This window comes from Zophobas morio, unplaced genomic scaffold (assembly GCF_036711695.1).
Source record: "Zophobas morio isolate AGI-343-1 ecotype UQ-CSIRO unplaced genomic scaffold, CSIRO_AGI_Zmor_V1 ptg000011l, whole genome shotgun sequence".
Taxonomy (NCBI): domain Eukaryota; kingdom Metazoa; phylum Arthropoda; class Insecta; order Coleoptera; family Tenebrionidae; genus Zophobas; species Zophobas morio.
Genome location: NW_026972116.1, coordinates 21,059,535 through 21,316,449, shown reverse-complemented (window position 1 = coordinate 21,316,449; position 256,915 = coordinate 21,059,535). Strand labels below are relative to the sequence as shown.

At 31.7% G+C, this 256,915-nt stretch overlaps 10 protein-coding genes and 8 long non-coding RNA genes across 22 annotated transcripts; 5 read left to right on the top strand and 13 right to left on the bottom strand.

Moving 5' to 3' along the window:
* Window positions 1-1,120: 1,120 nt before the first annotated feature.
* Window positions 1,121-8,190, bottom strand: LOC135127216 (uncharacterized). The gene is made up of 3 exons (XR_010280178.1): window positions 8,099-8,190; window positions 3,656-4,205; window positions 1,121-3,361 (listed from the first exon to the last, which is right to left on the bottom strand). It is a non-coding gene; the product is annotated as an uncharacterized LOC135127216 (long non-coding RNA).
* Window positions 8,191-8,341: 151 nt separating this feature from the next.
* On the top strand, window positions 8,342-31,821 carry LOC135126573 (farnesol dehydrogenase-like). Its single transcript, XM_064052600.1, has 5 exons — window positions 8,342-8,419; window positions 30,688-30,939; window positions 31,000-31,461; window positions 31,513-31,662; window positions 31,712-31,821. Exons 2-5 carry the CDS (start codon window positions 30,832-30,834, stop codon window positions 31,751-31,753), a joined length of 762 nt encoding a protein of 253 aa, XP_063908670.1. The 5' UTR covers window positions 8,342-8,419; window positions 30,688-30,831; the 3' UTR covers window positions 31,754-31,821.
* A 21,490-nt stretch (window positions 31,822-53,311) lies between these two features.
* Window positions 53,312-55,455, bottom strand: LOC135127210 (transient receptor potential cation channel protein painless-like). The gene is made up of 2 exons (XM_064053604.1): window positions 55,320-55,455; window positions 53,312-55,209 (listed from the first exon to the last, which is right to left on the bottom strand). Exon 2 carries the CDS (start codon window positions 55,161-55,163, stop codon window positions 53,604-53,606), a length of 1,560 nt encoding a protein of 519 aa, XP_063909674.1. The 5' UTR covers window positions 55,164-55,209; window positions 55,320-55,455; the 3' UTR covers window positions 53,312-53,603.
* A 294-nt stretch (window positions 55,456-55,749) lies between these two features.
* LOC135127214 (uncharacterized) lies at window positions 55,750-57,053 on the bottom strand. Its single transcript, XR_010280175.1, has 2 exons — window positions 56,955-57,053; window positions 55,750-56,040 (listed from the first exon to the last, which is right to left on the bottom strand). It is a non-coding gene; the product is annotated as an uncharacterized LOC135127214 (long non-coding RNA).
* A 25,940-nt stretch (window positions 57,054-82,993) lies between these two features.
* On the bottom strand, window positions 82,994-167,224 carry LOC135127212 (venom acid phosphatase Acph-1-like). The gene is made up of 6 exons (XM_064053606.1): window positions 167,188-167,224; window positions 84,208-84,304; window positions 83,732-84,154; window positions 83,560-83,682; window positions 83,296-83,507; window positions 82,994-83,238 (listed from the first exon to the last, which is right to left on the bottom strand). Exons 3-4 carry the CDS (start codon window positions 84,029-84,031, stop codon window positions 83,575-83,577), a joined length of 408 nt encoding a protein of 135 aa, XP_063909676.1. The 5' UTR covers window positions 84,032-84,154; window positions 84,208-84,304; window positions 167,188-167,224; the 3' UTR covers window positions 82,994-83,238; window positions 83,296-83,507; window positions 83,560-83,574.
* Window positions 88,554-90,941, bottom strand: LOC135127215 (uncharacterized). Of its 2 annotated transcripts, XR_010280177.1 has the most exons (3): window positions 90,112-90,941; window positions 89,774-90,061; window positions 88,554-89,636 (listed from the first exon to the last, which is right to left on the bottom strand). It is a non-coding gene; the product is annotated as an uncharacterized LOC135127215 (long non-coding RNA). The 2 variants fall into 2 exon arrangements; XR_010280176.1 differs by having other exon boundaries at window positions 89,774-90,941.
* On the bottom strand, window positions 96,105-98,263 carry LOC135126572 (uncharacterized). The gene is made up of 2 exons (XR_010280069.1): window positions 98,172-98,263; window positions 96,105-98,047 (listed from the first exon to the last, which is right to left on the bottom strand). It is a non-coding gene; the product is annotated as an uncharacterized LOC135126572 (long non-coding RNA).
* On the top strand, window positions 102,136-103,326 carry LOC135126570 (corticotropin-releasing factor-binding protein-like). 2 transcript variants are annotated; one of them, XM_064052598.1, is made up of 3 exons: window positions 102,136-102,408; window positions 102,667-102,775; window positions 103,072-103,326. In XM_064052598.1, the coding sequence occupies exons 1-3, from the start codon at window positions 102,169-102,171 to the stop codon at window positions 103,230-103,232; spliced, it is 510 nt and encodes a 169-aa protein (XP_063908668.1). In that variant the 5' UTR covers window positions 102,136-102,168; the 3' UTR covers window positions 103,233-103,326. The 2 variants fall into 2 exon arrangements, with proteins under 2 accessions (XP_063908668.1, XP_063908667.1); XM_064052597.1 differs by having other exon boundaries at window positions 102,136-102,420.
* LOC135126571 (uncharacterized) lies at window positions 104,599-110,657 on the bottom strand. Its single transcript, XR_010280068.1, has 2 exons — window positions 110,583-110,657; window positions 104,599-107,008 (listed from the first exon to the last, which is right to left on the bottom strand). It is a non-coding gene; the product is annotated as an uncharacterized LOC135126571 (long non-coding RNA).
* Window positions 110,835-119,470, bottom strand: LOC135126568 (uncharacterized). The gene is made up of 2 exons (XR_010280067.1): window positions 119,385-119,470; window positions 110,835-111,219 (listed from the first exon to the last, which is right to left on the bottom strand). It is a non-coding gene; the product is annotated as an uncharacterized LOC135126568 (long non-coding RNA).
* LOC135126567 (farnesol dehydrogenase-like) lies at window positions 119,621-142,895 on the top strand. The gene is made up of 5 exons (XM_064052596.1): window positions 119,621-119,703; window positions 141,767-142,014; window positions 142,075-142,536; window positions 142,588-142,737; window positions 142,786-142,895. Exons 2-5 carry the CDS (start codon window positions 141,907-141,909, stop codon window positions 142,825-142,827), a joined length of 762 nt encoding a protein of 253 aa, XP_063908666.1. The 5' UTR covers window positions 119,621-119,703; window positions 141,767-141,906; the 3' UTR covers window positions 142,828-142,895.
* LOC135126565 (uncharacterized) lies at window positions 151,799-161,870 on the bottom strand. 2 transcript variants are annotated; one of them, XR_010280065.1, is made up of 5 exons: window positions 161,805-161,870; window positions 161,677-161,747; window positions 152,314-152,382; window positions 152,176-152,265; window positions 151,799-152,112 (listed from the first exon to the last, which is right to left on the bottom strand). It is a non-coding gene; the product is annotated as an uncharacterized LOC135126565 (long non-coding RNA). The 2 variants fall into 2 exon arrangements; XR_010280064.1 differs by having other exon boundaries at window positions 151,799-152,265.
* LOC135127211 (venom acid phosphatase Acph-1-like) lies at window positions 164,816-166,493 on the bottom strand. Its single transcript, XM_064053605.1, has 6 exons — window positions 166,218-166,493; window positions 166,062-166,166; window positions 165,586-166,008; window positions 165,416-165,539; window positions 165,154-165,362; window positions 164,816-165,097 (listed from the first exon to the last, which is right to left on the bottom strand). The coding sequence occupies exons 1-6, from the start codon at window positions 166,317-166,319 to the stop codon at window positions 164,945-164,947; spliced, it is 1,116 nt and encodes a 371-aa protein (XP_063909675.1). The 5' UTR covers window positions 166,320-166,493; the 3' UTR covers window positions 164,816-164,944.
* An 8,496-nt stretch (window positions 167,225-175,720) lies between the features above and the next one.
* Window positions 175,721-177,767, top strand: LOC135126564 (uncharacterized). The gene is made up of 3 exons (XR_010280063.1): window positions 175,721-176,457; window positions 176,514-176,717; window positions 177,286-177,767. It is a non-coding gene; the product is annotated as an uncharacterized LOC135126564 (long non-coding RNA).
* A 715-nt stretch (window positions 177,768-178,482) lies between these two features.
* Window positions 178,483-180,574, bottom strand: LOC135126563 (UDP-glucosyltransferase 2-like). Its single transcript, XM_064052595.1, has 4 exons — window positions 180,176-180,574; window positions 179,321-180,118; window positions 179,047-179,266; window positions 178,483-178,982 (listed from the first exon to the last, which is right to left on the bottom strand). Exons 1-4 carry the CDS (start codon window positions 180,450-180,452, stop codon window positions 178,667-178,669), a joined length of 1,611 nt encoding a protein of 536 aa, XP_063908665.1. The 5' UTR covers window positions 180,453-180,574; the 3' UTR covers window positions 178,483-178,666.
* Window positions 180,575-185,005: 4,431 nt separating this feature from the next.
* LOC135126562 (venom acid phosphatase Acph-1-like) lies at window positions 185,006-186,505 on the top strand. Its single transcript, XM_064052594.1, has 6 exons — window positions 185,006-185,144; window positions 185,193-185,297; window positions 185,352-185,774; window positions 185,826-185,949; window positions 185,997-186,205; window positions 186,257-186,505. Exons 1-6 carry the CDS (start codon window positions 185,037-185,039, stop codon window positions 186,407-186,409), a joined length of 1,122 nt encoding a protein of 373 aa, XP_063908664.1. The 5' UTR covers window positions 185,006-185,036; the 3' UTR covers window positions 186,410-186,505.
* Window positions 186,506-191,344: 4,839 nt separating this feature from the next.
* On the bottom strand, window positions 191,345-192,770 carry LOC135126561 (venom acid phosphatase Acph-1-like). The gene is made up of 6 exons (XM_064052593.1): window positions 192,645-192,770; window positions 192,494-192,598; window positions 192,022-192,444; window positions 191,847-191,970; window positions 191,586-191,794; window positions 191,345-191,534 (listed from the first exon to the last, which is right to left on the bottom strand). The coding sequence occupies exons 1-6, from the start codon at window positions 192,750-192,752 to the stop codon at window positions 191,382-191,384; spliced, it is 1,122 nt and encodes a 373-aa protein (XP_063908663.1). The 5' UTR covers window positions 192,753-192,770; the 3' UTR covers window positions 191,345-191,381.
* Window positions 192,771-194,435: 1,665 nt separating this feature from the next.
* LOC135127209 (sodium leak channel NALCN) lies at window positions 194,436-201,331 on the bottom strand. 2 transcript variants are annotated; one of them, XM_064053602.1, is made up of 23 exons: window positions 201,053-201,331; window positions 200,639-200,824; window positions 200,366-200,598; window positions 200,191-200,319; window positions 199,991-200,139; window positions 199,696-199,943; window positions 198,928-199,644; window positions 198,463-198,878; window positions 198,292-198,417; window positions 197,990-198,172; window positions 197,758-197,937; window positions 197,459-197,711; window positions 197,035-197,411; window positions 196,865-196,985; window positions 196,516-196,815; window positions 196,268-196,462; window positions 196,004-196,221; window positions 195,727-195,950; window positions 195,534-195,670; window positions 195,349-195,485; window positions 195,142-195,298; window positions 194,810-195,089; window positions 194,436-194,762 (listed from the first exon to the last, which is right to left on the bottom strand). In XM_064053602.1, exons 1-23 carry the CDS (start codon window positions 201,155-201,157, stop codon window positions 194,587-194,589), a joined length of 5,247 nt encoding a protein of 1,748 aa, XP_063909672.1. In that variant the 5' UTR covers window positions 201,158-201,331; the 3' UTR covers window positions 194,436-194,586. The 2 variants fall into 2 exon arrangements, with proteins under 2 accessions (XP_063909672.1, XP_063909673.1); XM_064053603.1 differs by having other exon boundaries at window positions 198,466-198,878; window positions 200,366-200,589.
* Between the last annotated feature and the right edge of the window lie 55,584 nt (window positions 201,332-256,915).

Here is a 256,915-nt window from a genome sequence, read left to right as displayed (position 1 = left end):
GTATAAAATAGAAACACACCAGGAAGGGATTGTCAAACAGTGTTTCATATTCGTAACCGTTATTATCTTTTATTTTTATTTTGGTTTGTTTTCACCCGTATCCTTTTTTTTGTGCTGCCGAAAAATAAATTTAAATGTTTGACTGTTTTTAAGTTTCACATCCATAACTAAAAGTGTTAAAATCTCTCTAGACGAATCATCTAAAGACCACAACTCAAAAAGCACGATTTTTTTAAATGTTTCGTACAATAAATTATGAGCATACAAATATGTGTTGACAGAGAATTCTTGTAGATAAACAACAATTTTCAAAATGAACGAATCTGAGCTGCCCTGTGTCTTCAAAAAACACATACACAACGTAACAAAAATGCATAAATAAAGATTAATAAAATAATAGAATGTAAGAATAAATTTCCAAAGTTTTCTCGACTACTTATTTCAAGTACAACTTTGGATCAGCGCCGGGTTTGCCTTTGTGATTTTCTCGACGAAAGAGTCAAGCGTTATATTAATTCCTGGTTTATTCAAAGTGATAACTTCATAAAAAAATGTTTTCAATTACGCACATGTCTGGTCTCTGGGTCTATATAGGACTAGGGCCACTGCTCGCATTTCTGAAACCAATTGTATTTAATAAGTCTAGAATTTCTGTATTAAATTTTTTAAGGAGAGACAGAGCGACGAACACAGGATTTAATTTTTCTCTGAGTTATAGTCTGAATTGTCTGGTTTTCCTAGAAACGGACTTATTCTTTTTGAGCAACCTAAGTGGCAAAATCTTTCTAGAGGTATCTGCTGTCGAGTGCACTCCATGTCGCCACTTTGCTACATTATTTTACTCCTCTTCGTAAGATATTTGTAGATTTAAAAATGTTTAAAAACTTTGATAGTAAAGTTTTCATTTGGCGAAGTTTCTTAAGCTCTTTCTCCATGTGGTTGTGATAATGTTAAAAACTATTGTATCCTGTAAAAAAAATTATGTGTTTTTTAAATTCCAATAACTTTCTCATGTAAGTTAAAAATTTAAGAGGATAAGAATATTTTAATTATCATAACATAACAATGTTTATACCATCATCTATGAAAAGGCGAAAAAAGCAATAACATAGAACGAAAATTCACAATCAAGATGTTTATTATCAATAAGACTTGATTACAAAAACCTCACAACAATTACTAATAGCTAAGAGGTAGTTACTTGAAGATGTCGTTTATTTTGCACAATTTTGTTTAAAATTATAATATTATTTTTAAATGAACTATGAAATAAAATTGTCTCAATAATAGGGATATACATATAATAATATTATTAATAATAAGAATAATGCATTTATTCCCAACGAGTAAGCACCCAATTACAGAAAATGAAAATACAAAAGAAAATATACCAGGTGGAGGCATAACGCTACACACTTAAAGTGAAATTAAAGTGATAACTTTTACAAAGTAGCCAATAACAATAAGCGAACGATGTTAATTAAAAATAATAAAAAACTAAGAATTATGATAATAATTGTTAAATTAACGAAGTATAATATGAGGAATTATTAAATTAATGATTTGTCGTTGTTATCTTTTACAACATCAATTTTCCAAATATCCGGAATAAACAACAATTGAGTTGTCCTTTTTATCAAAATAAAGGTTAAGGCATTCGATAATTTGCTCGTCAAACGATATAATCTTGTTTCCGTTATTGCCCCTATAATTTGTGTGGCCTGAGATTATACTAGAATTGATGAGTCCTGACGCCAAACTTGGTGTACCGTTGGTATTTTTTTTTCTTGTTATAAAATTTACAACCTTGTCAGTACGATATATAAATTGAATTTTTGCTTTTTGACGAAGAACATCTGATTGTTGTTCCAAATTCTGTATGTCATTTACAGCTTTTCCATTAATTACATTAGAAAGTGATATTGATAGTATAATGATTAAAAGTAGGTAGATGAGTGCATCTGTTGGTGAATCAGACAAAGAGTCAGAGTCTGTGTTGCCAATAAGAAGTGAAAAAACATTTACGATCGATTTCGGCCATTTTTTTGTTACGAAACAATCAAAAATTATATTGTAAATAAGTATAAGGGGTAGCAATAATATCAAAAAATACCAAAATAGTAGTTTCACCATGTTAATAAATACCACTTTAACCATTTCTCCATATATAGAGCGCACACTAAAAAGCAGAAGTATTTCAAAGCACGACAAGACTATAGTTAAACATGCTAACAGTTTGAACCATGTGTTTGCAAGAAATAGTGAAATGGATATTAAAATCAACATTAAAATCAAAATAATATTACGTACACATGTGCTTAGAGAAAAGTCTTTCGTTATTATCGTTTCAACAACTGCATATATAAGATAAATAATGTGCGTAGTCAAACATAAATAATATGGTAAGTCATATGTATTATGCTTGAAGTAAACCATAAACAATATTGAATTAATAACCCAAAAAACTAAACGACACCAATAAAAAATCTCGTACGTGATCGTACCTTTCCACTTCATTAACAAAAATGCTACGATAAGAGGATGCAAAAGTAGATTATCAAATTTTTTTAAACTACTAATTTTGGACAGAACTTCTGTTTCGTTGTGAGGTTTGTGGGTCTTATATTTGTGTCTTTCTCGACATAGTAATGTTTCAAAGTTAAATTTGATATTTATTCCCGGATTTTTGTACGTACCTACATTTATTTCTGTAGTTATGTACCTATCTAGGTGTTTTCCTAATGCCTTTGGATCTATTTTGTCGATAGGACTAACACTGGTATGGCAATTCATCAAACAAACTGTTTCAAGAAGGTCCACTACAATATCCGGGTGATTATAGTAGATGGCGTAAGACAAAGGTGTAAATTTATAACCATCTTCATATTGTTCAGTGTCCAAATCTTTCGTATTTTTTACAGCTTCTAATACGTATTTATAACATAGTATATCTTCGTTAGATACTTTACCGTCAGCTAAACGTTTTATTGTGATGCCTAGCGATGAACATAGAATTTTTTTTTTATCTTCTATCTTGCCTGAAGTTTCTTGGTCCAATTTTGTTATTAACGGCTTGATCGTTTTCACGAACTGTAGGTCGCAGGAGTTTTCTAAAGGTGTCAAATCATCGTCAATTGCTTCGGTAATGCGTATTTTATTTTGAATTAACCACTCTGCATCAGTTGTGTAATTTTCTTCGTAACATATGTACAGATACCAATTAATTAAATCAGAATTACTAGCTTGGTTTTGGAGGGTTTCGAGATCATCTTTGTATTCGTGTTTAGTTGTTAAGTAAGTATGTAGCTGTTTTAATTCGTCTGTCATGATATTTTGAGAAAATTATTAGAACCGCTGAGATCTGTAAAAGACGCAGATGTCAAGAAATTTACGGAAACTGTTCTGTATTGCGAAAAACACAAACAGCATTCTTTTGTGCTAAAGAACTATTGGAAAATGCTTTATGTCGAAATTGTCGTATAAGAAAACAGATTTTTTAATAGTGATTGAGACAGTGACTTTTAAAAACATTGAACTTTTTTTTTTAATTTAAGTTCCTAGTGTAACAATATATCATTATTTAATTGATATTTGCCCTTTAAGTGCAGGTACAAGATTTTTTAAATTAATTAATTAATAATTTAAAGGTACTTACTTATCTAAAGTTCAGTTAAGCTTTCGTAAAAACAGTAACATTTAATAAACTTTTGATTCATATGAAACAATTTTGTTTCTGTTGCAACATTGATTGCAATAGTTACAAGTTAATCTTAAATACTGAAAAAATACTTATCTAATCAGCAGTAATTTTATCTTTGCTTCTAATATGGACGATAGATTATTTATGCGTGATACGGATATGGATAAGAGAAGTAAGGTGGAATAAGTTGAAATGTGCTGAGATATTAAGCCTTTTTATTTTTACTTTCCAGAAAAATATTCTTGATGTAGTTTTCTCAAGTCAATAACTATCTTTAGGAATGGCTGTTTCTCCGTCACACTCAGTGCATTAAAATCGTCCATGTTAGTAAACCTCTCAAACATTTTAATTTTAGTAGTAAAGTTCTCGGAGTTAGCCGGATATTTCGTTTGTACCCACAACAAAAAATTGGGCCGACAATTTTCGTCTACTAGACACTGTCGACAATCGGGTGGACCTCTTGACATTTTTTCTATTTTTCGCCAAGACACCAATCTGCAAATACCTATAACAAAATAAAAAAATTATAATATTATGTACTATCATGTACAGTTGCGACCCCCCAAAAGTGCACGATAATTTTCTCTATTGTAAATGTATCTTCAAATCATGGGCGCTCGAATAACAAAATTAGTCAAATTTGACATTTTGTTTATTCAAAAATACTGTGCCACTGGTAATAGCCAGACTTACATTAATTTAAAAATTCAAAAAATTCCATGACAACGAGAAATCGTGCACATTTGGGGGGCCGCAACTGTACTTACTTAAAAAGTAACATACAAACGTATTACATTAACTTTCATTATTGAACTTACATATATTTAATACGATGTACAGATCTTAAATTTTGTCAAAATCGAGAACGTATTGTGTTTTTATTTTATTTATTTTATTTTAATAATTAGTTTCCATCCATAATAAGTAGTTAGTGTATCCCAGATTTAAAGGAAAAGTGCATTCAAAAATTAAAGATTTTAGAACATAATAAAGTAGCAAAATATTCTAAAAAAGTGGGAAACTCAAATTACCAAACAATTTCTTTAAACTATTTATTTGCGACAGTTCAAAGAACAGAAAGTATTTGCAAAGTAAGTATAACTATGTTGGATTAGACGATGTTGTAGGCAAAAGTCTCCTCAAAGTGATTTTTTTCACACCTTGCCTAAAAAATTAACTATATCAGCAACAAATACACCCCGTGAATAGGTCCTTTTTATTGCTACAAATGTAAGTGAAAATGTTAACTTGTTAATTTAGTATCTGGATTCTGTATTATAAAATTTGTAAAAACCAAGGATTCCGATATTATAAAGCTGGAAAAGCGGATTCGATCCGGATTAAATCCACTTGAAAAAAAAAAGAGTTCTTGAGTACCACTACGTTAACTTTGGATTTCACAAACAAATAAATATTAATACATGCAACCTTAAAATATTGGAAAGCCGAGGGAAGCGATTGTATTCAGTTTTTTTTCTTTAGACCACGGATATTCTTCGGACAAATTGGACTCTCAACACTTTGGGTTTAGTTTTGTATTTAGAAAAACAATGAGTTCCACATATTTTATCATTGTGACTGCTAAGTGATGTTAACAGCAACAGCTCTAAATTTGTGTTATCCTAATCTGTCACCATTGAGGCAGAAATTTTCCACTTTCCAGTTAAAAATAATAGCACAAAACAAATAACTTAACCTAACTTTATTTTCGTTTTCCACTAAAATTCGTGGCCTTGTTGTTCCTAATGTTATTGGAAGAAATTGCGACGATAGTGGACTTTTAATAAAAAAACGTACTTGACAGTAAAAAGCAATACTGTAATATACAGGTGGCTAAAAAATATGGAAGCAGTTGAAGAGAACGGTTTGTTGAATCTTTTTGAAATTTGGGTTGTCTCTAGAAATACTCAAGTTTTATTTTCTGCAATTTTTACTTCCAAAGCGTAAGCGAAGGAAGTATTGTAATCGAGTCCGTCGGCCTACTCTCTACTTTTATGTTTTCTCGACCCCTAGACTACGAACAAATAGGTCCCCGTTTCCAACTGCCTGTCTGGGCCGATTCTTGTCAAATTTTGTATTTATATTAGGAATATCATAGATATGGTAAAACAGTAACTAAAATTTGTCTAATCATCCTCACCAATAGTGTGATGACTCACTTCAAAATTGTACATAGTAAATAGGTTTTAAATTGTATAAAATAACATAGTCCTAGCAGTTTATGACTCCGTGTCAAGTTTTTACCCCAAACGTCCAGATTTTTCGAAAAAAATCAAAATTGTAAAACAATATTTTGCAATTTAATTTTGAATCTGCAAAACCGAATGCTTTGAAATCTTGTAGATGTTTTAAAGTTATGATAAACATAATACATTTTTAATCAAAATATATTTGCTTATTCCCTCCAAAAAACTCATGACGTCAGTTCAAAATTTTACCGAATAATGTTTATCTAAAATGTCCAAAATATAATGACTCTATACTTGTGATTTATCATTCCATTCATATTTTTTTGTTTTGCTTATACTTGGCAATTCAAAAAAATTAATGAAAGCGTAAATTTATTTTATTGAATAAATGAAGAATTGGAAAACTGAATACTTTGAAATCCTGCAGACGTCTTACAGTTATTATAAGCATGGTAAATTGTTAATTAAAATATATCTGTTTATTCCCCCCAAAAAATTGATGACGTCATCTCAAAATTTTGGTGAATAAATTCTACCCAAAATGTGCAAAGTGTCATGAGTTTTTACTTGTGATTTATCACCGGATTCAGATTTTTTAGATTTGCTTAGACAGGTGGCTCAAAAAAATTAATGAATGAATCAATTTGTTTTATTTATTAAATCAGGATCGGCTCACTCCATTTTCCCCGAAAATTTTAGGAATACAATACTGTTATTTTTAGAAAAAACTCAACTCAAAAATGCTGGATATGTTTCATTGTACTTTAGGTGCAAGGGAAGTTCTGTCGAACCGACTTTCGACCAATTTTTTCAAATATTTTTAAATATCTAGTATTTAAATAGTGTCTTTTTTCGGAATTCAGAAATGTAACACATTATTCAAAAATTATACTAGTTTCCAATCATTGTAAAAATGATAGAACTGAAGGTACATAAACTGAAATAAAGGTGCCGGCGTATCAGACAGTAATAATTGGTTTATGAATTTACCATCCTGATTTAGTCCGTCTCCCATTATTTCGCAAAATTCGATTCTGCGGTGCAACTCATCCTTACTCAATTCTTGTGGTAAATGAATTTTACTTGGATGATATTTTTCCCGTTTGAGTATTTTTTGAACTGAGCTTCTACACATATTGTGGTTTAATGACAATTGCTGCACTGAAGTTTTTGGATTTTCAGTTACACCTAACATGATGTTATAAAAGTTCTCATCATTGGTAACATTTTTTGGTCTTTCGGTTCTTTGACGATCTCTAATATTATCAGTTTCGTTAAATCTGCGCAATATTTTTGAAACCGTTAGAAATTTGCTTTTCAGAACACAAAGCTGACTACAATTTTCCATTTTAGAATGTATTTATAATAAATAATTTATCATTTTATTTGCCGTTTCAGTTAAAAAATTGTATGCCTGTATTCCGGTTCTGAATTCAGAAAAAAAGTTTCTATTCAAAAATTGACCACTTGACTACTAGTGCTATTTAAAAAAAATTAGCTAGCCTTGTATCTTGAAAACAAATGAAGCGTAAAGTTTAAAAAAATTTCAAAAAGTAGAGCTTGAGTATTTTTAAGTGGAGCCCAAATTTGAGAAGACCCAACTAACCGTTCCCAAGATATTCAACTACTTTCATACTTTTTAGTAACATTACATTTTAGTACATTATTGTAATATCGATCAAACTTTTAGCTTTGCCGATTTTCCCAAACTTTAAAATTAAAATTTTCTATTTCAGTTTTGCTCGCATTAGCCAAAGTCATAGCAGTATTTGGTCTTTTATTCCTCGTAAGAACTAACTTACATGAAGAATTTTTGAAATTTGAAGAAATATGATATGCTCCGTCGGTGTGCAATGCTAAACCATTTGACAAATTTTTTAAACCGAAAAATCAATTTTTCCACTACACTTTCTTGCTAACATTTGCAAATAAGACACATTGGTAACAAATGGTAATTTATTAATTCTACACTTCCGGCAAACCGTCGTATTTTTCGTACCAAATATTATTAAATTTCCTATTCGATTTTGTTCCTAAGCAAACGATTTACTCAAATTTGAAACTAGCTGTTTCAGTTTTTTTCACTACATACAATATTTATAAAAGTGTAAAGAACAAACAAATTTTACTAATATTAAAATAATAGTAATTGCTTAAGAAACGTTGAAAGACATCCGCTAACTAATTATAGTAAATTGAAAACACTTACGAAAAGTAAAACTGTGACTGGCACTGGTTTTTGTGAAATGTAATTTCACCTATGAATTTTTTAAGTCTCCCAGTGGGCTTTAAATATGAACACGGACGAATGTGATTGGTTGTTAAATGTTTATTCCCTAAAAGGGTTCTCTACATGAAAGAAAAAGAGTGGGGTTCGTGCAGCAAATGTGTCGTCAAGAATTAGAACTCCAAGAACGTGCGAGGTGTGAACATGGAAAGTCATATCGTAAAGATGTCGTTGAATTTTTATTTGAAATTTTTTTTAAATCGACAATTTTCTACTGATGGTAGTGTGTTTTAAGCTCCAAAAGTGAGTACTTGTGGATCTTATTTTTCTTTCAATTTGAACAGTTTAAACTGTTTTTTCTTCGCATATTCAAACATATTTTCTAAATAAGAGTCCAAAAAATTTTTGAATTTTGTAAAAGCATGTATAAAATTTCTCAAGACGTTTTCTACACATTTGATGAGCATTTTTTGCTAATTTATAGTATTATACGCAGTTTCCATAAATTTGTTCATGTTATAATATTTTAAACTAAGTATACATACATTATTTTAAAGCTTTCAAAAATACTTTCTCAATCATTTTAAACCCATATATTAATATATTAATTTTTTTTAATATTTTCTGTAACTGGTCTTAAAATTTTTTGAATAAATGGCACGCTGAACGTTCCAAATAACACAAATGCAGCTGTTAAACCTTTGGGACTCATAATATTGCATTTTACTTCAAAAAAAGAGTGAAACTTGAGTCTCAAATCTGCGGAAAGTAAAAATAAATGTAATACTATTGGGAAGAGTGTTGAGAACACACAAAATATTACTTTAATAATAATAATATTTAATATTTATAAAATTTATTTTTGTGTATGAGTATCTCTACATTATAGCAACTAGCAATTTCAATGAATTTCCAACTTTTCGAAATGCAAATTTGCAACTATTTCGAAAATAATACTAAAATTAATTTTTTGTTGTGTAGTAGTTGGACATCTGTAATTATGAGCCATCATCTGTCTCAATTCTTGAAAAAAATCCGCTCGAATTAAAACATAGAAGTAAAATAAAATTTCTGAACTTGTTTTTGTTTTTACAATATATTAATAAAAAATTATTAGACTGTATGTTGTCACAGAAAGAAAAATCTGAAAATAAAATAGTGATCAAGTAACTAAGTTTAAATTTCTAGAAAGGTAAGTGTACCCTTAGTGCCAAATTATAGTTTAAGTCAAAAATTCCACCGGCGGAAATTCTAACTTCATAATGTAGCGACTTTACCAGAAACATAGGTACTAATCTAAAATATTATACTCAGTGTGGAAAAAAAAATTCTGCTATTTACCTCATTTCGGAACATTTCTTCTTTCTTCTCAATTGTTAATCTATTCAAGGTATCCCTCGTTTTAATAACCTGAAAAAAGAATATCATTCTTGAAGTTAAACTCAGTGAAACAAACCTACCGAAGACTTTATTTTCTCCGCGACGAAAATCAGAATTCCTAATTTATAGCAAAACAAAACTATGCCAGCAAATACAGGAAAATTTGTCTGTTTTCGATTCATAAAAGCATTAATAATAATGAGTCCATATAAGTTTAGAGTCGTGGTCACGAACCGTGTAGAAATTGCTATTAGAATTTACTCGAATTAAAACATTGAAGCAAAATAAAATTTCTGAACTTGTTTTTGTTTTTACAATATATTAATAAAAAATTATTAGACTGAATATGAAATCATTAGGATCGGTTTGAATTAAGATGACTAAGTATGTTGTCACAGAAAGAAAAATCTGAAAATAAAAATAGTGATCAAGTACTTAATTAAGTTTAAATTTCTAGAAAGGTAAGTCTACCCTTAGTGCCAAATTATAGTTTAAGTCACAAATTCCACCGGCGGAAATTCTAACTTCATAATGTAGCGACTTTACCAGAAACATACTAATCTAAAATGTGTTACTCAGTGTGGAAAAAAAAACTCTGCGAGTTACCTCATTCCGGAACATTTCTTCTTTCTTCTCAATTCTTAATCTATTCAAGGTATCCTGCGTTTTAAAAACGAAAAGAAGAATATCATTCTTGAAGTTAAACTCAGTGAAGCAAACCTACCGAAGACTTTGTTTTCTCCGCAACAAAAATCATAATTCCCAATTTATAGCAAAACAAAACTATGCCGGCAAATACAGGAAAATTTGTCTGTTTTCCATTCATAAAAGCATTAATAATGAGTCCATATAAGTTTAGAGTCGTGGTCACCCACTGTGTAGAAATTGCTATTAGAATTAAAATAGTGTTTAAATGATTACATTGTTCTAAGATGTTACAAATTTTCGAATAAACAACCTTTCAGTTTTGAATTAAGAATAGCCGAAAACATTAAAGCAACGCTATTTTATTTGACAGTCAGAAATTGGCATGACAATGTTAGTTCTATGGTCATCATAACGAAATACATTGTGAAAGTTACCGATACTTGGAAAAGGGTAAATTTTGTTGAGGTAGTATAAATCAGATGCAACATACCACAAAACAATAACAATAGAATTTCACCTACACTGAATTTCCATAATCTAAAGTTATTTGTAAATCTTGGACATTTTTTTCTAAAGCTCCTACAGTTTTAAACACGTTGTAAATTTTTTTGCGATACATTTTACTCCAAATGATGTTGCTACACCCTGTCAAAATTAAAAAAAATCCTCTGAAGAAACTAAGAAATTTTGTGATCAAAAAAGCTGCAAAAAATTGCGGAAAACATTTAAACAAGTAAATCGATGGCAAAATTATGAGCAAAATGTGAAGTATTTGTATTGCTCTGTTGAGACGAAGCGAAGAACGAGGTTCGACAATGTCTTCCAGGTGAAAGTGGAGGAAGCCGAAACAACGTAGAACATGGTAGTTGAGTTTTAGAAGCGGAGAAATGCTTGCGAAGTCGGTCATGATGTATTTTATTTCGTTTAAAGATCAATACAGGTGTTGTGGACTGTACTGTAAATATTTCAGTGTTGTGTTACAACTAGACAGTTAATTGTTTATTAAAGCTTTTTTAGTTTCCTCGATCATCGTGGTAATTGGTTCGGTGTCATTTAATTTATTAGACTTTTTTGTGTTCTTATTTTGTGAAGAACTTTTTCTTGTCTTTATGTTTTGATTGGTGTTTATTTTTTAACTTCTTTAATATTAAATTTCACAATTTACAGGAGGTTTACAAAGTTTTAATATGTAACAACGTTTCAGAGTAAATGCATTTTTAGGTTCTAAGACACATGGTTGTCTTGGAACAGTTTTTTTTTTTTTCAAAAAAAAAAGAATAAACAAAAACCACCATGCGCAGATTTAAAAATGAGAATAGATTAATAACCGTAGAGAAATTCTGTGTAAATAATCTTAGACCAATTTTTTCAAGAATGTCTTTTTTCAGATTTGAAAAATTCCTTAAAAAATTGGTCTAAAGAGTTTAGACAGTACTTCTCTCGCTGTCGGAAACTTGACGACTGCATGCCTATTGTTTTTTTTTCTCATTACATTTTTGTAGTGGGAATTTAAAAAAAAATTGCGATGACGTCATCAACATTTTTGCAAGGACACGTATATCAGTAGGGATAGATGTAGTGTAATACTAAGAATAAGATTATTGTATTCCCAAATTTTCGGAAAAATGAATTGGGTCGTTTTGAATATTGATTTGTAATAATCAATAAAATAACGAAACAATTTACTCACGTATACGGCGCCGGCGTGTACTAGGAGAGGCAACTGAAAATCGTTTATGTATAAGCACTCTTAATTTAAGACGACAAGCGTAACATAGCATACGTGAAAGTCAAACAGAGAAACTGTAAACAAAACCGATGGTCGTCTAGAGATTTTTATTGCTTCGACTTCCGCTTATTATATAAAACATTGAGTTTTATTTTAACTTTTGACGGTGCAATTCAGAATTGGTTGATTATAAACATGTCTATACTACATTCGCGGAACCCAGTCAGCGCACAAAACAAATGCACGTCTGTAATGTTAAAGTAAATATGAATAAGCGTGCTACCCTTATGTTTCAACCGAGTTTTTACTTTACAAAATTTTGTGTCTACCAAATTGGGTTGGTCCAATGTAATACTAATAATAAGTGTTGCCTTTAATTTAATCAATAAAATAAATTGACTTCATTAATTTTTTTGAGCCACCTCTTAAGCAAATCTAAAAAATATGAATGGAATGATAAATCACAACTACAGACTCATCATATTTTCTACATTTTAGATAGGATTTATTCAGCAAAATTTTGGGGTGTCGTCATAATTTTTTTAGGGGGGACGACCAAATACATTTTGGTAAAAAATTTACCATACTTATGATAATTTTAAAACATCTTCAAGATTTCAAAGCATTCGATTTTGTAGTTCCTGAGTAAATCAATAAAATAAATTTTGCGCATTCATTAATTTTTTTGGGGGATGAACAAATACATTTTGATAAAAAATTTACCATGCTTATAATAACTTTAAAACATCTCCAAGATTTCAAAGCATTCGGTTCTGTAATTCCTGATTAAACCAATAAAATAAAGTCATGGATTCATTAATTTTTTTGAGTCACCTTTATATGCAAATCCAAAAAATATGAATGGAATGATAAATCACAAGTACAGACTCATCATATTTTTAACATTTTAAATAGGATTTATTCACCAAATTTTAGGGTGACGTCATCAATTTTTTTAGGGGGGATGAGCAAATAAATTTTGATAAAAAATTTACCATGCTTATGATAATTTTAAAACATCTCCAAGATTTCACAGCATTCGGTTCTGTAATTCCTGATTAAATCAATAAAATAAATTGACGCATTCATTAATTTTTTTCAGTCACCCTGTATATGCAAATCGAAAAAATTTGAATGGAATGATAAATCACAAGAAGAGACTCATCATATTTTGTACATTTTAGATAGGATTTTTTCAGCAAAATTTTGTGGTGTCGTCATAATTTTTTTAGGGGGGACGACCAAATACATTTTGGTAAAAAATTTACCATACTTATGATAATTTTAAAACATCTTCAAGATTTCAAAGCATTCGATTTTGTAGTTCCTGAGTAAATCAATAAAATAAATTTTGCGCATTCATTAATTTTTTTGAGTTACCCTGTATATGCAAATACAAAAAATATGAATGGAGTGATAGATCACAAGTACAGACTCATCATATTTTGTACATTTTAGATAGGATTTTTTCGGCAAACTTTTGAGCTGACGTCATCAAGTTTTTGGAGGGGATAACCAAATACATTTTGACTAAAGATTTATGATGCTCTTTAGAGCCTTAAAACATCTGCAACATTTCAAAACATTCGGATTAGCAGATTCAAAATTAAATTGGAAAATGTTGTTTTATACTTTTGATTTTTTTTCCAAAAATATGGACGTTTCGGGTAAAAACTCAATTCGGAGTCGTAAACTATATGTGTAGGACTATGTTATTTTATACAATTTAAGACCCATTTACTATGTACAATTTTGAAGTGACGTCATCGCATTAGTGGTGGGGATGATTAGACAAATTTTGGTTAGCGTTTTACCATCTAGATGATATTCCTAATATAAGTACAAAATTTCGTAACAATCGGTCCAGTACTTTCGGAGATTATCTGTCTAATAAAAATCCGGGACGGCAGACAGACGGACAGACGGACAGACGGACAGACGGACAGACGGACAGACGGACGGACGGACAGACAGACGGAAATGGGAGATCTATTTCTTCGTCTTCTAGGGGTCATGAAAGATCGAGAAAACGTAAAAGTAGAGAGTCGGCCGACGGACTCGATTACAATACTTCCTTTGCTTACGCTCAGGAAGTAAAAAGGCGTAAGCTGTCAGAGCATAGTTAATTCTGATGGTCTTATCATCCGTTTGTCGAAGATTTTGCTGATAATAATTTATAATTTTTTTATGAGGACTGCACAAGTCTGAATTTGTTTACAAAATGGTAATTTGAAAACGGTTACAAGTATCTGAAAAATTTTGTAATTCAATTAGATGTCACAGTTATTGCTATTTTCGATTTTTGCTTATACAGAAAATCTGGGTGCCGAGGGTAAAACGGATTCATAAACCACAAATACAGGAGTATGTTATTTTATAAAATTTCAAAAACGTTTACCAAGCGAAGTGTGGGGTGATGTCATCAAATTGTTGATTGAGATGAATAGACAAATTCTGGCTAGTGTTACCATCTACATAATATTCCTAACATACATTTGACAACAATCAGTCCAGTAGTTTCGAAGATTACTTGTCTAATTTAAATCGACACAGACGACAAACGACAGACAGAGAGACAAACGGGCGACCTATTGTTTCTTATTCTTAGGTTCATGAAACGTCGAAAAAATATGAAACTAAAAAGAAGAAAATGTTTATTGAATTTATTTTTGTAAACAAGTAATATTTGTGCCTACATTATTTGAAAATAACAACCTAAATTTTATTTTCCATTTTTTGCAAAACGAGTTTGAATAGAATACTGATGTGAAGCCCGAAAAGCTATAAGTTTTGTTTGTTATACGAATAGAAAAAGTAGTGCTATGAATTAGAAATCATTTTTTGAAAAGTTTGTCAGAGACTATTCTTGAAGCATTAGGATCCGTTTGAATTAAAATGACTAAATATGTTGTCACGGAAACAAAAATCTGAAAACAAAAGTAGTGATAATGTAATTACGTTGAAATTAGCTGAAAGATACCCTTAGTGCCAAATTATAGTTCAAGTCAAAAATTCCACCTGCTGAAACTCGAACTTTATAATGCAGTGATTTTACAAGAAACGTGTTAATCTAAAATGTGTTCTCAGTATAAAGAAAAAGAAATCTAGCATTACCTCATTTTGAAATATTTCTTCTTTTTCTCAATTGTTAATCTATTTAATGTCTTTCGCGTTTTAATAACCTGAAAACAAAAATCGAAAAATATTATTCTTGAGATTAAATTCAATCCAAAAACTCACTGCAGATCTTATTTTCTCTGCAACGAAAATCAGTATTCCCATTTTATAAGCAAAATAACCTATTGCAGCAAGTACAGGAAAATTCATTCGTTTTCCATTCATAAAAGCATTAATTATGAGTCCATATAAGTCTAGAGTCATGGTTACAAATCGTGTAGAAAATGCTATTAGAATTAAAATTGTGTTTAAGTGGCTACATTGTTCTAAGAGATTGCAGATTTTTGAGTAAACACCCATACACGTCCGAAAGACTTTAGGTGATAAACACTTTTCTTTCAGCTTCGAATTGATACCCGAAAACATTAAAGCAATGCTGTTGTAGACAGTAAGGAATTGACACGATAGAGTAATCTCTATGGTCATCATGACCACATATATTGTGAATGTTATCAGAACATGCAGAAGAGTAAATTTTGTTGAGGTAGAATAGATCAAATGCAATACACCACAAAACAATAGTAATCCAATTTCACCTGTTGTATATTCTTTTGCTATACACTTTGCTCCAAATGATGTAGCTGCCTCCTGCTACAATTAGAAAAAATGCTCGGAAAAAACTAAGCAATTTTGTGATCAAAGAAGCTGAAAAAAATTGCGGGAAATATTTAAACATGTAAATAGACGGCAAAACTATCAATAAGGCATGAAGAATGTGTACTGTGATACTGAGACTAAGAGAATGACGAGGTTTGACAATGTCTTTGAGACGAAAATGTAGAAACCCAAAACACCGTAAAACATGATAGTTGATTTTTAGAAGTGGAGAAACTCGTGGAATATTCATATATCTGGAATAATTTATTCTAACGACTAAGGGATCCATAAACGTGTTGTGTTCGAAACTGTCAATATCTCAATATTTGTTTGTAAGTCAGTAATTACTTACTGTTTATTAAAGTTTCTTTAGTGGCATCCATTATAAAGGTAATTATTTAGATATCATTTAATTTATTAAACTATGTTGTTTTTCTGAAAACAAGAACTCTAATATGAGTGGAGTGCGTACCATAATATAAATTTCAAGATTTTACTAAATTTACTAAGCAAAATTTTGATATGACGTAAAATTTCATTGTAATACGTCCAGTAGTTTTGAAGAACCAGATAGGCGACAGGTGCCCTACTTTTTCGTGACCTACTTATCTATTATGGAAGCAAAAATTTTCTTATCTAATCAGCAGTAGTTTTATCTTTGCTTCCAGATGTGATGGGTTATTTATCAGTGACATCCATAGATAAGACAGCCATTTGAACTAAAGCAGTACGTTCTAGGTTATGTTCTTCAAAATGGAGGAAGAGGATTCTTAAAAAATTATGCTTTAGTATTCACAAAACATTCTGAGAAAAACAACGAAAATCCCGAACTTGTTAGCGGCCAAAAATTATGAAAAAAATCGTGTTGAGGTAATTTATCCAAATTTAGATTGGTTTTCGAAATATCTGAATTGAAAGTTAGAATTTTAAAATATCTCAAAATTCGCCGTAACATATTTTGACGATTCTAGGAAAAAAGTGGGAATTTAAGAAGCAATGAAGCCGAAAATAACTTCTGGAGGTCGAACTCTATGAAATAATCTCTTTGGGTAATTTTCGAAAGTGGTCGAGAAAAGTCAAAATTTCAAAAGGGGGAAATGAAAACAATGAGATTTTGGAAAAGATGTGTAAAAATTCACAAAAAAATTTTCTTTCGGACAACTCCGGAAAAACTGGGTGGAAAAAATTATGAAAAAAAATCGTGTTTGCGCAGTAGTGAGGAGTAGTTTTCGAAATATCCGAGTTCATTGTCAAATTTTCAAAATATGTTGAAATTTGCCTTAAATCACTTTGAGGATTCTGGAAAAATTGTAGTAATTTTTGAAGAAATACATCCGAACAAATAACTTTTGGAAATTGAAATCTATAAGAAGTTTTTTTGGGTAATTTTCGATGTGGTCCAAAAAAGGTGGAAATTTCATTGAAAAAATTGGTCTAAAGAGTTTAGACAGTACTTCCCTCGCTGTCGGAAAAGTGACGACTGCATGCCTATTATGTTTTTTTTTTCGCAGTAGATTTCAAAGAATTCGGTTTTGTAGTTCCTGAGTAAATCAATAAAATAAATTTACGCATTCATTAATTTTTTTGAGTCACCCTGTACACGCAAATCCAAAAAATATGAATGGAGTGATAGATCACAAGTACATCATATTTTGTACATTTTAGATACGATTTATTCGGCAAACGTATGAGCTGACGTCATCAAGTTTTTGGAGGGGATAAGCAAATATATTTTGACTAAACATTTATTATGCTCTTTATAACCTTAAAACATCTGCACCTTGTATATGCAAATCCAAAAAAAATCAATGGAGTGATAAATCACAAGTACAGACTCATCATATTTTGTATAGTTTAGATAGGATTTATTCGGCAAACTTTCGAGCTGACGTCATCAATTTTTTGGAGGGGATAAGCAAATGTTATTTTGACTAAACATTTATTATGCTCTTTATAACCTTAAAACATCTACAAGATTTCAAAGCATTCGGTTTTGTAGTTCCTGAATAACTCAATAAAATAAATTCACGCATTCATTAATTTTTTGAGTCACTCTGTATATGCAAATCCAAAAAATATGAATGGAGTGATAGATCACAAGTAGAGACTCATCATATTTTGTACATTTTAGATATAATTTATTCCGCAAACTTTTGATCTGACGTCATCAAGTTTTTGGAGGGGATAAGCAAATAATTTTTGACTAAAGATTTATGATGCCCTTGATAGCCTTAAAACATCTGCAACATTTCAAAGCATTCGGGTTAGCAGATTCAAAATTAAATTTCAAAATGTTGTTTTATAATTTTGATTTTTTTTCCAAAAATATGGACGTTTCGGGTGAAAAGTCAATTCGGAGTTGTAAACTACATGTTTACTACGTACAATTTTCAAGTGACGTCATCGCATTAGTGGTGGGGATGATTAGACAAATTTTGGTTAGCGTTTTACCATCTACATGATATTATTAATATAAGTACAAAATTTCACAACAATCGGTCCAGTACTTTCGGAGATTATCTGTCTAATAAAAATCCGGGACGGCAGACAGACGGACAGACGGACAGACGGACAGACGGACAGACGGACAGACAGACGGAAATGGCAGACCTATTTCTTCGTCTTCTAGGGGTTATGAAAGATCGAGAAAACGTAAAAGTAGAGAGTCGGCCGATGGACTCGATTACAATACTTCCTTTGCTTACGCTCGGGAAGTAATAATGAAATCTTGGAAAAGTTATCTAAAAATCCATAAAAATTCTGTATTAATAGAATTTGAGGTGCTGATTTTAGAAACATTGAAAATTATAGCTCATTCGTAAAATTTTTGTTAAGGAAGTTTTAGGGCAATTTTAGAAAAACTCAAAGATAAAAAATTATGAAAAAAATGTGTTCACTCAGGAATGATATGTGTATGAGGAAAAATAATCTCAACACGAGGACTAGTTTTCGGAATATTTCATTTTGACGATACTGGAAAAATGGTAGGAATTTTCGAAAAATGAAACCGTAAAAAACTTCTGGAAATCGAAATTAATAAAATACATTGTTTTATTAATTTTTTATGGTGCTCCGGAAAAGGTCTAAAATTTCAAACTATCGAAAAATTAATCGAAAAGTAAAAAAACTCTTTTTGCAATTGCATTTGTTACATGTTTTGAAAATATTCAGAAATGCAAATATTTTTTTCAAATTTTTTTAGTCAGCTAAAAATTGTTAATTTTTTCCATAATTCACTTTCAATTGTATCAAACTATGTAAGAATATGTAAATTTTGTTCCGGCACCCTCTGTTTTTCGAATCAACTACCGAATTTTTATGAACCATAATTCAATTTTTGAAATCACTCTTTTGAAAATTTTGTCTAATCGGGCCCCTTGGAAAATGAGATTTTTCTGTACATTTTGACCTCTGGAACTTATTTTCGCCTTTATTTCTTCTAAATTTCATTAACCGTCAAAATAAAACTTGTAAATTAAAGAAAAAATTAAAACAGAATATTTCGAAAATCTTGGTTCCCGATCATAAATAGGTACGCTATATTTTTCCAGTTAACACGACATTCATATCTTGGAATTTATAGTTGATTTTTAGTAAATATTTCCAAAAAGCTCAATTTTTCAGTACGCCCCCTTTGGAAATTTTTTACTTTCTTTGGAGAATTTTCGGAAATTACTCAAACAATTTTTTTATAGATTTCGATTTCAGAATTTCTTTCGACTTCATTTCTATGAAAATTTCAACCATTTTTCCATGATCGCCAAAATGATATGCAATTTTTGGAATTTTTTAAAAATTTTACCTTAAAAACTAATATTTGGAAAATATCTATTGTCCCAGTGTTTTCTGTTAACTTTTAGGCCATTTTTCCGAAAGATAAATTTTTTTCTTATTAAATTTCGACTTTTTCTCGAGCATCCTGGAAAACTAGAAATTTTCTGTAGTTTTTGACTATCAGAAATTATTTTTAGCTTCATTTCTACGATACTTTTACATAACTGAAATGAATATGCAATTTTTAGAATTAAAAAAAAATCTTAAAATCGAATTGTTGGAAAATTTTGGTTCAGGACCATAAATTCGCTACATTTTTCAAATTATTGTAAATATTTATAAATTTTATATATTCATGTTTACCAATCTAACATTATTTTGTTGTCAGTAACCCTAAGCCATAAACAATTGAATTTTCATAGTCTGCTCCAAATATGTTTTTTATTGTACACCCATGATATTTCACATTTTATATTTTAAAGTTGTTTCACGGTAAAATTAAATTTAAATCCGGTTTTATAATATGTAATGATATTATTTCATCAACGTTAAACTATAACAACAGCGTTAATTATTTGTGACTGTTGTATTACAAATTCTAATACAATTTGATCAAAACATTAGACAAATTACATAATCGATTTTGTCGCATTAGTTGGTAAAGCTGTTATTACTAGAGTTAATGTGTTCTAAAATTGGCTCTTTGGAACGACTATAAACTTTTCTTTTAATTATTGCCTTAACTTTACTTCATGAACATTTTATTTGGCTAGTAATTTAATAAAATTCTTAAAATTTATAGTAAATCATGCAGTAATTTCGGAGATTAAGCGTCTAATAAAAGCAGCAACAAGCGACAGACGGGCGAAAATGGGGAACCTACTTTTACATAAAATAAAGACTTTAATACATCTAAACCCACGATTTATTGACTAATAAAAAACTGATACTTATAATTCCATTTATGGATTTCAAATTTAAATAATTAAGGACGAGATAAATTCCCTGCTATAATTTTCGAAGCTTTCGGGTCGGTCTGAATCAATATTACTAAATACATAATGATAGATGTAAAAATCTGAAACCCAATTTTTAGTATTATAATTCTGTTTTAGCTCATTTGTGACAGTCTTACATTAACACCCAAACTATAGTTTAAATTGAAATACCCTCCCACAGATATCTTGACTTGGTCGTGCAAAATATAAAGCAGGAAAGCCTTAATCTGAAAAGTCCACATTCAATCTACCCCTTTGTAAATATTTGCACATGTGTACCTCTTTCTTATGTATTTGTTGATTTTCAATAACAGCCAGTTTTACCAGGGAGCGCCTTACTTTATTTGCCTACAGATCAGTTGTCATTAAAATTTACTTCTGTTGAATTTACTTACAGAACTTGTTAAATTCTCTGCATTAAAAATCAACCCCCACATTTTGTAAATCATCAATGCGCTTCCATACAAAGACGAAATCAACGTAGTTAAGGCCATTTCATACTCATGCACTATAGCACCATAAACTTCCAACATCATCAACACAAAGCTCGAAGTAAACAACAAAATAATCTGAATATTGTAAAGCTTGTTCATAAGTCTAATAACGTCGCACAGTTTTGTGTGAAGATCGCAACAAAGGCGATATTTCTTTACAGAAATGATCTTCGAGTTTAGCTCGTGGTCGATCTGAAGAAACATTAATCTTGCAGTGTTTGTAAATAGAACGTATTGACAGTAAAAAGTAGCTTGAGACCAGAAAATAAACGTAAATAGAAAAACAACAACGACTTGAGTGTCTAGCGTTATTTTTATGGTGTCTTTGTCAAACATCGTATGCACGAACATTAAAGACAACGACAACAAAACGTCTATCGTCATCAATACACCGCCCGCTGTTTTCACCGTACCATAGTTCAAATCGAACGCAGCTCTTTGGAAATCTTCATCCAGTTGATAGAAATACTTGAATAGTTTGAAAATTTTTCTTTGGTAGATTTTGCTCCAAAAAATGTTGTCTAAGCCGGTGAGGACTGTTAGTAATCCGGTGAAAAAGCCAACAAGTTGTGAGATGACTGTGTGGGTTTGAAACATGCTGAAGTATTTCGGGAAAATAATTATTGCCACTGTTCCATATGCAATGTGGAAGATGTGAGCTAGAATAGAAAATTTAGAGAGTGAGGGGCGATTTTTGCTTAAGTCGTTCAGGGAGAAGTGGACGAAACCCAGACATTTCAAGTTGAAATGGATAACTTTCAGGATTGTGAAAATTTTACTTCTCTTTGTGTGCATTTCTGGAAATGAATGAGCATTTCAGAGAATGTGGGTCAATAGGTTTCATGGACGCATTGTCACGCACATAATTAAGAATATGAAGGGAAGGAGAAAGATTAATTGAGTTTATTGATAGGGTTACTTTGAACGGTGGAAAAATCAAAATGTGTGTGATAATAATTGATAAAGTTAAATTAATTAATTTTATGCTCAGTTGTTGAATATTCAAGCCGTTTCAATTAAAAACGTGCTTCATTCCGTATCTCAAAAAATAGTTTTCAGGTATTAATATTCCCGAATCGATTGTATAAATTAATTCGGCAATGGTGCACGGATGAATTCTGCAAAGAAACATTATTCCAGAAATTCGATTTCAGGCAAATCGGAAAAGCTTCACTTTTTCCAGGAATATTTGGCCGTTTAAAATCTCTTTGTGCTAACTTCCTTATTCATGAATTCCTGAATAGGAATACGAGTTCAGATCTGTTTCGACTTGCAGTTTTCCGTGTTTTCAACTTTTGGTTTTACGATTTTGTCGTTTTTAGTTTTCGATTTTTATATTTAATTTTTTTTTGACTTTCTGATTTTTAATTGTAGATATGAATTAATTTCAACAATGACCACAAATCACATTCGTGTCCATCGAATGTTGTTGCTTTCGCCACGTTTATTTACATCGTGTTGACTGAGGATTTTTTAATGCACCCATTTACGAATTTTTAAAAATTATAGAATAATTTTAGGTTTTACGATTTCTCAATTTTTCGATTTTTATTTTCCAAATTTTTAATTGTACAATGTTTCGATTTGAAAGTTTTTGAGTTTTCAATTTTAAGTTCTCCAAAATTTTGATTTATCAAAATTTGATTTTTTCAATTTTTGAATTTACAATTTTTTGATTTGTCAATTTCCAGATCGTTTATTCAGTTTGTGGATTTTCCAGTTTCTCGATTTTTAATATTTCGATTTTTAAATTTTCCATTTGTGAATTTTTCCTCAATTTTTCGGCTTTGCAGTTTTCCGATCTTAGGTTTTCTAGCTTTCAATCTTTGATTTTTCATTTTTACAATTTTTGGAATTTTTTTATTTTTTGATTTTGTAATTTTTCGGCGTCCCAGTTTTTTGATTTGCAATTATTCGATATTTCGGTTTTGCGCTTCTGAATTTTTCGATTATTCTCCTTATTTAGTTTTTCAGGTTCTTAATTGTTTAATGTTTCAATTTCTCAAATTCTAATTTTTAATTTAATTCAAAAAGAACAAATTTATTAAAACTGAAATTTTCACGATTTTACAATTTTTGGGTTTTTCAATTTTCATGCTTAAATTTTTCTTAACTAATTAATTTTGAATTGTTTTCATCGTGTTTATTTATGTTGTGTTTCCTGAGCATTTTTTTAATAGCACCCATTTTTGAGATTTTAAAAATACTTTAATTTCCGATTTTGCAATTTTTCAGTTTTCCGATTTTTGTTAGATTTTACAATTTTTTGAATTGAAATTTTTTGAATTTGTTTAAAGTTTTTGAAAGTTTCTATTTATCGACTTTTGGATTTTCCAATGTTTCTATTTCATAGTTACTTGGATTTTTAACTTTTTCGATTTAGAATTATTCAATTTTAGTTTTTCCACCGGTTATTTTTCCGGTTTTTCAATTCTTCGTCCCTTCGATTTTTCGATTTTTCAATTTGTAGATATTTTAATTTTCCTTAATTTGAATTAAACGGTAATTCAAATTTTCATGTCTTCAACTTTTCGACTTGCAGTTTTTTTTAGTTTTCAATTTTAAGTCCTTTCAAATTTTAGCTTTTAAAAAATCAAGTTCTCGTTTTTGCATTTTCAAATTTTGAATAAAAAAAAAAAAGTTTATCCAGACTCAAATTTTAAAAATTTGTTTTTCGTGTTGCTCTTGTATTTTCTACAAAAAGTGGAAACATACAAAATAGAAAATCAAAAAATTGGAAATCTAGCAACTGAAAAAACGAAAAAATTAAATATCTAAAAATTGAGAAATTTAAAAATTGAAAAAGCAAATTTTTAAATTTCAAAAAAATTGCAACACGAGAAATTGAGGAACCGAAAAATTCAAAAATAAAAAAATTGCGGAATTGTAATAGAAATTGCAAATCTCAAATGTGAAGCAACAAAAAACTAAACAATCGAAAAATTAAACTGGAAACTCAGAAAATTGCAAATGAAAACATTGGAGAAGGGAAAAATTAAAAATCGAGGAACGGAAAATTCGAAACACTGAAAAAACGAAAAAAGTAAAAATTCGAAAGTTGAAAACTCAAAAAGTTCCTAACCGAAACATGTATTTATAGAAAAATTCGAAAAGTTGCATTACGGACAGCCTTCATATTAAACGACATCAGTTTTGCGTACACTACAGAGGCAAGATTCGAATCCGTCTCTGTGTGGTGTGTTGAAGGGCACTGTTTAATTATGGCGACAGGGAATATCCACCATCTAAGATAAGAGTAACAATAATTTTTCAAATTTATTTTTAAATTATTGGAAAGAAAATATTTCCCAGAAATATATCGGTCCGAAATAATAAAAATAATAATACAGCTCAAATGACTTTCATAGTGAATATTTGAAAAATTTTGATCCGAGATCATCAGAATTTATATTCGGCTAAAAGTGATTATTATCAAACGAGATTTTTGAAAATCTTGCTCTGGAACCGAGCACCATAATTTTCGAAGTCTACATTTTGGCATTTTTGTGGATTTTTAGGCAACTTTTCCAAAAGCTCCACTTTTCAAGAGTTATAAGAAATAAAAAATAATAAAACAAGGGGATTTACGTTTCCAATCTTCGGCAAGAAAGAATAACACGGAAGATTTTATTGTGTACAAATAGATAAAGTAAGTTCTCACGAGTCAACTCAAAGAAGAAATTGTATATTACATCTTTTATCAATATTTGTTAAATTTGAAGTGTGTGGGTAGATTTTTTTCACACTGTTTACTTTTAATAGATTTTTAAATATGAACAATTGGATTAAGAAAAATGCCTCAGGTGTAAGTTGAATACTTTGTTCATTAAATGAAAATAAACATACTAATTTCCCAATTTAATCACATGATTTTTAATTTTTTTTTTAAGCTAGAATAAGTTGTAATTCCGATCTTTGTAGATATAACAATATTTCAAATCAAATTGTTTACATGTTATATAACACAAATAGACACAGGCAAGCCTAAGTCTATCGAAAAAACCATAAGATTTGCATGATTCATTCAAGAAGACGTATGTTCATAAGGATTTATATCTTGGCACTTTTATCTTATCACTGTTTACATTAATTCTCCAGTAAATGTGTAAATATCGACCATTCCAGGAGGGTCGTCAGCAACTAGTTCACAAATTTATCAATTTGCCAAAAACTTGTGTACCATGGTGGCGCCGAAAGTTTGGGTGCGGTTTCACTATAATCCTGAAAAAACAACAAAAAATAAATAAAACTAAATCAACACACAATAGTAATTTCAAAATAATGGTCAATGTTCAAGCCATAAAGTCCTTCTATGTTATATCTTTCCAATATAACTCTAGCACCAAATGGCGGCATACGTTTGTCATAAAGACCCAGATAATAACAATATAGCAACTTGAAAATCGTATGCTGAATACAGAGAAATTCTTCTTTCTTCCGGTAAAAGTTCCTGTGCTTTTGCCACCGAATCGTCTAGAATATTCTTCAACAATCTCCCTACATGATACAAAAAAATTAATAATGATAAGCCCGTAAATTCGAAAAATATTTTTTGAGATTCCGAACGAGAAGCATTTTCGCATGAAATTTAATTAATAGTCAACGATTGATAGCAGAAATCAAGTCTATATTATAAAATTAAAGCAGAAATCCAATTTTAGGCAAATCGGGAAAGCTTCATTTTGTTCAGTTGTACCAACTTCCTTATTCGTTACGACATATTCATGAAATTTGCGACACATATTAATTTGGACCCCATGAATAGGAATTCCAGTTCAGAATTGAACTATGAATCGTCCTGAATTTTTTTGAGTTTTTAAATAATGCTACCTATAGAAAAATGAGATTGCCCGATTTATTAGTCTCTCAGGCTCAGACCGCTAAATTATCCGGTATAAGGAATTTCTTGTTGCAACCAGAAAACTCCAGGGATTTCAATACTACAAACCGAACGTCGGTATCTTGAAGAGTTTTGAAATGATAAACCCGTAAATTCGAAAAATATTTTTTGAGATACGGGTTGAGAATCAATATCGCTTGAAATCTAATTAATAGTCAACAATTGGTAGGAGAAATGAAGTATACATTTCAATGTTAGTCATGAATTCAATTTCAGGCAAATCAGAAAAGCTTCATTTTGTCGAAAAATATTTCGCCGCGTAAAATCTCGTGATACTAACTTTCTTATTCGTTAAGACAAATTCATAAAATTTGCTACACATACTAATTTTTACCCCCTGAATAGGAAAATCGGTTCAGAATTGACCTATAAATTTTCCTGAATATTTTTGAGCTTTCAAATAATGCCACCTATAAATTATCCGATACAAGAAACTATTTGTTCCAACCAGGAAGCTCCAGGGAATTCAATGCTATAAACCGAAAGTCCGTATCTTGAATAGTTTTGAAATGATAAGCTCCTAAATTTGAAAAATATTTTTTGACAAACGGAATGAAAAGTAATTTCGCTCGAAATCAAATTAACCGTCAACGATTGATAGCAGAAATGAAGTGTACTTTCCAAAATTGGTCCAGAAATTCAATTTCAGGCAAATAGGAAAAGCTTTATTTTTTCAAAAAATATTTCGCCGTGTAAAATCTCGTTGTTGTGGCACTTTGAACTAACTTCCTTATTCGTAGAGATCTACATATTTCGCAACATATTTTGAAAATTTTTATGTAAATTTTCTAAAAACTTTATTTTTCGGTGTACTGCCAACTTAAGAAATTTTTGGGATTCTTTCGACTACCTTTGAAAATTATTTGCAGATAGTTTTCAGTACAAACCGACTTCCAGAAGTTATTTTCAGCTTCATTTCTTCAAAAATTCTTACAATTTTTGAATATACAAATAAAAAAAAACGAATTTCATAGTGAATATTTGGAAAATTTTGGTCCGAGATCATCATCTCGCTGTATTTTTCGATACAGTTCGTCGTGTAGAGAGCAACTTCTGCAAAAAGTTCAGTTTTTCAGGAATTACACCCTATGAAATTGTTGGCATTTTTTTGACTATCTTCGAAAATTTTTTAAGAGCTTTTTCTGTCAAATCCAACTTCCAGAAGTTAATTTCGACTTCTTTTCTTCAAAAATTCCTACAATTTTCCCAGAATCTCCTGTATGAAGTGTGGCAATACTATAGGTTAGAAAAAGAAATTATAAAAAACATGCTATATTTTTTAATCACCGCGTGGAGATCTATATCTTAGAAAATTTTGTGGATTTTTACGCAACTTTTTCAGAAGGTTATTTACGAAATTTTTTACATTTTTCGATCACCTTCGAAAATGACCTGAAGAAAGGTTTTGGTAGATTCCTACATCCAGAAGCTATTTTTAGCTTCATTTCTTCAAAAATTCTCACCATTTTTAAATATACCAACTTTTAGAATAAACAAAAAATTACTTTCACACTGAATATTTGGAAAATTTTCGTTTGGGATTATGATTACTCTGTATTTTTCTATTTTAACTCGTCAAAATTCATGGCATACCGCAGAATTTTTTGTGAATTATTAGGCAATTTTTTCAAAAATCTAATTTTTTTTTTAGAAAATTGCCTAAATTTTTTGTACAATCCGACTTCTAGAAGGTATTTTCCGTTTTATTTCTTGAAAAATTGCCACCATTTTTCTAGATTGCTTATATGGACATTTTTTAGGATTAGGTAAAAAGTAGGTAATTATTAAAGCGAATGCTTAGAAAATCTTTCTCTGGGACCTTAAACACGCCATATTTTTTTTAGTCCACCAGTCAAGATCTACATGTAGATTAGAATTTTTTAGATTTTTAGGCAACTTTTTTTAAACTTCATTTGTCAATAAGGAGTACTCACGAAATTTTTCACATTTTCGACCACTTTCGAAAATTACCTAAAGGAATTTTTTTGTAGATTCGCTCATCGAGAGGCCATTTTCTACATCATTCTTCAAAAATTCTTTCAGTTACCCAATAACAAAATTAGTAATTCTTAAAGTAAAATAAAAAATTGTTTTTCACACTCAATTGTGTGAAATTTTTGAAATTTTTTTCTACTACCCCGAAAATTACCCAAAAAGGTTTTTTTTATAGAATCCAGCTCCCACATATTATTTTCGCCAATTGGTATCATTTCTCCAGAGTTGCCTATATGAAATAAGCAGTTTTAAAATAAAATAAGAAAGATTTTCAAACGGAATATTTGAAAAATCATGGTCCCGGACAATTAGTACGCTCAGATTTTCTTTTTTTAATTTTCAGATAAGTTTCCCAAAAAGCTCAATTTTTCAATGAAACTTGTGACTTTTTTCAAGCTATTTCGAAAATTACCTTAAGAGATTGCTTTGTAAAATTCGACTTTCAGAAGTTATTTTCAGCTTCATTTTAAGGAAAGTGCGTTTCGAACGGAATATTTGAAAATCTTGCTCTGGGACCGTGGACAACATTTAACGAATCACCACGTCGAAATCTGTATCCTAGAATTTTTTGTGAATTTTTAGGCCACTTTTCCAAAATTTCCATTTTTCAATGCTCATAAGATTTTTGGCTTTTTTCGACTAAATTCGAAAATTGCACAAAGAGATGTTTTTGCAGAATTCGACATCCAGAATTTATTTTCGGTTACATTTCTTCGAAAATCTGTCTTTCCAGAATCTCTTAAATGAAGGCTGGCAATTTTTAGGATTAACCAAAGAGTGGTTATTATTTTTGTGGATTTTTAGGCAACTTTTTCAAAAGCTGCATTTTTCAAGACTATAATATAATAAGAAATAAAAAAAATAAGAGGATTTAAGTTTGCAATCTTCGGCAAGAAAGAATAATACATAAGACTTTATTGTGTCCCAATAGATAAAGTAAGTTCTCACGAGTCAACTCAAAGAAGAAATTGTATATTACATATTTTATTAATATTTGTTAAATTTGAAGTGTATGGGTGGATTTTTTTCACACTGTTTACTTTTAATAGATTTTTAAATATGAACAATTGGATTAAGAAAAATGCCTAAGGTGTAAGTTGAATACGTTGTTCATTAAATGAAATTAAACATACTCTCAATTTAATCACATGATTTTAAACATTTTTTTTAAGTTAGAATAAGTTGTAATTCCGATCTTTGTAGATATAACAATATTTCAAATCAAATTGTTTACATGTTATATAACACAAATAGACACAGGCAAGCCTAAGTCTATAGTAAAAACCATAAGATTTGCATGATTCATTCAAGAAGACGTATGTTCATAAGGATTATATTTTGGCACTTTTATCTTATCGCTGTTTACATTAATAGTGCAAATATCGACCATTCCAGGAGAAATTTTTCTTTCTTCCGGTAAAAGTTCCTGTGCTTTTGCCACCGAATTGTCTAGATTTTCTTCAATAATTTCCCTACATGATACAAAAATTAATAATGATAAGCCCCTAAGTTCGAAAAATATTTTTTGAAATACGGAATGAAACACAATTTCGCTTGAAATCGGATTGATATTCAACGATTAATGACAAAAACGAATTCTACAACGAAAAATTAGCTTAGAAACTCAATTTACTGCAAGTCGGATAATATTAATTTTTTTCGTGGAATATTGAACAGTTTTGAAATGATGAGCCCGTAAACCCAAAAAATATTTTTTTAATTCAGGATTGAACACGATTTCGGTTGAAATCGATTTAGTTTTCTACAATTGATGGCCGAAAGGAATGCAAAGTTAATCTAGAATCTCAATTTCAGGCATTTTGCCGCGTAAAATAGAAAATTTCTGAAATTTGGTACATTTATTAATTCGGATTTTCGGAATTGAGCTATGGAGCTGCCTGAATTTTGTTTTACTTCTTATAACATCCGAAATGGTTGACTAAACAAAAATAAAAAAAAAAGTGGTTCAAATTAGGGGTAAATTAAGGTGCAAAAATGAAAATTACCAATGTGCCCCAGTGGATAAAAAACGTTCTTAAAATACTAACAGACAAAAAATTAGACTATAACTGAAAGCAACTGACAAATAACAAGTGAAAGAATATATAAATTATTTTCAACTATACAATAGTCTCGTTTAATTATGAATTTATTTCCACAAAACTTATTTTTGCAATACCCCTGGAAGTTTAATCGAGTTTGGCCTTGTAAACTTCCTTAAGTTTTTTAGAATTAAAATAAAAAAAATCCACCCACTTACCATAATTCACTAACACAAGCTATTGCAGTGTCATAGCGATTAAAAACGTTATATAATATTCAAGGTAACATCTGCGAATATTTGTATTTATTAATGTACTCGATGTTTGCAGGCTGAGAATCCTCATATACTGTTTCTTAAATGTTATCAAGCCTGCAAGGTTTGTAGAATGTATTTAAACCCATAAGTAGTGACAGTACATAATTCGAAATTTTCAAAACAAAGATTTAATTGGTTTAATGAATTTAGGAACAGGATGTCTATTCGTTTAAAAATAAGTTCACATGATTGATGATATTCAAGGTTTTGACCTGAAATAAAAAACTATAATTTAATCATAAAACGATATACGTTAAAGCAATCGTAAAAACCGTATGTCTTCTTTGGATATATCATATAAACCTGTATTATGAAAAAAGATTCGCAACTCAAACAAATATATGACCTTGCAAAAATCTGCACTATACCGGGAGTACCAGATTTGGTTCCTTTGGTTCTTCGATAATAACTATGCATAATAAACTGAGCCCCAAACCAAATAATCAAAAGTGTCATCAATTTCCTCTCCACGTAACATAGTTTTTAAAACGACAGTAAAAACTGATTGATTTTATCGCAGAAAGAAAAAATTTGGGCCATCCAGTATACCCACGTCCACGCAACAATTGCAATCCAGTTTAGCCCATTCTATTTTTATTCGGTGATACAACACCGCCGAAGTTATATAATAAAACCCATCACCACAAACCCATAGATAAAAGCCATGGCGTCTTGTATGCAGAGATGGGTGGGAAAATTAGCCATCGTAACGGGCGCAAGTTCTGGAATAGGCGCTGCCCTTACCGAGAAACTGGTAGACGCTGGTGTTAACGTAAGTACCTTCAATGACTTAATTTTGACTTAATCAAATTAACAAAATTACTTAACTCAGGTTGCTGGTATAGCTCGTCGTGTGGACCGAATCCAAGAACTTTCCAAAAAGCTCTCCGGCAAAAAGGGCCACCTTTACGCCGTTAAAGCCGATTTATCTAGAGAAGAGGACATCGTGGCGGCTTTCAAGCAAGTTTGTGACAAGTACGGTCCTGTTCACATTTTGGTAAACAATGCAGGAATTATGCCTAACACCGGACTCAGTGATGGTGATGCTAAAATTTGGAAGCAAGTTCTTGATATTAACGTTTTCGGATTGTGTGTGGCCACAAGGGAAGCGGTAAAAGTGATGAGATGTAACAAAATTGAGGGGCATATTGTGCACATTAATAGTCTTATTGGACATTTGGTGCCGGATTTGGCAGGGCTGAATGTGTATCCGGCGTCGAAGTTCGCGGTTACGGCGCTGGCGGAGACGCTGCGGCAGGAGTTCAATAGAGAGGAGGAGAGGATTAAAATTACGGTTTGTACAGAGTGTTTCGTTTAAAATTACAGGTTAATTAAAAAACCGTAGAGCGTGAGTCCTGGGGGTGTTGCTACAGGTCTTTTAGGAAAGGATAAATTTAATATTGATCCTAGCGTTTTAAATCAAATGCCGCTTTTGGAACCGGAAGATATAGCTTGTGCTGTCATGTACGCACTTTCCACTCCCCCTCGTGTTCAGGTAAATATATATTTTTTTTTATTGTGGTGTGTTATTTGGCGGGTTTTAGATAAGTGAAATTATTATTCGACCTAATGGACAGAAAGCATAAAGTTGTTTTGGTTCGAACAATATGTTTATTACCATATGTAAACATACCAAATAAAATCTTCAGCCATGTTTGAGTAATTTTTTTTTAATGTTTTCTATGAATTTTATATGATTCATGTGTTTATTTATTTAACACTTGAAATGTCGCAGTAAAGTAGGTACTCGTACCACTTTTCGATATCTAACTGTGATGAAATTCTGAGATTTTTCCTGTTTGTTATGTACTTTTCATTAATTTTCGGCTTGTCTATTTGAAATCCCTGCTATTTTTCCAAAATGTGGCAATTTTTAGGAATTAAAAAGTAGTTGATCATCAAATTTGATGATCAGATTTCGAAAATCTTGCTCGGATGGAGTAAATACCCTATATTTTTTTGAAAAGCTTAATTTTTCAGTATTCCCCTCTAATATGCTTATTCAAGCTAATATACCTACCTACGTGTCTTGGCAAAAAGTAAAAACTCAATTCGAAAATGCTGGATATGTTTTATTGTACTTTAGGTGCGAGGGAAGTTTTGTAGAAACAACTTTCGACCAATGTTTTCCTTAATATACGTATAGTCATCTTTTCGCAACAAGAAACTTCTTGAAAATGGTAAATTTTTGTAAAGAAAGGTAGATTTTGTAATTATGGTCCGTCTTTCGAAGTGACAATAAATGAAAAATTCATCACAATTGAGATTGGGGCGGGTGGACAGGGGGGGCTTAATAATTGACTTGTTTTTCTTAATGTATAGAATTTACTTTCAACCACATAATACTGAAAACATAATTCTAACCTCCAATTCACCATCTGATATTTTAGGTACTTTGTTATTGAAATGGATAAACCCCACCCATCCGCCCCATCCCAATTGTGATGAATTTTTACTTCCCGAGCGTAAGCAAAGGAAGTATTGTAATCGAGTCCGTCGGCCGACTCTCTACTTTTACGTTTTCTCGATCTTTCATGACCCCTAGAAGACGAAGAAATAGGTCCCCCATTTCCGTCTGTCTGTCCCTCTGTCCGTCTGTCCGTCTGTCCGTCTGTCCGTCTGTCCGTCTGTCCGTCTGTCCGTCTGTCCGTCTGTCCGTCTGTCCGTCCGTCCGTCTGTCCGTCTGTCCGTCTGCCGTCCCGGATTTTTATTAGACAGATAATCTCCGAAAGTACTCGACCGATTGTTGTGAAATTTTGTACTTATAGTTATTAAGAATATCATGTAGATGGTAAAACGCTAACCAAAATTTGTCTAATCATCCCCACCACTAATGCGATGACGTCACTTCAAAATTGTACATAGTAAATGAGTTTTCAATTGTATAAAATAACATAGTCCTACACATGTAGTTTACAACTCTGAATCGATTTTTCACCCGAAACGTCCAGATTTTTGGAAAAAAAATCAAAATTATAAAACAACATTTTGAAATTTAATTTTTAATCTGCTAACCAGAATGCTTTGAAATGTTGCAGATGTTTTAAGGCTATAAAGAGCATCATAAATCTTTAGTCAAAAAATATTTGCTTATCCCCTCCAAAAACTTGATGACGTCAGCTCAAAAGTTTGTGGAATAAATCATACCTAAAATGTACAAAATATGATGAGTCTGTACTTGTGATCTACAACTCCATTCATATTTTTTGGATTTGCATATACAGGGTGACTCAAAAAAATTAATGAATGCGTAAATTTATTTTACTGATTTACTCAGAAACTACAAAACCGAATGCTTTGAAATCTTGCAGATGTTTTAAGGTTATAAAGAGCATAATAAATATTTAGTCAAAATATATTTGCTTATCCCCTCCAAAAAATTGATGACGTCAGCTCGAAAGTTTGCCGAATAAATCCTATCCAAACTGTAAAAATATGATGAGTCTGTACTTGTAATTTATCACTCCATTCATATTTTTTGGATTTGCATATACAGGGTGACTCAAAAAAAATAATGAATGCGTAAATATATTTTATTGATTTAATCAGGAAGTACAAAACCGAATGCTCTGAAATCTTGCAGATGTTTTAAGGTCATAAAGAGCATAATAAATGTTTAGTCAAAATATATTTGCTTATCCCCTCCAAAAACTTGATGACGTCAGCTAGAAAGTTTGCCGAATAAATCATATCTAAAATGTACAAAATATGATGAGTCTGTACTTGTCATTTATCACTCCATTCATATTTTTTGGATTTGCATATACAGAGTGACTCAAAAAAATTAATGAATGCGTAAATATATTTAATTGATTTAATCAGGAACTACAAAACGGAATGCTCTGACATCTTGCAGATGTTTTAAGGTTATAAAGAGCATAATAAATGTTTAGTCAAAGTATATTTGCTTATCCCCTCCAAAAACTTGATGACGTCAGCTCGAAAATTTGCCGAATAAATCATATCTAAAATGTACAAAATATGATCAGTCTGTACTTGTGATCTATCACTCCATTCATATTTTTTGGATTTGCATATACAGGGTGATTCAAGAAAATAAATGAAAGCGTAAATTTATTTTACTGATTTACTCAGGAACTACAAAACCGAATGCTTCGAAATCTTGAAGATATTTTAAAATTATCATAAGCATGGTAAATTTTTGATCAAAACGTATTTGGTCGTCCCCCCTAAAAAATTTATGACGTCACCACAAAATTTTGCTGAATAAATCCTATCTAAAATGTACAAAATATGGTGAGTCTCTTCTTGTGATTTATCATTCCATTCAAATTTTTTCGATTTGCATATACAGGGTGACTCAAAAAAATTAATGAATGCGTAAATTTATTTTATTGATTTAATCAGTAACTACAAAACCGAATGCTTTGAAATCTTGCAGATGTTTTAAGGTTATAAAGAGCATAATAAATTTTTAGTCAAAATATATTTGGTTATCTTCTACAAAAAACTGATGACGTCGGCTCAAAAGTTTGCCGAATAAATCGTATCTAAAATGTACAAAATATGATGAGTCTGTACTTGTGATTTATCATTCCATTCATATTTTTGGATTTGCATATGCAGGGTGACTCAAAAAAATTAATGAAGGCGTGAATTTATTTTATCGATTTAATCAGGAATTACAAAACCGAATGCTTTGAAATCTTGGGAATATTTTAAAGTTATTATAAGCATGGTAAACTTTTGTTCAAAATGTATTTGTTCATCCCTCCTAAAAAAATTGATGACGTCACCCTTAAATTTTGCTGAATAAATCCTATCTAAAATGCAAAAAATATGATGAGTTTGTACTTGTGATTTATCATTCCATTCATATTTTTTAGATTTTCTTAAGAGGTGGTTCAAAAAAATTGGTCTAAAGAGTTTAGACAGTACTTCCCTCGCTGTCGGAAACTTGACGACTGCATGCCTATTGTGTTTTTTTTCTCATTACATTTTTGTAGTGGGAATTTAAAAAAAAATTGCGATGACGTCATCAACATTTTTGCAAGGACACGTATATCAGTTGGGATAGATGTAGTGTAATACTAAGAATAAAATTATTATATTCTCAAATTTTCGGGAAAATGAATTGGGTCGTTTGAATATTGATTTGTAATAATCAATAAAATAACGAAACAATTTACTCACGTATACCTACGTATCAGAGGCAACTGAAAATCGTGTATGTATAAACATTGTTAATTTAAGATGACAGGCGTAACAGCATACGTGAGAGCCAAACACAGAAACTGTAAACAAAACGACCGTCGGTTTTATTGCTTCGACTTCCGCTTATTATATAAAACATTGGGTTTTATTTTAATTCTTGACGGTGAAATTCACAATTGGTTGATTATAAACATGTCTATTTCACATTCGCGGAATCAAGTGAACGCATAAAACAAATGCAGGTCTGTAATGTTAAAGTCGATGTAAATAAGCGTGCTACCCTTATGTTTCAACCGAGTTTTTCCTTTAACAAATTTTGTGTCTACCAAATTGGGTTGGTTGGGGTGTAATACTAATAATAAGTGTTGCCTTTAATTTAATCAATAAAATAAATTGACTTCATTAATTTTTTTGGACCACCTCTTAAGAAAATCTAAAAAATATGAATGGAATGATAAATCACAAGTACAAACTCATCATATTTTTTGCATTTTAGATAGGATTTATTCAGCAAAATTTAAGGGTGACGTCATCAATTTTTTTAGGAGGGATGAACAAATACATTTTGAACAAAAGTTTACCATGCTTATAATAACTTTAAAATATTCCCAAGATTTCAAAGCATTCGGTTTTGTAATTCCTGATTAAATCGATAAAATAAATTCACGCCTTCATTAATTTTTTTGAGTCACCCTGCATATGCAAATCCAAAAATATGAATGGAATGATAAATCACAAGTACAGACTCATCATATTTTGTACATTTTAGATACGATTTATTCGGAAAACTTTTGAGCTGACGTCATCAGTTTTTTGTAGAAGATAACCAAATATATTTTGACTAAAAATTTATTATGCTCTTTATAACCTTAAAACATCTGCAAGATTTCAAAGCATTCGGTTTTGTAGTTCCTGATTAAATCAATAAAATAAATTTACGCATTCATTAATTTTTTTGAGTCACTCTGTATATGCAAATCCAAAAAATATGAATGGAGTGATAAATGACAAGTACAGGCTCATCATATTTTGTACATTTTAGATATGATTTATTCGGCAAACTTTCGAGCTGACGTCATCAAGTTTTTGGAGGGGATAAGCAAATATATTTTGACTAAACATTTATTATGCTCTTTATGACCTTAAAACATCTGCAAGATTTCAGAGCATTCGGTTTTGTAGTTCCTGATTAAATCAATAAAATATATTTACGCATTCATTAATTTTTTTGAGTCACTCTGTATATGCAAATCCAAAAAATATTAATGGAGTGATAGTTCACAAGTACAGACTCATCATATTTTGTACATTTTAGATATGATTTATTCCACAAACTTTTGAGCTGACGTCATCAAGTTTTTGGAGGGGATAAGCAAATATTTTTTGACTAAAGATTTATGATGCTCTTTATAGCCTTAAAACATCTGCAACATTTCAAAGCATTCTGGTTAGCAGATTAAAAATTAAATTTCAAAATGTTGTTTTATAATTTTGATTTTTTTTCCAAAAATCTGGACGTTTCGGGTGAAAAGTCGATTCAGAGTTGTAAACTACATGTGTAGGACTATGTTATTTTATACAATTGAAAACCCATTTACTATGTACAATTTTGAAGTGACGTCATCGCTTTAGTGGTGGGGATGATTCGACAAATTTTGGTTAGCGTTTTACCATCTACATGATATTCTTAATATAAGTACAAAATTTCACAACAATCAGTCGAGTACTTTCGGAGATTATCTGTCTAATAAAAATCCGTGACAACAGACGGACAGACGGACAGACGGACGGACAGACGGACAGACGGACAGACGGACAGACGGACAGACGGACAGACGGACAGACGGACAGACGGACAGACGGACAGACAGACGGAAATGGGAGACCTATTTCTTCGTCTTCTAGGGGTCATGAAAGATCGAGAAAACGTAAAAGTAGAGAGTCGGCCGACGGACTCGATTACAATACTTCCTTTGCTTACGCTCGGGAAGTAAAAATTAATGAAGTCAATTTATTTTATTGATTAAATTAAAGGCAACACTCATTATTAGTATTACACCCCAACCAACCCAATTTGGTAGACACAAAATTTGTTAAAGGAAAAACTCGGTTGAAACATAAGGGTAGCACGCTTATTTACATCGACTTTAACATTACAGACGTGCATTTGTTTTATGCGTTCACTTGGTTCCGCGAATGTGAAATAGACATGTTTATAATCAACCAATTGTGAATTTCACCGTCAAGAATTAAAATAAAACCCAATGTTTTATATAATAAGCGGAAGTCGAAGCAATAAAACCGATGGTCGTTTTGTTTACAGTTTCTCTGTTTGACTCTCACGTATGCTGTTACGCTTGTCATCTTAAATTAAGAATGTTTATACATAAACGATTTTCAGTTGCCGTATACATGAGTAAATTGTTTCGTTATTTTCTTGATTATAAAAAATCAATATTCAAAACGACCCAATTCATTTTCCCGAAAATTTGGGAGTACAATAATTTTATTCTTAGTATTACACTACATCTATCCCAACTGATATACGTGTCCTTGCAAAAATGTTGATGACGTCATCGCAATTTTTTTTAAATTCCCACTACAAAAATGTAATGAGAAAAAAACACAATAGCCATGCAGTCGTCAAGTTTCCGACAGCGAGGGAAGTACTGTCTAAACTCTTTAGACCAATTTTTTTATTCGTCGTGAGACCGAGGGGTGGAGCTTAATCTCAAAATCCATATTTCTGTACAAGAAATTACGGAGTGAAATATGTTTGAAGCATTATCGTATCATTTAGAGAAAAAAATAAGGTACTAAGAAAAGAAAAAAACTTTACAAAAATAACACTTTACAAAATTTTACTAATATAGCAACGCCAATAAACAGATTAATCAAAATTCAAAATTCTTTTATAACATTGCAAAATGCTTTAGTGAAAGTACCAATTTCACAGTTTCCAAATTTTGCAGAAAATAATAACCTTTTTTTAAAAAAAACTGACGCTTCTTCCATTGAATTAGGAGCTGTACTTATTTCCTTAAGTCAGGTTTAATATCATTTCAGTATTATATCATTTATATTTATTTTTCGTGAGGCTAATATGCAAAAAAAAATCGCTTAGAATGCGAGCGCAGCGAGTTTCCGAAAATCTACAAAATTATTACTATAAATTATCCCAAACAATTTCGCTAAAACACTTTCTTGTGCAACTTTTTTTTTTCTTTTGTTATTGAAATTGTCTCTTATTTCTATTTGGATGCATAGGTTTTACCTCGATCCTTATTTTGTATTATTAATAATAAAAATAATAATAATAATATTTCTGAAACTAAACTTTAAAGAAAGGGCTTTTAGAAGGCGATCGCAGTGAGCACATTCAGGTTTTATTAAAAAAATTGGTCCAAATTTATGAAATTTTCAGCACAATGTTTGAGCCGTTCTTGAGAGACGTTATCCATTTTTTGGGAGGCGGTAAAAGGGTAAATTTTGATTAACGATTTACCCTGCTTATGATAACCTTAAAACGATTGCAAAATTCTAGAGTATTCGGTTTTGCAGTTTCAAAGTTAAATTGCAAAATTTTGTCATACATTTTTTATTTTTTTTGTTCAAAAATTTCGATGTACCGGGCAAAGAATCAACACGGATTCATAAACTACACGTAAGGGTATACTATTTTATGAAATTTAAAGCACATTTATTGTGTAGGATTTTGAAGTGATGTCATCACATTGTTAGTAGGATGATTAGGCACAGACCGGGCGAACAGACCGACAGACAGTTAGACAGACGGACAGACGGAAACGGGAGACCTATTTTTTCGTACTCTAAGGGTTATAATAAGTTGAGAAATGAGGTAGTCATTCGTCCGATGGAATTTCTCAGTTTCATTTCTTAGAAAATTCTTACTGTTTGTGAATATACAAATTTTTAAAATAAAAAAAATGATTTTCACAGTGAATATTTGGAAACTTTTTCAGGATTTTCACCTTATGAAATTTTTGGCATTTTTTCGACTAATTTCGAAAATTATTTCAAGAGATTTTTCTTTAGAGTCCAGAAGTTATTTTCGATTTCTTCCTTTGAAAATTCGTACCATATTTCCAGAATCTCCATGAATTATGGCAATATTTTAGGTTAGAAAAGTGATTGTAGAAGACACGCCATATTTTTTGAATCACCACGTCGATATCTATATCTTGGAAATTTTTGTAGATTTTTACGCTAATTTTCCAGAAGCTCAATTTATCAAATTTTTCAGATTTTTCGAGTGCCTTCTAAAATTACCTGAGGGCAGTTTTTGGTAGATTCCTACATCCAGAAATTATTTTTGGCTTTATTCCTTAAAAATTCTTACCATTTTTTGAATGTAGCAATTTCTAAATTAAGAAAAATATACATACTTTCATACTGAATATTTGGCAAATTTTCGTTTAGGATCATCAACACGCTGTATTTTTTTATTGTAACTCGTCGAAAGTCATGGAATGGCCTAAAGTTTTTTGTGAATTTCCTCAAAAATTGCTACCATTTATTCAGAATTGCTAATATGAAATATGGACAATTTTTAGAAGCAGGTAAATAGTATAATAATTATTAAACCGAATATACTTAGAAATCTTTCTCTGAAATATAAACACGCTATATTTTTTTAATCCCCAGTCGAGATCTACATAGATACTAGAATTTTTTTAGATTTTTATTCAACCTTTCTTCAGCATAGGAAATACCCACAAATTTTTTCACATTTTTGGAGCACTTTCGAAAATTGCCTAAAGGATTTTTTTGTAGATTCGTTCATTCAGAGGCCATTTTCTACTTCATTTCTTCAAAAACTTTTACAGTTATCCAATAAGAAAAGTCGTAATTTTGAAAATTAAAAAAAAATATTTTTCGAACTGAATATTTGGGAAATCTTGATCCGGGGCCATTATTATGCTGTATTTTTTGATTCAGATAGTCGAAATCTATATCGCCGATTTTTTTTAGACAACTTTTCCAAAAACTCGATTTTTCAACACGTATTCATATGAAATTTTTGAGATTTTTTCACCTATCTCCGAAAATATGTTTATTACTATATGTAAACATGATAAATAAAATCTTCAGCCATGTTTGAGTTATTTTTTTTTTACTGTTTTCTATGAATTTTATATGATTCATGGGTTTATTTATTTAACACTTGAAATGTCGCAGTAAAGTAGGTACTCGTACCACTTTTCGATATCTAACTGTGATGAAATTCTGAGATTTTTCCTGTTTGTTATGTACTTTTCATTAATTTTCGGCTTGTCTATTTGAAATCCCTGCTATTTTTCCAAAATGTGGCAATTTTTAGGAATTAAAAATTAGTTGATCATCAAATTTGATGATCAGATTTCGAAAATCTTGCTCGGATGGAGTAAATACCCTATATTTTTTTGAAAAGCTTAATTTTTCAGTATTCCCCTCTAATATGCTTATTCAAGCTAATATACCTACCTACGTGTCTTGGCAAAAAGTAAAAACTCAATTCGAAAATGCTGGATATGTTTTATTGTACTTTAGGTGCGAGGGAAGTTTTGTAGAAACAACTTTCGACCAATGTTTTCCTTAATATACGTATAGTCATCTTTTCGCAACAAGAAACTTCTTGAAAATGGTAAATTTTTGTAAAGAAAGGTAGATTTTGTAATTATGGTCCGTCTTTCGAAGTGACAATAAATGAAAAATTGATCACAATTGAGATTGGGGCGGGTGGACAGGGGGGGCTTAATAATTGACTTGTTTTTCTTAATGTATAGAATTTACTTTCAACCACATAATACTGAAAACATAATTCTAACCTCGAATTCACCATCTGATATTTTAGGTATTTTGTTATTGAAATGGATAAACCCCACCCATTCGCTCCATCCCAATTGTGATGAATTTTTTTATTCGTCGTGAGACCGAGGGGTGGAGCTTAATCTCAAAATCCATATTTCTGTACAAGAAATTACGGAGTGAAATATGTTTGAAGCATTATCGTATTATTTAGAGAAAAAATAAGGTACTAAGAAAAGAAAAAACTTTACAAAAATAAAAGTTTACAAAATATTACTAATATAGCAGCGCCAATAAATAGATTAAATGGAGTGTCAAAACTCTTTTGAAACATTGCAAAATTGTTTAGTAAAAGTACCAATATCACAGTATCCAAATTTTGCAGAAAATAATAACCTTTTTTTTAAAAAAACTGACGCTTCTTGCATTGCATTAGGAGCTGTACTTATTTCCTTAAGTCGGGTTTAATATCATTTCAGTATTATGTCATTTATATTTATTTTTCGTGAGGCTAAAATGCAAAAAAAAAATTGCTTAGAATGCGAGCGCAGCGAGTTTCCGAAAATCTACAAAATTATTATTATAAATTATCCCAAACAATTTCGCTAAAACACTTTCTTGTGCAACTTTTTTTTTCTTTTGTTATTGAAATTGTCTCTTATTTCTATTTGGATGCATAGGTTTTACCTCTATCCTTATTTTTGTATTAATAATAATAATAATAATATTTCTGAAACTAAACTTTAAAGAAAGACCTTTTAGAAGGCGAGTGCAGCGAGCACATTCATGTTTCATTAAAAAAATTGGTCCAAATTTATAAAATTTTCAGCAAAATGTTTGAGACGTTCTTGAGAGACGTTATCCATTTTTTGGGAGGCGGTAAACGGGTAAATTTTGATTAACGATTTACCATGCTGATGATAACCTTAAAACGTTTGCAAAATTTCAGAGCATTCGGTTTTGCAGTTTCAAAGTTAAATTGCAAAATTATGTCATACATTTTTGATTTTTTTGTTCAAAAATCTGAATGTTCCGGATTCATAAACTACACGTGAAAGAATGCTACTTTATAAAATGTAAAGCACATTTACTGCGTACAATTTTGAAGTCATGTCATCACATTGTTAGTAGGATGATTAGGCAGAGACGGCGAACAGACCAACAGACAGTTAGACAGACGGACCGACCGAAACCGGAGACCTATGTTTTCGTACTCTAAGGGTTATAACAATCGACGTCTAGATCGCTGATTTTTTTGAAGCAACTTTTCCAAAAACTCGATTTTTCAACAAGTATTCATATTAAATTTTTGACATTTTTTCTCCTATCTCCGAAAATTACCCAAAGAGGTTGTTTTTATAGAATCCACATATCATTTTAGGCTCCATTTCTTCGAAAATTGTTACCATTTTTCCAGAGTCGCCAATATGAAATAAGCAGTTTTAAAATAAAATAAACTTTTGAAACCTTTGAAATGAAAATTACCTAAAGAGGTTGTTTTGTAGAAATCCATCCAAAACTTATTTTCAGCTTCATTTCTTCGAAAATTTCTAACATTTTTCCAGAATCTCCTACATGGAATGTGGCAGTGTCTTAGGTTTAAAAATAGTGTATTATTAGCCAAGGTTGCAAAGCCAAGAATTCTAGACCGAGCACAAATTAAAACCCGAGAGGCGCAGCGTCGAGGGCTCTGAAGCGCGAGGTCTAGAAGTGGTTTTACAACCGTGGTTAATATACAATTTTTTTCACTAGTAGAAACCATAAGGCAATAAATTGAAAAAATAAACGTTCAATTCTTTGACGCAACATGATTTTGTTTTCATTTCTATTCAAACTTAATCTAAATCTTCAACACAAAGAAAACCGTTTATACTTGTCGCTGAATTAATCATTTTATCTTCTACCGTCTACCAAATACCATGCGTATACTTAAGTAATGTTAGTAGCACACATTTATTCATTTTTTAAGAAAAAATCACATCAAATATTGCGTACATAACCTCAATCTTCTTTTTGAACCCGTGGTCGCAAAAGTTGAATTTGTTCCCTCTAAATGAGTCGACACTTGCATGCTTCAGGTCTGCTAGTGAAAAAAAGTGCTTTTCGAACCGAATATTTCAAAATCTTGCTCAGGGACCGTAAACAATAGTTTACGAATCAACACGTCGAGATCTGAATTTTTTATGAAGTTTTAGGCCACTTTTCCAAGAAGCTTAATTTTTCAATACTCATTAATTTTTTATTTTTTTTTTTCGGTTAAATTCGAAAATTACCCAAAGATTTTTTGCAGAATGCGAACTCTACAATCTCTTAAATGAAATATGGCAGTTTTTAGGATTGACAAAAAAGTGATTATTATCAAACGGGATTTTCGGAAATTTGCCTCTGGAACCATAAATACTCTATAATCTTAGCATTTTTGTAAATTTTTAAGTAACTTTTCCAAAAGCTCCATTTTTCAAAATTCATAAAAAATAAAAATATAAAGTAAGCGTATCTAAGTTTTCAGTATTTTTCAAGAAAGGATAATAAAAATAAGACTTTATTGCGTACAAATAGATAAAGTAAGTTTTCACGAGTTAACTTAATGGAGAAATTGTGTCTTACGTATTTTATCAATATTTGTCAAATTTGAAGTGTGTAGAAAGACTTTTTTACAGACTTTTTATTTTTAAATGATTTTTAAAAATGAACATTTGGATTAAGATAAATACTTCAGGTTTAAGTTTAATACGTCGTTCATAAAGTAAAAATAAACACACTAATTTCTCAAGTCAATCACATGATTGTTGAAATTAGAATAAGTTATCATTCCGATCTTTGTAAATATAAGCAAAGCAGTTGTACAGTATTTTTAATTAATTTATTTATATGTTATGAACTATAAAATTTTCATTATTCATTCACGTAGATGTATGTTCATAAGGATTTATATTTTGGCACTTTTATCTTATCGCTGTTTACATTAATTCTCCAGTAAATGTGCAAATATCGGCCATTCCAGGAAAATCGTCAGCTATTTGTTCAGCAAATTTATCAATTTCGCAAAAACTTGTGCAATCAGGTATCGTCAACAGTTTGATGAAACAACTAAAAACAAATAAAACTAAATCAACACCCAGTAGTTATTTTAAAATAACTGACAACGTTTAAGCCATAAACTCCTTCTATGCCATGTATTTCAAATATAACTGTAGCATCATTTGGAGGCATATGTTTGTCATAAAGAGCCAGACTGTTTAACAATGTTATAGCAACTTGAAAGTCGTGTGCTGAATACAAAGAAATGTTTCTTTCTTCCGGTAAAAATCCTCAACTTGTTATAACCGAAACGTCTAGAATCTTAATCAAAAATTTCCCTACATGATACAGGAAAATGTATTTGTTTGCATGACCTGAGTGCCTACCAACCGTTAGTCAATCTTCTCAATCCTGGTGTGACAGTGGCGAATTCAAAATAACGAGACGCAGCTTCTTCCAGAACGTCCAGAAAGATTTCAGCCGTCCATTCCGGTAGTTCAAGTCCGTAATCTTGCTACGTCAAAATGTTATCGCTCGATTTTAGTGACTCAGACACTTACCTCGCTTTCAAGGGTTTCGAACACATCGAGTACTTCGTCAGGTGATGTCACCGCCAGACCGCTATAATTCGATAATTGTTGATAAAGGTTTTGGTAGCTGTCGAGAATTGCTTTTCCTTCTAGAGATAACATAAATTTGTAGTATTGTCGGACAAAATTGGAGCAATAAATTAAGGGGATTCCTATTAATTCTTCTTGTTGTTCGACGTTGAACGGGATGGGTTGCCAATTCAGACCTTCGGTAAAAATGTCGGATTCGAGAGGCGGGAAAAGACCAGCGAGGACCAACTCTAGAGATATTTTCGTTGGTTTGAAATTTGTGGATATGGCATAGACTACATCCGGGGTGTACTGAGCTGGGATGAAGTCGCCGTAAGTTTCACGAAGATAATCCACAATTTCGTACTGAGTTTTCTTCCCTTTCTGTTAATTATTGTCTAAGTTGTGGAAAATTTTACTTATAGTTGTCAGTTGGCTGTAACCAAAGGGTTCGTACGGTTTATTTATGTGGGGATCATTTGGAAAAAGTTCTGTCAGGTGTTCTTTGCCATGTCTAAAGAGCTATAAAATCTAATATATTCTGGTTCAAGATACAATTGTTTTTGATTTATCACATGTAGAAAAACAAGGGTGTCTGAGTCTGAAGACGCCGATTCAGAACATGTCAACACACCAACAACAGAAGTAATTGTTGCAATTATACCTAATCAATGATTATGTATAATTAGTACAGTACAGTATAGTAATGTTTTAGCTTTATTGGTTGGTGTCAGGTCGTAATTTGTTCAACTTCGCTGTTTTGAATTATTTTAAGTGAAAATTAAAAAGTACTAATAATAAATTTTTGTATTAATATAAAAGAGTTTGTGTTTTTGTAATAATCCGTTATTTTTATCTATATCGGTAAGTGCGAGTAGGTACGTATGTTTTTATTAACTTCTTTTTCTCCTATCGTGGGCATTAGTGTAATTATAGCACTCATGAGGAAATAAGTTAGTTATTGTTGTTAGTTAAAGTAGTTATTGCTATGCCATCAGATTGCAGCAAATGCAAACTATCCAAAAGGGATGGTTTGGTTGGCTGTGAAGGTCCATGTAACCGATGGTTTCATTTTTCGTGTATAAATTTAAATGAAAACGAATTTAAATTGCTACAAAAATGTAAAAATCTGTTATATATCTGTGATTCTTGCCGTACAAAGTGTGAAGTTCTGGAGAAACCCAACATTGAGTCGATAAAATACAATCACTGTTCTCTCAATGATAATGTACAAAGCTTACTTAATATGAAAGATTCTTTACCCCATGAAATCACACAAACCATTTGTAATATGAAAATTCAAATTTTAAGTGATTTGATTTCAAAAATGGATACTATGATTGAAGATAAAATTAATATTGCTATTATATCACACTTAAATGAGCTAAAGCTTAAAGCCACTTTTACTGTTACATATTCCGATAGCATATAGTTTCTACTCCTTTATCTCAGTCATCTCTATTACTTCAACCCAAAAATACCAATCAAACAAATAATACTACAAAATCAGAGCTTTTTTCAAACATTAATCCCGTTGAAAGTAACATCAAAATAAATAATGTCAAGAGTACTAGACAAGGTGGTGTAGTAATAAGATGTAATAATCCGGGAGATACCAACAAAATTCATAAAATTGTAACTCATTACATCCTCGAGTCCCTATATCTGGTTTAACTATGAACTTCGAAAAAGATGCACTTGTCAGTTATATACTTCAACAAAACGAAGAAATGTTTGACGAAAATGTTAACTATGAAGTCCTTAGCGTCAAACCGTTAAAAACCACAAATAAGGTATTTCAAGCTCTAGTCCAAGTTGATGTCAATTCGTACCATAATATCATGAAAGCGGGCAAGTTGCTCATAGGCCTGAATTATTGTTCTGTGTATGATGCCATCGAGCTTCGTAGATGTTTCAAGTGCTGTGGACTTCATCATTATTCTGACAAATGTTCTTGTGAGGTTCATGTTTGTCCTAAGTGCTCTGACAATCACCCAGCAAAAGATTGTAACTCTTCGGAATTAAAATGTACTCTATGTTGTGGCTTAAAGGATCCAAACATTGACACCAGTCACGCTGCTTGGGATTTGTCTAAATGTACCGCTTACAAAAATGCTCATGACAAGTTCAAATCTTTAATTCTAGGTACTAAGTAGCAATTAAGGGATACAACTAATTTGGTACAAATATCTACCCTCTGTCATAAAAACAGTTTTCTTTGTTATTACCAGAATGTATGAGGCCTTAACACCAAAACAAATATTTTATATAACATGTCTGTAGTCAACCAATTTAAACTTATTGCTTTTACAGAAACATGGCTAAATACATCAGTCGTTAATAATGAATTATTTAATCCCAATATTTACAATGTATTTCGTTCAGATCGAAAATATAATTTGCTTGATAAACGGAGAGGAGGTGGTGTACTACTAGCAATTGATAAGTCCTTAAAAACTACGCAACTAGAAGTTCCCAACGTACCGGATAACATAGACCTAATTTTAGTTAAAGTGTTGATGTCGTGTCTCTTTTTGATTCAATCTCATCACTTGAATGTCTCCGTAATAATAAACTTTTAATTTTAGGTGATTTTAACGTTCCTGATTTGCCTAGGTCAAATATATTGCACAGTTTTTTAAATTTCTTCAAATTACAGCAAGCTAATAATACATATAACTAATATAGATGGAAGAACCCTCGACCTTATTCTTTATAATTTCACGCAGTGTACAGTAACACGTGCTTCCGATCCTATTTTGCCAGAAGATAATTATCATCCTGCATTGTTAGTTGATGTAAACATTAAATATCGTGTTCAGTCTTTGCAGTTTCAAACAAAGGGTGGCTTTAATTTCAAAAAAGGGAACTTTATAAGTTTGTATGATGAATTATTGAAGACTGATTGGAGTTTTATTGAAGATTTCTCTGATCCTTATTCAGCTTTAAATGCTTTATATCATTGTCTCAATAGCATCTTGGAAAAACATGTTCCTAAGTCAAAATCAACTGTTAAGTCGTATCCTCAATGGTTTACTCCGGAAATCATTAAGAATATTAAATTGAAGCAGAAAGCTTGGGAAAAATACAAACGAATCAAAGATATAACTTTTTATGAAACGGTTAAATCCCTTCGAAAGACAATTAAGGTGGACATACACAGATCTTACAAACACTTTGTCCATGATATAGAAATAAATATGGCTGCAAATCCTAATAAATTTTGGAGTTATATTAATTCCATAAGAAAATCATCAAATATGCCTCAATATTTCAACTATAATAACACTGAGCTCATTGACCCTCAAATTATTGCAAACTGTTTTGCGTCTTTTTTTGCATCTAATTTTAAATCGTCTACTGTTCATAAGAATTTCGATACTCCATCTCATGTTGTATTTAATTCATGCTTAAATATACCTAAAATTGATGAAAAAGAAGTATTTAAAGGGATTAAACGTTTAAAACCTTCAATGACTGCAGGTCCGGACTCCATACCAGCATTTCTAATAAAGGACTGTAAATATCTTCACAAAACAGCTATTATTTGTCTACAATCTTATTCTATCTACATCTACCTATCCCGGCATATTTAAACAATCACGAATTAGTCCAGTCTTTAAAAAGGGCGATAAAAATATCATCGAAAATTACATTTCTATAATGAACAATTTTGCCAAGATATTTGAATTCATTGTTTTGTGACATAATAGCCTACCACACTTCCAAAATGATTTCTGAACATCAGCATGGATTTATAAATAAACGATCTACGGTTACTAATCTGTTATGTAAAACCCAGTACTTGTCAGAGTGTTTAGATAGAGGAGGTCAAGTAGATGTTGTCTATTTGGACTTTTCTAAAGCATTCTTTATTGCTTCTCCTCTACTTTAATTGATTTTCTAAAATCATATTTAGAAAAAAGATCATCCTTTGTTGAATATCGGGACTTCAGGTCTAATACTTTGAGCAGCTTTCCGGGGTACCGCAGGGATGGGTTTTAGGTTCGCTTCTTTTTGTTCTGTACATCAATGACATAACGAACGTACTAACTACGAAATATCTAATGTACGCAGATGACCTTAAGATATATACTGACATTAGGACTGAAGCAGATTGTAAATTGTTGCAGACAGATTTAGACAATATTCTGACTTGGGGCCGATTAAACAATCTGAATTTAAATAAACAAAAATGCTATGTCATGACATTCACAAGACGGATTAAAAAAATCACTTATCCCTACAGCCTTGATGATGTTACCTTAGAGAGACCGGATGTTGTCAGTGACTTAGGTGTATCTTTTGATAGCAAATTGTCATTTGTACATCACATCGCTAAAATTATAAACTCAGCTTACAAGTGCTTAGGTTTTATTGTACGTAACACCAAAGATTTCACTAAAGTATCTTCAATTAATATAATTTACTTTGCATTTGTTCGTAGTAAACTAGAATACGCATCTGTCATATGGTCGCCCTTTTATAACATCCACAGTTCCAATCTGGAAAGAATTCAGAGAAGATTTCTGAAGTTTGTTACATTCATTCTTGACGGCTCCTATCCCGTTCGTAATTTTCCACAAGACTTATTATTAAATAGATTTGGCATTCAGAGCCTTGCAAAAAGAAGATCCTTGCATTTAACGGTATTTTTGTACAAACTCATACACAATTTTATTGACTGTAAGTACATAGTAGAACAGATATCCTATCGAATACCGCGTGTTAATAGTCGTTACACCACTGTACTTTACTTACCTAGGGCTAAAACTAACATGCTTGCTTCATCACCCTTGTACCAGATGCTTCGTAACTATTGTGATATTGAAGCTGATTTGGATATATTTTGCTGTAGTTTGCAAGAAATCAAATTTAGATTTGGTTAAAAATCTCATTTTCATATCTATGTTCTTTTTGTTTTTTCCTTATTTGTTATAATTTAAACTTGCTAATTATTATTATTATTATTATTATTATGAAGTGGTCTTTCAACAAATTTGTGATAGAGGTTCATTAAGTAGGTACGTCGGTAATAAAAAAATGGAAAATAACCTGAAATTAAGGCTATGTTTTTTTTTAATTTTAAAAATTAATGTGAAATGTTTGACTATCAATTTCAAAATTATGACGACATCGATATATAATTAATAGAAACACTATTTTGGCTTTAAGAACCTTTTGTGTAGTAGGCAGCCTTAAATAATAACAAAATATTTCTTTGGACAAGAAAAAAACACTGAAATCAGACAGCACTACAAGAATTCATACAACACCGAAACTACCTTGTTCACACATTCGATCTCAGCGCTCTGATTAAAAGCCTCATCGAGACCACAATCTGCTAGAACTGGCTCCACTTTCAAGCTCTGTTTTCCTCTAACATCATATTGAAGTAAAAATATTTTCAGCCCATTTGGGAAGAATTTACATTTTTAACTAACATTTCTGGTTCATCCAACATTTATATAATTTGACTAAGAATTTCATAAAATAATTCTTTAATAAACTGGTAATTATAACACATTAAAAACTCGCGGTTTCAGTAGAATTCTAAGTTAGAAAGACAAATAGTTCCATTCTGGGATTTCTGGGTCACTAAATAGTGAGATTTTTCAAGAATTGGCAACGTAGTGACTTCTATGCAACGATTAAAAGTCATATAGTTGGTAGTACCACTCTAGCACGATCGGTAGCTGTGTCAGATAAGCAGGTAGCAACAACGAATTCTTCAAACTTTGAACTATCGCTGCTAGATAGCGCTGTTTGCCTACAGTTGACCTTCATTTGTTATCGCGACAAATCGCATAAAAAACGCGGTTTTGGATGTTACTAATTTGTCAAAAATTGTAATTTACAGAGGTAATGGTAACAATAAAACAAAAAGGGTAATTATTCAGTTAACTACGTAGATAATTTTTTATTTACCATATGGGTAAAATGTATGGGATGATATTGTCTATATATAGAAGAAATCTGATTTTCAATACTATATAATATAACGTCACCTCAAAATTTTGCTGAATAAATCCTGTCTAAAATGCACAAAATATGATAAGACAATACTTGTGATTCCATTCAAATTTTTTGGATTTGCATATGCAGGGTGTCTCAAAAAAATAATGACTGAGTCAATTTGTTTTATTGATTAAATCAAGAATTGCAAAACTGAATACTTTTAAATCTTGTACACGTTTTGAAGTTATTGTAAGCATGGAAACATTTTAATCAAAATGTATGTGTTTATCAACCCCAAAATTTTGCCGAATAAATCCTTTCGAAAATGTGCAAAATATGATCAGACTAAACTTGTAATTTATCATTGCATTCATATTTTTTAGATCTGCTTATACAGGGTGACTCAAAAAAATTAATGAATCAGTCAAGTTATTATTGATCAAATTACGAACGAGCCGTGATTTCCAGAGTGAAAGCGAATTTATTGAAATATTCCGTCACAGAACTCTAATGAGAAGAATCTATGATAGACATAAAGACACGGTTCTGAAAGCGAGGGAAGTACTGTCTAAACTTTTTAGACCAATTTTTTAGTAAACTTTTTGTCACATTTACTTTTTTGTGGCAGTTTTCCGCTTTTTTTTGTCGCCTTTTCTTGTCGTTCTTGTGCGTTCCCCTCCCCCGCTACTTTTTTGTCGCATTTTTTCATCATCTTCTTTTTCTTATTATTATTATTATTATTATTACTTATGTCTACTTTTTCTGTGTGGTTCTTTATATCTCTTTTTTGTCACTTCTTTTGTTCCTTTTTTGTCTCCAATTTTTGTCTTTCCCCTCTTTCTTTGGTCGCTTTTTTTCATACTCTTTTTCTCTCTCCTGTGCCGCTTTTTTGCCTTTTTTTGCACTTTTTTTCGCTTTTTATCGATTTCTTTTGTAGCCTTCTTTTGTCACGTTTTATTTTCGGTGACCATTTAGCACCTTTTTCCTTGTTTTTTTCCTTTTTTTGTTTTTTCTTTAATTAAATACGAAATTGACAATTTTTTTGCTTTCAAGAAGAAAATTTTTGTCTACAGTCGGGGCTAGAAAATTTTGATATAGTGTCAGTTTTAAAGTTTAAAAGATGTGTCACGTCGCATTGTCAAAAATGTCAAAACTAAAAAAATAAGGTTAAAATATTTAAAGATGTTTTGTGACGGTGAAACGACACTGACTGACGTCCAAGATTTTCTGGCCGTGACAGTATGTACTTTTTGACGCATCTCATGTTCCCCAATCAAGAGTATGTAGTTGTATAAAATTTAAGAAACATTTGTTCTATAAAATTATAAAATGACGTCATCATTTTTTAGGGAGCCATAAACAAAAAAAATTTGATTAACGATTTACCAAGTTTACGATAATGTTAAAAAACTTGTAGGTTCTTAAAGGATTCGGTTTTACAATTTCAAAATTAAATTGTAAAATGTTACATAATTTTGACTTTTCCCCAAAAATCTTGATGTCTAGGGTGAAAACTCTACACGAATGCATAAATCACACATGCTGGAGTATGCAATCCTATAAGATTAAATATATAACACCAAAAAAAAAGGGACAAATTAGTAGCAAGTAAAATGATACATTTCACCCCACATTTTGTTTTTTAATTTATTATAAGGTGTTTTATCATTTTAACAGGCCAATTTTGAAGTTGAGTGTTTTTTTTAAATTTATTTTTTGTACATCTCGAAGTCAGTGGTTTCTATGTGGATCTGTTGGAATCGTGGTCAAAATCTTTAGAAATCCACAACTTTTTACAAGATAACCTTAAACATGTGGTAAAATGTTTAAAAAATGCATAAAAAAACTTCACTACAAAAATTTACTTTTTTTATTTTATAAAAAGGCAATAAAAAACTTTAACGCTAAAATTGGCCAGTTTATTAAAAACATGATAAAGTACCTTAAAATAGATGAAAACCAGGTAAAAAAAGCTTAAATACATAGATGAAAGATACTTTTTACTGATTTCAGTATAAAAATTTCATCTAAAATGTCCGTTTAATCCAACCCTTAAACCCGAGTCATTCAGATGAAAATTGTATTTGGAATAATAAACAATGCTTTTGGAATACGTCAACAAATTGTAGGTAAGGATTAGCGAAATTTTGATCATCTACCCCATATTCGTAGTACGCATATAAAATTTAACAACTGGTTCAGTAGTTTCGGAGATTATCTGTCTAATACCGGACAGACGGTAGACAGACAGACAGGCAGCGGGAAACGGGTGACCTATTGTGTCGTACTGAGTTTACGCTCTGAAGGTAAAAATATGCTCTTATTTAATATTTATATATCATTTTTTGTGTGTCTGTTATATTTTTAGGAACATTTATTGCATTTCTAATTGTATCATCCTGCATATGTGAAAAATGTAAAATAATTGTATAAAAAAAAGTAGACGGCAAATTTCCTTGTGTCCTGTTAAAATCTGACACCGTTTAGACTCAGTCGAAATTTCCACCTGTGTAATGTAGTGAGTTTACCAGAAATATATGAATCTAAAATGCGTTGTTCTGTGTGCAAAAAAAAAACAAGAAATTAATATTATTATTATTTATATTAAGTACTAGATTATTACAATATAAATACAGATTGAGACTATATCTACATTTAAATTATGTTTTATTACCATCCTTTTAGTTTCGAGTGAAGTGGCCATCGAATAACTGACACCAGAAGACAGACGATTACTTACATGAGCTTAATTTGTCCACCCGAAGAACTAAGTCGGATGGGTTAAAGCATATTATATAAATCAACATGTACACAAAAATGCGTGTTTCGTTTTTATTTCAAACGACGAGCTTTTACGTTATTTTTGCACCTAGTTTTAACAATTTTTTGTTATACTTGTACTATCATTGGACGATTTGTTTTCGTCTGGTTTGTAAAAAAACCCGGATGAAACAACAATTTTTTTCTGTGTTCTTTGGAATAATAAGCTTAAATTTTCGACCAGTTTTTTGTTAAATGTTTGTGTGTTTGCATGTCGTTCAACAAAATTAATATGACCCTTCACTACATGTGGAATGGATTCACAATTTTTCTTTTTTATATTCCTAATAACGATATCAACCCTATAAATAAACAAAATTTTTGCTCTTAGACTAACAATATCCGCTTTATTTTTTAATTCTTTAACATCATTAATAGCATTGCTGGTTATTAAATTAGACACTGTCAGAGGCAGTACAATAATAAATGCCAAGTAAAAAAATTTTTGTATTGGTGTCGAATTTTCGCCCAGATTTACATTCCCAATTAGAAGAGTAAAGACGTCAAAAATTGATTTCGGTAATTTTTTGTAAAATGCATTATCGAATAATACGTTGTAAAGAATTGTCAAAGGTATAAACAATATGAGAATGTACCAAACTAGTAGTCTCCCAAGAACAAAAAGCACTACTTTGAACATTTCACCATAAATGTATCGGATACTGCAAACTAAAATCATTTCAAAACACAAAAAAGTAACAATAAAAGGCAACGTGAATTCTGTCCAGTCCTCACCAAGGAAGATAAAAATCGGTAAAAGTATGAAACTAGCAAGAGACAACAACACATTTGGAGACAATATTACTTTTCCTAGTAATAAATGCCATTTTTCGGGATGGTCAAATTTAAGCTGCAATATGTCTTCAAAAACCACATACAAAACGTAAAACAACTGTGTACCTAAACACAAATATTTGAAAGGGTGTATATTAGTCATAACGTAAGCGGAAAGCAACGCTATATTCAAAAAGCAAAGAAAAAAACGGCTCCAAAAAATTACATCATACATTTTGCTATTGCCCCACTTCATTGCTACGAAACATAAAATCATGGGATGCAAGAGCAAATTTTCGATATTTTTTCTACGGCTTATTTCATATACAACTTTTGAATCAACGTGAGGATTTTCTTTGTGTTTTTCTCGACAAAGAAGTGGTTCAAAGTTAAAAGTTATCTTAATTCCCGGACCTTTAACTCCCTTTATGGTTTCAGTTATGCACCGATCGAAGTGTCTTCTTAACATCTCTGGGTCGACTTTATCAATAGGACTTGGACCATTGTTCGAATTGATTAAACATAGTGTGCTTAATAACTCCATAACAATCTCTGGATTGTTGTGATATATAGCGTAGAAAAGAGGGGTATTTCCGTAGCTGTCTCTATATTGTTCTGTATCGAAATCTTTCTTGCTTTTGATAGTTTTTAACATTAATTCACAGCATTTTTCATTGTTTTCTTCTTTATCTTCGTCATTTAAACGTTTGATTGCAGTACAAAGTGATGAACACAGTTCTTCCGGTGAGTATTGTGAATCCTTCAAATTTTCTAGCAACTCTTCTAGAGTTTTTAAATCACCGAAGTAGCAAGCTTTGTCTAAAGGCGTTCTTGTTTTCATTGTTGATTTCTTTAATCACTTTCACTCAGTCAGTGAATGTGCTAATCTATAAGATATAAAATGTTAATAAATTAAAAATTTTACTTTAAAAGAAGTACTAAATTAAATATATATTAATGTGATTAATATGACATTAATTAATCACTTATAAGTTACCTCAAAAGACACATCTAAACTTGTAATTGAATTTATTGAAAACTTGTCGTGTTCTTTCACTTCATATTTGACATCATTAAACACACTGGTGTAGAAAACTCCTACAACACGTAGTGAGAATAAATGAAGTTCAAATAATCACAGAATTATCATCCAGCGGTGTCAATATCAGTGTTTTTTTTTATTATCTATAGATATTTTAATTGATAAGAGTATATTTAATCCTATTAGGGATAGTGCAAAATTAAAATATATTTTTTTATAAAACCACCAAAAATCCAATGTTGCTCAAATGCAACTTGGTAAAATAAAACTTCCCAAAATCTATGTCTTTAATTTTTCAAAGATTGTGTTAAGCTGAAGACAATGTTTTTTGAAAAATTCCAGAACTTCTTAAAAGAGGATAGTAGGATGCAATAAAAAACCAGGAATGAATTAATGCTTTTTTTTAAACATAGTTATCTCATTCTAACTTGTTCATTCGTTGTTTCTGTTTTTATAAAAACATTGATAGATAGGTTCAAGCCCATAAGCTATTCTGAGCTGTTCTGATTTTTGTCCTGCTTTTTTAGGATATTCATCAACATTGTTAATATGTTTTTGTAACCACTCTCGAAATATTTTTCTTTTCTTTTCATCATTTAAGCACTCCCTAGCGTCTCCTGGCATGTCGTTGTCGCTCATTTTTCTAATGTATGTGCTGGTGCTTTAGAAGAAACGTCTGCAAATAAAACAAAAAAGATGTTAAGACAGTCTTTTCTAGAATTATTCTTACTTCTCGGAAACGAAAATTTCTGAATCAGATAACGGGTATTACTAAAACTGTTACTGAAAACTCGTTGCAAGAAACATATTTTTTTATATGAATATGCCTTGTTTGTCCAAGAAATGTGACGAATTGTCGTTTCCTTAATAAAAATTCTTAATACATTTGTAATTAGCGTTTAGGTATGAGAGAATTCGAATGTTGTCAGATACCAAAACCCTGCGAATTTTTATAAGAAGTTGATACAAGAATCTGCAAAATCTTTTATAAAGTCACTATCATTCCACCTCTCACCAGTTGTTCTTGAATAACATTTCGCAACTGTGATGCTTCAGAAACTATTGAAAATTTTGTCTTCGTTTTTAAAGGGCGATATAACAAGATACCACTGATTCTAACAATCTAAATTTTATTCTACTAAAGCAAGCCATACAATTTCTAAAAAATATTTCTTTGTTACGTGTGCGTTGAAACATTCCTCAAGAGATTTTTTTTAACAGTGGAAAATAACAAAGTGCACATTAAGTTTAAAATTGTTTTTGGAAAAAAAAATATTCGGCTACAGTCCTCATCTTTGGGGCTAAGAGTTTTAAACTTGAACTGGTGTGCGTATTTTTCAAAAATAGTTTCAAAAGAGAAAACTTGTTCAAAATTTTGAAACAGGTTTCGTTCATTGTTATATATTAATTATTACTTGTGTTCTTGTGCATCAATATATGAGTTCAATGAAAATAAATTTCTGAATAAATAGTGTCCAAAAATTTCTAAAATGTAAAAATTTTGACAAATTAAGTCAAACAATTTTCACCAATTTTAAATTAATAATAATTATTATTCAAATAAAATCTAAAATAATTACGAGTACTTACCAAAAAAATTATACTTTCACTGATGATGCGTTCGCGAAGTGAAATTTTCGAAGTACTTTTTATGTCTCCCAGTCGCCTTTAAATATGAACACCAACGAAAAGCTGTGATTGGTTGTAAAATGATTATTCCCTGAAAGAGTTCCCTATATGAAACAAGAAGAGTGGGGTCCATGCAACAAATCTGTTGTCAAGAATTAGAACTGCAAGAACGTGCGAGGTGTGAACATGGAAAGTCATATCGTGAAGACCTCATTGATTTTTATTTAAAATTATTTTTAAATCGACAATTTTCTACTGATGGTAGTGTTTTTTAGGCTCCAAAAGTGAGTACTTGTGGAACTCATTTTTCTTTCAATTTGAACAATATTCATAAATATTCATTCTAAACAACAGTACAAAGCACTTTTGAATTTTGTAATAGCACTTCTTAAATTTCTCAAGCCATTCTCTTCACATTTGATGAAAGTTTTTGTTTTAGTTTTCAATATATTTTAGTAATTGCTAAATTATAGTATTACACGCAGTTTTCGTAAATTTTTTGTATTTCAAACTAAGTATATATACATTATTTCAAAGCTTTTAAAAGTACTTTAAGTAACTATTACTAATGAATATCACTACCAAGATAACAAAAATTCAGCTGTCGACTCCGGGATTTATTTAAAAAAAGAATGAAACTTGAGTCACAGATCTTCGGAAACTAAAAATAAATGTAATCCTTTTGGGAAGAGTGATGAAAAAACACAAAAATGTTACTTTAATAATATTTAATGTGTAGAAAATTTATTTTTGTGTATTTGCATCTCAACAATTTCAACGAATTTCCAACTTTTGAGATGCAAGCTTTGCAAGTATTGTGAAAATATTACTCAAGTTAAATTTTTCTTTCTTGGTAGTTGAAAAGTTGAAAATCCTCTAGATTTAAAACATAGAAGCAAAATAAAATGTTTGAACTTATTTGTGTTCTTTCAATATGTTAATAAAAATTAGTAGACTGAATTTAAAATCACTTAGAACCAAAAAGCTTCTCAGACACTATTCTTGAAGCGTTAGGATCGGTTTGAATTAAGATGACTAAATATGTTGTCACAGAAAGAAAAATCTGAAAATAAAAATAGTGATCAAGTACTTAATTAAATTTAAATTTCTAGAAAGGTTCGTGTACCCTTAGTGCCAAATTATAGTTCAAGTCGAAAATTCCACCTGCGGAAATTCTAACTTCATAATGTAGCGACTTTACCAGAAAAATACTAACCTAAAATGTGTTACTCTGTGTGAAAAAACAAAAAGCTCTGGGAGTTACCTCGTTCCGAAACATTTGTTCTTTCTTCTCAATTGTTAGTCTATTCAATGTATTCCGCGTTTTAATAACCTGAAAAAAGAAAAATTATTCTTGACGTTAAATTCACTAAAACAAACCTACCGAAGATTTTATTTTCTCCGCGACGAAAATCAGAATTCCTAATTTATAACAAAACAAAACTATGCCAGCAAATACAGGAAAAATTGTCTGTTTTCCATTCATAAAAGCATTAATAATGAGTCCATATAAGTTTAGAGTCGTGGTTACGAATCGTGTAGAAATCGATATTAAAATTAAAATTGTGTTTAAGTGGTTACATTCTTCTAACAGGTTGCAAATTTTCGAATAAACAACCATACATTTCCGAAAATCATCAGGTGATAAGCACTTTTCTTTCAGCTTTGAATTAATAGCCGAAAACATTACACCAACGCTATTGTAGACAGTTAGAAATTGACATGGCAATGTTAGCTCTATGGTCATCATAACGAAATACATTGTGAAAGTTACCGACACTTGGAAAAGAGTAAATTTTGTTGAGGTAGTATAAATCAGATGCAATATACCACAAAACAATAACAATAGAATTTCGCCTGCCATAAGTGCACAAGCCAAACTTACTGAATTTCCATAATCTAATGTTATTTGCAAATCTTGGATATTTTTTTCTAAAGTTGCTACAGTTTTAAATACGTTGTAGATTTTTTTGCGATACACTTTGCTCCAAATGATGTTGCTACATCCTGTCAAAATTAGAAAAAATCCTCTGAAGAAGCTAAGTAATTTTGTGATCAAAGAAGCTGCAAAAAATTGCGGAAAATGTTTAAACAAGTAAATCGATGGCAAAATTATGAGTAAAACGTGAAGTATTTCTATTGCTAGGTTGAGACGAAACGAAGAACGAGGTTCGACAATGTCTTCCAGATGAAAGTCGAGGAAACCAAAACAACGCAGAACATGATAGTTGAGTTTTAGGAGCGGAGAAATGCTTGAGAAGTCGGTCATGATGTATTTGATTTCTTTTAAAAATCAATACAGGTGTTGTGCACTGTACTGTAAATATTTCAGTGTTGTGTTACAACTAGACAGTTAATTATTTATTAAAGCTTTTTTAGTTTCATCGATCATCGTGGTAATTGGTTCGGTATCATTTAATTTATTAGACTTTTTATGTTTTTATTTTGTGGAGAACTTTCCCTCTCCTTATGTTTTCATTGGTGTTTATGTTTTAAATTCTGTAATATTCGCAATATAAATTGCACAATTTGCAAGAGGCAAGAGGTTTACAAAATTGTTATATACAGTCATTCTAATTATTGGTTTACCGTGATTACGATAACCTAAAAGTATGTAGAAGAATTCAAAGTAATTGTGTTTTTAATTTCAAAGAAAAACTGTAAAATTTTCTTATAACAGTTTTATTCTTTTTTTTTTCAAAAACCACTATCCGTAAAATAAGGTGGATTAATAATCCTAGTTATAATAAAAGACCCAAGAAATCCAGATGATTTACCTCACACATTAAAAAAAAAACACAATGTACCCCACAGATTCATTCAATTCTTAAGAAAAAAAAGCATCCCCAAGATTCGTTCACATTCTGTAAAAAAGTGACAAAGGGACTTTGAAAACATTTTCACATCCTTTCAAACATACAATGGTGCCTAAAGATTATTTCACATTTTTTACAAAAAAATAAATAAACCCAGAAGAATATTTCACACTCATTCATATGCTAAAGGTCTCGGAGATTCTTTCAAATTCTTTCAAAAACAACGCGTTAGGAGCCGCAAATTGTTTTTCATATTAAAAAAACACGAGAGTCCCAAAAATTTTTTTCACTTATACACGTATCAATAATCTCCGAAACTACTAGACCGATTGTTATCAACTTGTACATGTATTTTAGGAATATCGTGGAAATGGTAAAACTCTAACCAAAATTTGTCCAATCATCCCTACCTACACTGTGAAGAAGTCACCTCAAATCTTTTATCAAAAATTCCGTTTAAATTTTATAAAATAATATACTCCTGTACTTGTGCTTTATGAATCCGCCTCTAAATTTTCCCTTAGTCCACATTTTCGCAAAACATTCCAAAATGAATAATAAAGTTTTATGAGAAGCGAAGCGTATGGGTTAGGGGTTAGGGTGTCCTGTTAACAACACTAAGATCGTTTGTTCGATAGGTATTATCTGTAAATTTTTAACTTATACGGAATATAAAATAAAATTTCCGAAAATCCAATTTTATTACACTGTACGTCAGGGACGAGGGAAGTTCTATGTAAATAATTTTAGACCAATTTTTTCTTGTTTCTTTTATAAAAAATAGATAAACATAGTTGAAAATAAATAACATTAAAAATGTACGACTTTTTACTTCCCGAGCGTAAGCAAAGGAAGTATTGTAATCGAGTCCGTCGGCCGACTCTCTACTTTTACGTTTTCTCGATCTTTCATGACCCCTAGAAGACGAAGAAATAGGTCTCCCATTTCCGTCTGTCTGTCCGTCTGTCCGTCCGTCTGTCCGTCCGTCTGTCCGTCTGTCCGTCTGTCCGTCTGTCCGTCTGCCGTCCCGGATTTTTATTAGACAGATAATCTCCGAAAGTACTCGACCGATTGTTGTGAAATTTTGTACTTATATTAAGAATATCATGTAGATGGTAAAACGCTAACCAAAATTTGTCTAATCATCCCCACCACTAATGCGATGACGTCACTTCAAAATTGTACATAGTAAATGGGTTTTGAATTGTATAAAATAACATAGTCCTACACATGTAGTTTACAACTCCAAATCGACTTTTCACCCGAAACGTCCAGATTTTTGGAAAAAAAATCAAAATTATAAAACAACATTTTGAAATTTAATTTTTAATCTGCTAACCAGAATGCTTTGAAATGTTGCAGATGTTTTAAGGCTATAAAGAGCATCATAAATCTTTAGTCAAAATATATTTGCTTATCCCCTCCAAAAAATTGATGACGTCAGCTCAAAAGTTTGTGGAATAAATCATATCTTAAATGTACAAAATATGATGAGTCTGTACTTGTGATTTATCATTCCATTCAAATTTTTTCGATTTGCATATACAGGGTGACTCAAAAAAATTAATGAATGCGTAAATTTATTTTATTGATTTAATCAGGAACTACAAAACCGAATGCTTTGAAATCTTGCAGATGTTTTAAGGTTATAAAGAGCATAATAAATTTTTAGTCAAAATATATTTCGTTATCTTCTACAAAAAACTGATGACGTCAGCTCAAAATTTTGCCGAATAAATCGTATCTAAAATGTACAAAATATGATGAGTCTGTACTTGTGATTTATCATTCCATTCATATTTTTGGATTTGCATATGCAGGGTGACTCAAAAAAATTAATGAAGGCGTGAATTTATTTTATCGATTTAATCAGGAATTACAAAACCGAATGCTTTGAAATCTTGGGAATATTTTAAAGTTATTATAAGCATGGTAAACTTTTGTTCAAAATGTATTTGTTCATCCCTCCTAAAAAAATTGATGACGTCACCCTTAAATTTTGCTGAATAAATCCTATCTAAAATGCAAAAAATATGATGAGTTTGTACTTGTGATTTATCATTCCATTCATATTTTTTAGATTTTCTTAAGAGGTGGTTCAAAAAAATTAATGAAGTCAATTTATTTTATTGATTAAATTAAAGGCAACACTTATTATTAGTATTACACCCCAACCAACCCAATTTGGTAGACACAAAATTTGTTAAAGGAAAAACTCGGTTGAAACATAAGGGTAGCACGCTTATTTACATCGACTTTAACATTACAGACCTGCATTTGTTTTATGCGCTCACTTGGTTCCGCGAATGTGGAATAGACATGTTTATAATCAACCAATTGTGAATTTCACCGTCAAGAATTAAAATAAAACCCAATGTTTTATATAATAAGCGGAAGTCGAAGCAATAAAACCGATGGTAGTTTTGTTTACAGTTTCTCTGTTTGACTCTCACGTATGCTGTTACGCTTGTCATCTTAGATTAAGAATGTTTATACATAAACGATTTTCAGTTGCCTTTCATATTACTAGACAGCGGATTTTTATCGGGCTACGTCACGATTATAGGTGGGGACGTGCTGGATCGCCGGGACTCAGTAGCAGGTGATAGATAATCACTGAATTTAATCGGTACTAATTCCATAAATATAATTAACGATTTATTAATCAAACGGCTAAGTAAATGAGAACGGGAATTAACAGCAGAGTGCAACGAAACAGCGTTATTCTAATCTCAAATAAACGACGTGCAGTCCGCAACCGCAATGAATTCGCATCCCGTACGAGCCGTACCGAGTTTGGCCTTGCCTAGCCCGACAGAAATTCGCTCTCTAGATATTACACACCGGCGCCGTATACGTGAGTAAATTGTTTCGTTATTTTATTGATTATAAGAAATCATATTCAAAACGACCCAATTCATTTTCCCGAAAATTTGGGAATACAATAATTTTATTCTTAGTATTACACTACATCTATCCCAACTGATATACGTGTCCTTGCAAAAATGTTGATGACGTCATCACAATTTTTTTTTAAATTCCCACTACAAAAATGTAATGAGAAAAAAAAACACAATAGGCATGCAGTCGTCAAGTTTCCGACAGCGAGGGAAGTACTGTCTAAACTCTTTAGACCAATTTTTTCTGTCTAGAGATACTAATTTTGACTCCAATTTAGCAAAATTGATAAATTTTGTAATTTTTTGGAAATTTATTAAAATAATTTACTAACTTTTCATTTAAAAATATTTCTTTTTCGTGAGAAAATGCATTTTTTCATATTTGAAAAATTACTTGAAAGAGGCGTAAGCTGTCAGAGCATAGTTAATTCTGATGGTGTTATCATCCATTTGTCGAAGATTTTGTTGATAATATAATAGTACTTGCTAAGATAAGACTGACTTTGGCAAATCACATACCTTCCAAGACAATAGAGGGTGGGTGGGTGGGGCTAGTACTTGCTAAGATAAGACTTATTTCGGCAAATGACATATTCTCTGAACAAATAGCCTCCAAATATTCTAACCCTTTCAAAGGTTTTAAAGTTTTCAAGGATACCAAAAACTCTAAGGACTACAACGATTTCAGGAATTTCAAAAAATTAAAAAAGCTAGAGAAGCCGGAAATTTAAAAATTCTAGAGAGATTTCAGGGATTCCAAATATCCGAAGATTCCACAGATCCTAAGGATCTAAAAATATTTAAAATTCTATAGATACTGAAGTCTCTAAAAATAATGAAAATATGAAAGATCTAAAAATTATAGAAATTCTAGTGATTCTAGTTTCTAGAGATTCTAAACTGGTTTGAAAGATTCAAAAAGTATAAAAGCTTTCGCGGATTACTTACGGACTGACTGAGAATGTCGCACGCAGACAAGTTGTACGAGAATCCGTTCTGCAATGTGTGTGCAAATATTGCACAGAAAAAACGTGTATATTGTTTAAATTGTGAACAATGGTGCCACAAAAGTTGTGCCCAAAGGAAATCGTGTTGTAACGAGAAATTTTTAATGTGTGACTACGTAATCAATGAAACTGAAACTGAAACAAGGGACATCGATAGAATGTTTAGTGAAAAATTAGATGCTGTTGTGTCAACTATGCAACTGAAAATTGAAAATCTGCACGAAGAAGTGAAGGAAATTAAAATCTTATTAACATGTAAAAATGCGACCCATGATGATATGAAGTGCCTGCAAATTGATAACAAAACGACAAAAACTGACGACCTCAATCAAAAGAAAAAGATGATGAGTGTTGAAATGAAAACAAACGAATCATCAGCTGATTGGCAAGCCCTGCCGAGAATAAAGTGCAACCAAAGGGATACCTCCACATTAACGGAATTAAGCAATAAACAGCAACAATTGATGTCTGACATCATCAACCTAGAGCTTGAAACCGATACCTTAAATACTCTTAAAACAACTACAAGAAATAGAAATGGTACGACATTAAACTTGGAAAACAAGGTAAATGCAACCGGGAAAACCCAAAGTGATAATAGGAAACAAAAGCCCCAAAACGAATTCTCTCGTACTCCTAAGACTGAAAAGGAAAAAAGTGAAACCCAAGAAAATAAATTTGAGGAAGTCCGTCCTAGAAGATCAAGAAAACGCAATTATAAGGTTGGTGCATGTGAAAGCAGCCCTAGTGAGACCTCTTCATTTATAGGTACGCAACGTAACAAAAAGATCTGGTTATTTATTGCGGGTGCACGGGAGCACGTAACTGAAACAATAGTAAAGCAGTATATAAATGGCAAACTACAGGACTCCTCTCAAACTGAAGTGAAAGAATTAAAAACTTTCCATAAAAAAATTGACAATAAATGCTTTTTCGTCGGTGTCGAATATTTGCATAAGGAGGCAGTATACAATCCGTCATTCTGGCCCATGGGAATACGATTCAGCCGTTTTGACTTCCGAAAAGGTGAACATTTTTTAGACAACCCAAAAGAAACAAGCACTACAAAATCCTAACCTCTTCTTCTGACAGTGAATGCACGACCATAGTAAAGATATTACACCAAAACGTCCAATCCTTAGGAAACAAAACACTAATCATCGAAGTCATCTTATCTACTATGAACATTAAACCAACAATAATGTGTTTTACGGAACATTGGTGTAAGCAAAATATTCACCTAATCAGTATAAACGGATATACATTAATGTCGGCATATACGAGGCCCACAGTCGAACATGGAGGTTCCTGCATCTACGTGAGAACTGATGATGTACATCATTTAGGATTTGAAGATATAGAGAAGATCCAACTGTTTAACATCGAATGCCACTGTGAATGTTCTGGTGTCGTAAGTGTTAAATTAAAATTAATAGTGTTATGCGTTTACCGACCACCGAAATCTAATTTCACTACATTTCTCGATACCTTGTGTTTGATTTTAGATGAATGTGAACGAAATTTTAATCTGTATAAAATTATTTTATGTGGAGACATTAATGTAGACCCCATAAAAAGCAAAAATGATTGTAATAATTTAAGAAATATTTTAAATAGCTATAACATGTCACAAAAAATAGATCAACCAACTAGAGTAACACCCACAACGTCATCAATAGTTGATAATGTATTTGTCAATTTTACAGAGTGTGACTGCTCCGTAGTTAACTTTGAACTGTCTGACCACTATGGTCAAATCATAAACATTGTTACCTCTGAAATTAAATCTCAACAAAAAACCATAACCTATAAACGGATTATTTCTATTGATAAGTTACGAGGGTAGCGCCAAATATTCCCGGCCTGGCATAGATCCAGGTACAGTAGGAGGACAAAATCTTAGAAATATGTCAGTTCAAGTCTCATTAGGTCTGAAACATACAAAAATGCAGCTTACGCCAAATAGTTTTTTGGTAACACACATTTGTTCATCACGATGTCAGAAGTCACGAAAATTGAGTATAAAATTACTCACTCCAGGAGGTATTTCCTCTCAAAACATTAAAGATCGGATGGACGAGGTGTATGGCCAAAAATCACCGACATATTCTGTGATGAAGGAGTGGTCAAAACGGTTTCGAATGGGTTAGAAATCGTTGGAAGATGATCTAGAACAGGAAGGCCCATGGAAGTGTTAACGGATAACAATATTGCTCTTGTTGAGGATCTCGTATTATATGATCGACGCTTGAAGGTGAAAGAAATAGCACAAAAGTCGAGGCTCTCAGATACAACCGTTCGCCGAATCGTCCATGATCATTTAGGCATGAATAAAATTAATGCAATGTGAGTTCCTAAATATCTCCCAGCAATTCAGCGCCAGCGTCGTGTTGAATCTGCTCAGTCTTTTTTGGAGCTCTGTGGAGAAAATCCTGTGGACGCACCGAAGACAAATGTCACAGGGCATGAAACTATGGTTCTGTACTAAGAGCCTCTGTACAAAAGAGAATCGATGGAATGGAGATGAAAAGGAGAAGCACCACCAAGAAAGTTCAGAGTCTGTCAGTCGACAAAAAAGGTGATGCCTACCATCTTTTGGGATTCTGAAGACATTCTTCTTACAGATTTTAAAGAACGCAACACCACAGTTAATGCGACATATTACGTAGCACTTGTGCGTAAATTACGCCAAAATATTCGAGACTCCAGGCGTGGAAAATTCACTAGAAAGATGGTGTGCTGCACAACAATGCATCCGTGCACTCTGCTGCAATTACGCAAGACACAATTCGTGATTGAACTTTTCAACAAATCTATCACCCTACTTATAGCCAAGATATGACCTCCAGTGACTATTACCTGTTTAAAAAATTGAAAAAAACCTTCGAGGATGCCATTTTGGAGACGACGAAGAGGTGAAGTCTGCAGTTTCGGCACATTTTGGGACCAAGCAGAAAGAATATTTTTTTAAATGTATTGAATTGTTGCTGAAACGATCTAATAAGTGCATTGATGTCAGGGAGGACTACATTGAAAAATAAAATTTAATTGTAAGTCTACGCCGTTTCTTTCATAGCCAGGCCGGGAATTTCTGGCGCTACCCTCGTAGCTATGTATCGAGAGGAATTACAAAAAGTTGATTGGTCATACGTATACCTAGAATCTAACCCAAATACTGCATATAACGCTTTTTATAACATTATTTATTCCCTTCTTAATCGCATATTTCCAGTTAAACGTCTAGCAACAAAGTCAAACAATACAAATAGTTGGATAACAAATGGTATAAAGAAATCATGTAAAAGAAAATGTGAACTGCATCATTTAAAACTTCGAGGCTTTATCGATAAGGATTACTATAACTATTACTGCAAAGTGTTGAAAAATGTCATAATGGATGCAAAAAGAATGAGTAACGCAGCGATGATTAAAAACTCTAGGAATAAAAGTAAAACTATATGGACGTTGGTAAATAGCTATATGAAACGAAATACTACGCAGGTGTCACTCATTCACAATCTTAACAATCATAATAATAATGTAGACGTTAAAGATGCTTTAAATAGTATAAATCACTTTTTCCTAAATCAAGGATTAGCGTCAAAACTCACAAATTCTGATTACTACCCTACTGAAGACCAATGTAATAAAAGCCTTTTTATGTCACCGACAAACTCTATCGAAGTTTTCAATGTTATAAATAGTTTAGCTAACACAACATCTACTGGAGAAGACGAAATACCAGTTAAACTATTAAAATTTGTAGCTCACGAAATAAGTGACCCTCTAACCGACATCATTAATAAAACAGTTATAGAAGCCACATTTCCAGATAAACTTAAAATAGCAGAGATAAAACCAATTCATAAAAAAGGTTCTAAATGCAATTTCGAAAATTATAGGCCGATAGCGCTGCTCTCAAATATTTCAAAGATTTTTGAGAAAATATATTACAAACGAATATCGGAATATTTTGAAAATAACAACTTATTAGTAAATGTTCAAAATGGTTTTCGAAGTAATAAATCTACAACAAGAGCCATCTATCAAGCCTTATCCAAAATTATAACATCTTTAAACTGTGGTAAGCAGACTGCAATGATGTGTCTCGATCTGACAAAGGCCTTTGATACTGTCAATCATCAAATTCTGATTCAAAAACTTGAAATGTATGGAGTGAGAGGCATCCCTCTACAACTCATTAAATCCTATCTTAATGGAAGAACACAATGTGTAATAGATTACTATATGGGACAGAAAGTTAAATCTAACAAACTCCCCATTAGTAAAGGAATCCCACAAGGGTCTATTCTCGGGCCGCTCTTCTACTTAATATATGCTAATGATCTTGTTCTATATAGTGAATCTTTTTCAGTGCAATTTGCTGATGACACTAATGTTATTATTAGCGAATCGTCTTGTGAAGATCTAAATAAATCGATTGAAAGAAATCTACAGAAGCTACAACACTGGTGTAGGTTAAATCATTTTCAGCTAAACGATAATAAGACTATTATACTAAAATTCAATTATAAGTCGGATACAGATTGCGATATATCAACACAAAATCAAAGCGTACCACCAGCTAAGAATAAAACCAAATTTTTAGGATTGTGGATCGATACAAAGCTTAACTGGAAAGAACACATAAATATATTATCATCTGAAATATCAAAGTATTGCTTTGCTCTGAAAATGTTATCCAAATCAGCCTCACCAGAAGTTGCAATGATGGCGTATACTGGATATGTAGAATGTAGAATTAGATACGGAATAATATTTTGGGGAAACTCTGTAGATGTAAATAAGATATTCATTATACAAAAGAGATGTATTCGAAGCATTTTCAATCTTAAGAAAACAGATAGCTGTAAACCATATTTTCTTGAAAAAAAAATACTAACTTTAACAAGCCTGTACATATATGAATGTGTCATGTTTATTCTCACTCATAAGGATCTTTTTACAGAACATGAGCGCACTCACACTTATGATACACGCTTCAAAAATAACTTTGATTGTGAAATGATGAACTACACTTACCTCCAAAAAAATGTTTTATTTTCAGCATTAAAAATATATAACACTCTACCAATGCAATTAAAATTAGGAAATTTAAGACATATAAAATTAAAACTAAAACATTTTTTGTTAAAAAATGCGTATTATAATATAAAAGAATATCTTAATACCCAGTTGTAATTGTTATAAGTATGTTGTATGTATGTGTATATTAACTAAATGACATGTAATACGTCTCCGACTTTTTATGTATAATAAACTTACTTACTACTTACTTACATACACTAGAAACTGCGAATTGTAAAGACACTTAAGATTCTAAATGAACTACAGTTCTAATCTTCCAAACATAAAAAAGATCCAACAAAAACATAAAAATTTTAAAGAATATGGGGGTACTAATGATCCTAGAAACTGCAGAAATTTTAGGCTTTATAAAACTAATTTATAATATTTTATGAGGACTCCACAAATCTAAATTTGTTTAAAAAAGAGTAATTTGAAAACGACTTCAAGTATCTGCAAAATTTTATAATTTATAGGTCAAAATCAGTCATCAGTTTATTTCTCATCTAGCTGTGTGGAACACTATCTGACTACTTAATTAGATGTCACAGTTGCTGTTATTTTCGATTTTTTCTTGTACAGATAATCTGGATGCCGAGGGTAAAACTCAACACCGATTCATAAACCACAAGTACAGGAGCATGTTATTTATAACATTTCAAAAACATTTGCCAAGCAAAATAATGAGGTGACGTCATCAAATTGTTGATTAGGATGAATAGACAAATTCTGGTTAGTGGTTTATCATCTATATGATATTCTTAAAATACATTTCATAACAATTGGTCCAGAAGATTACTTGTACAAACGGGAGACCTATTGTTTCGTATTCTTGTGGTCATGAAACGTGGAGAAAATATGAAAGTAAATAAAAAAAAATGTTGACGTAACTTGAATAATATTTAATTTTTATTTTCCATTTTTTGTGAAACGAGTTTGAACAGAATACTGCTGTTCAAGCCTGAAAACCCTTAATTTCTGTACTTTTACAATATTTTGTTTGTTATAGTAATAGAAAATAGTGGTGCATTGAATTAGAAATCATTTTTTGAAAAGTTTGTCATAGACTTTTTCTTCAAACGGATCTTGAAGCATTAAGATCCGTTTGAATTAGGATGACTAAATATGTTGTCATGGAAACAAAAATCTGAAAACAAAAGTAGTGATAATGTAATTACGTTGAATTTAGCTGAAAGATACCCTTAGTGCCAAATTATAGTTCAAGTCAAAAATTCCACCTGCTGAAACTCGAACTTCATAATGCAGTTATTTTACGAGAAACGTATTAATCTAAAATGTGTTACTTAGTATGAAGAAAAAGGAGTCTAGCATTACCTCATTTTGAAACGTTTCTTCTTTCTTCTCAAATGTTAATCTATTTAATGTCTTCCGCGTTTCAATAACCTGAAAAAAAAACAGAAAAATATTATTCTTGAGGTTAAATTCAATGACAAAACTTATTGCAGATCTTATTTTTTCCGCAACGAAAATCAGTATTGCCATTTTATAAGCAAAATAAAATACCACAGCAAGTACAGGAAAATTCAATCGTTTTCCATTCATAAAAGCATTAATTATGAGTCCATATAAGTTTAGAGTCGTGGTCACAAATCTTGTAGAAAATCCTATTAGAATTAAAATTGTGTTTAAGTGGTTACATTATTCTAAGAGATTGCAGACATTTGAGTAAACATTCATACACGTCTGAAAAACCTTAGGTGCTAAACGCTTTTCTTTTAGCTTCGAATTGATAGCCGAAAACATTAAGGCAATGCTGTTGTAGACAGTAAGGAATGGACACGACAGAGTTATCTCTATAGTCATCATGACGACGTATATTATGAGTGTTATCAGAACATGCAGAAGAGTAAATTTAGTTGAGGTAGAATAGATCAAATGCAATACACCACAAAACAGTAGTAATCCAATTTCACCTGCCATTAGCACATAAGCAAACCAAACCGAATTTTTGTAATCAAGACTTATTTGTAAATCTTTGGTATTTTTTTCCAAAACTGTTAAAGTTTTGAACGTGTTGTATATTCTTTTGCTATACACTTTGCTCCAAATGATGTTGCTGCCTCCTGCCACAATTAGAAAAAATGCTCGAAAAAAACTAAGCAATTTTGTGATCAAAGAAGCTGAAAAAAATTGCGGAATAGATATTTACGATATGTGTATCGTAATGTGGAATTTTACGATACGCGATGGAAAAATTGTCCAACGAGCCGAAGGCGAGTTGGATAATCCATCAAGGATCGTAAAGAAACATTACGATACAAATATTGTACAACGTTTTATCTACTTTCAATAATTTTCATAAAAATTAACACAGATATTTTTGTAATTTTTTAAATTGTGTTTATGGAGAAAAAATAAGGCGGCTAAATTAGTAACCGTAGTTACTGATTTGTTTACGTTTTTCACAAGCGTTCAGTGAAAGCAATTTATGTGCAAAAATTAGTGATTCAGAGGATAATTTGCCTTCCGATATTGAAGTGGCTACTCAATTTGCCATCGATACGTTAGTTCCTGGTAAATCTAAAGAACGTTACGAGATAGCGTACAAATATTTTGATGAATGAATGGAAGTTAAGAAAATTGGTGACGTTTCTGAACAAGGTGATGCATTCCTATTTTGCTGAACACGCAGAGAAGTTAAAACCATCCTCCTTATGGTGCCGATATTCCATGTTGCGAACCTTGGTATTGATTACGAAGAATGTTGATATTTCTGAATATCATCAGGTTGTGGCTTTCTTCTCGGAAATCAGAAGGTTCCCGACCCAGAAAATCGTTTATTTGTTCCAAAGAAGAGATAAATCAATTTCTTAAGAAAATGAATGATAAGGATTTCTTATTTATGAAGGCAAATTGCAACTCATATTGATAAAAAACAATCTCAAATTTATATAGTTTCAGGTTGTTTTGATAGTCGGAGTGTTTGGTGCTTGTCGACACGAGGAGATCACAAATTTTACGACACGAGACGTTAGAGCCGAAAAAGAATTTGTCAAGATCACCTTACTGAATTCAAAAACTAAAATTATGTAGAATTTGCTATAACGAGAGGAAATTTTCAGGGAATAATTAACATGTTGCTTGGTCATAGAGGCTGGAAGTCGGATAGCATGGCAGAAGGATATGTTGAAACATCTGTCGAAAAAAAGAAAATAATTGCTACGAAAATAACGGGTTCTTCAGTTACTGTATGTTCAACAAATTAGGTCACGGTGGAGAAGCCCAGCTTCAACATGGGAACAGCGTCTGGTGTTAACTTTATAAATGCTTTAAACTGTGTAATTTATGTTAATAAATGGTTTTGAAACTTTCTTTTCTAAAAGTCACTCTTTACCGCACTAGTGCGGTAATTGTTCCTTTACCGCACTTAGTGCGGTAAAAACTACCATTACAATATCAAAGAAAAACCTGTAATCTGGCACATTACATAATGACAGTAGATAAAATATTTTTTAAACATGTAAATAGACGGCAAAACTATCACTAAAGCATGAAGAATGTGTACTGTGATACTGAGACGAAGAGAATCGCGATGTTTGACAATGTCTTTGAGGCGAAAATGTAGAAACCCAAAACATCGTAAAACATGATAGTTGATTTTTAGAAGTGGAGAAACTCGTGAAATATTCATATATTCTGTAATAATTTGTTCTAAAAACTAATGGATCCATAAAGTTTTGCGTTCTGAAATGTCAATATCTGAATATTTGTTTGTAAGTTAGTAATTACTTACTGTTTATTAAAGTTTCTTTAGTGGCATCCATTATGATGGTAATTATTTAGACAGCATTTAATTTACTAAACTTGGATGTTTGAAAGTGGCTATTGTTCGTTTTTATGTTGATTTTCTGAAAATAAGAACTGTAATATGAGGCGAGTGCGCATCACAATATAAATTTCAAAATTTCACCAAATTTACTAAGCAAAATTTTGATATGACGTCATTAAATTTTTGGAGGCGATGAACCGACAAGTTCGGAACAGCAATGTATCATAGATTGGTAATACTAATGTGCGCTTAAAGTATATTGTAGTATGTCCAGTAGTTTCGAAGATCAAAATGACCAGATAGGCGACAGATACAAAAACGGGTGTCATGCTTTTTCGTAACCTACTTACGAGTTATGGAAGTAAAAATTTACTTATCTAATCAGCAGAAGTTTTATCTTTGCTTCTAAATGCAATAGATTATTATTTATCAGTGATATCCATAGATAGGACAGCAATAAACCACTATGTTCTATGTTATGTTCTTCAAAATAGGAGGAGTGGATTATTAAAATATTGTGTTTTAGTGTTCACAAAAAATTCTGGGAAAAACAACGAAAATCCCGGACGTTTTAGAGCAACTCCGGAAAAACTGGGAGGCCAAAAATTACGAAAAAATCGTGTTTTGCTAGGAATAATACGTCTATCAACGTGAGATTATTTTTCCTAATTTGGAATAGTTATCGAAATATCTGAATTGAAAGTTAGATTTCTAACATATCTCAAAATTTGACTTAACACAGTTTGACGATTCTGGAAAAAAAATACGAATTTCCGAAGAACTCAAGGTGAAAATAGCTTCTGGAGGTCGAAGTCTACAAAAATCTTTTTGGGTAATTTTCAAAAGTGGGCGGAAAATGTCAAAATTTCATTTGAAAAAAATGAGATTTTGGAAAAGATGTATAAAAATTCACAAAAAATTGTTCTTTAAGGAACTCCGGAAAAACTGGATTGTCAAAAATCATCTTGCTTGCGCAGGAGTGGTACGTCTATGAAGGAAAATAATCTCAAGTCGATACGAGGACTAAATGTTTCTAAATATTTAACATAGTTTTCTAAATATCTGGGTTCAATTTCAAATTTTCAAAATATGTTGAAATGTGTCTTATTTCATTTTGAGGATTGGGGAAAAATGTTTGAAGAAATAAACTCGAAAATATCTTCTGGAAGTCGAAATCTAGAAACAAATTTTGGGTGATTTTCGAAGTAGTCGAAAAAAGGTGGAAAATTTCACTGAAAAAAAGAAATCTTGTAAAAGTTGTCTATAAATCCACAAAAATTCTGTGTTAATACAATCCTACGTGCTGATTTTAAAAATGTAACGTATTTATAGTCGAGGACTAAGATTGTAGTAACATTGAAAATTACAGCTCACTTGTAATATTTTTGTTAAGGAATTTTTACCGCAATACTAGAAAAACTGGAAGGCAATACGAGGACTAGTTTTCAAATTTTTACTTTATAACTTTGTAACACTATTTTATGGGCTTTAATAATTTGTCTACCCAAATAGCTATTAATGGTATAAGTAACTCAAAGTGAATTTTATCCAACGAAAAAACAGTTTAGCATACGAAGCGAAGCCGAGTGTGATAATGTTTTTGAGTGGATAAAATTCGTTTATTCACGTGTATCAAACAAGATTTTTTCCAATTTCGCAAAATTTTTCAAAGAATGTATTGTTTAGGTAATCCATATACGTAAATATTAATTGTACTATTACTAATATGATGAACATTTAAAGAAGGTAAATTGCCTAGGCTGCCTGTACTTTCGTCACGGTCAAATTCAAAGGATGTTCCTGGACTTTCATTAGGAATGTTTTACAGGAGGTGGACTATCAAGCGTTGTAAATTTTAGTTGAATATCCACACATCCGTAGCAACGAAAATTTCAGTGGTAGTGCGAAGTTTTAGATTTTTTATTTTATTCGTGTTGTCAATGACAGTGTGGATAAAGTGTTGCTATAAACATTTTATTCATCCTTCCGATTAAACTATTGTTTTAATAGCGAGATTTAATGTACAAAATAAGCATTTTATTAGTAGAAATTGGAAAAAATAAATTATAATACGTTTGTTTGAAAAAAAAAGTTTCCAAATTTTTTGAAAATATTTTCTAAATTGAAATGTCGAGTTGTAAATTATTATTAACATTATGAATTTTTTAACAACAGGTTATTTTTGGTTTTTATGTTGGCACATATTTCCAAATCTGTGTAATTTATTTTAATTTTTTCCATTATCTGTTCGAAAAAATGCTATTTTTTTAATTGTATCAAAGTGCATAAGAATATGTAAATTTTGTTCCGGCACCATTTTAGAATCTAATCTGAAATCTATACTCCAGAATTTTTATGAACCAAAATTCAATTTTTCAGACGTTTCTTATAAAATTTTTGACTACTCGAGTCTCTTGGACAATAACTTAATGAGATTTTTTTCTAGATTTGGAGCTCTTGAATTTATTTCCGCCTTTATTTCTGCGAAATATCTAGAAGTTTTCATGAATCTTGTATTAAAAAAAAAGAACGAGAGCATGCTATTTTATAAAATTTCTTATAAACATTTTTGAGATGTCATGACACTGATAGGGAGATTGAGCAAATTTTGGTTAGCGTTTTACCATCTACACGATATTCCTAACATACATAAAAAATACAATCGGTCCGGTAGTTTTGGAGATTATCTGCTTAATAAAAATTTGAACAGACAGTATACAGGCTGAGCCACCAGACCTAATTTTACCATACTCTATGGGTCATGAAATGTCGAGAAAACATAGAAGTAGCCAGTCGCCCCTCGATAAAGTCGATTACATTACTTGCTTTACTTACGCTCAGGAAGTAAAAATCAAATTCGGAAAATTAAAACGGTTGCAGGAATGCGGAAGCAGGCTTCACGAAAGTGTTGTGTACAATATTCTTTGCAAGGAATAAACTTTTAAACCGAAAGGATTAACTGTGAGTTATTTACAAACAACGGCGTTGACGGTGCCGTAAACATTTAGCAATTTGACGTTTCCGGGCTATTTTAAGGTTACCATGGCAACGGAAAGCAAAAAGCAGGCGTGCGGCAAGTTGGCCTTCCCGCATCTTGGGGAATGCGCGAAAGTAATCAAAACAGGTCATGAGTGCAAAAAATTAATTTAGAAAAGGTTTTCCAACCCAAATATTTTGTTGTTAAATGTTATTTTCAGTAGCCCTAAGTTTTTGAGGTGACACTCTAAAAAAGCCGTAAATAATTAAATTTTCACAGTCTGCTCCAAATATATTTTTTTATCGGACAGCCATTATGTTTCATATTTTCACATTTTAAAGTTTCTTCACGGTTAGTTAAAATTAAATCCGGTTTTATAATTTGTAATGATAATATTATTCCATCAGCTTTAAACAATCGCAACAGCATTTATTATTATTTGTGACTGTGTATTATAAATTTTAATACAATTTGATGAAAACGTTAGACAAATTATATAATTATCTTAATAGATTTTGTCGCGTTAGTTGGTAAAGCTGATATTGTTACAGTTAATGTGTATCTAAAATTGGCTCTTTAAAACTACTGTAAACTTTTCTTTCAATTATTGCCTTTACTTTACTTCATGAAAATTTTATTTGGGCAATAATTTCCTACCTACGCCTAAAATTCTTAAGATTTCACAATAAACAATGCAGTTCCGGAGATGTAGCTAATAAAACTAGCAACAGGCGACAGACGGGCGAAAATGGGGATCCTACTTTTCACATAAAATATAGACTTTAATACATTTAAACCCACGATTCATTGATCAATAAAAAAACTAATACTTATAATTCCAACTATGGATTTAAAATTTAAATAATTAAGGACGATATAAATTCCCTGCTATAATTTGCTAAACTTTCGGGTTTGTCTGAACCAATATTACAAAATATATACATAATGATAGATGTAAAAATCTGAAACCCAGTTTTTAGTGTTATAATTCTCTTATAACTCATTTGTGACAGTTTTACATTAACATCCAAACTATAGTTTAAATTGAAATACCCTCCCACAGATAACTTAACTTGGCCGTGCAAAATATAAAGCAGGAAAGCCTTAATCTGGAAAATCTGTATTCAATCTACCATTCAATAAATATTTATTTTGCATGTTTACCTCTTTCTTATGCATTTGTTGATTTTCAATAACAGCTAATCTTACCAGGTAGTGCCTTACTTTATTTGCCTACCGATCAGTTATCACTAGAACTTCCGTCGAATTTACTTACAGAAGTTGTCAAATTCTCTGCATTAAAAATCATCCCCCACATTTTGTACATCATCGGTGCGCTTACATACAATGACGAAATCAACGTAGTTAAGGCCATCTCATTCTTATGCGCTATAGCACCATAAACTTCCAAAGTTATCAACACAGAGCTCGAAGTAAACAACCAAATAATCTGAATCGGGTAGAGCTTGTTCGTAAGTCCAATAACGTCGCACAGTTTTGTGTGAAGATCGCAACAAAGGCGATCACAGAAATGTTCTTCGAGTTTAGCTCGTGGTCGATCTGAAGAAACATTAATCTTGCAGTGTTTGTAAACGGAACGTACTGACAGTAAATAGTAGCTTGAGACCAGAAAATGAACATAAATAGAAAAATAAGAACGGCTTGAGTGTCTAGCGTTATTTTTATGGTGTTACACATCCTGTGCATGAATATTAAAGACAACGACAACAAAACGTCTATCGTCATCAATACACCGCCCGCTGTTTTCACCATACCATAGTTCAGATCGAACCCCGCTCTTTGGAAATCTTTATCTAGTTGATAAAAGTGCTTGAATAGTTTGAAAATTTTTCTTTGGTAGATTTTGCTCCAGAAAATGTTGTCTAAACCGGTGAGGACTGTTAGTAATCCGGTGAAAACACCAACAAGTTGCGAGATGACTGTGTGGGTTTCAAAAATGCTGAAGTACTTGAGGAAAACAATAATTGCCACTGAGAGTCATCATCGGTGACGGTGGCGAAGCGGCGTTACCGAAAGTCTCGATTGCGGGCCTAGAAAACTCTCGGAGCGGCGTTCTTGATCCATCGAGAGGACCGTATAGGATCAACCGTCGGGAAGGAGGATTATTCGGTCAATTCAGTCCACCAGTGCGCAGTCAAGTTATTAAGAAATAAATTGTTGAGTTTAACCCACGCCGATTTTAATCACCTGATCAACGTAACAATACTATCGATTTAAAGCGAGATTGACACAAATAAAATTTGTGATGACCTCATCAAGTGAACCAAACCCAGATATTTTAAGCTGAAGTGAATAAGTCGCAGGATTGTGAAAATTTTACTTTAAAAATCAATTAAAAAGTGAAATAATTTGAGATGGACGAAATCTTAAAATTTTTACGATATGAAAGCAAAAATCTCAGCTGTTGAGTATTCATTACGTTTCAAACAAAAACGTGCTTCATTCTGTATCTCAAAAAATAGTTTTCGGGTAACAATATTCAAGAGTCGATTGTATAAATTAATTCTGCATTGATGGCAGAGAGGCATTGTACAGTGAAAAATTATTCCAGAAATTCAATTTCAGGCAAATCGGAAAAGCTTCACTTTTTCGAGGAATATTTCGCCGTGTAAAATCTCGTGATTGCGGCACTTTGTACTAACTTCCTTATTCGTAGAGATCTATTTCGCAAAATTTTTTGAGAATTTTTAGGCAACTTTTCCAAAAACTCTACTTTTCGGAGTACTGTCAACTTACGAAATTTTTGGCATTTTTTCGACTACTTTTGAAAATTATTTAATGATTTTTTTCTGTAGAAACTATTCTCCAGAAGTTATTTTTACCTTCACTTCTTTACTGTTTTGAATTATACAAATTTTTATAATTAAAAAAAATGACTTTCACAGTGAATATTTAGAAATTTTCGGCCGAGATCATCATTTCGCTGTATTTTTCGATACAGTTCGTCGTTCAAATAATATTGTAGAAGTGTTTATGAATTCTTAAGCAACCTTTCCAAAAAGTTCAATTTTTCAGAACTTACACCTTGGCAAATTTTTGGCATCTTTTCAACTACCTTCTCTCCTTCTCCTAGCATTTTTCCAGAATCTCCTGCATATATGGCAACATTTTAGGATAGAAAAAGTCTATCTAGATCTTAGGCATTTTTGTGGATTTTTACGCAACTTTACCAGAAGTTCTATTAATCATCTTACGAAATTTTTCCCATTTTTCGACCACCTTCTAAAATGATCTGAAGGGAGTTTTTGGTAGATTACTAAATCTAGAAACTATATTCGGCCTTATTTCCCCAAAAATTTTTACCCTTTTTGAATATAACAATTTTTAAAATTAAAAAAAAAACTTTATTAATTAAATTAAAAATAAATATTTAGAAAATCTTCGTTTGGGATCATCATTACACTGTATTTTACTATTTTAACTTGTCGAAATTCATGGTAAGTATATCGCATATAACTGAATATTTGAAAATTCATCGTCCCGAGCCATCAGAGTTTTTTATGAATTTGTGGATAACTTTTCCAAAAAACTCATTTTTTCAATATGTATAAAAATTTTTCACCTTTTTTCAGCTAAATTCGAAAAATACATAAAAAGATTTTTTTGCAGAATGCGATCTCCAGAATTTATTTTCCGCTATTTTTCTTCGAAAATCTGTCTTTCCAGAATATCTTACATGAAATCCAGCAATTTTTAAAATTAACAAAAAAGTTGTTATTATCAAACGGAATTTTCAAAAATCTTGCTCTGAAACCATAAACATACTAAAATTTTCGAGGTCTACATTTTAGCATTTCGTGTGGATTTTTAGGCAACTTTTCCAAGAGTTCCATTTTTCAAGGCTCATAAAAAAAATAAAATAAGCATACTTAAATTTTCGGTCTTCTACAAGAAAAAATAAGACTTTGTTGTGTATAAATAGATAAAATAAATTCTCACGAGTTAACTCAATGGAGAAATTGTGTATTACGTATTTTATCAATATTTGTTAAATTTGAAGTGTGTAGGTAGACTTTTTTACAGACTTTTTATTTTTAATCAATTTTTAAAAATGAACAATTGGGTTAAGATAAATACTTCAGGTTTAAGTTTAATACGTCGTTCATAAAGTAAAAATAAACACACTAATTTTTCATGTCAATCACATGATTGTTGAAATTACTTAGAATAAGTTGTCATTCCGATCTTTGTAAATATAAGCAAAGCAGTTGTACAGTATTTTTAATTAATTTATTTACATGTTATGAAAAACAAACATCAATCAGATAACTATAAAATTTTCATGATTCATTCACGTAGATGTATGTTCATAAGGATTTATATTTTGGCACTTTTATCTTATCGCTGTTTACATTAATTCTCCAGTAAATGTGCAAATATCGGCCATTCCAGGAAAATTGTCAGCGATTAGTTCAGCAAATGAAATTCTGAGATTTTTCCTGTTTGTTATGTCTTTTTCATTAATTTTCGGCTTGTCTATTTGAAATCCCTGCTATTTTTCCAAAATGTGGCAATTTTTAGGAATTAAAAAGTAGTTGATCATCAAATTTGATGATCAGATTTCGAAAATCTTGCTCGGATGGAGTAAATACCCTATATTTTTTTGAAAAGCTTAATTTTTCAGTATTCCCCTCTAATATGCTTATTCAAGCTAATATACCTACCTATGTGTCTTGGCAAAAAGTAAAAACTCAATTCGAAAATGCTGGATATGTTTTATTGTACTTTAGGTGCGAGGGAAGTTCTGTAGAAACAACTTTCGACCAATGTTTTCCTTAATATACGTATAGTCATCTTTTCGCAACAAGAAACTTAAAACATCTTGAAAATGGTAAATTTTTCTAAAGAAAAGTGGATTTTGTAATTATGGTCCGTCTTTCGAAGTGACAATAAATGCAAATTTCATCACAATTGAGATAGGGGCGGGTGGGAGAGGGGGCTTAATCGTTGACTTCTTTTTCTTAATGTATAGAATTTACTTTCAACCACATAATACTGAAAACATAATTCTAACCTCGAATTCACCATTTGATATTTTAGGTATTTTGTTATTGAAATGGATAAACCCCACCCACCCGCCCCTTCCTAATTGTGATGAATTTTTTTATTCGTCGTGAGACCGAGGGGTGGAGCTTAATCTCAAAATCCATATTTCTGTACAAGAAATTACGGAGTGAAATATGTTTGAAGCATTATCGTATTATTTAGAGAAAAAATAAGGTACTAAGAAAAGAAAAAACTTTACAAAAATAAAACTTTACAAAATTTTACTAATGTAGCAGCGCCAATAAATAGATTAAATGGAGTGTCAAAACTCTTTTGAAACATTGCAAAATTGTTTAGTAAAAGTACCAATATCACAGTATCCAAATTTTGCAGAAAATAATAACCTTTTTTTAAAAAAAACTGGCCCTTCTTCCATTGCATTAGGAACTGTACTTATTTCCTTAAGTCGGGTTTAATATCATTTCAGTATTATATCATTTATATTTATTTTTCGTGAGGCTAAAATGCAAAAAAAAAAAATTGCTTAGAATGCGAGCGCAGCGAGTTTCCGAAAATCTACAAAATTATTATTATAAATTATCCCAAACAATTTCGCTAAAACACTTTCTTGTGCAACTTTTTTTTTTCTTTTGTTATTGGAATTGTCTCTTATTTCTATTTGGATGCATAGGTTTTACCTCGATCCTTATTTTTGTATTAATAATAATAATAATAATAATATTTCTGAAACTAAACTTTAAAGAAAGAGCTTTTAGAAGGCGAGTGCAGCGAGCACATTCAGGTTTCATTAAAAAAATTGGTCCAAATTTATAAAATTTTCAGCAAAATGTTTGAGCCGTTCTTGAGAGACGTTATCCATTTTTTGGGAGGCGGTAAACGGGTAAATTTTGATTGACAATTTACCATGCTGATGATAACCTTAAAACGTTTGCAAAATTTCAGAGCATTCGGTTTTGCAGTTTCAAAGTTAAATTGCAAAATTATGTCATACATTTTTGATTTTTTTGTTCAAAAATCTGAATGTTCCGGATTCATAAACTACACGTGAAAGAATGCTACTTTATAAAATGTAAAGCACATTTACTGCGTACAATTTTGAAGTCATGTCATCACATTGTTAGTAGGATGATTAGGCAGAGACGGCGAACAGACCAACAGACAGTTAGACAGACGGACCGACCGAAACGGGAGACCTATGTTTTCGTACTCTAAGGGTTATAACAAGTTGAGAAATGAGGTAGTCATTCGTCCGATGGAATTTCACTGAACAGCCGAAAAAATCATCCTAATCTTTTAATACTTTAGGAGTGAAACAACTTTCGACCAAATTTTTTCGACCACCTTATTTTCAGTTTCATTTCTTCGAAAATTCTTACTGTTTTTGAATATAAAAATTTTTTAAATAAAAAAAGTTACTTTCACAGTGAATATTTGGAAAATTTTTCAGGATTTTCACCTTATGAAATTTTTGGCATTTTTTCGACAAATTTCGAAAATTATTTCAAGAGATTTTTCGACTTCCAGAAGTTATTTTCGACTTTTTCCTTCGAAAATTCGTACCATATTTCCAGAATCTCCATGAATTATGGCAATATTTTAGGTTAGAAAAAATGATTGTAAGGAACACGCTATATTTTTTGAATCACCTCGTCGAGATCTATAGCTTAGAAATTTTTGTAGATTTTTCGCTAATTTTCCCGAACACGTCGAAATCTGAATTTTTTATGAACTTTTAGGCCACTTTTCCAAGAAGCTCAATTTTTCAATGCTCATTAAATTTTTAATTTTTTTTTCGGTTAAATTCGAAAATTACCCAAAGATTTTTTGCAGAATGCGAACTCTACAATCTCTTAAATGAAATATGGCAGTTTTTAGGATTGACAAAAAAGTGATTATTATCAAACGGGATTTTCGGAAATTTGCCTCTGGAACCATAAATACTCTATAATCTTAGCATTTTTGTAAATTTTTAAGTAACTTTTCCAAAAGCTCCATTTTTCAAAATTCATAAAAAATAAAAATATAAAATAAGCGTATCTAAGTTTTCAGTCTTTTTCAAGAAAGGATAATAAAAATAAGACTTTATTGCGTACAAATAGATAAAGAAAGTTTTCACGAGTTAACTTAATGGAGAAATTGTGTATTACGTATTTTATCAATATTTGTGAAATTTGAAGTGTGTAGATAGACTTTTTTACAGACTTTTTATTTTTAAATGATTTTTAAAAATGAACATTTCCATTTCAATTAAGATAAATACTTCAGGTTTAAGTTTAATACGTCGTTCATAAAGTAAAAATAAACACACTAATTTCTCAAGTCAATCACATGATTGTTGAAATTAGAATAAGTTGTCATTCCGATCTTCGTAAATATAAGCAAAGCAGTTGTACAGTATTTTTAATTAATTTATTTATATGTTATGAACTATAAAATTTTCATTATTCATTCACGTAGATGTATGTTCATAATAAGGATTTATATTTTGGCACTTTTATCTTATCGCTGTTTACATTAATTCTCCAGTAAATGTGCAAATATCGGCCATTCCAGGAAAATCGTCAGCTATTTGTTCAGCAAATTTATCAATTTCGCAAAAACTTGTGCAATCAGGTATCGTCAACAGTTTGATGAAACGACTAAAAACAAATAAAACTAAATCAACACCCAGTAGTTATTTTAAAATAACTGACAACCTTTAAGCCATAAACTCCTTCTATGCCATGTATTTCAAATATAACCGTAGCATCATTTGGAGGCATATGTTTGTCATAAAGAGCCAGACTGTTTAACAATGTTATAGCAACTTGAAAGTCGTGTGCTGAATACAAAGAAATGTTTCTTTCTTCAGGTAAAAATCCTCAACTTGTTATAACCGAAACGTCTAGAATCTTAATCAAAAATTTCCCTAGATGATACAGGAAAATGTATTTGTTTGCATGACCTGAGTACCTACCAACCGGTAGTCAATCTTGTCAATCCTGGTGTGGCAGTGCAAATTTAAAATAACGAGAAGCGACTTCTTCCAGAACGTCCGGACACATTTCAGACGTCCATTCCAGTAGTTCAAGTCCGTAATATTGCTGCGTCAAAATGTGATTACTAGATTTTAGTCAAGCAGACATTTAATACCTCGCTTTCAAGGGTTTCGAACACATCGAGTACTTCGTCAGGTGATGTTACCGCGAGACCGCTATAATTCGATAATTGTTGATAAAGGTTTTGGTAGCTGTCGAGCATTTCTTTTCCTTCTAGAGATAACATAAATTTGTAGTATTGTCGGACAAAATTGGAGCAGTAAATTAAGGGGATTCCTATTAATTCTTCTTGTTGTTCGACGTTGAACGGGATGGGCTGCCAGTTCAAACTTTCGGTAAAAATGTCGGATTCGAGGGGTGGGAAAAGACCAGCAAGTACCAACTCTAGACACATTTTTGTTCGTTTGAAATTTGTGGATATGGCATAGACTGCATCTGGGGTGTACTGAGCTGGGATGAAGTCGCCGTAGGTTTCACGAAGATAACGCCCTATTTCGTATTGTGTTTTCTTCCCTTTCTGTTGATTATTATCTTAGTAATATTGTCTAAGTTGTGGAAAATTTTACTTACAGTTGTCAGTTGGCTGTAACCAAAGGGTTCGTACGTTTCATTAACGTTGGGATCATTTGGAAAAAGTGATGTTCTGTCAGGTGTTCTGTTGCCATGTCTAAAGAGCAATAAAATCTAATATATTCTGTATTCAAGATACAATTAATTATTTTTTTTTTATTTACCACAATATATGTAGAAAAACAAGAGTGTCTGAGTCATAGGGTGTAATTTCAAGTTGGACTTGCGAAATTGCAAGTGCCGTTGCCATGGTAATTGCGATGACAGTTGTTGCGATTCGCGATTTGATTCGTCCTCGCGACTGCTGTCATCGCATTTTCCATGGCAACGTTGACTTGAAATTGTAAATCCAACTTGAAATTGACCCGTTAGTCGCCTTCATTATCTAAATTTACAAAAACTGCCACCGGTCAGAGGGTTAGATTACAATTTTATATACTTACTTCTGCGTAATCATACAAAAGTAATTATTCCAATATCCCTAATCAATGACTATGAAGTGGTCTTTCAATAAATTTGTGATAGAGGTTCAATTAAGTACGTCGGTATATAAAAAAATGGAAAATAATTTGAAATTGAGGCTAGGGTTTTTTGAATTTTAAGAATTAACGTGAAATGTTTGTCTATCAATTTCAAAATTGTGACGACATCGATAATAGCAACACTATTTTGGCTTCCAAGAATTGCACCCCCAAAAGTCCATACAAAGACATGAAGAAAAGAAAAAATAAAGTGACATTGTAGAATTGTCGACTCGAGCGCCTGAAACACTCTTGTTACATTTAATAATCTAATTTTTATTATTTACTTGAATATTTGATTTATTCTTGATTTAGGCATAGAGAATTTCAAAAACACTCGCAGAAATCTGATGATAATGAGAGGTCTTGGGGCCTTGAGAATAGATAAGTAGCTGAAACCTGGGACTGTGCCCAGAATTTCGAACACTTATAAGATCAACTGATATCCATAAGAAAAATACCATGCTGGCATCAAATTGGCACCAGTGATCTTCAAGGTAAGGTTTTTCGCTCTGAAATTTCTGGGTAACGTGATGGAGGTGTTGGAAGTTTTGTGATTACTTTTAATATTCCACGGATGTGCACTTTTACTACCATTTCCGGTGCGAAAAGAATTTCATGGGTATTATTCGTTCGAAGGTCTAAGCTTAGCAAGCTTAGCAAGGTGCATGTTCGGATTAGTCTGCGGACCCATCTCTAGAAATGGTGAAATCGTAAAAGTTAGCTTGCTAGTGTGCAGTGGCGGCTCGTCAGATGAGGCAAGTGAGGCGGCGCCTCACAGCATATATCTTAAGAACAGATTGACTTAATTTGTAATTAAAAATAAGCTTTCAATGCATTTTCAGTTACAAAAATATGTTGAAATGGCAAATCTGTAAATGATTTTTTATTTTCTACGCTTTCTGCTGACAATTTCGGTTGAATACCGTACGATTTATGCTCCTAGTTCTTTAACTGAAGCGGCCAGAACGTCGGTTCACTTGAACCAACGAAGCCCAATCGCAGACACGGATTTCCATGGCTCAGCCAGGCTCAGCTCCTATACTCCTATACATGCGTTCGCTCGGAACTGAGGCGGTATCTTCGGTGCTTCTCGGCCATTTTCGGAGTACTTATTAAGCCATTTTCCCATTTATTTTACAGAACGGAAGCGCTGCGGGGTGCGTGGGTAATTAGCATGAACGTGAGTAAAAGCCCGCGTGTTGATGTTTCGTGCTTTTGTCTCTTTCATAGGTACAGATGAATGAAAAATGAATCCCGAGTACCAATATCGTCATGTTCCTTCTTGAAACGTCGTTTTCACGGCGAACCGAGCTAGAATGTCGGTAAATTTTGCTAAATATCGAGCAGTCAAAACCGTTAATTCATTTAACTTCCATTGATAAGCGACAGAATCGTCAGTACTCCAAGTCTTTTAAATCAACTTGGTACGAAACATATAAATGACTCTGCCGTAATATTTGACGTCCCGGGATATAACGATTTAAATAATTTCATCCGAAGTGCAAAGTTACATGAAAGTTCCAAAGTACACATTACAAATTTCATGGGCCTAAAACCTTTACAAAGGAACACAACAACTATTCCCGAATCCCTCCAAGAAAGTCCTAGTTTGAACAAAATTTTGACTTGTAAAAACATTGCTGATTAAATGTGTTATGGGTGTTATTATTAATATTATTATTATTATTAGGACCCACCACTGACCCGGAAAAAAAGACTTCTATCATTACTAATTAGTAAGACCAAGTAATATGCATTAATCACATTAATTTAATTAATTTGATTATTAATATTATTATTAATGTTATTATTGTCAAATTTCTAACATCGCCTCACCACATCAGACAGTCACGAGCCGCCACTGCTAGTGTGCTACCATGATTAACTACAGGGCTTTCATAAATGATTCTAAGGGCGTAGTTGGCCATGGATTTCAAAAATGCCGCTTTGCTGAAATTGTCTCATTTGACAGTTCTCACTTGTCACTTGTAACCTGTCACTTAAAATCATCGCTTTTATTGTTCTACCACTTTCCAAGTGTGATTTACAGTAATTCTCGTTGATCCAAGTTTAAAACAACAAAATAGCCTTTCTCAAGGCTCTTGGTGCTTGCGTGCGAAAACTTTGTGCTCGAAGCGAAGACCGTGAAAATGGTTTATTCGGTTGAGCAAAACACTTTCATCGTTATGTCTTATTATCGCAATGGGACATTCGTAGACGGAGCGTGGCTGTATTCTGTAGCCGCTTGTAAGCAAGAATATCTGGCCAATTACCCTGATTTGGAAATTCAAGAAACATCATTAGAGGCTCACATTAGAGATGTCATCAACAGATTTGTTCGCACTGGCAATGTCAACAAAGGGAAATCTTCTGGGAGACCTGCAGTATCTGAGGAAGTTGTTGATGATTTGAGAGAAAGACTCGAGCAGAATCCCCAAACATCTTTGACAAGATTATCTCAACAGTCAGGAGTTCCCGTAACCACATGTCACAAAGTAGTGAAAAAACGATTGCATATGCATCCTTACAAAATAACTACTGTGCAACAACTTTTACCAATAGATCCTCCACGCCGCGTAGAATATTGCATTGGTTTCAGAATACTTTTCATGATGACGGGTTACTGGATCTTACATTTTTTAGTGATGAAGCATGGTTTCATTTATCTGGCTATGTCAATTCGCAAAATTTTAGAATTTGGTCCGCGGAAAATCCACATGTTTTTGTAGAGACGCCTCTTCATTCTTTAAAAATTGGAGTATGGTTGGCAGTTTCTCGTAGATGAATATATGGACCTATTTTCTTTCAAGATACCATGACTGGAGAGAGGTATAGGCAACAGATTTTGGAACCATTTATTCAACAACTTGATGACGAAGAGCTGCAGTTAGGGTACTTTCAACAGGACGGCGCGACTGCACACACTGCACGTGCTATATTGGAATATTTACAACAACATTATGACGATCGTGTAATAAGTTTAGGAGTGCAGCATGCATTTCCACCACGTTCCCCAGATCTTACGCCATTGGACTTTTCAATATTTGGATATTTGAAAGACAAAGTGTTTCAACGGCAAATGAATAACTTGGCAGAGTTGCAACATGAAATTGAACGATGGGTTCAAAGCATTGATGGAAGGATGTTACAGAACATTTTTGAAAGTAAGAAAAAGAGAGTGAATATGTGCCTTGAACTAAATGGTGAACATTTTCAACATTTACTGTGATGTTTAACCACAATAAATTTGTTTGTTTATTCCATTATGAATTATTTTTATTTTTAACAACAAATTGACTATCAAGAATGTTGGAGTTCCGCGCATGAGGGTAACAAATTACGCCCGCGTAATTTCAAATGTTCAAATTCTATGTGGGTGACCTAATTTTGCATTGAAACGAATCTGTACACAAAAAAAAACAACAAAAATCAAAAACTAGTCTTTAAAATTAGCAACGAAAGTATATTTTGAAGCTTGATACTTAAAATGAAATCACACTATGTTCTAAATACCTATTTATTATGTACAATAAAATTTTTGATAGAACTGAATGAAATCTCAAACCGTAAAAACTCTGATTATTATTATCCGTGTCCGTTCACCCATCTGGTGGTCCTTGATTTTATATGACTCTACGATGAGGGTTTAGAAGCTACCCAGCAGTCAAAGTTATGTTTGGATTTTTATCTTTTACGTTTATACATTTTCGTTGAATATGTACTTTTGTGGGGGGAAGTGAAATATTAATTTTGTAATATACTATTGTTTTGTGGCTAATTAAAGAATTTCGTGTAATTTTTATGAAAAGGACAATGGACAGATAAAGTTCTATTATTTTATTAAGTAAAAACAAGCACTAGACATGACAAAACATATTTCAGTATGAGCATCCAAAAGTTTGAAGTGTTAACAAAATGTGCTTATTGTGTGAAATAATTTCAAGTACAAATCGACATCTAAGATATTTTCACGGCGACAATTTCAAAAATATTAAAAACTAGCAGAATAATTTGTCCGCTATGCTTTGAAAACTTTCAGCGTTTTCACTTATTAACGAATCATTTCAACATCGTTTATAACATTGAGTTGGAAGTAAAGGATCTACAATTTAAGAAAACGGAAGATTTTTTTTACACGAAAAGCAGATTTAGAGTTAAAAACTAATTCTTTTATATGACGAATTATTATTTTCTACTATGAATGTCAGAAGTAATCTAGCAAATTCTGTTAGTAAATTTAATATACGAGCTCCTAAAACTAGTGGCAGTATCAAAATGCAAGGAGTCTGTCCTTCACGAATTACAGCTCACTTTGATCATTCTTCCTCAGTGGTACTTGTTCAGTTTATTGCTATTCATGTTGTTCATCACAATGATCTTCGCTGTCAACCCCTAACTACAAAAGAAACGACATATCTAGTTGAACAAATTCGCACTGGTCTAACACACAAAAAAGTAATTGAAACTGTTAAAAATCTAGAACTCAGTTCATGTACCAGATTTAATCTTCTGACTATGAAAGACATTCCCCACATTGCAGAAAAAATAATATATCTGGTAAATGAAGTAAGGAAAATCTTGTTGTGCATCAGAACATGAAAAATTGCACAAAAATGACTGCATTAGCTTCCATGTACAGTGGGCTGGAGTATATGTTAAAAAAATATGGCGCCAAAATCATTTGTGTAGATGGCACACATGGGACAAACCTCTATGACATTGAATTGACCACAAGTCCATGTGTTAGATGATAAAAATATTGATTATCCAGTAACATTTATTCTGTCCAACTGAAAGGACACCAACATATAAGAGGTTCTGGTGGGTGAAATAAAATCATTAATATCGGTTTTGGTACCCAATTATTTCATGACAGATGATAGTTACAGCTACATATTGGAATGCCTGGAACAATAAATCAGATTCTTACAAAATTAGATTATGTATTAAAAGAAACAGATGAAAATAAATTTATAAGACTGAAGCAAGAGCTGATTAAATTTTTGGTAAAAAGTAAATTTGTGAATTATTTAAACACTTACTACTTTCAAAATAAAGAGCGCATGAAGTCATGGGCCCAGTGTTATCAAAAGAACGCAGGTATTAACACCAACATGCACGCCAAATCTTTGCACAGATCTTTGAAATACAAATATTTTGGTGGTAAACCAATCGAGGGCTGGAAACATATTTAGACACTTTGAAGAAACTACTGAAGGATACATCTTGGTCAAGAATTTCATCTACTTTATGACTTACAGCTATTCACCATGACCTTTTGGTCAGTAAGTCCCATAAACTTGCCACCCAGACAAGTTTTGATAATGTAGCTAAAGAATCTGCTGTAAAACATTTAATGCACTCACAAACCAAAACTAACTTTCATGAAGTAGAACTGATGGATAGGAAATGTAGTTATCAGACATTAAAATGCGTTGTTTGTCAAATTTGTATACACCATTAAAGATACTCTTGCTCTGAGTTCTTAATCAAAAATCATCTTTCTAAGCACATGCATCTGGTGTCCATGTATATACAGGCATATTTAACCACCAAAGGCCCTTGGTCCCACTGGTCATCAATGCGCCTTCAACTTCTGAAAAACAGTTTGAAAATGAACTACATTTGCGCTTATCTAACACCGTAACATCGCGCAGAACACGCGCTTCTCGATTTCGCACAAACTGTTTGTGCAAAGCTCTTCTACAGCATCTTTTGATCACGTTCCTCATCTTCAAATGTTATGCAAATGCTTCCTTTTGCCACAAAAATTTGTTAAATTTCGCATTCGTGCATTCTTTAATTGCAGCATTGCAGCCGTTGCTAACATAACCTAACTTTTTATGGTCACCAACGCGTGCTAACTTTTTGAAAGGACACACGGGCGCTTCGCCTCCTGCACTTCATTACAAATATTATCCTAAACGTGGAACTTCTTTTTCAGTGGATGATTTAGTTATTGGAATTTGTGCGTGTGTATATCAACAGCCAACCAAAAATTTCACTTGTTATCGCCAGTATCGCCTTGTTATGTTAGTCACATGTGTATTGACGCATGCGTTTTCGATATTTAATCATGAAGCATTTAGGCAACCAGTTATACAGATGCATGTGGTGCTTGTCGTGCCCAAGGACACATTTAGTAAAGTACACATAAAGCGAAAGGCGGCACACATCCATAACCTACTGCGACCCTATAATCATTTATGAAAACCCTGTATTTTGTTTTTGAGGAAACTAATAAAGAAAGGTTATGCAACCCACATTACACAGTGCGTACTGGTAAATTCAATACACTTTAAAACGACATACATCTTAGCAAAATGTGTTTTTTTTCTTAAGAATAGGAACTTTTATGTATTAGGTAGCCTTAAGTAATAAAAAAATAGTTCTTTGGACAAGAAAAAAACACTGAAATCACACTGCACTACAAGAATTCATACAACACCGAAGATACCTTTGTCACTCATTCGATCTCAGCGCTCTCATTAAAAGTCTCATCGAAACCATAATCCGCTAGAACTGGCCCTTTCAAGCTCGGTTTTCCCCCCAACATCCTATTGAAATAAAAATATTTTGAGCCCATTTGGGAATAATTTACATTTTTAACTAACATTTCTGGTTTATCCAACGTTTCTGGAGTAATTGGCAATTCACAAGATTTTCATTCATTTATTGTTATTTGTTATGTTCCAGAAACTTAAGAGACGGATGGGGAATTTTAAAAATCAGTACTCGAAGTGCTGCCACCACAAACACACTAATTTTAGCTACAAACGTCGTAGTATGTTGGGAGAATTTAATACTTTCAGGTTTAACGAATCGGTATAACGTCCTATTGGCTAGTTTTTTAAATCTCATATACATATTTGAAGATAAGAGAAAATTGTAGTAAATTAAGAGTGTTGTTTTTCTAATTTCCTGCATTTGCAGCACGCACATTAGACATATTTTATTTATATAATTTGACTAAGAATGGTGATATTGTTGCAGGTTTTACTTATAACATTGAAATGTATTTTTATAAAATAGTTCATTAATAAACTGGTAATTATAACACGTTAAAAACTGGCGGTTTCAGCAGAATTTTAAGTCATGAAGACAAATAGTTCCATTCTGGGATTTCTAGTTACTATTTCCAGATTTTTCAAGAATTGGCAACGTAGTGACATCTGTGCAATGATTAAAAGTCATATAGTCGGCAGCTGTATCAGAAAAGCAGGTAGCAATAACGAATTCTTCAAACTTCAAACTGTCGCTGGTAGGTAGCGCTGTATGCCTACACTTGACTTTCATTTGTTATCGGGACAAATCGCATAATAAAAAAAGCGGTTTTGGATGTTACTAATCATTCAGTCAACTACGTAGAAATTTTTTATTTATCATATGGGTTAATTGCAATGATAATGTATAAGGTAAAGACACCAGTGACACTATTAGACCAACATAAACAAAAAAAATGTCAAAATTGGTGATTTACGGTCAAGTAACTTGGAAAATTATTTTAAAGATTCAATGATTCTTTATTCCTATAGTAACAAATGAGAATTTGTTTGTGTAGTTTTGAAATTTTGAATTTTTTAAACAACTGTTCCAAATCTCCAGTAATCGACGCAGGAATTTTTTGATTTTCCAGTAATCGACACCCCAGTAATTGACATGACTGGAGAGATTTGTCTCGAATAAAAGTAGACAGAATGATAAAAAAAATAAACTTTATTTGTCATATAGAACATAATGTAAAATTATATCAATGAACACAAAAAAAAATATATTCTATAAAATCAACAGCTTAACAATCAGTCTCTATTAGGTTTTAATCAGTCTTAAGATTTTTGTTGATCAATTTAAACCGAAAAATCTCTATATTTTGCCATTTCCGGCACAGAATATATTCCACGTGAATTTTTTTCTTTGGTGCTTGTATTATTTCTATTATTTCTTCTTCTGTATAATGGATTTCGTCCTTTTGTTCTGGCCATTTCCAGTCACATAAAACACTTTTTGTCATGGTAGAAATAAAATATCCGTCTGTGTCCAGTTTTGTCACTCGACCAGGAAAATAGCGCTGTTCATATTCTACAATTATACATATGAATTCTGATATGGTTGCTTAAGTGGTGTTGATTTTACTTCAACTTTTTGTCGTCATTGTTATAGTTTCCATTGCCTTCATTTTATTGTCGTCTTTTCCGTAGGACCTTTTGTTGCGTTTTCTTTTATTTTCTTCATTCTTGGTCACCATTTATTGTCGTTTTTTTGCAGAAGTTTTTTTGGCTTTTTTCGCACATTTTTCCATCTTTGTTGTCACGTTTTTTTAATCTAATTTTTTAGTAGACTTTTTTGTCACTTTTGCTTTTTTTGTGTCTGTTTTCGTCTTTTTTTTGGTCGCCTTTTTTTTGTCGTTCTTGTGTCGCTTCCCCCTCACTTCTTTTTTTGTCACATTTTTTCATCTTCTTATTATTATTATTATTATTATTTCTACTTTTTTTATATCGCTTATATTTTTTAGTCGTATTTGTTCTTTTCTTTTTTTGTCGCTTTTTGCGCCTCTTTTTCTTGTCGCCTTTTTTTTCGTTTTTTAAGTCGCCTTTTTGTCACTTCTTTTGTTCCTTTCTTGTCTCCTTTTTTTGTTCCTCTCTCCTTTGTCTCTTTTTTGCCCTCATTTCTCGCTTTTTGATCGACTTCTTCTGTAGCCTTCTTTTGTTACGTTTTTTTTTCGGTGACCAAATTTTTGTTGCTTTTTTGGTCACTTTTTTAGCACCTCTTTTCTTTTTTTCCTTTTTTTTGTACTATTTTTTGCTGAATGTGGCCTTGTTGTATACATGTGTAGCTTTTTTTGTCAGTTTTTTTTTGTCTCCATGTGTTTGTAATTTTTTCGTCATTTTTCTGTCCTTTTTGTTCACCTCTCTTTTTTTGTTGCTTCCCCCCTTTTTTGAATTGAATAGGCAATTTACAAAATACATGAAAATAAAAAAATGCGACTGATAGGAAAAATATGATTTTTTTTAAATTAAATACAACATTGACAATTTTTTTGCTTTCAGGAAGAAAATTTTGTCTACAGTCGGGACTAGAAAATTTTGGACGTCATTTTTCTGTTATTTTGAAAATTTTGATGCAGTTTCACTTTTGAAGTTGAAAAGATGTCACGTCGCATTGCCAAAAATGTCAAAACTAAATAAGGTTATAAATATTTAAACCTTATTTAATGATGTGATGCACACTTTGTGACGGTGAAACGACACTGACTAAGGTCACCACATGTCCTCCAATCAAGCTTTATGAACACGAACGAACAGTTCTGGTTGGTTGCAAAATAATTATTCCCCAAAAGGGTTCTCTGCATGAAAGACGAATGGTTCGTCAAGAAATTGTTAATTATAACATTAGGCAAAATTTTATGAAACGGTTTATGACATACAAGTTTTTGTCTAATTTTTTCATAGAATGTAAATATTTAAAAATGATGTAAAGAAACAAGTAAAATTAACAGGCTATATTTTTATTAATTACTTGAAATAGCTGTGCAGCAAATTTTTTGCAATATATTTTCAGATAATTATGAGTCAGCATAGATTTCTCAGTTTCGTTTTCGAGGTTTTTTTCATTTTTTAAGTAAGTTGTTCTAATTTCCTACTTATGATATTTTCAGAAAATGATTAGAACCTTTGCGATCTGTAAAGGACGCAGAAAAAGATGACTATATATATTTACAGTTTTGAAAAACACAAAGAAAATATTCTTTTACGTTATAAAAGGCCCTTGGAAAAAAAGAAAAAGATTTTTTGATAGTGATACAGTGGCTTTTAAATTGTGGAAGGTTATTTTGACGAAACATCCCTCGCTTTTGAAGTATGGTCCGATAAATTCCGCTTCTTTAAAAAATTATAAAATTAGAGTCTGTGGTTTTCGTTGTGTGATAACTTTTAACCTCTATAAAGTGGTGTAATTAAGATCCCTGCAACCCCTACGTCGTTAAATATGAAATATATATTGAAAGCAGATAAAGATAACTAACGGGAAAAAATGTAGGCAATTTCAATTTTTCAGTATAACTTAACTTCGACTGTCTATGTTTATACTTCGATCGAATTCGACTACTAGCACGAACATCAGAGATTAAAAGAAAATGAAATTTGGTTAATTTTGTGTCTTCAACGCAGAGGAAAGGACTAATTTATTAACTCATACTCAGTTTTTTCCCAAAAAGTCATAAACTTGAAGAAATTCGGCAAAAACGTAAGATGACTAACAGTTTACCATGTTTCAAATAACCCTAAAATATTTGCAGGATTTCACAGCATTCGGTTTTTGCAATTTCAAAGTTACATTGTAAAATATTGTTATACAATGTCGATTTTTTTTTCAAAAAATCTGGATGCGAATGGTAAAAACTAAAGAATAGATTTTGATTAACGATTTATCATCTTTGCTATAACCTTAAAACGTTTGCCATATTTCAGTACATTCGCTTTTGCAATTTTTAGATTAAATTGTAAAATACAATTTTGAATTTTTTCCCAAAAATCTCGATGTCTAGAGTAAAAGCTCAACACGGACTCTAAATTATGACGTCATCATTTTTAGGGAGCCATAAGCGACAAAAATTTGATTAACAATTTACCATGCTTGCGATAATCTTGAAAAACTTGTAAATTTTTAAAGCTTTCGGTTTTACAATTTCAAAATTAAATTGTAAAATGTCACACAATTTTCATTTTTCCCCAAAAATCTTGTTGTCTAGGGTGAAAACTTGACACGGATTCATGAATCACACATGCAGGAGTATGCAATCCTATAAAATTACAACGCCAAAATTGGCCAGTTTGCTTAAAAACATGATGCACTAGCTTAAAATAGATGAAAAACAGGTAAAAAAAGTTTAAAAGTTTGACGTCAACAAATTGTTGGTAGGGATGATTAGCGAAATTTTGATCATCTACACGATATTGGTAATAGGAACGCATATAAAATTTAACAACTGGTTCAGTAGTTTCAGAGATTATCTGTTTAATAAAAATCTGGACAGACGTTAGACAGACAGACACATAGACAGACAGGCAGCCGGAAACGGGTGACCTATTGTTTCGTACTGAGTTTACTCTCTGAAGGTAAAAATATGCTCTTATTTAATATTTACCTACATCATTTTTTAGGGGTTTGTTATATTTTTAGGAATATTTATTGCATTTGTAATTGTAACATCCTGCATATGTGAAAAATGTAAAATGATTGTATATAAAAAAAAATACACCGTTTAGACTCAGTCGAAATTTCCACCGGTGGAAATTTTAACTTTATAATGTAGTGATTTTACCAGAAATAGCTAAAATGCGTTGTTCAGTGTGTGAAAAAAAAAACAACAAGAAATTAATATTATTATTATTTATATTAAGTACTAGATTATGACAATATAAATACAGATTGAGACAATATATCTAAATTTAAATTATGTTTTATTACCATCCTTTTAGTTTCGAGTGAAGTGGCCATCGAATAACTGACACCAGAAGAGATAGACGATTACCTACATGAGCTTAATCTGTCCACCCGAAGAACTAAGTCGAATAGGTTAAAGCATACCATATAAATCAACATGTACACAAAAATGGGTGTTTCGTTTTTATTTCAAACGACGAGCTTTTACATTATTTTTGAACATAGTTTTAAAAATTTGTTGTTATACTTGTACTATCAAACCATTGTCTCCGATTCGGGAGTGTCATTATCTTCCACGATTTGTTTTTTGTTTGGTTTGTAAAAAAACCCGGATGAAACAACAATAATTGTTTTCTGTGTTCTTTCAAATAATAAGTTTAAATTTTCGATTAGTTTTTTGTTAAATTTTTGTGTGTTTGAATCTCGTTTAAGAAAATTAATATAAGCCGTCACCTTCTGTGGAATTGGGTTAACAATTTTGGAAGATTTACAATTTTTCTTTTTTATATTCCTAATAACGATATCAAATCTATAAATAAACAAAATTTTTGCTCTAACTAGGCTAACTTGGCTAGGCTAACAATATCTGCTTTCTTTTTTAGTTCTTTAACATCATCAATAGCATTGCTGGTTATTAAATTAGACACTGTCAGAGGCAGTACAATAATAAAAGCCAAGTACAAAAATTTTGTAGTGGTGTCGAATTTTCGTCCAGATTTACATTTCCAGTTAGAAGACTAAAGACGTCAAAAATTGATTTCGGTATTTTTTTGTTAAATGCATTATCGAATAATACGTTGTAAAGAATTGTCAAAGGTATAAACAATATGAGAATGTACCAAACTAGTAGTCTCCCAACAACGAAAAGCACTACTTTGAACATTTCACCATAAATGTATCGGATGCTGCAAACTAAAATCATTTCAAAACACAAAAAAGTAAGAATAAAAGGCAACGTGAATTCTGTCCAGTATGAAACTAGCAAGAGACAACAATACATTTGGAGACAATATTACTTTTCGTAGTAATAAATGCCATTTTTCGGGATGGTCAAATTTAAGCTGCAATATGTCTTCAAAAACCACATACAAAACGTAAAACAACTGTGTACACAAACACGAATATTTGAAAGGGCGTATATTAGTCATAACGTAAGCGGAAAGCAGCGCTATATTCAAAAAGCAAAAAAAAATACGGCTCCAAAAAATTACATCATACATTTTGCTATTGCCCCACTTCATTGCTACGAAGCATAAAATCATGGGATGCAAGAGCAAATTTTCGAGTTTTTTTCTGCAGCTTATTTCATATACAACTTTTGAATCAACGTGAGGATTTTCTTTGTGTTTTTCTGGACAAAGAAGTGTTTCAAAGTTAAAAGTTATGTTAATTCCCGGACCTTTAACTCCCTTTATGGTTTCAGTTACGCACCGATCGAAGTGTCTTCTTAACATCTCTGGGTCGACTTTATCAATAGGACTTGGACTATTGTTCGAATTGATTAAACATAGTGTGCTTAATAAGTCCATAATAATCTCTGGATTGTTGTGATATATATGGCGTAGAAAAGAGGGGTTTTTCCGTAACTGTCTTTATACTGTTCTGTATCGAAATCTTTCTTGCTTTTGATAGTTTTTAACATTAATTCATAGCATCTTTCATTGTTTTCTTCTTTATCTTCGTCATTTAAACGTTTGATTGCAGTACAAAGTCATGAACACAGTTCTTCCGGTGAGCATTGTGAATCCTTTAATTTTTCTAGCAACTCTTTTAGTGTTTTTAAATCACCGAAGTAGCAAGCTTTGTCTAAAGGCGTTCTTGTTTTCATTGTTGATTTCTTTAATTACTTTCACTCAGTCAGTGAATGTGCTAATCTATAAGATATAAAACGATAATAAATTAACAATTTTACTTCAAAAGAAGTACTAAATTAAATATATATTAATGTGATTAATACAACATTAATTAATCACTTATAAGTTACCTCGAAAGACTCACCTAAACTTGTAATTGAATTTATTGAAAACTTGTTGTGTTCTTTCGCTTCATATTTGACATCATTAAACACACTGGTGTAGAAAACTCCTACAACACGTAGTGAGAATAAATGAAGTTTAAATCAGCGACGTCAATATCAGTGTTTTTTTATTATCTATAGATATTTTAACTGATAAGAGTATATTAATCCTATTAAAGATAGCAATACAAAATTACAATATATTTTTTTATACAACCACCAAAAATCTAATGTTGCTCAAATGCAACTTGGTCAAATAAAACTTCCCAAAATCTATGTTTTTAATCTTTCAAAGATTGTGTTAAGCTGAATACAATGTTTCTTGAAAAATTCCAGAACTTCTTAAAAGAGGATAACTAGTAGGATGCAATAAAAAACCAGGAATGAATTAATGATATTTTTTAAACATAAGGTAATTATCTCATTCTAACTTGTTCATTTTTTGTTTCTGTTTTCATAAAAAACTTGATAGGTAGGTTCAAGCTCATAAGCTGTTCTGTTTTTTGTCCTGCTTTTTTAGGATATTCATCAACATCCTTAATCTGTTTTTGTAGCCACTCTCGAAATATTTTTCTTTTCTTTTCATCATTTAAGCACTCCCTAAGTCTTCTGGCACGTCGTTATCGCTCATTTTTTTAATGTGTGGGTGCTGGTGCCTCAGAAGAAATGTCTGCAAATGAAACAAAAAAGATGTTAAGACAGTCTTTTCTAGAAACGAAAATTTCTGAATCAGATGACGGGTGTTACTAAAACTGTGACTGCAAACTCGTTGCAAGAAACATATTTTTTTATATGAATATGCATTGTTTGTCCAAGAAATGTGACGAATTGTCGTTTCCTTAATAAAAATTCTTAATACATTTGTAATTAGAGTTTAGGTATGAGATAATTCGAATGTTGTCAGATACCAAAACACTGCGAATTTTTATAAGAAGTTGATACAGGAATCTGCAAAATCTTTTATAAAGTCACTATCATTCCACCTCTTATCCTGCTAAATTTAGCTTTTGTTTATTAAAATTTCGTCATAAATTGCAGTTTTTCTTGAATTACATTCGCAACTGTGATGCTTCAGAAGCTATCCAAAATTTTGTCTTCGTTTTTAAAAGGCGATATAACAACATACCACCGATTCTAACAGTCTAAATTTTATTCTACTAAAGTCATACAATTTCTAAAAAATATTTTTTGGTTACGTCTGCGTTGAAACATTCCTCAAGAGATTTTTTTTTAACAGTGGAAAATAACAAAGTGCACATTAAGTTTAAAATTGTTTTTGGAACAAACAATATTCGGCCACAGTTTTCATCTTTGGGGCTAAGAGTTTTAAATTTGAAATGGTGTCCGTATTTTTCCAAAATAGTTTCAGAAGAGAAAACTTGTTCAAAATTTTGAAACAGGTTTCGTACATTGTTATATTAATTATTACTTGTATACTTCATCATGTGCATCAATATATGAGGTAAATGAAAATAAATTTTTGATTATGTCCAAAAATATATAAAATATAAAAATTTTGACGAATTAATAAGTCAAACAATTTTTGCCAATATTAAATTAATAATAATTTTATCATTCAAATAAAATCTAAAATAAATTTCAATTCTACCCTAGTTATCTCTAATGTAGGTGTAGTGCCAAATAGCTTAATTGAGAATTTAAAGTCTTTGCATTTGAATGATTCAATAATTGTCAAAATTCAAAAAGCTGTTTTGTTGTCATATTGTTCGTAAGTTTCTCGAACAGTCTGATCATGTCAGTCAGATTAGATTAGCACCAGTAGGTCAAAGTAGTGTAGGTCACTTTCCAAGTGATACGCGGATAAATGATCGGTAGTTACGCTAGACTTTTGGGGATGAGGTGAGATTAGAGAATAATAGCAGACTAATTTGTATGTTGTAATTCTAGAATCTCGAAAGTTGTTTTGTTAATCTAATCAATGCATATCATTACTTAGTCTTAGTACCCGTAATGATGGAAGCCTTGCCTGAATGCCGGTCATTTTCAGGTCAGTGGTGGGTCTTAATATTAATAATAAAATTAATTAAATTAATGTGATTAATGCATATTACATGGACTTACTAGTTAGTAATGATAGAAGTCTTTCCCGAATACCGGTCATTTCCGGGTCAGTTGTAGGTCTAATAATAATAATAATAATAATAATAACACCCATAACACATTTAATCAACACTGTTTTTACAAGTCAAAATTTTGTTTAAACTAATACTTTTTTGGAGGGATTCGGAAATGGTTGTTGTGTTCCTTTCTAAAGGTTTAATATTATTAATAACACCCCATATTCATTAATGATTTACATGCTTCCAATAATCTTAAAAAATTTGATTTCATAACATTCGGTTTTTTCAATTTCAAAATTAAATTGTAAAATATAATTTTTTTTTTTCGAAAGAATCTAGATGTTTAGGGTAAAACTCAATGCGGATTTATAAACCACATCTGCAGGAGTTTCATATTTCGTAGAATTTAAATATATGTTAATGTAAATTTGGCAGATAACGTCATCCTATTATTGGTGGGGATGATTAGCCACATTTTAGTTAGCGTTTTACTATCTATGCGACATTCCTAATACACATATTAAGTTTGAAAAATAAAAACAAAAAACATTTGCAAAGAAATCCTCTTTTAATATTTCTCTTAGATAACGCCACCATTTTTTTAATGAAGACAAATAAATATATTGCAAATATATTGATATTATAACTGATAATTTCGGCAATAGTGTGTAGATAGCCGTTGTTGATTTAGTCAGTCGAACATATCCTTCAATCATGTATGACATTTGGCTAAGTTATTTTAAGAAAATATATTGCCAAGGAACAAACAACATTGTATTTGTATTTCGTAATTTTTTATTATTCATTTTTTGTTAATTGAGAAATCCACGTGTTTATATTGACCCATACCTGGTAAATTTTGCTCTATAATTTTGGTTAATTTTTTTGACGATGCATTCGCTTTCTAGAGAAACCGAATGAATAAATCTTAAACAACGTTCTGTATCTTTGTAAAATAAGTAAAAAAGTAGCTGCAATTTTGACAGACAGACGAATGACAAACAGAAATGCCAGCTTGTACTTTGGAAGAAAAAGATAAAACAGACTAGTACAAAGTCGATGAAAACCCTAGGTTACAAAATTTATTGTGCAGATCGAAGTTCTGCGAAACTGTCGTTTCGAATAAACTTTGTTAATAGAGGTCCGGACGACATATGCTCATGTTACTCTTGAGTTTACAAAGTAACTATGAAAATTTTTGTACAAAAAAATACGAGTTAAATACAAAAACCGGTATAAACAAGTGGCAAATGTTGAAATAATTAATTATTAACGTAATATGTAATTATGTAGTTGGAAAATGGAATCTATTTTATTTAAACTTTCCTATCTAATCTAACGTCGCTACTTGATCTCAAGTTGCCAAAATATGTAATATGTAAATATGTACACATATGGCAAACAGAAGGTTTGAACTTGCACCGAATTTCCCACCAGTTTGACAGGAGAAGGTTCCTCATTTCCCCTAAATAATAAAAATTTTGCAGCCACAAAATTATTTTTTAATTAAAATGTGTTCCGTTTAGTAATTACACAACCAAAATTCGTTTCACGATCAAATAAAATATTTAATGTATTTCTGTATTTTGAAATTTCTTGTAACAACAGTTTTCAAACCACGAAATTTTAAACAAATACCTGTTTTATTCAGCTTTAAATCTTTAATCAGATAATACCAGCTCCTGAAATTTCAGCTAAACGCTTCCACAAAACCGAAAAATTTACCGCTGCTAAATTCCTCATCAGACCTGACCTTACACGCACCAAAATGTGAATTTTCCCTAGTAAGACATAGGGTTTAGCAATTACCAACTTTCATACCCCGACCGACGTTTTTTCCAATTAATTTTGAATAAAATCGTGTCTGTAGCCGGCTGGTGTGGGTTATTTACGAATTATGATCCAGATTTTCACGACTTTTCCCTTTGCTGTACAAATATATATTTTTCTATTTTTAGCCTGCAACGTTCTATTTCAATCCACCGAAGATATTTATACTTTGCGAAATTACGGAAAAAGATCAAACTGTAGCGTCAGCACCCTGTTTCCGGCAGCAGTAAGGGTGGCTTCTTTGAATATTGGAGTTGTCCCAAGTCTAGGACGTGGAATTGAACTCGAAACAGGCACCATCCATAAGGTGCGGTCGCAGGTATTGCATGTCAGAACAAATAGCTTAATCAGAGAGCAGTTGTTTACATATAAATAGGTAATGTTGTTGTGACGTGTCATGTACAGATGGTTGGTGGTAGGGGTGCGTTATGTAAATGATAAAGTCATGCATTGAACGACAGAGATTATTTGAAAAGCAACTGTTAAGTTATAATTTAATGTAGACTCTTTTTTTTAAGAAAAAATAAATCCGATTTATTTAATCTCATTTGAGCTTCCATTACAGTGTCAAAAACGTGGTTTGGACGACTTTCTTCAAGTTGGAGGCTCTCGCGGCTTGGACAATGCCAATCTTCTCCTCGCAGATTCTGTTTGCGGACTGGATTCTAAACCAGGTTAGTTAGATAAAGCGTCTTCTTAATTAAATTTATTGTATCGCCCGGTGTACGACCAAAATAGACCAATAAACCGCCCTAACGTAAGCATTAACCTGTAGCTTTTGTTAGATAGTGAACAGGGGGGAAATAGGCGCAGGAAATGGATATTGGACGGGGATAACTGCCACCCGAGGTAGATAAATACGTGGATCTAGATATAGATAAAGAGGAAATAACAGACAGACTTCACTAATCAACAAGAATTGATAAAACAAATTGAATTTTTTTAGCTAATTATTGTTCGTTGATTTTAGAAAAACACGTTGAGATCATCGCTTGCGAAACTACAACTATCCGTTTGGTTTCGAGTGGAGCTTTCGATAATTCTGCAACAGTGGCCATCCGACAGCTGACACCAGAAGACATCAACGGTTACATGAGCGTAATCTGTCCATCCGAAGAACTAGTCGAATAGGTTAAGACAAACCATCACATATCTGTAAATTAACGTGTACGCCAAGAATATTTTTTTGTGTAATGTTTGTGTAATATATCCAATGTAAGCGTTCCGTTTTTTGTTTGAAAAAGACGAACATGTGGAGCTTTCGTATTACTTTCCGAAGACTGCAGTTTCATATGTGTTTTGAACATATTTTTAGAGAATTTTTGTTGATAGTTGTTAGGGGGCTAAAGCAAATTCTAGAACTTGTTGTCTATTTTGGACAATTTTCTTTGAAGTTGTAAAATTATTTGTAAATGAATTATGAAATAAAATTTCCAAAACTGTCGGTGAGCAAAATTTTATGTATAAAATAGAAACACACCAGGGAGGGATTGTCAAACTAGTGTTTCCTATTCGTAACCGTTATTATCTAAAACTTTTATTTTTATTTTGGTCTGTTTTCACCTGTATCCTTCTGTTTGAAAAGCCGGATAAAACAGCAACCTTTTTTTGTGCTGTCGAAAAATAAATTTACCTGTTTGACTGTTTTTAAGTTTCACATCCATAATTAAAAGTGTAAAAATCTCTCTAAACGAATCGTCTAAAAACCACAACATCAAAAAGCACGACTTTGAACATTGTGCCATGAATGTTTTGTACAATAAATTATGAGCAAACAAATATGTGTTGACACAGAATTCTTTTAGATAAACAACAATTTTCAAAATGAACGAATCTGAGCTGCACTCTGTTTTCAAAAAAATACATACACAACGTAACAAAAACTCATAAATAATATAATGTAAGAGTAAATTTCCAAAGTTTACGCACTGGTCAAAGTATTTTCTTAACATATCTGGTCTCTGGGTCTAGATAGGACTAGCACCACTGTTCGCATTTATTAAACAAATTGTGTTTAATAAGTCTACAATTTCTGTATCAAACTTTTTAAAAAGAGATAGAGCGACGAACACAGGATTTTATTTTTCTCTGAGTTGTAGTCTGAATTGTCTAGTTTCCCTAGAAACGGACTTATTCTTTTTGAGCAACCTAAATGCCAAAATCTTTCTAGAGGTATCTGCCTTTATTATGTCGAGTGCATTCTCATGTCGCCACTTTACTACATTATTTTACTCATCTTCGTAAGATATTTGTAGACTTAAAAATGCTTAAAATCTTGATAGTAAAGTTTTCATTTGGCGAAGTTTCTTAAGCTCTTTCTCCATGTGGTTGTGCTAATGTTAAAAACTATTGTATCCTGTAAAAAAAAAATATGTGTTTTTTAAATTCCAATAACTTTCTCATGTAAGTTAAATGTTTGAGAGGATAAGGATGGTCACAACAATGTTAATACCATCATCTATGAAAAGGCGAAAAAAACAATAACATAGAACAAAAATTTACAATTAAGATTTTTATTATCAATAAGACTTGATTACAAAAACTTCACAACAAATACAACAAATCGTGACTAATAGCTAAGAGGTAGTTACTTGAAGATGTTGTTTATTTTAGACAATTTTGTTTAAAATTATAATATTATCTTTAAATGAACTATGAAATAAAATTGTCTCAATAATAGAGATACATAATAACAGTAATAAAAATAATAATAATATCATTATTTGGTCTTAGTACCCGTATTGATAGAAGTCTTGCCTGAATGCCGGTCATTTCCGGGTCAGTGGTGGGTCTTAAATAATGCATTTATGATATTACAGAAAATGAGAATACAAAAGAAAATATACCAGATGGAGGCATAACGATACATACTTAAAATGAAATTAAAATGTAAGTTTTACAAAGTACCCAATTAGTCAAATAACAATAAGCGAACAATATTAATTAAAAATAATAAAAAACATGAAATTATGATAATTGTTAAATGAATCAAGTATAATATGAGGAATTATTAAACTGATGATTTGTCGTTATTATCTTTTGTAACATCAATTTCCAAATTACCTGAAAAAACAAAAATTGGGTTGTCCTTTTTTTTAAAATGAAGGTTAAGACATTCGATGATTTGCTCGTCAAAAAATATAATCTTCTTGCTGCTTTTACCACTATAATTTGTGCGGTCTGAGATTATACGAGGATTGATGAGTCCTGACACCAAACTTGGTGTACTGTTGATATTTTTTTTTCCTGGTATAAGATTTACAATCTTGTCAGTACGATACATAAATTGAATTTTTGCTTTTTGACGAAGAACATCCGATTGTTGTTCCAAATTCTGTATGTCATTCACAGCTTTTCCATTAATTACATTAGAAAGTGATATTGATAGTATAATGATTAAAAGTAGGTAGATGAATGCATCTGTTGGTAAATCAGACAAAGAGTCAGAGTCTGTGTTGCCAAGAAGAAGTGAAAAAATATTTACGATCGATTTCGGCCATTTTTTTGTTACGGAATTATCAAAAATTGTATTGTAAATAACTATAAGGGGTAGCAATACTATAAAAGAATACCAAAATAGTAGTTTCATTATGTTAACAAATACCACTTTAACCATTTCTCCATATATAGAGCGCACACTAAAAAGCAGAAGCATTTCAAAGCACGACAAGGCTATAGTTAAACATGCTATCAATTTGGACCATGTGTTTGCATGAAATAGTAAAATCAATATTAAAATCAACATTAAAATCAAAATAATAGTACGTACACATGTGCTTCGAGAAAAGTCTTTCGTTATTATTGTTTCAACGACTACATATATAAGATAAATAATGTGCATAGTCAAACAAAAATAATATGGTAAGATATTTGTATTATTCAAACAAAAATAATATGGTAAGACATTTGTATAAACCATAAACAGTATTGTATTAAAACCCCAAAAAAATAAACGAAACCAGTAAAAAATCTCATACAATTTTGTACCTTTCCACTTCATTAACAAAAATGCTACGATAACAGGATGCAAAAGGAGATTATCAAATTTGTTTGAATTACGAATTTTGAACAAAACTTCTGTTTCATTGTGAGCTTTGCTGGTCTCATGTTTATGTCTTTCTCTACATAGTAATGTTTCAAAGTTAAACTTGATATGTGTTCCCGGATTGTCGGATGGACCTTTTTCTGTAGTTATGCACCGGTCTAGGTGTTCTTCTAATGTCTTTGTATCTATTTGATAGATAGGACTAACACCGCTACGGTCATTTATCAAACATACTGTTTCAAGAATTTCCACTGCAATCTTCGGGTGATTATAGTAGTTGGCGTAAAACAGAGGTGTTTGTTGGAAAATATCTTCATATTGTTCAGTGTCCAAATCTTTCATCCTTTTGACAGCTTGTAATACCAGTTTGTAACATTCTATATATTCATTAGATTCTTCATCAAATTTTTCGTCAGGTTCTTCATTAGATTTTTTATAGGTTGCTTCATCGTCACCTAAACGTTTTATTGTGATGCTTAGCGATGAACACAGTATTTTATTTCTGTCTTCTAAAGTTTGTTTCTCCAAATTTGTTATTAATGGGTTGATAGTTTCCACATACTGTCGCTCGCAGGACCTTTCTAAAGGTGTCACAATTTTTTTTACATCTTTTTTGTCAATTGTTTCGACACAAACTTTGGTAATATCTATTTTGTGTTTAATTAACCATTCTGCGTCAGCTGTGTGTTCTCCTTTGTAACATACGTTTAGATAGTCATGAATCAATATAGAGTTCGTAATATAGCCGTTGAGGATGTTGAGATTTTCTTTGCGGCCGTCTTCATTTTTTGAGTTAGAAATCAGTTTTTTTATTAAGTTTTGACTCATGATATTTTGAGAAAATTATTACAACCGCTGAGATCTGTAAAAAACGCAGATGTTAAGAAAAATATGGAAACTGTTCTGTATTGCGAAAAACACAAACATCCTCTTGTGTTAAAGAACTATTGGAAAATGCTTTATGTCGAAAATTGTCGTATAAGAAAACAAAATTTTTAATAGTAATTGAAACAGTGACTTTTAAAATGTAACGAATGAACTTTTTTAAAATTTGGGTTAATAGTCTACAGTGCTTCTTTTTTAAAAGTGGCTATAGGGATTCCCATCTTAAATTTTATACCCCATGTTAACTTATTTTTGAGTTCAGATTCAGAGTTGAAATTTTTACTGCATGTAACTTGGGTCATCATTAGTCGATTTTATGAAAAGTTATGCTTTATATTAAAGGATATTTCTTAAAAACAAAAATATTTGGAAATTTTTGGCGGTAACATAGGTAGCCATGTAAAAACAGACATTTACCTGACTTTTCTAAAATTAGGATTAGGTACTCGTTCGATTACTGGTTTTTAGTGACCGAAATTCGTCAACATGCCACAACACAATTAAAGTTTTTCCTTTACACAATTTTTTAATGACACTATCAACATTTTTGCAAGGACACATACGTCAACTTGGATTGGTGCAATGTAATACTAAAAATAATAGTGTTGTATTCCCAAAATTTTCCGGGAAAACGGAGTCAATAAAATAAATTGACTCATCTTGGGGTTGATGAACAGACATGAACATTTTGATTAAAAAGTTACCATGCTTCAAAAAGGTAAAAATTTCAAAGTACATATTCAGTTTTGCAATTCTTGGTTTAATCAATACAATAAATTGATTCAGTCATTAATTTTTTTCAGACACCCCGTATAAGCAAATCTAAAAATTATTAATGCAGTGATAAATCACAATCATGCTTTGCACATTTAAGATATATTCAGCGAAATTTTGAGGTGACGTCATAAATTTTTTAGGAAAAATTAACAAATACATTTTGACTAACCATTTACATTTTACCATTTGGTTTTATAGTTCCTGATTAAATCAATAACATAAATTCATGCGTTCGTTAATTTTTTTTAGTCACCCTGTATATGCAAATGCAAAAAATATGAATGGAATGATAAATTACAAGTACAGACTCATCATATTTTGTACATTTTAGATAAGAGTGATTCGGTAAACTTTTGAGCTGACGTCATCAATTTTTTGGAGGGAATTAGTAAATATATTCTGATTAAAAATTTATCATGCTTATAATAACTGTAAATCATCTGCAAGATTTCAAAGCTTTCGGTTTTGCAGAGTCAAAATTAAATTGCAAAATGTTTTATAATTTTGATTTTTTTTCCAGACAGACGGACAGACAGGCGAACAGAGAGACGGACAGACAGACAGACGGACAGAGAGACAGACCGACAGACAGACAGACGGACAGACAGACGGACAGACGGACGGAAACGGAAAGGTCGAGAAAACGTAAAAGTACAAAGTCGGCCGACGGACTAGATTACAATAAAAGATCATTAATCTATATATAGATATACAGTGCATCTTTTTTAAAAGTGGCCATAGGGATTCCCATGTTAAATTTTAGACCCCATGTTAACTTTTGTTAAGGTGAAAACCCAGAGTTGATTTTTGCGGAGAAAATAACCTTAGGGTTCTACTTTAAATTTCACTACCACTTTTTGCAGTAATTTGCTAATTTGTGCTTTAAAAATTAAAAATCATTTTGATTAAAAAAGTTTTGGAACATCATAGACGGTTTTGACTTATCATTTTAACTTGTCATTTTTGACAGCATAATTTTGATTTAATCATTAAATACCTTAATTGCAGTTTTTAGAAAAGAAACGAAATGATGGAATTCAAACCTAAATGAAGATAATAAAAGATAATTTCACTCAAATTGCGTTTTCAATGTCCAAAATCGAAAAAACTGTGTTTATAGATCTGCCACAAAATTTTCAAAATGTGCTCTTGCCGGGTATGGGCACGATGTGGGAATGCTACAGCAAAATTTTGCGGAGTTTCTCTGTTGCCGATAAGGCTTTAATGTATCCATCAGTGACCATTTCTACTTTTTCTTTAATTGTGTACTGCGGTATGTTGGCGAATTTCGGTCACAAAAAAACAGTAATTGTACGAATAATCAAAGTTTAGAAACGTCAGGTAAATGTCTGATTTTACATGGCTGCCTACAATATTAGCGACAAAAATATCCAAATATTTTAATTTTTTTTAAGAAATATCCTTTAATTTAAAACATGATTTTTAATAAAATCGACAAAAGATAACCCAAGTTACATCCAGTAAAAATTTCAGCTCTGAATTTTTACACAAACATAAGTTAACATGGGGTATAAAATTTAACATGGGAGTCCCTATGGCCACTTTTAAAAAAGATGCACTGTATATAAAAGGCAATGCCCCGACCGACCTATTCAACTTTCTAGCATTAGCCCAAACCGCTAATGCTAGAAAGTTGAAATTTGGAGAGAATGTTTATTTTATACTGGAGGCATCGTTTAAGATGGGATTTCTCGAAATTCATCCCCTAAGGGGGCGAAAAGAGGTGTGTATTGGCAAAAATATTTTAATGGTAATGTTTATTTAAAACCATGTATTACTGCTCTTCAACACAAATAATGAAACATGTATTTAAGCGTTTTCGGAGATTCGACCCCTAAGGGGGTGAAAAGTGGTCTCTAAGTTTGGGCGGCTATGTTTGTATAGGGACAATATTTCTACTATATTTTGAAATTTTTACATGAAACTTGGTATTAATGTTCTTCAACACAAATAATGAAACCCGTATTTAAGCATTTTCTAAAATTCAACCCCATAATGGGGTGAAATGTGGAGGCTAAGTTTGTATGGGAAAATATTTCTATTGTAAATTTACATTTTTACGTGAAACTTGGTACTAAAGCTCTTCAACACAAATAATGAAAGACGTATTTGAGCATTGTCCGAGATTCAACCCATAAGGGGGTGAAAAGTGGTGGCTAAATTTATTTGGGAAAATTATTTCTATTGTAAATTTTTGACGTGGAACTTAGTATTAATGCATAATGAAACACGTATTAAGTATTTTCCGAGATTCAACCCCCAAGGGGGTAAAAAGTACTTGTTAAGTTTGTATGGCAAAAGTATTTCTATTGTAAATTTAAATTTGTATGTAAAACTTGATATTAAATTAATGCTCTTCAATATAAAGAATGAAACCCGTATTTAAGCATTTTCCAAGATTCCACCCCTAAGGGGGTGAAAAGTGGGGGCGAAGTTTGTATGAAAAAAATATTTGTACTGTAAATTTAAATTTTTACAGGGAACTTGGTATGAATACTCTTCAACACAAATAATGAAACACGTATATCAGATTGTTTCGAGATTTCATCCACCCCTAAGAAGATAAAAGGAGGTGACAAAGTTTTTATGAACAAAAATATTTTTATGTTAATTTTTACTGGAAATTGTATTAATGCCCTTCAACACATTTTTTACTTGAAGGTTGGTAATAATGCTCTTCAACACAACGAATCGTCTACGCGAGCGAAGCCGCGGGCGGAAAGCTAGTTAATAATAATTTGAAAAGTACTCACTTATCTAAAGTTCAGGCAAGCTTTCTTAAAAACAATAGTATTTAATAATTTTTTGATTTATCTGAAACAATTTTCTTTCTGCTGTAACATTGATTGAAATAGTTGCAAGCTAACTCTTAAATACTGAAAAAATACTTATCTAATCAACAGTCATTTTATCTTTGCTTCTAATATGCACGATAGATTATTATTTATGCGTGATATGGATATGGATAAGAGAAGTAAGGTGGAATAAGTTGAAATGTGGTGAGATAGGTATTAGGCTTTTTATTTTTTATTTTTATTTTTACTTCATATCTTACAGAGAAAATTAAAAATTTATTGTTTTAATGACCATCATGAAAGTTTTTATATGTGTGCGCAAAGTCCGCGTTCTCAACTATATTTTGCAATTCCCTTTTCTTGTTCTTCTTTATATCTTCTATGGTTGGGTTATTGGTTTTTAATTCGTTAAAATCAGATGCTATGTAACGAAAGTTCTCAAATTGCTTAATGATCTCAATAAGTTCTTCAAGTTTTCCCTTTAGATAATCGCAAAACTTTTTCGATATCTCATCATTTTGTAGATCACGTAAGATATCAAAACTTGGTTTTGACATTTTTTTCGTTTTTTGCCAACACACAATTCTGCAAATACCTATAACAAAACAAAACAATTATAATGTTATATTTATATTATGTATTTATTTAAAAAATCACATATAGAGGTATTAAATTAACTTCCACTATTGAATCTATATACCAATACATACGGTACTCAATTCGTCATCTGAGAACTGGTTTGGGGCATAGACCAGCAGAACGCGTCTGAGGGATTTTCGCCTCTGCTGTTTAGTGCAGATTTGCCGCATGTCGCACTTGAGCGAAGCGAAACATAGTTTAGATCATCCATGGGCAACCTTTTCTGTAAGACGGGCCTAACGGAAAAAATATCGGGCAACCGCGGGCCACCAAATAAATAATAATGCATAATAATTATTATATATTATAATAAAAATAATGGTACACTTAATACAGGAGAAACGTACTGTAAACAATAAAAAACAAATACACTATAAAATTAAAACAAATTTAATATTCAAAAAGACACTTCAAAATAATATATGTGATCACATAGTGATGTGAAATTATTAAAAATAGTTATTCAATGGCATTAGCAAGTATACTAGTGGGATTTCTGACATTGAATGTTTTTTATCATGCCGTCAATATCAGCACTAAGAGAAGTCGACGCAATTCGTAAGGTGTGTTCTAAATTTTGGTCCGTGATTCTCGATCGATTTTTGGATTTTGTATAGTTCATTTGCGTAAAAAATTGCTCACAGCAATATGTACTACCAAAGAGACACATTATTTTACACACAAAAATTTTAAAATTTGGGTATTTGTCTTTGGGAAAGTATTTTTGATAAAATTCAAGCAAAGTCCCATTAAACATGGCTTTCAGGGCATCATCTGATTGAAACTCTATCAACTCCATCTGTAAACTCTCTGGCATGATTTCTACGTCCACGCCAAAAGGATTAAAAAATATGTGAAAATATTTTTCATGTTTACTGAAATCCTGGAAGCGCCTTGAAAATTCTTCTTTTAATACGTTTAGTTCATTTGCCAAAGCCGCAGAATCAAAATTTTTGTAATTAGCTAGTGTAGGAAAATGGTAAGTATTTTCTGCAAGTAACTGAATTTCCCATAGTTGAAGTTTAGTTCGGAACGACTTGATGTGTGCGAACATTTCACGTATAAATTGTCCCCTTTTTTGTAAACTTACATTAAGGTCATTTAAGTACCCGGTAACGTCAACTAAAAATGTAAGTATGGCTCTCCATACCTCGTCCGTTAACTGACGAATTGACTTCCCTTTCATTTCCATGAAAATTTGGATTTCACTTTTCAAATTATAGAAGCGCTGTAACATCTTCCCTCTACTTAGCCAGCGTACTTCGGTATAATAAAGAACGTCACCATATTCTGACTCAAGATCTTCCAAAAATTCTTTAAATTGTCGATGATTTAAACCCCTCGATTTTAAAAAATTTACACAAGTCACCACAACTTCCATTACATTACGAAATTTGATTGATTTTGCGCATAGATTTTCTTGATGTATAATACAATGAAATGCAAAAAAAGTGTCTATATTTACATTTTTATCACGCGATTCCGATGCAATTCTTGATACTACACTTCCCATTGCACGAGCACCGTCTGTAGATATTCCACTTAATTTTTCCCATTGTAATTGAAAACTTTCAAAAACATTTACCACCTTTTGAAAAATGTCTTCGCCTGTCGTCGTATCCTTCATTCGTTCAAGTGCTCGCAACTCTTCCGTTATAACAAAGTTTTCGTCCACAACACGAACAAAAATAGCTAATTGTGCTGTGTCCGTTATGCCAGTAATCTCATCGAGTGCTATGGAAAATACACCTGTTTTGAGTATTTCAGCCAAGTTAAATTTAATGTTTTCACCCATCATTTCAATCCTTCTAGTCACGGTTCTTCTTCTTAAACTGACTTCTGCAAAATTTCTTCTCTTTGTCCGGATAAAGTATGTGAGCTACAGAAGTTAGACACTGTTTAACAAATTCTCCTTCAGAAAATGGTTTTGAATGTTTTGCAATTACTTGGCTAACAACAAAACTTGCACGAACGATGTCGTTACTTTCTTGGTGTTGTTTTAAAAAAATATTTTGCTGTGTTAATAAATTCTTCTTTAATTTTTCAATTTTGTCCGTTCGAATCTGACCACTAAATCTGTCGAAATTTTGGGAGTGCTTAGTTGTAAAATGCCGTTTTATATTATATTCTTTTAAAACAGCAACAGATTCATTACATATCAGACAAATTGGCTTTTCTTTATGCAAAACAGAAAAATTGTCGTTGGTCCACTTTTCTTGAAAACTACGGCATTCGTTGTCGACTTTTCTGCATTTGCTGGACGATGCCATCCTTACACCTCAATCGACAAATAATAACTGAATTGCAATAATATCACATGCACACATTTCTTCGAATTGTTTTTGATTTCACCTAATCCCACTCTGCTATGCGTGAAACAGTTGTTTTGTCGGGACGCGGCATTGGAATTTATCTTCTCAAACTTGGATTGTTTTTTTTTAATTGAAAATGTAAATTGTAAATTTGAAAACGTTAATTTTAATTGAGGAATTCGATTGTCCACATTGCGGGCCAAAGTTACACCAATCAAAAAATCTTTGGCGGGCCGGAAGTTTCCGGTCGGCGGGCCGCATTTGGCCCGCGGGCCGTATGTTGCCCATGGATGGTTTAGATTAAGTGCTGATTTGCCCCATGTCCAAGCAGAAGTCGATACAGTACCGTTATCCGTTTTTACGTACTTGCTTGCTGTTTTGCTTTTCAGCGTTAGGTTTGGGGTTTGGAAAGAAATCGTATTCAACTTCACGCGCAGAACAATATGGGAATAACTCATAATGTGAAATAAATGAAAAAGAGACTTAACAATTTTGATAAATCTGAAATTAAAAAAAAGCAACTGTAATTTGTGCAACTCTGTTTTTTTGTTATAGATGTTACAAATATTTTCGATTTTTTTTTTAAGAAAGATTGAGTTTAAAATTATTAGATTCTTAATTTTACAAATTTAAATTTCAAATAGATTTGTTGTTCGATAAACAAATAATTTAATTTTTTCTCGGGAACTTATTTTCTCTAAAGTTTTAGTGAATAAGATTTGTAATGCTGCATACCAGTAAAAGAGTTCACAATTTTTTGTAGTGTTCTTATTTGTAGAAACGATATTTCTACATCAATAATCACAAATAATAGATAAACTTTTAATTTTTTAAAAGTAATATGAAAATTAAAATTTCGAAAGCAATGATTGCTTTCGCTCGGCTACGCTTCGCTCCGCCTCGCAAATGAAATCATTGCTCGTCAAAAAAAGATACACTTTAGAACCTAATAATATAATATACTATTTTGCGTATAACAATATGTATTGCTTTATTATTAAATATCTACTCATTTACAAGAGTTATTAAAATTAGTAAAAAAAGGATTCAAGTCTCTGTCTAGTGTAATATCTTACCTTACTAAAACAATAAGATTAATCAATTATGTAGTTAGCAAACAATGACGTTTAATTTATACTTAGTAGGGTTAATGGCATTAACTTTTCACATTGCATGTTTAATTCGGACTTATAATTTGAGAATAAAATTTAGCCCTTTATTTATTTTTGTAGTTTAGTAGTACATACTTGGCAATTTCAGGAAACTGTATGTTATCTAAAAATATGTGACAAATCACGAGGCCAGGCAATCTAGAGATCCGACTGCTCCGGTGCTCTATGGTTTGCGCGGGAAATACTGCATACTTTTTAGATAAAAGGAGTCTATGATAGGAGACGATAGACAGAGGAGCTAATATATAGGTAGAGCTAATGTATTGGAAAGAAATAGGACAAGTTTACGTGCACACACCACAGCCTCCCTTTCTCTGAACATTTTGGGATCATACCATAGTACCATAAATAATAATTGACAAAGAGTTCGCAAAGGAATCCAACGGAAATATTTATACAATTGTTGACAACTACCAGTACAAATAATTCTTTCATTTTCAATTGAAAAGCGTATAACTATATTAAGTACTAGATATTGTGGAGTTAGGGGTAATCAAATAGATTTGGGTTGCAGTCAACATAATTGTCACTGATACATAGACAGAGAAACGAATAATTTATTTCCAAATCCAAATATACTGCATTTATCACAGTTTTAAACAGTATCACTGCTAATTTTCTCTGGTTGCTCGACAATAGCTACTTGTAGTCAATATCCACGTAATGTATTCAAATACTGGTCTCTGAGCCAAACCAGTTCTCAGGTGACGTCATATCTTAAATTTTAGTGTATCCAAGATTTAAAGGAACAGCACATTCAATGATTTTAGAATATAATAAATTAGCAAAATAATCAAAGTGAACTTTTCCACTCTTAGCCAAAAAAAAAAAACTATACTAGCAACAAATAACGGGGTGTATGGGTCTTTTTTATTGCTACAAATGTAAATGAAAATATTAACTTGTTAATTTAGTGTCTGTATTCTGTATTATAAAATGATTTATAAAAATCAAGGATCCCGATGTAGATCTACTACACTAGGGGCCGGTTTATAGAAAAGCGAATTAAATATTTAATCCTCGCTTAATTTAACAGAAGATTAAATTGTGGAATATAAGCCTGTGTTTGGTTAGAACATGCACCTTGCCTAGAAAAGGACCTCAATTAAAAATTAATCGCGAATTAACTTTAATTTCGCTTTTTGTGAACCGAGTCTAGGGCTTTTATAAAGTTGGAAAAGCGCATTCGATCCGGATTAAATCCACTTGAAAAAGAAAGATTTCTTGAGTACCACTAGGTTAACTTTGGATTTCACAAACAAATAAATATTAATACATGCAATCTTAAATTATTGGAAAACCAAGGGAAGCGTTTATATTCAGTTTTTTTTTTTCGGACCTTTGAATATTCTTCCGACAAATTGGACTCTCAACACTTTGGGTTTAATTTTGTATTTAGAAAAGCAATGAGTTCTACATATTTTATGGTTGTGAATGATAAGTGATGCTAACAGCAACAGTTCCTTGTGAACGCTCTAAATTTGTTTTATCCTAATCTGTCACCTTTGAGGCAGAAATTTTCTACGTACCAATTAAAAATAATTTCAAAAGTATTTTGAAGCATCTTACAATTTTGGAATTGCTTAAACCCTACAGTCACGGATTTTAAAATAAGAACGACATTTACAAATGCCCCAAAACCATAGCACAAAACAAATAACTTAACCTAACTTTATTTTCGTTTTCCACTAAAATTCGTAGCCTTGTTGTTCCTAATGTTATTGGAAGAAATTGCGACGATAGTGGACTTTTAATAAAAAAAACGTACTTGAGTACTTGACAGTAAAAAGCAATACTGTAACATACAGGTCGCTAAAAAGTATGGAAGCAGTTGAAGAGAACAGTTGAATCTTTTTGAAGTTTGGGTTGTCTCTAGGAATACTCAAGTTTTATTTTCTGCAATTCGCTTACACTTAGGAAGTATTGTAATCGAGTCCGTCAGTCTACTCTTTACTTTTACGTTTTCTCGACCCGTTACGACCCCTAGAGTACGAAGAAATAGGTCGCCGTTTCCGTCTGCCTGTCTGTCTGTCTGTCAGTCTGTCTTCTGTAAGTCTGTCTGTCTGTCAGATAATTTCCGATTGTTGTCAAATTTTGTATTTATATTAGGAATATCATAGATATGGTAAAACGCTAACTAAAATTTGTCTAAACATCCTCACCAATAATGTGATGACGCACTTCAAAATTGTACATAGTAAATAGGTTTTAAATTGTATAAAATAACATAATATAGTAGTAAATAACCTATCCTTTAAGAAAATAAAATGCGCGTGGGCCGGGCTAGTATTTGCTAAAATAAGACTCATTTTGGCCAATGACCTACTCTTCTAAGAAAATAATAGGTCATCTGCCAAAATCAGTCTTATCTTGGCAAGTATGAGCCTTTTCTTTGCAAATGACATAACCTCCCTACGAGGATAAAATTTTTTGCGACTACTATACACGTTACTATCAATATAAAATTAAACTTCTTAGCTGCCGTTGGTGTATATTGTAGTCCTAGTAGTTTATGACTCCGTGTCAAGTTTTTACCCCACACGTCCAGTTTTTTGGAAAAAAATCAAAATTATAAAACAACATTTTGCAATTTAATTTTGAATCTGCAAAACCTAATGCTTTGAAATCTTGTAGATGTTTTAAAGTTATGATAAACATAATACATTTTTAATCAAAATATATTTGCTTATGCCTTCCAAAAAAGTCATGACTTCAGTTCAAAATTTTACCGAATAATTCCATGTCTAAAATGTCCAAAATGTAATGAGTCTATACTTGTGATTTATTATTCCATTCATATTTTTTGGATTTGCTTATACTTGGTAATTCAAAAAAATTAATGAATGCGTGAATTTATTTTATTGAATAAATGAAGAATTGGAAAACTAAATACTCTGAAATCCTGCAGACGTTTTAAAGTTATTATAAGCATGGTAAACAGTTAATTAAAATATATCTGTTTATTCCCCCCAAAATGTGCAAAATGTCACGACTTTACTTATCATCGCATTCAGATTTTTTAGATTTGCTTAGACAGGTGTCCCAAAAAAATTAATGAATGAATCAATTTGTTTTATTTATTAAATCAGGATCGGCTCACTCCATTTTCTCCGAAAATTTTGGGAATACAATACTGTTATTTTTAGAAAAAACTCAACTCGAAAATGCTGGGTATGTTTCATTGTACTTTAAGTGCGAGGGAAGTTCTGTCGAACCGACTTTCGACCAATTTTTTCAAATATTTTTAAATATCTAGTATTTAAATAGTGTATTTTTTCTGAATTCAGAAATGTAACTCATGCATTATTTTATTTTTTCCCATAAAGTATCAAACTAAAAATACTGAAAATCAGAAAATCGTAGCCGACCTTGACAATATTATCATCTGTCACAGTCCTGGCGTAGTACACATTATTCAAAAATTATACTAGCTTCCAATCATTGTAAAAATGATAGAACTGAAGGTACATAAACTGAAATAAAGGTGCCAGCGTATCAGAAAGTAATAATTGGTTTATGAATTTACCATCCTGATTTAGTCCGTCTGCCATTATTTCGCAAAATTCGATTCTGCGGTGCAAGTCATCCTTACTAAATTCTTGTGGTAAATGAATTTTACTTGGATGATATTTTTCCCGTTTGAGTATTTTTTTAACTGAGCTTTTACACATATTGTGGTTTAGTGCCAATTGCTGCACTAAAGTTTTTGGATTTTCAGTTACACCTAACATGATGTTATAAGAGTTCTCGTCATTAGTTAAAAATTTGCTTTTCAGAACACAAAGCTAACTACTATCTTCCATTTTAGAATGTATTCATAATAAATAATATAATTTATCATTTTATTTGCCGTTTCAGTTAAAAAAATGTATGCCTGTATTCCAGTTCTGAATTCAGAAAGAAACTATTCTATTCAAAAATTGACCAATTGACTACTAGTGCTATTTAAAAAAAAATAGCTAGTCCTGTATCTTGAAAACAAATGAAGTGTAAAGTCTAAAAAAATTCGAAAAATAGAGCTTGAGTATTGTTAAGTGGAACCCAAATTTGAAGAAGACCCAACTAACCGCACCCGAGAGATTCAACTACTTCCATACTTTTTAATAACCCTGTACATTCTTGTAATATCGATAAAACTTTTAACTTTGCCGATTTTCCCAAATTTTAAAATAAAAATGTTCTATTTCAGTTCTGCGTGCATTATCGAAAGCCCTAGCAGTATTATCTTTTATTCCTCGTAAGAACTAACTTACATGAAGAATTTTTGAAGATTGAAGAAATATGATCTGCACTGTCGGTATGCAATGCTAAACCATTTGACAAATTTTTTAAACCGGAAAATCCATTTTCGTGCCACACTTTCTTGCTAACATTTGCAAATAAGATACATTGGTAACAAATGGTAATTTATTAATTCAAGTACCTATTATTAAATTTCCTAATCAATTTTGTTCCTACGCAAACGATTTACTCAAATTTGGAACTAGCTGTTTCAGTTTCTTTACTACATACAATAAGTATTTATAAAAGTTTTCACAAAAAAAAAACAATTTTCAATGATACTAAAGTAATACTAATTCCTTAAGAAACGTTGGAAGACATCCTCTAACTAATTATAGTAAATTGCAAACACTTACGCAAAGTGGAAACGAAGTGACACTATGGCTGATACTGCTTTTACGGAAAGTAATTTTCACGTATGTTTTTTAAATATCCCAGTCGGTTTTATATATGAAGACGGACGAATGTGATTGGTTGTAAAATGATTGTTCCCTAAAAGGGTTCTCTACATGAAAGAAAAAGAGTGGGGTTCGTGCAACAAATGTGTCGTCAAGAATTAGAACTCCAAGAACGTGCGAGGTGTAAACATGGAAGGTCCTATCGTAAAGATGTCGTTGAATGTTTATTTGAATTTTTTTTTTAATCGACAATGGTAGTGTGTTTTAAGCTCAAAAAGTGAGTACTTGTGGAAATCATTTTTTTAATTTGAAAATTTTAAACTGTTTTTTCTTTACATATCCAAATATATTAACATTTTCTAAATAACGCTACAAAGGAGTTTTGAATTTGTAATGGCGTTTATTAAATTTTTCAAAACATTCTCTACACATTTGATGAATATTTTTTTTTTAAGATTTCAGTAAATTTAAGTAATCGCTAAATTATGGTATTATGCGCAATTTTCATAATTTTTTTGACACGTTATAGTATTTGAAACTAAGTATATATAGACTACTTTAAAGAGTTCAAAAATACTTTCTCAATCATTTTAAACTGATATATTAATATATTAATTTTTTTTTAATATTTTCTGTAACTGGTCTTAATAATTTTTTGAATAAATGGCAGGCTGAACGTTCGAAATAACAAAAATTAGTCTTAAATCTTCGGAAACTAAAAATAAATAATTCTAATAATATTTTTGGGAAGAGTGATGAGAAAACACAAAATGTTACTTTAATAATGTTTAATGTTTATAAAATTTATTTTTGTGTATGAGTATCTCTACATTATGGCAACTAACAATTTCAACGAATTTGCGACTTTTTGAAATGCAAGCTTTGCAACTATTGTGAAAATAATGCTGAAATTAATTTTTGCTAGTAGTAGTTGGAGATCTGTGATTATGAGCCAACATCTGTCTCAATTCTTAAAAAAAATCCGCTCGAATTAAACCATAGAAGTAAAATAAAATTTCTGTAATTGTTTTTGTTTTTACAATATATTAATAAAAAATTATTAGACTGAATATGAAATCATTTTGATCCAAAGAGCTTCTCAGACACTATTCTTGAAGCATTAGGATCGGTTTGAATTCAGATGACTAAGTATGTTGTCACAGAAAGAAAAATCTGAAAATAAAAATAGTGATCAAGTACATAATTAAGTTTAAATTTCTAGAAAGGTAAGTGTACCCTTAGTGCCAAATTATAGTTTAAGTGAAAAATTCCACCTGCGGAAATTCTAACTTCATAATGTAGCGACTTGACCAGAAACATACTAATCCAAAATGTTATACTCAGTGTGGAAAAAAAAAATCTGCGAGTTACCTCATTCCGGAACATTTCTTCTTTCTTCTCAATTGTTAATCTATTCAAGGTATCCCCCGTTTTAACAACCTGAAAAAAGAGAATATCATTCTTGAAGTTAAACTCAGTGAAACAAACCTACCGAAGACTTTATTTTCTCCGCGACGAAAATTAGAATTCCTAATTTATAGCAAAACAAAACTATGCCAGCAAATACAGGAAAATTTGTCTGTTTTCCATTCATAAAAGCATTAATAATGAGTCCATATAAGTTTAGAGTCGTGGTCACGAATCATCGCTATTAGAATTAAAATTGTGTTTAAGTGGTTACATTGTTCTAACAGGTTGCAAATTTTCAAATAAATAACCATACATTTTCGAAAATCTTCAGGTGATAAGCACTTTTCTTTGAGCTTTGAATTAATAGCCGAAAACATTAAAACAACGCTATTGTAGATAGTCAGAAATTGGCATGGCAATGTTAGTTCTATGGTCATCATAACGAAATACATTATGAAAGTTACCGACACTTGGAAAAGGGTAAATTTTGTTGAGGTAGTATAAATCAGATGCAACATACCACAAAACAATAACAATAGAATTTCACCTGCCATAAGTGCACATGCCAACCACACTGAACTTCCATAATACAAAGTTGTTTGCAAATCCTGGATATTTTTTTCTAAAGCTGCTACAGTTTTAAAGACTTTGTAGATTTTTTTCCGATACACTTTACTCCAAATGATGTTGCTGCACCCTGTCAAAATTAAAAAAAAATCTCTGAAGAAGCTAAGTAATTTTGTTATCAAAGAAGCTGCAAAAAATTGCGGAAAATATTTAAACAAGTAAATCGTTGGCAAAATTATGAGTAAAATGTGAAGTATTTGTATTGCTATGTTTAGACGAAACGAAGAACGAGGTTCGACAATGTCTTCCAGATGAAAGTGGAGGAAGCCGAAATAACGTAGAACGTGGTAGTTGAGTTTTAGGAGCGGAGAAATGCTTGAGAAGTCGGTCATGATGTATTTGATTTCTTTTAAAGATCAATACAGGTGTTGTGGACTGTACTGTAAATATTTCAGTGTTGTGTTACAACTAGACAGTTAATTAATTATTAAAGCTTTTTTAGTTTCATTGATCATCGTGGTCATTGTTTCGGTATCATTTAATTTATTAGACTTTTTTGTGTTCTTATTTTCTGAAGAACATTCTTTTCTGTTTATGTTTTCATTGGTGTTTATTTTTTAAGTTCTTTAATATTAAATTTCACAATTTACAGAAGGTTTACAAAATGTTAATATGTAACAACGTTTCAGGGTAACTGCATTTTTAGTTTCTAAGACAAATGGTAAATTTGTGTTTTAACAGTTTTTTTTCAAAAAAAAAAACAAACAAAAACCACCATGCGCAGATTTAAAAATGAAAATAGATTAATAACCGTAGAGAAATTCTGTGTAAATAATCTTAGAACAATTTTTTCAAGATTGTATTTTTTCAGATTTAAAAAATTCCTTAAAAAAAGCGTAAGCTGTCAGAGCATAGTTAATTCTGATGGTCTTATCATCCGTTTGTCGAAGATTTTGCTGATAATAATTTATAATTTTTTTATGAGGACTCCACAAGTCTGAATTTGTTTACAAAATGGTAATTTGAAAACGGCTACAAGTATCTGAAAATTTTGTAATTCAATTAGGTGTCACAGTTATTGCTATTTTCGATTTTTTCTTATACAGAAAATCTGGGTGCCGAGGGTAAAACTCAACACGGATTCATAAACCAGTATGTTATTTTATAAAATTTCAAAAACGCTTACCAAGCAAAATTTTGAGGTGACGTCATCAAATTGTTGATTGGGATGAATAGACAAATTCTGGTTAGTGTTACCATCTACGTCGGTCCAGTAGTTTCGAAGATTACTTGTCTAATAGAAATCGACACAAACGATAAACGACAGACAGAGAGACAAACGGGAGACCTATTGTTTGGTATTCTTGGAGTCTGAAACGTCGAGAAAATATGAAAGTAAAGGAAGAAAATAGAGACGAGACTTGAATAATATTTAATTTTTATTGAATTTATTTTCTTAAACAAGTAATATTTGTGCCTACATTATTTGAAAATAACAATCCAAAATTTTATTTTCCACTTCTTGTAAAACGACTTTGACTGATGTTGAAGCCTGAAAACTTGTAACTTCTGTCAATTTACAATGTTTTGTTTGTTGTACTAAGAGAAAATAGTAGTGCATTGAATTAAAAATCATTTTTTGAAAAGTTTGTCAGAGACTATTCTTGAAGCATTAGGATCCGTTTGAATTAAAATGACTAGATATGTTGTCACGGAAACAAAAATCTGAAAACAAAAATAATGATAATGTAAGTACGTTTAAATTAGCTGAAAAATACCCTTAGTGCCAAATTATAGTTCAAATCAAAAATTCCACCTGCTGAAACTCGAACTTCATAATGCAGTGATTTTACAAGAAACGTGTTAATCTAAAATGTGTTCTCAGTATAAAGAAAAAGAAGTCTAGCATTACCTCATTTTGAAATATTTCTTCTTTCTTCTCAATTGTTAGTCTATTTAATGTCTTTCGCGTTTTAATAACCTGAAAACAAAAACCGAAAAATATTATTCTTGAGGTTAAATTCAATCCCAAAACTTACTGCAGATCTTATTTTCTCAGCAACGAAAATCAATATTCCCATTTTATAAGCAAAATAACCTACCGAAGCAAGTACAGGAAAGTTCATTCGTTTTCCATTCATAAAAGCATTAATTATGAGTCCATATAAGTCTAGAGTCATGGTTACAAATCGTGTAGAAAATGCTATTAGAATTAAAACTGTGTTTAAGTGGTTACATTGTTCTAACAGGTTGCAAATTTTCGAATAAACACCCATACACGTCCGAAAGACTTTAGGTGATAAACACTTTTCTTTTAGCTTCGAATTGATAGCCGAAAACATTAAAGCGATGTTGTTGTAGACAGTAAGGAATTGACACGATAGAGTTATCTCTATGGTCATCATGACCACATATATTGTGAGTGTTATCAGAACATGCAGAAGAGTAAATTTTGTTGAAATACCATACATTAGATGCAATACACCACAAAAGAACAGTAATCCAATTTCACCTGCCATTAGAACATAGGCAAACCAAACCGAATTTTTGTAATCTAGACTTATTCGTAAATCTTTGATATTTTTTTCCAAAGCTGTTAAAGTTTTGAACGTATTGTATATTCTTTTGCTATACACTTTGCTCCAAATGATGTAGCTGCCTCCTGCTACAATTAGAAAAAAAGCTCGGAAAAAACTAAGCAATTTTGTGATCAAAGAAGCTGAAAAAAATTGCGGGAAATATTTAAACATGTAAATAGACGGCAAAACTATCAATAAAGCATGAAGAATGTGTACTGTGATACTGAGACGAAGAGAATGACGAGGTTTGACAATGTCTTTGAGACGAAAATGTAGAAACCCAAAACAGCGTAAAACATGATAGTTGATTTTTAGAAGTGGAGAAACTCGTGAAATATTCATATATCTGGAATAATTTGTTCTAAGGACTAATGGATCCATAAACGTGTTGTATTCTAAACTGTCAATATCTGAATATTTGTTTGTAAGCCAGTAATTACTTACTGTTTATTAAAGTTTCTTTAGTGGCATCCATTACAAAGGTAATTATTTAGATATCATTTAATTTATTAAACTACGATGTTTTTCTGAAAACAAGAACTCTAATATGAGTGGAGTGCGTACCATAATATAAATTTCAAGATTTCACTCAATTTACTAAGCAAAATTTTGATATGACGTAAAATTTCATTGTAAGACGTCCAGTAGTTTTGAAGAACCAGATAGGCGACAGGTGCCATACTTTTTCGTGACCTACTTATCTGTTATGGAAGCAAAAATTTTCTTATCTAATCAGCAGTAGTTTTATCTTTGCTTCTAGATGTGATAGGTTATTTATCAGTGACATCCATAGATAAGACAGCCATTTGAACTAAAGCACTACGTTCTAGGTTATGTTCTTCAAAATGGAGGAAAAAGATTTTTAAAAAATTGTGCTTTAGAATTCACAAACATTCTGAGAAAAACAACGAAAATCCCGAATTTTTAGAGGCCAAAAATTATGAAAAAAATCGTGTTGAGGTTATTTATCCAAATTTAGTTTAGTTTTCGAAATATCTCAATTGAAAGTTAGAATTTTAAAATATCTCAAAATTTGCCGTAACATATTTTCACGAATCTAGAAAAAAAGTGGGAATTTAAGAAGCAATGAAGCCGAAAATAATTTCTGGAGGTCGAACTCTACAAATAATCTCTTTGGGTAATTTTCGAAAGTGGGCGAAAAAAGTCAAAATTTCAAACGGGGGAAACGAAAACAATGAGATTTTGGAAAAGATGTGTAAAAATTCACAAAAAAATTTTCTTTCGCCAAAAACTGGGTTGAAAAAAATTAAAAAAAAAAATCGTGTGTGCTCCGAGTTCAATGTTAAATTTTCAAAATATGTTGAAATTTGCCTTAAATCTCTTTGAGGATTCTGGAAAAATTGTAGTAATTTTTGAAGAAATAAACCCGAACAAATAACTTTTGGAAATTGAAATCTATAAAAAGTTTTTTTCGGTAATTTTCGATGTGGTCAAAAAAAGGTGGCAATTTCATTGAAAAAATGAAATCTTGGAAAAGTTATCTAAAAATCCATAAAAATTCTGTGTTAATAGAATTTGAGGTGCTGATTTTAGAAACATTGAAAATTATAGCTCATTCGTAAAATTTTTGTTAAGGAATTTTTAGCGCAATTTTAGAAAAACTGAAAGGTAAAAAATTATGAAAAAAAATGTGTTCACTCAGGAATGACACGTGAATGAGAAAAAATAACTCAACACGAGGACTAGTTTTCGAAATATTGCATTTTGACGATACTGGAAAAATGGTAAGAATTTTCGAAAAACGAAACCGTAAAAAACTTCTGGAGATCGAAATTAATAAAATAGATTGTTTTATTAATTTTAAACGGTGGAAAAGGTCTAAAATTTCAAATTATCGAAAAATTCATCGAAAAGTAAAAAAACTATGTTTGCAATTGCATTTGTTACATGTTTTGAAAATATTCAGAAATGCAAATATTTTTTTCAAATTTCATGTACAAAGTTTCAGTCGGCTAAAATTTTTTGATTTTTTCCATAATTCACTTTCAATTGTATCAAAGTACGTAAGAATATGTAAATTTTGTTCACAATTCAATTTTTCAAATCACTCTTTTGAAATTTTTGACTACTTGAGCCCCTTGGAAAATAACTTAAAGAGATTTTTTTGTAGATTTCGACCTCTGGAAGCTATTTTGCCTTTTATTTGTTCGAAATTTCAAACCGTCAAAATGAACTTTGTAAACTGAAAAAAAAAAAATTAAAACAGAATATTTGGAAAATCGGGGTTGGTGACCATAAACACGCTATATTTTTCAAATCAACCATATCTTGGAATTTGTTGTTGATTTTTAGTCAATATTGCCAAAAAGTTCAATTTTGCACTTTCCCTCGAGAATTTTAGAAAATCAGCCAAACAATTTTTTTTTGTAGATTCCGATTTCAGAAGTTCTTTCGGCTGCATTTCTATGAAAATTTCTACCACTTTTCCATAATCGCCAAAAAGAAAGTTGCAATTTTTAGATTTTTTTTTAAAATAGTACTTTAAAACCAAATATTTGGAAAATTTTGGTTCGTAACCATAAACATACTGTATTTTTGAAATCAATACGTCGAGATCTATATATCCCAGAGTTTTTTGTTCATTTTAAGGCATTTTTATGAAATTTTGACTTTTTCTCGAGCACCCTCAAAAGTTTCCTGAAAAAATTTTTTTTTAGGTTTTGACGTTCCGAAATTATTTTGAGCAAAATGAATGTACAATTTTTAGAATTAAAAAAATATATATCTTAAAATCGAATTTTTAGAAAATTTTGGTTCGGGACCATAACTTCGCAATATTTTTCAAGTTATTGTAATTATTTATAAATTTTATCTTTTCCAACCTAACATTATTTTGTTGTTAAATGCCATTTTCAGTGACCCTAAATTTTTGATGTGACTCTTTCTACACCCTAATAAAGCCATAAACAGTTGAATTTTCACAGTCTACTCCAAATACATTTTTTATTTTACACCCACTACATTTCACATTTTACATTTAAAAGTGTTTCACGGTAAAATTAAATTTAAACCCGGTTTTATAATATGTAATGATATTATTTCATCAACGTTAAACTACAGCAACAGCATTAATTATTTGTGACTGTTGTATTACAAATTCTAATACAATTTGGTCAAAACATTAGACAAATTACATAATCGATTTTGTCGCATTAGTTGGTAAAGCTGTTATTACTAGAGTTAATGTGTATCTAAAATTGGCTCTTTGAAACCACTATAAACTTTTCTTTTAATTATTGCCTTAACTTTACTTCATGAAAATTTTATTTGGCTAGGAATTTAATAAAATTCTTAAAATTTTATAGTAAACCATGCAGTAATTTCGGAGATTATGCGGCTAATAAAACTAGCAAAAAGAGACAGACAGGCGAAAATGGGGATCCTACTTTTACATAAAATAAAGAATTTAATACATCTAAACCCACGATTTATTGACTAATAAAAAACTGATACTTATAATTCCATTTATGGATTTAAAATTTAAATAATTAAGGACGAGACAAATTCCCTGCTATAATTTTCGAAGCTTTCGGGTCGGTCTGAATCAATATTACTAAATACATAATGATAGATGTAAAAATCTGAAACCCAATTTTTAGTGTTATAATTCTGCTTTAACTCATTTCTGACAGTCTTACATTAACACCCAAACTATAGTTTAAATTGAAATACCCTCCCACAGATATCTTGACTTGGTCGTGCAAAATATAAAGCAGGAAAGCCTTAATCTGAAAAGTCCACATTCAATCTACCACTCAGTAAATATTTGCACATGTGTACCTCTTTCTTATGTATTTGTTGATTTTCAATAACAGCCAGTTTTACCAGGGAGCGCCTTACTTTATTTGCCTACCGATCAGTTGTTATTAAAATTTACTTCCGTTGAATTTACTTACAGAACTTGTTAAATTCTCTGCATTAAAAATCAACCCCCACATTTTGTAAATCATCAATGCGCTTCCATATAACGACGAAATCAACGTAGTTAAGGCCATTTCATACTCATGCACTATAGCACCATAAACCTCCAACGTCATCAACACAAAGCTCGAAGTAAACAACAAAATAATCTGAATATTGTAAAGCTCGTTCATAAGTCTAATAACATCAGACAGTTTTGTGTGAAGATCGCAACAAAGGCGATATTTTTTCACAGAAATGGTCTTCGAGTTTAGCTCGTGGTCGATCTGAAGAAACATTAATCTTGCAGTGTTTGTAAACAGAACGTACTGACAGTAAAAAGTAGCTTGAGACCAGAAAATAAACGTAAATAGAAAAACAACAACGACTTGAGTGTCTAGCGTTATTTTTATGGTGTCTTTGTCAAACATCGTATGTACGAACATTAAAAACAACGACAACAAAACGTCTATCGTCATCAATACACCGCCCGCTGTTTTCACCGTACCATAGTTCAGATCGAACGCAGCTCTTTGGAAATCTTCATCCAGTTGATAGAAATACTTGAATAGTTTGAAAATTTGTCTTTGGTAGATTTTGCTCCAGAAAATGTTGTCTAAGCCGGTGAGGACTGTTAGTAATCCGGTGAAAAAGCCAACAAGTTGTGAGATGACTGTCTGCGTTTGAAACATGCTGAAGTACTTCGGGAAAATAATTATTGCCACTGTTCCATATGCAATGTGGAAGATGTGAGCTAGAATTGAAAATTTAGAGAGTGAGGGGCGAGTTTTGCTTAAGTCGTTCAGGGAGAAGTGGACGAAACCCAGACATTTCAAGTTGAAATGGATAACTTTCAGGATTGTGAAAATTTTACTTCTCTTTGTGTGCATTTCTGGAAATGAATGACCGTTTCGGAGAATGTGGGTCAATAGGTTTCATGGACGCATTGTCACGCACATAATCAAGAATATGAAGGGAAGGAGAAAGATTAATTGAGTTTATTGATAGGGTTACTTTGAAAAATCAAAATGCTTGATAATTGATAAAACGAGGAGTGAACTTCATTCACGTTGGAAGTTGACTTTCGCAGATAACATTTAATTAATAAATTTTATGATGACGTCATTCACTCGCTAGAGAGGATGAACACATAAATTATAATTGTTGTGGTGTAACCATGAAATCAATGCAAATAAATTGTTAAAATTTCAATAAATCCTTTTGTGTATTCTAATACACGCTGTGAATTTTGCTTTTACAACTTTGTTTTTTACGATAATTCGAAAAAAAAATAGTATCATACTTATTTCAAGCGAGGTTGGCATAAATAATTTTTGTTATAACGTCATCAAGTGAACGAAACGCAGATATTTTAAATTGAAGTGAATAATTCTCAAGGTTGTTAAAATTTTACTTTCAAAGTCATTTAAAAAGCGAAATATTGACACGGATGAAAACATTTTTACAAAAAATGAAATATATGAAATGTAAAAATGAAATTTGTTCGATTTGTCTTCAACTGAATTTGTAGGCTAATCTATTGTAGAAACAATTCATTTCTGTAAATAGTTGTTGAATTTCGTTCCAGCCAAAAACGTGTTTCATTCCGTATCTCAAAAAATAGTTTTCAGGTATTAATATTCAGGAATCGATTGGATAAATTAATTCGGCAATGATGCAGAGATGGATTCTAGAGGGAAAAATTACTCCAGAAACTCATTTTTTCGTAGTTTAAAATCTCATGGTTATGGTACTTTGTGCTAACTTCTTTATTCATCAAAAAAATGCTAATTTGGACCTCCTGAATAGGAATGTTAGTTCAGATTTGAGCTATAAAACTTCCTGAATCTTTACACGAACTTCCTTATTCGTAGATATTTTTTTCGCACAATTTTTTGAGAATTTTTAGGCAACTTTTCCAAAAACTGAAATTTTTGGAATTTTTCGACTACCTTTGAAAATTACTTAAAGAATTTTTTGTACAAATCGATTTCCAGACACGAGCGGCTTACGAGTTATTATTATTACTAAATATCGAAAATATTACATACATTGTCGTTTTTAGGAGTCCACGAAGAATGTTTTGGCAAAAAATGGAATTAATCAAACCAAAAAACGTACAATGTGTAATTTTTCTATGCCAGAAAATCAATTTTTATTTGATTATTTTTTTTATTTTTGGTTTTTTAATTTGTCGTTTTTCAATTTTTGGATTTGCAGTTTTCCGAGTTTTCAAGTTTTGGCTTTTTCAATTTTTAATTTTTGAACTTTGAAATTTTTCGGTTTTACGATTTTGTTGTTTTTAGTTTTCAATTTTTATATTTAATTTTTTTTAACTTTATGATTTTTAATTGTGGGTATGCATTAATTTCAACAATGACAACAAATCACATTGGTGTCATTCGAATGTTGTTGCTTTCACCACGTTGATTTACATCGTGTTGACTGAGGATTTTTTAATACCACCCATATTTTGGATTTACGATTTCTCAGTTTTTCGATTTTTATTTTCCAAATTCTAATTTTTTTTATTTGAAAATTTCTGAGTTTTCAATTTTTAGTTTTTCAAAATTTTTATATCAACAAATTGACTTTATCAATTTTTTAATTTACAATTTTTCGATTTTACAGTTAGCCCAGTTTGTCAATTTCCAGATCGTTTATTCAGTTTTTGGAATTTCCAGTTTCTCGATTTTTAATATTTCGATTTTCAAATTTTCCATTTGTGAATTTTTGTTTCGGCTTTACAGTCTTCCGATATTAGGTTTTCTAGTTTTCAATCTTTGATTTTTCAATTTTACAAGTTTTGGCAGTTTTTTATTTTTTGTTTTTTTTTTGATGCAATTTTTAGATTCTTCTCCTTATTTATTTTTCCAAGTTCTCAATTGTTTAATGTTTTATTTTCAAAGATTCTAATTTTTACTTTAATTCAAAAAGGACAAACTTATTAAAACTGAAATTTTCACTATTTTACAGTTCTTGAATTTTTCAATTTTTATGCTTAAATTTTTCTTAACTAATTGAGTATTGATTTTGCAATTTCTCAATTTTCCGATTTTTGTTAGATTTCACAATTTTTTCATTTGCAATTTTTCGAATTTGTTTTAAGTTTTTCAAAGTTTCTATTTAACAACTTTTGAATTTTTCAATTTTTCGACTTTATAGTTACTTGGATTTTTAACTTTTTCGATTTAGAATTATTCAGTTTTACAGTTTTTCTATTTTACAATTTTTCGCTTTCAAGTTTTCTAGTTTTCGAATTTTTATATTATCGATCTTGCAAATTTTCGTTCCTCCGATTTTTCGATTTTTCAGTTTGTAGATATTTTAATTTTCCTTTATTCGAATTAAACAGTGCCTCAAATTTTCATTTGATTTTTCGATTTGCAATTTTTTTTAATTTTCAATTTTCAGTCTTTTCAAATTTTAGCTTTTAAATAATCAAGTTCTCGTTTTTGCATATTCAAATTTTTAATAAAAAAAACAAGTTTATTCAAAGTGAAATTTTGAAAAATGGTAAAGCAGGAGATTTTTCGGGTTGCTCTTGTATTTTATTCAAAAAATGGAAACACCCAAAATAAAAACTAAAACAATTGGAAGTCTAACAAAATAAAATATCAAAAAATTGAGAAATCTAAAAATAATAGTAGAAAGAACCAATTTAAAACGTGAAGTAACGAAATATTGAAAAACGGAAAAATTCAAAAGTGCAAAATCTAAAAATTAAAAAATTTAAACTGAAAAAATTGTGGAAACGAAAATTTAAAAATTGAAAAACTGAAAATTTTAAAAGTTGAAAAGCAAAATTTGAAATTTGAATTTAAAAAAAAATTGCGGAATTTAGAAACTGCAAATCTCAAAGGTGAAGCAACAAACAACTAAACTGGAAACTCAAAAAATTGCAAATGCAAATATTGGAGAAAGGAAAAATTAAAAATCGGGGAACGGAAAATTCGAAACACTGAAAAAACAAAAAAAAGTAAAAATCCGAAAGAATTCTAAGATGAGAGTAACAATAATTTTTCACATTTATTTTTAGTATGTTAGAAAAAAAATATTGTCCAGAAATATATCGGTCAGAAATAATAAAAATAATAATATAGCTCAAATGACTTTCATAGTGAATATTTGAAAAATTTCAATCCGGTTTACGAATTTTTAAGCAACGTTTCCAAAAAGTTAAATTTTTCAGGACGTCCACCTTATGAAATTGTTTGTTTTTGATTACTCTCAAAAATTATTTAAAGTGATATTTCTGTAGAATCCGACTTCCAGAAGTTATTTTCGACTCCTTTTCCTCGAAAATTCTACCATTTTTCCAAAATCTCCTGTATACAGTATGACAATATTTCAGGTTAGAAAAAGTGATTATAAAAAACAGAAGCTCTATTTATTTTAGGAAAATTTTTCACATTTTTCGACCACCTTCGAAAATTATCTGAAGGGAGTTTTTGGTAGATTCCTACACTCAGAAACTATTTTTAGCTCCATTTCTTTAAAAATCTTACGACTTTGAATATATCAATTTTTAAAATTAAAAAAAAAACACTTTCATACTGAATATTTGGAAAATTTGGGTCATCATTCATTACGCTGTATTTTTCTATTTTAACTTTCCAGAATTGTTTTTATTTTTCGAGAATTACTTCTATGAAATATGGACATTTTTTAAGATTAGGTAAAAAGTGATTATTAGACCGAATACCTAGAAAATCTTTCTCTGGGACCGTAAACAATATTTTACGAATCACTACGTTGAAATCTTTATCCTAGAATTCTTTAGTAATTTTTAGGCCACTTTTCCAAAAAGCTCAATTTTTCTATACTCATAAATATTTGAACTTTTTTCGACTAAATTTGAAAATTACACAAAGAGATTTTTTTGCAGAATGCGACCTCCAGAATTTATTTTCTTCGAAAATCTGTTTTTCGAGAATCTGTTAAATGAAGACTGACAATTTTTAGGAATAACCAAAAAGTGATTATTATCAAACGGAATTTTCGAAAATCTTACTCTGGAACCGAGCACTATAATTTTCGAAGTCCACATCTTAGCATTTTTGTGGATTTTTAGTCAACTTTTCCAAAAGCTCCATTTTTCAAGACTCATAAAAAATAAAAAAAATAAATAAAATAAGGGGATTTAAGTTTCCAATCTTCGACAAGAAAGAATAACACATAAGACTTTATTGTGTACAAATAGATAAAGTAAGTTCTCACGAGTCAACTCAAAGAAGAAATTGTATTTTACATTTTTTATCAATATTTGTTAAATTTGAAGTGTGTGGGTAGACATTTTTAGAGACTGTTTATTTTCAAAATGAACAACTGGATTAAGATAAATACCTCAGGTATAAGTTTAGTACGTCGTTTGTTAAGTGAAAATAAACATTCTAATTTCTCAATTATAATTACATGATTGTTGAAATTAGGATAAGTTGTAATTCGAATCTTTGTAGATATAATCAGAACAGCTTTGCAGTATTTCTAATTAATTTATTTACATGTTATATAAAACAAATAGACACAGGCAACCCTAAGTCTATCAAAAAACCGTAAAATTTGCATGATTCATTCAATAGACGTATGTTCATAATAGATCATATTTTGGCAGTTTAATCTTATCAAATTAATTCCCCAGTAAATATGCAAATATCGGCCATTCCAGGAAGCTCGTCAGTGACTAGTTCAGCAAATTTATTAGTTTGCCAAAAACTTGTGTACCAAGATGGCGTCAAAAGTTTGGGAGCGGTTTCACTATAATCTTGAAAAAACAACTAAAAATAAATAAAACTAAATCAACACCCAGTAGTTACTTTAAAATAACCAACAACTTTCAAGCCATAAACTGCTTTTATGTTATGTGTTTCCAATATAACTGTAGCACCAAATGGCGCATTCGTTTGTCGTAAAGACCAGACTGTCTAACAATATAGCAACTTGAAAGTCATGTGCTGAATACAAAGAAATTTTTCTTTCTTCCGGTAAAAGTCCCTGTGTTTTTGCCACCGAATCGTCTAGAATTTTCTTCAAAAATTTCCCTACATGATATAAAAAAATTAATAATGATAAGCCCGTAAATTCGAAAAATATTCGATTGATAGCAGAAATCAAGTTTATATTCCGAAATTAAAGCAGAAATTCAATTTTAGGGAAATCGGGAAAGCTTCATTTCCTTCAGCTCTACTAACTTCCTTATTCGTTAAGACAGATTCATGAAATTTGCTACACATATTAATTTGGACCCCCTGAATAGGAATACCAGTTTAGAATTGAGCTATGAATCATCGTGAATTTTTTTGAGTTTTTAAGAATGCTATTTATAGAAAAATGACATCAGCCGATTTTTTGGTCTCTCAGGCTCGGACCGCTAAATTTTCCGATATAAGGAATTACTTGTTGCAATCATAAAACTCCAGGGAATTCAATGTTGCAAACCGCCAGTCGGCATCTTGAAGAGTTTTGAAATGATAAACCCGTAAATTCAAAAAATATTTTTTGAGATATGGATTGAGAATCAATTTCGCTTGAAATCTAATTAATAGTCAACAATTAATAGGAGGAATGAAGCATACATTTCAAAGTTAGTCCGGAAATTCAATTTCAGGCAAATCAGAAGAGCTTCATTTTGTCGAGAAATATTCCGCCGCGTAAAATCTCGTGATACTAACTTCCTTATTCGTTAAGACAGATTCATGAAATTTGCTACACATACTAATTTTTATCACCTGAAATTGAGCTATAAGTTTTCCTGAATTTTTTTGAGCTTTTAAATTATGTTTCCTATAGAAAAACGACATCGCCCGTTTTATTGGTCTCTCAGGCTCGGACCACTACCTTATGACCAAGGAACTGTTTATTGGAACCAAAAACTTCAAGGAATTCAATGCTATGAACCGAAAGTTGGTATCTTGAACAGTTTTGAAATGATAAGCTCGTAAATTCGAAAAATATTTTTTGAGATACGGAATGAAAAGCAATTTCGCTTGAAATCAAATTAACAGTCAACGATTGATAGCAGAAATGAAGTCTATATTCCTAAATAGGTCCAGAAATTCTATTTCAAGCAAATAGGAAAAGCTTTATTTTTTCGAGAAATATTTCGGCGTGTCAAATCTCGTTGTTGAAGAACTAACTAACTTCCTTATTCGTAGAGATCTATTTTACAAAATTTTTTGAAAATTTTTAGGCAACTTTTCTAAAAACTCTATTTTCGGTATACTGCCAACTTAAGAAACTTTTGAGATTTTGTCGACTACTTTTGAAAATTATTTACAGATTGTACAAATCGACTTCCAGAAGTTATTTTCAGCTTCATTTCTTCGAAAATTCTTAGAAGTTTTGAATATACAAATAAAAAAAAAATAATTTTATTATATAGCAAAATTAATTTGGTCCGGATCATCATCTCGCTGTATTTTTCGATGCAGTTCGTCGTGTAGAGAGCAGCTTTTCCAAAAAGTTCAGTTTTTCAGGATTTCCACCTTATGAAATTTTTGGCATCTTTTCGACTGCCTTCGAAAATTTTTTAAGAGATTTTTCTGTACAATCCGATTTCCAGAAGTTATTTTTGACTTCTTTTCTTCAAAAATTCCTAGCATTTTCCCAGAATCTCCTGTATGAAGTATGGCAATACTGTAAGTTAGAAAAAACCCGCTATATTTTTGAGATCTATATTTTAGAAATTTTTGTGGATTTTTCCCTAAGTTTTACAGAAGCTATTTTTGGTTCCATTTTCTCAAACATTCTTACCATTTTTGAATTTAGCAATTTTAAAATTACTTTCATACTGAATATTTGGAAAATGTTCGTTTGGGATCATCATTGTGCTGTGCTTTTCTATTTTAGCTAATCGAATTTTATGGTATATCGCAGAATTTTTTGTGAATTTTTTTACAAATTTTTCCAAAAATCTCATTCTTTTACAAAATTGCCTAAAATTTTTTGTACAAACCGACCTCCAGACAGTATTTTAGGCTCCATTTCTTAAAAAAATTGCTACCATTTTTTGAGAATTGCTTATATGAAACATTGACATTTTTACGATTAGGTAAAAGGTGATTATTAAACCGAATACTTGGAAAATTTTTCTGCTTATGTATTAGAATTTTTTGGATTTTTAAACAGCTTTTTTTAAGCTTCATTTGTCAATAGGAAGGACCCACAAAATTTTTCACAATTTTCGGCCATTTTTGAAAATTACCCAAAGGAATTTTTTTTGTAATTCGCTCATCCAAAGGCCATTTTCTACTTCTTTTCTTCAAAAATTCTTTCAGTTACCTAATAACAAAAATTGCAATTTTTAAAATTTACAAAAAAAATTCTTTTTCAAACTCAATATTTGTGAAATCTTGATCCGAGGCCATCATTATGCTGCATTTTTCAATTCAGATCCTCGAAATCCATATCGCACAATTTTCTTAGACAACTTTTCCGAAAAGCTCAATTTTTCAATACGTATTCATGTGAAATTTTTGACATTTTTTCTACTACCCACGAAAATTACCCAAAGAGGTTTTTTTTATAAAATCCAACTCCCACATATCATTTCGGTTCCATTTCTTCGAGAATTGTTATCATTTTTCCAGAGTCACCAACATGAAATAAGCAGTTTTAAAATTAAATAAAAAAGATTTTCAAACGGATTAATTGAAAAATCGTGGTCCCGGGCAATCAGTAAGCTTAGATTTTTTTTTAATTTTTAGATAAGTTTTCAACGAAATTTGTGACCTTTTTTCAACCTACTTGGAAAATTACCTAAAGAGATTATTTTGTAAAATCCGACTTCCAGAAGTTATTTTCAGCTTCATTTTAAAAGTTTTTTGTGAATTTTGGACAATTTTTCCAAAAAGCTCACTTTTTTTACAAAATTGCGTAAAATTTTTTGCACAAATTGTCCTACAGCAAGTATTTTCGGCTCCATTTCATTAAAAAATTGCTACCATTTTTTGAGAATTGCTTATATGAAATATCGACATTTTTACGTTTAGGTAAAAAGTGATTATTAAACCGAATACTTAGAAAATGTTTTTTTCATTACCCCAGTCGAAATCTGCTTATGTATTAGAATTTTTTAGATTTTTAGACAGCTTTTTTTAAGCTTCATTTGTCAATAGGAAGAACCCAAAAATTTTTCACAATCTTCGGCCATTTTTGAAAATTACATAATGGAATTTTTTTGTAGATTCGCTCATCTAGAGGCCATTTTCTACTTCATTTCTTCAAAAATTCTTTCAGTTACCCAATTACAAAAAACCTAATTTTTAAAATTAATAAAAAATTCTTTTTCAAACTCAGTATTTGCGAAATCTTGATCCGGGGCCATCATTATGCTGCATTTTTCAATTCAGATCCTCGAAATCTATATCGCAGAATTTTTTTAGACAACTTTTCCAAAAAGCTGAATTTTTTAGTATGTATTCATATCAAATTTTTGACATTATTTCCTACTACCTCCGAAAATTACCCAAAGAGGTTTTTTTATAGAATCCAACTCCCATATATCATTTCGGCTCCATTTCTTCGAGAATTGTTACCATTTTTCCAGAGTCACCAACATGAAATAAGCAGTTTTAAAATAAAATAAAAAAGATTTTCAAACGGATTAATTGAAAAATCGTGGTCCCGGACAATCAGTAAGCTTAGATTTTTTTTTTTAATTTCTAGATAAGTTTTCCAAAAAGCTCAATTTTTCAATGAAATTTGTGACCTTTCTGAATCTACTTCGAAAATTACGTAAAGAATTTGTTTTGTAAAATCTTACTTCCAGAAGTTATTTCCAGCTTCATTTAAAAAAAAAAGTGTGCTTCAAACCGAATATTTGAAAATCTTGCTCTAGGACCGTAAATAATATTTTACGAATCACCACGTCGAGATCTGTATCCTAGAATTATTTTATGAATTTTTAGGCCACTTTTCCAAAAAGGTCAATTTTTCAATGCTCATAAAATATCTGGCTTTTTTTCGGCTAAATTCGAGAATTACACAAAGAGATTTTTTGCAGAATGCGAACTCCAGAATAGATTTTTGGCTACATTTCTTCGAAAATCTGTCTTTCCAGAATCTCTTAAATGAAGTGTGACAATTTTTCGGATTAACCAAAAAGTGATTAATTGATTATTATCAAACGGAATTTTCGAAACTCTTGCTCTGGAACCGAGCACTATAATTTTCGAAGTCTACCTCTTAGCATTTTTGTGGATTTTTAGGCAATTTTTCCAAAAGCTCCATTTTTCAAGGCTCATAAGAAATAAAAAAATAATAAAATATGAGGATTTAAGTTTCCAATCTTCGGCAAGAAAGACTTTATTGTGTCCAAATAGATAAAGTAAGTTCTCACGAGTCAACTCAAAGAAGAAATTGTATATTACATATTTTATCAGTGTTTGTTAAATTTGAAGTGTGTGGGCAGATGTTTTTACAGACTGTTTACTGTTAATGAACAATTGGATTAAGAAAAATGCCTCAGTTGTAAGTTTAATACGTTGCCCATTAAGTGAAAATAAACATACTAATTTCTCAATTTAATCACATGATTTTTTAAATTAGAATAATTTGTAATTCCGGTCTTAGAAGATATAACAATATTTCAAATTAATTAATTTACACGTTATATAAAACAAATAGACATAGGCAAGCCTAAATCTATCGGAAAAACCATAAGATTTGCATGATTCATTCAGGTGGACGTATGTTCATAAGGATTTAAATTTTGGCAATTTTATCTTATCACGTTAATCCCCCAGTAAATATGCAAATATCGACCATTACAGGAAGGTCGCCAGCTATTAGTTCAGCAAATTTACCAAATTCGCAAAAACTTGTGTACCAAAAGTTTGGGAGCGGTTTCACTGTAATCCTGAAAAAACAACTTAAAATAAACAAAACTAAATCCACACCCAGTAGTTATTTTAAAATAACCGACAACCTTCAAGCCATAAACTCATTCTATGTTATGTATTTCAAATATAACTGTAGCGCCAAATGGCGGCGTACGTTTGCTATAAAGACCTAGACTGTTTAAAAATATAGCAACTTGAAAGTCGTGTACTGAATACAAAGAAATTTTTTTTCTTCCGGTAAAAGTCAAGTGTTTTTGCCACCGAATCGTCTAAAATCTTCTTCAAAAGTTTTCCTATATTATACAAAAAAAATTAATAATGATAAGCCCGTAAATTCGAAATATATTTCTCAGGCTCGGACCGCTAAATTATCTGGTACAAGGAACTATTTGTTCCAACCAAAAAACTCCAAGGAATTCAATGCTACAAACCGAAAGTGGATATCTTGAACAGTTTTGAAATGATAAGCTCGTAAATTCGAAAAATATTTTTTAAGATACAGCATGAGAAGCAATTTCGCTTCAAATCTAATTAATAGTCAACGATTAATAGCAAAAATGAAGTCTACATTGCAAAAATAATCCAGAGACGCAAATTCAGACAAATTGGAAAACTTTCATTTTTTAGAGAAAAAAAATCGCGTGGTTGTGATACAAAACTAACTTCCTTATAGGAATCGTTAAGACAGATTTATGAAATTTGTTACACATACTAATTTGGACCTCCTAAATAGGAATACGAGTTAGAATTGAGCCATGGATTATCCTGATTTTTTTTAGTTTTTAAATAATGCTATCTATAGAAAAATGATATCGCCAGTTTTAGTGGTCTCTCAGCCTGGACCGCTAACTTATGCAACCCAAAATATCATGTGTTGCAACTAGAAAACTCCAAGGAATCGAATGCTGAAACCTGAAAGTCGGTATTCTGAACCGTTTTGAAATGGTGAACTCCTAAATTCGAAAAATATTTTTTAGACAAGGAATGGAAAATAATTTCGTTTGAAATCGAATTGATATTCAACGATTGCTGCCAGAAATGAATTCTACAGTAAAAATTTAATTCAGAAACTCAGTTTCATACAATTCGACAATCATTGTTTTTTCGACAAAGTCGATATCTGGAACCGTTTACAAATGGTGAGCCCCCAAAACCCGAAAAAAAATTTTTGAGATACGGAATGAAGCATAATTTCGCTTGAAATCGGATTGATATTCAACGATTGATGCCAGAAATGAATTCTACGATAAAAAATTAATTCAGGAACTCAATTTCAGACAAATCGGATATTTATTATTTTTTTGTGAAATATTTCCGTGCGTAAAATCTCGCGATTGTGGTACTTGTAATAAGTACCTTACGCGTTACCTAATGCAAATTCCTGAAACTTGTTACATATACTAATTTGAACCTCCTGAACATGAATCGCGGTTCAGAAATGAGCTACTTACTTCCCTGATGTTTTTGATATTTTAAATAATGCTTCCTCTAGAAAAATAGCATCGCTCATTTTATAGGTCTCTCAGGTCCAGATCTCCAAATTGTTCGACCCAAAGCATTCCTCGTTGGAACTAAAAGACCCCAAGGAATCGAGTTGTAAACTAAAAGTCGATATCTTGAACCGTTTTCAAATGGTGAGCCCCTAAACCCGAAAAATATTTTTTGTGATACGGAATGAAACGCAATTTCGCTTGAAATCGGATTGATATTCAACGATTAATGACAAAAACGAATTCTACAGCGAAAAATTAGCTTAGAAACTCAATTTCCTGCAAGTCGTATAATCTTCATTTTTTTCGTGGAATATTGAGCCCGTAAACTCAAAAAATATTTTTTTAATTCAGGAATTGAACACGATTTCAGTTGAAATCGATTTATTTTCTACAATTGATGGCAGAAAGGAATGAAAAGTTAGTTTAGAATCTCAATTTCAGGCAAATCGTAAACTTTTATTTTTTCGTGAAATATTTTGCCGCGTAAAATAAAAAATTTATTAATTCGGATTTTCGGAATTGAGCTATGGGACTGCCTGAATTTTGTTTGACTTCTTATAACACCCGAAATGATTGACTAAACAAAAATTAAAAAAATAAGGTGCAAAAATGAAAATTACCAATGTGCCCCAGTGGATAAAAAAAAACGTTCTTAAAATACTAACAGACAAAAAATTAAACTATAACTGAAAACAACTGACAAATAACAAATGAAAGAACATATAAATTATTTTCACCTATACAATAATCTCGTTTAGTTATGAACTTATTTCCAAAAAACTTATTTTTGCAATACCCCTGGAAGTTTAATCGAGTTTGACCTTGTAAACTTCCTTAATTTTTTTAGAATTAAAATTAAAAAAAATCCACCCACTTACCATAATTCACTAACAAAAGCTATTGCAGTGTCATAGCGATTAAAAACGTTATATAATATTCAAGGTAACATCTGCGAATATTTTTATTTATTAATAATGTACTCAATGTTTGCAGGCTGAGATTCCTCATATACTGTTTTTTAAATATTAGCAAGTCTGCAAGGTTTGTAGAATGTATTTAAACCCATAAGTAGTGACAGTAAATAATTCGAAATTTTCAAAACAAAGGTTTAATTGGTTTAATGAATTTAGGAACAGGATGTCTATTCGTTTAAAAGTAAGTTCACATGATTGATGATATTCAAGGTTTCGACCTGAAATAAAAAACTATAATTTAATCATAAAACGATATGCGTTATAGCAATAGTAAAAACCGTATGTCTTCTTTGGATATATCATATAAACCTGTATTATTTATTTATTTTTTTATTTTATTAAATTATGAAAAGAGATTCGCAACTCAAAAAAATATATGACCTTGCAAAAATCTGCACTATACCGGGTGTACCAGATTTGGCTCCTTGGGTTCTTTGACAATAACTAGGCATGATAAATTGAGCCCAAAACAAAATAATCAAAAGTGTCATCAATTTTCTCTCCATGTAACATAGTTTTTAAAACGACAGTAAAAACTAATTGATTCTATCGTAGAAAGAAAAAAAATGGGCCATCCAGTGTACCCACGTCCACGCAACAATTACAATCCAGTTTAGCCTATTCTATTTTTATTCGGTGATACAACACCGCTGAAGTTATAAAAACCCATCACCACAAACCCATAGACAAAAGCCATGGCGTCTTGTATGCAGAGATGGGTGGGAAAATTAGCCATCGTAACAGGCGCAAGTTCTGGAATAGGCGCTGCCCTTACCGAGAAACTAGTAGACGCTGGTGTTAACGTAAGTACCTTCAATGACCTAATTTTGACTTAATCAAATTAACGAAGTTACTTAACTCAGGTTGCTGGTATAGCTCGTCGTGTGGACCGAATCCAAGAACTTTCCAAAAAGCTCTCCGGCAAAAAGGGCCACCTTTACGCCGTCAAAGCCGATTTATCTAAAGAAGAGGACATCGTGGCGGCTTTCAAGCAAGTTTGTGACAAGTACGGTCCTGTTCACATTTTGGTAAACAATGCAGGAATCATGCCTAACACCGGACTCAGTGACGGTGATGCTAAAATTTGGAAGCAAGTTCTTGATATTAACGTTTTCGGATTATGTGTGGCCACAAGGGAAGCGGTAAAAGTGATGAGATGTAACAAAATTGAGGGGCATATTGTGCACATTAACAGTCTTATTGGACACTTGGTGCCGGATTTGGCAGGGCTGAATGTGTATCCGGCGTCGAAGTTCGCCGTTACGGCCCTGGCGGAGACGCTGCGGCAGGAGTTCAATAGAGAAGAGGAGAGGATTAAAATTACGGTTTGTACAGAGTGTTTCGTTTAAAATTACAGGTTAATTAAAAAACCGTAGAGTGTGAGTCCTGGGGGTGTTGCTACAGGTCTTTTAGGAAAGGATAAATTCAATATTGATCCTAGCGTTTTAAATCAAATGCCGCTTTTGGAACCGGAAGATATAGCTTGTGCTGTCATGTACGCACTTTCCACTCCCCCTCGTGTTCAGGTAAATATATATATTTTTTATTGTAGTGTGTTATTTGGCTGGTTTTAGATAAGTGAAATTATTATACGACCTAATGGACAGAAAGCATAAAGTTGTTTTGGTTCGATCAATATGTTTATTACTATATGTAAACATACCAAATAAAATCTTAAGCCATGTTTGAGCTATTTTTTTACTATTTTCTATGAAGTTTATATGATTGATGTGTTTATTTATTTATTTAACACCGGAAATGTTGCAGTAAAGTCCTCGTACCACTTTTACATATCTAACTGTAATGAAATTCTGGGTTTTTTCCTGTTTGTTATGTATTTTTCATTAATTTTCGGCTTCTTTATTTGAAATTCCTACTGTTTTTCCAAAATGTGGCAATTTTTAGGAATTAAAAACACGTTGATCACCAAATTTGATGATCAGATTTCGAAAATCTTGCTCTAATGGCGTAAACACCCTATATTTTCGAATCATCACGTTCATTCTACAATCTATCTCTTGTTATTTTTGTGGAATTTTAGGCAAATTTTCCAAAAGCTTAATTTTTCAATATTCCCCTCTTACGAAATTTTTAATCTTTTTGACTACTTTTGAACATTAATTTTGTAGACTCCCACAACCAGAAGCTATTTTTGGATTCATTTCTTCAAATTCTTACCAATATGAAATATAGCAATCAAAATTTTTTGAGAATATTTAAGCAAAAATTTCAAAAACTCCATTTGGAACAGTGCCAAATTTTTGACATTTTTTCGACTACCTTTGAAAATTATGTAAAGATTTTTTCCTGTACAAACCGGCATCCAAAAGTTATTTTTAGCTTTATTAAATTTAAAAAAAAATATTTTCATAGTGAATATTTGGAAAATGTTAGTCCGGGATCATCACTTTGCTATATTTTTCGATACAGTTCATCGTGATCAAATATTGTAGAAGTGTTTATAAATTTTTAAGCAACTTTTCCATTAAGCTCATTTTTCAAGACTTCCACCACATGAAATTTTTGACATCTTTTCGACTACCTTTGAAAATTATTTGAAGAGATTTTTGTGTAGAATCCGACTTCCAGAAGCTGTTTTCTACTTCTTTTCTTCAAACATTTTTCCAGAACCTCATGCATGAAATATGGCAATATTTTAAGTTAGAAAAAGTGATTATAAAAAACAAGCTATATTTTTTGAATCACCACATCGTGATTTATATCTTAGAAATTTTTGAGGATTTTTACGCAACTTTTCCAGAAGTCCTATTTATCAATTTTTCACATTTTTTGACCACTTTCGAACATTACCTAAAGGAATTTTTTTGTAGATTCGCTCATCCAGAGGTCATTTTTCACTTCATTCTTCAAAAATTCTTACAGTTATCCAGTAAGAAAAACAGTAATTTTAAAACAAGAAAAACTGTCTTTCAAACTGAATATGCTGTATGGAATTTTTGAGATCTTTTCTGCTACCTCCGAAAATTACCCAAAGACGTTTTTTTTTTATAGGATCTAATTTCCACACATCATTTTAGGTTCCATTTCTTGGAAAATTGTTAGCATTTTTCCAGAGTCGCTAATAAGAAATAGGCAGCTTTAAAATAAAATAAAAAAGATTTTCAAACTCATAATTTGAAAAACCGTAGTCCCGGACTCAGCTTTTATGAATTTTTAAATAACTTTTCCAAAAAGAGCAATTTTTTAATGAAATTTTTGACCTTTTTGCAGCCGACTTCCAGAAGTTATTTTCAGCTTCACTTCTTCGAAAATTCCTAACATTTTTCCAGAATCTCCTACATGAAATGAGGCAGTGTTTTAGGTTTAAAAAAAGTGCTTTTGGAACCGAAAATTTGAAAATCTTGCTCTGGGACCGTAAACGATATTTTACGAATCAACACGTCGACATCTGTATCCTAGAATTTTTTATAAAAGTTTTAGGCCACTTTTCTAAGAAGCTCAATTTTTTAATACTCATTAAATTCTTGGCCTTTTTTCTGTTAAATTCGAAAATTACACAAAGAGATTTTTTTGCAGAATTCGACCTCTAGAATTTATTTTCGGCTACATTTCTTCGAAAATCTGTCTTTCCAGAATCTCTTAAATGAAATATGGCAGTTTTTAGGATTAATCAAAAAGTGATTATGTATTACCAAACGGAATTTTCGAAAATCTTGCTCTGGAACCATAAACACTCAATAATTCTCGAGGTCTACATCTTAGCATTTTGTGTGTATTTTTAGGCAACTTTTCCAAAAACTTCATTTTTCAAAACTCAAAAAATTAAAAAAATAAAATAAGCGTACTTAAGTTTCGAATCTTCGGCAAGAAAGGATAATAAAAGTAAGACTTTATTGTGTAAAAATACATAAAGTAAGTTCTCACGAGTTAACTCAATGGAGAAATTGTGTATTATATATTTTATCAATATTTGTTAAATTTGAAGTGAATGGGTAGACTTTTTTGCAGACTTTTTGTTTTTAATCGATTTTTAAAAATGAACAACTGGATTAGAATAAATACCTCAGTTTAAGTTTAATACATCGATCATAAAGTAAATATAAACACACTAATTTCTCGATTTAATCGCATGATTGTTGAAATTAGAGTAAGTTGTGGTTCCAATCTTCAAGGTATTGTTTTTCGCTCTGAAATTTCTGGGTAACGTGATGGAGGTGTTGGAAGTTTTGTGATTAATTTTAATATTCACGGATGTGCATTTTTGCCACCATTTCAGGTGTGAAAAGAATTTCATGGGTATTATTCGTTCGAAGGTCTAAGCTTAGCAAGCTTAGGAAAGCGCATGTTCGCATTAGTCTGCGGACCCATCTCTAGAAATGGTGAAATCGTAGAAGTTAGCTTGCTAGTGTGCTACCATGATTGACTATTTTGTTTTTGAGGAAACTAATAAAGAAAGGTTATGCAACCCACATTACACAGTGCGTACTGGTAATTTCAATACGCTTTAAAACGACATATATCTTAGCAAAATGTGTTTTTTGTTTAAGATTAGAAACTTTTATGTATTAGGCAGCCTTAAATAATAAAAAAATAGTTCTTTGGACAAGAAAAAAACACTGAAATCACACTGGACTACAAGAATTCATACAACACCGAAGATACCTTGTTCACCCATTCGATCCCTGCGGTCTCATTAAAATATTTTCAGCCCATTTGGGAAGAATTTACATTTTTAACTAACATTTCTGTTCATCCAATGTTTCTGGAGTAATTGACAATTCACAAGGTTTTCATTCATTTGTTGTTATTTGTTATGTTCCAGAAACTTAAGAGACGTATGGGGAATTTTAAAAATAAATACTCGCAGTGCTGCCACCACAAATACACTAATTTTAGCTGCAAACTTCGTAGTATGTTGGGGGAATTTAATACCTTCAGGTTTAACGAATCGGTCTAATGTCCTATTGGCTAGTTTTTTAAATCTCATATACATATTTGAAGATAAGAGAAAATTGTAGTAAATTAAGACTGTTGTTTCTCTGATTTCCTGCATTTGCAGCACGCACATTAGACATATTTTATTTATATAATTTGACTAAGAATGGTGATTTTGTTGCAGGTTTTACTTATAACATTGAAATGTATTTTTATAAAATAGTTCTTTAGTAAACTGGTAATTATAACACATTAAAAACTGACGGTTTCAGCAGAATTTTAAGTCAGAAAGACAAATAGTTCCATTCTGGGATTTCTAGTTATTATTTCCAGATTTTTCAAGAATTGGCAACGTAGTGACATCTATGCATCGATTAAAAGTCATATAGTTGGTAGTACCACTAGCACGATCGGTAGCTGTGTCAGAAAAGCAGGTAGCAACAACGAATTCTTCAAACTTCGAACTATCGCTTCTAGATAGCGCTGTATGCCTACAGTTGACCTTCATTTGTTATCGCGACAAATCGCATAAAAAAGCGGTTTTGGATGTTACTAATTTGTCAAAAATTGTAATTTACAGAGGTAATGGTAACAATAAAACAAAAAGGGTAATTATTCAGTTAACTACGTAGATAATTTTTTATTTGCCATATGGGTAAAATGTATGGGATGAAATTGTCTATTTATACAAGAAATCTGATTTTCAATACTATATAATATATCGTCACCCCAAAATTTTGCTGAATAAATCCTGTCTAAAATGCACAAAATATGATGAGACAATACTTGTGATTCCATTCAAATTTTTTGAATTGCAAAACTGAATACATTTAAATCTTGTACACGTTTTGAAGTTATTGTAAGCATGGAAACATTTTAATCAAAATGTATGTGTTTATCAACCCCAAAAATTTGCCGAATAAATCCTTTCGAAAATGTGCAAAATATGATCAAACTAAACTTGTCATCGCATTCATATTTTTTAGATCTGCATATACAGGGTGACTAAAAAAAATTAATGAATCAGTCAAGTTAGTATTGATCAAATTACGAACGAGCCGTGATTTCCAGAGTGAAAGCGAATTTATTGAAATATTCCGTCACAGAACTCTAATGAGAAGAATCTATGATAGACATAAAGACACGGTTCTGAAAGCGAGGGAAGTACTGTCTAAACTTTTTAGACCAATTTGTTAGTAAACTTTTTTTGTGGCAGTTTTCCGCTTTTTTTTGGTCGCCTTTTCTTGTCGTTCTTGTGCGTTCCCCTCCCCCACTTTTTTTTGTCGCATTTTTTATCATCTTCTTCTTCTTCTTCTTATTATTATTATTATTACTTATTTCTACTTTTTCTGTGTCGTTTTTTATATCGCTTTTTTGTCACTTCTTTTGTTCTTTTTTTGTCTCCATTTTTTGTCTTTCCCCTCTTTCTTTGGTCGCTTTTTTTCATAGTCTTTTTCTCTCTCCTTTGCCGCTTTTTTGCCTATTTTTGCACTCTTTTTCCGCTTTTTATCGATTACTTTTGTAGCCTTTTTATGTCACGTTTTTTTTTTCGATGACCATCTAGCAGATTTTTTCTCATTTTTTTTTCCTTTTTTTTGTTTTTCTTTAATTAAATACAAAATTGACAATTTTTTGCTCCCAAGAAGAAAATTTTGGTCCACAGTCGGGGCTAGAAAATTTTGGACGTCATTTTTCTGTTATTTTGAAAATTTTGATGTAGTATCACTTTTAAAGTTTAAAAGATGTGTCACGTCGCATTGTCAAAAATGTCAAAACTAAAAAAATAAGGTTAAAATATTTAAAGATGTTTTGTGACGGTGAAACGACACTGACTGACGTCCAAGATTTTCTGGCCATGACTGTATGTACTTTTTGACGCACCTCATGTCCCCCAATCAAGCTTAATAAAATCTACTTAGTGTAAAAACGCAACACGGATCCTAAATTACATCTGCGTGGAGTTGAAGTTAGATTTATGTTTTAAATACCGGGTTGTTGAAGAGATGCCAAAAATTAAGCCCCACCCACCCACCCCTACCTTATTTGTGATGAATTTTTTATTCGTTGTCAGACAGAAGGGCGGAGTTTAAATGCAAAATCCATATCTTTGTACAAAAATTTACCATTTTAAACATGTTTAAGGTTTCTTCTTCTTCTTTCGATTTTCTTTTGCTTTTGAGACAATAAAAATATTCATTCGCTATTTTTTTCTTAAAATAGTCTATTTTCTACAATACGATCGTGTCTCAAACATATGGATTTTGCAGTTAAGCTCCGCCCCCCTATCTCACAACGAATAAAAAATTCATCACAATTGAAATCGGGTGGGTGGGTGTAACTTAAACTTTGGCTTTGTTTTTCTTAATATGTGTAGTTTTCTTTCAACCACACGATACTTAAAACATGGTATTTTCTTGTAGAGAAATATGAACTTTGCAGTTAAGCTCCGCCCCCCGATCTCACAACGAATAAAAAATTCATTACAATTGAGATGGGGCGGGTGGGTGGGGCTTATCTTTCGATTTTCTTAGTATATACACATAATCTTCTTCCAACCATAAAATAATTAAAATATGAAATGGTAAATTTGAGGTTAGATTAATGTTTTAAATGCCGGGTTGTTGAAGAGAAATTAATAATTAAACCCCACCCACCCACCCCTACTTCAGTTGTGATGAATTTTTTATTCGTTGTCAAACAGAAGGGCGGAGTTTAATTGCAAAATCCATATTTTTCTAAAAAAAATACCATTTTAAACATGTTTTAGGTTTTTTGTTCTGCTTCCTCTTTCGATCTTCTTTTGCTTTTGATAGAATAAAAATATTAATTCCCTATTTTTTCTCAAAATGGTCGATTTCCTACAATACGATCGTGTCTCAAACATATGGATTTTGCAGTTAAGCTCCGCCCCATGATCTCACAACCAATAAAAAATTCATCACAATTGAAATCGGGCGGGTGGGTGGGGCTTAAACTTTGGCTTTGTTTTTTTAATATGTGTAGTTTTCTTTCTACCACACAATACTTAAAACATGTCAGAGCGGTTTTCGACAATACCGATCCACAATGGACAGCATCGCTCATCTAGAGTCCGAAATATCCACAGCATTCACAAACAAGCAGAAAGTGTTGGCAATTTTATTGCTCACTATGTCAATAACTTCCTTCAAGACTGCATTAACAACACCGTCTCTTCTGTCAAGATGCTTCAAAATGGAATACCACAAGGCTCTGTTATCAGTGTCACGTTTTTCCTGTTAACCATCAATAGTATCTTTCAAAAAATTTCTCCACCAATTAAAGCCCACCTCTTCGCCGATGATCTGGTGATATTCACTAAGGGGAAAGACCTAGCGTCGATGCGTAACCTTCCCTACAAGATCTAGAAGACTGGTCAGCAACGACGGGCCTCAGATTTTCGACTACTAAATCCAAGTGTATGTTGTTCACTAAACGACAACTTCAAGAAAAACCGACTCTAAAACTGGGAAATGTCAACTTAGAGTTTCTAGAAGAAAATTAATTCTTAGGCTTAATTTTTGACCAACATTTGACTTGGAAGCCACACCTTAATTTTCTCAAACCAACCTGTTCCAAACTGCTTGACCTCTTAAAGGTCTTAGTCCATCACAGCTGGGGAGCTGATACCGTGACACTTCTCCAAGTTTACAAAATGATAATAAGATCAAGGATCGACTATGGTGCAGTTGTGTACTCCACCTGCAAAAAATCGTACCTTGGCCCTATTTGTACGATTCAGAACACTGCTCTTAGATTTGCGTTCGGCGCATTTCGAACGTCACCGGTTTCTGGCTTACATTGTTTAGCAAATGAACTCCCTCTCATTAATCGTTTCCACTATCTTCGCCTCAGTTATGTGGTCCACATCGCTAGAAACTCGAACAATCCTCTTAGACGACCAATCTTGGAATCAGCCCTTCAAAATCCTTTCAGCAAAAGACTACGTAGTGATCTTCAACAGCTCGACCTACCCAGCCTTCCTCAGACACTTTCTCACACCTTTACTTCGAATCCTCCATGGGTCAATTCTCCACTGCCAGTCAATACCTCTATGTCTATCTATAAAACAGACACCACACCACCTTCCGTCATGCAGTGAAGACCCCAACCGACGTCCTCCAATTTTCACTTCCAACTTACAGCAGCGTGTTGACTGGGGAATTATACGCTATCCTGGAAGCCCTTAACCACATCGTCAACCTCCAATGATTCCACTTCGTGCTCTTCACGGACTCCATGAGCGCATTGCAAGGCTTCAAGGCGTTGTTTCCAGTCAATCCACTCGTAGTTCGCATCCAAGAACAGTTTCAACAACTTCAACTTCAGGGCAAAGAAATTCTCTTCTGCTATATACCCTCTCATACGGGGATAACAGGCAATGAAACAGCAGACACCCTAGGTAAGGAAGCGATACTTTCAGTCAATTTGAAACCTCTTCTAGCTGTCCCATCTACGGATATTAAGAGTCTCTTTCGAACTCGCATTGTAGCATCCTGGCAACGCAAATGCGACGCGCATCCCTCCCTCCACGCAAAATCCAGCCCAACGTCACAACACTGTTGCCTCTACCTAGTACTCGCCAGGGCCAAGTCTTAATCTCCCGACTCCGGCTTGGGCATTCCAGATTGACTCATGCTTATCTGTTCTCACTCGATAAGGTCCCACCTCAGTGTACGAAGTGCAACATATTCTACTCCACTGTACAACATTTAAACAGACCCGCATCCGGTAGTCACTGCCACCATCACTTACCGAAGTTCTGGGTGATCTCCCATCTGTAGAAAATCTTTTGCAGTTCCTCTCAACAGCGGGCCTTCTGCAGTTAATCTAAGGATTGATCATTGTATTATACTTATCTTGTATTGTACCGCCCTGTCACTAATAACACTTCGTGGTTGATGTGACAATAAACATTTACTTAAAAAAAAAGAAGTGAAATTTTCTAAGTACCTTTTATGTCTCCCAGACAGCTTTAAATATGAACACGAACGAAAAGCTGTGATTGGTTGTAAAATGATTATTCCCTGAAAGAGTTCTCTGTATGAAACAAGAAGAGTGGGGTCCATGCAACAAATCTGTTGTCAAGAATTAGAACTACAAGAACGTGCGAGGTGTGAACATGGAAAGTCATATCGTGAAGATCTCATTGATTTTTTATTTTAAATTATTTTTAAATCGACAATTTTCTACTGATGGTAGTGTTTTTTAGGCTCCAAAAGTGAGTACTTGTGGAACTCATTTTTCTTTCAATTTGAACAATATTCATGAATATTCATTCTAAACAACAGTACAAAGCACTTTTGAATTTTGTAATAGCACTTCTTAAATTTCTCAAGACATTCTCTTCACATTTGATGAAATTTTTTGTTTTAGTTTTCAGTATATTTTAGTAAATTATTATAGTATTACACACAGTTTTCGTAAATTTTTTGTAATTTAAACTAAGTGTATATACATTATTTTAAAGCTTTTAAAAGTACTTAAAGTAACTATTAATAATGAATAGCACTACCAAAATAACAAAAATTCAGCTGTTACACTCCGGGAATTATTTAAAAAAAGAATGAAACTTGAGTCACAGATCTTCGGAAACTAAAAATAAATGTAATCCTTTTGGGAAGAGTGATGAGAAAACACAGAAATGTTACTTTAATAATATTTAATGTGTACAGAATATATTTTTGTGTATGAGTATCTCAAGAATTTTAACAAATTTCCAACTTTTGAAATGCAAGCTTTGGAACTATTGTGAAAATAGTACTCAAGTTAAATTTTTCTTTCTTGGTAGTTCAAAAGTTGAAAATTCTCTCGAATTAAAACAGAAAATTTTTGAACTTGTTTGTGTTCTTTCAATATGTTAATAAAAATTAGTCGACTGAGTTTGAAATCACTTAGATCCAAAAGAGCTTCTCAGACACTATTCTTGAAGCGTTAGGATCGGTTTGAATTAAGATGACTAAATATGTTGTCACAGAAAGAAAAATCTGAAAATAAAAATAGTGATCAAGTACTTAATTAAATTTAAATTTCTAGAAAGGTTCGTGTACCCTTAGTGCCAAATTATAGTTCAAGTCGAAAATTCCACCTGCGGAAATTCTAACTTCATAATGTAGCGACTTTACCAGAAAAATACTAATCTAAAATGTGTTACTCTGTGTGAAAAAACAAAAAACTCTGGAAGTTACCTCGTTCCGAAATATTTGTTCTTTCTTCTCAATTGTTAGTCTATTCAATGTGTTTCGCGTTTTAATAACCTGAAAAAAGAAAAATTATCCTTGACGTTAAATTCAGTAAAACAAATCTACCGAAGACTTTATTTTCTCCGCTATGAAAATCAGAATTCCTAATTTATAGCAAAACAAAGCTATGCCAGCAAATACAGGAAAATTTGTCTGTTTTCCATTCATAAAAGCATTAATAATGAGTCCATATAAGTTTAGAGTCGTGGTCACGAATCGCGTAGAAATCGCTATTAGAATTAAAATTGTGTTTAAGTGGTTACATTGTTCTAAAAGGTTGCAAATTTTCGAATAAACAACCATACATTTCCGAAAATCTTCAGGTGATAAGTACTTTTCTTTCAGTTTTGAATTAATAGCCGAAAACATTAAAGCAGCGCTATTGTAGACAGTTAGAAATTGGCATGGCAATATTAGCTCAATGGTCATCATAACGAAATACATTGTGAAAGTTACTGACCCTTGGAAAAGCGTAAATTTTGTTGAGGTAGTATAAATCAGATGCAGTATACCACAAAACAATAACAATAGAATTTCACCTGCCATAAGTGCACATGCCAACCACACTGAATTTCCATAATCTAAAGTTATTTGCAAATCCTGGATATGTTTTTCTAAAGCTGCTACAGTTTTAAACACGTTGTAGATTTTTTTGCGATACACTTTGCTCCAAATGATGTTGCTACATCCTGTTAAAATTAGAAACAATCCTCTGAAGAAGCTAAGTAATTTTGTGATCAAAGAAGCTGCAAAAAATTGTGGATAATATTTAAACAAGTAAATCGATGGCAAAATTATGAGTAAAACGTGAAGTATTTCTATTGCTAGGTTGAGACGAAACTAAGAACGAGGTTCGACAATGTCTTCTAGATGAAAGTGGAGGAAGCCAAAACAACGTAGAACACGATAGTTGAGTTTTAGGAGCGGAGAAATGCTTGAGAAGTCGGTCATGATGTATTTGAGTTCTTTTAAAGATCAATACAGGTGTTGTGGACTGTACTGTAAATATTTCAGTGTTGTGTTGCAACTAGACAGTTAATTATTATTTATTAAAGCTTTTTTAGTTTCATCGATCATCGTGGTAATTGTTTCGGTATCATTTAATTTATTAAACTTTTTATGTTTTTATTTTGTGAAGAACTTTCTCTTCTCTTTATGTTTTCATTGGTGTTTATTTTTTAAGTTCTTTAATATTCGCAATATAAATTGCACAATTTGAAGAGGCAAGAGGTTTACAAAATTTTTATATACAGTCATTCTAATTATTGGTTTACCGTGATTACGATAACCTACAGTATGTAGAAGAATTCAAAGTAATTGTGTTTTTAATTTCAAAGAAAAACTGTAAAATTTTCTTATAACAGTTTTATCCTTTTTACTTCCCGAGCGTAAGCAAAGGAAGTATTGTAATCGAGTCCGTCGGCCGACTCTCTACTTTTATGTTTTCTCGATCTTTCATGACCCCTAGAAGACGAAGAAATAGGTCTCCCATTTCCGTCTGTCTGTCCGTCTGTCCGTCTGTCCGTCCGTCTGTCCGTCTGTCCGTCTGTCCGTCCGTCTGTCCGTCTGTCCGTCTGTCCGTCCGTCTGTCCGTCTGTTGTCCCGGATTTTTATTAGACAGATAATCTCCGAAAGTACTCGACCGATTGTTGTGAAATTTTGTACTTATATTAAGAATATCATGTAGATGGTAAAACGCTAACCAAAATTTGTCTAATCATCCCCACCACTAATGCGATGACGTCACTTCAAAATTGTACATAGTAAATGGGTTTTCAATTGTATAAAATAACATAGTCCTACACATGTAGTTTACAACTCTGAATCGACTTTTCACCCGAAACGTCCAGATTTTTGGAAAAAAAATCAAAATTATAAAACAACATTTTGAAATTTAATTTTTAATCTGCTAACCAGAATGCTTTGAAATGTTGCAGATGTTTTAAGGCTATAAAGAGCATCATAAATCTTTAGTCAAAAAATATTTGCTTATCCCCTCCAAAAACTTGATGACGTCAGCTCAAAAGTTTGTGGAATAAATCATTTCTAAAATGTACAAAATATGATGAGTCTGTGCTTGTGATCTATCACTCCATTCATATTTTTTGGATTTGCATATACAGGGTGACTCAAAAAAATTAATGAATGCGTAAATATATTTTATTGATTTAATCAGGAACTACAAAACCGAATGCTCTGAAATCTTGCAGATGTTTTAAGGTCATAAAGAGCATAATAAATGTTTAGTCAAAATATATTTGCTTATCCCCTCCAAAAACTTGATGACGTCAGCTCGAAAATTTGCCGAATAAATCATATCTAAAATGTACAAAATATGATGAGCCTGTACCTGTCATTTATCACTCCATTCATATTTTTTGGATTTGCATATACAGAGTGACTCAAAAAAATTAATGAATGCGTAAATATATTTTATTGATTTAATCAGGAACTACAAAACGGAATGCTCTGACATCTTGCAGATGTTTTAAGGTTATAAAGAGCATAATAAATGTTTAGTCAAAATATATTTGCTTATCCCCTCCAAAAACTTGATGACGTCAGCTCGAAAATTTGCCGAATAAATCATATCTAAAATGCACAAAATATGATCAGTCTGTACTTGTGATCTATCACTCCATTCATATTTTTTGGATTTGCATATACAGGGTGATTCAAGAAAATAAATGAAAGCGTAAATTTATTTTACTGATTTACTCTGGAACTACAAAACCGAATGCTTCGAAATCTTGAAGATATTTTAAAATTATCATAAGCATGGTAAATTTTTGATCAAAATGTATTTGGTCGTCCCCCCTAAAAAATTTATGACGTCACCCCAAAATTTTGCTGAAAAAATGCCATCTTCAATGTGTAAAGTATGATGAGTCCATACTTGTGATTTATCACTGCATTAAAATTTTTAATATTTGGTTATACAGGGTGTCTGAAAAAAATTAATGACGGAGTGAATTGATTTTGCAAAACTGAATACTTAGAAATCTTGACGTTTTGAAGTTATTGTAAGCATGGTAACTGTTTAATCAAAATGTATCTCTTCATCAACCCCAAAAAAAATTCATTACGTCCTCTCAGAATTTTGCTGAATAAAGTATATGATTTGACTATACTTGTAAAATTTTTGATATTTGCTTATACAGGGTGTCTGAAAAAAATTAATGACGGAGTGAATTGATTTTGCAAAACTGAATACTTAGAAATCTTGACGTTTTGAAGTTATTGTAAGCATGGTAACTGTTTAATCAAAATGTATCTCTTTATCAACCCCAAAAAAAATTCATTACGTCTTCTCACAATTTTACTGAATAAAGTATATGATCTGACTACACTTGTAACTAATCATTGCATTCAAATTTTTTAACTTGCTTATACAGGGTGACTCAAAAAAAGAAATGAATCAGTCACTTTATTTTAGTGAATAAATCAAGAATTGCTAAACTGAATATTTTGAAGTCTTGCAGATGGTTAAAATTGATTGTGAGCATGGTAAATTGTTAATGAAAATATATCTGTTTATTCCCCCGAAAAAATTCATGACGTCATCTACAATTTTTGCCAAAAAAGTTTAACTCAAAATGTGCAAAATATGATGAGTTTTAACATAAGCAACTGTGGCCTGTGGTTTAGTGGAGGTGGAGTTTGCAGTGCAATTAGAAGTTCCGGTAACAGATCCCGGCACTTCCAACTTTTTTCGCCCATCAAATCAAGAACAGCACTTCCGATTTTCGCAACAATAATGTTATAATATTTATTTATTTGTTATTGTGTGTTCGTGAATAAGCACCATAAATAGCAAATGTTGAAATTTTTTTTTGTGATCGGAAGAATATCTCTTAATCATTTTATATATTGTCAATACATGATTAACTTCGACTGTTAATGTTTATACATCGAGAGAAGCAGAGAAAAAGTACATACGCATTTGCTTCAGTTACGCCACTGACCGTGTCATTTCTTTATCGCACGTTGAGACATAGTTTATATAAACAAACTCCCAGCCATAGCAAAAAGCGGAAGTTGGAAACGACGAGCGGCGCGGGGTTTGGGTGGCGAGACGAAACAGTTGCGATTGCGAAATGCGAAGCCAATTCGAAAAAAACTGTTGAAGAGTGAATGTCATTGAGGATATATATCTCCAAATTTTAAAAATTGGACCAAGTTACAATAATTGTTGCCTGGTAAGTGCAGATATTTTGGATTTGCATATACGGGGTGATTCAAGAAAATAAATGAAAGCGTAAATTTATTTTACTGATTTACTCAGGAACTACAAAACCGAATGCTTCGAAATCTTGAAGATATTTTAAAATTACCATAAGCATGGTAAATTTTTGATCAAAACGTATTTGGTCGTCCCCCCTAAAAAATTTATGACGTCACCACAAAATTTTGCTGAATAAATCCTATCTAAAATGTACAAAATATGGTGAGTCTCTTCTTGTAATTTGTCATTCCATTCAAATTTTTTCGATTTGCATAAACAGGGTGACTCAAAAAAATTAATGAAAGCGTAAATTTATTTTATTGATTTAATCAGGAACTACAAAACCGAATGCTTTGAAATCTTGCAGATGTTTTAAGGTTATAAAGAACATAATAAATTTTTAGTCAAAATATATTTGGTTATCTTCTACAAAAAACTGATGACGTCAGCTCAAAAGTTTGCCGAATAAATCGTATCTAAAATGTACAAAATATGATGAGTCTGTACTTGTGATTTATCATTTCATTCATATTTTTGGATTTGCATATGCAGGGTGACTCAAAAAAATTAATGAAGGCGTGAATTTATTTTATCGATTTAATCAGGAATTACAAAACCGAATGCTTTGAAATCTTGGGAATATTCTAAAGTTATTATAAGCATGGTAAACTTTTGTTCAAAATGTATTTGTTCATCCCTCCTAAAAAAATTGATGACGTCACCCTTAAATTTTGCTGAATAAATCCTATCTAAAATGCAAAAAATATGATGAGTTTGTACTTGTGATTTATCATTCCATTCATATTTTTTAGATTTTCTTAAGAGGTGGTTCAAAAAAATTAATGAAGTCAATTTATTTTATTGATTAAATTAAAGGCAACACTTATTATTAGTATTACACCCCAACCAACCCAATTTGGTAGACAAAAAATTTGTTAAAGGAAAAACTCGGTTGAAACATAAGGGTAGCATGCTTATTTACATTGACTTTAACATTACAGACCTGCATTTGTTTTATGCGTTAACTTGGTTCCGCGAATGTGAAATAGACATGTTTATAATCAACCAATTGTGAATTTCACCGTCAAGAATTAAAATAAAACCCAATGTTTTATATAATAAGCGGAAGTCGAAGCAATAAAACCGATGGTCGTTTTGTTTACAGTTTCTCTGTTTGACTCTCAAGTGTGCTGTTACGCCTGTCATCTTAAATTAAGAATGTTTATACATACACGATTTTCAGCTGCCTGGGATACGTATACGTGAGTAAATTGTTTCGTTATTTTATTGATTATTACAAATCAATATTCAAAACGACCCAATTCATTTTCCCGAAAATTTGAGAATATAATAATTTTATTCTTAGTATTACACTACATCTATCCCAAACTGATATACGTGTCCTTGCAAAAATGTTGATGACGTCATCGCAATTTTTTTTTAAATTCCCACTACAAAAATGTAATGAGAAAAAACACAATAGGCATGCAGTCGTCAAGTTTCCGACAGCGAGGGAAGTACTGTCTAAACTCTTTAGACCAATTTTTTTTTTTTCAAAAACCACTATCCGTAAAGTTAAAAATAAGGTGGATTAATAACTCTAGTTATAAAAAAAGACCCAAGAAATCCAGACGATTATTTTACCACTCACATTAAAAAAAAAAAAACACAATGTACCCTACAGATTCATCCACATTTTTAAGAAAAAAAAAATGCATTCCCAAGATTCGTTCACATTCTGTAAAAAAGTCACAAAGGGACTTTGAAAACCTTTTCACATCCTTTCAAACATACAATGGTGCCCAAAGATTATTTCACAAAAAAAAAAAAAAATCCAGAAGATTATTTCACACTTTAAAGTAAAAGACACAAGGAACCCCGAAAATGTTTTCACATTCTTTTAAAAAAGATATGCTCGGAGATTCTTTCAAATTCTTTCAAAAACAACGCGTCAGGAGCCCGAAATTTTTTTTCATATTAAAAAAACATAAGAGTCCAAACAATTTTTTTCACATAATAAAAACGACTTCCCGAAGATTCTTTCACAATCTTCAAGCTCCCCGAACATACTGTAGTGACATTTTGGTACAAAATGTTTAATTTTTTACAAAAATCTAGGGATCTAGACTAAAACATCAAATCGGATTCATAAAACACAATTAGAAGAGTGTGTTATTTTATAAAATTTAAATGGCTATTTTGCCTGTGTTGATTTTTATTATACAAATAATCTCCGAAACTACTGGACCGATTGTTATCAACTTGTATATATATTTTAGGAATATCGTGGAAATGGTAAAACGCTAACCAAAAATGTTAATCTCCGAAACTACTGGACCGATTGTTATCAACTTGTATATATATTTTAGGAATATCGTGGAAATGGTAAAACGCTAACCAAAAATGTTTTATAAAAAAATCCGTTTAGATTTTATAAAATAATATACTCCTGTACTTGTGTCTCATGAATCCACCTCTAAATTTTCGCAAAAAAATCCAAATTGAATACTAAAGTTTTATGAGAATAATATAAGCGATGCGTATGGGTTAGGGGTTAGGGTGTCCTGTTAACAACGCTAAGATCATGGGTTCGATTGGTATAATCTGTAAATTTTTAACTTATACGGATTATCATAAAAAATAAAATTTCCGAAAATCCAATTTTATTAAACTGTACGTCAGGTACGAGGGAAGTTCTGTGTAAATAATCTTAGACCATTTTTTTCATCTTTCTGTAATATGAGTCGAGTGCACATCACAATGTAAATTGCAAAATTTCAGTAAATTTACTAAGCAAAATTTTGATATGACGTCATTCAATTTTTGTAGGGGATGAACTGACAAGTTCTGAATAGCGATATACCATAGATAGGTAATACTAATGTACGCTTAAAATATATTGTAATATGTCCAGTAGTTTCGAAGATCTAAATGACCAGATAGGCGACAGGTGAGGAAAGGGTGCCATGTTTTTTCGTAACCTACTTACGAGTTATGGAAGTAAAAATTTACTTATCTAATCAGAAGTTTTATCTTTTCTCTTTTCTTCTATATGCAATAGATTATTATTTATCAGTGATATCCATAGATAAGACAGCAATATGAAATAAACCACTATGTTCTACGTTATGTTCTTCAAAATGGGGGGAGAGGATTATTAACACATTGTGTTTTAGTGTTCACGAAAAATCTGGGAAAAACCACGAAAATCGTCTATCAACCTGAGATTATTTTTCCTAATTTGGAATACCTTAGTTTTCGAAATATCCGAATTGAAATTTAGATTTTTAAAATATCTCAAAATTTGCCTAATACATTTTGACGATTCTGGGAAAAAAATACGAATTTCCGAAGAACTGAAGGTGAAATTAACTTCTGGAGGTCGAAGTCTACAAAAAAATCTCTTTAGGTAATTTTCAAAAGCAAGCGAAAAATGTCAAAATTTCGAAAGAGGGAAATGAAAAAAATCAGATTTTTGAAAAGATGTATAAAAATTCACAAAACATTTTTCTTTTGGGCAACTCCCGAAAAACTGGGTTGTCAAAAACGATCGTGCTTGCGCAGGACTGGTACGTCTATGAAGGAAAATAATCTCAAGTCGATACGAGGACTAAATATTTCTAAATATTTAACATAGTTTTCCGGGTTCAATGTCAAATTTTCAAAATATGTCGAAATGTGTCGTACCACAATCTGAGGACTGTGGGAAAATGGTAGCAATTTTTGAAGAAATAAACTCGAAAATATCTTCTGGAAGTCGAAATCTAGAAAAAAATTTTGACATGATTTACCATGCTTACGATAACCTAAATCATTTCCAAAATTTCAGAGCAGTTTCAAAGTTAAATTGCAAGATGTTGTAATTTTGATTTTTTTTTTTTCAAAAATATGGATGTCTAGGATAAAAATTCAACACGAGTTCATGAACCACATGTGCAGGAATATCTTATTTTATAAAATTTAAATAGGAGTAATATGTACGACTGTAAATTTTGAAGATGACGCCAACAAATTGTTGGTAGGGACGATTAGCCAAATTTTCGTAATACACATATAAAATTTAACAACTGGTTCAGCAGTTTCGGAGATTATCTATTTAAAAATCCGGACAGACAGTAGACAGACAGACAGACAGACAGACAGCCGAAAACGGGTGATCCATTGTTTCGAGTTTACGCCCTGAAAGTAAAAAATGCTCTTATTTAATGTTTACATATATAGTTTTCATGTATCTGTTATATTTTTAGAAATATTTATTGCATTTGTAATTGTAACATGCTGCATTCTCAAAAATGTAAATACCTGTATTAAAAAAAAAGAAGTAGACTGGGAAATTTCCCACTGTCCTTTCGGTACAATCCGATACTGAAAAAATATATATCTTAAAATGGAATTGTTGCACAATTTTGGTGCGAGAATATGACAAAACGTTTTCCAACCCAATCTTATTTTGTTGTTATTTTCAGTAACCCTTAGTTTGTGACGTGACACTTTCTACACTGTAAAAAAGCTGTAGACAATTAAATTTTCACAGTCTGCTCCAAATATATTTTTTATTGTACAACCGTTATATTTCATATTTTACATTTTAAAGTTTGGTCACGGTTAGTTATAACTTTAAATCCGGTTTTATAATTTGTAATGATAATATTATTTCATCAATGTTAAACAATAGCAACGGCGTTAATTATTATTATTTGTGACTGTGTATTACAAATTCTAATACAATTTGATCAAAAGATTAGACAAATTACATAATCGATTTTGTCGCATTAGTTGGTAAAGCTGTTATTACTAGAGTTAACGTATATCTAAAATTGGCTCTTTGCAACTACGGTAAACTTTTCTTTCAATTATTGCCTTTACTTTACTTCATGAAAATTTTATTTGGCTAGTAATTACGAGTACCTACCTATGCTTAAAATTCTTAAAATTTCACAATAAACAATGCAGTTTCGGAGATATGGCTTATAAAATTAGCACCAGTCGACAGACTAGCGAAAATGGGGATTTTACTTTTCACATAAAATAAAGTCTTTAATACATTTAAACCGACGATTCATTGATTAATAAAAAACTAATACCTGCTATAATTTGCGAAGCTTTCGGGTCGGTCTGAATCAACATTACTAAATATAATGATAGATGTAAAAATCTGAAACCCAGTTTTTAGTGTTATAATTCTGTTTTAACTTATTTGCGATAGTCTTACATTTACACCCAAACTATAGTTTAAATGGAAAATCCTCCCAGAGATATCTTAACTTGGTCGTGCAAAATATAAAGCAGGAAAGCCTGAATCTAGAAAGTCCGTATTCAATCTACCATTCAATAAATATTTACTTTGCATGTTTATCTCTTTCTTATGTATTTGTTGATTTTCAATAGCAGGGAGTGCCTTACTTTATTTGCCTACCGATCAGTTATCATTACAACTTCCGTCGAATTTACTTATACAGAAGTTGTTAAATTCTCTGCATTAAAAATCAACCCCCACATTTTGCATATCATCAGTGCGCTTCCATAAAATGACGAAATCAACGTAGTTAAGGCCATTTCATACTCATGCACTATAGCACCATAAACCCCCAACGTCATCAACACAAAGCTCTAAGTAAATAACAAAATAATCTGAATCGGATAGAGCTTGTTCATAAGTCTAATAACGTTTTGTGTGAAGATCGCAACAAAGGCGATATTTTTTCACAGAAATGGTCTTCGAATTTAGCTCGTGGTCGATCTCAAGAAACATTAATCTTGCAGTGTTTGTAAACAGAACGTACTGACAGTAAAATTTGCTTGAGACCATAAAATAAACGTAAATAGAAAAATAAGAACGGCTTGAGTGTCTAGAGATATTTTCATGGTGTCTTTGTCAAACAAATATACCGTCCACTGTTTTCACCGTACCATAGTGCAGATCGAACGACGCTCTTTGGAAATCTTCATTCAGCTGATAGAAATACTTGAATAGTTTGAAAATTTTTCTTTGGTAGATTTTGCTCCAGAAAATGTCTAAGTCGATGAGGACTGTCAGTAATCCGGTGAATAGCCAACAAGTCATCATCGGTGACGGAAGTCTCGATTGCGGGCCCAGAAAACCCTCGAAGCGGCGTTCTCGATCCATCGAGAGGGGCGTGTAGGTTTAAATAAAGGCCACCGTCAATTCATTCCACGAGAGTACAGTCAAGTTGCGCCGGAATTATTGTGTACATAACCGCTGTGTAATCAGTCGTGTAAATTCGAGGTATTAAGAAATAAATTGCCGATTTTAATCACCCGATCAACGTAACAATTCTATAGATTTCAAGCGAGATTGACCTAAATAAAATTTGTGATGATGCCATCAAGTGAACGAAACCCAGATATTTTAAATTGAAGTGAATAATTCTCAGGATTGTGAACATTTACTTTAAAAGTTAATTAAATAGTGAAATAATTTGAGATGGACGAAATCTTAAAATTTTTACGATATGAAATAATGTAAAAATCTCAGCTGTTGAATATTCATTACGTTTCAAACAAAAACGTGCTTCATTCTGTGTCTCAAAAAAAAATCTTTTCGGGTATTAATATTCAAGAATCGATTGTATAAATTACTTCTGCGTTGATGGCAGAGATGCCTCGTACAGTGAAAAATTATTTCAGAAATTCAAATTCAGGCAAATCGGAAAAGCTTTCTATCTATTTCGCAAAATTTTTTGAGAATTTTTAAGCCATTTTTCCAAGAAGTCTCTTTTTCGGACTGCTGCCTACGTATGAAATTTTTTACATTTTTTTCGACTACATTTGAAACTTACTTTTAAAGATTTTTTTCTGTAGAAACCGATTTCCAGAAGTTATTTTCAGCTTCATTTCTTCGAAAATTATTACGGTTTTTGATTATAAAAAAAAAATGACTTTCACGCTGAATATTTGGAAAATTTTGGCGCGGGATCATCATTTCGTTGTATTTTTCGATGCAGTTCGTCGTGATCAAATATTGTAGGAGTGTTTATAAATTTTTAGGCAACCTTTCCAAAAAGTTTAATTTTTCAGGACTTCCACCTTATCAAATTTCTGGCATCTTTTCGACTACCTTCGAAAATATGAAATTTTCTTTAGAATCCGAATTCCAGACTTATTTTCGACTTCTTTTCTCCGAAAATTCCTACCATTTTTCTAGATTCTCCTGTGTGAAGTATGGCCATATTTTAGGATAGAAAAAGTCTATCTATATCTTAGACATTTTTGCGGATTTTTACGCAACTTTTCCAGAAGCTCTATTTATCAATATTCCCACTTACGAATTTTTTCCCATTTTTCGACCACCTTCGAAAATTATATGAAGGGCGCTTTTGGTAGACTCCTATATCTGGAAACTATATTTGGCTTTATTTGCTCAAAACTTCTTACTATTTTTGAATATAACAATTTTTAGAATTAAAAAAAAAAATATTTTCATACTGAATATGTAGAAAATCGTTTGGGATTATCATTACAGTGTATTTTTCTATTTTAAATTGTCGAAATTCATGGTAAGTATATCGCATATAACTGAATATTTGAAAAATCATGCTCTCGGGCTATCAGATTTTTGTAATGAATTTTTGGAATTTTTTCAATACTCATGAAATGTTTGGTCTTTTTTCAACTAAATTTGAAAAACACAAAAAAAGATTCCAGAATTCATTTTCCGCTGTTTTTTTTCGAAAATCTGTCTTTCCAGAATCTCTTACATGAAATGTAACAATTTTTATAATTAACAAAAAAGTCATTATTATCAAACGGAATTTTCAAAAATCTTGCCCTGGAACCATAAACACACTAGAATTACCATTTTGTGTGGATTTTTAGGCAACTTTTCCAAGAGCTCCATTTTTCAAGACTAATAAAATATATAAAAAAAAAAAATACAATAAGCGTACCTAAATTTTTAGTCTTCGGCAAGAAGTATGTAAATAAGACTTTGTTGTGTACAAATAGATAAATAAGTTCTCACGAGTTAACTCGATGGAGAAATTGTGTATTACGTATTTTATCAATATTTGTTAAATTTTTATATTTTTATATGATTTTTAAAAATGAACAATTGGATTAAGATAAATACTTCAGGTTTAAGTTTAATACGTCGTTTATAAAGTAAAAATAAATACACTAATTTCTCAATTTAATCACATGATTGTTGAAATTAGAATAAGTTGTCATTCCGATCTTTGTAAATATAAGCAAAGCCGTTGTACGTATTTTTAATTAATTTATTTACATGTTATGAAAAACAAACATCAATCAGATAACTATAAAATTTTCATGATTCATTCACGTAGTATGTTCATAAGGATTTATATTTTGGCACTTCTATCTTATCGCTGTTTACATTAATTCTCCAGTAAATGTGCAAATATCGGCCATTCCAGGAAAATCGTCAGCTATTAGTTCAGCAAATTTATCAATCTCGCAAAAACTTGTGCACCCAGGTATCGTCAATAGTTTGGGAGCGGCTTCACTATAATCCTGATACAACAACTAAAATCAAACAAAACTAAATCAACACCCAGTAGTTATTTAGAATAACTGACAACCTTCAAGCCATAAACTCCGTCTATGTTATGTATTTCAAATATAACTGTAGCACCATATGGAGGCATACGTTTGTCATAAAGACCCAGACTGTTTAACAATATAGCAACTTGAAAGTCGTGTGCTGAATACAAAGAAATTTTTCTTTCTTCCGGTAAAAGTCCTTCTGTTTTTGCCACCGAATCGTCTAGAATCTTCTTCAAAAATTTCCCTAGATGATACAAGAAATTTTATTTTTTTTGCATGACCTGAGCGCCTACCAACCGATAGCCAATCTTCTCAACCCTGGTGTGACAGTGGCAAATTCAAAATAACGAGACGCAGCTTCTTCCGGAACGTCCGGAAAGATTTCAGACGTCCATTCCGGTAGTTCAAGTCCGTAATCTTGCTGCGTCAAAATGTTATCGCTCGATTTTAGTGACTCAGACACTTACCTCGCTTTCAAGAGTTTCGAACACATCGAGTACTTCGTCAGGTGATGTCACCGCCAGACCGCTATAATTCGATAATTGTTGATAAAGGTTTTGGTAGCTGTCGAGAATTGCTTTTCCTTCTAGAGATAACATAAATTTGTAGTATTGTCGGACAAAATTGGAGCAATAAATTAAGGGGATTCCTATTAGTTCTTCTTGTTGTTCGACGTTGAAAGGGATGGGTTGCCAGTTCAGACCTTCGGTGAAAATATCGGATTCAAGGGGTGGGAAAAGACCAGCAAGGACCAACTCTAGAGACATTTTTGTTCGTTTGAAATTTGTGGATATGGCATAGACTACATCTGGGGTGTACTGAGCTGGGATGAAGTCGCCGTAGGTTTCACGAAGATAACGCCCTATTTCGTATTGTGTTTTCTTCCCTTTCTGTTGATTATTATCTTAGTAACATTGTCTAAGTTGTGGAAAATTTTACTTACAGTTGTCAGTTGGCTGTAACCAAAGGGTTCGTACGTTTCATTAATGTTGGGATCATTTGGAAAAAGTGATGTTCTATCAGGTGTTCTGTTGCCATGTCTAAAGAGCTATAAAGTCTAATATATTCTATATTCAAGATACAATTGTTTTTGATTTACCACATGTAGGAAAACAAGAGTGTCTGAGTCTGAAGATGCCGATTCAAAACATGTCGCACACACCAACAAAAAGGCGTAAATTAGAAACATAGTCGTCTTCATTATCTAAGTTTGCAAAAACTGCTACCGGTCAGAAGTTTAGATTATAATTTTATATACATCTGTGTAATCGTACAAAAGTAATTGTTTCAATATACCTAATCAATGATTACGAAGTGGTCTTTCAACAAGCCTGTGATACAAGTTCATTAACTACGTCGATAAATAAAAAAATGGAAAATAACTTGAAATTAAGGCCATGTTTTGTCTAAAATTTTCAGGTTTATATATATGATTCATACTCGTAAGTGCGTTATCTTTTTTTTATTATTTAAAACAAAGTAAGTTTTCAAAATTCCCTATGTACAGTATTTGTCAACTACTTTTATCGTCAATGCGATCGATGATGAAATTTATTTATAATATGTCTTTTAAGCTTTAGTTTATTTACTTTTAAATATTTCGTCAAAATATTAGTTTGAATTTTTATGGCAATGTTGCTTCATTTCCGTTGTAGCTTTATGGTGGCCAGATTAATACTGAGATTATCGCAATTGATACAAAGTTGGTAATTCCGCAAATAACTAAACATGTCATCACAAAAGTTGTTACAAATAATTGGTTAGGTGCTTGTTTTTAATTTAAAAAATTGGTCTAAAGAGTTTAGACAGTACTTCCCTCGCTGTCGGAAACTTGACGACTGCATGCCTATTGTGTTTTTCTTTCTCATTACATTTTTGTAGTGGGAATTTAAAAAAAAATTGTGATGACGTCATCAACATTTTTGCAAGGACACGTATATCAGTTGGAATAGATGTAGTGTAATACTAAGAATAAAATTATTGTATTCCCAAATTTTCGGGAAAATGAATCGGGTCGTTTTGAATATTGATTTCTTATAATCAATAAAATAACGAAACAATTTACTCACGTATACGGCGCCGGTGTGTAATATCTAGAGAGCGGATTTCTGTCGGGCTAGGCAAGGCCAAACTCGGTACGGCTCGTACGGGATGCGAATTCATTGCGGTTGCGGACTGCACTTCGTTTATTTGAGATTAGAATAACGCTGTTTCGTTGCACTCTGCTGTTAATTCCCGTTCTCATTTACTTAGCCGTTTGATTAATAAATCGTTAATTATATTTATGGAATTAGTACCGATTAAATTCAGTGATTATCTATCACCCGCTACTGAGTCCCGGCGATCCAGCGCGTCCCCACCTATAATCGTGACGTAGCCCGACAAAAATCCACTGTCTAGTAATATGAAAGACAACTGAAAATCGTTTATGTATAAACATTCTTAATTTAAGATGACAAGCGTAACAGCATACGTGAGAGTCAAACAGAGAAACTGTAAACAAAACGACCATCGGTTTTATTGCTTCGACTTCCGCTTATTATATAAAACATTGGGTTTTATTTTAATTCTTGACGGTGAAATTCACAATTGGTTGATTATAAACATGTCTATTTCACATTCGCGGAACCAAGTGAGCGCATAAAACAAATGCAGGTCTGTAATGTTAAAGTCGATGTAAATAAGCGTGCTACCCTTATGTTTCAACCGAGTTTTTCCTTTAACAAATTTTGTGTCTACCAAATTGGGTTGGTTGAGGTGTAATTCTAATAATAAGTGTTGCCTTTAATTTAATCAATAAAATAAATTGACTTCATTAATTTTTTTGAACCACCTCTTAAGAAAATCTAAAAAATATGAATGGAATGATAAATCACAAGTACAAACTCATCATATTTTTTGCATTTTAGATAGGATTTATTCAGCAAAATTTAAGGGTGACGTCATCAATTTTTTTAGGAGGGATGAACAAATACATTTTGAACAAAAGTTTACCATGCTTATAATAACTTTAAAATATTCCCAAGATTTCAAAGCATTCGGTTTTGTAATTCCCGATTAAATCGATAAAATAAATTCACGCTTTCATTAATTTTTTTGAGTCACCCTGCATATGCAAATTCAAAAATATGAATGGAATGATAAATCACAAGTACAGACTCATCATATTTTGTACATTTTAGATACGATTTATTCGGCAAACTTTTGAGCTGACGTCATCAGTTTTTTGTAGAAGATAACCAAATATATTTTGACTAAAAATTTATTATGCTCTTTATAACCTTAAAACATCTGCAAGATTTCAAAGCATTCGGTTTTGTAGTTCCTGATTAAATCAATAAAATAAATTACGCATTCATTAATTTTTTTGAGTCACCCTGTATATGCAAATCGAAAAAATTTGAATGGAATGACAAATCACAAGAAGAGACTCACCATATTTTATACATGTTAGATAGGATTTATTCAGCAAAATTTTGTGGTGACGTCATAAATTTTTTAGGGGGGACGACCAAATACGTTTTGATCAAAAATTTACCATGCTTATTATAATTTTAAAATATCTTCAAGATTTCGAAGCATTCGGTTTTGTAGTTCCTGAGTAAATCAGTAAAATAAATTTACGCTTTCATTTATTTTCTTGAATCACCCTGTATATGCAAATCCAAAAAATATGAATGGAGTGATAGATCACAAGTACAGACTGATCATATTTTGTACATTTTAGATATGATTTATTCGGCAAATTTTCGAGCTGACGTCATCAAGTTTTTGGAGGGGATAAGCAAATATATTTTGACTAAACATTTATTATGCTCTTTATAACCTTAAAACATGTGCAAGATGTCAGAGCATTCCGTTTTGTAGTTCCTGATTAAATCAATAAAATATATTTACGCATTCATTAATTTTTTTGAGTCACCCTGTATATGCAAATTCAAAAAATATGAATGGAGTGATAGATCACAAGTACAGACTCATCATATTTTGTACATTTTAGATATGATTTATTCCACAAACTTTTGAGCTGACGTCATCAAGTTTTTGGAGGGGATAAGCAAATATTTTTTGACTAAAGATTTATGATGCTCTTTATAGCCTTAAAACATCTGCAACATTTCAAAGCATTCGGGTTAGCAGATTAAAAATTAAATTTCAAAATGTTGTTTTATAATTTTGATTTTTTTTCCAAAAATCTGGACGTTTCGGGTGAAAAGTCGATTCAGAGTTGTAAACTACATGTGTAGGACTATGTTATTTTATACAATTGAAAACCCATTTACTATATGTAAAATTTTGAAGTGACGTCATCGCATTAGTGGTGGGGATGATTAGACAAATTTTGGTTAGCGTTTTACCATCTACATGATATTCTTAATATAAGCACAAAATTTCACAACAATCGGTCGAGTACTTTCGGAGATTATCTGTCTAATAAAAATCCGGGACAACAGACGGACAGACGGACGGACAGACGGACAGACGGACAGACAGACGGAAATGGGAGACCTATTTCTTCGTCTTCTAGGGGTCATGAACGATCGAGAAAACGTAAAAGTAGAAAGTCGGCCGACGGACTCGATTACAATACTTCCTTTGCTTACGCTCGGGAAGTAAAAATTGATGTAAAATATTTGACTATCAATTTCAAAATTATGACAACATCGATAATAGCAACACTATTTTGGCTTCCAAAGAGAGACGTGTTTTTGGTTTTTTTTGGCGTTTTACATCTCGCGGAATACGAAAATGCGAATCGCCAAAATTGTCTTTCTAACCTGAATTTTAACTATAAACTTAAGGGAGTATTGAACAATTTTGGTTATGAAAAAGTTGCCAAAAATTTAGGAAAAATTCTAGGATATTGATTTCGTCGTGCTGATTCTGCAAACAGTGCTTTTATGCTCCCAGTACAAGATTTAAACATATTCGGTTTGAAAATAATTTTCTTCCAAAAATATGCAATATTCTGCGAATTCTGGAAAAATAATAGGAGCTGCCGACGAAATGAAGGCGAAACTAATTTCAAGATGTCGAAGAAAAGGTCTTTCACTAAATTTCAACAATTGTCGAAAATGGACCGAAATTGAAAAATTTGCTTTTGAAAGAATTTCCAAAAAATTCTCAAAAATTTCTGGGAAATAGATTTCGTACTTCTGATTTCAAAAACAGCGCTTTTATACTCCCGGTGCATGATTTTAAAGTATTTGGTTCAAAAATATATTTTTTTTAATCTAAAGAATTGCAATATTTCGTTGGCGATTCTGGATAAATCCAAGGAGTTATCGATGAAACGAGGCCGAAACTAACTACTAGAGCTGGAAATCTATAAGAAAATGTCTTTGGTTAAATTTCAAAAACTGTGGAAAACTGGACGAGAAATTCATAGTGTAATAAAAAATTTTGCTGCTTGAAAAACCTTAATGTTTAGTTAATTGGTCAAAATTTACACAGACTTTCGCTTGTTTTACATGTGGTTTAATATTAAATTTTTGAAATAGTTATAGTTTTTACGAAACAGTTGCCAAAAATTTCCAAAAAATTCTGGGATGCAGATTTTGTAGTGCTGATTCTCAAAACAGCACTTTTACGGTCCCGGTACAAGATTTAAAAATATTTGGCATCAGTGACAAAAATCATTTAAATTTGAGGCCCTATAATTAAGGTTGTTACAACGTTAGACATAAACTAACAAATAATAAACTATGACTGAACACGCTAAAATAAACTTCCAAATTTTTAGTTCACGTTCTCAAAGTACACACAAGGTATTATAAGATAATTCATCTGTATCTGACTCAAGAACGGTCAATATCGGTGTCCCGCAAGGGTCCATTTTGGGACCTACTCTTTTTATTTTATTCACGAATGATCTGGCACTATATATAGAAACAGGCTGTAAAGCACTGCAGGTGTACTATGCGGATGATGCTAATTACTTAATAACCGGGTCGGATTTCGTCACAGTTATTAGTACGCTTCAAACTTTATATGAAAGAGTCCTTTTCTGGTCGGTAAAAAATAAGCTAATTGTAAACAACGATAAAACTGCATGCGTTTTGTTTGATAAGAGTAGCCATAGTAAAATATTGACCGATTATGCACTCAAATCTATTAATCATAATCTTCAAGCACAAGCCTCTACAAAAATACTTGGTATTTACATTGATTACAAACTTTCCTGGGCACCTCATATTGATATCATCTGTGGAAAGCTTTCTCATGTTTGCTATATGTTAAAAAATGCATTGCTGCACTGCGGTAAAGAAATCTTAAAATCCTTGTACTTTGGTTGTTTTCAGAGTATCATTATGTATGGAGTAGAATACTGGTTTAGATCTTCAGAAGCCGAAACAGTCAGAGTATTTAAGCTTCAAAAATGGGCAATAAGAATTCTAGTTAATATAAGGAAACGAGACTCCTGCCGACATCATTTTAAAAATCAGAAAATTTTGACGCTTCCTAGTCTGTATATTTTCAAAGTGTTATGCTTTGCTTTTAAAAATAAAAGCCTTTTTACTACGTGTGGGGATAACCACAATTACGAAACACGTAACAGAGATCGTTTATTACCAGAGAAACACTCTACTGCATTGTATCAGAAAAGTTTGCATTATAATGCCTGTAAGTTCTTTAATGCATTGCCTCAGGTAATTAAGGATGTAAAAAATGTGCACACCTATAAGAGAAATGTAAAGCAATTACTCTTTGAAAAAAACTGCTACTGTTTATCTGACTACTTTTTGTAATGTGTGTAACTATACGTAAATCGTCTTTCTTTTTTTCGTTATTCTGTATTGTATTGTTTTGACGCATATTAACATATATATCTGTTGTATATGTTTTTTATTAAATATATTATTATTATTATTATTATTTGAATAGATTTGTACTTTCTAAAGCACGATTCTGAAAAACCATTGGAGTTTTCGAAAAAAGGAAAGTGTGGGTGACTTCTACGGCCGGAATTTCCTCAGGATTACGATTCCGGATTCGCTTTTGACGTATCTCTTCAAATAAGCGAGAAAAATGCAAAATTGTGTGCCCCCTTTTTTTTATTTTTCAAAGTTGTCCGTTTTCGACCGTGTTGGGTGTCATTTCACGCGGAATTTCCTCAGGATTACGATTCCGTACTCGCTTTTGACGTATCTCTTCAAATAAGCGAGAAAAATGCAAAATTGTGTGCCCCCTTTTTTTTTCAAAGTTGGTCCGTTTTCGACCGTGTTGGGTGTCATTTCACGCGGAATTTCCTCAGGATTACGATTCCGTATTCGGTTTTGACGTATCTCTTCAAATAAGCGAGAAAAATGCAAATTTGTGTGCCCCTTTTTTTTTATTTTCCAAAACTGGTCCGTTTTCTTCCGTGTTGGGTGTCATTTCACGCGGAATTCCCTCATGATTACTTTTCCGGATTTGCTTGTGTCGCATCTCTTCAAATAAGCGAGAAAAATGCAAATTTGTCTTTTTTTCGAATTTTCAAAATTGGTTCGCTTCGACAATGTTGGGTGTCATTTCACGCGGAATCACCCCAGGAACACGATTCCATACTCGCTTTTGACGTATGTCTTCAAATAAACGAGAAAAATGTTTATCCAAGGGATATTCGCTGCTACAAATGCATTGCACATTTCAAAGCATAAATTTTTGCTATTTGTTATTGCCTTGTTTGGCTCTTTATTTTTTGACGATGAAATTCTGATGAATCATGTTGAGCAAAATGAGATTTCTGGGAACACCTGAACCATAAACAATTACCATCTCTTAAAACGAGCGAGAAAAAGGCCCCAGTAAACACAGTTGTGATGTTGACGTGACAGGTACGTACTCATAAAAGAACAATAAGTACATCGCATGATTATGTCTTAACGATATACCTGGAACGTAAGCTATATAACATCACAATGGAGTACTCATGCTATGTAACCAACACGTAATGTTGACTACATTTACTAGATATCTCATTATTATGTCGCAGCGATGTAGCTTGCATATAAGCATTTAAACATCACATTGTGGTACTCCTGTTATGTAACTAACACCTAATGTTAACTGCATTTACTAGATATCTCATTATTGTGTCGCAGCGATATAGTTGGCAGGTAAGCCTTGTAACATCACAATGGAGTACTACGGTTATGTAACCAATAAGTAATGTTAACTGTAGTTACTAGATATCTGATTAATATATATATACATGCTTCGGAATGTTTTATTTTTATTAGTTAATTATGTAAAGTGTTTTTCAGTTCATTTTACAAAATGGCATGTTAAATCGAAAATTAAAGTTTCTGACAGGGCATCAGCAAAAATCATTTAAAAACATACATATCGAGTATTATATAGCTCTATTTTATATTTATTATTTATGTTTGTGTTGCAAGTAAATAGTATATTCATAAACAAAAGATGCTGAGTCTTAAAAAAAGAAATTTCTTCCCTGTCTTAAATCTTGCACAAGCGAGATGACGCCAATAGTGAGTTGCTCTTATTTTTTTTTTTCATATTATATTTCCTGTAATTATATTTATTTATAATTTTATTTTTATACGTCCATAACGACCTGCGCTTTATAAAACAGAACAAGAGACTTAATGCTCATAGTTTATGATCAGAATTAAAAAATGTAACATCTAACAGGTAATACGAATTAAGACTAGTAATGAGACATTATTTTTTAACCTCTGCCTATGCGTCACTGCCAAAAAGGAACAATTATACATATACAGAATTTTGAAATGAGCTCGAAAAATAAAATGATATATTTCATTATTTTATTAATTCTAATGCAAAATATGTTGATCGGCAACAAAAGCAACACAAAGAAAAAAATCGAAATTAAAAAACTAATCTATTTCAAGGTCAGCGATATCGTTCTTAAATAAAAATGAATTAAATAATTTCTTCACTTTGATCGTAAGGAAAATAAATAATAATTTGAATACGAAACAATAACTGATCATCGAGTTTTGTGTATTGACTTTCGCACTCAGTTATAGGTATATCTGTTTAACATTAAATTTTCAAAAGTTTAGATTTTTCCAATATAATCTTGGGCTCTAAAATAAACTGGTAATGTATAATGTATAATTATAATTGAGTATTTCCGTGGTTGATCTTTAAATTATTATTTATTCAAAAAATTCACTTAATTTCATATCCACTATGTAGCTAACTGTAAACTGATAATAAAGCAGCAGATATGACGAAATAGTGTAGACTTTTTTTAATGTTCGGTAATAGAGTGTATGTATAATTTAATAACCAATACATCGGGTATGTTTCTGTTTTTGTCTTCGTTCGACACCACTGTATTTACAGTATTTAAGCAGGTATACGTTTCCGCCCCTAAAATCCCACGTACGGCATCCTTTGCCCACGTAAATACAGTATCTGGAATGAAGACAGAAACAGAAATAGTTTTACAACACCTTATCAAAATTTAAAAAAACCGCTATGGTATTATTTGAAATTTATTGTTAAAGATTATATGGTCAATTAGATGTGGGTCGTCGTATTCTTTAAAAAGTGACCTTCGTCAGTGAGTTCGTAATGCTTAATTAATAATTATATTCAGAGCGAAAATTACAACGGCTTTATTAGAAATACACCAAAGACAAGTTTTTTCATTGTAATAATTTCTAAGAATTATTTCTGTAAACTTGTTCACTTGAAATGTTATTTTGTAAGTACCTGCTTGGCAAATTATAAATAGAACATCTGTAAGGTGACCAGATTTCAAAAGTCCGAAATCGGAACATTAGTTTCCATTTCCATCGTAATCTGATATATAACTGGTTTGAAAATTTTTAGTTGTAATATACTAACAGTACTGACATCTGCTGACAACCGTTCGATACAAGTTTTGTTCCCAATTTTTCACAAAATAAAATTACTATTCATGAAAATTAGTGATTTATCCGAGGATTTATCTTTATTCTTATCAGATTTATAGAAATCGGAACTTTCACGGAACGAATGTTTTAATCGGAACATTTATTGGACGAAATTTGAAATCGGAATTAGAGTATTGAAATCGGTACAGTTCCGATCAAATCGGAACGTCTGGTCACCTTAAACATCTGGGGTAATATAGGGAAGACCAAATAACACAAACAAAGCCATAAAAATTCTTTGCCCATTGTCCCTGAAACGGGACAAGGTTTTGAAGAGTTCATTCGTCGAATTTTGAATTTATAAAAACGTTTATAAAGCGACGATGGGTAGCAAAAAAATTAAAGAGTGGTTAATTTTGATTTTATTAAATTAATTTCATCTAATGAAAAAATAACGCTCAACTTCTGCATTTACTATCCACCAGATGTTTGGGGGGTGCAGTCGGACCTTTGTTGGTTTGGTTTGTCTATGAGTCGGACGATCCCTTTTTTCCGTATTTATGGTTATTGCACTTCACACTCACAGTGAAGCTGTCGAATTCCATTTGGCCATTTGGTTCACAACCACCGAACCTTTCTCGTGAATCCGTAACTCACTTCATTTTTAATAAATAAATAAATAAATGTATTTATTATCCAACAGACAGACAGTCTAACAGGATAAATGCTTTGTAGTATTATAATTATGATTATAACATGCCTACTAAAATCGACTACATGTATTATAAAAAGAGAAAAGAAAAAAGAAAAATACAAACAGGAAATATTCTATGATACAACATGAATAAGTACATATAATTCTAATTAACACAATATAAGTTTTTTACAATTTCGTCTAAATGTCGTTACGTTATATTGGAATATATCTAGGACAGATGCTACAACATTGTAACAGCGGCATATATTATTTAACGGTGCATAATAATGTTGGTTTGTTCTGCATGTATCTATTGAAAATGTTACATGATGTCGACTATTTAGACGCGGGACTAGAAAATGGATATCGTTGAGAAGTTTGGTGTTTACAATGATACCATGAATTAGCTTGAAAAGAAAATAAATATTACCAAACGTTCTTCTAGCCTTTAGTGTACAAAGATTAAATTCTTTTAAGAGAATATCATTAGGATATGATCTAACTGGGTACACACCATGTTTAATGTAATATAATCTCTTACAAAAAAATTAATGCAGTTTTGTGAAAATTGTGCCATTCAGTGTGGGTTGTATTTACACTAGGTAAGTTAATATAATTCTAATGAAGTAATCATTTTAATTTTTACATGCTTCTGTTGTTTTTGATAACTGTACGTAAATAACAACAACAGTTTTTTCAGATAAGCTGGAAATACCACCATTAATCACTGAAGATACTCCCGCTGATTTTGAAGAACTTACGGTGATTGTTTTTGAAAGTGAGGCGCTTTGCCATAACATGTTGCAAAGGTATGTTACTGCAATTTTTTATGAACTAGGTGCTAATGAACATAATTTTACTCTAGACTTGAAACAAATACAAAAAATATGTGCGAAACAAAAGAAATTCTAAAGGAAACGAGTGAACAAATCTCCAATATGAAAACGTCATCAAATGTGACAAATCAAAAAGAAAACAGTAATAGAAGATATGCCGCCAAGACCACAAGTAAACAAATTTTGAGGAATTAGAAGATTATCTCTGCCTACTACAACAAGCAGGTTTCTTTGTAAGTTAAAAAAATACAATAAATTTATATGTACTTACATATAACATAATTTTGGATATTATATACAGGTAGATGCCTGTAATACTATAACACTTTTTAGGAACCTACTAAACATGACACATTTCGCTTAACACGTTACATACATAGTGGGTTGCAGAAAAGTCTTATAGTGAAGCACCCTGTATGTTATACATACGCGGTGACTTCCAAATAGATTCGGAAAAAAATTCTTTAATTGTCACACGGATTCAAAGTAATTAAATTGCTGCTCCAGTTTCAAGAAACAAATACGGAACATCTTGTTAAATGTAAATGAAGCGGCAATGATTTATTCAGTTTCCATTGTGACTAAATTTTTTCTTTGTTTTTGCTGTGTGTTGCTTAGATGAAAACAAATCGTACTGAATGAGGTGTAGATCTTGATATTTTTTCCCCTGAATTTGGACTAGATAAAAGAAATTACTTAAAATTTTCTCTACTTTGTGATGTTGTGGTTTTATTTTCCGAACTTATTTCAGAGTCACTCGTTATATACACATAAAAATATTTTCTTCTTTTCTTATTTCAGGAACTGCTATTGTCCCAGATAGGTGGTAATGGGAAAATAACAATGTAGGGCGTGTATTAAAAAAATAAATTTTCTGCGAATTTGCTGTAGCTTGTTTGTTCGGTAGGAAAATTCCAAAATGGCTGGGGCGAAAACAATGAATATCATGAAAGGTTTTTTTTGCAATAAATATAATTATTACAATTTTTATTTTTGAAGAAATTACAATGAAGATCCATTCTGCAATAGAAAAAGAAGTAGAACAACGCTGCTCAGAGTGGCTACGACATTCTCGTCAACGCCTGAAGAAAGAAAAAACAACGACAGTTTACAGTTTCTGTGCCCTTTTTTAAATGTAAATTATATTGTATTATTTTCGAATTAGGAAATCATATATATATATTTATTTATTTATATTATGAATTTATATTAATTTTTGTATTTTATTACTTATTACATATTATATTTTTTCAAACATTGAATAAAATAATAATTTACTGTAAGCTCTAAATTTTACTCTCCATATCCATATCCCTAAATGGTAACTAGACTTTTTAAAATGCCTATTCATATCGCATAGATCATGTTAATAAAATATACTGAGAGTCATATGTTTACGATGTTGCGATATATACGTAACGTCTATGCCCATTTAATACGTTATATTGGCGTTTAAAATAAAACGTAACAGATACATCAAAATATAGAGAATCTAGCGACATACTAACACAACGTTATGTTAATGTACTAGCGAGCACGTCTCTAGTCTGAAACAATGTGGATGTCACCAGTATGTTACAAGTATGGGTCACTGTTGATTACATTACATAGCACAGGGAAAGCAAATGTACGCAGTTTGGGATGTAACAGCTATCAAGATCGTAGACAGAGTTAAGTGGCATTAACATGGCTACGACGTAACTGTGTTTACTGGGCGCAGATTCATCTTTAACCCTCCCCCCCACCCATTTTTTTCGAATCCTTATAATTTTTACAAATCAACTGAGCGAGTTGCAAATTACAGGTGTAAATACATAAGTAATGGATTTCAAGATGTGCCCCTTGATCCAGTGACGTGCACCGTTAACTTCCACATGCGAAAGTCGGCCGCGAATGAATCCAGATTGGTCAAGTTTGAAAAATCGCTTCTGAACTATTTCTGTTTCTAAATGGTCCGAATGGTGCCACCACATGATTCAGAAAAACAAAATAAACATGTGATCTTCGATAAAATTTATTTTGTAATGAAGTTCATGACAGGTGAATTATAACAGAACATTTTATTACACCCACACAGAGATTTTACAACTACATATAGGTATGTAGTCAAAGAGTGTTTAAGAATATTCTACTAATAAAGGACGCTGCGTCCAGGATATGTGAGTAATATATCTATCATGATTTACTTTAATGGTTGACCGGTTTTCTTAATTTTGGATGAACTCTTTTTTGCTTTTTTCTTTCTAAGAAAGAGTTTTTTGGCACAAGCTTTTAAAATTGAGTACGCTACTAGTGTCGATATTAGTATGGTGAATCCAAGAAACGTCAAAATATCAATCATTCCTCTAGAATACCACTTTAAATCACTTCCAGATGATCTAAGATGCACCGCTCCCTTGTGTCGGATGACGTGCTCGATCCAATAAACGGCAGAATCGATAGGCTTCAAGGGTTGATCGTGCATTATTTTGGATCTTTGTTTTACATTATTTCTGTATCTAAAAATTATTATCATTAACAAACGATATATGTAGTTACTTCCAGAGTGATCGAATGGCTTGCCTAGCATTATAAAGAATTTCGCTCAACGCTGCCGAAAAATTTTCCTCGGTTAATTCGTCCAAAGGCACGCTTACAGCATATCCACTATTGACGGCTGCTGCCACGTTACTCCTCTGATCACCAAAAACCGGAATGCCAATTAAGGGAACTCCATGATAGACAGCTTCTATCGTGCTCAGTAATCCTCCGTGAGTGATAAAACATTTTATATTTGGATGTGCTAAAAAAGTTTACCACGATTGCGATTTTTTTGTGTCTATACATACTTACTTACCTAAAACATCCTGCTGAGGCAACCAGCTCATAATCTTCACATTGCTAGGCGCTTCTAACAAATCGTCTTCAAATTTCCACAATACTTTTACTTTTATTTTTGCGAAAGATTTCAGTACTGCGTTTCGCACATTCAAAGTCAAATCTTTGCTCTTTAGATTAGAACCCATGGAAAACAAAATAACCCCTTCTGTAGCAGTATCTAAAAAGTCCTGTAAATCTTCCGACAATTTTTTTGGTGGAAACACGTGATAGCCTCCGATTTCAATAATATTAGGAAAATGAGGAACAGCGTCACTGATGCTAGGGTGTGAAGTGGTTAAAATTAAACTCACATTGTACAGGACATCGTCAAGTTCGAAATCAGTTTTAGTGTATTTTTTAAACAAAGTTCTATATTTCGGAATCATCACAAGTTCTCTCCACAGATCATGAAAACTCATCATAATGAAATTTTTTAACCTTTGCCAAAAGTTCATATGTTTTGTGTAAATTCCTAAGATGTCTGGTACGTAAGAAGAAGGACCAGGATTACCAAATATATAATTGTTTCGAAAACATGAGGCTACTGGTGCTAAAAATATTACAGGAGCTTTAAAATGATGAGCAATTCCAACGAGTGGTTCATTTATGAAGTGTTCAATAACAACTACGTCGAACGATTCTTCTGAATTCAATAAATTCTGAACGTTGGTGCTGTTGAAAGTATGTTCTATTAAACCTACACTTAAACGCAGGTCTATTAAATGGCTTCCAATTGATCCCCATTCACCCAATGCGGCGAAAGTTTTTCTCACTTCTGTGTATACATTATTGTTTTATTGTGGAGTACATATGGTATTTCAACATAACTCACCTGCGACAAATGGTTTTACTTCTTCTATTGAAATATCCTTCAAATGTTTTATTGGCGTTTTCTGAGGGTATGGGTTGATGAAACTTACTTCGTGTTCTCTATCGGCTAATTCTTTGGCCAAGCGGAATGCCAAAGTAAAATGACTGTAGGACGGCATAGAGGTTATCACTAATATTTTTGAACTGTTTATATGGCAAAAAATGCAGACGAACACCGTAACCACTGACAATTTCATATCGGTTAATTGACAAAACATCTGGTGTGCGGTAAGCGGCATTCGATACTGTCCGCATTAGATTACATAATAGTATGCGGACCATTAATCTATCTTCTCTTGTTTTTACAAGTTAACGATAAAGGTTAGTAATGTGTGATAACTACCAGTATAAATAGACCGAAACTCTATGTGTGGAAAATTTTGAAAGTCATATTTGCGTAGCAAATACATGGAACTTGGAAGTTGTTTTTATTTTTATAGACTGTCAACCAATTTCTTTTGTTAAGTCATAAAAAGAATGCTGTCATTCTTTACTAAAAGAAAATATTTATAATAATAATAATAATAATTCACGCATTATATATCTAGGTATAACTAAGACAATACTTGGTATGCGGGGGAAGGATCGAAATTAGCGTTCTGGAAACACAACAATGGGGATTGAGGTTATAAGAACTTCTATTTTTTACGTGTTAAAATTTTACTAACATTTATTTTTTAATTTAAACTAGAATTAACAATGATGATCTAAAATTCTAAAAAAAAACACAATTCTAAAACAATGGCAAGAAATGTGTCAAAGCATTAAAACGTATTTTTTGCGTTTGTTTGAAGCCTTTAACGATGGAGGTATGACAGCAAGTATACACCTACAAAATGGAAGTCATCCTGTTGGTTTAAGAGTTGAATGAGAACGATAAATAGGTATCTACATATATTACATATATATATATATATATACAACGATACAACTGCTTAACTATATCTATATCGGAGCGACTAACCTTGGTCTCACAAATAATACCAACTTAAATTAAAAGTGAAAAGTTTGAGTTTTCGACATGCATGTACAATCACCTGCACCATTATAGTAAGAGTTACTGCATTTTTTTAATCAAACTAGGTACCTACTGAATTTTCTTCTTTTGAGTAATGACGTTTTCACTATGGTTTAAAATATACCATAATTTCTTAAGTGCAATGCAAATTACAAATACCATTATGGTCACAACTGCTAGTAAGAAAACAATGACGTCTACCATTTCTCTCTGGTACCATTTCGAATCGATTCCTGCTGTTTTTAGGTGGGGAGCTCCGCGATGGCGAATCACATGTTCGACCCAAAAGATTGCAGATTCCATGGCTGTTAAAAGTTGGTCGTGCAGCAAGTTTGATCTTTCCTGAGCTACTTCTTTAAGAAAGACTTTACGAGAAGTCAACGTTCATCAATGGGAATTTAAACGATCTGTGTGCGGAAAATCACGCACTACACGTGAATTTTTCAAAAAAGAGAACATTGCATTCTGATTTATAGAGATATAATTTATTATTTTTTTTTTTTTCATATATACTGGACGTTACGCTTATACATCATAACTGCATTTGTAGACGCAAAAGTCTCTATATCTTTACAGTTTTAGTACGGTATGTATAGGGCGTGGAGGGACCTCCATGGTACAGGTGATTATTTTTTATCTGTTCACGCCTGGATATCTATGAATAGGCAACATATTTTACTTCCCATAAATACTTTGTCTTAGAGGTTTTTGCATTTTAAAAAGTACATCGATAAGGAATGTTTGGAATGGGCGCAGAACGCGCTTATAAGTCATTAATAGCCACCAGTCTTATCTATCCACTTGGCAAATGACTAAGTTTATATTTTCTCGACGTTTTGTAACCTCTAGAGTTTGAAAAAGTATGTTCTCCGTTTACGTGTATTTGTCGTCAGTTGGCGACTTTATTAGGCAGACAATCGCCGAAACTGAACTAGTTTGAAATTTAGATTTATTTTAGGAATATTTGTCTCGTCATCTGCACAAACAATACGATGACGTTATCTCAAATTTTTACTAGCTAAAATTTACTACTTTATTTTATAAAATAACACGTTTCTATACTTGTAATTTAACAAAATTATAACGTGACGTCATCATTTATATGAAAAAAAATGTGTAAATAATTTTTTTATAGTGTTGATGAGGTTGAATTTCTTGAGAAAAAAATTTGGCAAACCTTGATTTTGCGACATTTTATTTTTTATGATAACACCTATAAGTTAAAAAAATATAGATAATAATAGTTTTATTTTGCTTTTATCCTTTTTCTTTTTTCTTAAATATTTGCTATATCTAAAGTTGACAGTTCCTGAAATTTTTTACTTTTATGAGAGAAAACGACATATTGGAAAAAAGAGCAAAAAATGAAGTACGATCCAGAAATAAAAAATAAAGGTACTCTATTTGCAAAAACTGAAATACCGGTTGGAGAAAATTGTAATGTTTTAGATTTTACTTCCCAAGTGTCAGTGAAGAAAGTATTGTAATTATTACCTATATTTTTTACTTCAGCAGACGTTTATCGACGTTTCATGACCCCTAAAGTACGAAGAAATAGGTCTTCCGTTTCCGTCTCTCTGTCTGTTTCTTCGTCTGTCCGTCTGTCCGTGTATCTGTCGCCCCGGATTTTTATTAGACATCTCCGCAAGTACCGAGTCGATTATTGTTAAATTTTGTATTTATATTAGGAATGTCATGTAGCATTATGTAATCAAAATTGATCTAATCAACCCCATCAATAATGTGATGACGTCACTTCAAATTTGTACGTAGTAAATGGATTTTAAATTGTATAAAATAACAGATTCCTATACATGTAGTTTATGACTCCGTGTTAAGTTTTTACCCGAAACGTCCAAAATTTTTGGAAAAAAAAATCTAAATTATAAAACAATATTTTGCTATTTAATTTTGAATCTGTAAAACCGAATGCTTTGAAATCTTGCAGATCTTGTAAAGTTATGATAAGCATGATACATTTTTAATCAAAATAAATAATCAAAAAATTGATGACGTCAGCTCAAAATTTTGCCGAATAAATCTCATCTAAAATGTGCAAAGTATCATGAGTTTTTACTTGTGATTAATGTATCACTGCATTCATAGCTTTTAGATTTGCTTATACAGGTGGCTCAAGAAAATTAATAAATGAGTCAATTTATTTGATTAATTAAATCAGGAACGGTTCACTTCATTTTCCCAGAAAATTTTGAGACTACAATACTGTTATTTTTCAATTTCCATTTTACACTAAAAAAAAATAAGTCAGTGAAATGGAGAAAGTAAGTAGGTTGGGCTAAACTACTACCCACCCCTTCTTCCTTCCAGTGACTACTTTTAATAGTGTTTAGTCCTACCTTAACAAGTTTTAGCTCCGCCCACCCATCCTTTTTTTGGAGGATATGTCATTTACCAAAATTAGTCTTATCTTAACAAGTACTAGCCCCGCCCACCCACCCTTTATTTTCTTACAGGGTATGTACGTCATTTGCCCCCATACGCTATTCTCAGTATACAGTATTAAGAAAATCTCGTTCTCTTTTACATTATAAAATGCCAAGAAATATTTTTTTGCATTCAAAAAATTATGCAAGTTTAATTTAATTTAATTTTTTTAATTTAATAATTTATTAACGGAAATCCATTACAAAATATACATAATGGCACAAGCATAATACAAAAATAATAATAATTCTTACTTAACACTTATAATTATTATTATATTCATTAGAAAATACTACATTAAAAACTTTACTATTTCAAAATTAATCTTAAATTCTTCTTAAACACTTGTTTTGAACTATCAAATAAATTAAATGTTTCATGCTTACAAAGATCATTTACAACTAACATCATTCTCCTTAAGGGGTGATTTCGAGCTAAATTTACCAAATAAGCAGAAAAAATCGTAAATTATGACCCTCGGCTGTCTCCACTTCCTGTTCTGAGTTTATGGTTTCTTAAAAAAATGCGTTTATATCAGTGTGCAATCTATTTAGTATGGTAGCATCTTACTATAACTGCAAACATGCCAGCACGATAAAATAATTGATTTTTCCCTTGAAAAGAACAAAAAATCAGAGTTCAAAACGCAAGGAAACAAATTGAATAAAAATAATGGTATTTTTTTCTCAAAAAATTACGTCTTCAAAAATTTCCGACAGACAACATACAAATGAAAAGTCCAGAAATGTAAAAGGCAAAAACCATATAAATATTTCTTCTTTTGGAAGTCATAATTTTGAAATTGGTAGACAAAAATTAGAATAATTTTTAAACTATATTCCAGATACCAATGTTTTATTTTAATCCATAATAGTTTCTGCGAGGAAGAGACAAATAATTTTTGAGAATTATTTAGGGTTTGGTGTAAAAACCCATTTTAAAATTTTCCTTTTCAATCATGTGCATGTTCCTTCCCAAAAAATGTTTACTAACCACAATAATCTTAAGCTCTCAAGCTTCTCATTTACGCCATAAAGTGAATAAGCACAGATAACACTGACCCCCTTGACATTGAAGATCTAACAGTTACAACAATATTAGAGTATCAATCTATTTACACATATAAATGAAAAATAAAACATTTACTTAGACAACAGTTTTAGGACATCGTAAAACGACTTAGTTCTAATTCTTTGTTAGACATCATAAGAAGAGTAATTTATTTTTTATGAAAATGTAAGCAAACAAAAGCTTATTACCGGCAATTCTTTCTTTATAATTATTTAATCGACCACAATAAAAAGATTGTTCACATTGGTTTAAATAGTTTGCATCGTCCAGAATTCCCAACTCTAGCAAGATGGCCAAAATCGCGATCACTCTTTTTAACTTAATCGCGATTTTCTTAGCAGTAAGTTTGGTCGACACGGTAGAGGGCGAAGACGACACTTTAGTGCTACTTCACGTGGTAAGTTATAGACGAGTTACAATTCTATTTTTTTTACACAAAGTGTAGCTATTTAGACATGGAAACAGAACACCGGATAAAATGAGTCTGTATCCCAATGACCCATACTTATCTGAGACGTACGAACCAATTGGATACAGCCAGTTGACTCTAGTAAGTGGTTTAGTAGAAAAAAATGCTGATTTTGATTTATAATATCGTTAACAGAAAGGAAAACTCACTGAGTACCAAATTGGAAAATACATTCGCGAACAGTACGGGAATCTTATCCCAGCACAGTACACTCCAGATGTGGTTTACGCAATATCTACAAACATGAAAAGGACCAAAATGTCCCTAGAACTGGTGCTTTCAGCACTTTTCCCTCCTCTTCCAACAGACGAATTTGTGCCTTTGTTGCCATGGCAGCCTCTTCCATTCAACATTGAACAGGCTGAAGGAATCCTTGGAGTGGCATCCTTATATTGCGCAAATTATATCAATGCATATTTCAAATACCTGTTATCTAAAGAGGCCCAAAAAATCTGTGACAGTTACAAAAATTTATACCAAGAACTGAGTACCTTCTCTGGTGCGGAAGTACGAACACCAAGACAAGCTTCAGGAATTTACTTCACCTTGAAGAGCGAGGTACTAAAGTCATTTTTTCAAAAAAAAAAGGTACTGATTTGTTGTTTCAAGGACGACTATGGTCTGAAAGTTCCCGAATGGACTCAAGGACTTTACCCCGATTTGATGGAAGAAGCTGCTTCAGTTGATTACGAATTTTCCACAGCTAATCCAACCTTGAAAAAATTATCAGCTGGTACTATAAACTATTTTTCGCGTACAAATAGTACTATTTTGTTGTAGGTTTCTTGCTTAAGAAGATTTTACAAGACAGCGTCTCCAAACAAAATGGCACGTTGTCAGACGAACGGAAAGTCTTTTTGTATTCAGCTCACGAGTTCAACGTTGCTACGATGCTGAGGACTTTGAATGTTTTCTACAGACATGTGCCGCCGTTTGGGGCTACCATTTATTTTGAGATTCATAACATTAACGGGGTTTATGGTCTAAAAGTGAATATTGGGGAGTGGTAATGATACGAGTTTCTAATTTTGTTGTTTCAGCTATTTTATCAAGATTATACTCAACTCACGCCAAAACTTTTGACAATTCCTGGTTGTTTGAGTTTCTGCCCGCTTGACGATGTCTACAGGTTGGTTGAAGATGTTTTACCTGGAGAGAGCGATGTGTGTAGTTCAACAGATGAAGTTTTCTAAATTACCAAGTTTACCAAGTTGAAATGTATAATTTGTTGATGTTTTTAAACATCTTGTTTGTTTGATCCAGTTACAAATAAAAATTACATTTCCTTATATTTTGTTTTGTTGACATGAAAAAAAAATAGAAGACCATAAGAGCAGTAAAAAACAAAAATACTAATGTATTGAAGTATTTGTTCAACAAGTAATTTAAATTTAAAAACACCATAGACTTTGTGCAATGTTTGAAAAGATGTCCTATTATTTCATCTTTTCTAAGAAATTTACAACTCGTACTATAGAAATGATAAGCAAAATTCGTCATTCTTTCCGCAACATTCATGATGTTATCTCCGTAAATCTGCCTTGGAATCTAAACTTCAAATGAAACGTGGTTTAACAATTTTGTTGCTATTTTTAAAAACACGAATAAGTTAATTTTTAATTTATCTACATTATATAACGTCTCAAATATGAAAAAGTAGATCTCCCGTTACCGTCTGTCTGTCGTCTTTTGTCCGTCCGTTGTTTATTGGCAGTTTTATAACTTTAGAAACTACTGGACCAAATGTGCTAAAATTGTTTTAATAAATTTTCATTTAAGAATTTATAATGTAGAAATGGGGTTCACAATTTTTAATGTTTTTCCAAAAAAAAAATGGTTAAAATGGGTTCAATCTACTAAAAATTTTTATCAATTTGTAAATAATCTTCCGTCATTTACAAATCCAAAATCGCCATTACATCTGTTCAAATAAATGTGAAAAGTGTGTTTACAATTTTCTAAATTTTTCCAAAAACATGCTTAAAATGGACCGAAAATTAGTGTCTAATTGTAGATAAGCTTTCTCCAATTACGAATCCGAAATCTCCGCCACGAAATTTAGTCAAACAAACGTAAAAAAGTGAGTTTCAAATTTTCAAAATGTTTCCAAAAAATGCTTAAAATGGATTCAATCTACTGAAAACTGGTGTCAAAATGTAGATAATAATAACACTATGCAACACTAAAAAATTCACAGAAAGTTTAGGTAGTGTTTGAGGTTGGGTATACTCCATATACTAAAGAAAAAAATGTTTTATACTCATATCACATCACAAAACATAGATAACGGGTGTTTTGTTTTTCGTACTTTTTGGGACACTTGATTGCATTTAATCGTAAAAATATCGCTTTTATGTATCCACCCATGCTTGCAGACTTCTGTTGGTGTCTTCAGAGGGATACTGCGAGATCTGGCTACAATAGGAATGCCAATCGTTCGAAAAAAAAGACCTTTTTCAATGAAAAATGAAGTATTGTTTTATTAATTTTTTTATGATTTCAAAAAAATTCAATAAACACTTTTCATTTTGAAACCTGATGTGATAGGTTGGGTACCTATACTCCATATACTAAAGAAAAAAATGTTTTATACCCATATCACATCGCAAAACATAGATAACGGGTGTTTTGTTTTTATTACTTTTTGGGACACTTGATTGCAGTTAATCGTAAAAATATCGCTTTTATGTATCCACCCATGCTTGTAGACTTCTGTTGGTGTCTTCAGAGGGATACTGTGAGATCTGGCTACAATAGGAATGCAAATCGTTCGAAAAAAAAAGATCTTTTTCAATGAAAAATGAAGTATTGTTTTATTAATTTTGTATGATTTCAAAAAATTTAATAAACACTTTTCATTTTGAAACCTGATGTGATACGATTCTTTCAAGCATAATCCTCAATTGAGTTTGAGGTAAGAAATTTTAACTACATACTGTGCATTCTGTGAATTTTATTTTTTTTTAATTTGTTGCATAGTGTAATCCGTCACTCACGAATCCGAAATCGCCGTCACGAAAATAAACGTGAAAAAAAAGTTACTTTCAAAATGTTTCCAAAAAAATGGTTAAAATGATCTACTAAAAATTAGTGTCAAATTTAAGATAACCTTCCTCCAATTACGAATTCTAAATCTCCGTTACGAAATTTGGTCAAACAAACGTAAAAAATGAGTTTAAAGTTTTCAAAATTTTTCGAAAAAAATTGTAAAATGGCTTCAATGGACTGAAAATTAGTGTCAAATCGCTGCCAATTACGAATCTAAAATCTTCGTCACAAAACTTTAGTCAAACAAACGTAAAAGGTGAGTCTTAAATTTTCAAACATTTTTTCAAAAAAATGCTTAAAATGAATTCAATGGACTGAAAATTGATGTTATATTGTAGATAATCTTCTGCCACTCACGAATCCGAAACCACCGTTATGAAAATGAACGTGAAAAATGCGTTTAAAACTTCCAAAATAAAAAAAAATGGTTAAAATGGGTTCAATGTACTGAAAATTAGTGTCAAATTGTAAATAATTTTCCTCCAATTACGAATCCGAAATCTTCGTCACGAAATTTAGTCAAGCAAACGTCAAAAGTGAATTCAAAATAAAAAAAAATAACAAATTTCAAATCTACATTGGTGTCCAATATAGATAATATTCGGCTAATTACGAATCCGAACTCGCCATCACAACATCTATCCAAATACATGTGAAATGTGAGTTTCAAATTGTGAGAATTTTCCAAAAACAATGGTCAAAAAGGATTTAATCGACTGAAAATCGGTGTCGAATTGTAATAACCTTCCTCTAATTACGAATTCCAAATCTCCTTTACGAAATTTAGTCAAACAAACGTGAAAAGGATTTTAAAATTTTCAAAATTTTTCCAAAAAGTGCTCAAAATGGGCTCAATCGACATTGGTGTCAAATTGAAGATAATCTTCCACTGATTACGAATCCAAATTCGCCGGCCCAACATATATTCAAATAAATGATTGAGTTTAAATTTTTCAAAATTTTTCCAAAAAATTCTTAATAAGGATTCAATCAACTGAAAATTGGTGTCAAATTGAAAATAATCTTTTGTCAATTATGAATCCGAAATAGACTTCACGAAATTTAGTCAAACAACTGGAAGTCAGTTTAAAATTTTAAAAATTAAAAAAAATGGTTAAAATCGATTGAAAATTGGTGTCAAAGTGTTTCTTTTTGTTGAATATCTTCTGTCATACTGAGATATTTTCCATAACGCACATTTAAACAGTGCTCAAATTTGCTTTTGTTAGGCTTTATTGTTAAATTATTATTACTAAAAACCTTGTTATTTTTTAAGTCGTTCAAAATTTTAGTTTTTATAAAATGGTATCCGACAAAAAATCGTGCCAAATTAAAGATAATAGAAAAGAAAATAGGAATAAATTTTAATTAAAAATCTACACGATATTTGAAGACAATTTAAATTCCCAACAAATGAGGAGTGACAAGTAGGCAGCGACAGAAAACTTGCTTTTTGTATTTAATGAACTGTAAAAAACAAAATTCATACTTGCTAGTCACCATGAAAGCAAAAGTCATGAAATTTTAGAAAGTTCAGTGATCTTTCAGTACAAAATATTGTCGAATTTTGATAAGTTCGGTATCGAAAAAATGGAAAAGTACAATTTTTGAAAGTATTTTAATAATTATTTTCCGTCATGTCAGGTAACAGAATATAAGAGACAATATGCTAGAATAGAACAGAAGCAGGTTACAAAGTTCAAATGTTTACAGATATGTTACCAAATTAAAAAAAAATGCGTTTTGTCATATCATAGAGAGAATGACTTGTAATTTATCAGACTGGTGGTGTTATGTCATAGCGAAACCAACATCAAAAGGATTTTAGCGCAATCCTTGTAGTGATAAGCTAATTTTTTAAACACATCAGAGGATTTTGGTGAAATCTTAATGACAAGGTAATTTTCTAAACACATCAAAGTCATTGTAAACTATTTATTTAAGATATCAGATATGTTTTTTAGAAAACTTATTAAACGATTTAAATTTTTATTTGCATTAGCCACCAGTTTACCTTATCTTCATTTATATTTATTGAAAAATATTCCAAAAATATGTTTTGACATATCTAGATATACTTGTCCAAAAGGTATAGGGTTATATGACCATCATAAAAGTAGTTGACCGCAAATAAATACCCCCTTTGTGTGGTTCGCACTAAGCTTACCGGTTGGCAATAAATCGTCTTCTAAACATTTCTTGCTCACATTTAACAGGGCCGGCTTTCAGAGCGAGTGGTTATTTCGGAACCCTCAGCGGCTGCAGATAGTAAAGAAATAGTGGAGTGGTGGATTTTCATATTTAGTGAAAGCCGCCCCTGAACGAAACCATAATAGCCGGTCGAGCTGCAGTGGACACGTTATTTACGACCCTAAAATATTTTCTATTGTAAACAACTTAACTTCGACACAATGGGATGATTTTATGATGGCCATATAACCTTATAGCTCTTGGTCCACTATACCTTTTTCAATTTTTATGATTTTATCCAGCAACGAATTTTGGTTTTTATAATTGTGTAATTCAACATATTCTACTTCCATGTATTTTCAGCACCTGTAGTCAGAATAAAAAAGTGACATTTGACAGAATTGTTGAAAAGTATTAATTTTATTATACGAAAAAGCGAGGTTAGGTTGTACCATTCTGCGGTATCAACTGTTGTAATCGATTAAGTTTTACAAAATCAACGTCATCGTTATGATGATGACTTTTTCAACTGAACATCTGATATTTTTGTTTGAAATTCAGCAATAAATTTAATGATCAAATTACTAGTTACTCTTTGTGCTCTCTTGTTTCGATTTTTGTCTAGGGATCTAGACTATAAAATCACAGTAATATGATTGATATAGTTGGAGCAAAATATGTTTAGAAAGTACCATGACATATGACGATTTAAGAAACTGTTTCCAGTATGGTCATCTAAAAATATTCCTTTAGGTTGATCGTGTTTACTTTCTTTTATTTGTCATTTTTAACCATTTTCATGGTATAGTATTTAGATTAGAACGTAAAAAGCTTAAACCATGCGAAATTGTTCTACGTTTCTATGAACATGGCAAAATGAGACAAAAAAATTGTTTATAATTGTAATTTATTCGAGTACAAAACTCATTACATCATTTCGTCAGTAATACTGCAAACGTCTGAATCGTCCGGGATGCCATCACCCACCAACTCATAGAGTTTATCAAGGGGACAAATCGCGGTACACCCAGGAATGGTCAACAGCTTCGGTTTTGGTTCTGTGTAATCTTGATAGTACAACTGAAAAAAAACTCTTAATTGTCTTTTCAAAATAAAACTAACATACTATACCTTCAAACCGTACTCTCCTTCAATATCGTGTATTTCAAAAAATATAGTTGCTCCAAATGGTGGCACATGTCTCCAAAAGACATTTAGAGTTCGCAGCGTTGTGGCAACATTGTATTCGTGAGCTGAGTACAAAAACAACTTGCGCTCGTCTGGTAGAGTACCGGCCTTCTTAGCTAAACTGTCTTGGATGATTTTTCTTAGTAAGAATCCTGACAAAAACACAGATTAGTCCTACATTAAATAAGAATCTAGAGCAAGTACCAGCTGATAGTTTCTTCAGTCTAGAAGTAGCGGTTGAAAATTCATAATCCACAGACGACGCTTCTTCTAGAACTTTTGGGTAAACGTCGGCTGACCAATCTGGCAATTTTAACCCATAGTCTTCCTACAAAGTGGCAAAATGATCTACCGGTAGTACTAACACACAAACACTTACTTCACTCTTCAGGGTGAAATAGACGTTGGATATATCCTTGGGTGTGATGATGTCAAAACCCGCATCTTTGCCTACTGTGTCATACAGCTGCTGGTAACCAGCTATAATATCTTGAGCTTCTTGCGACATAACGTAGCTCCAGTAAGCATTGATGTACAATGGACAACTACCAGAAGCAATGGTTATCACCCCCTTTCCAGGTTCAATGTTGAACGGTATTGGTTGCCAGTCTAAATCTTTGTCAAACTGATCTTCAGGTAGTGGAGGGAAAAGCGATGCAAGAACTAGTTCCAAAGACATCTTAGTTCTTTTAAAATTGGTAGATACCGCGTATACAAGATTTTGAGTATACTGATCCGGAATGAACTTGTCGTACGTTTTACGTATAAATTTCCCGATTTCATATTCAGTTTGTTTTCCTTTCTACAAAGACACTAATTATAAGGGTTCTTTGACAAAATAGGTTACGTACTGTGGTGAGTTGACTATACCCAATGGGTGTGTAGGTTTCGTTCAAATACAAATCGTTAGGAAACAAGCTAAGTTTATCAGGAGTTCGGTTGCCGTGTCTGAACAACTAAGAATTGGGTTAAAAATGGTTTAGAGGTTAATTAAGAACTTACCACATGGAGAAGTACCAAGGTGTTCTGGTCTTTCTGCGAAGGTTCAGCGGGTGCCGCTGACACCGCAGAGACCACAATAAGCTGTATAGCGAAGAGAACAGAGTTCATTTTACTGACAAGTGGACACTGGTCGGTCCGGAATTTAAATACATTTTTTTATCAATAGTTTTAGGGTTTGTTTGCTTAATTACTCTAGGATATGTATTTTATGATGATGCATTAACAAAAGTAATCATCCAAGTATTTTAAGTCTTGTACAAATTGATAACAAAGTCTCTAATTTGCGTGATTAATAAATTTAGCCGTAACAACTCGAGTTTGTTTGATGTGTCTTGTTTTATTAGTCATCATCAAAAAATATTCATAAACGACATTTTTGCGTCTTGTTTTAGAATAGTTGTGCCGTGATTAGTATACAGTTTAAGCTTTAATGACTAATTACTTTATAATTAACGATATTTGCGTCATTTAGGATTTGGAAAATGTGGATTGTCATAACCTTGATTAGTTTTATTACACATTGTACTGAGCTTTTAACCGTCTAAAGTTCTATATATTTCGAAAATTGCTAAGAAATTTTTTTTATTTCAAGAAGCTAGTTTGAGGTAAGTGGATCGTTTCACATCCGTACTGTGGTACAAAAAACGCCCCTTTTTATTTTACTTACTATGTTAGGAACATTCTAAAGTGTTTAGCTAGAAAATTGTATTATAAATCTAAACTGAAAACCCAAGAGAAAAAAATCATTACTTACTTTTTTGACATTTTCAAGTAAATGATTTACTGAGTTATTATTATTATCTTCGGACATATGCGTCACTCTTAACTATGCCTTATAAGAAAAATTGATTATAAATAAGCAACAGAAGACAAACAGACATATAGAAAAAAGAGTTCATTTAGAAATTATAAAATAACAAATTCCTTCAAATAACTTTATCACTATCAAATAATACAAAAATACAATGCTTTACTGGTCCAGGCACAGTCATAATATGGAATTTACCATCTCATATTTTCCATTATGTTGCAATAACAACTACTACATTACTTCATGTTCAAACATAGTGTTAATTTTTGGTGTGTGTAATTATAATTTTACAACATAATTTGGGTAACACAATAAAGCGCTAAACTTGAACTTTATCAGTCTAACAACTTTGTTTGGCCGAAAAAAAAATAAAAATACTTAAACATGCATCATTTATTAACAGCACTTAAATACTTTGATAAAATATACCGCAAAATTAAACATCCTCGTGACATAATTTTATGTATACTACTGTATTGTTGGTTGCATAAGCAGAATCAATTTTAAATTGATCAACATAAAGATTTGTTACAAAAATTAATGTAAAATTTTGATTGTGATTACTTACCTATTTGTCAGTATCACTCTAATTACTAAAGTTTCCTACACCATAAACCTAGAAATGTATAGACGAAGTGAGATACCAACGTTAAAACTATCTAGTGATTTTGCTTTTCGTTGATTCCAGTGAGAATTACCATATTTACTAAAAATAGTACTTATTTATTGTTAATTAATAATAGTTATGGACAACAGAAATTGCCATTGACTTTGATTTTCATTGGAACACTTTCATTGGAAGAACTTGAACAAAATTTTAAAAATAAAAATTGTTATAAAGTTAAATAGAGCAAACTCCTCTAGCTCCTATAATACAATAAATTCTTTTTTAAATAATTCTTATAAGTAAATCCAAGTGAAATATCACCAGATTTAAGGGAAAATGTGGATACCGTCAACACATCAGCATACTGCATCTACAGCAGTTATATGACAATTCTGTACCAAGTTTTTTTCAAATAAACACATCAATTTTGCTCCTTGTTTTATGCAACCTAATATACAATACTCTGCATATAAAATATATACACATCCTATTACAATATAAGACATTTATCATTACAAACGTAACTACTCTTCATCGCTCGACTGCGACTGATACGCCAATTGCTCATTCCACCAATCCCGTATCTCGTGCATGGCATTCGAAGCTTTCGGAAGTGTCGTTTTGTTGTTAAAAACTTCCCTCGGCATCCTGTTGGCCTCGTTCGTCTCGTTCAAGTGCGGAAAATTCTTGTTCACCACAACTACAACCACAAAATTGATTCAACTAGATATTAGGATAAGCCGCTACCTGTTTGTCGATTGTTCTTTTTCTTCGTGGTGACTCGTTCCTTCTCGGTTCTAGCAGCAGGGTCGGACAGCGTCGGTGCTAAATATTTCCGCCCAGAACTGCTCCCAATGCTGTCGGACCGTGGAAGAGTAACAAGTTTTTGTTTCCGGGTTTCGCTCTCTTTGGTTTCTGCCTCGGCTTCTAGGTCTGGAGCACCGTTCTTCGTTTCTTCGGTGGTTTCAGGCGCGTTGATTAGCTCATTTGTGGCTCGGAGACCAGCGATGAGGCTATTTTGTTGCTTCTAAAATAATGTCTCATATTATCACCAATAATCAAATACAAATAAGTCGTACGCTTGTTGATCTTATTTTCTTCAAACACCCTTCTAACCACGTCCTTATAGTCTGTTTAGCTACTTCTTCTTCTATTATATACTCGAATTCTTCTCTAGCTAGTAACTCTTCTAATTGTAGTGCTTTTCTGATATCAACTGATCTGTATGACAACATACTGGAACAAAGTACTCACACTCACATCATAATTTTGGTACCAAAACATACTTAATGACGTCATGGAAGGTTACATCTTCTCCATTGTGCAGTCGTTCGAGTTCGTAGCACATGTGTTTGAACAGAAGTCGATCTTTTTGGGGATCTACTTCTAGCCTACCTTTCAAAAGACGAAGTATAAATTTGACCTAAAACCACTTTATGAGTTTCAAGAGAGACACGAGATTATAAGCTACCCTTCGAACAGGAATGACACCCCTCTGATGAATATCAACAATGTTCCAAGTGTTTTGAAAATTTCTAATATCGGCATACGAAAGTAGAGCATCTTCTTCGTTTGAGTAGAATAAGGAAAAGTTCTCCATGATAATAGCTGTGTAAAGTCATTTTAATTAAACTTTTAACCAGTCGGTACCTAGTTATTCTTACCCACTAGCAAATTCAACACGATATAGGTTATGATAACGTAAAAAGTACAAAAGTAGATCAACGATCCGGTGAAGTTTCCACAGTCGGTTTGCCAGTAGTTATCAGCAGGAGTGCAATAAGGAGGTTGGATCATACAGTCGTGCATAATCTTGTTCCAGTCTTCTCCTGTCACGATTCTAAAAAGCATAGCTACTCCCGTTACAGGAGATTCAAAGTTTGCTCGCCTAAAATTTGTCATTACTAACGTGTTTATGTAACTATAATGGTGATGATTTACCTTCCAATACCTTCACCGTACTTCACGGTACCAAAAATAATAGTACCAGCCAATGCGTAGAAGAAAACCAGAAGAAACATCCCGAAAATAATGAAGAAACTTTTACACACGGACACACCTACAGTTAACATTAGCATTTTGAGGGTTGCGTGTTTCCCAGTAATGGTAAAAAACCTCAATATCACTACCATGAACCCAACGAAATATGTTAGGTCGTTCTAAATCAAACCAATCAAATGAGTTTCAAGTGAGTTAAGTTCTTACTTTGAACATTGTGTGGAAGAACATCCAAATTACCCCCATGACGGTAACGAAAAGGTCGTACCTGTTTCGTCTGGATTGTAAGTACCCTCTGGGGGTGAAAGCGATATTTTTCATCACCACTTCGACTAAAAACAACAGTGTGCAAATCATTCCAACGGTTGCTAGAATATCAGTGTGGGCCTCTTCTTTGTTCCACTACGAAGACACAAATAAAGATTGTGTAGGTATTAATGTCTAAATTTTAGTACCGTGACTCCTAAAAGAGCACTATTGATCAGTACCATCATCGCTATGCATCTTTTAAATTTAATATTTTGCGTAATGTCGTAAATAAAAGCCCTGAATTTTTTCCCATCTGGACGAGGAGGCAAGTGCAAAGGTTGCGCAATTTTTAGTCTTTTCTTAAGGTCGCACCACCGCCTTTGGTCAACAGTCAACAAAGCAGTTCCTTTGTTTTCGGAATAGTTAGCAATTACGACACCCACGAATAACGTTAACCCAATCATGCACCCCAAGAAGATATAAACGTGGATGTAGATGGCGTGTGCCTGAAAATCTTGTATGTATAGAGTTTCAAAAACGGTTAGTGGAAATTACAGGTCCTAGAGCCTTTATTAGCACGTCCCTAACATCCAGCCAACCTTTGAAAGACAAAACTTCAAACAAAGTCAACATTGCGTCACCAATATTGTCAAAGTTAAATCGTCTCGGATTTGCCCTAAAACAAACGTGTCAGGATGAGTTTGTAAAAGTACCACTGGTCGTACCACACTCTGGGTACTAAAATCGTTGGGTAGGTTTCATTTGCGCCAGGTGTGAGCTTCATTTTCGTGACGAAAACTCGCCGGAAGAAAACTCCAACACAGTCTTCTCTTTTGGTGATGTTGGGGTCGTTACAACGGGCTAATTTGCCACCATAGAGTTGGACTCCGTAACTGGCGAAGATGAACATCAAAAGAACTAGTAACGTCGATACTAATAAAATTTCTTTAAAGCCGCGACATAGCTCATAGACCACTTTTCTCATGTGTGGTACTAAAGTAAAAATTCGTAGTGGTCGAAGACATCGAAGGATCATGAGTAATTGTGCTCCGGAATTCGGTGGTACCTTTTTTGGCATCCAACATAGAAACACTAGGCTTACCTTTAAGAAAAATGTTCGTGTTTTAGTCAAACAATGTGCACACTTACAAGATAGATGAAAACGTCTAGTAAAGCAGCTACATCTTTGACGTATGCTTTTGGGGTGAAGAACAGTCCATCAGCTAGTATTTTTAGCGCGAGTTCTATACTCATGAAAATGACGAAGCAGTACTCAGCCACTTGTAAACTAACGTTTTCCATGACTCGGTAATAGGGGGTTTCAAACATCATTGAAAGACAAGATAAAGTTGTCATGGTTATCATTACCCAGTCCAAGTAGGTGACCAAACCCAGAAAGGTACTGTAAAATTGTGTTCACAGAAAGTACAATCCGACTTAAGACTTACTGGAGACTTTTGTATTGTACTTTGCGTTCTTTTCCGGTCAATGGGTCTTTCAATCTAGCGTCATATCTAGCATACACTATTAATTGACAAAATTTCCTAAATTTGCTTTCTCTTGGTACCGCAAAAAGTGGTGTATCAAAAAATGGATGGTTTTCTCTTAAGTCTTCTTCTCGTTGATTTCTAAAACAATCATATATTGGACACTTTCTCTAAAATTTTAGTAGTTAGGTACCTTCTCATCTCTGCTTGTTGTCGTTTGGCTTGTAACAACTTAATATCTAAATCGTGCGGTCTAGCTCTATTCGAACTCATTCTATTAACTCCAATATCACCATTTTCCATCAAATGCTCATAAGTCTGCTTAAGTTTAATCGAGCCACTGCGGACACTCCTCCTGATCGATCTTGAGCCGAATCTGTAACGGTGCACCAAAATATCTTTGATAAACACTTGAGAAATAAAATGAATGAAATGAAATTTTGCGATCGAAATAAAGTCAATGTTGAAATTTTGTTGCCAATAGCCGCCACTCACTTCTTAAGATCAATACGTAACTGTTTCATACTGTTAATAGTTCCTTGGGGTTTGAGGGGACCTTTGCAGCCCGGTACAGGAATCATGGAAGAATCACCAAGCATTAATCTCTGATTATTAGAATCGCTACAAGGAAAAATAAAGACAGCTGCTTCGTGTGTACAAACTTACTACTTGATGATGTAGGACACAGACGTTTTTTTCAGCTTTGTGTTTTCGACTCTCACTTTCGGTAAAGTGTTTAACACTTTTAGGGGTTTTTGCTTTCGGTAGATGATTTTGGTATCGAATAGTTCTTCGTTTAGTTTTTTGATACCGCTTTCTGAGTTTTCGTCGTCTTCGGTTTCGTAGACGAACTGTCTCATGAAGCTTTCCCGAACTTTGGGTAGGTTAAAGTCTGAGGGGACTTTGTGGAGCGTGACCATGAGCGGGCTATCTGGAAACTTCTCGAAGATTCGTAGCCTGAAAGGTAAGGTTTCTTTGATTTCGGCACTCTGTTCTCGGTACTTCAACTGTTTCAACTTCTTGATGTCTTCGTCGAGTTCGAGATTGTCTAAAATGACAGCTACGAACAAACTTAACACGATCTGAAGATACAGTTGTTACAAAAGAGGATTAAGATTTTAGTTGAGTTACCAGAGTGACGAAAAGGTGGTAGAGGATAAAGTACACGGCAACTAGAGGGGCAAGCATTGACCGCGTTCTCAACATTGTCTCATCCATTACTTCAACCCAAGCTTCCTGAGTAAGAATCTGGAACATAGACATGAATGCCTCCGCAAACGTCTCAAATTTAGTAAAATCCAGAAAACAGAACAGCTGCATTGAAATGCTTGACGAAATGATCAACAAACACATGGTGAATATGATCAAACTACCCAACTTCTTGCCAGGTCCGAAAATTTTGTAAACGAAGTCTTCCAAAAGAGGTGACGCTTTGATCAATCTCACGACTCTCAAAACTTGAAAGTACGTGAAAACGCTCATATAGAGGCCTGGTAGGATGTGAATTGTCGTCCCTACGACTAAAAGGAGTTCGAACTTGTGGATTGAATGCTTCCAGTACCCTCTCCACCCCAAGCACCAGATTTTAAAAATCGTTTCTAAGTCCAGAAGTGCGGTAAACCCCACTTCTGTGTAGTAATAGTGTTCGTAGAACACGTGCCTGGGTCTTTCGTCGTGTTTGAACCTCATGGTGGCCGTCACTATCCCGTTCGCCAAAATTACCCCCATAACAATCAGTCTGAAGTGAGGAGAACGAAGAATCTTGTGGCAGAAATCTGGAGCGAGACCTCCGTGCTTGTTTTCGTCTAGAGTTACTAATTTCCAGCCGCGGTCATCCCCGATTAAGATCTAAATGACCAAAAAGTTAGAAATGGGACTACGTTGGGTTTTTTCCGTGACCTGTGACGCCGAACTGTTCTGGATGTGCCCACGAACTCCCCACATTTGTTGAAATTGCACTCTGATTTCGTTGAATGTTTCTGTGATGACGGCTATGAAAACGTTCTTGACCAACCAAGCCAGAAAAAATATCATGGTGCTAAAATAAAGGACGGCGCGCCAGCCTGGAAGAGAATCTATGGCTCTATACATTATGAAAACCCAACCTTCTTGGGATGCCGCTTGGTACACAGTGAAGAAACTGGTAACTAAAATGGAATAGTAGTTTTTTGGAAAAATGGTCTGAAAGATGTACCAAATTCGTCGAACCCATTGAATCCTATTATAGATCTTGGTAACCCTTCTAACTTCATGCATTTCATTCCTTCAGGACATTGGTAACCAGATGTAGAGTCTAGGGAGCAAAATGTGTCCGGTATGGCAAGACTGTTTATCGTTATACGCCTAAAATAAACCAATTACATTTCGGGTGTTGATAAAAGTGTTCAATTCTACCTCAAATCTGTGTTATTAAGCACGCAGTGATTTTTTAGTTCGCCGAAAAATTGCACCCCTAACAGTCCATACAAAGACATAAAGAAAAGAAAAAATAGAGTGACGTTGTAGATCTGTTGACTCGAACGCCTGAAACACCCTTGTTACACTCAATAAACTAATTTCTATCATTTACTTGAATATTTGATTTATTCTTGATTTAGGCATAGAAAACTTCAAAAACACTCGCAGAAATCTGATCATGATGAGAGGTCGCGGGGCTCTGAGGATCGATAAGTAGCTGAAACGTGGGACCGTGCCCAGGATTTCGAACACTTGTAAAATCACTGATATCCATAAGAAGAAAACCATACTGGCGTCAAATTGGCACCAGTGGTCCTTCAGATAGGGTTTTTCTCCCTGAAATTTCTGAGTTACGTGATAGGGGTGTTGGAAGTTTTGTGATTACTTTTAGTATTCCACGGATGTGCATTTTTGCCACCATTTCGGATGTGAAAAGAATGGTCACGACGATGTCCACACTGAAGGTGATCCATTGCATGGGTATTATGCGTTCGAAGGTCTTGGGGGTGTTGCAGCTGACAGATGCTAAGCTGAGCAAGGCGCATGTTCGCATTAGTCTGCGGACCCATCTCTAAAAATGGTAAATTCGCTAGTTTGCTACCATGATTAGCGATTTTGTTTTTGAGGAAACTAATATGAAAGGTTATGCAGCCCACATTACACAGTGCATTCTTTAAAGCGACATACGTTTTTTACATACTATACATCCTTAAATAATAACAAAAATATTTCTTTGGGCAAGAAAAAAAAACACTGGAACCAGACTGGATTACAAGAATGCATACAACACCGAAAATACCTTGTTCACCCATTCGATATCAGCGCTCTCATTAAAAGCCTCATCAGGACCATAATCTGCTAGAACTGGCTCCCCTTTCAAGCTCTGTTTTCTCCCCAACATCATATTGAAGTAAAATATTTTCAGCCCATTTTGGAAGAATTTATATTTTTAACTAACATTTCTGGTTAATCCAATCTTTCTGGCGTGATTGACAATACACATGATTTTTAGTTATTCGTTGTTATTTGTTATGTTCCAGAAACTTAAGAGACGGATGCTGGGAGTTTAAAAAATCAATACTCGAAGTGCTGCCAACACAACACACTAATTTTAGTGCAAACGTCGTATGTAGTATGTTGGGGGAATTTAACACCTCCAGGTTTCACGAATCGGTACAACCAAGGTAGATAAAGGTTTATCTACCTTGGGTACAACGTCCTATTGGCTATTTTTTTAAATCTCATATATTTGAAGAAGAGAAAAAGACAAGATCAGTTTTTACTTATAACGTTGAAATGTATTTTTATAAAATAATTCTGTAATAGACTGGTAATTATAAGATATTAAAAATTGGCGGATTCAGCAGAATTTTAAGTTAGAACGCCAAACAATCCCATTCTGAGATTTCTTATTTTACTATTTCCAATTTTTTTTTCTAAGAATTGGTAACATAGTGACATCTGTGCAGTGATTTAAAAGTCATACAGTTGGTAGCGAGGTTAGAAAGCAGGTAGCAACAACGAATTCTTCAAACTTCGAACTGTCGCTGATAGATAGCGCTGTATGTCTACACTTGACCTTCATTTGTTATCGGACAATCGTACGAAAAAAAGCGGTTTTCGATGTTACTAATTTATGAAAATTGTAATTTACGGGGGTAATGAAAACAATAAAACAAAAATGGTAAATATTCGGTAAACTACGTGGATAATTTTTTATTTCTCATACGAGTAAACTGCAAGCAATGATAATGTACATAATTATCTACGAGAAATCTGATTTTCAATATTGACTTTATTAAATCCATTCATTCTTTAAAAATAGTCAATTATGCAAATTTTGTGGAAACAATTAAAATTAACTTCTCTCATGTTTAACTAATTCTTATTTTCTACTGGGTTGCGATTGACTAATCGTGGAAAATTTATATATTTTGATATATGGTTTTAATTTTGTTTGTAATAAATTGTTATGCTTAAAGACAAAACTAAAAATAAAAGAGTTCATTCCCCATCATATATTCTTCTTTAATTTCGGAACTAATAGAAATGTTCCTTGTTTTTTTGGTGTTCTGTTATTAAAATCTTCGAAAATAAAATTCGTAGAAATAAGTAGGTATTTATATTTCTGTTAAATGCACATAACCTCAACTTTCATGTAATGACTATTAACCATTAAAATTTTTAATTAAATTTTTGGAATACTAGCAATAGTGGATAAAAAAAATGTATGAAGTCTTGCAAAAATTGTAGTTTTCAGTTAAGTTTTTTTGTCAACTTTTTTGTCTCAGTTTTTTCCCTTCTTATTTTATGGTTTTAATTACCTCCATCTTATTGTCGCCTTTTTCGTAGCATTTTGGTCGCGTTTTATTCTCTTCCCTTCTTTCTTGGTCAATATTTTTTTACGCATTTTTTCATCTTTTTTGTCACCTTAATCTCATTTCTTGGTTTACTTTTGGTTACTTTTTGCCTTTTCTGTGGCAGTTCTTCCTTTTTTCTTGGTCGCCTTTTTTTTGTTGTTCTTGTGTCGGTTTTCTCCGATTTCTTTTTAGTCGCTTTATTTCTTATTCTTATTATTTTATTATTATTTCTAATTTTTTGTGGCGCTTTTAAGTATTTTTTTTTGTTAATTTATTTTACTTCTTTTTTGTGGCTTTCCCCTCTTTCTTTGGTCACTTGTTTTAATTTCTTCTTCGTCTTTTTCTACTTTTGGTCGCTTTTTAGTATTTTTTCAGTCGTTTTTTCCTCTTTGTCGCATTTTCGGTGCCCTTTTTTCGCTCTGTATAGATTTCTTTTGTAGCCTTTTTTGTCGCGTTTTTTTTTTGATGACCATATTTTTGTTGGTTTTCCCGTACCTTTTTTTTGTACTATTGTTTGCTGCTTCTTTTCCACAATTTATTTATCGCCTTTTTATATAGCTTTTTTTGACAATTTTTTTGTCTCTAGGTTTTGTTGCTTTCATTTATTACGTTTTTATCTTCCTTTTTTGATGGCTTTTTTGTTACTTTTTAGTCGTCTTTTTTGTTTCTTCTTTGTTGCTTCTTTTGCCTAATTTTTGGTGCCCTTTTTTCTTTTTTAGGCATTTTTCCTTTCACCTTTTGTTTTTTGTCACTTGTTTTGCTGTTATTTTTTGCCACCTTCATGTTTTCCCTCTTTTTTTAACATCTTCTAATCTCACAGCTTAGTGCCCCCTTTTTATAATAGCCTATTTTGTGCCTTTTTTCTGATGGATTTTAACGTTTTTTCTGGCGTCTGTTTTTTTTGTCTTTTTTTTAACGCGTTTGTTTCTTGGTTTTTTTGTTACAAGTTTTTGTCGCTTTTTAATAGCTCCCTATTTTTGTGTTTTTTTTTTCGTTTTCGTTTTTTGTCGGCATTTTTTTGGTTTTCCCCCTTTGTTTGGTACCTTTTCTTCCACTTTTTTTCGCACTTTTTGTTGTTTTATTTGTTGCATTTTTTATGTTTCGCTGACTTTTTTGTCGCAACTTTTTGGTGCCTTTTTTCGACCTTTCTTTCTCACAAATTTTCGCCATTTTATGTGGACTTTTTACCATTTTTTAAACTGACTTGTCTTCCTATTGTCGCAGCTTTCTACCCTTATTTTTTAATCGCTTTTTTTGGCTTAAAATTTTGTCGATTTTTTGTATTAAATTTCTCCCCCTTTTTTTTGCTTTTTCTTGTGCGTTTTTTTTCATTGCCAGTTCTTCTTTTTTTTGTGTATCACTTCCTCCCGTTTTTTGTCGTCTTCGTTTGGTCGTTTTGTTTTGTCGTCTTTTTTGGGATTTTTTTAGTGAACTTTTCTGTTTTTTTTTTCGACTTATTTTTGGTACTTTTTTTGTACCATTTGTTGATGGACTTTTTGCCACCATCGCCTTATTGTCCGTTTTTTGTCTTCATGTTTTTGAAATTTTTTTGTCGTTTTAATTTTTCACATTTTGTCTCCTTTTTTACGTCTTTTTTGCTCCCTTTTTTTGCCTCCCTCTTTTGGTCGTTTTTTTCTATTTTTTAGTTGTTTTTTCTTTTTTCTTTATCGCTTCTTTCACCTCATTTTTTGCCGTGGCTTTTTTCGATGTTTCAGCTTTTCTTTCAGCTTTTTTGGTCCTTTTTTTTGTCTTTAGGTTTCGTTGCTTTTATTTATTACGTTTTTGTCTTCCTTTTCTGATGCCTTTTTTGTTCCTTTTTAGCTGTCTTTTTTCTTTCTCCTTTGTCGCTTTTTTCGCCTAATTTTTGGTGCCCTTTTCTCACTTTTTAGGCACTTTTTCTGTCACCTTTTGTTTCGTTATTTTTTTATCCCTTGTTTTGCTGTTATTTTTTTCTACCTTCATGTTTTCCCCTTTTTTGGTATCTTCTATTCTCATAGCTTAGTGCCCCCTTTTTATAATAGCCTCTTTTGTGCCTTTTTTCTGTAGTTTATTTACTTTTTTTGTTATCTATTGTTTTGTCTTTTTTTGACACGTTTTTGTTTTAGTTTTTTTGTTACCAGCTTTTTGGTCTCTTTTGTTGTCACGTTTTTCGCCTTTTCCGTCTTTTTTGGTGCCTTATTTCCACCTTCCTTTCTCACATATTTTCGCCCCTTTTTATGTGGACTTTTTACCATTTTTTGTCTTCTTTTTGTCGTAGCTTTCTACCCTTACTTTTTAATCGCCTTTTTTCTTGCTTTTATTTTGTTGCGTTTTTGTATAAAATTTCTCCCCCTTTTTTGCTTTTTTTTCTTTTTTGACCGCTAGTTCTTCTTTTTTTTGTGTGTCAGTTCCTGCCGTTTTTTGTCGTCTTTGTTTGGTCGTTTTATTTTATCGTCTTTTTTGGGATTTTTTGAGTGAACTTCTTTGTTTTTTTTCGACTTATTTTTGGCACTTTTTTTGTACGATTCCTTGGTGGAGTTTTTTGCCAGGTTTTTTGTTGATTATTTATTTCTCCCTATTTTTGTGGTCTTTTTGTCGTTTTCGCTTTGTTGTCGCCATTTTTTTTGCTTTTCTCTCTTTGTTTGGTACCTTCTCGTTCGTTTTCTGTCGCATTTTTTGTTGTTTTATTAGTTGAACTTTTTATGTTATGTCGCAACTTTTTGGTCCCTTTTGTAGTCGTTTCCTGTCGCGTTTTTCGCCTTTTCCGTCTTTTTTGGTGCCTTTTTGCGACCTCTTTTTATCGCATATTTTCGCCTCATTTTATGTGGACTTTTTACCATTTTTTGACCTAAATTGACTTCTTTTTGTCACAGCTTTTTACCCTTAAATCGCGTTTTGTTTCTTGTTTTTTTTTGTCGCTTTTTTATTTCAAAATTTCCCCTTTTTTTTGCTTTTTCTTGTGAGTTGTTTTTTCCGTCAGTTCTTCTTTTTACTTCCCGAGCGTAAGCAAAGGAAGTATTGTAATCGAGTCCGTCGGCCGACTCTCTACTTTTACGTTTTCTCGATCTTTCATGACCCCTAGAAGACGAAGAAATAGGTCTCCCATTTACGTCTGTCTGTCCGTCTGTCCGTCCGTCTGTCCGTCCGTCTGTCCGTCTGTCCGTCTGTCCGTTTGCCGTCCCGGATTTTTATTAGACAGATAATCTCCGAAAGTACTCGACCGATTGTTGTGAAATTTTGTACTTATATTAAGAATATCATGTAGATGGTAAAACGCTAACCAAAATTTGTCTAATCATCTCCACCACTAATGCGATGACGTCACTTCAAAATTGTACATAGTAAATGGGTTTTCAATTGTATAAAATAACATAGACCTACACATGTAGTTTACAACTCTGAATCGACTTTTCACCCGAAACGTCCATAATCATATCTAAAATGTACAAAATATGATGAGTCTGTACTTGTCATCTATCACTCCATTCATATTTTTTGGATTTGCATATACAGGGTGACTCAAAAAAATTAATGAATGCGTAAATATATTTTATTGATTTAATCAGGAACTACAAAACCGAATGCTCTGAAATCTTGCAGATGTTTTAAGGTCATAAAGAGCATAATAAATGTTTAGTCAAAATATATTTGCTTATCCCCTCCAAAAACTTGATGACGTCAGCTCGAAAGTTTGCCGACTAAATCATATCTAAAATGTACAAAATATGATGAGCCTGTACTTGTCATTTACCACGCCATTCATATTTTTTGGATTTGCATATACAGAGTGACTCAAAAAAAATAATGAATGCATAAATATATTTTATTGATTTAATCAGGAACTACAAAACGGAATGCTCTGACATCTTGCAGATGTTTTAAGGTTATAAAGAGCATAATAAATGTTTAGTCAAAGTATATTTGCTTATCCCCTCCAAAAACTTGATGACGTCAGCTCGAAAGTTTGCCGAATAAATCATATCTAAAATGTACAAAATATGATCAGTCTGTACTTGTGATCTATCACTCCATTCATATTTTTTGGATTTGCATATACAGGGTGACTCAAAAAAATTAATGAATGCGTAAATTTATTTTACTGATTTACTCAGAAACTACAAAACCGAATGCTTTGAAATCTTGCAGATGTTTTAAGGTTATAAAGAGCATAATAAATGTTTAGTCAAAATATATTTGCTTATCCCCTCCAAAAAATTGATGACGTCAGCTCAAAAGTTTGCCGAATAAATCCTATCTAAACTGTAAAAATATGATGAGTCTGTACTTGTAATTTATCACTCCATTTATATTTTTTGGATTTGCATATACAGGGTGACTCAAAAAAATTAATGAATGCGTAAATATATTTTATTGGTTTAATCAGGAACTACAAAACCGAATGCTCTGAAATCTTGCAGATGTTTTAAGGTCATAAAGAGCATAATAAATGTTTAGTCAAAATATATTTGCTTATCCCCTCCAAAAACTTGATGACGTCAGTTCGAAAGTTTGCTGAATAAATCATATCTAAAATGTACAAAATATGATCAGTCTGTACTTGTGATCTATCACTCCATTCATATTTTTTGGATTTGCATATACAGGGTGATTCAATAAAATTAATGAAAGCGTAAATTTATTTTACTGATTTACTCAGGAACTACAAAACCGAATGCTCTGAAATCTTGAAGATGTTTTAAGGTTATAAAGAGCATAATAAATGTTTAGTCAAAATACATTTGCTTATCCCCTCCAAAAAATTGATGACGTTAGCTCGAAAGTTTGCCGAATAAATCCCATCTAAACTGTATAAAATATGATGAGTCTGTACTTGTGATTTATCACTCCGTTGATTTTTTTTTGGATTTGCATATACAGGGTGACTCAAAAAAATTAATGAATGCGTAAATTTATTTTATTGATTTACTCAGGAACTACAAAACCGAATTCTTTGAAATCCACTGCGAAAAAAAAAACATAATAGGCATGCAGTCGTCACGTTTCCGACAGCGAGGGAAGTACTGTCTAAACTCTTTAGACCAATTTTTTTGTATGTCACTTCCTTCCGTTTTTTGTCGTCTTTTTTTGGTAGTTTTGTGTTGTCGTCTTTTTGAGGATTTTTTTTCGTCGCCTCTTTGTCAGTTTTTTGTCTACATGTTTTTGTTATTTTTTTTGTCGCTTTAATTTTTCACGTTTTTGTCTCCTTTTTAATCTCTTTTTTGGTCCTTTTTTTTGGTTTTTTCTATTTTTTAATTGTCTTTTTCTTTCTTCTTTGTCGCTCCTTTCGCCTTATTTTTTGACGTGGCTTTTTTCGTTGTTTTAGATTTTAAGCCATTTTTCAGCTTTTTTCGCCCTTTTTTATATTTTTTTGTCCCATTGTTTAGGTGATCTTTTTTGTCACCCATGTGTCCCCTTTTTTGACATCTTTTCTTTTTGCCGATTTGTGCCCTTTTTTAATCGTCTTTCTTTCGAATTTTCTATCGCATTTTTTACTCGTTTTTTATGTGACCTATTTTTTGTATTGCTGCTTTCTGACACGTTTTTTTCCCATTTTTGGCTTTTTTATGCGTTCTTTCTGAATCGCCACTTATTTTTTTTGTTGCTTCCTCTCTTTTTTGTCCCCTTTTTTTGTCTTTTTTGGGATTTTTAAAAGGTCGTTTTTGGCGCTTTTTTCGACTTACTTTTGGTACCTCTTTTTGCTTTTTTTGTCATTTTTTTGTTTTTTTTTTGCTGTATTGCATACATGAAGAAAAAACATATAACATAATATAACCAAAGACATATTTCAAAAATTGAGAATCTAGTTGACTAATTGATGAAAAAGTTTCTTCTCTTCTGTTCTACTGGGTTTTTTGTCAGTATACATAAAGAGAAAAATTCGCAATACTTTCTCATCACTCTGTATATAACAAACATTCGAGTGCATTTTAAATAAAACAGTTATATCCATGAAGTTTTGTGTGTCTCCTGATCCAGATCTAACATACAGTGTTATGTTCGAATTACGTACATTTGTTACCAAAGTACGAAACATTCAAAGGACGAAGATTTCCAATCCAGAATTTGAAAGCGTAAGAGAATATCAAAGCCTTCGATAAAGAAAATAAAATTAGAGTACAGTCTAACGCTGGGACTGAAAAGAGATTTCAAGGAGAGTATATAGGATCTCGGTGACATGTTACCATTGTTGAGGTTCAGAATAAAGATCCTATTATTAGTGTAATAGAAAAGGGATGGCCAAAAGTGGAGTCGACGTAAATGTTCTCTATTCGTACGTATTTTATTCATTCACTCCCGTGAACCATCGTTTGGATGCCAGTTTTCATTCATCTTCATCTTTTCACAGTACCTTCACATATAACATTACTGCAGGTTTTTGAAAAAAAAAAAAATGTGGCGTTTATATTTTGTACACTTATCAACTTAAGTTATTACCGAACGAAGTAACTCAGATTTTCACCTTCAAACCTAAAAAGTTAAAAAAATCGCGTACCTTTATTAACTCAAAACTACTCCAAGCAGCTCATCCACCCACAAAAGATAATGTCCAAATAAAAATTTTCCTTTTCTCGAAGTACACAGTCTCGAAAGCCACTACGTGGTGGCCTAAGACCCCTTTTATGGCCCCTAAAAAATTACGACCCTCACCGCATAAAATCGATTCGATTTGTGATTTCGCGTAAACGCGCACATTTAAATCCCACCGAACCCACGCCGACTGAAAAATTAAAAACGGCCCGAAATTCCGAAATTAAATTTTGCACATAGTCCCCATTAACTTTCTTCAGACGCCGCATATTTCGAATGAAATATTCACGTCGCTCTGAAATATGTGGGGATAATGTGTTCTGGCTTGTCGCGTCTTTGTAAATTTCCCTTAGACAAATAACGCGAGCTATTATAAATGGTGTTTAGGTGGTTGCAAGAAATGAATTATTAGCGCGCGATTTTTTCCAGCGAAATTTTCTTGCGACATGTTTAGAATAGTTTAGATTCCGTTTTGGTAGAGACGATCATTTCCATTGGGTAACGATCTCGCGAGGAATTTAAATCGACGTTGATCAACAAGTCACTGCCTTACGGCGATTTGTGGTGTTTCCATTTTAGCTGGATGTTGCTGTAACGAGTTGTTGTGTTAAAAGAAGACCATGCTGAGCTGCACTTGATTAAATGCAGTTGATTGGGTTTTAAATACTCGGCTGAGTTGTGTGGATGCAGTTGGAGGCTGGGATCGTTTGCGTTTGTGTGGGAGATATGTATTGAAGGCAAACAATTTCCGTAATTAATTCACCAAATTTGCATGTACGTATTGTTTAGTTACCGAATTCGTATTTAATATTTTGGGAAATTGTGATATTAATAGCATCCTTTAAAAGCTCATTTTGTTCCCTAAAATACTGAAATTATAATTTTATTATAAATAAATATAATATGTTTTATAGTAGGGTTCATTTGACGAATGCTTACGAGTAATTTCAGGTTTTTTGTAAGTTTTTTTTATCTCTAGACCGTGAAAAATAGGTCTAGCATTTCCATCTGTCTGTCGCCTGTTGGCGACTTCATTTTACAGATCATCTCCGAAGTTATTGGACAGAATTTTGTGAAATTTTATATGTATTTTGGGAATATCATGTAAATCGTGTAAAACTGATTATTCCCATCAATAATTTCATGACGTCATTTCAAAATTTTGCCTGTAAATCCTACTTAAATTTTATAAAATAACACACTCAGACTGTACATATGGTTTATGAATCCGCCTTTTTTTACCTTAGACTTCTAAATTTTTCGAAAAAAATCAAATGTAAAACAATATGTTTTATCCATTCCAAAAAGTCGTCTTTGCTGGGTAAATTCTGTCTAAAAGCCACAAAATATTGCAGGTTTATATTGTCGTTTTTTTGCCTTCTTTTGGTTGAAGGGTTCGTTGTTTGTCGCCCTGTGTAGATCGTGTTTTTTTTTGTTGCATTTTCCATTTCGTTTTTTTTCAGTTATGTTTTCTTTATGTTGTCTTTTATTGGTCGCTTCTGTTTGTGGCTTTTGTTGTCGCATTTTTTGTTAATATATTTTGTTGTCTTTCATTTTATCTGTTTTCTCACTTCTTTGGTGGCTTTTTTTGTCTGCATTGTCCTTTTTGTTGTTTTTTTTGTCATTTCTGTTATTGCGTTCTTCCGTACGTGCTTTTTTTGTTTCTTTCTGTAACTTATTTACCTTTTTGACCCCTTTTTAAATTCTTTTTTGACATTACTTTTCACTTTTCTGTAATTTTTTTGTCACGTTTAACCACTTTTCCTCTTCACAAATTGGGGGGGGGGGGGGGAAGGCGTAGAAACAAAAGTTTTGTGGTCTTTTTTACCTTTTTTTGGCGCTTATTTTCTGGGTTTTCTTGTCTTTTTTCTCTTTTTTTCCTTGTATTTTGCCCCCCTTTTGGCCCTTTTTTTGTCGTACTTTTTTTTGTCGAATTTTTTGGTTGATTTCTTCAGCCGTTTTTGTTTTCAATTTGTCACTATCCATTTTATTTTTGGTCTTTCCTTTGTCACAATTTTTTCGATTTTTTTATCGCTTTCTTTGTGGCCTTTTTTTTCTTTTTTTTTTGTAGTTTTTTTCTCACTTTTTTTTATCAGTTTTTTATCCTCTCTTTTTTGATGCCATTTTTTGGAGTGCGTTTTTTGTCATCCTTTTTTCTCCCTCATTTTTTTTGGTCGTTTTTTATCGCCTTACTTTGGTTCTTTTTTCGCTGATTTTTTCAACACTTTTTGTCGCCTTTTTTGTCGCTGTTTTCCGCATTCATTCCCGTTTTTTATGTTGGTTTATCACTCTTTTTTGGCGCCTTTTTGGTTCTCTTTTTATGTCTGTTTTTTACCAATTTTTTTGACACTTCTTTTTTTGTCGCCGTTGTCTTCGCCACATTTTTCCCTTTAATTATCACTTTCTTTCTCGTATTTTTTTCCAGTTTTTTTGTTGCTTCTTTTCACGTTTTGGTTGGTATTCTCCTTCTCACAATTTTTTTGACTGCCTCTTTCTGTCGACTTTTTCGCGTTTTTATTGTCCCATTTTTGTTTATTACTTTTTCATTCTCTTTCTTTGGTTGCTTTTTTTTCTCCAATTTCTTTTGTCGCTTCTTTAGCCTTTATTTTGGCCCTTTTTTCCTTTTTTGTCACTTTTTGTCACCTCTCTGTAAGTTCATTTCCTCCCTTTGTTGTGTTTTTCTATTTTTTTGCACTCTTTTTTTGCTCGGTTTTTTTGTCTGGATTTTCCATATCTCTCCCCATTTTGCTTCTTCCTCCTTCTTCATTTTTGTCGTTTTTTTTTGGGTTTTCATCCTCTTTTTTGACTGTTTTTATTGCTTTTCGTATTGCTATTTTTATTTTTCAGTTTTGTTGTTTTTCGCTATTTTATCGCTTTTTGTTGGTAAGTTTTAGTGGCATCTTTTTAAATTTTTTGACATTTCCCCTTTTTTGGCTGACTTTTGGATGAACTTTTTGTCACCTTTTATTTGTCGGCTTTTTTTTTCCGTTTTTCTTTTTGTTGCAATTTTCCTCCGTGTTTATCGCTTTTTTCTCCTGTTTTATTTTCGTTTTTGGCGTTTTTTTGTGGCTTTTTTCGCCTTTCTTTATCTCTTTTTCCCTTTTTTTGTTACTTTTTGTCACCTTTTTTTTTAAGGTCAGTTCCTCCCTTTGTTGTGTTTTTCCATTTTTTTGGCAACCACTTCGTTTCCGCTTTTCTCTTTGTCGCCGTTTTCTCATTCACATTTTTCAGATTTTTTCTCGCTGTCTTTGTTTGTATTTTTCACATCTTTTTGCAGACTTTTTCTCGCCCTTTTACCCGCTTCCTTCTCCTTTTTCATTTTTGTCGTTTTTTTGACGTTTTCATCTTCTTTTTTGACTGTTCTTTTTTGGTTGCTTTTGTTGTTGCTATTATTGTTTTTCAGTAGTTTTTTTTCTCTTTTTGTTATTTTTTGCTATTTTGTCGCTTTTTGTTGGTAATTTTTAGTGGTGTCTTTTTAAAATTTTTGAGATTTCTTTCCTCTTTTTTTGTTTGACTTTTGGGTGAACTTTTTGTCACCTTGTATTTTTCGCTGTTTTCTTGTCGATTTTCTTTTTGTTGCGATTTTTTCCCCTTTTTATCGCTTTTTTTCTTCTTTCTCATTTTCGTCTTTGGCGTTTTTTTGTAGCGTTTTCGTCTTTCTTTGGCTTTTACCGTTTTTTTTGTTACTTTTTGTCACCTTTTTTTTAAGTTCATTTCCTCCGTTTGTTGTGTTTTTTCATTTTTTTTGCACTCTTTATTTGCCTGTTTTTATGTCCAGTTTTTATGTTGTTTTTAAAGATTTTGTTAGTTGTTTATGTATTTACTTTTTTCGTTTTTTGTTGCCACTTTGTTTGCCCTTTTGTCTTTGTCCCCGTTTTCTCCATCACATTTTTCAGCTTTTTTCTCGCTTTGTTTGCCTATATCTTCCACGTCTTTTTGTTGACTTTTTCTCGCCTTTTTCCCCGCCTCCTCCTTTTTAATTTTTGTCGTTTTTTTGACGTTTTCATCCTCTTTTTTGACTGTTTTTTTTTGGTTGCTTTTGTTGTTGCTATTTTTATTTTTTAGTCGCTTTTTTTTTCTCCTTTTGTTGTTTTTCGCTATTTTGTCGCTTTTTAATGATAATTTTTAGTGGTGTCTTTTTAAAATTTTTGGCATTTCTTTCCCATTTTTTTTTGTTTGATTTTTGGGTAAATTTTTGTCACCTTTTATTCGTCGCTTTTTTTTTTATTGTTTTTCTTCCTGTTGCAATTTTCCTCCGTTTTTTTCGCTTTTTTTCTTCTTTTTCATTTTCGTTTTTGTCGCTTTGTTGTAGTTTTTTCGTCTTTCTTTGGCTCTTTTTCCCCTTTTTTTGTTACTTTTTGTCATCTTTTTTTTTAAGATCATTTCCCCCCTTTGTTGTTTTTTTCCATTTTTTTGGTACCCTTTTTTTCTCTGTATTTATGTCAAGTTTTTATCTCGTTTTTTAAAGATTTTGTTAGTTGTTTATTTATTTGCTTTTTTCGTTTTTTGTCGCCATTTTGTTTCCGCTTTTTTCTTTGTCGCCGTTTTCTTCATCATAATTTTCAGCTTTTTTCTCGCTTTCTTTGCCTATATTGGCCACATTTTTTGCCCGCTTCCTCCTCCTTTTTCATTTTTGTCGTGTTTTTTGGCGTTTTCAACCTTTTTTTTGACTGTTTTTTTTGTTGCGTTTGTTGTTGCTATTTTTATTTTTCAGTTGCTCTTTTTCTCCTTTTCTAGTCGTTTTTCGTAATTTTGTTGCTTTTTGTTGGTAAGTTTTAGTGGCGTTTTTTTAAAATTTTTGACATTTTCTTCTCCTTTTATATTTGACTTTTGGGCGAACTTTTTTTCACCTTCTTGTCGCTCTTTTTGTGTCGTTTTTCTTTTTGTTGCAACTTTATCGCTTTTTTCTTCTTTCCCATTTTCGTTTTTGGTACTTTTTTTATAGCTTTTTTCGCCTATTTTGACGGCTTTTTAATTTTTTGTTGTCTTATATCGTTTTTTTATCAAAGTATTTTTTTCCTGTTTTATGGCTTTTTGTTCCATCTTTGACACATTTTTTGTCGCTATTTCTCCCTCTATTTTTTGGTTGTTTCTTTGTATTTTTTATTCTTATTTGTGACCTTTTTTCTATGCCGCTATTTTTTACTCGTATTTTTTCGTTGTATATTTTCTTTAAACTTCTTTTGCTTCTCTTTTTTTTGTCAGTTTTTTCAGCTTTTTTTATCGCTTTCTTTGTCACCTTTTTCTAGTTTTTTTGTCCAATTTTCTACCACTGTTTTTGCCTGCATTTTTTTGTTGTTTTTTCCTTTGTTTTGTTGGTTTTCGTTGTCGTGGTTTTTTGGTCGCCTATTTTTATTTTTCTTCGACTTTTTTCGCCTTTATATGACTCTTATTTGCATTGTTTTGGGCACTTTTATGTCACCTTTCTTTTGTCGGCTCTATTTTCTCACCATTTTGTGTTTTTTTTTGGTTTATTTTTTTTGACTCACTATTTTTTACTGTTCTGTTTTTTGTCATTTTTCTTACACATTCGTTTGTTTCCTTTTTTGTAACTCTTTTCTTTATTGCCTTTTCCTTTCTCACATTTTCCGCTTTTTATCGCTTTTGTTGTCAACTTTTCTCCAATTTAATCGCCTTTTTTTCGTATTTTAGTCTCCTTTTCTGGCAACATTTTTTAGCTTTTTTACTGTTCTTTTATATTTTTTTGCTTTTTTGTTACTTTTTTAAATTTATTTTTCGTTTCTTTGGATGTTTTTTGGTCGCTCCTTTTTGTAGCGTTTTTGTTTTCTTTTTGTTCTTTTTTTGTTGTTTTTTTTCTCATTTTATAAACTGTTGATTACATCATTACAACATTTTGTTATGGAAAAACTCACTTGAAACCAGGCACGGCGTGCTTCTTTTCCTGTACTTTAACAATCCACACATGTCTTTGCTTTAACTTATAGGGATTGGCAACAAAAAATAAAATTTATAGAATCAAATTTTATAATTTAATTAAGAAACCGTTTGTTTAATTGTACTTCAGGGCGAGGAAAATTCGATCTAAATGACTATCAGTTTTTTAGTATAGTAATTGGCCTTTATAACCCACATTTCATATTGTTACGTTGGAAGAGTGTTTAAAATGGGCCTGCTCAACAATTTATTTCTTAATAACTCAAATTTACACGACTATTCAATTCAATTCTTTATTCATGTTAACAACACTACAGTGTTTTACATACGTCAATTTAGAGATTTGAAAAACAAAATAGTAATAATAAATAAGAACAATAGATACACATACACATCTACAAATACACACTGTAAAGAAAACAGGTTGAAAAAGATAATTTACATTATCATGTCGCACATGAAGAATTCGTCAGTTGTGAAAAGCGCTTTTTTTAACAGATAGTTTTTAACTGTTAGTTTGAATTTATTATTAGGTAGGACTTTCACATATTGGGGAATTTTATTATAGAATTTTAAGGCTATGTAATTCGGACTATTTTGGGACTTTGTTAGCCTATAATATGGGGTACATAGCTCAGATTTGTTTCGTGTATTATAGAGGTGGATATCGCTATGTGTTTTGATGTCTTTCAAGCTGCCCCTGACATACATCAGACTCTCCAATATAAAAAGGCATGGAAGTGTAAGTATGTGATATTGCTGAAACGCTGTTCTACACTCTTCCCTGTAACCTAGCCCACTGATTATTCGGATTGCTTTCCTCTGCAGACCGAAAACCCTGTGACTGTTTGCAGCCATACCCCATAATAAGATGCCGTACGAAAAGATAGATTGACATAGTGAAAAATAAGCACAGCGCAGTACTCTACTTGATACTTTGTTCGCTAAGTTTCTTAAAATATGAATATTTTTTCTCAATTTATCACATGTATATTGTATATGTGCATCCCATTTTAAAGTTGGGTCTAAGTACGTGCCTAAAAATTTTATTTCATTATTCTCAGAATTCCCTGTATCTCTCAAAGAGAATATGGTACTAACTGTCTTCTGAGCATTTAGCATTAGTTTATTAGCAGTGAACCAGTTTAATGCTTTCGATTGTATCTCGCACATTTCTTGCTTAGCTTCATTAAGATTGGTATCTTTACAATATATAGTTGTGTCGTCTGCAAATAATATATATTTTTCACGATTTGCAATGTCAGGGAGATCATTAACATAGATTAGGAATAGTAGAGGTCCTAAAACAGACCCCTGAGGTACTCCATTTTTTATTTCTCGCCTAGATGATAGTTCATTTTCGATTTTAACCGTCTGATGTCTATTGGTCAAGTAGCTAGATAGTAGTTTAATACTGTTTTCTGAAAAGTTATATTTCCTTATTTTCTTAAGCAGAATATCATGCGAGACACAATCGAAAGCTTTACTTAGGTCACAGAAGGTGGTACACATGAATTCCCGATTTTCAAATGTCTCTAGTATATTGTTTACTAAGCTTGAAATAGCGGTTATGGTATTCCGTGTTTTGCGAAACCCGTATTGAGACGAGCTAAACATATTATTTTCTTCCAGGTATTCTGTTATTTGTTTCGTCAGGCATTTCTCCATTACTTTTGAAAAGATTGGAAGTAGCGCAATGGGCCGATAGTTAGATACTTCGTTTGGGTTTCCTTTTTTAAAAATTGGTACCACCAAGGCTTCCTTTAAGGTGTCAGGGAATATGTTTTCTTTAATAGAATGATTTATTAATTTTGTTAAGGGAATAACAATTATATTTAAGATATTTTTTACTAGTGGTGTGTTTAGCCCAAATATGTCATAGCTACTGCTATTTTTAAGTGAGGAAACAATATCCCGTATTTCTATATAAGTGACTTCCTTGAAAGAGAACGGTTGAAGACTAATTTTATTAACAATATTGGTGATAGGGTCTGCATTTACTTTATTCATGTTATCTAGTAGAGACTGAGCCACATTTACATAGTAATCATTAAATGTATCTGGTGAAATAGTGTTCTTATTGATCGTCTTTTTTATTTTGTTTGGTCGATTTTCATCTATGATTTCCCACATGCGTTTAATCGAATTTTTTGAAGTAAATAGTATGTGATCATTACGTGCAATTTTTGCATTAATTATACTTTGTTTATATTTCTTCCGAAATAATTTTCTCTCATTAAGAAAATCAAGGTTATGTGGACATAGTCTACACTGTTTATTTAAATGTTGTAAATGATCTCGCATATTTTTAAGTTCGATATTGAACCAATTGCACTTATAAACTTTATTATTTTTAACGATGTAAGTTTTTTCCGGGAATGCTATACGAAACTGTTCTTGAATCTTAGAGATAAATAAGTCAAATTTAGAATTAGCGGTGATGTTTAGGTCATTAATGAAATGCCATGTCAAAGTTTCTACTAAATTATAAAAAATAAGTTTACCTTTCTTAGTTATAGGCCTATATATTTTTTTGTTATTTTCATTTTTTGTTGTCTTCATATATGGTACTTGCACGGTTTGACCATCGTGATCTGACAGATGGCATCTTAAGATATCCGTTTGTATGTCTTCATTACTGTTAAAATTAGCAAATATATTGTCAATACAGTTATCTTTTCGTGTTGGGGATGTAATTAGTCGTGTGAAGCCATAAGTGGCTAACATGTCACAGAGGGCAGTAGCTAGCTTTAACTTACCTATATTTTGAGTTACGTCTGCAGCAGTCCCAGGCTCAACTTGAAAGTGAACATTAAAGTCACCGAGAAGGATGATGCGCTTTTTATGAATACCTTTTAAAGCATTTTCTAATGTATGTAGGAACAGCCTGAAATCACCAGAAGGAGACCTGTATACGCCTACAACAATAGTTTTAATATCATAAACATATATAGCTGTAAGTTCACATTGTTTCTCTATACTTATTTTATCTACATTCGAAATTTTGTTAAATTCAATATTCGGTCTTATTAATAACATAACACCACCACCTTTGTAATTTTTCCGACAAAAAGCTGATGCAGTACTGTAATTCTCAATATTTAGTATATTCACTTCGTCCGCTGTTAACCAATGTTCGGTGAGACAAATTAAACTAAACTTTCTATCAACTAGTAACATTTCCAATTCATTTATTTTATTTCGGACTGATTTTATATTTAAGTGAAAAAGAGTTAGGCAGGTGTGAGTTATTTGGTTACAGTTTGGAGTTAAGTTGTTATTTGTATTTGTTAGTTCTATACTTGTATTTGGAGTACATGAGATTTCATTGCTTAGTGTTAGGTTGTTTTGTTTGTTTGACTTTTTTTCTGAAAAAACCTCGTGACGACTAATAACTATACAGCTATTATGTACAGAATAATTCCGAGTCGACTGGAATGGATTTGACTAGACATCTTCCATTGTCTGGACTACAGTAACTGAATAATCCTCGTTCCTAACGGTGGCCTTTGTTTAAACCTATACGTTCCTCTCGATGGATCGAGAACGCCGCTTCGAGGGTTTTCTAGGCCCGCTCCAGACTTGTCTTTATGGCACGCCACTCGGCCACGATGAGTCATCATCGCCGTACATATTAAAACCCATAGGCGTCCTACCGGAGCGGTGTGTGGGTTTCTTTCGTAACAATATCATGTTTTTCACAGCTTGTAGAATACGAAAATGTGTTTTGTCCATATAGGATTTTTTACAAAGATGATTTGTGAAACTAATATGCAGACTATATACCGAAAACCTTCTTGGTCATTTTTTGTCTACCTAGATCTTCTTTATGAGATTATGACCCTTATAAAAACATTTATAAATTAACTGAAATAACGCTCATTTTGTTCTTTTGGTTTGAGAATCATCCTAAAATTTCTAGAAGATAAATGGCGCAATTATGCAATCTCGGGGAAGTTCCCATGCCGAAAGTCCCACCCGAGCGATAATTCATTTTTTTAAATCAGGACTTTGCCCGAATCCGTGGTGTAAAATTGAATTTGATAAGGAAGTTTGCGCGCAAATTCCTTCGGTTAAACCGACGGGCGCTAAACGGCGATCTCAGCTGAAAAGTTTAAATACAGGAATTAAATTGGAACGCGAGTGAGGTTGTTTCTGAAATTTTTATGCCGAAAATCAACATTTCCAACAAGGGAAAAAGCGAAAACAAACAATTATTATCTTGCGAAATTTGTGTTTACGCCTAAATTCGGTTAGGTAAAATACATCAAAAGGAAGAAGAGAAAATTAACGAGCTCCTTCGTTTAATTACTAAAAATCGCTTTCGCTAAATTGAGAAGTCGGCTTTTAGCGTTTACCTATTATAAATTACTGGTTAAGTAAGTTTTTCGCAGCTAAACTTTGCGGCTTTCCGTATAATTTCATTATAAAGAAAATTAAAGCGTGTCACAATCAAAAATAATGAATTCGGAATTGCGAAGATAATGGAGAAAGGCAGAAAGCCGAGACGGCTTTTATAAAGCAAAATACGGCTTCGCAGGACAGTAATAATGTATGTGTGTAGTTTGAAAATTGTTACTGTGGACAGCTTTAATCTCATACATACGATGAAAAATTCATTACATTATGGACCCTCGAGGAGCGGAAGTTATTTTTTTCTTTTTCCACCTCTCTGCATATTCTCCCCGTTACACAAAAACGTTAGCAAACATGGAAATTCTTTAAGGATCTTTCTCTCTCTTTATTTCATTTTGTGTTCCTATACTCTTCGAAATCGTGACGAGCTTTACGATATTTAGCGCTGCCGTGTTGCCGTGAAACTTTAAATTTCGCGATAAAGAAAGTTTGTTATTGCTTGTTCCCTGTTTACGGTTTAGTGAACGAGAAAAAACGACGCAAAGACCTTTTCTTCAAAATTTCTCTTATTAATATATAGTTGAGAGGAATTCTCTTTCATAATTTAATTCCGTCTCTCTTTCGTAATTACGGCCCACGTTTTTGTGCCGCTTTTAGAAAAAATTAAACGCTATTTATAATAATAGGTCGACGATTTCGATCTATTATATTTTTTTACGTAAAACTCCTCTCTTTCCACTATTAGCTTAACTATAAATTGTCTAATCTTTGAGAAGCTTCAAGAGTATCTTGAGCATGGACTAACTACATACATTTATCAGCTATTGTAGGAAATCTTTACACAAACGGTGTCGTAGCAGAGTCAGATATGTATGAGCCTTATCACAATTGGAACAAAGCGAATTCGGATAATTAATACGCTTGATGAGACCAGACAGACGTTAAATCCATGTTCTGCGTTGAGCGATACGTCTAGGGCATCCCTCTAAAGACAAATAACTGTCAGTGAATTAAAATGTCTCTTTAATAAATGAGTGGAGTAACTTTGTTCACTGTACAGGAAGGTATTAAATATGTACATGCAGCGCTAAAATATGTATGATTTTTGTCATACTTTACTAAAGTTGAACGTGGATTTTATGTAAAATGTATGTTAAGATCGTAGAAATCTATTTCTAAATAACAAGTGTATAAAATTTAAACAACACATTATTATGGAAATTTTTGAGGTGACGTCGTCATCGTTGTTGCAATTAGTTTAAAATTATGCTAAAAAATAAAAATATTTTAAATAATAATTTTGATCATTTTTTACATAAATTCGTTTTACCAGAAGTTCTTTTGTTTTTATGTCGAACTCAAAAAACAGAAATTTCTTCGCCCCTGAACGATTTTAGTTTCTTTGGAAAATGGTAAAATTTGGTTTTACGAAATTTTTGGGTTATCCATTTTTACTTCCCGAGCGTAAGCAAAGGAAGTATTGTAATCGAGTCCGTCGGCCGACTCTCTACTTTTACGTTTTCTCGATCTTTCATGACCCCTAGAAGACGAAGAAATAGGTCTCCCATTTCCGTCTGTCTGTCCGTCTGTCCGTCTGTCCGTCCGTCTGTCCGTCCGTCTGTCCGTCTGTCCGTCTGTTGTCCCGGATTTTTATTAGACAGATAATCTCCGAAAGTACTCGACCGATTGTTGTGAAATTTTGTACTTATATTAAGAATATCATGTAGATGGTAAAACGCTAACTAAAATTTGTCTAATCATCCCCACCACTAATGCGATGACGTCACTTCAAAATTGTACATAGTAAATGGGTTTTCAATTGTATAAAATAACATAGTCCTACACATGTAGTTTACAACTCTGAATCGACTTTTCACCCGAAACGTCCAGATTTTTGGAAAAAAAATCAAAATTATAAAACAACATTTTGAAATTTAATTTTTAATCTGCTAACCAGAATGCTTTGAAATGTTGCAGATGTTTTAAGGCTATAAAGAGCATCATAAATCTTTAGTCAAAAAATATTTGCTTATCCCCTCCAAAAACTTGATGACGTCAGCTCAAAAGTTTGTGGAATAAATCATATCTAAAATGTACAAAATATGATGAGTCTGTACTTGTGATCTATCACTCCATTCATATTTTTTGGATTTGCATATACAGGGTGACTCAAAAAAATTAATGAATGCGTAAATATATTTTATTGATTTAATCAGGAACTACAAAACCGATTGCTCTGAAATCTTGCAGATGTTTTAAGGTCATAAAGAGCATAATAAATGTTTAGTCAAAATATATTTGCTTATCCCCTCCAAAAACTTGATGACGTCAGCTCGAAAGTTTGCCGAATAAATCATATCTAAAATGTACAAAATATGATGAGCCTGTACTTGTCATTTATCACTCAATTCATATTTTTTGGATTTGCATATACAGAGTGACTCAAAAAAATTAATGAATGCGTAAATATATTTTATTGATTTAATCAGGAACTACAAAACGGAATGCTCTGACATCTTGCAGATGTTTTAAGGTTATAAAGAGCATAATAAATGTTTAGTCAAAATATATTTGCTTATCCCCTCCAAAAACTTGATGACGTCAGCTCGAAAATTTCCCGAATAAATCATATCTAAAATGTACAAAATATGATCAGTCTGTACTTGTGATCTATCACTCCATTCATATTTTTTGGATTTGCATATACAGGGTGATTCAAGAAAATAAATGAAAGCGTAAATTTATTTTACTGATTTACTCAGGAACTACAAAACCGAATGCTTCGAAATCTTGAAGATATTTTAAAATTATCATAAGCATGGTAAATTTTTGATCAAAACGTATTTGGTCGTCCCCCCTAAAAATTTATGACGTCACCACAAAATTTTGCTGAATAAATCCTATCTAAAATGTACAAAATATGGTGAGTCTCTTCTTGTGATTTATCATTCCATTCAAATTTTTTCTATTTGCATATACAGGGTGACTCAAAAAAATTAATGAATGCGTAAATTTATTTTATTGATTTAATCAGGAACTACAAAACCGAATGCTTTGAAATCTTGCAGATGTTTTAAGGTTATAAAGAGCATAATAAATTTTTAGTCAAAATATATTTGGTTATCTTCTACAAAAAACTGATGACGTCAGCTCAAAAGTTTGCCGAATAAATCGTATTTAAAATGTACAAAATATGATGAGTCTGTACTTGTGATTTATTACTCCATTCATATTTTTGGATTTGCATATGCAGGGTGACTCAAAAAAATTAATGAAGGCGTGAATTTATTTTATTTTATCGATTTAATCAGGAATTACAAAACCGAATGCTTTGAAATCTTGGGAATATTTTAAAGTTATTATAAGCATGGTAAACTTTTGTTCAAAATGTATTTGTTCGTCCCTCCTAAAAAAATTGATCACGTCACCCTTAAATTTTGCTGAATAAATCCTATCTAAAATGCAAAAAATATGATGAGTTTGTACTTGTGATTTATCATTCCATTCATATTTTTTAGATTTTCTTAAGAGTTGGTTCAAAAAAATTAATGAAGTCAATTTATTTTATTGATTAAATTAAAGGCAACACTTATTATTAGTATTACACCCCAACCAACCCAATTTGGTAGACAGAAAATTTGTTAAAGGAAAAACTCGGTTGAAACATAAGGGTAGCACGCTTATTTACATCGACTTTAACATTACAAACTTGCATTTGTTTTATGCGCTCACTTGGTTCCGCGAATGTGAAATAGACATGTTTATAATCAACCAATTGTGAATTTCACCGTCAAGAATTAAAATAAAACCCAATGTTTTATATAATAAGCGGAAGTCGAAGCAATAAAACCGATGGTCGTTTTGTTTACAGTTTCTCTGTTTGACTCTCACGTATGCTGTTACGCCTGTCATCTTAAATTAAGAATGTTTATACATACACGATTTTCAGTTGCCTCTGATACGTATACGTGAGTAAATTGTTTCGTTGTTTTATTGATTATTACAAATCAATATTCAAAACGACCCAATTCATTTTCCCGAAAATTTGAGAATATAATAATTTTATTCTTAGTATTACACTACATCTATCCCAACTGATATACGTGTCCTTGCAAAAATGTTGATGACGTTATCGCAATTTTTTTTTAAATTCCCACTACAAAAATGTAATGAGAAAAAAAACACAATAGGCATGCAGTCGTCAAGTTTCCGACAGCGAGGGAAGTACTGTCTAAACGCTTTAGACCAATTTTTTCGATTCTATTCATTCTTTCTTCTTCGATTCATTAATTTTTTTCGATTTTTATGTTTTTCGACTTTTAGTTTTTCGATATTTCAATTTTTCGTTTCATCAGTTCTTCGATTTTCAATTATTCGATTCTCCACTTTTTCGTTTTTTCATTACATATCTGGATTTTTTATTTTTTCCGTTTTTTTAGTTTTCCAGTTTTCAATAATTCGATGTTTGAATTCTTCGATTTTTCAAGCTTTCGATTTCAAATTGGTGAAATTGCACGACTGTGAAATTGAAAAATCAAAAATCAAAAAACGAAAATGTATGAAGTGAAACTTTTGAAAAATCTAAAAATTGGAAATCCGAAAAGTCGGAAAATAGAAAGATCGAGTGATCGAAGCAACAAAATCGAAAAATTAAAATATCGAGAAACAGCGGATTTCGGGCCGCAGAAGTCATATCCGCTTTCATTCCTTTGATAACTCCAATGGTTTTTCTAGAATCGTCCTTTGAAATATATAAAAATATGCAAAATACGCCCAATTTTCGAGCAATTTTCAACAAAATTTTCGAAATTTTACTAAATACATTTTCTTGTAAATTTCGGGTCGCAAAAGTCGTATCCGCTTTCATTTCTCCGATAACTCCAATGGTTCTTCCAGAATCGTCTTTTGAAATATACAAAAATATAGCAAAATACGCCCAATTTTCGACCAATTTTCAACAAAATTTTCGAAATTTCACTAAATACATTTTCTTGTAAATTTCGGGGCGCAGAAGTCATATCCGCTTTCATTCCTTCGATAACTCCAAAGGTTTTTCCAGAATCTTTTGAAATATTCAAAAATATGCAAAATACGCCCAATTTTCGACCAATTTTCAACAAAATTTTCGAAGTTTTACTAAATACATTTTCTTGTAAATTATGGGCCGCAAAAGTCATATCCTGTTTCATTTCTCCGATAACTCCAATGGTTTTTCCAGAATCGTCCTTTGAAATATTCAAAAATATGCAAAATATGCCCAATTTTCGACCAATTTTCAACAAAATTTTCGAAATTTCACTAAATACATTTTCTTGTAAACTTTGGGCTGCAGAAGTCATATCCGATTTCATTTCTTCGATAACTTCAATGGTTCTTCCAGAATCGTCCTTTGAAATATACAAAAATATAGCAAAATACGCCCAATTTTCGACCAATTTTCAACAAAATTTTCAAAATTTCACTAAATACATTTTCTTGTAGATTTCGGGCCGCAGAAGTCATATCCGCTTTCATCTCTTCGATAACTCCAATGGTTGTTCCAGAATCGTCCTTTGAAATATACAAAAATATGCAAAATACAATACAATTTTCAACAAAATTTTCGAAATTTCACTAAATACATTTTCTTGTAAATTTCGGGCCGCAGAAGTCATATCCGCTTCCATTTCTTCGATAACTTGAAGGGTTCTTCCAGAACCGTCCTTTGAAATATACAAAAATATAACAAAAGACCACCAATTTTCGACCAATTTTCAACCAAATTTTAGAAATTTCACTAAATACATTTTCTTGTAGATTTCGGGCCACAAAGTCATATCCGCCTTCATTTCTTCGATAACTCCAATGGTTCTTCCAGAATCGTCTTTTGAAATATCCAAAAATATGCAAAATACGCCCAATTTTCGACCAATTTTGAACAAAATTTTCGAAATTTTACTGAATACATTTTCTTGTAGATTTCGGGCTCCAGAAATCATATCCGCTTTCATTTCTTCGATAACAGCAATGATTCTTCCAGAATCGTTCTTTGAAATATATAAAAATATGAAAAATACGCCCAATTTTCGACCAATTTTCAACAAAATTTCCGAAATTTCACTAAATACATTTTCTTGTAGATTTCGGGCCGCAAAAGTCACATCCGCTTTCATTTCTTCGAGAACTCCAATGGTTTTTCCAGAATCGTCCGTTGAAATATATAAAAATATGCAAAATACGCCCAATTTTCCACCAATTTTAAACAAAATTTTCGAAATTTCTCTAAATACATTTTCTTGTAAATTTCGGGCCGCAGAAGTCATATCCGCTTTCATTTCTTCGATAACTCTAATGGTTCTTCCAGAATTATCCTTTGAAATATTCAAAACTATGCAAAATACGCCCAATTTTTGACCAATTTTCAACAAAATTTTCGAAATTTCACTAAAAACATTTTCTTGTAGATTTCGGGGCGCAGAAATCATATCTCCTTTAATTTCTTCGATAACTCCAATGGTTTTTGCACAATCGTCCTTTGAAATATTCAAAAATATGCAAAATACACGCAGTTTTCGACCAATTTTCAACAAAATTTTCGAAATTTCACTAAAAATATTTTCTAAAAAATCTAGAAGTTGAAAAAGTCCAAGATTGAAATGAAGAAAAATTAGGGAAAAAATCTAAAAGCCGAAAAATCAAAACATCAAAAAAATCGAAAAATTAAAATATCGACAAACAGAAAGAAAAATCCAGAAACTGAAATGTTGAAAAATGGGAAAATCGAAACATTGAATAATCGAAAAACCGGAAAAATCGGTCAGTTCAGGAGTCGAAAAACTAAAAAATGTAGAAGTTGAAAAATTCCAAAACTGAACTGAAGAAACATTGGGAATAAAATCTAAATGCCGATAAGTCGAAAAATCGGTACATCTAAAATATCGACAAACAGAAAAATCCGGAACTTGAAATGTTGAAAATGGTGGGAAATCGAAAACTTGAAAAATCGAGAAACCCAAAAATCGAAATGTCGAAAAATATACAATTTAAAAAATCGAAAAAATTGAAAAAATAAAATGAAAAATAAAAATTTGAAAATTTGAAAGACTGAAAAAGAAATTTCGGAAAATTGGAAAATTGAGGAATGGAAACTTTAAAATTTAAAAAATTAAAATATCGAAAAACTCAAGAAGCGAAAAATTGAAAAATCCAAACAAAAAAATTGAAAAATCAAAATTTCGACAAACTGAAAAATCCAGAATTTGAAATGTTGAAAATGATGGGCAATCTAAAACTTGAAAAATCGAAAAACCTAAAAATCGAAAAGTCGAAAAATGTACAAATTAAAATATCCAAAAAATAAAAAAAACTAAAAAACAAAAATTTAAAAATAGAAATTTCGAAAAACCGAAGAAAGACAAAATTAAAAAATTCGAAAGATCTAAAAATAGAAAAATTGAAAAATCGAAAAGCTAAAAAGTCGGAAAATTGAAAGATTGAATAATCGAAAAATTAGAAAATCGGAAAATTGAAGAGTCGAAAAACTGAAAAACCTAGAAGTTGAAAAATCCAAGACTGAAATGAAGAGAAATTAGAAAAAAGATCTAAAAGCTGAAAAGTCGAAAAATCAAATCATCAAGAAATCGAAAAATTTAAATATCGACAAACAGCAATATCCAGAAATTGAAATGTTGAAAAAATGAGAAATCGAAAAGTCGAAAAATTGAAAAATAGAACTTTCGAAAAACGGAAGTAAGGCAAAATCAAAAAATTGAGAAATCGAAAAACTGGAAAAATTGGTAAATTAAACAGTAGAAAAACTGAAAAATCTAGAAGTTGAAAAAGTCCTAAACTCAAATGGAGAAAAATTAGTAAAAAAATCTAAAAGCCGAAAGGTCGAAAAATCGAATAATTAAAATTCGACATACTGAAAAATCAAAAATTGAAGTGTTGAAAAATGCACAATTTAAAAAATTCAAAAAAATTGAAAAAAAAACTGAAAAATAAAAATTGCAAAGTTCGAAAAATTGAAAAATAAAAATTTCGAAAAACCGAAGAAAGGCAAAATCGAAAGATTGAAACATCGAAAGATCTAAAAATTGAAAATTTAAAAATCGAAACGCCGAAAACTCGGAAAACTGAAGAGTCGAAAAACTGAAAAATCTAGAAGTTGAAAAAATCCAAGGCTGAAATGAAGAAAAATTAGGGAAAAAATCTACAAGCCGAAAAATCGAAAAATCCAAACATCAAAAGATTGAAAAATTAAAATATCGACAAACTGAAAAATCAAGAAATTGAAATGTTGAAAAATGGAAAATAGAAAACTTGAAAAATCGAGAAACCTAAAAATCGAAAAGGAAAAAAATATGCTATTTAAAAAATCGAAGAAATTGAAAAAACAAACTGAAAAATCAAAATTTATTAAAAAGCCGAAAAGACTTAAAATCCAAAAATTGAAAAATCGAAAAGGTGTAGACTCGAAAAACTAAAAAATCGAGAAGTTGAAAAAGTCCAAGACAAAAATGAAGAAATATTGGGAAAAGATATAAAAGTCGGTAAGTCGAAAACTGAAACTTCGAAGTAGGTAATTGGGAAACTTAAAAAATGCAAAATTGGAAAATCGAAAAATGTATTATAAAATTGAAATATTGAAAATTATAGAAATTGGAATTAAAAAATCGAAGTTCGAAAAGTTCAAAAAGTGAATAAACAAAAGATTGCCCAATTTAAAAAAAAAAACATGGAAACAATTAAACAAATGAAAAAATTGCGTTATAAAATCGGGAAAATGAATATTAAAAAATCGGAAAAATGTAAAACAAAAATCAAGATCTTGAAAAATTGAGGAAACGAAAAATTAAAATTCTAATCAGTTTAAAATGCGGGCAAAAAATAAAAAAATGTTTCGAATAAAAAAGTCATTGTATTTAAATAATAATTTTGATAATTTTTTACATAAATTCGTTTTACCAGAACTTTTTTGGTTCTCATATTGAACTCAAAAAAGTTACCAAAAAAAAGTGGCCTAAAGTTATTTAAATAAAACTTTTCTGCTCCTACAATACAACGACTCCAATTTCTTTGAAAAATTATGAAATTTGGTTTTTCGAAATTTTGTTTTTTATGTTAAAAATAGAAATAATACCAGTCACAGTGCAGTATGAAAAAAAGTAACTTAGGAGGGAATCGAACCGGCAACCTTCGTGTTATTAGTAAGAACCTTCTTCAGCTCAATGTTACTATGAATGGATGGTTAGGGTAAAAATTAAGACGGATTCATAAACCACAACTACAAGATACGGTATTTTATAAGAGAAGATGGTGTTTTCTGAAAGTTTCTTGCGAAAATCTAGATGATTGTGTTAAAATATCAAGGCGGATTCATATACCACAACTACAGGACTATGTTGCCTTGTAAAACAAGATGGTGTTTTCTATAAAGCAAACTAATTGTATTGTGCATTTTTTTGGTCAGAAATTTTTATTTCAAATAGGAGTAATTTTTTTCAAAAATGTGTTCGTGCGGCGTATTTTGCATTAATAGATTTTTGTTATTTAGGATATGGTATTTTGGTCATTGGGCATTTCGCTTTGGAATATCGGGTTTTTAAACCTCAGAGGTCTATTTGAATTATTAAAATTGGAAATATTGACTGTCATACCCAAAAACCTTGATATTAACAAAATTAGAGATGCCACTAAGTACCACTGAATTAAGCTTTATATACATACTAAATCAGATTAAAATGCTGCCCAAAAATTCAAAATAATTTTGAAAATTTTGCACATAAATTCGCTTTCCAAGTTTTTTTTTATTTCTCATGTTAAATTCACGAAATTATTATTAAAAAAAAATGGTCTATGGTTAACTAAACAGAACTTCCATCGCCTCTTAAGCACAGTCCGACAAATCCAGCTTCTTCGAAAAATTATAAAATTTAATTTTGCGAGATTTTATTTTTTATGATAACCCCCATAACATGTAAAAATATGAATATATAATAACAGTCACAGTGTAAGAAAAAAAAAGCCTATAAGGGAATCGAACGAGGGACCTTCACGCTATTAGTATGAAATTCTTTGGCTCAATGTTACTATGCAGTTTAGATTTTTCTTACGAAAATCTGGATGGTCAGGTTTAAAAAACCAAGGTGGATTCATAAACCACAACTACACAAGTTTGCTACTTTATAAGACAAGATGATGTTTTCTATAAAGCAAAATTTGTTGTTATTTAGGGAATGGTATTTTGGTTTGGGGGCATTGCACTTTGGGACATAGGGTTTCGAAACGCCAGAGAATCGAATTGTGGAATTATTTCAGAACTGTAGAGAGTCCATATTTCACAAAGTTAAAATTTATCAGCATCCATACCTTCAGCAAGGTTTTCACAGTTTAAGCTTATGTGATTATCTGAATATCTAGGATCCCGAGACTTGAACTAAGATTCTAGAATCAATATTCCGTGCTTCCAAGTTTTGACACGTGAACATTCCAAAATTTAAAATTTTGAAGATTAGATTTTCAAAATATTAAATTCTAAATTTTTAAATTCTATATTTTTTGTGCAGAATTGTACATATTTTATACAGATGTCACCCAAGTATCAAAATATTTAATACATAACGGTTTTTAAAAAGTGCATATAATACTATAGAAATCTTTGCATATTTTAGCTTATTATGTGCATATTTTTATCAGTTTCAAATGCACCTGGATGTGCATGTTTGACAGAATATATACAAATCTTTATCTAGCTTTGAGAGTAAAACATATCAGTAGTGAACAAAATACATATTTGTAAAAAATAATAAAAATAAAGTAAGTTCGACCGACAACGTTTTGGTTCATAATTATCTCTGATGGCCATAAAACAGCATCGACATTCAACAGGGTATCTCTGAGGTTAATACCGTCTACTTGCTCGTAGCCTCCTCTAAATCAAAAGCTTTCGACTACTCGGGATTATCGTCCCGGAAATATTGAAACCGAGCACTAGTTTAATGTATGTCCCTCTGTAAACTTTTTGAACCGAGTGGATAATTTACCGCTATACGCGGAGGCCACCGTTTCAATTAAAATACTTTAAACCCCTCGGCATTACGGCCCCTTATCATCCACGCTCGCAAAACATCATGACCGAGTTTTTCAAGTGGCCTGATGTAATAATTACAAAAAGGGGGTGTAAAATGCGCGGTTTTTCCAACGATTTATTTCATCGCGTCCGCAGTTGAGTGTGAGGGAAGCAATTCTGCAGTAAACAGCTCACAGTAAACTCCACATCTGTTATGATAAAAGCGCAAAGAATAAAAACTATAACGTTCGCGTAACCGGAGTCAAATCCTTTACTTTTACAATCCGCCCACGTGCCAGCGTAATTTCTTTCTGCAGTTGTTCCTCATAAAATTTTAATTAATCTTAGACCTGGATGATTCGAACAATTTTCTTTGCTAGATTGAAAGTTTAATGTGCGAGGAAACTGGAAGGAGTCTTCCCAGATATTGTAATTTGTCTAATATCCTAGCTGAATTATTTCTCAAATTACGAACAGGACCTCGATTATCCTCGCTAATTACTAGCCGAGAACACCGTGTAATGGCAAGGCAGTTAATGGAATCTAAGATTTAATTAACGCACGTATTATGTTAACAAATAACCGGATGCCGTGTGGACTTTCGACGGACGACAGTGTCTTTGTTTAGAAGATTTCGACAAATTTGTAGTGTCGGCAGGTTTTTAATATACATAATATATAATAGGTTTTTACGTCCAGATTTTCGGAAAAAAAAGTCAAAATTGTCTAACATTTTCCAATTTAACATTGAAATAAATGTAATTTAGAATTGATAAAATAACATACTTGTGGTTTATGAATCCGTGTTAAGGGAACACCGAAAGGTGCAAACATGTGGCAGCTAATTCGGAAAATATAAAAGTTTTATGTTCCAGAACAAGGTTTTGAAATATTCGGTTACAAAAAAATAATAACAATCCTGAAAATTGATATATTGTTTAGACAATTTTTTCAAAAGTGAAATTTTTCCATCACTAGTACTTGTTAAGATAAGACTGATTTTGGTAAATGACATATCCACTAAGAAAAAAGGGTGGGTGGGCGGGGCTAAAAGTTGCTAAGGTAGGAAGTCACTTCCGGGATCGTTTCATCGATTTTTCAGTTTTTCAATTCTTCAATTTTTCGTTTTTTCAGGTTTTTGATTCTTCAGTTTTTTTGTTTTTTGACTTCACTTTTTTGATTTTTCGATTTTTCAATTTTTCAATTTTTTAATTTCTCAGTTTTTGGATGTTTCAGATTTGGGATTTTTCAGTTTTTCTTTAAACTTTTCAATTTTTCGAAATTTCAGTTTTGGGGTTTTTCAGTTTATTTGTTATTCCATTTTTCTATTTTACAATTTCTCAATTTTGCGATTTTTAAATACATATTTGGTTTTTGCAATTTTTCAAATTTGACTTTTTCGTTTTCGTCGTTCTTTTTATATTGTAAACAATTCTTTTATGTGTTCTTTTATATTTTCTATAATTGGGTTGTGTACCTGAAGAAAATAAATTATCAACTTTTACGTTTTTGACTTTTCGATGTTTTTGATTTTTGATTTCGCTTTTTGACTTTTAGATTTCTCAATTTTTTAATTTTTCAGTTTTTCTCTCATCTTTCAATTTTCCGAAATTTTAGTTTTGGGAATTTTCGGACTATTTATTATTCAATTTTTCGATTTTACAATTTCTCAATTTTTCAGTTTCTAGATTTTCACTTTCTTGATTACTCAATTTTCCGATGTTACAATTTTACGTTTATGTTTCATTTTTCTCTTCAATTTTACGATTTTTAAATATTTCGATTTTTCATTTTTTCAATTTTTCCGTCTTTCAATTAATCGATGTTTTTATTTTCCCATTTCTTGACTTTTGACTCTTTCGATTTTTCAGTTCTTCAATCCTTCAATTTTTCAGGTTTTTGATTTTTCAATTTTTCTATTTTTTAAGATTTCGATTTTTCGGCTTTACTTTTTCGAAATTTCAGTTTTGGGATTTTTCAGATTATTTATTATTCAATTTTTCGGTTTTACAGTTTCTCAATTTTTCAATTTCTTGATTTTCAATTTTTCGATTTTCGAATGTTTGAGTTTTACGTTTTTCCAACTTTTCTCTTCAATTTTACGATTTTGAAATATCTCGATTTTTCAATTTTTGACTTTTCTAAATTCTCAATTTTTCGATTTTTCAATTAATCGATGTTTTGATTTTTCCCATTTGTTGACTTCCCACTGTTTCGTTATTCCAGTTCTTCAATTCTTCAATTTTGCGGTTTTTCGACTTCACTTTTTTGACTTTTCGATTTCCCAATTTTCAGTTTTCTAATTTCGTAGTTTTTGGGTAAATCAGTTTTTCTTTCATTTTACAATTTTTCGAAATCTCAGTTTTGGGATTTTTCAGATTATTTATTGTTCCATTTTTGGATTTTCAATTTTTCGAATTCTCAATTTTCCAATGTTTCAATTTTACGATTTTTAAATACATATTTGGTTTTTGCGATTTTTCAAATTTGAGTTTTTCGTTTTCGTCATTCTTTTTATACTTCAAACAATTGTTATTTTGTGTTCTTTTATATTTTCTATGTACCTGTAGAAAATAAATACTTATTATTATTATTTATTATTTTATAAACTCTGTTTTTCGACTTTTCGTTTGTTTTGGGATTTTTCGGACTATTTATTAGTCAATTTTTCGATTTTACAATTTCTCAATTCTCCAGTTTCTAGATTTTCACTTTTTTGATTACGACATTTTCCGATGCTACAGTTTTACGTTTTTTTCATTTTTTTCTTCAATTTTACGATTTTTAAATATTTCGATTTTTCATTTTTTCAATTTTTTCGTCTTTCAATTAATCGATGTTTTGATTTCCCCATTTCTTGACTTTCGACTCTTTCGATTTTCCAATTCTTCAATCCTTCAATTTTTCAGGCTTTCGATTTTTCAATTTTTCAATTTTTTAAGGTTTCGATTTTTCGACTTTACTTTTCCGAAATTTCAGTTTTGGGATTTTTCAGATTATTTATTATTCAATTTTTCGGTTTTACAGTTTCTCAATTTTCAATTTCTTCATTTTCAATTTTTCGATTTTCGAATGTTTGAGTTTTACGTTTTTCCAACTTTCCTCTTCAATTTTACTATTTTTAAATATTTCGATTTTTCAATTTTTGACTTCTAAATTCTCAATTTTTCGATTTTTCAATTAATCGATGCCTTGATTTTTCCCATTTCTTCACTTCCCACTGTTTCGTTTTTCCAGTTCTTCAAATCTTCAATTTTGCCGTTTTTCGACTTCACTTATTTGATTTTTCGATTTCTCAATTTTCAATTTTTTAATTTCTTAGTTTTTGGATAAATCAGTTTTTCTTTCATTTTACAATTTTTCGAAATCTCAGTTTTGGGATTTTTCAGATTATTTATTGTTCCATTTTTCGATTTTCAGTTTTCCGATTTTTAAATACACATTTGGTTTTTGGAGTTTTTTAAATTTGACTTTTTCGTTTTCGTCATTCTTTTTATATTTTAAACAATTGTTATTTTGAGTTCTTTTATATTTTCTATGTACGTGTAGAAAATAAATTATTATTATTTATTATTTTATAAACTCTGTTTTCGACTTTTCGTTTGTTCAATTCTTCAATTTATCAACTTTTAGGTTTTGACTTTTAAATTTTTTTGAGTTTTGACTTCACTTTTTTGACTTTTTGATTTCTCAATTTCTCAATTTTTTAATTTTTCAGTTTTTCCATTGTTCAGTTTTTCTCTCATCTTTCAATTTTCCGAAATTTCAGTTTTGGGATTTTTCGGACTATTTATTATTCAATTTTCGATTTTACAATTTCTCAATTTTTCAGTTTCTAGATTTTCACTTTTTTGATTACTCAATTTTCCGATGTTACAGTTTTACGTTTTTTTTTCATTTTTCTCTTCAATTTTGCGATTTTTAAATATTTAGATTTTTCAATTTTTCAATTTTTGATTTTTCTAAATTCTCAATTTTTCCATCTTTCAATTAATCGATGATTTGATTTTCCCATTTCTTGACTTTCGACTCTTTCGATTTTCCAGTTCTTCAATCCTTAAATTTTTCAGGGTTTTGATTTTTCAATTTTTCTATTTTTTAAGGTTTCGATTTTTGGACTTTACTCTTTTGAAATTTCAGTTTTGGGATTTTTCAGATTTTTTATTATTCAATTTTTCGATTTTACAGTTTCTCAATTTTTCGATTTCTCCATTTTCAGTTTTTAGATTTTCGAATGTTTGAGTTTTACTTTTTTTCAACTTTTCTCTTCAATTTTACAATTTTTAAATATTTCCATTTTTCAATTTTTGACTTTTCTAAATTCTAAATTTTTCGATTTTTCAATTAATCGATGTTTTTATTTTTCCCATTTCTTGACTTCCCATTGTTTCGTTTTCCCAGTTCTTCAATTCCTCAATTTTGCGGTTTTTCGACTTCACTTTTTTTGACTTTTCGATTTCTCAATTTTCAATTTTTTAATTTCTTAGCTTTTGGATATCAGTTTTTCTTTCATTTTACAATTTTTCGAAATCTGAGTTTTGGGATTTTTCAGATTAATTATTGTTCCATTTTTTGATTTTCAATTTCTCAATTTTTCAGATTCTCGATTTTCAATTTTTCGATTTCTCAATTTTCCGATTTTTAAATACATATTTGGTTTTTGCAATTTTTCAAATTTGACTTTTTCGTTTTAGTCATTCTTTTTATATTTTAAACAATTGTTATTTTATGTGTGCTTTTATATTTTATATGTACCTGTTGAAAATAAATTATTATCATTATTTATTATTTTATAAACTCTGTTTTTCGATTTTTCGTTTCCTCAATTCTTCAATTTATCAACTTTTACGTTTTTGACTTTTCGATTTTTTTAAATTTTTGACTTCACTTTTTGACTTTTTGTTTTCACAATTTCTCAGTTTTTTAATTTTTCAGTTTTTTCATTGTTCAGTTTTTCTCTCATCTTTCAATTTTCCGAAATTTAAGTTTTGGGATTTTTCGGACTATTTATTATTCAATTTTTCGATTTTAAAATTTCTTAGTTTTTCAGTTTCTAGATTTTCACTTTTTTGATTACTCAATTTTCCGATGTTACAATTTTATGTTTTTTTTTCATTTTTCTCTTCAATTTTACGATTTTTATATATTTCGATTTTTCAATTTTTCAATTTTTAATTTTTCTAAATTCTCAATTTTTCCGTCTTTCAATTAATCGATGTTTTGATTTTTCCATTGACATTCGACTCTCTCGATTTTCCAGTTCTTCAATCCTTCAATTTTTCAGGTTTTTGATTTTTCAATTTTTCTATTTTTTAAGGTTTCGATTTTTCTACTTTTTTTTTCGAAATTTCAGTTTTGGGATTTTTCAGATTATTTATTATTTAATTTTTCGATTTTACAATTTCTCAATTTTTCAATTTCTTGGTTTTCAATTTTTTTTCAATTCTACGATCTTTAAATATTTCGATTTTAAAAATTTTTGACTTTTCTAAATTCTCAATTTTTCTATTTATCAATTAATCGATGATTTGATTTTCCCATTTCTTGACTTTCCACTATTTCGTTTTTCCAGTTTTTCAGTTCTTCAATTTTGCGATTTTCGACTTCAATTTTTTGATTTTTCGATTTCTCAATTTTTTTAAATTTTAGTTTTGGGATTACTGAATTTTTCGATTTTACAAGTTCTCAATTTTCAATTTTTTTATTTGCCAATACTTCGATTTTTCAATTTTTAATTTTTGATTTTCCTTAATTCGCAAATTTTCGATTTTCCAATTAACAACGTGTCATTAAGTTGGTACGCCATTATTTCAGCACCTTGTACCAAAACCCCAAGTACATTCTTAAAATAATTGTACTTTGTGAAACACAAATTAATAATAAGTTCGTTTTTTATCTAAGTGGACTTCTGGATATTGAAATCTACAAGGAAATGTGTTCAACTAATTTGCGGAAATTTTTGGGTAATGGTCGAAAATGTCAAAAGTGCCAAAATCAAGTACTAGCCTCGCCCATCTAACCCCTATTTTATTAGTGGGGACATCATTTGCCAAAATCAGTGGTACCTTAGGAAGTACTATTAATTACTTACTTAGTTGACGAACTACTGAACCGATTACTTCAGACTGAATGACAACCACTGAAATAAATTTCTAATTTTAAATATTTTTTTTAACATGGTGTGATGTTGAGAGATCCTTCTATAAAAATGTCGTAACAGACAAAAGGAAACATTTTTCTGCCAAAAATTTTGAAAAATATCTAATTTGTTATACAAATTTTAACGAAGATTAGGATCGTGATTATGTGAAATAATAAAATAAATAAATAAATCCCCCGTCTTATCGTCCATTTTAGAGCCCATTTTGGCTTTTGATTTTATTTTCCGAACTAATTTCAAAATCCTATATATGTATAATTGTATAATTGTTCCTTTTTGGCAGTGACGACTTACGTAGAAGTTGGAGAATAATGTCTCATCACCAATACCAATCACCAGTTTACATAAATTATAAAACTATTAAAAATAAAACGTATGTGTTTTCTGCAATTAAATTTGCTCCTAACCCCGACAGCTCTTTTTTAGCCCCGAAGAACACAGAGAAAACCTTGTGAAATATTCAGACTCGGCCTCTTTCTCGCCGACTGAAATATGAAAGAAGCCAATTTCTTATTTATCCTCCTTCCGCCATTCATTGAATCATCTTATAATTATTTGGGAGTTAAGAGGGTTGGTGGTAATCGAATCGGAGTAATCTTGTTCCTTGGAGAATTCCGGTTTGATATGGGTTCGGAGACTTGGACGTAACAATGGTAGACGGTCATAAATTGTATCTATAAGAAGGCGACCGCGTAAACGGACATCGATTCTTCGACCTTTCATTTTCAGCTAACTTCATCTGGATTCAGCGGGAGAACGCTTCCCGGATCGAATTTTGTTAGCTTAACACATAGCTTTGTAAAGTTGATTGTTCCCTTGCCGAAACTGCAAACGTAACCTACTTCTGAAGAGATTTTTTCAAATGGGTGCAAAGAAACTTTGTTACCAAAGTATTCGGTTGTCCCGAACTCCTTCGGGACTGCGAAATGACACCGGGGCTCAGTCGAACGGAGTCACGCTCCCGCAGGATATACTTTTATGGACGCGCAGTTAAATGATCTTCGATTTTCAACACGTCGTAAGGATGAACACTGAGTATTTTTCTGATTAATATAAGTGCGACACCATTAACATTCTATCGCAATATTTGTCGTTTACCTTTAACACCACCTCATTGTCCAAAAAAGCAGCTAGCTTAAGCAACAATAACGAAGACATGTATCACTTTCCCAACGCGCCGCAATTTCCTAAAAAGTGTAAATTTCAGCCTTCACCTCGCATTTTCCTTCACAGTGTGCCGTTTTAATTCGCAATTAATATTCCACTTTATGCCTACAAAACAAGGACTCAAGATAGGACAAAAAGCGTCCTAAAGTAGGGGTAACTTGTAGAGTTTAACCCTGTTTTTTGCAACAGTTGTCTGCGTTACACGCCTAGAGAGACAGTGGCATAAAGCGTGTTGAAATTAATACTGCGTAACAGTTGTTATACGTGGGTTAATCATCCTTGTAGATCCTGTCTGTGCCACATTTACTCGAGTTTCCTGTGATTCAAGATGTGTATAATCGCTGGCGATTAACACGGTTAGCTTAAAATTCAACAAACATACCGCTAATTTCATTACAGAGAGTAACTAGAGCCTTTACGAAGTAATTAATAATTGTTCAAGCGTAAACGTTGCAGCTGTAAGCATTGGTTTTTTATACCTATCGTTTGCATAAATTCCTCAGATTTTACAATGTGTTCAGATTTTTTAAATGATTTTACACAGATATCAATTGGCTTAGAGTTTATCATTTTTTCGAAAATTGCTTCAGGTTATTTTACGCAGGAGAAGATTGCTAGAAGATTTTCTAAGGGAATTTAACTTTGAACAACACTATTTTAAACAATCAGTGGTTACAATTGAAGACCTAGAATTGAGTGGAAAATGTTTCCCCGGAAGTTCTTACTCCACTATTTGAGATTATGGAACGCCCAGATAAATAAAATAAGAAAATTGATAGCTTACATTTGTCTTAAATACACTGTGTTTCAAATAAAATGCGCCACCTAGAAGGAGTACGCGTAGAATGTTAAAATTTGGTGGAGAAGACTGTTGCATATAGACAAACATTTGATTAAAATTTCAAAGAAAAAATAAAATGTCTAACACAAGAAATGTTAATAATGTGTTAAAATTCCACGTGCGCGAATACAAAGAATATGTTGCCGCTTCAATACCACTTTGAAGTGTTGTTTTTTTTTTTAATTAGAATGACCACTTGAGAAAATAGAATTCAATTTTTATTTCACAGTAAATAAAATAAGCCAATGAAAATCAAAATTGAAAGTAGGTGGGGTTAGTTTGACTGTTTTTGGTGACATTCTAGCGTTAATCAACTTAAAATCCAATTTTCGTCCAATAAAAGGAGGAATTTGAAAGTACTTTGGAGCCTCTATTGTCTTTTCTTATAATAATTTAATAAAATTTCTTAGAGGATATGTCATTTGCTAAAATCACTCTTATCTTAGCACCCGCCCACCCTCTATTTTCTTAGAGAATATGTCATTTGTCAAAATCAGTCTTAACAGGTACTAGCCCCGCCCACCCGCCCTCTCTTTTCTTAGAAGGTATCTCATTTGCCAAAATCACTCTTATCTTAGAAGATACTAGCGTCGCCCACCAACCCTTTCTTTTCTTAGAGGATATGTCATTTGCCAGAATCACCCTTATCTACAGAGGTACTACTGCCCACCCACCCTCTCTTTTCCCAGAGCGTGTCTCATCTGCCAAAATTAGTCTTATCTTACCAAGTACTTGACCCGCCCACCCACCCTCTTTTTTCTCCGAAGGTATTTCATCTGCCAAAATCTGTTTTATTTTAACAGCTAATAGAATTACACATCAAAATTATGAACAGAAATAAACGAAACTTTTTATATTGTCAAAATGATGGCAATAATATATGCCATTTTAATCCATGAATCCCGTCTTGTCAGAAAAGGTTCTGGGGGCGATGGACAACCTTATCTTAGCAGAGTGGCTAGCCCCGCCCACCCACCCTTTCTTTTCTTAGAGGGATCTCTTCTACCAAAATCAGTCTTATCTTACCAGGTATTAGCTAGTACTTGCTAAGATAAAATTGACTTTGGCTAATGACATACCTTCTAAGAAAAGAGAGGGTGGATGGGCGGGGCTAGTACTCGCTAAGATAAGATTGATATTGGCAAATGACATACCCTCCAAGAAAAGAGAGGGTGGGTGGGCGGAGCTAGTTTCTGCTAAGATAAGACTGAGTTTGGCGAATGACATACCTTTTAAGAAAATAAAGGGCGGGTGGGCGGGCTTAGTATTTGCCAAGATAAGACTGAATAATTTTAAGTTTAAATGTGGTATTTTGAGGACCTCTGGCGCTTTTTTTTAAGTTCGAAAGAATTTTAGAGATCCCTAGTGTCTTTTTTTAATGTGAAAGAATCTTGGAGAGCTTTTTTAAGCATATGTAAGAATCTTTAGACTTTTTGTATTTTATTTCTGAAGGGGTTTGAAAAAAATTTTGGGAGCCCCTTGTGTCGTTTAAAAAATGTGAAAAAACCTTAGGAGTCCCTTGTCTTTTGTTATGTTATATATTATTACAATCTTATTTAAACACACATACAAAAATTTTTCCTTTAACTTCTAGACATGTAATATTTTGAGCTCTTGATTTTTGACGTCTAAAAGAATAGCTTGATTTATAACCTGGCAATTTTTCTTTAGAATTTTAAAATTTTCCACGTTTGATTCACATCTAATTTGTTGACTTCCCTTACCTACGTTATTCTATCGGCTAGGGTTCTACATGGTTGTTTGGAAATTTTTGATGATTTTGAAAAGGAAAAGATTAAATTGTGTTTCTAGAGATTTATTTATAAATTAAATGTATTTTCCTTACAGTTAAAAATATCTAAATTAAGTGGTACATAGAGCTATTTAAACCAAGATTAGTTTTTCTAAAGAGACAAACAAATAATTCGCGGTTTCTGGTATTAATTAAAGGCGTTTTGAAATTTATAACCAACAAAACCTGCGCACAATCTATTTAAATATTCAAGAGTGTAAATCTGAACCGTAGCTTAAATTTCAAAACTCGTTCCAATTCAGTTAGATTAAGTCTTTGATCGTAGTTCTAGTGAGATTTATTAAGCTCCATCTTGAAAATTAAAAAGTTACACATTTTTCTTTGTAGTTTTTCGAATCTTGTTACATAAAAAGGAAACCATATAATTATGTCGCATTCTAAGATAGGTCCAACTAGTGTAATAAGTAGAGAGCGGATTTCTAGGTTTAATGCTTTTTGTGAAAAATGTAAGCATTGCAAAACTTTTTTATATCTGTAACTATGATACAATTTGGAGTCATTTGACACATTTTTTTTATGCTTATTTGCTTTTTTTTCAATTTTATGCATATTAAAACTTATATGCTTATTTAATGCTTTTTTCGACGAATTTTGTTCAAATGCCGGCCTTGTCGGGATGACAAACACTTGTTAGTTAGGCGTATCGTATCGTATGCATTTTACCTGGACTTGACCATTGAAGTACATTTACCCTTTCTGTGAATAGGTTCCGGTCGTTTGGGTAATAAAATTTTATTATAGGATTGGAAAAATACTCCATAGATTTTATGACTTTAAATCCTTACTTCCGTTGATAATGAATTAAAGCTTTTAATGAGATGTTCTTTTTTGGCATTTTGGGGCAAGACCGTTGAAGATTTTCTAGAAAAAAGGATTATTGTACCCAACTACCTACCTTAAAATTTTTCTAATGGAAACTTTTAAGTAAATGAACCGTTTATTTCACAACCATCAGTCTATCGCATCTGTCGTAGTACAGTGTTATACGTGGTTGTCCCTTGTTACATGTTGAGTTCTTTTTGGTAATATTACTAATATTTTAAAAGAATGCCGAAAGTAAAATCGACGCCGGATGAGTGGATAAGGGATTTTCAAGAATTAGAATTAGAAAACAACAAAATATTCTGCAGAGCTTGTGTGAAAACCGTAAGCCCACTATTTTTTTTATCTATTTTCTATATGTACGTTGTTTTAGATTCAAAGTGATAAAAAATATAACGTGACGCAACATGTCAGAACGACTCTTCATGCAGAAAGGAAGAAAATGTTTGAAGTTTCTAAAATTAAACAGCAGACCATACATGAATCTGTTGCATCTACTTCCACAAAAGATGAGCAGTTTCAGTTTAATTTCGATTTATGTAAAATGATGATCCAGTCCAATATAGCTTTATAAAAATTGGAGAAAGGCCCTCTTCAAGAATTCCTTGAAAAACACTGCAATCTACATATTCCGGTTGAAAGTACTCTCCGAAAAAATTATGTAGGCCCAGTGTTTCAGCAAGTTTACAACGAAATTAAACATGGCATTGGAGATAATTATTTATGGTTCGCTGTCGATGAAACAACCGATAGTTGTGGAAGATACGTGGCAAGTTTAATAGTTGGAATCTTAAATGAAAATTTCCCTAGTAGAGGGTATGTAGTAAGTTTGAAAATGTTAGATAAAACAGATGGCAATACAATTACCGGATTTGTAAAAGACAGTCTTACGTCACTATTTTTGCCAAATGCCGTAATGGCGAATTGGCTGAAAGAATACGTTTGCAGTTTCCTACTGTTAATAAATTAGTGGCAAATGGTAAAAAGATTTTTGTTAAAGCCCCACTAAGAGTGCAACATTTTAAGGAAAAATTTCCAAACATACCATTGCCCCCAGAGCCGATTATAACGAGGTGGGGAACATGGTTAAAGACCACATTTTATTATGACAAATATATCAAAGAATTTGAGGAAGTAGTTACGGAGTTTAGCGAAGATTCTTCTCAATCGATTAAAGATTGCATAAATATTTTGGAAAACAAAGATTTGCGACAAGATCTAGCTTTTCTAAGAAGCAATTATCAATTCGTATGTGAGGTAATAGAAAAGTTAGAAAAACCCAATATGTAGTTGGTAGATGCCATAAACTTAGTGAAAGAATTTAAACAACAAGCAAACGCAGTAAGGGGTGATACTGGTACTAGAGTATCTCAAAAACTTGACGAAGTGTTAAATAAAAATGCAGGTTTCGGTGTTCTTTCCGATGTTGCTTGTGTTTTACAAGGCCAGAAGGTGGAAAATTTGGAGTTAGATTCAACGTTAGTTGCAAAATTCAAATTGGCGCCAACAACCAGTGTGGATGTTGAACGCACATTCTCCAATTTTAAACACATTTTAAATGATCGGCGAAAAAATTTTACAGTGGACAACTTGGAACATATTACAATAATAAATTGTTTTAAAGAAAACTGAAATACGTGTGTAAAATATAAAGTCTAGGATAATTGTAATAATATTTTATCCAAAGTTCTAAGAAATGTTCTTTGATTTGTAATATGATTATGTTTTTAATGCTTTTTTGCTTAAAATAAAACTTTTTTAATGAAAGTGTTATGCTTTTTTAATGCTTTTCTGCTTAAAATAAAACTTTTTTATTGAAAATGTTGTGCTTATTTAAGCGCTTATTCTTAATTTTTTTGTGCTTATAAATCCGCTCTCTATAATAAGCTTACGAACACAGTGAAAATCGCTAGTCATTCCTAGATCTTTAATTTCGTTAACTCTTCAAAAGCTGTTTATTTGTAGTGTACGCGAATACATAGTTATATAATTTGCTAGAGAATGTTATACGCTTGAAGTTATCATTGTTAAGTGTCATGTTGTTATTAATACACCACTTCGTAGTAACATCCAGGGCAGGGATAACAATCTTCAATGGAACTTATCTTGGAAAACATTTTTAGATCATTGCCAAAAAGCAGTAGATGCGATGTAGAGAGGGATACTGCAAGATCATTAATAAATAGTTGGAAGAGCATGGGACCAAGATGACTGCCCTGGGGAACTCCGGAAGGTATTAGGAGAAGATCGGATAGAAATCCCTTTAACGAAATTATTTGAATACGATTGGTAATATAAGAGAAAATCCATGTGTGAAGTTGACCACAAATACCGAGATACCTAAGTTTTTTCATTAGAAGGGCCTGCGTGATTAATACGATCAAACGACTTGCTAAAATATAAATAAACCGCGTCAACCTGGTAGCCAGCGTCAAAAGCGTCGATAATAAATTCATTGTAAAGTAGTTCAAAAGCTATAAGGTTATATGACCATCACAAAAGTAGTTAAGTGCAGATAAATACCCCCTTTGTGTGGTTCGCACTAAGCTTACCGGTTGGCAATAAATCGTCTTCTAAACATTTCTTGTTCACATTTAACAGGGCTGGCTTTCAAAGCGACTGGTTATTTTGGAACCCTTTGCGGCTGCGGGTAGTAGTAGTAGGTGGTTAGATATTTAGTGAAAGCCGCCCCTGAACGAAACGACAGCAGCCGGTCGAACTGCAGTGGACACGTTATTTACGACCTTAAAATCGTTTCTATTGTAAATAACTTAACTTCGACACAATAGGATAATTTTATGATGGCCATATAACCTTATAGCTTTTGAAGTACTTTAGATAGCAAGATTTGTGACTGTACTTCTACCGGTGAAAGTATGCTTTTGTACAGTCGAATAAGTTGTTCAATAACAAAATAATCGATTCTAAACCTTTACATAAAGCTGAAATAATCGACATAGGTCGGTAGTTAGAATGCACCGGGGGTTTAATTCTTGTTGACATAACGTAACTTAGTTACAAGTTCAGCTACAGACGACCCATGTTCAACTATCTGTTACTTTCCTTTAGCTGCTAAGATAACACTGATTTTGGCAAATGAGATACCTTCTAAGAAAAGAGAGGGCGGGTGGGCGGGGCTAGTAGCTGCTAAAATAAGACCGATTTTTGCAAATGACATAAGCTCTAAGAAAAGAGAGGGCGCGTGGGTGGGGCTAGAACCTGTTAAGACTGATTTTGGCAAATGACATATTCTCTAAGAAAGGAAGGGGTGGGTGGGCGGGGCTAGTACCTGCTAAGATAACACTGATTTTGGCAAATGACATACCCTACGATATTTTCTCAGAGAATATGTCATTTGCCAAAATCAGTCTTAACAGGTTCTAGCGCCAAACAACCCGCCCTCCCTTTTCTTAGAGAGTACCTCATTTGGCAAAATCAGTCTCTTCTTAAAAAGTACCAGCCCCGTCCACTCACTCCCCCTTTTCTTAGGGAATATGTCATTTGTCGAAATCAGTCTTATCTTAGTAGCTGCTAAAATAAGACCGATTTTGGCAAATGACATACCCTCTAAGAAAAGAGAGGGTGGCTGGACAGGGCTAGTACCTATTAAAATAAGACTTATTTTGGCAAATGAGATAACCTTTAAAAAAAGAGAGGCTGTTGGGCACACCTAGTACCTACTAAAATAAGACTGATTTGTGCAAATGACATACCCTCTAAGAAAAGAGAGAGCTGATGGATGGGGCTAGACCCTGTTAAGAGTGATTTTGGCAAATGAGATACTCTCTAAGAAAAGAGAGGGTGGGTGGGTGGGGTTAGAACTTATTAAGACTGATTTTGGCAAATGACATACTCTAAGAAAACACAGGGCGGGCGGGTGAGGCTAGTACTTGCTAAGATGAAATTGATTTTAGCAAATGACGTATCCTGTAAGAAATTTAAATAAATTAGGAGCATTATAAGAAAAGACATTAGAGGCTCTAAAGCACTTTCAAATTCTTTCCAAACAATAATACCTAGAACCTCAAGATTGTTTTAAATTTTCCAAAAAAGAACTTGGTCCCAAAATGAACTCAAAAACAGGTCAGGTCAGAATTTTCCAAAAAAAGAACAGTAAAGTTTTCCAAAATTATTTTAAAATTATTATAAAAAAAATCTCCATGAGCTCCCGAATAATACCCCATGGGTACCTAAACAATGCGGGACTCAACTCAAGACATTCAGATTCATAAAAAGTAAAACACTAAAAGTTCAAAAGATTTTTTCAAGTTCATGCAGCAACAAAACACCAGATTCCTTTAATTTATCCGAAAATAAAACACCAGACACCAAAAAATTAACTGCGAACATTTTAAACGTAGGGTTTTGAAAACTTAGACAATTTTTGATACGTCAAACATTTTTAACTGCTTGCTCGATTTTTGTACCTTCCCTTTACACGTGGCTTTTATAAATGATTCTGCTAGCTGGCTATGGATTTCAAAAATTCCGCTTCACTGAAATTATGCGTCATTATGACAGTTCTCACTTGTCATTAACGTCATTTGTCATTTAAAGTCGTCATTTTTATTGTTTTAAAGTTTGTCAAGTGTGAATTAGAGTAATTCCCGTTGATCCAATTTCAAAACAACAAAACAGTCGTTTTCAAAACTTTTGGTGATTGCGTACGAAATTTTCTTTTGTACTAAGAAGCGAAGACTGAAAATGGTTTATTCTTTTGAACAAGACCATTTTTTGTTGAGTTGTCTTGTTATCGCAATGGGACCTCGTAAACGAAGAGTGTATGTATTCTGTAACCGCTTGTAAGCAAAAATATCTGGCCAAATACGGTGATTTAATAATTCAAGAAACATTGTTAGAGGCTCACATTAGAGATGTAATCAACAGATTTATTTGAACTGGTAGTGTCATTAGTATTAATAAAGAGAAATCTCGTGGAAGACCTTCAAATCTTTGACAAAATTTCCTCAGCAGTCCCTATAATTATTTATAGAAAATCTGGATCTGGCAAACATTGTTGTCAAATGGGATTTTTTCAAATTATTACAAAAACAACACACTCATATCTTTGTACATTCTAACTGAAATGGTAATATAAGGCTTGGATAATATGCAAAATGCATATTTTTGCATAATCTGCATATTTAACTTTTTTTTGCATTTATTGCTTATTTTAATGGTAAGTGCATTTTTATGCATATTTTAAAATATTTGCTGCATTTTTCCTGGTGATTAGTGAAAATCTTAATTTTAATACAATTTTAATGGAGTTGGTTATTGGCCTATGCAGGTCAATAAGTACCGATTTTTTCTAGTAATGTGGATGGGTTTTTCCAAGACTTCATTTATGGCCAGCCCGAATTAGGCGTATTACTGGAATTCCTTACTTAACGGCCTTTAACCCGGATATGTCAATATGGATAGTTCTGCAAATGTATTTAACGAGGTGTTGGAAGAGATGGAAAACCTAGAATGGATTTGTAAGTACTTCATTCTTCGATTTCCAAATTCATTCATCATTCGTCTACGAACCGGCGACAGAGCAGTGATATATGTTACGAATAATTAAAAAAATGCCTTCCAAACTTCATCGTGGATTCGGCGCTACTTAGAGTAGGTTGTAGATGGAGATGGTGTTTTTTCCAAACCTTGCGGCAAAGTACTAAGTTTTCAAAATATATTTTCCGTCTTTAGACTAAAGTCTAAGAGAACCAAATAAAAAAAAGTAGGTATCTCTTACCTAAATAAATCTTTATTTTCAATTTTTTTTATAGATTTCGAGCACAAAGATACATCTCATAGACCAAGATTGCAGAACGCCTCTTCACAAAAGAAATTGTTAAAAAAGAAACTCAACCAGTGTAACTCAAACATCAATACGAGAAACTTTATCTGCTAATACAGCTAAAAATGAAGAGGAGACATTCAAAACACGTTTACAAATATATCTAAAATCTAAAAAACATATTGTAATAAATGTAAATAAGAATATTTTCCAAGAGAGTAACTAGTTAGTCAATAAAATAGCTAGTTAATAGAGTAATAGTATACATCGACATAGTTAATTTTAATTTATAAATGTGTAGTTTAAGTCTAAATATGTATTACCTAAGTTATAAGTGTTGCAAGAAATGATAAAATATTAATGTGTAAAAAAAGTAAATTTTCTTGCATATTTTGCATATATTTGTTTCATATTTTAGTAATTTTTGCATATAATGCCAAATTTTTGAGTCACCCTGTATATATAATTCTAAAAATTATGAGTACGTTACCACGAGGGTAGAGTATTTTGCATATTGTAGAAAGGATTTATTGTGAGATGAGGTCATCAATTTATTGGGGGGGATAAAAAATTATATTTGATTAACTATTGTAGCAACCAATCTCTGTCCGTTGCAGTGCAATATTTCCGCGGTTCCAATTTCGACCGCTGCCAGAATTGTGGTTAATTAGCGAAACTTCAATTCCACTTCCATGCGCAGCCGAAGACATGCATTAATAACATTCTCCTCGTGGAAGAGTACGAAGTGTGTCGTTTGTAGAAATTCCACAACAATTTATGATAATTCTCCCGGTGTAACATAAGTTAGTGGAAATGTCGCTTTCGTGTAGAATCACGATTCAAGTCGTGCTTAAAAGGCATATGTCGTGGTGAGGAATAAGCACACGTTTCATTGTACCTTCTCTAATGGAGTGAAATCCGCTCGACAACCTGACAGACCGACGCAACCTGAAGCTCCTCAGGCAACGCTTTGTCCGTTCGGGTAGTTAACTTTTACATTATTAACCACTGCGGATGATTAATTTTATTAGCAAGGCTCGGGAGGGTAGATGTATTATTATTACGAAACTATGGGGGAAATGTTTGTGGGCCAAGTAAAGGCATTTGTGAAGAATCGCGGACAGGATTATGATCGACTATCTGTGTATTTACTCTTAAATTTTCTAATATTAGAACTCGATAAAAAGTAAATCGAATGTTATGCAGATAAATATTCAAATTTGAATCAAATGTGTAAAAGGAATCAATCAACCAGCACATTTCAAGTGAAGTAATGGAGAACTCTGCTGGAATTACGCTTGTTTAAACTTACTGTTTTTATTGTTTCCGCAGAATTTATTTGGTAAAATTTGAAATTGAGATTACAGGGTTTCTATAAATGATTATAGGGTCGAAGTAAGTCATGGAAGCGTGCCGCCCTTCACTATATGTATTTTACTAAATGCCAAGGGACGCACGACAAATATCATACACATATGTATAACTGGTTGCCTAAATGCTTCATATATTATGTTAATAAAGAATAAAACTTACAATAAAAATAAACAAAAGCGCAAACAAATATTATGATTTTTCAAAGGAGCATTTCGCAAATTTCCACCATCTTGTCGTCCCTTTAATCCTTTCATTTAGCGACTATCCAAAATTTCCCTTTAAACCCGTCCGAAGAAACTAAGTGTCAGTGATGTGCAGCAGACTTGACTTTATGCTTTCCAGTATAAAATTACGTTTTCCTGAAATTCCGCTTCGAAGCAATAAAGAGTAGGACAGGTTAGTGTCCTCCCGGGTGTCACACACATTTTATGCCACATCGTAGCTTTGAATTAGTCTTTTTGTAGTGTTGGGTAGCATCCACTTTTGTAAATAAAAAAGCATATTGTTACCATAGGCGCAATCATTCCTGCGTTTGCTAAATTATTCTACTTTGTGAGCTCAAACGGCCGTTTTTATGCCTTTCGTAGCAGTTTTACCAGGATGTTTCACGTCGCTGCAGTTGCTAAAGGAGTTTTGTAGTGGAACTCGATGCACTTGGCGCTTGGGGGATTTGCTTGCTTGGAGTGGTTGCAATAGTTTTGCCTGCCACGACGATAAGATTTCGGAGTGTGTCGTTAATAATTATGATGCAATATTTCAAAGTTGGGCGGATTTAGTTCGAAGTTGAGCTTCATTTAGTAATTAAGCTTCGAGAACAAATAGCTTGAAGTAAATTAGCAGCGTCATAACTCTGAAAACGACAGATTTTTTGTGCGATTTTTTGCCTTCATAGTTGAGCAGTTTTTGCATAAATAACTATATTAACTTCAAGGCATTAGCGTTTGCTCAAATTGAAAAATATTTTAGGAGATAATTTGGTCTATATATTTTTAACGTGAAATCTGAGCATTAAGTAAATTGAGCAGTGATTCATTATTTAATAGCGAAAGACATAATGAAGAAATGTGAAAAACTGGTGTAAAGTTATTTAGACATAACTTTTCTTTACCTAGCACCATAATCAAAATGTATACTACATGATCTTTCGTATTTTTAGATGTTTGAACTGGAATGTAAGAAAATAAATACCAAACAAATAAAAAAATCAAATAAAAAACATAATTAATATAGGTAAAATAGCTAGTTTAACATGGGACGAAGGAAAAAAAAATATTGTCAAATTTTATACGTATTTTAGGAATATCATGCAGATGGTAAAAATCTAATTAAAATTTGTCTAGTCATCCATAATCCATAGCAACAATTTAATGACAACATCTCAAAATTTTGCATTGTAAATGCTATTTGAATTTTATAAAATAACTTTGGTTCGTTCGTTTATGAATCCGCCTTGATTTTTTACCCTAACTATCCAGATTTTCGCAAATTTATTGTATTTATTATATTAATATTTATTCCAGAGATTGAAAAATAAAAGAAGACGGAAAAGTCAATGTTTTTATTATCATTCGAAAACTACTGGGAATATTGTAGGTACATTCAGATTTTCAGAATCTTTCTGTTCCAGAAGTCTCTAAATTTCGAAATTAGGAAACCTCGAAATGCAAAAACCCGGAATTTCAGATTCTTATGGTAGAAATGCCCTTCCTGAACTTCGAATCTTGTAGAAACAATTTTAAACTCAATTAATTCCGAAAATTTTAAATAACTATTAAATTTTGGAAACTTGGAATTTCGGCAATTTAAAAATTCTAGGAATTTCGCACATTCAGATTTTTGGAAATCTTTAATCTCGGAAATCCCGGAATTTTGAAATTCGGAACCTCGAAATCTGAATATTCTGCAATTCTGAAATTTCGAAACCATAAAATACGAAAATCGTTAACTGAAAAATCCAATTCAGATGCTGACTCTCATAAAATTTTAAAAGTGGAAATTCTGTCTCTTCTGAAATTCGAATCTTCTAAATTTGGGAACATCGGGTCACTAAAACTCGAAATTTTGAATATTTTACACAGATAATCATAATTTTCATGAAGCTTTCACGTTTTAAATCTTGGAAACTCGGAATTTCGACAAGTCAATCTTAAATCAAACAATTTGGGAATTTCGTACATTCCAGTTCAGGGAATCTTTAGTCCCAGAATTTCCAGAATTTCGAAATTACTAAAGTTCTAATTTTAAAAAACCCGGAGTTTGGAATTTCGAAATGCAGATTCTGGTAAAATTTTGAACGTGACAATTCTGTTTCTGAACTCTGAATCTTCTGAATTTCGAAATATCGGGTCACCAAATTTCGAAAATTTATATATATACATATAAATACGAGTAATTTTAATTCTGATTAAATTGCAATTTTGGATTTCGAAAGTTTAAGTTACAAAAAATAAATATATAGTATTTAAAAGTTTGAAATCAATAAACTGAAAATTCTGAAAATGTGAATACTGATTTTCGAAATTTTTTAACTTGTTTTTATTTTAAATTTCGTGTTTTTCTTAAAATTTCCAAGTTTTCTGACAACGGAATCTTAAATCAAACAATCTGGGAATTTTGTACATTCAGATTTTCAGAATCTTTAAATCCTCGATACCGCGGAGTTTCGAAAATACGAAATTTTGTGATTTTCTTAAGTTTTATATTTTAGAAATTCGAAAGTTTGGCACCGTATCTTAAATCAAACTATATAGGAACTTTATACATTCAGAGTTCATAAAATACGAAAATCACGAAACTTGAGTGCACAATTCAAACGAATTTTCTGATGAAACCTTAAACTAGGAAATTATGTTTCTGAACTTCAAATTTTCTGAATTTCGAAAATATAAAGTTTATGTTACAAAAAGTAAATCTTGTAGTAAAAGTTTTGAATTCAATAAACTAGAAATTTTGAAATCGTGAACACTGAATTTCGATTTTTTCCTATTACTATTTGAAAATGTTGTGGGTTTCTTGAAGCTTTCAAGACTTAAACTTTAAAAATTCGAAATTTTGTCAACCGAATTTTATACCAAACAAAATTTTTAGGAAATCTCGAAATTTGAAAACCCCGGAATTTGGAATTTCGAAACCAAATCGTTAAATTTAAAAACCTTATTCAAATGCAGATTCTGATGAAACTTTAAAAGTGAAAATTTTGCTTCTGAACCTAAAATCTTCTGAATTCCGAAATATCGAGTTATTAAAACTGGAAATTGCGAATATTTACAGAGGTAATTATAATTTTGATTACTGAAAGTTTGGATTTTGAGAGTTTAAGTTGTAGAAAATAAATCTTGTGGAGAAAATTTTGAACTGAATAAATTGCAAAATTTGAAATTATGAACACTGAATTTCAATTTTCTTCAATTAATTGTCCTTCGAAATTTTATGTTTCTCTTGAAGCTACCAAGTTGTAACACGGAATCTTAAATCAGACAATTTGGGAATTTTGTAGATTTAGATTTTAGGGAATTTTTAGCCCCGAAAATTCTGAAATTTCGAAATTACGAAACCTCGAATTTCAAAAACCCCCGAACTTCGAATTTTCTAAATTTCAAAATCAATAAAGCTCGAAATTTTGAATATTAACACAAGCAGTTTTTATTACTGACTATTACGATTACTGAAATTTTAAATTTTGAAAATTTGAGGTACATACAATGAATTTTGTAGAGAAAACTTTGAACTAAATAATTTGGAAACTTTTTCAAAACCTTTAAATCCCGGAAATTCCGGAAATTCGAAAATATAAAATCTCGAAATCCGAAAACTATCGAATTGAAATTGAAATTTTGAAACCATAAAATAAGCAAATCGCCTAGTTTAGGAATCCTATTCAACTCTAGATTCTGATGAAACTGTGATAGTGGAAATTTTGTTTCTGAACTTCGAATTTTCTGAATTTCTAAATATCTAGTCACTGAAGCTCGAAATTTTGACTATTTACACGGATAATTATAATTTTGGTTACAAAAATTTTGTGTTGCAAATGTTTAACTTACAAAGAATAAAAAATTCTGTATAAAATTTTGAACTGAAATAAATTGAAAATTTTGAAATTATGAGTACTGAATTTCGATTTTTTTACTTATGAGTACTATTATTTGAACTGCTGAGATTTTTTTGAAACTTTTAAGTTTTAAAGTTTATTGGAAATTCGGAATTTTGTCAACTGAATTTTAAATCAAACAATCTAGGAATTTTGTAGGTTCAGGGTTTAAGAGTTTTTAACTCCGGAAATCCCGGAATTTCGAAATTTCGAAACCTCGAACTTGAAAAATTCCGGAATTTTGAGATATCGAAACCATAAAACACGAAAACTGCTAAATTTAAGAACCCAATTCAAACGTAGATTCTGATGAAACCCTCAACAGGAAAATTCTGTTTTTGAACTTAGCCATTAAACCTCGAAATTTTGAATATTTACATAGATAATTATATTTTGGTTATTAAAATCTTGGATTTTGAAAGTCTAACCTACATAGAGTAAATATTGCCGAGAAAATATTGAACTCAATAAATCGGGAAACTAGGATCACTGAACTTCGAATTTTTTAAACTTATTATTATTATTCGAAATTTTGTATTTTTCTTGAAACTGCCAACATTTAAACCTTGGAAACTCGGAATTTTTGACAACCGAATCTTAAATTCAACAATCTGGGAATTTTGTACATTCAGATTTAGGAAATTTTTAATCCTGGAAATTCCAGAATTTTGAAATTTTGAAGCCATAAAATACGAAAATCGCTAAATTTAAGTTCTAATTCAAACGCAGATTCTGATAAAACCTGAAACGAAGAAATTCTGTTTTTGAAATTCGAATCATTTCGAAAAAAAAAAAACTTGAAATTTTGAATATTACCAGACAATTATTGTTTTGGTTACTCAAATTACTCAAATTTTGAAAATTTAATATACAAACAATACATTTTGTAGAGAAAATTTTGAACTCAATAATTTGGAAATTTTGACATTCTGAATTCTGAATTTCGTATTTTTAAAAATGATTATAATTTGAAATTTCGTGATTTTCATGTAATTTCCAAGTTTTTAACTTTGAAAACTCGGAATTTTGGCAATCGAATCTTTAAATTTTGGAAATTCCAGAATTTCGAAAATAGTTACGAAGCCTCAAAATCTGAAAACTCTGGAATTTTGAAATTTAGAAAGCATAAAATACGAAAATCGTCTAATTTAGGACTCAAATGCAGATTCTGATGAAATTGTGAATGTGTAAAATTCGTTTCTGAACTTCGAATGTCCTGAATTTCTAAATATCGAGTCACCAAAGTTCGAAATTTTGACTATTTGCAGGGATAATTATAATTTTGTTTACAGAAATTTTCTACTTCGAACAAAGAATAAAAAATTGTAAAGAAAATTTTGAACTCGATAAACTATAAAATTTTTTAACTAAAACTTTCAAGTTTTAAACTTTGGAAATGCGGAATTTTGGCAACGAAATTTTAAATTAATAAATCTTTAAATCCTGTAACTCCGGAATTTTGAAATTATGAAACCTCTAAACCCAAAAACTTTGTAATACTGAAATATCGTATTGACCTGACCTGATCTGTTTTAACATGACCTGACCTGTTGAGACCTCCTTACCTCAAAAGAACAAAGATTCTAGGAATCAGGCGGACATGAACACAAAAAATATTTTTTTGAGTAAGCCTCGTACGTAGTGATTGTCCTCACAAGTTTAGAACAAACTTTCCGACCCAGCCTCGTATTTGTGCCTCGATTTTCCTCCATTTACCTTACTACTGAACAAAAATGACAAATGGCTGTTTAATTAGATAATGGACTCTTTTGGTAACGTGTCACGAGTCACCTGACCAGCCTGTCAATGATCGAACGCATGAAGTGGGTTTATGGGGAAAACCAGCCTCCCCCTATTATGTGTGACAACCCTCATGACTCATGAATTTAACCTTATAAACGTACAACACCCTCACATGCACATCTCGCCCTCGTAATATGGTCACGTTCGGACTACTCGAGTAAGAAAATGAGAAACAAACTGTCATCCTAGTGTCAACCCACGCGGTGTTATTGGCACAAGCCCCGCAATAACGATGTTTGTGAGAAATGGAAATAAGGGCAGAGGGTCTTTGCACTGTTCATTCCTAATTATGTCGGAACGATAAGTTTTTTGCTGGCAGCAGTTGTGGGGAACGGCGCCGGCCGAGAAGCCTGCCTGAATGCCGTCATTTCTATTATCTCGATTTGGTTGTTGATTGGCGCGGTGATTGGGTCATTCTCGAGGGCCGCAGATGTGCTGGTGACATACGAGGAGGAAGTTTCGTGTGAATAGATCCGAGTAAAGCAAACGAGAAAATTTCGCGATTGGATTTTTGCTTTTAACACATGAAGCGGTGTTAATTACAGTTGTGTGATTTATGTATTGGTGTAAATTAGTTTAGGCTTTGTAAGCGTTGTGTTTGCTTTGTTCTTAATTCTTCGCCTGATTTTAATACCGAAGTCGTTTCGGTGTGGAAACGCAAGCGACCTAGGACATAGCTTCCAGTGTTGTCGTTCCAGATAATTTCATTCTTAGCCATATGGTGCACTACGACCTTCACCTGCAGATGGTGCGTTTCAGGAGTTACGACTGGTGCGTTTCCCTCCGGTGATCCTTAAGTCGAATATTCCTGTTGACCTTTAGGGAATGTTGATGGAGTGTGCCAGTTTTTCAGGGATATTTTGTTAGTCACTGCTTTGACTTGAACATTTTTATTAAGTTTAATGTCTCTGAATAATTCTAAAATATGCGACGTTAATGACAAACATGAATTTTTTCATTATTCTGTCTTCATTCTGAAATAACTTTTCAAAAAAATACCTGTCCATCGATTTATTCATTACGAGTTTTAATATATATTTTTTTACTTTACTTCTGCAAAAGAATTTAAAATGTTAAAAGGAAATAAATTAAACAGACTTCAAAGAATGGCTCATTTAATGTTTTTTACTTCTTGAGCGTAAGCTGTTTGTCTCTCTGTCTGTCGTCTGTCCAGATTTTTATTAGACAGATTATGTCGGAAATTAGGAATATCGTCAAGAAGAAAAAACACTAATCAAAATTTACATTAGTAAATAAAATTACTATTTTATAAAATAAGATACTCCTCGACATGTGTTTTATGAATCCGTCTTCACTTTTATCCTAGACATTCAGATTTATGGAAAAAAATCATTTTAAAGTTTATAAAATACGAATAACATGCTCCTGCATGAGTGTTTATGAATTTGTTATGAGTTTTTACCCTTGATATCCAGGTCTTTGGGAAAACAATCAAAATTTTATATAAATATTTTACAATTTAATTTTGAAATTGTATGCAAACAGAGTGTAGGGAATTTTTAATTCCGAAAATTCCAGAATTTTGAACTTACGAAACCTCGAAATTCAAAAACTGTGGAATTTAGAAATTTTGAAGTCATAAAATACGAAAATCACTAAATTTCTTAAATTTTTATATGTATTTATATAATATCTAATTCAAATGGAGATTCTGATGGATGAAACCTGAGCTTCGAATTTTCTGAATTTCGAGTCAATAAAATTCGAAATTTTGAATATTAAACAGACAATAATTATTATTTTGTTTACTGAAATTTTGAGTTTTAAAAATTTAAGGTACAAAACAGTAAATCTTGTGGAGAAAACTTTGAACCCAATAATTTGGAAATTTTGAATTACTGAATACCTGGTTTGGAATTTTTAAAATTGTTCTTTGAAATTTTTCGACTTTCTTGACAGTTCCAAGTTTTAAACCTTGGAAACTCTGAATTTTGGCAACCTAATCTTAAATCAAACACTCTGGGAATTGCACAGAATCAGATTTTCAGAATCATTAAACTCCAGATATCCCGGAATTCTGAATATACCAAACACTTAAACCGGAAACTTTGAAACAAATTTTAATTATGGAATAAAAAGTTTAAAACAATATTTTATAATTTAATCTTGATATAATTGCAAAAACCAAGAGCGGTGACATCTTACAAATTTTGATTACTGAAATTTTGGATTTTTTTGAAAGTTTAATTTACAAACAGTAAATCTACAGAGAAGATTTTGAACTCAATAAATTGGAAAATTTGACATTATGAATACGAATTATTTAAAATTTTGGCACCGAATTTTAAATCAAACAATTTGGCAATTTTTAATCCCGGAAATGCGGGAATTTCCAAACTACGAAACCCCGAAATTCAAAAACTCCGGAATTTTTTTTTTATTATTTTTATTACATCTTAAACGTGAAAATTCTGTTTCTGGACTTCGAATCTTCTGAATTCAAAAATATCGAGTCATTAAAAGTTGAAAATATGAATATTTATACAGATAATTATAATTCTAACTGCTGAAATTTTAGATTTTAAAAGTTTAAGTTACAAAAAAGAGTAAATTTATACACGAAATTTTGAACTCAATAAATTGGAAAATTTGAAATTATGAACACGAATTATTTAAAA

Excerpts from the sequence above, each read along its gene's own strand:
- LOC135126567 (XM_064052596.1), top strand. The coding sequence starts at position 141,907 with ATGGCGTCTTGTATGCAGAGATGGGTGGGAAAATTAGCCATCGTAACA. Across the intron at positions 142,537-142,587 it reads AGGAGAGGATTAAAATTACG|AGTGTGAGTCCTGGGGGTGT; the intron begins GTTTGTACAGAG and ends AAAAAACCGTAG. Across the intron at positions 142,738-142,785 it reads CCACTCCCCCTCGTGTTCAG|ATAAGTGAAATTATTATACG; the intron begins GTAAATATATAT and ends GGCTGGTTTTAG.
- LOC135126562 (XM_064052594.1), top strand. The coding sequence starts at position 185,037 with ATGGCCAAAATCGCGATCACTCTTTTTAACTTAATCGCGATTTTCTTA. Across the intron at positions 185,145-185,192 it reads CTTTAGTGCTACTTCACGTG|CTATTTAGACATGGAAACAG; the intron begins GTAAGTTATAGA and ends CACAAAGTGTAG. Across the intron at positions 186,206-186,256 it reads ACGGGGTTTATGGTCTAAAA|CTATTTTATCAAGATTATAC; the intron begins GTGAATATTGGG and ends TTGTTGTTTCAG.
- LOC135127209 (XM_064053602.1), bottom strand. The coding sequence starts at position 201,157 with ATGATGTTGGGGAGAAAACAGAGCTTGAAAGGGGAGCCAGTTCTAGCA. Across the intron at positions 198,879-198,927 it reads ACCACCTTTTCGTCACTCTG|ATCGTGTTAAGTTTGTTCGT; the intron begins GTAACTCAACTA and ends CTGTATCTTCAG. Across the intron at positions 198,418-198,462 it reads GTGTCCTACATCATCAAGTA|CGATTCTAATAATCAGAGAT; the intron begins GTAAGTTTGTAC and ends TTTTCCTTGTAG.
- LOC135126570 (XM_064052597.1), top strand. The coding sequence starts at position 102,169 with ATGATCCAGATTTTCACGACTTTTCCCTTTGCTGTACAAATATATATT. Across the intron at positions 102,421-102,666 it reads TCCATAAGGTGCGGTCGCAG|TGTCAAAAACGTGGTTTGGA; the intron begins GTATTGCATGTC and ends CTTCCATTACAG. Across the intron at positions 102,776-103,071 it reads CGGACTGGATTCTAAACCAG|AAAAACACGTTGAGATCATC; the intron begins GTTAGTTAGATA and ends CGTTGATTTTAG.
- LOC135127210 (XM_064053604.1), bottom strand. The coding sequence starts at position 55,163 with ATGAAAACAAGAACGCCTTTAGACAAAGCTTGCTACTTCGGTGATTTA.
- LOC135127212 (XM_064053606.1), bottom strand. The coding sequence starts at position 84,031 with ATGTGTCTAGAGTTGGTACTTGCTGGTCTTTTCCCACCCCTCGAATCC. Across the intron at positions 83,683-83,731 it reads TCGAAACCCTTGAAAGCGAG|CAATATTACGGACTTGAACT; the intron begins GTATTAAATGTC and ends ATTTTGACGCAG.
- LOC135127211 (XM_064053605.1), bottom strand. The coding sequence starts at position 166,319 with ATGAAGACGACTATGTTTCTAATTTACGCCTTTTTGTTGGTGTGTGCG. Across the intron at positions 166,167-166,217 it reads CTCTTGTTTTCCTACATGTG|CTCTTTAGACATGGCAACAG; the intron begins GTAAATCAAAAA and ends TAGACTTTATAG. Across the intron at positions 165,098-165,153 it reads ACGGAGTTTATGGCTTGAAG|TTGTTGTATCAGGATTATAG; the intron begins GTTGTCAGTTAT and ends GTTTGATTTTAG.
- LOC135126573 (XM_064052600.1), top strand. The coding sequence starts at position 30,832 with ATGGCGTCTTGTATGCAGAGATGGGTGGGAAAATTAGCCATCGTAACG. Across the intron at positions 30,940-30,999 it reads TGGTAGACGCTGGTGTTAAC|GTTGCTGGTATAGCTCGTCG; the intron begins GTAAGTACCTTC and ends TACTTAACTCAG. Across the intron at positions 31,462-31,512 it reads AGGAGAGGATTAAAATTACG|AGCGTGAGTCCTGGGGGTGT; the intron begins GTTTGTACAGAG and ends AAAAAACCGTAG.
- LOC135126563 (XM_064052595.1), bottom strand. The coding sequence starts at position 180,452 with ATGCCGCTTACCGCACACCAGATGTTTTGTCAATTAACCGATATGAAA. Across the intron at positions 180,119-180,175 it reads AGTAAAACCATTTGTCGCAG|AAGTGAGAAAAACTTTCGCC; the intron begins GTGAGTTATGTT and ends ATGTATACACAG. Across the intron at positions 179,267-179,320 it reads GCCTCAGCAGGATGTTTTAG|CACATCCAAATATAAAATGT; the intron begins GTAAGTAAGTAT and ends AAACTTTTTTAG.
- LOC135126561 (XM_064052593.1), bottom strand. The coding sequence starts at position 192,752 with ATGAACTCTGTTCTCTTCGCTATACAGCTTATTGTGGTCTCTGCGGTG. Across the intron at positions 192,599-192,644 it reads CCTTGGTACTTCTCCATGTG|TTGTTCAGACACGGCAACCG; the intron begins GTAAGTTCTTAA and ends CCCAATTCTTAG. Across the intron at positions 191,971-192,021 it reads ATTTCACCCTGAAGAGTGAA|GAAGACTATGGGTTAAAATT; the intron begins GTAAGTGTTTGT and ends GCCACTTTGTAG.